Here is a 288358-nt window from a genome sequence, read left to right as displayed (position 1 = left end):
ATTTTAAATAAAGACAGGCAATTGCAGTTTGTTTTATGACCCTGAGTGATTGTACAATGGGAATAATTTTTTCCAGTTAGCCCAAGACCTCCTGGCTGCAGGGTCACCGTATTCTACCTGGTGGGTTTATGGAGGTTGTCAGTAGCTTAAGAACAGATTGGGTAACACAGGGCTTTAAATATAGTCATGTGTTTTAATTGCAGAGCTGTTTTTCATTACTCACTTGGTTCAAAGTATGGGAGAATATTTTTACAAGTGGATATAAGGCTACACATATTTCCTTTTGCCTCAGGTTCCAATATGACTCAGCAGGGCCCTGCATCTAAGGTAGTATTTGTGTTCGCCTTGTCAAAGGTCATAATGGTAAAGCTCAGAGAAGATGGAGACAGCAGGACATAGGGTAAGAGCTTTGAGCCAACCAGACATGGGCTGAGACCCAACTCCTCACCTGCCTGCTGTGTGACCTTAAGTGAGTCAGTCACCCCCTCTGAACCTTGGTATCCTCACTGGGAATATGCAGGCAACAGAAGTGCCTAGTTTACAGGATTGCTATGGAGATTCAATGGAATATTGATTGTGGAGAACTTGGCACATAAGTGATCAATAAATATTATTTGTTATTATTCTCTGCATTGTATAATGATGAGCAAGTTGAAGGCATTTGATGCTATATCTCCTAATCTAATGATTTACCCATTTAATTGATGGCTGTTGTTTGAGGGGGATCTTTCTAGCACATTAAAAAAAAAAAAAAGTTCCATACTAACAAATGGTACTTATGTTTAGACTTTCTATTCAAGGGATTATTATCGATCTTTTTTTTTTTTTTTTTTTTTGGAAACCATGTACTGTATTTTTATTTAACTATTTTTCCAATGCTGGACATTCCAATGATTTTTTTTTAATTTAATAAATTTTATTTTGAAATAAATTCAATCTTACAGGAACAGTTGTAAAAACAGTACAAACCCCATACATAGGACTTCATCATACCCCGACCCCCCAACCCCAATACCCCAATCCACCACCTTTAGCATCCTGTTACACCACCATTTCTTTCTTTCCCTGCCTCTCTCCCTCCCTCCCTCCCTATCTATCATCCATCATCTATTGCTCTGTCCTCTGAACATATGAGAGTAAGCTGCACATATCTTTGAACAAACAATCTAATTCACATATACCTTTCCCATGGACAAGAACATTCTTTTATGCAATCTCATTAACTGCAGCTAAGAAGTTCAAGAAATTCAACATTGATATAAAGCTTACATTCTGTATTTCCTTTTTTTTTTTTCTTGTGTCCCATCTGTGTTCCTTTGAGCCTCTTCTCCTCCATCCTCAGATCCCATCTAGGATCATCCTTGGCATTTAATTGTCATCTATTTAGACTGTCTTTTTTTTTTTTTTTTCCAATTGTGGAAACATATATACAGCCTAAATCTTCCCATTCCACCCCCTCCCTAGCATTCCCTTAGTGAGATTAATCACATTTAGAATGTTGCAATGCTATCACCTTCCCACCATTTCTAGAAGTTTCCCTGCACCCCAAACAGAAACTCTACTCTCATTTCTTAACTCCCCATTGCCCCTTCCCCCACTTCTCAGAACCCCTACTCTACTTTTTCATCTCTATGGTCATATTCTCTGATACTTTCTTTGTGTTTACCGTGGGGCTTAAATTTAACATCTTAAATCTATAACCATCTTGTTTTTCTTTGATACCAACTTAACTTCAATATGACACATAAACTATGTTCCTATACTCCATCATTCTCCCACCTTTATGTAGTTCTTGTCAAAAATTACCTATTTTACATTGATTCCAAAACCACTGATTTAGCATTACAGTTTATGTATTTTAGATCTTGTAGGAAGTAAATAGTGGAGTTATAAATCAAAAATACAGTAGTATTGGTATTTATATTTACCATGTGATCTTTACTGAAAATCTTTATTTCTTCATGTAGTTTCAGTCAATTGTTTAGTGTCCCTTCCTTTCAGCCTGCTCAACTCCCTTTAGCATTTCTTATAGGACTGATTACTGGTGATGAAGTCCCTCAGCTTTTGATTATCCAGGAATGTTTTCATCTCCCCCTCATTTTTATCCTCCAGGTGTTTGTGAATTCTCCAAGTCTCTGATGGTTATTGACTTCTATTTGTATTCCATTGTGGTCAGAGAATGTGCTTTGAACAAATTCTTTTTTTTTTTTTTTTTTAATTGAGGCTTCTTTTTATGTCCCAGCATATGGTCTATTCTGGAGAAAGATCCGTGATCACTAGAAAAGAATGTGTGTCCCAGTGACCTGGGATGTAATATTCTATATATGTCTGTTAAAATTCTCTCTCTCTCTCTCTCTCTCCTTTCTTTGTTTCTCTGTTGGTAGGGCTCCCTTTAGTATCTGAAGTACGGCAGGTCTTTTATTAGCAAAATCTCTCAGCATTTGTTTGTCTGTGAAAAATTTAAGCTCTCCCCCAAATTTGAAGGAGAGTTTTGCTGGATAAAGTATTCTTGGTTGGAAATTTTTCTCTCTCAGAATTTTAAATATGTCATGCCACTGCCTTCTTACCTCCATGGTGGCCACTGAGTAGTCACTACTTAGTCTTACGTTGTTTCCTTTGTATGTGGTGAATTGCTTTTCTCTTGCTGCTTTCAGAACTTGTTCCTTCTCTTCAGTATTTGACAGTCTGATCAGAATATGTCTTGGAGTGGGTTTATTTGGATTTACTCTGGAGTTCGCTGGGGATTTATGCTTTGTGTATTTATATTGTGTAGAAGGTTTGGGAAGTTTTCCCCAACAATTTCTTTGAATACTCTTTCTAGACCTTTACCCTTCTCTTCCCCTTCTGGGACACCAATGAGTCTTAAATTTGGACGTTTTATTTTATCTATCATATCCCTGAGATCCACTTTGATTTTTTCCATTTTTTCCCCATTCTTTCTTTTGTTCTTTCATTTTCTGTTCTGTGGTCCTCAAGGAGGCTGAGTTGTTGTTCACCTTCCTCTAATCTTGTATTATGAGTATTCAGAGTCTTTTTAATTTGGCCTATAGTTTCTTTAATTTCCATAAGATCTTCTATTTTTTATTTACTCTTGCAATATCTTCTTTATGGTCTTCTAGGGTCTTCTTTATGTCTTTTATATCCTGTGCCATGCTCTTCTTCATGTCCTTTAAATCCTGTGCCATGCTCTCGTTGCCTGTCTGTAGTTCTTTGATTAATTGCACCAAGTATTGTGTGTCTTCTGATCTTCTGATTTGGGTGTTTAGGTTTGGGTTCTCCATATCATCTGGTTTTATCATAAGCTTTAAGATTTTCTGTTGTTTTTGGCCTCTTGGCATTTGCTTTACTTGATCTTTAATTTGTCAGAATTGCAGCTTGGTGGTGTACACTCTCTCCAACCAACCAGCAGATGGCATCTGTGAGTCACCAATTCTCCTCAAGTCAGCTCTCCCCAACCCTGTCTTTGTGGTGTGTGGGGATCTGACCCCTGTGGGGTCCAGTTGGTGCACTTAATTTGGGTGTGCTGTTGGTGCCATCTGCCCCAAATGAGGCGCGTGCATCTGAGCAGTTAGGGAGGAAAGGCAGCTTTAATAATCAAACCTCCCAGGTGTTCCCGGAGATTTAAGGCTGTTCTCTGCCACTGACCCTAAGTCCTTGGTATTGGCATAGGTTCCCTGGGATTTCCGAGTGGTTCCCCCTTCCCTGCTGTGCTCTTCCAGGACCTCTGCTGAGGGAGGGAGGGCCATGCCACATCACAAGTGCACACTGGCCTCCAGGCAAGCCCTGGGACACCGGGCTGTGTAGGGGCATTCCAAGCCTGTTTCAAAGATGGTTGAATGGACATGTTAACTTCCCCCTTCTGCACAGCTCCACCCTCCCAGCTCCGGGACAATCAGTCATGGACGTATTCAAGGCCACTGTCCATGGCCGATATTGTGGCGTGTGAGCGGTGCTGCAGGAAAGACTCCCTGTCAGACTGGGTTTCTTGGCGCGGCTCTGTGCTGTGGGTTCGGCTCCGGGCAGGAGTGCCCCCGCCTGCCAGGGAGATGGCTGCAAGTCATGCGTTTTTTTCTCCTTTTTAGCCTATAATTCTTGACTGGTGTGAGGAGATATGGCCGTGTTCCCCCAGGCTCTGGGGTCTGGTTCTGAATGGAAAGGGCCCCACCCCTTTCCTCTTGGAGAAGATAGACCCCCTAGAGGGAGGTCATTAGCATTTCAATGGTCTCTCTCTCTGCTTGTGCTATCTCTACCCTTCTCTGAGTCACAGCACTGGGAACCGAAAATGGCTGGGGCTTTCTCCACTGAGCCGAAAAAGAAACAGATAGTCCGCTTCAGACCTAGTCCAAGGTGACCCTCTGGCTCTCCAAGGTCAGTTGTCACCCAAAGCCTCTGTCTATTTTTGGGGGATTCTTACCTGTAGTGAGCAGTTCACACTTGCTACTTAAAACCCCAGTTGGAGCTCAGCTGAGCTATATTCGCTTACTGGGAGAGAGCTTCTCTCTGGCACCACCAGGCTTTGCAGCTCGGGCTATGGGGGAGGGGGTATCACGACTTGGATCCACAGGTTTTACTTACAGATTTTATGCTGTGATCTGGGGCATTCCTCCCAATTCAGGTTGGTGTATGATGAGTGGATGGTCTCGTTTGCACCCCCTGCAGTTATTCTGGATCATTCATTAGTTGTTTCGTTTTTTTTCAGTTGTTCCAGGGGGACTACTTAGCTTCCACTCCTCTCTATGCCACCATCTTCCCTCAAGCTCCTATTATTGATCTTTTAAACTCCATTTTGATGAACTAAGCAACCCAATCCAAGATCGCAAGTTATCAGATAGTAAATGGAGAATGTGTCAACATATACACAAATTGCTTACTTGCTTAATAAAAACAGTCATTTACAGTATACCTACTAAGTGTTCTATGTGAGCTGCTTAACAAAGTTAAGTCTAACCTTGAGTTACCTGGCAAAGTTTTATAAATGACAGAAGGAAGCTCAGAGAGGTGAAATAACTTACCCAGTGTAACATGGCTAACAAATGATAGAGGGGAGATTTGGTCATTGCCTTACATTGGCCTGTTCACATACTAGGCATAATTCTTCTCTTATATAATCCCCCTCTTTTTCTCAGGGATTGCCATCAAAGAAAGATGAAAATAATTACATGGTCATATTTCTCAGAGATCAGAGTGCACTTGTGGCACTGCAGGTTGACGTATATCTCCTCTCGGATGAAATTTTCTGACTATGAGAGCCAACCTCAGGATTGAGACTCTCAATAAAAGTAACTGAAGAGTTGCAAAGACAGGTTAAGCATGCCATTTGTGTTCATCAAACAAGTTTCAAGGTAACAAAGTTCACACCTTTTCAACAAGTCCTACAAAATGCTGGGCTGCCAATGGCAGTCCATCAGGAAGAAAACAAAGCTGGGGAAAACATCTTACCATCTCAAAATTAGGATGAAGGCTAGGAAGACACATGCAAATGAAAACATGAGAGTAAACTTGGTCCATAAGTTCACTTGGTGAACCAGGAGGTTTGAGCAGTAGGGGCTTTTGATGGCCCAGATGTTGTCTTGTTCTTTTTCTGGCACTCAATCTACTTGGGGCTTTTATTTTTTCCATTCTAATGCTCCTAACACTGATGATATTGTTTGAAATCAGCCTAGGACTGGAGACAAAAATGCAGATGCAGTTATAGAAACATAACAGCTGAAGCATGAAACTAATCCGATCAAGAAAAGTAATAGAAAAATCCTAGAGGCTGGTTTGAAAAAAAAGACAATGCTGAATCACAATCTCTACTGTTGGGTAAACGAGCTGGAAGGACCATTACTGGAGGAAAGCAATAATTAATCACACAAACATTAAATGGGACATGGGTTAGCTATGGGTAGCATACCTTTCCACTAAGGGACTAGGCCAGAGCAAGAAGGTCTGCAGCTTTGCGGTGATACTCCTCATTTTTCTTCCAACATCCTGGTGGCTTGGTCAGAAGGATTTCTAGGATCCAGATTTGGAATGGAATTCCTGCCACCTTCTGAGATGCCACCAACCCAGTTAGAAACCCTGATTATCCCTGACAGTGCCACATTCTGCTTGCTATGAGCTGTACATCTTTAATCTCTTAAGGCTGTTGGCCAAGGCTGTTGCCAGAGAAGGAAGCCACCCTTGCTGCAAGGTGAGAGAAGAATGCGTTTGATAACGTAGGGCAGAGTACATCACTCTTCCCTCCCATGACTACAAAAAATAAGGCAGAACAAGTATCAGCCAGCTACTTTGCATTCCAGGCAAATTCCTAGCATGTGAGGCCATCAGGCAGCAAAATGGGCCCGGCAGGCACCGGTGAAATTGTCCATAATGAGGCAGTAGAAGTGAAGCAGAGGCAATTCACATGGCTTTCTGGGCTGTTTCCAGAAATTACTGCCAGACATTAAGTCCAGAGTTACAGGTGAGTGCCCCCAGGTTAATAAATTCTCCCCATCCAGCCTTCTATTGCACACACCCCTTGCAAACACTCACAAGATCCACTCCTGCTCGGGTTCCTCTAGGTCCTGCAATATCTTTAGCCTATAGACTATTTCTTCCCCACTTAGACTATGCTGAGACCTTTCTTTATGTATCAATTTAAAGGCAAGGAGGGGTGAAAGGGGCAGATCTTGAAAATGCATATCGTCTTGTGGAGATCCACGTCAGGGAGTTCATTGCATGGTCTACTGCAGAGGGGGAGAATCTGGGGAAGACATGTTCTCAGGTGCTTCCACCAAATGTCCCATCTCAAGCTTCAGGGTCTCATACATTTCTTATCAGGGCCTGGACTCTGACACAGAAGACCTGCCGGGGATGTTCACTCAGCCTCCTTTGCAGTGCCACCACCCTTACAATTAGATCCTTACAACTCAGCAGTCTTCCCTGAAGCTGCAGGAAATGACAGTCGCCATCAGAGCTGTCATCGAGCCTCGGGTTTCAAGGCATGTCTTGAGATGAAAGTTGGTTCCCCCAGACTATTCTTATCTTTTTTTTTTTTTTTTACACTTACAATGCAATTAACAGAAGCCTTGCCACTCTACCCCCCTCATAACTGTCATGCCCCATACTACTCAATCAGCACAATTACCACATTCCCCAGGGCCTCACCTTCCACCTGCACTGCATCACAGTGAATCACAGGTGGAAGAAAATCTTAATAATTGCAATGTCATAGCATGCCAGGGCTGACACCACCTCACTTGCCGTCCGCTATGAGATCCTTATTGCCTGCCATCTGCTGAGCAATCTAGCTGAGGGTCAGCTTTCCTTGGGCTCTTATTCCACACGTAGCTCTCCAAACACCCACAAGATCTCCTCTCTCACTGTCCCTCTAGGAACTGCAGTTCCTTTGGCATGTAAGCTCTTTCTTCCTAGAGACAGCCTGGGTTCATTCCCTAGAGAGCAGAGCCTGAGTCCTAGGATTTCTATGCTAGTGTTTAATCAGAGAATACAATCCCAGGAAGCGGGAATGAAGGAACAAGTAGAATGAGAGCCAATATACCAAGCATGACCTCTGGCTTGATTTCTGGGACTGTACCCCTGAGAGGGTGTAAAAACAGTGTCTCAGGATTCTCCCACATTGGGGAGAAAGGTAAAGAATTTACTCACTGGCTCCCATCCTGTTTGTAAAAAGTGCCACACGTGAGGTGTGAAATGAGTGGGCATGGATGCCCTTGCTGATTCCCACTGCAGTGTTCAACAGAAAGCCCTAGGAGGGAAGCGAGAGGCTCATAGTGAGGAGAAGATGAGGTGCTTTCAGGTTGTACCTGGGTGAATTCAGTCAGATCCCTACAGACCTAGAGAAAGGTGAGACTGGGAAAATATGAACAGGAAAGTATGAGAGGTGTCTAATACAATGGGCTTTCTTTGTAAAACAAAAAAATACTTTGAAAAAATTTTTTCAATGCTTGAAAAAGCTTTGAAAAAAAAAATGGAAAGGCAGTGTAACACCTAACGGGTTCAAGTGCAGTACCGTAACCTCTCGGCAATGATAAAGCTGGACCTCGAAAGTCAATTGGACACAGAGAAACTCAAGTGTTCACAGCCATGCAACTAGTCTTCTTTTGGGTACATCCCAAAGAATAAAAGACATAAATCTCTGCCCTGAATGTGAAGTATCCCATTTTATGTAATTATCCACTAACCTGATAATTAACACGCATCCAGTCTGCCAACAAATACTATTGCTGGCATATCATATACATAAGTCTTATATAACGACTTTTGGCACGTCCTTTATTCACCATGACGTGTCATTGGGTTCCTAAATAAAACAAGTTGGGGTTGGACGGGGTGCTGTAATTTTCTTTCTATTTGTAGGAAGGTACCTAGGGGCAAACATCATGAAAGACTAGAAGAAAAGTGTCATATAATAGTCTAATAATGCAATTCTCACCACCCAAGCCACTTCTCCAATACTCAGCTATTGCCTAGACCAACAGTCAGCAAACTAGGGTCCACAGGCCAAAGCCAGCCACTACCTATTTTTGTAAATAGAATTTTATTGGGGCACAGCCATGGTCATTCATTTATGTATTGTATCCAACTATAAGGTTGGAGTTGAGCTGTTGTGACAGAGAGCATATGGTTTGCAAGGCCTAAAATATTTACTACTTGACCTTTTACAGAAAAAGTTTGCCAACCCCTCACCTAGACTAAGGACCCTAGATGAGATTTCTCTTACAGGGAGGACCTGCAATCTAACAGTAAGCCAAGGCTAGTGGCTGATCCCTCAGCCAACAACAAAAGAGAATTCCATTCTCTTATCACCATGATTGTGTCAAAACTGGGCTATTTCTTTTCTCTCTGTCATAATTAATCCAAAAACTGTAAGATCATCAGCTTTGGTACTACAGAAACCAGAGCTTCATGTAGCGAAAGCAAACACAAAGGAGAGGTGATAGCTTCCCCTTCCTTTTAACTAAGAACACAATTCTCAGATTATTCCATCCAAACTGATGTTATAAAAGCCACTCACACACTCAGCACCGATTAAACTCAAACACACAGAGGCAATCTCAGAAAATGCAATACTATAAGGTAGGTGCTGGGGAGGAAAAAGGAATCTCTTCTAAACAGGCTAAATAAATAACAATGTTCACACTACATATGACAGAGGCTGGAGAACCTGTAAGTTTATTACCCTCTATGAAGGTAAGCCCAATTCTGCCAGCTTCTAACTTCCTCCCTGGGTGTAATTTAGGTGCTTTGATAGATAAACCAAATCGTTCAAGGCACCAGAGGTCCATCTTGTTAGTGCTACTCAGTAAATAATGTTCTACTGTATTTTTCTGTAATTCCAACCCAACTGCCAGCAGAAGAAAAGCAAGGTAACCAAAAACATGCTTTTTGGCAAAGAACAAAATGTAAGGACATACATTTTGCCAGATTACAGAATCCCAGGGTTTTTAATTTGTTGATTCATTAATGGGCATAATTAACCTCATAACTTACTGAATGGAAAGAAATACAGAAAAATTCTGCCATTTTGCATGTTCAGTTGCAGAATGGGCCAAATTGCATTCCCATAAACACCAATGTAAATGGAAAAATCCGAAAATTCCCTTGTAGCCAATAGTGCTACTCTCTTGGACTAATATAATGATATTCATACTGGTTTCTTTCCAATTCCACATACATTCCAACAAAGTTTGTTATGTTTCTAAAATATGCACTGGGGAATTTCAGTCCTCTGTTGAAAAATTTTGCAATGGCTGTCTCCTTGTTACCTACGGAGACAGTCCAAGCTCCTAAGCAAATAAGGCTCTTCACAACATGACCCAAGCCACTAGCTTCGTCTCCATTTCCTCCCTCTGTACATGCAGGACATGGCTTGACTGAAGTCAAGTATGGCCTTTGCCCTGGGTGTATGTCACACTACTCTTTATTTGGTTCATAAACATGGAAAATGCTCTGTCCCAGACAGGTTACCAAGCCACACAAGTCACCACAAGGTGTGAATGGAAACTGAGTTTTAGAAAGGGATTATTTAAAGCCACTATTGGGTGTCATCTCTCAGTTTCCCAAAAGTTCCAGTGGACTGTACCAAGAAAGCAAGTCTAGTGTTGCCCTCAAGCAGTGGCTAGATCAAAGTTCTTCAAGTGGCCATCTTTCCCTGGCGTGACTCACAGGACTTTGGGTCACCCACTCTATTCCCAGGAAATTTCCCCTGAGGATATATTCTGATGGGTGTCATTCTTGGTCTACTCCATTTCTCTCTTCTCTTCTCTTCTTTTTCTCTCTTCTTTTCTCTCTCTCTCTCTTTCTGTCTCGCTCTCACCCAGTTAGGCAGCTGGAGATGTCCAGAGGATCTTCAGGGAATCAAAAGGGTATTCAAAAGCATTTGCTTATTGATTCAACAAACATTTTAAAGCACTTATTATGTGCCACTGTCCCAATATGAGTGTGTAAGGTGAGAATTCATTACTGTATTTGTACTACATATGTGCACAGTAAAAAAATTCATGCCCTAAGGATGTTCACAACCTGTTGATCAGCAGCTCTTGCCTAACTTGTTAGCATTTGTGCTGTTTCCCCCAGCTTTCCAATGTGCCCTGGGGGCTTTGGGCACAAAACACCAGGTGTCTAGGGAGCTCTGAGCCATCATGTAGGTACAAGGGTTGGTGAAAGATGGGAAGTCTCACTGGCCTGTAAGCTCCATGAAGGCAGGCCCCGTTGTGCTCCACCACCAAGCATAGACCTGGTAATTACAATAAATACAATCAATTCTAAAATAATATTGCCTGAGTTTATCAGAAATCTTCAAGTTTCTGCCACCATTGCTATACTGCCATTTGCATATCAGGAGAAATGCACCAAGGACCACGCAGCCTGCTGCTCTAGGTGGCCCCTTATTTCAGAGGCTGAGAAATTTGTGGCATATCATTGCAGTCCACAAGGAGAAAAGCCCACTGACTTTCCTTAGATGTGCTTGTCATCTAAGAGTAGTCCTAACTTTTCTTCTGTCAGGGACAAATGTGGGGACAACCCATCAGATGAATCTGCAGGCATTCCAGGCTACTCTTATCCAGAGATGTCACCCATGTCGTATGTTTGAGGGGTTCTGCAAGGGCCTCTACAAAAATATATGGCTATATTTCTGCTCCTGGCCCGTGATAATCCACAATTCACAATTCATGAACTTGCCTTCATGTCTGCCAATTCTTTTTGGTCTTTTAAAAAGATACGTGGAGGCGGGGCAAGATGGCAGACTGGTGAGCTTTATGTTTTAGTTACTCCTCCAGGAAAGTAGGTAGAAAGCCAGGAACTGCGTGGACTGGACACCACAGAGCAATCTGACTTTGGGCATACTTTATACAACACTCATGAAAACGTGGAACTGCTGAGATCAGCGAAATCTGTAAGTTTTTGCGGCCAGGGGACCCGCGCACCTCCCTGCCAGGCTCAGTCCCGGAGGAGGAGGGGCTGTCAGCTCCGGGAAGGAGAAGGGAGAACTGCAGTGGCTGCTCTTATCGGAAACTCATTCTACTGATACAGACTCCAACCATAGATAGACTGAGACCAGACACCAGAGAATCTGAGAGCAGCCAGCCCAGCAGAGAGGAGACAGGCATAGAAAAAAAACAACACGAAAAACTCCAAAATAAAAGCAGAGGATTTTTGGAGTTCTGGTGAACATAGAAAGGGGAAGGGCCCTGAGGCGCATATGCAAATCCCGAAGAAAAGCTGATCTCTCTGCCCTGTGGACCTTTCCTTAATGGCCCTGGTTGCTTTGTCTCTTAGCATTTCAATAACCCATTAGATCTCCGAGGAGGGCCCGTTTTTTTTTTTTTTTTTTTTTTAATCCTTTTTTCTTTTTCTAAAACAATTACTCTAAGAAGCCCAATACAGAAAGCTTCAAAGACTTACTATTTGGGCAGGTCAAGTCAAGAGCAGAACTAGGAGAGCTCTGAGACAAAACGCAATAATCCAGTGGCTGAGAAAATTCACTAAACACCACAACCTCCCAAGAAAAGGGGGGTGTCCGCCCACAGCCATCATCCTGGTGGACAGGAAACACTCCTGCCCATCGCCAGCCCCATAGCCCAGAACTGCCCCAGACAACCCAGTGTGATGGAAGTGCTTCAAATAACAGGCACACACCACAAAACTAGGTGTGGACATTAGCCTTCCCTGCAACCTCAGCTGATAGTCCCAGAGTTGGGAAGGTAGAGCAGTGTGAATTAACAAAGCCCCATTCAGCCATCATTTCAGCAGACTGGGAGCCTCCCTACACAGCCCACCAGCCCAGAACTGCCCTGGGGGGACGGCACTCACCTGTGACATAGCACAGTCATCCCTCAACAGAGGACCCGGGGTGCACGGCCTGGAAGAGGGGCCCACTTGCAAGTCTCAGGAGCCATACGCCAATACCAAGGACTTGTGGGTCAGTGGCAGAGACAAACTGTGGCAGGACTGAATTGAAGGATTAGACTATTGCAGCAGCTTTAAAACTCTAGGATCACCAGGGAGATTTGATTGTTAGAGCCACCCCCCCCCTCCCTGACTGCCCAGAAACATGCCCCATATACAGGGCAGGCAACACCAACTACACACGCAAGCTTGGTACACCAATTGGACCCCAAAAGACTCACTCCCCCACTCAGCAAAAAGGCTAAGCAGGGGAGAACTGGCTTGTGGAGAACAAGTGGCTCGTGGACGCCACCTGCTGGTTAGTTAGAGAAAGTGTACTCCACGAAGCTGTAGATCTGATAAATTAGAGATAAGGACTTCAATTGGTCTACAAATCCTAAAAGAACCCTATCAAGTTCAGCAAATGCCACGAGGCCAAAAACAACAGAAAATTATAAAGCATATGAAAAAACCAGACGATATGGATAACCCAAGCCCAAGCACCCAAACCAAAAGACCAGAAGAGACACAGCACCTAGAGCAGCTACTCAAAGAACTAAAGATGAACAATGAGACCATAGTACGGGAGATAAAGGAAATCAAGAAGACCCTAGAAGAGCATAAAGAAGACATTGCAAGACTAAATAAAAAAATGGATGATCTTATGGAAATTAAAGAAACTGTTGACAAAATTAAAAAGATTCTGGACACTCATAGTACAAGACTAGAGGAAGTTGAACAACGAATCAGTCACCTCGAAGATGACAGAATGGAAAATGAAAACATAAAAGAAAGAATGGGGAAAAAAATTGAAAAAATCGAAATGGACCTCAGGGATATGATAGATAATATGAAACGTCCGAATATAAGACTCATTGGTGTCCCAGAAGGGGAAGAAAAGGGTAAAGGTCTAGGAAGAGTATTCAAAGAAATTGTTGGGGAAAACTTCCCAAATCTTCTAAACAACATAAATACACAAATCATAAATGCTCAGCGAACTCCAAATAGAATAAATCCAAATAAACCCACTCCGAGACATATACTGATCACACTATCAAACACAGAAGAGAAGGAGCAAGTTCTGAAAGCAGCAAGAGAAAAGCAATTCACCACATACAAAGGAAACAGCATAAGACTAAGTAGTGACTACTCAGCAGCCACCATGGAGGCAAGACGGCAGTGGCACGACATATTTAAAATTCTGAGTGAGAAAAATTTCCAGCCAAGAATACTTTACCCAGCAAAGCTCTCCTTCAAATTTGAGGGAGAGCTTAAATTTTTCACAGACAAACAAATGCTGAGAGAATTTGCTAACAAGAGACCTGCCCTACTGGAGATACTGAAGGGAGCCCTACAGACAGAGAAACAAAGAAAGGACAGAGAGACTTGGAGAAAGGTTCAGTACTAAAGAGATTCGGTATGGCTACAATAAAGGATATTAATAGACAGAGGGGAAAAATTATGACAAACATAAACCAAAGGATAAGATGGCTGATTCAAGAAATGCCTTCACAGTTATAACGTTGAATGTAAATGGATTAAACTCCCCAATTAAAAGATATAGATTCGCAGAATGGATCAAAAAAATGAACCATCAATATGTTGCATACAAGAGACTCATCTTAGACACAGGGACACAAAGAAACTGAAAGTGAACGGATGGAAAAAAATATTTCATGCAAGCTGCAGCCAAAAGAAAGCAGGTGTAGCAATATTAATCTCAGATAAAATAGATTTCAAATGCAGGGATGTTTTGAGAGACAAAGAAGGCCACTACGTACTAATAAAAGGGGCAATTCAGAAAGAAGAAATAACAATCGTAAATGTCTATGCACCCAATCAAGGTGCCACAAAATACATGAGAGAAACACTGGCAAAACTAAAGGAAGCAATTGATGTTTCCACAATAATTGTGGGAGACTTCAACACATCACTCTCTCCTATAGATAGATGAAGCAGACAGAAGACCAATAAGGAAATTGAAAACCTAAACAATCTGATAAATGAATTAGATTTAACAGACATATACAGGATATTACATCCCAAATCACCAGGATACACATACTTTTCTAGTGCTCATGGAACTTTCTCCAGAATAGATCATATGCTGGGACATAAAACAAGCCTCAATAAATTTAAAAAGATTGAAATTATTCAAAGCACATTCTCTGACCACAATGGAATACAACTAGAAGTCAATAACCATCAGAGACTTAGAAAATTCACAAATACCTGGAGGTTAAACAACACACTCCTAAACAATCAGTGGGTTAAAGAAGAAATAGCAAGAGAAATTGCTAAATATATAGAGACGAATGAAAATGAGAACACAACATACCAAAACCTATGGGATGCAGCAAAAGCAGTGCTAAGGGGGAAATTTATAGCACTAAACGCATATATTAAAAAGGAAGAAAGAGCCAAAATCAAAGAACTAATGGATCAACTGAAGAAGCTAGAAAATGAACAGCAAACCAATCCTAAACCAAGTACAAGAAAAGAAATAACAAGGATTAAAGCAGAAATAAATGACATAGAGAACAAAAAAACAATACAGAGGATAAATATCACCAAAAGTTGGTTCTTTGAGAAGATCAACAAGATTGACAAGCCCCTACCTAGAATGACAAAATCAAAAAGAGAGAAGACCCATATAAACAAAATAATGAATGAAAAAGGTGACATAACTGCAGATCCTGAAGAAATTAAAAAAATTATAAGAGGATACTATGAACAACTGTATGGCAACAAACTGGATAATGTAGAGGAAATGGACAATTTCCTGGAAACATATGAACAACCTAGACTGACCAGAGAAGAAATAGAAGACCTCAACCAACCCATCACAAGCAAAGAGATCCAATCAGTCAACAAAAATTTTCCCACAAATAAATGCCCAGGGCCAGATGGCTTCACAGGGGAATTCTACCAAACTTTCCAGAAAGAACTGACACCAATCTTACTCAAACTCTTTCAAAACATTGAAGAAAATGGAACACTACCTAACTCATTTTATGAAGCTAACATCAATCTAATACCAAAACCAGGCAAAGATGTTACAAAAAAGGAAAACTACCAGCCAATCTCCCTAATGAATATAGATGCAAAAATCCTCAACAAAATACTTGCAAATCAAATCCAAAGACACATTAAAAAAATCATACACCATGACCAAGTGGGGTTTATTCCAGGCATGCAAGGATGGTTCAACATAAGAAAATCAATCAATGTATTACAACACATTAACAAGTCAAAAAGGAAAAATCAATTGATCATCTCAATAGATGCTGAAAAAGCATTTGACAAAATCCAACATCCGTTTTTGATAAAAACACTTCAAAAGGTAGGAATTGAGGGAAACTTCCTCAACATGATAAAGAGCATATATGAAAAACCCACAGCCAGCATAGTACTCAATGGTGAGAGACTGAAAGCCTTCCCTCTAAGATCAGGAACAAGACAAGGATGCCCGCTGTCACCACTGTTATTCAACATTGTGCTGGAAGTGCTAGCCAGGGCAATCCGACAAGACAAAGAAATAAAAGGCATCCAAATTGGAAAAGAAGAAGGAAAACTGTCATTGTTTGCAGATGATATGATCTTATATCTAGAAAACCCTGAGAAATCGACGATACAGCTACTAGAGCTAATAAACAAATTTAGCAAAGTAGCGGGATACAAGGTTAATGCACATAAGTCCGTAATGTTTCTATATGCTAGAAATGAACAAACTGAAGAGACACTCAGGAAAAAGATACCATTTTCAATAGCAACTAAAAAAATCAAGTACCTAGGAATAAACTTAACCAAAGATGTAAAAGACCTATACAAAGAAAACTACATAACTCTACTAAAAGAAATAGAAGGGGACCTTAAAAGATGGAAAAATATTCCATGTTCATGGATAGGAAGGCTAAATGTCATTAAGATGTCAATTCTACTGAAAATCATCTACAGATTCAATGCAATCCCAATCAAAATTCCAACAACCTACTTTGCAGACTTGGAAAAGCTAGTTATCAAATTTATTTGGAAAGGGAAGATGCCTCGAATTGCTAAAGACACTCTAAAAAAGAAAAACGAAGTGGGAGGACTTACACTCCCTGACTTTGAAGCTTATTATAAAGCCACAGTTGCCAAAACAGCATGGTACTGGCACAAAGATAGACATATAGATCAATGGAATCGAATTGAGAATTCGGAGATAGACCCTCAGATCTATGGCCGACTGATCTTTGATAAGGCCCCCAAAGTCACTGAACTGAGTCATAATGGTCTTTTCAACAAATGGGGCTGGGAGAGTTGGATATCCATATCCAAAAGAATGAAAGAGGACCCCTACCTCACACCCTACAGAAAAATTAACTCAAACTGGACCAAAGATCTCAATATAAAAGAAAGTACCATAAAACTCCTAGAAGATAATGTAGGAAAACATCTTCAAGACCTTGTATTAGGCGGCCACTTCCTAGACTTTACACCCAAAGCACAAGCAACAAAAGAGAAAATAGATAAATGGGAACTCCTCAAGCTTAGAAGTTTCTGCACCTCAAAGGAATTTCTCAAAAAGGTAAAGAGGCAGCCAACTCAATGGGAAAAAATTTTTGGAAACCATGTATCTGACAAAAGACTGATATCTTGCATATATAAAGAAATCCTACAACTCAATGACAATAGTACAGTCGGCCCAATTATAAAATGGGCAAAAGATATGAAAAGACAGTTTTCTGAAGAGGAAATACAAATGGCCAAGAAACACATGAAAAAATGTTCAGCTTCACTAGCTATTAGAGAGATGCAAATTAAGACCACAATGAGATACCATCTAACACCGGTTAGAATGGCTGCCATTAAACAAACAGGAAACTACAAATGCTGGAGGGGATGTGGAGAAATTGGGACTCTTATTCACTGTTGGTGGGACTGTATAATGGTTCAGCCACTCTGGAAGTCAGTCTGGCAGTTCCCTAGAAAACTAGATATAGAGTTACCATTCGATCCAGCGATTGCACTTCTCGGTATATACCCGGAAGATCGGAAAGCAGTGACACAAACAGATATCTGCACGCCAATGTTCATAGCAGCATTATTCACAATTGCCAAGAGATGGAAACAACCCAAATGTCCTTCAACAGATGAGTGGATAAATAAAATGTGATATATACACACGATGGAATACTATGCAGCAGTAAGAAGGAACGATCTCGTGAAACATATGACAACATGGATGAACCTTGAAGACATAATGCTAAGCGAAATAAGCCAGGCACAAAAAGAGAAATATTATATGCTACCACTAATGTGAACTTTGAAAAATGTAAAAGAAATGGCTTATAATGTAGAATGTAGGGGAACTAGCAACAGAGAACAATTAAGGAAGGGGGAACAATAATCCAAGAAGAACAGATAAGCTATTTAACGTTCTGGGGATGCCCAGGAATGACTATGGTCTGTGAATTTCTGATGGATATAGTAGGAGCAAGTTCACAGAAATGTTGCTATATTAGGTAACTTTCTTGGGGTAAAGCAGGAACATGGTGGAAGTTAAGCAGTTATCTTAGGTTAGTTGTCTTTTTCTTACTCCCTTGTTATGGTCTCTTTGAAATGTTCTTTTATTGTATGTTTGTTTTCTTTTTAACTTTTTTTTCATACAGTTGATTTAAAAAAGAAGGGAAAGTTAAAAAAAAAAAAAAAAAAGAAGGAAAAAAAAAAAAAGATGTAGTGCCCCCCTTGAGGAGCCTGTGGAGAATGCAGGGGTATTCGCCTACCCCACCTCCATGGTTGCTAACATGACCACAGACATAGGGGACTGGTGGTTTGATGGGTTCAGCCCTCTACCACAGGTTTTACCATTGGGAAGACGGTTGCTGCAAAGGAGAGGCTAGGCCTCCCTATGGTTGTGCCTAAGAGCCTCCTCCCGAATGCCTCTTTGTTGCTCAGATGTGGCCCTGTCTCTCTAGCTAAGCCAACTTGAAAGGTGAAACCACTGCCCTCCCCCCTACGTGGGATCAGACACCCACGGGAGTGAATCTCCCTGGCAACGTGGAATATGGCTCCCGGGGAGGAATGTAGACCCGGCATCGTGGGACGGAGAACATCTTCTTGACCAAAAGGGGGATGTGAAAGGAAATGAAATAAGCTTCAGTGGCAGAGAGAATCCAAAAGGAGCCGAGAGGTCACTCTGGTGGGCACTCTTACGCACACTTTAGACAACCCTTTTTAGGTTCTAAAGAATTGGGGTAGCTGGTGGTGGATACCTGAAACTATCAAAGTACAACCCAGAACCCATGAATCTCGAAGACAGATGTATAAAAATGTAGCTTATGAGGGGTGACAATGGGATTGGGAAAGCCATAAGGACCACACTCCACTTTGTCTAGTTTATGGATGGATGAGTAGAAAAATAGGGGAAGGAAACAAACAGACAAAGGTACCCAGTGTTCTTTTTTCCTTCAATTGCTCTTTTTCACTCTAATTATTATTCTTGTTATTCTTGTGTGTGTGCTAATGAAGGTGTCAGGGATTGATTTGGGTGATGAATGTACAACTATGTAATGGTACTGTGAACAATCGAAAGTACGATTTGTTTTGTATGACTGCGTGGTATATGAATATATCTCAATAAAATGAAGATTAAAAAAAAAAAAAAGACATAATGCTGAGCAAAATAAGCCAGGCACAAAAAGAGAGATATTGTATGTTACCACTAATGTGAATTCTGTGAAAAATGTACAATGTTTTATACTGTAGAATGTAGGGGACCTAGAGATACCAATTAGTGGAGGGGGAATGATAATGTAATAAGAACAGATAAACTATGGAGGGTAATCTCAATGTTATGGGAATGCTCAGGAATGATTATGGTTTGTAAACTTTCTTGGATATAGTAAGATCATGTTGGAAGCAATAGAGTTATTTTAGGTTTTTTTTTTCTCTTATTCCTTTGTTTTCTTAGGGGTTGTTAATTTTCTTGGGGTATGGAAGGAACATGTTGGAAGCAATGTAGTTATTTTAGATTATTTGTTTTTCTTACTCCTCTGTTTGGACATGGTTTATTAATTTTCTTGGGGTATGGTAGGAACATATTGGAAGCAAAGTAGTTATTTTAGGTTATTTGTTTTCCTTAATCCATTGCTTTGTTTGAAATGTTGTGGGGTTTTTTTGGTTGTTGTTTGCCTGTTTGTTTTTAATTTTTTGATAAACAAAGTTAAAAATTGAAAAAAAATCAGTAGAAAAATGGGAGTAAAAACTAAATGACAAATAGGGTGGGATGGGGGGATGGTTTGGGTATTCTCTTTTCACTTTTATTTTTTATTCTTATTCTGATTCTTTCTGATGTAAGGAAAATCTTCAGAAATAGATTGTGGTGATGAACGCATAACTATATGATCATACTGTGAACAGTTGATTGTATACCATGGATGACTGTATTGTTTGTGAATATATTTCAATAAAACTGAATTAAAAAAAAAAAAAGATACGTAAGTCTTCTTAAGAGTAAAATATGAATCCTCTAACATCTTAATGTAAATTGGCTTTTATCAGAGGTCAAGACACTATGCAAAATTAGACTAGGTGGGTGAGAGGACATGGAAATTAACCTCGCCTCTCTCTTCCCTCACGGATAGCAGGTCACCAAGAACTGCCTGGTTCTCTTTTGTAAGGTCTCCTGGCATTCACCCTGCCTTTCCCTTTCCCCTTCTATATTCTTCCCTAAATCCTTATGACCTCCTCTATGGATAAATGCAGTAGCCTACAACCTGACATCCCCACCTGGAGTTCTTTATTGCATCCTGCCTGTGGACATTGCTCCTAGACTAATCCTTCTAGAATGCCACTTGGATCATGCTGCTCTCCCTACTCAGAAGCCCTCCAAGGCGTCAGCTGCCTTCAGCCCAGATGCCTTCCCTCAGTATACTGGGAGACATAACCTGGCTCCAACTGTATCTCCCTGGCACAAGCTTCCTATTACCTCAAAGGCCATATCCATTCCCATGATGCACATTTTAAGATGCCCTTGCCATTCATCAAAACTCCCTAGATCACTCAAAACCTACCCAAAGTCCCACTGCCAAGTGCCTTCCCTACACATTCCTGTATAAAGTGATCCCTTCCTCCTGTGAGTACCAGCTTTGCCATTTGTCAAAAGTAAACCGAAAAGGGGGAAGCGAAATGAGACAAAATGGAGTTTCAGTGGCTGAGGGATTTCAAATGAAGTTGAGAGGTCACTCTGGAGGGCATTCTTATGCTCTAAATATGCTCTATATAGATATCGCTTTTTAGGTTTTAGTGTATTGGAATATCTAGAAGGAAATACCTGAAACTGTCAATCTCCAACCCAGTGACCTTGATTCTTGAAGATGATTGCATAACTATGTAGCTTACATGGTGTGACTGTGTGATTGTAAAAACTTTGTGGCTTACACTCCCCTTATCCAATGCGTGGACAGATGAGTAGAAAAATGGAGACAAAACTAAATGAAAAAATGGAGTGGATGGGGGTATGGAATGCTTTGGGTGTTCTTTTTCACTTTTCTTTTTATTCTTATTTTCATCTTTTTGGAGTAAGGAAAATGTTTAGAAATTGATTGTAGTGATGAATGCACAACTATATGATGGTACTGTGACTAGCTGATTGTGCACTGTGGATGACTAAATGGTATGTGAATGTATCTCAATAAAACTGAATTAAAAAAAGTAAACTGAGCCTTTCAAAATTTTTTGTTAAAGTGTATTTGGGCAACAAATGATTCATTAATCAGGCAGTGCCAAACCAAAAGTGGTAAGGAGTTCTGCTGAGTGAGTGGAAAGGGGAAGCTTATATAGGGAAATGGAAGAAAGTGAGGAAATGCTCTGATTGGCTGACATTGTTTCCATTTTACATGGTGGTGGGGGGTGGGGGTGGCATACAAAGTGGGGAGCAGGGTTTAGTACAATATGCTTATCCATTCTGATAAGCTATCCATTGTTCCCTTTTCTCAGAAAGCCCCTGCAGGTCAATAGTTTTTGTCGTCTTGAAAATCCTTTTTCGGAAAGAGGTCCCTCCCAGCTATGCCTAATGCAGGCAAGCCATGTTATTTTACTTAACACTTTGGTGCCACTGGTTACAGCTGCCTTTCTACTGGTGAGCTTCTCTTGTGTATCTCTCTTACCTCCTAATTAAACGGCAAGCTCCTTTTGAATACAATAGCCATGTGTTATCATGTCAGTACTTAGCATCTAAATTTTTCCCTACTGGCATCCTTGAGAATGGGGGAAGACCTAGATTTCTCATAGGGCTAAGACTGACAAATCTGGGCTGCCCCTACTAACAAAAAGTAGAGACAGTGGGGTTGGAGTCCATCCAGAACTTCCTCTGCCAACCTACTGGCTACTTCTCCAGGACTCCTGACTCAGGGCATGGCCAGAAGTCAAAACCCCATCTGGCAAGTGCCTCACGATGGGTCAAATGACACATAAACAAAAAAGCCTGAGTTTTGGGATTCACCCCTTCATTCTGGACTCCACCCAGTCAGTGAAGTCAGACCTTTTGTCCATATTTACTTAAGAGAGACAAACCACCGAGGAGATGCATGTTCAAATAAGCCCAATGAATTAAATGTGTACACAAGTACATTTCCTTCCACATAAGGTGACAAGTCCCTCACATCCCCTACACTCCTTTACTGGGGAATCCACAGCACTTGAATCTTGGCATAGGGGACAGCTCATTCCTTAGACTCTTTCCTGTAATGAAAAAAAAAGTAACCTTTGCACATCTACTAAAAATTTCCCAAAGCCTGAAAACTGATTATGCCTAAACTCCTTGAATTATTCATGCCCCTTCAAGTAAGAGGGATCAGATTTAATTATGTTCTGAGGGGGCATCTTCCCTAGAATTAAATAGAAAATATCCTCATTTGTCTACTGAGCTGTTTCAAGAACAGGTTACTGTGGGCTTTCTACAGAGCTATATATGCAGAGAAACAAAAGAGGATTCACCAGACTGGCATAAGGGAAATAAATATGAAACTAGAGACCGTCCCTTCCATGTCTTTGTGGAGCCCATTTCTAAATTAAACCCAGGCAAGAATGACACCAATTCCAGCACATACAAACCCTAATAAATTAGCTGCACCCAATTATTAAGGAGGCAGCCTTAGGTCATAAAAACAATTTTGTAAAATTGATCTTGAATGAAAAACGAGTAATTACGCTTAAAGTAGTTACAGGCTGCTAGCCAATGAAAAATGTATATTTCCCATGAAGTTGTACCACTTTCTGTGCATATAAAATCAGCTGTACTGGTAAAGTCTATATTACAACCAGAAGTGGTTCAAGAGACAGAAACATTTTTCAATATCCATTTCTATATGATCCCACAATCTGGACAGCTATGCACCCAATGTGCACATTATAATTTTATTGCTTTTGACCCAAAGACACTGTAGACCAAGTGTTCAGAATTCTAAGTAAGAACCTCACAACATTTTTTAAAGCCATGATGCCATGATACATTTTTTCGTATATTCTTTCTTCTAGATTTGAAAGACGTATTTTTAGTAAAAACAAAAATCTCCTAGAGGGAAAGGGTACATGTGGTAGACTGAATTATGTACCCTGGTTTGGACAAGTTCTTGGTCCACATTCTCATGGGTGTGGACCCACAGTAAATAAGATCTCTTTGAAATATTACTTCATTAAAGTGTGGCCCAACTGAATCAGGCTGGCTTTAATATAAATTATTGGAGTCCTTTACAAGCATAAAGGAAGTAATACAGAAAGAGAATAACGCATGGGGAGCAGCCAGAAGCTGGGAGTCACCAGGACCTAGAAGAGAAAGGAGAAAACAGCACCATGTGCATTGCCATGTGATGGAAAAGCCAAAGAACACCAAAGATTGCTGGACAGCCAGAAGATACGGACCCTCACCCCAGGAGGAAGCAAGCCTTCTAGCCTCTGAAACCATGAGTTAATAAATTCCTCTTGTTAAGCAGCCAACCCATTGTATGGTATTTGTTTTACCTGCCAGGAAACCAAAACAGAGGCATATAGAGGAAAAATCATGAGATTCATTCTTGATTCATTCCTTACCTCACACTTCACATACCATCCATCACCAAGTTCTGTAGGTTCCATCTCCAAATTTACCTCAAAGTCAAACACAACTATACGTCTCCATGGCAGATACTCTGGCCCAACTCACAATGGCACCAACTTCAGAACTGGCCTTTTTCCTTTAGTTTCTGACCTCTCCAATTCAACCTTCCCACAGTAAAATGCAATCAGATCAGATCATTACTCTGCCTCAGACCATACAAAGACTTTCATTGCCCTTTAAATAAAACCCAAACTCCTTTTGTGGCCTATTAGGCCTTGCTTTATCTGGCCTCTGCCCCCCTCCTCTCCTTACTATTTTCATTCTAGCCTTCCCTTGCAGTGCACCAACATAGTTGTCTCCTTTCTGTTACTGAATTTCATCCACCTCCAGGGCTTTGTGTTTCCTGATCCTAAAGCTGAAATATTCTTGCCCTGACCCATGGTATCTCAGCCCACTCTTATCACCTGTAGAATAATCATTTTATTCATCTGTTTACTTATTTGTGGTCTGTTTTGGCCTTCTATGAATGCAAAATAAGTGGCTGAATGAAATAAGTAATATTTAAGAAATGATAAATTCATCAATAAATACTCACATAAGGAGGCGGGGCAAGATGGCAGACTGGTGAGCTGTATGTTTTAGTTACTCCTCCAGGAAAGTAGGTAAAAAGCCAGGAACTGCGTGGACTGGACACCACAGAGCAATCTGTCTTTGGGCATACTTCATACAACACTCATGAAAACGTGGAACTGCTGAGATCAGCGAAATCTGTAAGTTTTTGCGGCCAGGGGACCCGCGCCCCTCCCTGCCAGGCTCAGTCCCGGGGGAGGAGGGGCTGTCAGCTCCAGGAAGGAGAAGGGAGAATTGCAGTGGCTGCTCTCATCGGAAACTCATTCTACTGATTCAAACTCCAACCATAGATAGACTGAGGCCAGACACCAGAGACTCTGAGAGCAGCCAGCCCAGCAGAGAGGAGACGGGCATAGAAGGAAAACAACACGAGAAGCTCCAAAGTAAAAGCAGAGGATTTTTGGAGTTCTGGTGAACACAGAAAGGGGAAGGGCGGAGATCAGGCCTTGAGGCGCATATGCAAATCCCGAAGCAAGGCTGATCTCTCTGCCCAGGGCACCTTTCCTTAATGGCCCTGGTTGCTTTGTCTATTAGCATTTCAATAACCCATTAGATCTCTGAGGAGGGCCGTTTTTTTTTTTTTTTTTTTTTTTTTTTTTTTAAATCCTTTTTGCTTTTTCTAAAACAATTACTCTAAGAAGCTCAATACAGAAAGCTTCAAAGAATTGAAATTTGGGCACGTCAAGTCAAGAGCAGAAATAAGAGAGCTCTGAGACAAAAGGCAATAATCCAGTGGCTGAGAAAATTCACTAAACAACACAACTTCCCAAGAAAAGGGGGGTGTCCGCTCACAGCCACCATCCTGGTGGACAGGAAACACTCCTGCCCATCGCCAGCCCCATAGCCCAGAGCTGCCCCAGACAACCCAGTGTGACGGAAGTGCTTCAAATAACAGGCACACACCACAAAACTGGGCGTGGACATTAGCCTTCCCTGCAACCTCAGCTGAATGTCCCAGAGCTGGGAAGGGGGAGCAGTGTGAATTAACAGAGCCCCATTCAGCCATCATTTGAGCAGACTGGGAGCCTCCCAACACAGCCCAGCAGCCCAGAACTGCCCTGGGGGGACGGCACTCACCTGTGACATAGCACAGTCATCCCTCAACAGAGGACCCGGGGTGCACAGCCTGGAAGAGGGGCCCACTTGCAAGTCTCAGGAGCCATACGCCAATACCAAAGACTTGTGGGTCAGTGGCAGAGACAAACTGTGGCAGGACTGAACTGAAGGATTAGACTATTGCAGTAGCTTTAAAACTCTAGGATCATCAGGGAGATTTGATTGTTAGGGCCACCCCCCCTCCCCGACTGCCCAGAAACACGCCCCACATACAGGGCAGGCAACACCAACTACACACGCAAGCTTGGGACACCAATTGGGCCCCACAAGACTCACTCCCCCACTCACCAAAAAGGCTAAGCAGGGGAGATCTGGCTTGTGGAGAACAGGTGGCTCGTGGACGCCACCTGCTGGTTAGTTAGAGAAAGTGTACTCCACGAAGCTGTAGATCTGATAAATTAGAGATAAGGACTTCAACTGGTCTACAAACCCTAAAAGAACCCTATCAAGGACAGCAAATGCCACGAGGCCAAAACAACAGAAAATTATAAAGCATATGAAAAAACCAGACGATATGGATAACCCAAGCCCAAGCACCCAAATCAAAAGACCAGAAGAGACACACCTAGAGCAGCTACTCAAAGAACTAAAGATGAACAATGAGACCATAGTACGGGATATGAAGGAAATCAAGAAGACCCTAGAAGAGCATAAAGAAGACATTGCAAGACTAAATAAAAAAATGGATGATCTTATGGAAATTAAAGAAACTGTTGACCAAATTAAAAAGATTCTGGACACTCATAGTACAAGACTAGAGGAAGTTGAACAACGAATCAGTGACCTGGAAGATGACAGAATGGAAAATGAAAGCATAAAAGAAAGAATGGGGAAAAAAATTGAAAAACTCGAAATGGACCTCAGGGATATGATAGATAATATGAAGCGTCCGAATATAAGACTCATTGGTGTCCCAGAAGGGGAAGAAAAGGGTAAAGGTCTAGGAAGAGTATTCAAAGAAATTGTTGGGGAAAACTTCCCAAATCTTCTAAACAACATAAATACACAAATCATAAATGCTCAGCGAACTCCAAATAGAATAAATCCAAAAAAACCCACTCCGAGACATATACTGATCACACTGTCAAACATAGAAGAGAAGGAGCAAGTTCTGAAAGCAGCAAGAGAAAAGCAATTCACCACATACAAAGGAAACAGCATAAGACTAAGTAGTGACTACTCAGCAGCCACCATGGAGGCGAGAAGGCAATGGCACGATATATTTAAAATTCTGAGAGAGAGGAATTTCCAGCCAAGAATACTTTATCCAGCAAAGCTCTCCTTCAAATTTGAGGGAGAGCTTAAATTTTTCACAGACAAAGAAATGCTGAGAGAATTTGCTAACAAGAGACCTGCCCTACTGGAGATACTAAAGGGAGCCCTACAGACAGAGAAACAAAGACAGGACAGAGAGACTTGGAGAAAGGTTCAGTAATAAAGAGATTCGGTATGGGTACAATAAAGGATATTAATAGAGAGAGGGAAAAATATGGCAAACATAATCCAAAGGATAAGATGGCCGATTCAAGAAATGCCTTCACGGTTTTAACGTTGAATGTAAATGGATTAAACTCCCCAATTAAAAGATATAGATTCGCAGAATGGATCAATAAATACTCACATAAATCAGTAAATGGCTTAAGGGAAGTTCAGATTTAAGCTTACAACTGTCTGCCAAAAAAGAACTAGCCCCTTTCACACAAATAAAAAAATTAGGTGCTGAATTATAAATACTGCACTTCTACTCTTTATAACTGGACTAGTACTAAAAATTTGTATGTTACCAAATTTGTGTTTCTTATCTTTGTAAAGACACTACTAAGGAGGAAATTCATGCTACTAATAAACACATGCAATTCTGTGACCTCTTTCATTTAGTTTTTACAAATCAAATTGCAGATGGGAACATTAGCTTTAGTTTAGACTTAGGTGAGTACCAATACAAGTAAACTTTTCAAATACATAACTTTTTGCAACCACAAAACTTGTAATATGCTGTACAGTAACAAGGGTTGGAATTTCAGTTGAACTGTAAATGTAAAATGCTTCTTCCAATTAGTCTCTATGATGATTACATTTCTAAAATTTATCTGAACACCATTCAGAAATTTGTTTTGATACTTATTGATGTACATCTGTTATACTGATGACAGACATAACTCATCATTCCCCAGAAACTTTTTTTTGATTATAGTATCCAACATTTTGCTTCCTCTTTTTGGATTGAAGAGGGCTCACTGGACCCCAATCCTTGGAGCCAGATCATTGGATTCAAATCATAATGTGCATAGGATAGGGAGGATGAACTACAAGGATTCATGAAGTGGGATCAGATTACCCAGGAACACAGGAGTGGATTCCTGCCCCGACCAAACCATACTCGTGCGGATTTTTTTATTCAACTATAAATTGGCTATTCCAAAGATTTTGATTTTTTTTTCCTATTTTTGATGATTGGAGCCCTTAAGATGCAAAATGGAATTGTGTTTGCATTTTTTGGTAAAAGAGCAAAGCAAGGACCTGGAACAATCTCCTTGGAAGGATTCAGCCCAAGTAGATGGTAAACATTTAAAGAGGAAAAGGGGGTTCGTTTAAAATAGTAAATCAGTAAGTCACTTCTAAATTTAAAGAAAACATAATTGGAGTTGAAGAAGTAGGTTTCCAATTGACTACTGCATTTTTCTCTGAAAAAAGATAAACATTTTTTTAAAAACTAAAACAAAAAACATTTCAAACATTTCAAAAATTTACATTTATACATTTATAAATAGTCATTTAAAAAAATAATCTATTTTATGTTTTGGATATCCTTTGGTAATCTTATATGAATTCCCTGAAATGTTCTCAATAGGTAAATATTAAACATTATTTCCAATATCATAGGGTGGAACCAGGCAGTTTATCCACAACACCTACCAATAACTAATATATAGGCTTGGGATACTTAGACATTCAGGAGGTAAAAATAAGTATAAAATAGAGTTGTACCCATCATGAATCTTCCAATCCATTCTGGAGACAAAATACCTTGGGAGTAGGAAAGAGTAGGGGCTCAAAGAAAGAGAGATCATCTGGAGGGCTGGAGGTGAGGGAAGCCTGGAGCTGCCCTCTGTGAATGGGAAGGTATAAGGTAGATGAAAAGAGCAGGTAAGCATTTCAGAAGGTGAAATTGGGTGACCACAGGTCAAACACATGTGGAGAGTAACAAATAGCTTAGTCTGACTAGAGTAGAGTCAAAACTGGAGAGAAGAGGAAGTCAAAAGGAACTTGAAAGTATTTTGCAGTGAAAATTAAGATTTCTCTGGCAGCAGCTTACCATGTTTTGTCTTTAGACTATGCTCTGGTTTGCTAATGCTGCCTTTTCACAGAACACCAGAAACTGATCGGCTTTTATAAAGGGGGTTTATTTGGTTACAAAATTACAGTCTTAAGGCCATAAAGTGTCCAAGGTAAGTCATAGACAATCGGGTACCTTCACTGGAGGATGGTCAATGGCATCCAGAAAACCTCTGTTTGCTGGGAAGGCACAGGGCTGGCGACTGCTCTAGAGTTCTGGTTTCAAAATGGCTTTCTCCCAGGACATTCCTCTCTAGGCTGCAGCTCCTCAAAAATGTCACTTTTGGTTGCTCTTGGGGCGTTTGTCCTCTCTTAGCTTCTCCAGAGCAAAAGTCTGATTTCAAAGGCCTTCTCCAAGTTGTGCTCTCTAAGCTGCAGCTTCTCTCTCAGCTCCTGTGCGTTCTTCAAAGTGTCCCTTTTGGCTGTAGCAAGCTCACTCCTGTCTGAGCTTATATAGTGCTCTAGTAAACTAATCAAGGCCCAGGCTGAATGGGCGGGGCCACACCTCCATGGATATTATCCAATCAGAGTTATCACCTACAGCTGGGTGGGTCGCATCTCCATGGAGACACTCAATTACAATCTAATCAATATTAATAAGTCTGCCCACACAAGATTACATCAAAGATAATGGTGTTTTGGGGGACATAATACATTCAAACTGGCACAGACTATTAAAGAACTACAGAGGATTTTAGCAAGATAACAAATTAACTGGAGACAAATGCCTCCCTGGTGAGAAACTGGGTATTTGAGGATCTGCATTGGCACAGTGGAAGAATATCTCTAACCAAAATCAATAAATACATACCTTTTTAACTTCCAAAGTAACAATCAGTATGAGTTTACACTCTACAAAACCTCTAAATTGGGGAAATAAGGACTTTAGAAACCTGGCATGAAGCTCTGATCAGAATAAAGGAAACAAGTTGTCCAGAGAAAACTGCAACATCAGGTTGTAAAATAATGATCACATATGATTGAGTTCTAAAATAAACATCCATGTTATGCTTCATCATTCACTTAACACTTCATTTTTAAATGTAATTTGCAACTATTAAGTCTCCCCAAACCCCTGTGAAGCACAGCTTCTGATTTTTCAAATAAGGATGAGGAGTTAGGTGACATCTTCAAGGTTAAAAAAGCAACATAAACAAAGAGTGAAGACAGGAACTTTCCCAATTCCTGCAACTTGCCTCAATCTTGGGACCATTTAACAAACAGTTGCTAAGATCCATAGTAGCTATTACACATGCAGGGTGGAGAAAAGATTCTGGTCTTGTAACCATTAGAAGAACTTCTTGCATAAAGGCAAAGGCTGGGAACCCTTACAAGAATAAAAATTCTGAATCACATGTGGGATGTAGGCCTTTGGCATATCTTTGTTCCATATCTTCTAACCATCCTACTTAATATCTTGTAAACAAAAGAAATTTGTAATGTGTCCCTTTAAGACATCAAGACTTCAAAACTTTAATGCTATCTCCTACGAAATGTAACCATTAATCTCGAACATACTAATCGGTTGTCAAGGGAAACTGTACTCAACCTTAGAAAATTTCTAATACTTTAGAAAATTCCTTCATTTCTTTTTTAGTAAGAAGAACCTTGAGCCTGGTTGTCTGACTTTTTCCTTAAGGCCAACTGAATTAAATAAATCAGTGGTTCTAATGCATCATTTTGTAAATAATGGCATGTGAGAGATTTTATTTTGTTAGTATACACACACACACACACACACACATAACCAGGCATCGTAGCAGAGGGTAGCAAAGCAAAGCAGAGAAAGCAAGCTGACCTCAGACAAATCACATGCACTTTTATGGCTCAATTTTCAATCTCTGCCAGCCCCTGGTACCCTTTTTGTTCATATAGCAGATGCACACATGTATAACATACACCTCATTTTTACAAAGAAATTTTTTCTGGGGAAAATATTCAGGTACTTTTCAACATATGTATATCTAAAAATACTTTAAAGTGGTTTTACGTGGGGAAAACATTTTTTTTGTTTGTGAAAATACAGTATATTTTATACTACAATGTTAATTTTGAACAAACAAAAAACGTACAAAACACCCAAAAGATATTTGTTGGTACCAGCAAATATTGGTACATAGTTATGGTTATACTAGTAAAATCTTTACATTGAAATATTTAGTGGACTAACCCAGACAGCCTTGACCACCTGTGTGGCCCTTGTAGCTTGTTTTTATTAAGAGTACAGATTGGGTACAAAAATTTTATCTTTTGCTGCCATGTTTTTGTAAGATGGGGCACCGTACACAGATAATTTTTAGCTACATTGGAAGGATGGTGGGGGATAGAGAAATGCCTCTTACACTCTGGCAAATAGGGTACAATAAATGGAACCAGAGATGTTCCCCTTCCCTCTTCCCTAGAGCCATGGAAGAACAATGGAAGCTTGGATAAAGTAACGGATGCCCAAAGAAAGTTAACTCATCAACTCCCAGGATAGTCTCCTTTGTTTCTATATTCACTTGTCACTTATTGTGTCAATGGAGAGAAATGGGGGTAAGGGACATTGTTTTAGTTTCCTGGCTACCAAAACAAATACCATGCAATGGATTGGCTTAAACAATGGGAATTTACTGGCTCATGGTTTAGAAGCTAGCAGCAGTCCAAAATCAAGGCGTAATCAAGGCAATACTTTCTCCCAGAAGACTGTGGCATTCTGGGGCTGGCTGGCAGCGATCCTTGGTCCTGGGCTTTTCCATCACATGGCAATGCACATGGAAGCCTCTCCTGGCCTCTCCCTTCTCTTCTGTGGTTCTACTGACTTTCAGCTTCTGGCTGCTCTCTCTGGCTTTTTCTCTCTATGACTTTCCTTATAAAGCCTTCAATAATAGAATTAAGACCTATCCTGATTCAGCTGGGCCACACCTTAACTGAAGTAACCTCATCAAAGCCTTCTATTTACAAGAGTCCACACCCACAGGAATGGATTAAGTTTAAAAACATGTTTTTCTGGGGTACACAGCTCCAAACTACCACAGGCATCACATTAATTTTTATGTGGCTTCTCTTCATAAACTCAGCAAGAAGAATTAGAAGACATCTTCAGGGTGAAGCAGCGGCAGTGGGCAGGTTATAGCTAGTAGAAGACTGTTCCAGTTTGCTAATGCTGCCATTGTGCAAAATGCCAGAAATGGATTGGCTTTTATAAAGGGGATTTATTAGGTTACAAAGTTACAATTCTAAGGCCATACAAGTGTCCAGACTAAGGCATCAACAAGATGATACCTTCACTGAAGAACAGTTGATGGCGTCCGGAATACCTCTGTCAGTTGGGAAGGCACGTGGCTGGGGTCTGCTGGTCCTTTGCTCCTGGGTTGTGTTTCAAAATGGCTTTCTCCTAAATGTCTCTGGGCTTCTGTCTTCACTTCTCTCTCACAGCTCCTGTGTGTCCTTGCTTCTTTCTCCCAGTGTGTTTCTCTCTAAGCATCTGGGGGGTCCTCTCTTAGCTTCTCTGGGGCAAACTCTGGGCTTCATCTCTTAGCTTAGCATCTCCAAACATCCTTTTGTCTACATCTCCAAGTGTCTCCAAGCATCAGCATCTGTGTCGGCTCTTGAGCTCTCTTAAATTCTCCAGTGAACTAATCAAGACCCACCCTGAATGGGCGAGGTGCACACCTCCATGGAAATAATTTAATCAAAGGTCTCACCCACAGTGGGTGTGTTAAATCTCCACGGAAACACTCAATCAAAAGTTTCCATCCTAAACAAAAGACTAATAAGTCTGCCCCCACAAGATTGAATTAAAGAACACGGCTTTTATGGGGGACAAAATAGATTCAAAACAGCATGATGACTTTCCTAAGGACACAAAGCAAGTGAATGGAGGAGGCAGAACTAGAATCTTAGCACCTCTGGCTCTAAAATTTGGGCTTACTCCAAAGAGAAGGAAAGAGCAAACCCACTTACAGATAAAAAGATGAAGGCCTCTGCCTTCCTCCCTCACCTGGGGCTCTCTAGCGTCTCACCATACCACATTCTACACAAAACATTTAATGATCAAGGCTACAAAACACTCAAGCATTATGTTGCTTTCCAAAATGATTATGAGCTTGAGAAACAAACAGTGCACTTTATTAATGGAACATAATAAGATTACATCCTCGCCAACAAATCAGTTTGTAATTTTCCCCTTCCTTCTGGAAGTTTTCCTTCCTTCTGGCTATCCAATTCACAATACAAGTGCTTCTTCCTGCCATCCTCACACTTTAGTTCTTCACATTGTTACATGTGTTACATGTATTTGGCACACAGAACACTCATAGTTATCAGTTACTACTACAGGCTCCTTGAAGGGCTTATGGTGTGCCTTGTCATTAGCACCAAGCACTTTATATATAACAGACATTCAATTAGTTCATGGAACTTTTAGAGTTTTGTTTTCCTAATTGTGCTGGGTCATACACTTTCCATCTCCAAATAGTTAAATAATGGATAAATTCAGCATTGTTAATTGCAATTCTTTGTTAGTAGATCTTTTTTTTTTTTTCCTTCCAAAATTCTCTATGGCTTCTTTTGTGCTACAACAGCAGGGTTGAGTAGTTGCAACAGAATCTGTATGGCCAGCAAAGCCTAAAACATTTATTATCTGGACTTTTACAGAAAAAGTTTACCAACTCCTAGGCTAAAAAACCTATGATCTAATTCATCCATTTAAAATGATTTAGAAGGTTATTTGCTAGCTTTCAAAAATGTTTAATGTGTCCAGTGAGATAGACAGATTATACAACAGTGTATCATGTTGTGACTTCGTGTTTATTTTAATAATGCATAAAATAGAAAAAAAAAAAGACTGTAAGAATATGTACCAAAATGTTAATGGTTTTTAATCTCTGAGCAATGGGATTATAAGTATTTTAGTTTCCTAGCTATTAAAACAAAAAACCTACAGGGATTGCTTAAACAATGGGAATTTATTGGCTCATGGTTTTTAGGCTAGGAGAAGTCCAAAATTGAGGCATTGGCAAAATGATGCTTTTTCCCTGAAGGCCATGGTTTTCTGGGGCTGGCTGCAGGCAGTCCTTGGAGTTCCTCGGCTTTTCTGTCACATGGCAATGTACATAGCGGCATCTTCTCTTTTCTGTTCTGGGTTCCATTGACTTCCAACTTCTGGCTGCTTCCTGTGACTTCCTCTCCATGTCCAATTTCCTTGTTTATAAGGACTTGAGCCATATGGGATTAAAGTCCACCCTCATTCAGTTTGGGCACAACTTAACTAATAATATCTTCAAAGGTCCTATTTACAAATGGGCTCATATTCACAGAACAAGGGGTAGGGACCTAAATATGCCATTTACGGGGGACATATTCAGTTCCCAACAATACCATGTTTTATTTTATTGTTTGCAACTTATCTATACTGTTTACATTTTCAAAAAGAACATATCTTTTAATATTTATAAAATAATGTTGTGGCAAACAGATTCTAAAATGGCCCACAATTATTGACTTCCTGGTATTAACACGTTGTATAATCCTCTTCCCTTGACTGTAGAAGGGATCTTGTGCCTTGCTTTTAACAAACAGAATATGGCAAAGCTGATGGGATGTCACTTCCATGATTAGGTTACATAACAGAGGCTTCTGTCTTGCTGGAAGACTCTTCCTATTGCCTTCTTGTCTTACAAATTTTGATAAAGCAAGCAGCCATGTTTGGGAGGTCCATGAGACAAGGAATTGAGGGAGGCATCTAGCTGGCAGCCAGAAAAAAATAAAGCCTTCAATTCAACAAGCAAGTTGTAAAGGAACTAAATCCTGCCAACAACCACATGAGCTAGGAAGGCAATCTTTCTCCAACTGAACTGTCAGATGAGACCCTAGCCCTGGCCAACACCTTAACTGCAAACTCATGAGAGACTCTGAAGCAGAGAACCCAACTAATCCACACCAGATGCCTGTCCCATAGAAATTGATAATAAATATGTATTGCTTTATACTGCTAAGTTTGTGATAATTTGTTATGCAGCAATGGATAAATAATACAAATATAAAAATATTTTATATAGAATAACATGTATAAAAGAAAATGGCAATTTTTGGATAGCTAAGCAACTTTCAGTTTTTGAATGGTAAATATGATGTCAGTAAAGTGTGAACAGAACAAATTACTAAACCAGCCAAATCCTGCCCTTTAGATGAAATTAAGATGCCAGCCAGCAATGTGTGGGCTTCCCCCAATGCTATGGTTTCTCCTGTTTGGATCCAAAGATCCTAGAAAGACATTCTAACTCCCTTCCATTGAACCTCGATATTGTCTAGGCTTGACAAGAAAGAACCATTTGATTTCCAGTACTCTATAGAATATTGTTCCCAACTCAACCCTGCCATCTTCCAAATCCCACCCCATTAGAAGAATATAAAAATAACTATCACCATAGGATAATTGCTCTGAAACTGCAGATTCCACCAATATCTAGTATTTCAAGGCTCATAGCCTATAAAAAAAATAAAATAAGCATGACCTCTTACATTTTTTACCCAAAGCAAGCTATTCATTTTCACCTTGATCAATGGGATAATTATAAATCTCCCATTCTGACCCCCAAATTGTCTTTAAATAAATTTCATGCAATTTTTATGTCCTATAATCCAGTTTATTAGATTTTAAAAATGCCCTGCTGACCAACAAAGATCTTTCCCCTTCCTCGAGTAGCTCCTAAATGAAAAAAAGTCTTGTCCATCATGATTATTAGGTATTAGTCACAGATCATAAATAGCCCCTGTTTCTTGCAGTGGTTATTTAGGAGATTAAAATATAGGGTAAAAATGAACAAACTGCCCTTGATCTGGTTTAAAGCATCATTTTGAGGTTTATATATATTCTGGAGATGTAGTTAAAGGATTGTTGAGACCAGTAGGATTTGCATTTATTGCAAACCAAGAAATCAATAAAGCTTAATTTTGATCTAGTATTGCCCAGCAAACTACATCATTGAATGAATAAAATTCCCTTCTGCCAAGGTTTTCCCCTCTCAGTCTGAATCACACTTAAAATATTTATGGTTACTCTTGTTATGGTAAAAGTGCTCTTATATCCATTTCCCCCAGAGTAAAATCCCAGTTTTATAGGTCTCCTTAGTAATTTTGAGTTTGTGATGCAAATTTTATTAGGAGACTTTGCAGCAGCGGAACTAAAGAATATGTAAATTGAAGTCTAAATTGGTTGCAAGAATCAATAATCTCAAGTGGAGTTGTTCTAAGTGAAATAATGAAAAACAGGGATTTTACTGCTTTAGCATGCCAGCCTCGACAGTCCTCTGGACCTGTTGGAGGTTTCCATCCTTAATTTCTGTCTATTTTTTTGCCTTGCAGAGGCCTCTTTGAACACCATGGTTACTTATGACCTGGAGATGATAAAAGTGTTTTCTTCCTTTTCTCAAATCTCCCAGCACTTTATTCATCCGACTCTTAACTACATTATTCTTTGTTTCATAGCCTTTGTTAAGCACATCTATTTCCTACAAGGTAATTTTAGGCTATACAGCCTCCTTTATAAACTTAGACTTGCACAAACTAGATACTTACAAATATTGAGGATGATCAGTATGGCATAATGAGATACTTCAGGGCTCCATCAGATTGCAGTAGCAGGGTGAGCGCCAAATCAAGAAAAAAGCCACAGTAAGATCTTGTAGTGACCTGTCTGGCACCACCTCATCTCCTCACCAACTCTGTGTGTAGTCCGCCCATGCATTCAGTGCAGATTCCTGGTCCTGGTTTTGGAGGGAGAAGAATGGCCCTCATGTACATGCTGAGAGCACAGATGTCTGGCCCAACCTGTCTGGTGGTGACCTGAGGGACTTGCTGTCCCAGACTTGCCCTTCGTGTAGAAGGCAGCTCATCGAGTGCTCCTACAGAATGCTGTGGGGGATCAGTCAAGTGGTGCTGTCTGGGGCAAGGGATTGCTGGCTGTAGGACACACAGCACAATGCCCAGAACTGTAAGGAAACTGTTTAACAGGGAAAAGGTGGACATTCATTTCTATGTAAACAGGGGAATTCCTAGGGCCACATTATCATCCCCCAAACAAGAAACTTGTGCAGAAAAGGGTCAGGGAGGTTCCTACACTTTGGCCTGGTACTATTCTCCAAACTCATTGTGTGGATACACCCCAAAAAGAGCACTCACAGGGAACAATTATTTCAATTAAAAAAAAATTTTATTGCGATATATTCGCATACCATACATTCACAGTGTACAATCAGTTGTTCACAGTACCATCATATAGTTGTGCATTCATCACCACAATCAATTTCTAAACACTTTCACTGCCCTCCCAAAAAAAAGATAAAAATAAAAGTAAAAGTAAAAAAAGAATACCCAAAGCATTCCGTGCTCCCATCCCTCCCTACTTTTCGTTTAATTTTTGTCCCCATTTTTCTACTCATCTATCCATACATTGGACAAAGCGAATGTGAGCTACAAGGTTTTCCCAATCACTAAGTCACACTGTGTAAGCTACAAAGTTATACAATTGTCTTCAAGAGTCAAGGTTACAAGGTTGCACTATGACAGTTTCAGGTATTTCCTTCTAGCTATTCCAATACACTAAAAACTAAAACGGGATATCTCTATATATAGTGCCTAACAATACCCTCCAGACTGAAGTCTCTTAGCCACTGAAATTTTATTTTGTTTCATTTTGCTGCCTCCTTTTGGTCAAGAAGGCTTTCTCAATCTCACGATGTTGGGTCTAGGCTCACCCCTGGGAGTCATAACCCATGTTGCCAGGGAGATTTATACCTCTGGGAGTCGGGGCAGTGAATTTACCTGCAGAGTTGGCTTAGAGAGAGGCCACATCTCAGAAACAAAGAGGTTCTCTGGGGGAGATGCTTAGACACAATTATAAGTAGGCTTAGCCTCTCCTTTGCAGTAACAAGCTTCATAAGGACAAGCCCCATGATTGAGGGGTCAGCCTACCAAATTGTTAGTCCTGAATGTTTCCAAGAACATCAGTAATTCCCCAGGTGGAGAAGTTTAATATTTCCACATTTTCTCACAGGGAACAATTTGCAAAGACTCTTGGGAAGATTTATGTTGTACATATGTTTCCACAATTAAAAACAAAACAAAACAAAACAAAACAAAGAGAAACTATAGAGATTAAGACAATGAAATACGTGGTACCATATGAGATGTAAGAATGGAGGAGAAAAGGCTCAAAAGGTCATTATTGGGACATGAGAAAAAATTGGAATGTAAAATATAAGCTTTATATCAACATTAAATTTCTTGAACTTGCTAACTGCAAGTTAATTTAACTTATGGTTTACTATTTGTGTACTGCAGTTCCAGGGATTTTTCTTTTTAAAATTTTACTCTAGTAACATACACAACCAAAATTTCCCCTTCTGACCCCATTCAAATATATAATTCAGTAGTGTTAATTAGAGTTACAAAATTGTGCTACCAGCATCACTATCCATCACCCAAACTTTTCCATCATCCCCATATGTAAATTTTAAGCCTAAACTCCCTATTCCATCCCCACCCTATCCTTTGGTAACCTATATTCTAAGTGAGACCATATATTATTTGTCCTTTCTTCTGGCTTATTTCACTCAACACGATGTCTTCAAGGTTCATTTTGTCACATGAATCAGAACTTCATTCCTTTTTAGAGCTGAAGGATATTCCATTGTGTGTGTGTGTATCATATTTTGTTTATCCATTCACTGGTTGATGGACACTTGGGTTGCTTCCATTTACTGGCAATTGTGGATAACACAACTATGAACATTAGTGTGAAAGTATCTATTTGAGTAGCTGCTTTCAATTCTTTTGGGTGCATACCTAGAAGTGGAATGGTTGGGTCATATGGTAATTCTATACTTAACTTTCTGAGGAAACATGGGAACTGTCTTACACTGCAGCCATTTTACATTCCCACCAACATTGAATGAGTGTTTCTATTACTCCACATCCTCTCTAACACTTGTCTGTTTGTTTGTTTTTTTAATAGTAGCCATTCTAGTGGGTGTCAAATGATATCTCATTATGGGTTTGATTTGCATTTCCTTGATGACTAATAATGCTGAACATCTTTTCATGTGCTTTTTGGCCATGTTTATATGTTCTTTGGAGAGATATCTATTTAAGTCTTTGGCACATTTTTAAAATTGGGTTGTTGAAGAATTTCTTTATATATATTCTGGATATTAACCCCTTATCAAATATTTGATTTCCAATTATTTTTTCCAATTGTGTAGATTGTTTTACTTTCATGATGAAATCCTTTGATGCACAACTGTTTTTAGTTATGATAAGGTTGCATTTATCTTTTTCTTTTGTTGCTTGTTCTTTGAGTGTAAACTCCTAAAAAAAACATGGCCTTACACAAAGTCCTAAAGATATTTTCCTACATTTTAGATAGATTTTGAGTTGATCTTTTTATATGGTGTGAGGTAGGGGTCCTCCTTCATTCTTTTGCAAACAGATATATATCCAGTTTTCCCAGCACCATTTGTTGAAGAGACTATTCTTTACAATTAAGTGGTCTTTTCACCTGTGTAAAAAATCAACTGGCCATAAATTTGAGGAATCATTTCTGAATACTCAATTTGATACCACTGCTCTGCTCTATATGTCTGTCCTTGTGCCAGTACCATACTGTTTTGACTATTATAGCTTTGTAATAAGTTCTAAGATTGAAAAGTGTGAATCCTCCACTTTGTTCTTTGTTTTCAAGATGGTTTGACTATTCAGGGACTCTTACTCTTCCAGATAAATTTGATAATTGGGATTTTCCATTTCTGCAGAGAAGGTTGTTGGAATTTTGACTGGGAGTGTGTTGAATCTGTAAATCACTTTAGGTAGAATTGACATCTCAATACTTAATCTTCCAATGCATGAACACGGAACGTCCCTCCATTTCTTTATGATTTCTTTGATTTCTTTGAACAATATTTTGTAGTTTTCCATGCATAAGTTCTTTACATCCTTGGTTAGATTTATTCCTAGATATTTTTTTTTTTAGTTGCTATTATAAAAGGAATTTTTTTTCTTGACTTCTTCTTCTGATTGTTCATTACTAGTGTATAGAAACACTACTGATTTTTTGGGCATTGATCTTGTGCCCCATCTCTTCACTGAATTCATTTATTAGCTCTAGGAGCTTTCTGTGGATTTTTCAGGATATTCTATATATAAATCCTGTCATCTACAAATATGGAAAGTTTTACTTCTTCCTTTCCAAAGAATGCCTTTTATTTCTTCATCTTGCTCAAGTGTTGTGGCAAGAACTTCCAATGCAATATTGAATGACAGTGCTGTCAGTGGGCATCCTTCTTTTATTCCTGATCTTAGAGGGAAATCTTTTAGTCTTTCACCATTAAGTATGATGTTAGTTGTGGGTTTTTCGTATATGTCCTTTATCATGTTGAAGAAGTTTCCTTCTATTCTAAGTATTTTTATCAAGAAGTGGTGCTGGATTTTGTCAAATGCCTTTTCTGCATCAACTGAGATGATCATGTGGTTTTATCCCTTCATTCTGTTAATGTAGTGTATTGTATTAATTGATTTTCTCATGTTGAACCACATTTGTGTACCTGGGATAAATCCCACTTGATCATGGTGTATAATTCTTTTAATTTGCTGTTGGATTTGGTTTGCTAGGAATTTGTAGATTTTTGTATCTATATTCATAAGAGATATTGCTGTGTAATATTCTTTTCTTGTAGTATCTTTATCTGGCTTTGGTATTAGAATGATGCTGGCTTTGTAGAATAAATTACTAACTATAGCCTCTTCTTCAATATTTTGGAAGAGTTCAAACAGTTTCACTTTTTGTAATTTTTTACTTTCTCCTCCTCAGCCTGACTCATTTTAATTGTGTTGTCTTCAAATTCATTGTTTCTTTCTTCTGCCAGCTCCAATCTGCTGTTGGGACCCTCCTGGGAAGTTTTCATTTTAGTTACTGTGGCCTTCAGCTCCAACAGTTCTGCTTGATTCCTTTTTAAAATATCCATCTGTTGAGATTCTCATATTGTTCATTCATTATTTTCCTGATCTTCTTTAGTTATTTCCCTTCAACTCCTTGAGCATATCAAAGATCATTTTTTAAAAGTGTTTGACCAGTATGGCCACAGTCTGGTTTTTCTTCATTGAAGTTTTCTGTATTTTTATCCTCTTCTTTTGGATGGGTCATCATTTCCAGTTTCTTTATCTTGTAATTTTTTGTTGTACGCTGTATATTTTAATCTATTAAAATGTTAACTCTGGAATTTATTCACTGATATATCTGTTTCTTGAGTTTGTAACCAGTTGGTGATGTGACAGAGATTTTCTTGAGGGTCAGGAGCTAACAAATTGAAGCAGATCTAAACACACACACAAAAACACCTTTCACCATCTTTGTAAATTATCTTGGCTGGTGCTCTCCATCACAGTTCAGCCATCCTACAAGGAAGATCAGCCTAAGGCAAAAGCAAAGTGCAAGATCCTCCCTGTCTTTTCTGGGCCTGTGTCTTTTCCCAGGCTTGTGCTTGCTAGTCAGTCACCTTAGGAGTTCTCCTGTTACAGGAGTTTGAATGCCCCCTCTACTTCCCAGGAAACAAATCTTCTGCTGATTCTTCCACTACAGGACTTAAAGCAGGTAAGCCTTTGCCCCAGGCCATCTACCTCAATTGTTTGTTATACTGCATTTGTGAGTCAAGATGCTTTTGCCTAGAGGGCAAATTCTGGGATGGGGGGCACACCAGAGAGGAGCTTCCAAGTCAGTCTTTCCTAGCCAGAACAAGGCCAGAGACCCACAAAGGGAGCACCAGGAAGCTCCAAACTCCCCTGAAGTGGGATGTGGGTGGCCAGGAAGGGTGACATGAGCTTCTTCCACAGCTTCCAAAGGCTGTGCTTTCTTGATTCGGCCCCCTTCCCAGCCAATGCAGCCCTTCGCAGCTCTGAGGAAGCACAAATCTTCTTTCATTCTTCTCCTCCACCTTTCTTCAGGGCATGTTGGAACAACGGCCACCCTCAGAACTGGACCCTCAGTGATCCAAAGTAGCTAATGCAAAGCAGTGATTAATAATTAATAATTGACTGCTCCACCCCTGATCTTGGGGAAATGGATTCTTTTGTCCTTCTCTGGTAACAGGAAGTTACACCAGGGGCTGGATCCCACTGCTGCCTCCTGTGACAGTGGGGGCTGGGCAATGGAACCATAAGGAGAGAGCAACTGACTGGTATATACCATAATTTACCAGCCTCTTGCTCTTGCCTGGATGCTGTACAGTGCACTACTGGACTCTGGAGTTTTGAAATAGTTGATTCAGATACTTCCTGACTGTTTAATAGTTGTTCTGGTTGAGGGACTGATTCCTGGAGCTTCCCACTCTGCCATCTTCCCACAATTCCTTCTCTCTTGATTTTATCTTTAGATTATGAATTTGATCACTCAAATGGGAAATTTTCTAAAAATATACAACTTATCAAAGATATTCCAGTAGAGACAGAGTTTAAACAAATCAATTACCAATGAAGAAATGAAGGAAGAGTTCCCATGCAAAAGACTGCCAGGCCCTAATGGCTTCACAGGGAAATTCTACCAAACTTTTAAAGATGGGATAATTCCACTGTTACGTAAAAAATTTCAGGACACAAAAAAATAAACAAAGCTTCCAAACTAATTTTATAAGCTAAAATAGTGATATGAAAACCAAACACTGTACACATACAAGACCTATAGGCCAATTTCACTTACGAATATAAAATATCTTAAACAAAATTAGCAATGACAATCCAACAGCAAATTTTAAAAATTATACATCACAACCAATGAGGTTTATTCTAGGAATAAAGAGTGTTTCAACATTAGAGAAACTTGTCATTTAATTCATCATATTAATAGGGCTAGAGAAAAACTTTATAGAAGCAACATTTAATAAAATCGGAGTCATTCATGTTAAAAACACTGAAGAGAATAGAGTTTGAACAATTCTTTCTTACCCCGAAAAAAAAAAAAAAAAAGGTGTTCTCAAGTCAGATATAAGATGAGAAAACCTACTATTTCCAGTACTGCTTAACATTTGTTTTGATGGTATTAGCTGATACAATGAGGACAAAGCAATTGAAGTTTCAGAATTGAAAAGGAAGATGGAAAGTCACCTCTATTTGCAGATGATATGATTATGTATTTGGGAAAAAAAACTGAATATCAATGGGAAAAATAATTACAAGCAAGATGAAGACCATAAGGGTTTGTACCATATATTGTCTAAAATAATTAAAAATATATAATTTTTAAGTGTCAAAACCAAAATTGAGTACACATTACTAATTAATTCATCTATTTATGAAAATATTCTGATTTGGAATTGGTAACTTTGGCACATATTATTTGATCCAATAATCCATAACAACCTTAGACCTGTTATACCTTCATAATTGTTCAACTCAAATCATAGTCATATGTAGTCACCAGATGGACTTTCTTCTTCACCTATTCCAACATGTTGGAAGAGCATAAATTAGCACCTTATAATGACTCATGATATACTTTTATCATCACATAGAAAAGCAGTGAAGAGAAGGTTATGCTAACCATTTGATGGTAAAAGAGACATAAACAGATGCTATTCACAGGTCTCAGTGCACCAATGGCAATTACCACCTGTTCTGTTTCATGTATTAGTGCTATGCGTGGAAAAGAAGCCAAGAGACAGAAAAATCATGCAGACACTAATCCTGAATGCAACAACCGTATTTTAAATTCCTTCATTAAAAATACATACCATATATAGTTACAACAGAGTAATGCAAAAAATAAGCAATTGCATGACAACCCTGGGCTGAGACCAGATGATAGAGCAGGTTCACAATGGTCTCACCTTTATTCTCCTCATTCCTTTACAAATAGGAGAGGGGTTTTTTTTTATGCAGATGTTATTAGGAAAAAAAGTCAAACCAGAGATGCCTCACCAATTCTCATTCATACCAAGTCAGAATTTGTATAACTCCTGGCTTGAGCTTGGCTAAGGTATCACGAAGAAAAGGCTTGATCAGGTACAAAACTGTAAAGATGACTTGATTTTTAACTACACATAGTCAAAAAAAAAAAAAAAAAGTCCTAGAACGTGTATACAGGTTTTAAAAACCTTGAAAGAAAATATTCCGATACATATGTTAATATTACTATTCCTCTCTCTTTTCTTTTTTCTGTTTTAAAAACTTTTTTTCTTGAATATCATGTATTTCTTTAATTTTTTCTTTAATTGAAATTTTTTTTAAAATTTTTCTTTAATTGAAAAAATTAAACATTTAAAAAATGTACTATTATTGATATTGCTATATTAAAATTTTTAAAAGATTTTTACTAGCATCTGGACGGATTAATAGATGTCTTTATTTAAAATTTAAATATGTTTTTATTCACTAAAGCAACTGGAGAAGATATTTACTTAAAACCTGCACCCAGGTTATTTCAAAGTATGTGTTTCCATAAAAATATAATTCAGACTGGCCTCCTCTCAGCATGAATTACTTAAATGCAAATAGAAGCTATACATTTTTCTACCAATATGTCATAGAAATACTAAGTATAATCAGTTTCTTTTTCATTAAAACCACAGGTTTTAATTGATTCGAAAAAATAAAGTTTGCTTACTATGATGTCTTGTGCTTTAATAATCATTGTCATTTAATAACAGTAATAAACAGACTCAGCCTCAAAGAAAAAAACAATGAAAGAGAAAGTAAAACAAGAAACCTCACCAATCACACAAGGAGATATTAAATTTTCTTCAAATGATTGTTAAAAAAAAGGTAAATCAAAGAAAAACATCGTGTTTTTAATATGAAGTTTATATATAGTTTTTTATATAAAGTTTATAAAACTACCATGCTATCATGAGTCTCTAAACCCTCAAATCTGGGTCATAATTGCCTGAAGCCATAAACACTGCCTTCTCCTACAGGGAACGTATAGGCAGTGAGTAATTTTGCTGCTTATTTCCCCCAAATTGTTAGATCTAAACACTTGATCACAGTAAAATGGCCACTTTACTAGCAAGTAGGGCCACCAGAAGGCTGCATATCAAGACACTTGCTATTTGGCAAAAGGAGGAGGTTATTAAAAGATACAATGCCCATGGTTACCACTAATACATCAAATGGTAAAGAGAAAGATATTCTATGACAGGCATAATCAGCAGGAAATTAAGCATACTTAAAGGAAGGGTGAATTCTTCACAAAAGTTATTAAAAGTGCTTGCATAGCTACAGCCAAAAGAAAGCAGGTGTAGCAATATTAATCTCAGATAAAATAGACTTCAAATGCAGGGATGTTTTGAGAGACAAAGAAGGCCACTACATACTAATAAAAGGGGCAATTCAGCAAGAAGAAATAACAATCGTAAATGTCTATGCACCCAATCAAGGTGCCACAAAATACATGAGAGAAACATTGGCAAAACTAAAGGAAGCAATTGATGTTTCCACAATAATTGTGGGAGACTTCAACACATCACTCTCTCCTATAGATAGATCAACCAGACAGAAGACCAATAAGGAAATTGAAAACCTAAACAATCTGATAAATGAATTAGATTTAACAGACATCTACAGGACATTACATCCCAAATCACCAGGATACACATACTTTTCTAGTGCTCACGGAACTTTCTCCAGAATAGATCATATGCTGGGACATAAAACAAGCCTCAATAAATTTAAAAAGATTGAAATTATTCAAAGCACATTCTCTGACCACAATGGAATACAATTAGAAGTCAATAACCATCAGAGACTTAGAAAATTCACAAATACCTGGAGGTTAAACAACACACTCCTAAACAATCAGTGGGTTAAAGAAGAAATAGCAAGAGAAATTGCTAAATATATAGAGACGAATGAAAATGAGAACACAACATACCAAAACCTATGGGATGCAGCAAAAGCAGTGCTAAGGGGGAAATTTATAGCACTAAACGCATATATTAAAAAGGAAGAAAGAGCCAAAATCAAAGAACTAATGGATCAACTGAAGAAGCTAGAAAATGAACAGCAAACCAATCCTAAACCAAGTAGAAGAAAAGAAATAACAAGGATTAAAGCAGAAATAAATGACATAGAGAACAAAAAAACAATAGAAAGGATAAATATCACCAAAAGTTGGTTCTTTGAGAAGATCAACAAGATTGACAAGCCCCTAGCTAGACTGACAAAATCAAAAAGAGAGAAGACCCATATAAACAAAATAATGAATGAAAAAGGTGACATAACTGCAGATCCAGAAGAAATTAAAAAAATTATAAGAGGATATTATGAACAACTGTATGGCAACAAACTGGATAATGTAGAAGAAATGGACAATTTCCTGGAAACATATGAACAACCTAGACTGACCAGAGAAGAAATAGAAGACCTCAACCAACCCATCACAAGCAAAGAGATCCAATCAGTCATCAAAAATCTTCCCACAAATAAATGCCCAGGGCCAGATGGCTTCACAGGGGAATTCTACCAAACTTTCCAGAAAGATCTGACACCAATCTTACTCAAACTCTTTCAAAACATTGAAAAAAATGGAACACTACCTAACTCATTTTATGAAGCTAACATCAATCTAATACCAAAACCAGGCAAAGATGCTACAAAAAAGGAAAACTACCGGCCAATCTCCCTAATGAATATAGATGCAAAAATCCTCAACAAAATACTTGCAAATCGAATCCAAAGACACATTAAAAAAATCATACACCATGACCAAGTGGGGTTCATTCCAGGCATGCAAGGATGGTTCAACATCAGAAAAACAATCAATGTATTACAACACATTAAAAACTCGAAAGGGAAAAATCAATTGATCATCTCAATAGATGCTGAAAAAGCATTTGACAAAATCCAACATCCGTTTTTGATAAAAACACTTCAAAAGGTAGGAATTGAAGGAAACTTCCTCAACATGATAAAGAGCATATATGAAAAACCCACAGCCAGCATAGTACTCAATGGTGAGAGACTGAAAGCCTTCCCTCTAAGATCAGGAACAAGACAAGGATGCCCGCTGTCACCACTGTTATTCAACATTGTGCTGGAAGTGCTAGCCAGGGCAATCCGGCAAGACAAAGAAATAAAAGGCATCCAAATTGGAAAAGAAGAAGTAAAACTGTCATTGTTTGCAGATGATATGATCTTATATCTAGAAAACCCTGAGAAATCAACGATACACCTACTAGAGCTAATAAACAAATTTAGCAAAGTAGCGGGATACAAGATTAATGCACATAAGTCAGTAATGTTTCTATATGCTAGAAATGAACAAACTGAAGAGACACTCAAGAAAAAGATACCATTTTCAATAGCAACTAAAAAAATCAAGTACCTAGGAATCAACTTAACCAAAGATGTAAAAGACCTATACAAAGAAAACTACATAACTCTACTAAAAGAAATAGAAGGGGACCTTAAAAGATGGAAAAATATTCCATGTTCATGGATAGGAAGGCTAAATGTCATTAAGATGTCAATTCTACCCAAACTCATCTACAGATTCAATGCAATCCCAATCAAAATTCCAACAACCTACTTTGCAGACTTGGAAAAGCTAGTTATCAAATTTATTTGGAAAGGGAAGATGCCTCGAATTGCTAAAGACACTCTAAAAAAGAAAAACGAAGTGGGAGGACTTACACTCCCTGACTTTGAAGCTTATTATAAAGCCACAGTTGCCAAGACAGCATGGTACTGGCACAAAGATAGACATATAGATCAATGGAATCGAATTGAGAATTCAGAGATAGACCCTCAGATCTATGGCCGACTGATCTTTGATAAGGCCCCCAAAGTCACCGAACTGAGCCATAATGGTCTTTTCAACAAATGGGGCTGGGAGAGTTGGATATCCATATCCAAAAGAATGAAAGAGGACCCCTACCTCACCCCGTACACAAAAATTAACTCAAAATGGACCAAAGATCTCAATATAAAAGAAAGTACCATAAAACTCCTAGAAGATAATGTAGGAAAACATCTTCAAGACCTTGTATTAGGAGGCCACTTCCTAGACTTTACACCCAAAGCACAAGCAACAAAAGAGAAAATAGATAAATGGGAACTCCTCAAGCTTAGAAGTTTCTGCACCTCAAAGGAATTTCTCAAAAAGGTAAAGAGGCAGCCAACTCAATGGGAAAAAATTTTTGGAAACCATGTATCTGACAAAAGACTGATATCTTGCATATACAAAGAAATCCTACAACTCAATGACAATAGTACAGACAGCCCAATTATAAAATGGGCAAAAGATATGAAAAGACAGTTCTCTGAAGAGGAAATACAAATGACCAAGAAACACATGAAAAAACGTTCAGCTTCACTAGCTATTAGAGAGATGCAAATTAAGACCACAATGAGATACCATCTAACACCGGTTAGAATGGCTGCCATTAAACAAACAGGAAACTACAAATGCTGGAGGGGATGTGGAGAAATTGGAACTCTTATTCATTGTTGGTGGGACTGTATAATGGTTCAGCCACTCTGGAAGTCAGTCTGGCAGTTCCTTAGAAAACTAGATATAGAGCTACCATTCGATCCAGCGATTGCACTCCTCGGTATATACCCGGAAGATCGGAAAGCAGTGACACGAACAGATATCTGCACGCCAATGTTCATAGCAGCATTATTCACAATTGCCAAGAGATGGAAACAACCCAAATGTCCTTCAACAGATGAGTGGATAAATAAAATGTGGTATATACACACGATGGAATACTACGCGGCAGTAAGAAGGAACGATCTGGTGAAACATATGACAACATGGATGAACCTTGAAGACATAATGCTGAGCGAAATAAGCCAGGCACAAAAAGAGAAATATTATATGCTACCACTAATGTGAACTTTGAAAAATGTAAAACAAATGGTTTATAATGTAGAATGTAGGGGAACTAGCAGTAGAGAGCAATTAAGGAAGGGGGAACAATAATCCAGGAAGAACAGATAAGCTATTTAACGTTCTGGGGATGCCCAGAAATGACTATGGTCTGTTAATTTCTGATGGTTGTAGTAGGAACAAGTTCACTGAAATGTTGCTATATTATGTAACTTTCTTGGGGTAAAGTAGGAACATGTTGGAAGTTAAGCAGTTATCTTAGAGACTAGTTTTTCTTGAGTTTTTAAGGACTCAGCTCCTTCCCTGGGCTCTGGTGAGGCCGTGGGGCCGCCCCTGCAGGTCTACATTGGAGTGGGGGCACTGGATACTTCCCTGCTTCCGGAGGACAGTTCCTGACTGCCCTGCTGTGAAAGGCACAACTCACATGCAGTACAGCTTGGGAAGCACATGGGCTCCGACGACACCTGCGTGGGAAGTGTCCCCGACAGCTGCAGTCTCAAATCTGTTTCAAATGTCCAACTTCTTAGTGGCCTTGGGCACTTCAGCGGGCGCAGTTCCGGCAGCAAATAGGCTGCCCATGGCCGTGGCTCTTTTTGGCATGACTTATATTCCTTTCTTGTCATCTCTGAAGCGAGCACCCTAGAGTGGCTGTTTTCCAGTTTTTTATTAGGTTGTCTCTCTTGTTCTTCTTTCTTTATTTATATATAAACATATATTCTGGATACAAGTCCTTTGTCAGCTTTGTATATTACACATATTTTCTCCCAGTCCATGGCTTGAATGTTCACTTTCTTAAAGATGTCTTTTAATCAACAGAAGTTATTAATTTTAATGAAAGCTAGCTTACCAATCTTAAAAAAAAAAAAAAAAAAAAAAAAAGTGCTTGCATAATTTGGGCTGATATATACCACCATTTGAGAACTACTGCATGCAGTGTCCTCATTAGGATCACTGGGATTTTAAACTGAGAGTATAAAGCATCGTGGTGCCTGTAGGGCAGTGCTTAAGGTTCACAGAAACTGAATGTATCATTTTGATCAGAAGCCGTAAGTGTAACTTGCCTACTTCTACATACTTTTGGATTAGATTTCTTACAAGTCCTTGTTGTAAGTCATAAAAATCATGAACACTTCATTATAAGAGAGTCAGCTAAAGAAAGATATATTTTACGTAATAAGGTAAAATACATCAATCAATTTTAAATATGAAGGGCTTTTAAATGTTTAGGAAATCCTGATTTTTCAGATTTTTAAGAAAAAGAGCTCAACAGAGAGTTCTTCATATTGCGTTTATTGTGTATCTGAACATGAACAAGACACAGTAAAGAGTCACTCTTGAATTTAAACATTCTATCTACATTTGGTGTAGAGTTAAAAATCAGAGACTTAGGTTTGGAAAAATAAGCGTTACAACAACATTAGATAAATATATATACACACTACATGGTAGGTACATTTAACTCAGATTTTTTTTAATTTTAATTACCAGAATTTCTACCTGGTTTTGTGTATGCAATCTTACTTCTGCCCCTACATCCATACTCCAACTACATCACTACCAACAGGCAGCAACCGTAGCTCTAGTCTGAGCTAAGAGTTCAAAGATCTCAACAATGCCCTCATCATTTGATCACCCTTCCTCATTGCTTTTATCAAACAGCAAATATCTATCAGAGATGGACCTGGCTGACCCAGTCTCATCTACTTTAAGCCATAGGACCCCAAGCGGACAGAAGGCTGCCTCTTTCAGATCCCACGTCTTGTCTCTCGTGACAGTAATGCTTTCAAAACCTTTCTTTGAAGGCTGATCCTGCAGCCTCTCACCACAGCTTACCCAATCCAGTGTTTAGTTCTTCCTGACTCCAGGTTCAGATTGGGCAACCGTAAAACAAATGAGGCAGTGCCTCTTTAACCCAGAATTTTGAGTTCTATATTTCATGAAGTGTTTGATAATCCATCTAGATAATAAAAGGAAAAACACTATAATATTAATAGAACTGGCTATCATTGCTTCCTAAGATCAAAGTTGCCCTCTGTTTCTGGGGCTGAATGGAGATTGAATCTTCAATTGGACAAAGTAACTTAGGAATGCACACTTTTTTTTTTTTTTTTCTTTAAAAAAAAGAAAAGACTGTCCCTCACAGTCTCCTGACTGGTCTTCTAAATATGGCAAAATTCTCATTTATGTCAATACTGACCTAATTTTTTCAGCTCCACATGTCTTGGAATTAAAATCTGTTCCTGCCTTTGCAGACTAGAAATGAAGTCTTCTTTCGCAGAGTATAATGGAACTGAAGAAAAAAAAACAAACAGCAAAATAATTAGTTTTCCATGTTCTTTAAAAAAAATTTTTTCCCTGAGTTTACATATAAGCCAATGAACATCAATTCCTTCCTAAAAGTAAATGAATTAAGAGATAAGAATGGAATATGACAAGATAGGAAAACTTGTTCTTTTATAAACATGAGAGATTCAACCCCAAATAATCAAATAATTAATACTAATAAGAGGTTCAGCCCCCACAGTTGTATACAATTCCAGAGAAATTTTGTGCATTCCATTCTGAGCACCAAGCACCAGTTAAACACAGAATTACAGGTGGAAACATGCCATGTTTAGCACTAGAAGCAGCATTACCATTCATTAACATAATAAACAGAGTATGGTCAAGTAAATGAATATTATAACATAAAACATGTTGGCGATAAAACTGCAATAAAGTAACATAAGTGAGGTTTATAATATATTTTACTGGGAAGCCCAGTTTGTAAACATTCATATTAAACTACATTTTTTGCAACTATAAAATTATCAAGAATTTGTACTCCATGGTTCTTTTCTTTTGTGGTAAGAAATGAGTTGTGTTAAGAAGCTTCACTGATTTTTCCTTCTTGAATAACTGCCAGTTCTGGAATCTCATTCATTCTCAGAACCTCTGCATAAAGCAAATAGTCATGCAGGCTGCTGGGAAGTGGCAACAGACGGATAAAACTGTCAGATCGTAGGTGTTCTGGTTTTAGACTGGAACGAATTTTCAAACGACAGAGGTGGGTCAAGGATGGAACAGAGGCTGGAGAAACAAACAAAAGAAGACGAAATTTTTTTAAGCAAAGAGATGTACAGAACACTAAAGTAAATGCCTTTTAAAAATCTCTGTGTAATAAAAAGGATGCGATTTACTTTAAAAGAAGATTATATGTGAGCCAGAATGACCACAACAGATTTTACTCATTCTTTTTTACAGCCTTTATCTGGCTCCTTTTCTTCTAGTTGTCAACCAAACACTCAGAGCCAGTACCCAGAGTCACATGAAACTAAATGTTCAAATTCTAAAGATATGACAATACCAACTGGTACTTAAGAGAAATGATCCACTAATTTCAGAAATGATAGCTCACAGAAACAAATGCTACAACCCTTTTACTGTTTCATTCCAAATGGTCTTGGAACCTACTACATCAAGTCAATGCATTTATAGCTTGGCAAGATTTTCTTCTTTTCATCCTAGCACCATAAGTCAAAATTCTTTAATTGGTCAAGTGGAAGGGAACAAGTATTGAGTATCTACTATGCTATATGCACATGCGCTTCACGCGTCTTTTTATCTTCACATTAACCCTACATAGTATATATCATCATGCTATTACAGAGAAAATGGAGGTTTAAAAAGAGGTTTAAATAACTTCCCAAAATTCACATAGCTAGTGTGTGAAAGGACTCAAACTCAGGTCTATCTGACTCCAAACTGTGTGTGTGTGTGTGTGTGTGTGAGTATATGCATGTGTGTGTACGTACATGCGTGTGTATGTGTGTTTACTAAATCCACTACAGCCAAAAGTTAATTATCAATTAAAGGATAATTCACATGCATATAATCAATTAGTAATTAATATAATTAGTAGCTTCATTTTCCAAGATAATGAAGGAACCTGTGAAATATAACAATGATTAACAGACTAGGATCAGAATTTCAGAAACTCCTCAAACCTTAATGTTCCAAATAAAAAGAGCAGTTACTTGGTTTTGAACATAAAACCTGAGACTAAGAAAATGTGGGCATTTTCTTAAACCATATCAGTCAGACTCCCTATTGTAAATAATAAGATTGTATCATCTACAGTTTTTGAAGTGTTTTCATATCCGTGTCTTATTTAAATTTTACCCTTTTCTGTAAGATTGAAGGAAGAATCATCATTCTCACTTCTAAGATGGAAAAACACAGGTAAAGGGAGAAGTGGAGGGCTTAGCAGGAATACACAGGGAGATCATATCTAAACTACACACTCCACAGTTTTCCAAAGGTGTGAGTGTGTTGACTGTATTCAACTATCAAATATAAAAAAAACCCTCTCATCCAGTGAGATAAGGACCAATAATTAGTCAGTTAAATGAAAGTTACTTTAGGGTACATACTTTATTACAAAATACGTACTTTACACATTGTAATTTCAAATGCATTCATGAACCACATCCATAAAGCATCATCTACGATATGCAGTTTGACCTTTTAATTACAGTATAAATTCAAAGACACTTGCAAAGAAAACTGAGAGCAAAATCCTTCCACATTTTTACAGTTTTTTCCATATCTTTCAGTTGTCTCATCACATCAATTGTTTTTCAGTGCTCATCAGGTCATTTTTAAAGCATTCAACTTAGTTTTAATAGAAATAATGATTCTCTTTTCATATCCATATTTCATTGGCTTATGCAATCAGCAATTTTTAATTACAATAATATGCACAAACATAACAGAAGTTGTGTAAATACACATAACTGATTCTTGGGAAGCATACAACTCACCTAGTAGGGACAAAAGTATCTTGGATACTAGAGAGCAGCCTACCAGCTGCAAATACTGAGCATGCCATGGGCACAGTCAGATGGGACTGACAGAGGGAATTACGAGACTGGTTAATCCAGTATGTGAGTTAAAGTGAGGCTGGTTAAGAGAATTACTACTACATTCCTTCAGAGTTTAGTATGTTTCTTGTTAAGCCTGTTCTCTTCACCCTGCACATTCTTGTTAAAGTGGATACTTATTACACACTCAGAAGGAATATAAAGGATGGCTGTGTAAACCAGAGCGCTGTTGCTCACTCAGAATGAAGGGATTGTTAATGCTTCTCCAGCTTCTTTGATTTGTTATATTACTTAGTCTGCATATTTACACGGAGGAGAGTTCCTCTGGCTGTCCCAAGGTCTCCTGCAAAGCTCAAAAGCCTTTCCAGGTCGGTCATCTGACTACACCCCTACAGCCAGCTAAATAAACCATTTGTTTGTCGGGGCTAAAATGTATGTGGGAACTGAATCATTTGTGATCGAGCCAAACTGGACCAGTACACATTTGTTACAGGAGATTTAAGTGATCTGCCCACTTTGACACTGTCCATCAACAGTGATACAATATCCAACTGATCTGACTCCAAGTCTAAGGATCTTTAAACTGTGATAAGCCCAAAATAATTCTCTAATATCTTCTAAACCACTGAAACTATCGCAAATTTCAGAAAGTCTTTCCATTTTCTAAAAAAAGGAGGGTATAGTTAGTTCAATTATTGGTTCCAATTTTTTAAAATTCAATTTTATTGAGATATATTCACAAACCATACAATCACCCACAGTGTACAGTTGTTTACAGGACCATTGTATAGTAGTTCATTCATCATGACAATCAATTTTTGAACATTTTCATTACCACACACACACAAAAAGAATAAGAATAAAAATTAAAATTAAAAAGAATACCCAAAACATCCCATATTCCCTGTACCGATTTGGATGTATTATGTCCCCCAAAACGTCATGTTCTTTGATGTAACTTTGTATGAACTGACATACTAATGTTGATTAGGTTGGAACCTTTTGACTGAGTGTTTCCATGGAGATGTGAATCAATTAACTGTGGGTGAGACCTTTCATTGGATAATTTCCATGGAGGTGTTACCCTACCCATTCAGGGTGGGTCTTAATTAAATCACCGAAGCCATATAAAAGAGCTGACAAACAGAAGGAACTTAGTGCTGTAGCTGGGGGACACATTTGAGGACAGCCATTGAAAGGAGACTTCTGCTGACACTTTGCTCCAGAGAAGCTAAGAGAGGACAAAACACCCGAAGAGTAACATTTTGAAGAATGCACAGGAGCTGAGAGAGGAGCTGGGACACAACCCGGGATCAGCAGATGCCATCCACGTGCCTTCCCAGCTAACAGACATCTTCTGGACACCACTGACCATCCTTCAGTGGTGGTACCCTATTGCTGATGCCATAGCTTGGACACTTTTATGGCCTTAAGACTGTAACTTTGTAACCAATTAAATCCCCTTTATAAAATCCAATCCATTTCCAGTATTTTGCATAATGACAGCATTAGCAAACCGGAACACTCCCCATTCCTCCCCATTATTCATTTCTTTTTTGTCCTCCTATTTCTACTCATCTGTCCTTACACTGGATAAATGGAGTGGTAGCTACAAAGTTTTCACAATTACAAGGTCACATGGTATAAGCTATATAATTATACAATGGTCTTCAAGAATCAAGGCTACTGGGTTACAGTTCAACAGTTACAGGTATTTCCTTCTAGCTATTTCAATACACTAAAAACTAAAAAGGAATATCTATTTAATGCATAAAGATAACCTCTAGAATGACCTCTCAACTCTACTTGAAATCTCTCAGCCACTGAAACTTTATTTTGTTTCATTTCTCTTCCCCCTTTTGGTCCAAGAAGGCTTTCTCAATCCCACAATGCCAGGACCAAGCTCATTCCTGTGAATCATGTCCCATGTTGCCAGGGAGATTTATACCCCTGGGAGTCATGTCCCAATAGTGGGGAGGGCAGTGAGTGTACCTGCAGAGTCAGCTTAGAAGACAGGCCACATCTGAGCAACAAAAGAAGTTCTCTAGAGGTGACTCTTAGGTACAACTATGAATAGGCTTAGCCTCTCTTTCACAGCAACAAGCTTCATAAGGGCAAGCCCCAAGATTGAGGGCTTGGCCATCCAAACTGATAGTCCCCAATGCTTGTGAGAATATTAGTAATTCCCCAGGTAGGGAAGTTTAATATTTCCACATTTCCCCCCAGTCCCTCAAGGAAGCTTTGCAAATATATTTATTCTCTGCCCAAATTACTCTAGGATGTATCAGGGCTTCATACTATATTGGTTCCAATTTTAATTGCACCATTTTGGTTTTCCTACTGGAAGCATAATAGATCACTGACTTAATGAAATCAGAGCTAAGAACTGTGTTCATTTGAACTGAGGGAGTCTTTAATCTGTAGATTATTAACATGGACAATAATATTTCCATCAATGCCATTAAACATGCCAGTGGATAGTAAGGGAATTTTATAACCATATATGCAATATTTCTAAGGATACAAAATTCCTATGAAAGTTTTAATGACACACAGCATTTCCAGCTGTGTTGCCACTAGGCTGAGAGAAGATCAACGAATGCCTTCAATTTATAATATGAAAATTTCCCGAGAAGCTATATGTAAAACATAATGTCATGGAAAATGTTAACACCAGATATTAATTTTTAAATAAGTCTCTCTCTCTCTTCTTGGATTATGGAAATGATCTTAGCCTACAAAATCATGTCTGAGAGTCATGTCATCAACATGTGATATAAGACATCCCCTGGAAAAGTCTTCCCTCAGAATCAAATAATAAAAGGACATATCCCATTTGCTTGGAACTCCGGAGGATTATAGAGACTGGAGAAGGACTCCACAAAAGCTGAATAGAAGAAAAAGAGAAATAATCTCAAAGGACAGGTAGATTTTCTTCCCAGAGCCGCCAGTCTGGACCCCTCCCCCTTCCTTAGTCCCATGCAGCTTGGGAGTCATGTAGAGGCAGCATAACCCAGGTCCTTACTGTCCCAGATACTGACTATAGAGCCACTCACAGAAGTGTGTTAGATGCTCACACACATCCAGACACAGGGACCCAGGTCTGGAGTGGCCCAGGGTGGAGCACAAGCAGCTGAGGAGTACCAAATACAAAAGGACCCAGGAGGAAAACAAAAGAGAGAGAAACTGCAGCAGACCTATTGGCAAGACGTGTGCTCACTCAATCCAGTCACTATTCATTGGACCACCTAAAAACAAAACAGACATTTCGGGATAGACTCACTCTTCTGGACTGACCCCATCTGAGTCCCTGGGGCAGATACCCTAACAGAGAAAAAACCAGAGGCAGAAAAGCATCATCAAAAAAAAAAAAAAAAAAAAAAGTGGGGTAGTGGGTGTACTAAACTCACGCAACATGTGAGCATAAATAAGAATTCAAAAATTTAAAAAGAAACACAACATAAATTATAGGGGTGAAAGACACAATAATAGAGGTCAAAAATTCACTAGAGGCATAAAAAAGCAGATTTGAAAAGGCAGAAGAAAGAACCAGAGAACTAGAAGGCAGGACAACAGAAATCATACAGAAGGAAGAACAGGTAGAGAAAAGAATAGAAAAAATTGAGCAGTATCTCAGGGATTTGTGTGACTGCATAAATCATACAAACTTACATGTCATGGGTGCCCCAGAAGGAGAAGAGAAGGGAAAAGGGGCAGAAAGAATATTTAAGGAAATAATGGCTGAAAACCTCCCAACTCTTATGAAAAACATAAATACATGTGTTCAAGAAGCTCAACATACTACAAGCAGACTAAACCCTGATAGAGCTACTCTGAGACACAATACTAATCAAAATGTCAAGTGGCAAAAATAAAGAAAGAATTCTGAAAGCGGCAAGAGACAAGCAATTCACCACATACAAGGAGAGGCTAGAAGGCAATGGTATAATCTAAGGTACTGAAAGAGAAAATCTGCCAGCCAAAAATTCTTTATCCAGCAAAACTCTCCTTCAAAGGAGGATAGTTTAAAATACTCACAGATAAAAAGAAACAGAGTTCATCAACTAAAGACCTATCCTACAAGAAATACTAAAGGGAGTTCTGCAGGTTGAAAGGAAAAGACAGGAGATAGTAGCTTAGAATAGTGTGAAGAAAAATGAAGAACTTCAGTAAAGGAAACTAAATATAAAACCAATAGTACTGTATCTTCAATATACAATGCTACTCTTTAATTCCTATAAGTTACAATTCAATTGAACAAGCAAAAGGCATATTTCCTCCTAATGGACATGCAAAATATAAAAAGGTAATGTGAGACCAAAAAAAAAAAAAGAGGGGAAACTGAGGGATACGGGAGCAGAAAATGTGTATGATATTGAAGCTAAATTGGTATCTTTTCAAATTACTAGCCTATAGATGTAGATTCTCTACAAACTCCAGAGTAACCACAAAGAAAGTATTTTTAAAATATACAGAAAGAGAAATAAGAAAAGGATCAGTCAGATACATCACAAAAGAGCAACTAAACAGAAAAGGAGGTTGCAATAAAGGAAAAGAGAGAGAGAAAAAAGATATGACAAATAAAAATTTAAAAAAATGGCCAAAGTAAGTACTGCTTTTACAGTAATAACACTTAATGTTAATGGATTGAATTCTGCCCCCCACAAAAAAGATACAAATTGGCAGAACAGGCAAAAAAGCATTATCCAACTATACACTGTTTAAAAGAGACTCACCTTAGACTCAAAGACATAAATACCTAAAAAGTGAAAGGATGGAAAAAGATATTCCATGCAAATACTAACCAAAAAAGAGCTGAGGTAGCTACAACTAATATCAAACAAAATAGACTTTATGTCAAAAGCTGTTACAAGAGACACAGAAGAACACTATATTTAATAAAAGGGCCAATCCACCAGAAAAAAATAGCAATCATAAATATTTATACATCTAACTACAGTGCCTCAAAATACCTGAGGCAAACATTTTCAAAGCTGAAGAGAGAAACAGACACCTTAACAATAACAGAGACTTCAATACACCACTCTCAAAAATAGATAGACCATCTAGACCAAAGATTAATAAGGAAACAGAGAACTTGAGTAACGTGGTAAATAAATAACTTGAATAACAACCATATACAGAACATTACACCCCAAAACAGCAGGATATACATTCTTCTCAAGTAAACACAGATCGTACTCCAGGACAGACCACATGTTGGATCATAAAGCAAGTCTCAATAAATTTAAAAAGACTGAACTTACACAGAGCATCTTTTCTGACCATTATGGAATGAAGCTGAAAATGAATAACCAGAAAAGAACTGGAAAATCCACAAATACATGGAATATAATAACATACTCTTAAACAATCAGTGGGTCAAAGAAGAACTTACAAGGGAAATCAGTAAATATCTTGAGACAAATGAAAACATGGACAGAACATATCAAAACATACGGATGCAGTGAAGCAGTGCTGAGAGGGAAATTAATAGCCCTAAAAGCATATATTAAAAAAGAAGAGCTAAAATCAAAGATCTAATTGCACACCTGGACGAACTATAAAAAAACAGCAAACTAAACACAGAGTAAGCAGAAGGAAAGAAATAGATCAGAGCAGAAATAAATGAAATAAGAATTAAAAAAAACAATAGAGAGCATTAATGACACCAAAAGTCAGATGCACAAAAGGCTCAATGAAATAGGCAAACTATTTGTTAGACTAACAAAGAAAAAAAGAGAGATGTAAATAAATAAAATCAGAAATGAGAGGGGGACATTACTACTAATCCCATAGAAATAAAAACAATCATAAGAGGATACTATCATGCTCACTTTGGCAGCACATATACTAAAATTGGAACAATAAAGAGAAGACCAGCATGGCCCCTGCACAAGGATGACATGCAAATTTGTGAAGCTTTCCCTATTTTTCACTCTGAAAAGGGGGAGTCATCTGGCAAAAATGTTACTTTGCCTGCTGTGTTCAAGGCTCCCATTAGACCGGATAATGTGATCTTCATTCACACCAACTCACACAAAAACAAGAGAGAGCCCTATGCTGTCAATGAGTTAGCAGGTCATCAAATCAGTGCTGAGTCCTAGGACACTGGCAGAGTTATAGTTCGAATTCCCAGAGTTTGAGGCGGTGAACTCACCAATCTGGCCAAGGTGCTTTTGGAAATATGTGTTGTGGAGGCTGAATGTCTGTACCAACCAAAACATGGCATTGATGGCACCATGGAGTCGATGGCACCATGGAGTAAACACAACACAGAAGCAATATGCCATCTATTCTGCCCTGGCTGCCTCAGCCTTACCAGACTGGTCACGTCTAAAGGTCATCATATTGAGGAAGTTAAGGAACTTCCTTTGGTGGTCGAAGATAAAGGTGAAGGCTACAAGAAGACTAGTTATGGGAGTTGACAATAAAGTCAAAACTAGAACCTTCATTACCTCTCTTCTTTATAAGCTTGGAAATATTTTGGTGTTCCATCAATTTCTCATTCTCCCTGAATGCCCCACCCCCCTTCTAGGGAGATGCTCTTCACTCCCTGGAAGCCACCTTAAGTAGCAAACCCAGCTAGTGTTTACCCTGTGTCTGCCCCAAGGCCCCTACTAGATCAAGGCCTCTCAGCATCCCAAAGGAGATCTTTAAGCAAATAAACCATCTGCATGGGATGAGGCATCCTGGGGCAAGACTGTGGAACAGACCTTCTGCATTCAAGTTCTCAGTCCTAAATATTAAAAAGACGCATTTGGTATCCTTCTTCACCCTGACTCTCAATACCTACTTGCTTTTAAATAGCAAGGACTTGATAAAATTCCTGCCCAACTCAGTCAGTGCTGCCCCAAAGGTTTTGAAATAGTCCCCGTATCTTTAAAAAATGTCTTTCTTACTTTCAGCTGCCTCAAAGCATAGTCTGGCAATATGTTAATTTTGTGAACTAACATTCCTAGCATGAAAGTGAATCCTGTTTGTAGTCATTGCTGACTACAAGCCCTGAATGGATACAGAAAGCTATAAAAAGTTTGTGAAAGTGAATTTTGCTTATTGTAATCAATGCTGACTAAAACTAGATAAGCTTGTCTCGGGGGGATAGTTTTGTCCTAAAATAAAATGACTAAACAAGATCTGAATGAATATAGTTTCTCTCTGTTAAAGTAATGTAAATTGGTCTGTTCTTAATGAAGGGTCATAAAAACTTTTTAAAACCATCTGAGTACTGTGTCTAAAAAATAAAAATTTTATATCATATCAAAATAATATCCTTGTTGATGTTTATGTTGACCTTCTCATCCTTTATTTCAAAAGACAAGTCTTCTCACTCTTAAAGTAAAACTCTTACAAAGGATTTGTTCTTTCATCGTGTAAAAGTGAGGTGCTAAAATAATTTAATATATTACATAGAGAGTGTTTAGGAAGTATTAAAATAATTAAAAGAAATTTTCTATCCTTCTGTTAAGCTATAAAGTGGACAATGTTCTCATTGTATATCCTGATACTGATCTGCATGATGTTAGATGTGTATTCTTAAAAAAATTACAAATCATAAAAAGCAACCAAATTTCAACCAGATACTGCAAACTGCCACTGCATGCCAAGCCCCAACCAACAGTATTCCTAAAAACACTGGAGAATACCCTGAGCTCTATCTTGCTCCTGCTTCTCTGTTCAGACCATGTATACAATTTCTCACTCAGTTTTTTCCAGATTAGAAGCCTTGCACAACAAACTTCTCCTCACCAGAGTCTACGCCTGTTCCCCACGCTCAATGAGCCCACCCTCAATAACGTAGTCAGAGATTTCTATGCTCCCACAAGCAGGGCCTATGACTGACCCACTGACAGGCTGAAGCAGCTACGGAAGATGGACCATTGGCCTAAATTCCCTTAAGATTAAGGGGCTAGAAATCTCTGAGGGGAAATGAGGTAGGGTTAAAATTAGGGCAGTTGCTGGCTGATGAACAAAGGATGACTTCCAAGGAGCAGTCAGGCCTCAAGGAGAACGATATCTCTTAGAAGAACAGCAATATATAGCACCTGGGGGTCAAATGACCCTCACGTGAGTGAGTCATCTGCGGAGAAGGGTGGAGCCAATGGACCCCACCTGAGTTAGTCATCCACAATCAAGCATCCACAGATGAGGGAAAAGGGGAGAGTAGCAAAATAGCTAGCAAAAATTACAAAAGGAACAAAAATCTATAAAAGTAGATTGCTCTCTTGAAGACGACTGCAAAAAAAATGTAGCTTATGAGGGGTGACAATGGGATTGGGAAAGCCATAAGGACCACACTCCCCTTTGTCTAGTTTATGGATGGATGAGAAGAAAAATGGGGGAAGGAAAAAAACAAACAAACAAACAAGGGCACCCAGTGTTCTTTTTTACTTTAATTGCTCTTTTTCACTTTAATTGCTCTTTTTCACTTTAATTATTATTCTTGTTATTTTTGTTTGTGTGGTAATGAAGGTGTCAGGGATTGATTTTGGTGATGAATGCACAACTATGTAATGGTACTGTGAACAATCGAATGTACGATTTGTTTTGTATGACTGCATGGTATGTGAATATATCTCAATAAAATGAATCAAAAAAAAATAGATTGCTCTATTGCCTCACCTTTCTTTTCTTGTGAGAGTACCCACATGTCCTCTCACATGCATTTTTAATAAATTTTCTACCTGCTTTCACAAAAAAAAAAAAAAAAAAAAAAAAACCCCGAAAAAACCTGGCCACACTAGCTTACCAGAGAGACCTTGCAGCTCAAACTCCAGGGAAAGTATAAGGAAAATGTTCAAAAATAGATTGGGGTGATGAATGCACAACTATATGATGATACTGCAAACAGCTGATTGTACACCATGGATGACTGTATGGTATGTGAAAATATCTCAATAAAACTGAATTAAAAAAAAAAATCCAGGGAAAGGAGGGAAGAGTACACAACTAACATGCAGAAAATGAATGGCCTGAAAATTGAAGAGAAAAAGGGAGGTGAGTACACCAAGAGACCCTTGAACTATAGAAAGGAAGAGAATAAAATCCCATTTGAAACTCAGGCAAGTAAGTAGATAGGTAGATTCTTTCCTCCCACTTACCAAAATTCCAGCATCATAATGGCTCCTACTATTTGCAGAGAAGAAAACACTGAAGAATACCCTAAAAGACCAATATAACTAGGAGGAAGAACACAAACTTTCCCTAAATAGTTTGTAGTAAGGACAAGCTAAAAAGAACCAGGAAACAGGCAGAAGGAACAGCAGATTTGTAGGAAACTGAGAAGTTCAATTCTCAATATGTCAAAATGTGGGAAACCAAGTGGAAAAAAGTGTCCAAAAGGTAGCTGGATATAAGACTCTGGAACCAAGAAAAGAGTTTCTGGCTAAAGAAATAGACCAGAAAAGCACAGGCTAGATTAATACCTCTGAGAAAGGCCTTTTCAATCTTCAGCCAAAAGAGAATCCTCTTAAGAGGTGATGATTATTACCCTACACAAAGCTCTACCTCATGCGTAATTAAACAAGAAACCCTTGATGGATTTAGTCTTTTGCAGGGTAATGTACTTATTCACAATTTTTGCCTTCATCTGGACAAACCTGCCATATGTTAAGGTCTTCAGAGTAAACTGCATATCTTTACTGATTGATATACTGCAATAACTTTCCCATTTGGCATGTTTCCTCTTTTGACTCTTTGTTCCCAAATCCATTGTCCTACATTCTATCTGTTCTGAATAGATATTTGTTCTCTACTCCTGCAGATACATAATTAGTAAAGAACATATGCAGTTCTCAACATTAAGAATTACATACAAGTGAGTTTTCTAACATTATCATTAAAGAAATTCCATACTAGAAGGCTCAGAGATTCCAGATTATTTTTTCTCCCACAGAAACCTCGTTAACAGTTTGAATACACCTCAGTTCAAGAGTATATTTTCCTGAATGTCTGTTTTTGATTAAGAAAATTTACTTAAATGTAATTTTCCAAGAAATTAGAAGACGCATTCTTACATATGCATAAGTTGGCTTGTTAAAAACCTATTCAAAATGTTTTATGAAGAGTTATGTTTCATGTAAAAATAGCAGCAAAGAAACAATTTTCCTAACTCAAGACACATAATCTGGTTAACAAAATATAGTCAAAGTAAAACAAATTTGAATAAGTAAATAGGAATACTTGACATACATTGCAATTAGTTTAAACTGGTTTCCTCGTGCAAAATTTTCCCCCACTGTGTTCTTCAATTTTTTAACTAGCTTAAAAACTTTTTAATCATTGAGTTTAAGTTGCGAATTTGTTTGACAAGTCATTTAAAATATCAATCACCACACTTAATTTTCACCTAGTTCACCTCCATTGTTGTATCATGCCAACACAATGGCACACATTCGGTAAGGCTAGACATAAAGGATGGTAATACTTCTTTTTAGAGATGAATAAAATATTGCAGAGGGAGCACTAATCCATACACACTCCAAACACTGAAGAGGAAAATTAAGTTTAGCATTTTTTCTGACCACAAGGTAAATAATCACTTAGCAGATTTTAAGGTCCCACTTCACTTTACATAATCCTTATTTAAAATAAAAGGATATCATTAAATAAAAATATCAGTAAACAATGACTTTTCTTCATTTCCTCCTTAAGCTAAACTTATAAAATCAGATATGATTCCTGTGGAAGGAAATTACTATCATCTCCCCCCTCAATTCTGCTACCTTCTCCCCACATAAGGAAATGCAAATTATATTCAATTTAAATTACATTCGCCAATGAATCTTTTCACTTAAAATTACAATACAGCTAGAGAAAGAACAAAAGAATTCATAGTGAAGTGTAGTTTGAAAATTATACTGACTTACCAATATGTTGCTGTAGAACCCAAGAGGAGTTTGAGGCACGAGCAGAGAGCATTTTTTCAACAGTTGGTGGCACTCTCTTCCAGTTAGTAAATTCCAAAGTAAAGATAAGGGTGTCATCGCTGACTAAGTCAATCCTACATTAGCAAGACATTAGCATGTCATTAGGCACAAAATATACCAGGGGATTCGTCCTGGAAACAAATACTATAAGCTTATTCTCACAACATCTTAGTGAGGAAGGTAGACAGAAAACTAGCGCACAGAATATATTTGTGTAACTGGAAGCAAGTTCAGTGGATATGAATAATCATCTACAGGCTCCTATTTAGAAACTGAACTGACTCTGTGTATAGCTGTCCAGCAAATGACAACAGAGATCTCTTTGCTCATGGAGGGTTGGAACTTTCCTTCCTATTCCCCAACAGCAGTGGTAAGAAAACTCAGCACCAGTGTCATCATTGGATCTGCCATTATCTCCTTCCATGGCAAATCTAGATTGGCCACTCGTACAGACATGTACTCCAACAGTCCTGAAAGGATAATGCCCAGGCATCCAAAGTTATCCCTAAACTGAGTGTGCTGGAAAGATGGCTTATCTCTGCCCAACTCCCAGGGATGTATAGCATTTTCCTATAAGAACCTTCCCCAACATAGACAAAGGCCTCAAAGCATGTACCAAAGTAAGATTCATCTTCAAGCAAGAGGTTTAGGACAAACAGTTCTTCCTCTGTTCTTTCAAAATAAAGTCAGTTTTCCTGCCAACCCACCCAAAAGAGGCTTCCATAAATTTTATAAGCACTTGAATCCTAATGAGCACTGGCTTAAGAGAAGTTCTGTTCTCTAATACCATCTCTACTACTTAAAAATATGTTGCCTAAATTCTTTAAGCCCTAGAACCTGGTCTCTAAAATGAGAATAATACTTAACTTGCCTTCTTCAAAGGACTTTTTGTGAAAATAAAATGATAAAATACAGTAAGCATGCTTTTATCTCTATAAAATGTTAAATCAATATTTGATATTACTAAAATTGATTTGAAAACTTCAGTATTACATTTTCAATTGGCCTCTTAATTGTACACATGAAATTTAGTCAAAAGCTAAAAGGGAACTCTAAATTCTAACAAGATAATCCATCATCTCTAATTCAATTAAATACTCCCTTTACTTCTCTACCATCACATTGTTTGTAGAAAAATAAAATGATTAGGACCTCTGGTAATTACCACAAAAACAGAACATCTTCTCAGGGTCTTTTAAAAAGTATCATCAGTTGTTTGGAGACATTAATGAGCAAGGACTAAAGAAGAAGGAAAAAAACAAGCAAACAAACAAACAAAAAAGAAAACCCACAGAAGAACAGGAAAAAACTGAATACTACTCTAAATTTATCATCTCAAAGACAACTTACTTCTGGTAATTCAGAGTCAAAGTATCCTTGAAATGAATTACAGCATATGAAAATTATTTCAAAAAATTCTTAATTCTCCAATATGCAAACACATATAGAAAGAATTTAAAGTGTAGCACAAATACCTTACACATTTTAAATATTGTATAATATTTTACTTCTCAGTAAACTAAAAACTTAGCAAGAAATACTTAAAAGAAAAGAAAAGATACAAAACATTCAAAGGCAAACAATCTCCTTGGTTATCTAGGAGCCCCACACCAAAGGTTACTTGGTTCTGGTTCCTTATTTCTTTCCTAATGGTATCATTTTTTTCTGCCTTAATGTGCTTTAGGTCTGACTGTGAACAAACACAGTGTCATTTTTATGTAGTTATCTGAACACACACATGAGAAGTAAATCTGTTTGCACAGCTTTATAGTTAATATAATGGAGACTTGATTTTACCAAGGCTGATAATGCCACTAAAAATGTGTTGACCATTACATTGAACAAAGCAATTCTGCAATAATAAATGAGTGACAATCAACTAAATTCACAGATGACATTTACTTTCTATTATTCCCCCATTACATTCCAAGGAGAGGAAAAAGTAGTTTTGCATTTAATGTTGAAAAAATATTTCAACTTTGTAGATTATATTGTGACAGGCAATTATTCAGCCACATACATTTTTAATGCTGTTTAAGACAAGCAATATCTACAAAAGGCATTTGTAATTTACACGACAAAGATTAAGCAACAGGCTTACATGTGATGTAAATACAATATAACCAAAATCCACTTTAACAACATATTGGAATTTTTATAGAAAGATTTTTCTTATAACAGCTCTTTGAATATAAATTGATCAAAGAAAGCAAAACATTTGTCATGTTCAACTTAAACCCTGGCTTTATTCATTCAGTAAAAGATCAGTGAACAAAAATTTGACCATGTTAAGCATTTTCATTGCTAGAGTGAAATTTTCCATTGTGTGAATGTAGAGTAACTAAAGTTACTCCTTCAGAGTAAAATATATGCAATTGGCATTCTCAATTCAGATAGCTGAAAGTTTTATAGTTTGCTTTAAAATCATTTGTAGTTTACTGGTTTTTAACATTTTTCTATCCCAAAACATCTTATAAATACAGGACACACTCAGCAGCTTATTATTACAGAAATTCTCACATGACTTCTTCACACCTATTGGTAGGAGGCTGTTTCAGAACTGGAGATTGGAGGATATATTTTATAAAACCTTCCATGAAAATAAAGTTAAAAAAAAAAACAAACCCTCTCCCTATCAGCAGTCTCTCTCTATATATAGTTGTCTGGGAAGGAAAGGAAAAGAGGTAATGTGTTGTTTTTTTGTTTTTTCCCCTGCATAGGTTCTTTGTAATTTAGCAATAGGCAGGAGCAAGAAAAGTTGGCATAGATTCCCCAGGATAGACAAAAGATTAAAGTACCTGAAATTAAGTGATACAATTACCTCCTTGTGGATGAACATGGCTAAGGCAGCATAGAACAGTGGTTAGAAACACACTAAGACCTGGGATCAAATCTAAGATCTGGCACTTAACTAGTTGTGTGATCTTGGGCAAGTATATTAAGGACTCTGTGCCTCAATTTCCTCTTCTAAAAATAAGGATAATAGTTCCTACCCCATTTTATTTTAATTGAGTTAATATCGGTAAAGGACTTAAAATAGTGCTTATTACATGTCAGGCAGTATTACAAATGTTGGTTAAAGGAATAGATAAATTAGGAAGCAGAATGGAGCCTGAAAGCTGAAAGTGCTGTGCAAGTAAGATGGAGTCAAGATTCCTAGTCAGAGTAGAGAAAGACAAGGAGTGTGGCTGGGAAGAAAGTGGATGCCTTGGGGACTGGAGGTATGCCAAAGTGGGGTAAGTCAGGGATGTCCATAGCTGCCCCACCTGTGTGGGTTGGAATTAACAGCCACTGCTGCTAGCTGTCAGAAGCCCTGACACAGAATGACATTCATTAAGTAGAAAGTTAAGGGTTTCTTAAATGGCATTGTAATAACTAGATAGAGCATTCATTAGTTGTTGACATCTCAGTTGTACGTGTGTGCATGCACATGTGTGTGCTTGGGGGGCTATTAACACAAATATACATACATACATAATTTTTTACATCAGAGGATTCTCAATGAACTGTCAATAACCTTTATACTTCATTCATTTACCTAAAAAATTAGAATGGATTTTTTGCAAAAATTGACTAAAAGGGTATGGAGGGAATCACAATAAAGAGCATGTGATGGATAACTATGTATTAATCAGCCGTTGAGGAAAGGAGTCAACACAATCAGGGGACTCAGCTTGTAGATAAACCAGGAACAAAAAGGTGAAGATCAGAACATATCTAAATTTGCTTTCACTTACATACTCCTCAAACCACCTACCAGAAAACCATTTTTTATTTCAGAAAGAGATGATAATTCAAAGAACAAAATCTCTGCTTAGTGAAAATTCCCCAATTCCATCTAATGGCAGACACAATATAAAGGTGGGACCCTGGAATACTACCAAATAAAGATCTATTATTCCCTTAAACAGAGACTCCACCAGGTGGAAGGTGGAGTCCACAGAAATACAAACATGTACAAGTAGGGACCACAGATGGTATATGCCTAAACCCCAAAGAAGGCCTCTTTTTAAATGAAATGTTTAAATAACAAGACACTGAAGCACTGTTCTGATGAAGTACAAAATCTCTGCATTTGCCTAATTATTATAGTGAATGGTAGTTTCTGAAGATGCCTTCTACATGTTTTATTGAAGAAATTCTATAAAATATCTATGTTTCCTATTTGCTGGAGATGTTTATTTTCTCTATTTTCTAGAGACTTATTCTGTTCTCTCATTTGACTTGAATTATCAGTCCAAGAGTCCTCTCACTGCTGCAATTTCCTTCTCAGCCCTATATGGACACTAACAACTTCTGCAAAGGCTGGGGGCTGGTAGAAACAGTCCTCTCTTGTTCAAGAAAAATCCTGACTCAACATTCATATAATCACTTTTAGAGGGCTGCTCTTCTGAGAAACTACCTGAAGTAAACAGGTTATATCCTCAGCTACTTCTGAAATCATTATTTATTAAGGGAGACAAATTTCAAATAGACAAGATGCTATAGGGCAGGAGTATTCAATCTCGTTGACTGAGGGATAACAGAAATCTCCAAAGCAGAGGCAACAACAGTTCTTTGCTGGAACACAGGCATTTTACGATGAGCATGAAGGGTGGCAGAAGGAGAAGAAATGCCCCTCACAGAACAGTTCACAGGCATTCATTCCTTTCTATCCTCTTCCAGTCATCTCTTATCTTTTTCCAAGACTATATTTATACTCAATCTCGCTTTAGCAGTCCCCCAACTCCTTCATACCAACCCAGCCATCACAGTCAAAGTATATATACACTCTCTCCTCCCAACACAGTGATCTCTAGAAATTTTGGGTGGGGTGGGGTGGGGTGGATAAAAGGTAGTATAGTCACTCAAAAAGGCTAAGGGCACCTTCAGCATGATTGCTTACCAAGAACTGCATAGTAGATTCAGTGGGTCAAATCCAGCAAGCAGGAGAGGTGGCAACCATTCCTTATATTTTGTCTGTGCTTTAATTGCATGATTTATAAATTCAGATGTGTGGTTCCATGGTGCCAATGGACAACCCTTCTTCAAAAAGTAGCGAAACACTGAAAACTTCTCATACTTTAGGCAGTATGCCAAATGAAGTTCATTTAGCTGGGCTCCATATTTCAGAAGAATATTCACAATTCCAAAGAACTCACAGCTCCACCACACACAAAAACAAGAAGCAGTAATTAGAAACTGACATAAAAAGTAATAACAATAATTCTTACAAAGAGTTAACAGTAGTTACTGTTGAGGAATGAGAACAGCAGATGGGAAACTAGTTGGTTTTTACACCACTAGTGGATTGAGATTAGAGGGTATGAAGGAGGGGAATTTTTACTTTTCACTTTACACTCTAGTGCATGTTTTTTAATTTTCAACTACAAGCAGGTATTACTGTTAAATTGAAAACATTCGTTTTAAATAAATATGTAATTGTAAAATTTATCATTGACAAACAGAAAGCTCTTTTTAAATTGCGATACTTTTGTACAATTAAGTGTATCTACTGTATTTGCTAAACAAAGCTATTAAACACAATATGATCAGCCCCTAAAGACAGATAATTCATTTTAGGAATTGCCATGATGACATTTTCCTTTAGCAATAGCCTCAGCCAATTCCCCTCATTTAAATTCTAGTGGTAAAAACAATCATATAGAAAAGTTTTTTTCAATGAACAAAAATTTACCTTACAGTTTTATATTTTTAAGTTGATTTCTTTATCAAGTACTTTTACAGAAGAAAGGTATATCATTTTATATGCAATGAATTAGTTTTTTAAAAAGATTCCATCATTGATACTTGTAAAGTTGTGGGGAAATTGAAAATGATTTATCAAAAGAGGCATCACAGAAAAGACATAGAGAGAACAGACTCTGGAGCCAATCAGCTCAGCCATTTACTGGCTGTGTGACTCTGAGCAAGTTACTTAACGTTTCAGGCACACAGAACTAGCATTTTATAAGACTTGTAAAATAGACTAAAATAAAATAAAAGTTAAACTATAATAAATAAAAACATTAAAATATTCAGACTCCTTTGATTTGGCAATCTAATTCTTAGGAATTGATCTAAGAGATAAAATCAAAAGAAACAATATCCTGTTTACATAAATATGTTAACCATAGTATTATCTATAACAAACTTTAAAGTAGAGATAACGTTAATGTTCAATATCAGAACAGGTAAATATAAAATATTATACAGTCATTAAAAACTATAATTAAGATAGTTATGTACAGTTTTAAAAAGTATTCATGGTATAATTTTAACTATAACAAAGCTCAATAAACATGTATGTTCTTTGTCGACAACTGTGAAAGAAAATATACAAGAATAAAATTATTCTCCTTTTAAAAATGGCATTAATGCCATCATAATAATTTTGTAAGTAAAAATTAAATAATTCACTAATCACAGTATAATAGAACCCAAATAGGAACAAAAATTTTAGATCAATGAAATATATGAGACTAATTATTTCTGATTTATGTGAAGAACTTGAAATCAAGGTTATAAGCAGTTAAAACACTACACACATAAATTTTACCTAACCCACGTAAATTTTACCTAACCCATTTTTTTCTGTTTAATTTTTCATACTTTATTCCCTCCATCAATAGGTTAAGAAAGTAGAATTTTCCCAAGTACTGATTAATAAATAATGTGAATAAGAAGCACACAAAATAGTTTCACAGACAGTAACATTCAGTCATCCCTTTAAATACAATTTCAATCCTTATTTTAAGCTAAGTACAATCATAATTTAATACAACATACCTACATATACACACTACCTGTATCTCCCAAACTACAAGTGGTTTCCATGGCCACATATGGTTTTAGTCAAGTACACATTTCCACAATGAGCAAGTATTAACAAATATGTTAAAAAAAATTACAAAATAGATATTTATAAATCTATTTCATATGCTCCTTTTTGGGCTCCTTTTCTTTACCTAAAAGATTTAAAAAAAACTCTTTACTATTAATCATTTATACAGCAATTAGAAAGGGAAGAATTTGTAATCCCATAATTTCCTTATAAAAATTAGTAATTCTGGTGCCTGTCTGATATCTTGCTATTTATTTATTCCTGATGAGAAGCCAGCGATCATTCACATCACTGTTCTTGAAAGCAGTCCTGTATGTAATTCGTTTTTCCCCCAGATGCTTTTAGATACATAAAAGAGGAGAGAGTTTGTTGCCAGCAGACCTCCTTTAAGGAAAAGCTAAAGGACAGACTTCCGACTGATGGTTCTAAACAGTTATCACCAATTGATTTCAACCATTTTGACTTCATTTAACCAGGTTTTCATCATTTTGTTTGTAATTATTACTTGCTGATTTTGCTATAGAAAACACAAGCTACACATGGGCTGTTGAACATTTTCCAATAAATATGTAGGAAAACTGTGGGTAAAGCTCAACACATTTTCTCATTACAAACATGAGAGACAATTCCCAGGAAGCCTGACAAATTTCAAGCCGTGTTTGTTCACATGTGCAATTCAGGGACTAGTTGAATTTTTCCTACAAGGCATTTGAAATCATCAATAGCCTAGCCATAGAAACTTCAGCGCTTAAAAATTTAGCCTGGGGGACATTTGTTACAGAATAAAACGTGAGAAAATGCTGCTGATACATCCTAAATGCACCCTTTTAGATTAAGTGCTACAAATAGGAACACTAGTCATTTAAAAAATTACAAAACCAGCAACTTCCTTATTAAAAATTGCAGAATAGCACCTGTTACAGGTTGCTAATGCTGCCATCATGCAAAATACCAGAAATAGATCGGCTTTTATAAAGGGGATTTATTTGGTTACAAAGTTATAGTCTTAAGGCCATAAAGTGTCCAACCTAAGGCATTAACAATAGTGTACCTTCCCTGAAGGATGGCCCACGGCACCTGAAAACCTCTGTTAGCTGGGAAGGCACGTGGCTGGCATCTGCTTTCTTCCAGGTTGCGTTTCAAAATGGCATTCTCCAAAATGTCAGTGTCAGCTTCCAACAGCTGTCTTCAAAATGTGTCTCTCAGCTTCAGCTTCTCTTGGGGAATTTTGTCCTCTTAGCTCTAGCACCTCCTTCTGTCTGTGCACACTTTTATATGACTCCAGTGATCTGATTAACACTCACACTGAATGGGCAGGGTAACAACTCTATGGAAATCATCCAAATGTTTCCCTCACAGTTGACTGAGTCACATCTCTATGGAAACACTCAATCAAAGAATTCCAATCCAATCAACACTAATACATCTGCCCCCACAAGACTGCATCAAAGAACATGGCATTTTGGAGGACATAATAATTCCAAATTGGCACAGCACCTAACATGAGGTTTGTGTTAAGAAAATTTTAAGAGCAAGGCCAAAAGATAAACCATCTATTTTTAAAACTGTATGAGGAATGTGTACACATAGCGTTCCTTGTAATAGCAAACTATGAGTATTTATTCTATACTAGTCATTATGCTAAATGTGTTCTATGCATGATTTGCCTTAATCTTCACAACAACCCTGGGAAGTAGGTTCTATCATTAACCCCACTTTAGATGCAAAAACAGAACCTTAGTCACAGAACTAGTTATAGGTAAAGTTGGGATAGTAATATCAAACCAAAATCTAACAGTGAATATGACACAGCAAATATCTGAAATATTTCTCTTCTAACTATTATGAAAACTGAACACTTCATAAAACAGTCAAATTGAAGAATATTTTAATGCCAGACCTATGTTCCCCAAAGTACATTCCATAGAACAGTAGTCCTTGAAAACAGTTCATATGGAAAAGGCTCTGTAGTAAAATAAATTTGAGAAACTTTATATACTATACAGGGAGTCCAAAAGGGATAGAAATACAGGACTTTATTTTTAAACAATATGTAACATTTTCAAATTATATGCTCAATATATATATAGATAGATAGATGTTCAACCTCCAGACACCTTTTCAGAAGTACCTGCAAATTAAAGCAATGGATCCAATTGTTAATCTGAAAAGGCACAATAAACAAACCAGAAAATGTCCTAAAAGTTCTGTAACTTATGTAAACGTTAAGTTTGTCCTACATTGCCAGGTTTTCAAACCTTGTAGGTTTAATCCCCTCTTACAAATTCGCAAAGTACACTGCTCTAAGAAAAATTCTCAGAAGCCCTCCAGGAAAGAAACCTATCTAACATTGTTAAACCCTGTTTCCCAAATTTAATTAACTATACAACTCTTTTTACCCCTCGTCATCTATTAACAATCTATGGAAACCCAGCTCTAAACTTCTTCCACTTATTTACATTGCCTTGTGCTAGAAGGGGCAAGAGCATACTCCCAAAAGGCTTATGAAACTGCCTAGTACTACAATATATAATACTACAATATAGATCCTATTTGAACAATCTACCATTTATATAGAGAATAATAAAACACAAAATAAACTGAAGAATCACAGAACTTAGTATGTATGCCCTGAACTGCTGGGTCCTGCCAACTATGGAAGGTTATTAAGAAATTCTTAAATACATTTGTAAGCTCTAGAAATGTAAGCAACTTCAGTGCTCTATATGATCTTAATATTACATTACTGAGCACATAGTAGACCCTATGATTTCGATAACCTTTGGTTAAAATATAAATTATATGGACATATATATGTATTTCCCTGAACACTTCAATGGTTTCTCTCTCAAGACCTAAGGAAAACTTTTCAACACCAAGAGATTAAAACAGAAATGGTCCATCCTGTTTAATACAAATAACAAGAACTGTGGAACATTGTATAAACAATGAACATAATCAGCTACTGAGAAAGAGGGGAGGTTTAAATACTGAAAAAGCAATGTCTACACCTTATTTTTGGGCTTGTACATTTCCCATTATTCTGTTCTTTGCATTTCAAACAATGCCCAAAAAAGAAGTGCAATAAGAGAAAATTCAACATGAAAACAACATAGATAGAAATGGGCAAAAACCTTGAGCATTTTATGTAAACTCAAAAAATATCTAAGTAACTGTGCCAGTTTGGATATATTATGTTCTCCAAAAAGCCATCTTCTTTAATGCAATCTTGTGTGAGCAGATTTATTAGTCTTTTGATTAGGGTGGAACCTTTTGACTTTTTCCATAGAGATGTGACTCACCCAACTGTGGGTGATACTTTTGTTTAGATTATTTCCGGGGAGGTGTGACCCCACCCATTCAGGGTGGGTTTTGATTAGTTCACTGGAGTATTTGAGAGAAACTAAGAGCCAACACAGCCCAAGATACTTGCTGACATTTGGAGACACTTGGAGACCCACACATAAAGAAGTCTGGAGATGCTAGGTTGAGATGAAGTCCAGAGTTTTTCTGGAGAAGTAAAGAGAGGACCCCCAGACACTTAGTAACACCCTGGGAGAGAGAAGCAAGAACGCAAAGGAGCTGAGAGAGAACTAAGACAAAAGCCCAGAGACATTTTGGAAAAAGCCAATTTTAAACACAACCTGGGAGCAAAGGACCAGCAGATGCCAGCCACATGCCTTCCAGCTGACAGAGGTGTTCTGGACACCACTGGCCATTCTTCAGTGAAGCTTCCTCTTGTTGATGCCTTAGTTTGGACACTTTTAAAGCCTTAGGACCGTAAATTTACAACCAAATAAATCTCCCTTTACAAAAGCCAATCCATTTCCAGTATTTTGTATAAAAGCAGCATTAGCAAATGGGAATGCCAGTTTATTAGGTGAATTAGCAAAATGCCATAGCATAAGCTTTATTAAATGTTTTTTTGCCAGCCTTCAGCTGAAAAATAAATGGAGAAATCAGGTTTTATCAGATGAACCCACATATGAAAAGATGACTAGAATGGACACAATAATTTCTATGAAGCCAATTTGATTACAATGATCAGTGTGGTGGTTTGAACTGTGTGTATCCTAGAAAAACATGGTCTAAATCTAATCCATTCTTGTGGGTGTAAATCTAAATCTAATCCATTCTTGTGGGTGTAAAAAAAGTGGGACTTTTTGATGAGGCTACTTCAGTTAAGGTGTGACCCACCTCATTCAGGATGGGACTTAATCCTATTACTGGAGTCCTTTATAAACTAAATAAAGAGAGAGTGAGCGAGAGAGAGAGAGCGAGCACGCAAACCTTGGAAAGCAAAAAGCTGAAATCAATGAAACCTGGAAGTGAAAGGAGAGACCAAAAGACACTGCCATGTGCCTTGCCATGTGGCAGAGGAGCCAAGGATTGCTGGCAATTGGTCTTCGAGAAGAAAGCATAGCCCTGATGATACATTGATTTGGAGATTTTTTCAGCCTCAAAACTGTAAGCTAATAAATTCCCATTGTTCAAGCTGAACGATTTCATGGTATTTGCTTTAAGCAGCCAAGAAAACTAGGCTAAACTAAAACAAACTAAAACAGACTTTGGTACCAGGAGAGTGGAGTGCTGCTATTGCAAATAACAGAAATGTGGAAATGGCTTTGGAATTGGGTAATGGATAGAGGCTGGGAGAATTGTGAAGGGCTTGATAGAAAAAAGCCCAGATTGCTTTGAAGAGACTGTTCATAGAAACATGGATGCTAAAAGTACTTCTGATGAAGTCTTGGAAGAAAATGATGATGTGTTATTGGAAACTGGAGGAGAGGTGATCCTTGTTTTAAAGTGGCAGAGAACCTGGAAAAAAAATTGAATTCTAATATTGGGTGGACGGCAGAATATGAGAGTAATGAGCTTGGATATTTAGCTAAAAAGATTTCCCAACTAAATGTGGAAAATGCAGCCTGCTTTCTCCTTGCAGCTTATAGTAACATGAGAGAGGAAAGGAGTAAGCTGAGAACTGAACTCCTAGGCACAAAGAAATCAGAAATTGATGGTTTAGAAAATTCTGAGGTTCTGGAGAGCAAATCCCCAGAGAATAGTGCTGCATGTGAGGGTTTAACTGAACATGGATCCAGTCAGACATTTCAGCACAGGTCAGGATTGGAGGTGCAGTTATCTCGGAAGGAAGGATCTGTGAAACACCCTTCTGTCTGATGGTTCGGACCCTCGTGCACTACATTCAAAACTGACAAGTTTTTTTGAGAGATCTGTATGAATGGAACCACTGCCAGCATGGGCCAAAAGGGACAGATTAAAGGAAAAATCACTTCAAGGGCAGCACATGGAATGAGATCTGGACCGAAGACATCTTTTTGGGTCAAGAGAGAGGGTCCAAGCATGTGTTGAAAGGTTGACTTTGCCCTGGCACTTGGAGTGCTACCACCCCAGTATTCTCAGATGTCTTGGGGATTGCAGAGGGTCTGGCCACCACCCCAAAGCTTGTTGAGGGTGGACCCTGTGCTATGGGGAATGTGGAGAGTCTGGCCATCACCCCAATGCCTAAAGAAGGTAGAACCTTCACCCCAGTTTTGGGGGAGAGCAGGGCCACTGTTCAAGCACTTGGAAGAGATGGGGCTGCTGCTCCATAAGGCCTGGGAAGACAAAACATTATTCCATAGATGACTCTCAAAGCTTGAAATCTTATGGAATATGCCCTGCAGAGTTTCATAATTATATGGGAACTGTGACTCCTGTTTTCCCTCCAATTTCTCCTATGGGAATGGGAATGTTTATCCTATGCTTGTCTCTCCATTGTATATCAGAAGCAAATAACTTGTTTTCTAGGTTTCACAGGTCTACAGACAAGGGGAATTGTGCCCCAGGAGACCACACCTACAACCAATTTTGTTGAGACTTTGTATTTGGTATTGTTAATGAAATGACTTAATGGGATATTGAGATAGAATGAATGCATTTCGTATGTGGAAAGAACATGTCTTTTTGGTGTCCAGAGGGTGGAGTATAGTGGTTTGAAGCTGTATGTATCCCAGAAAAACATATTTTAAAATGTAACCCATTCCTGTGGTTGTAAACTCATTTTAAGTAGGATCTTTTGATGAGACTACTTAAGTTAAGCTGTGACCCACCTCATTCAGGATGGGACTGAATCCTATTCCTGGAGTCCTTTATAAACTAAATGAATACAGAGAAAGAGAGACAAAGTCATGGAAGCAAGAAGCTGAAATACTTGAACGAGAAGGGAAAGACAACAGACACTGCCAAGTGCCTTGCAATGTGGCAAAGGAGCCAAGGATCACGAGAAGCCAGTCTTCAGAAGAAAGTGTTGCCTTGATGATGCCTTGATTTGGATATTTGCTCAGCCTCAAAACTGTAAGCTAATAAATTCCCATTGTTCAAACCAAATCATTACATGATATTTGTTTTTAGCAGTCTAGGAAACTAAAACCATCAGTAAGAATTAGAATAAACAACAAAATCAGGTCAGCTAAGCTACAGTTCCCTTCTATAGCCATATATAAAAGGCATTAATAGTTTTTCAAATTATCCTGAACTTTCTCTACTTTATCCTCCTTCACCCATTCCAGTTCGAGGAATACTTTTTTACATTTTCTCATTTGCATTGAATCACTCAACTGTGCCCTTGAAAGACTGACTGCATGTCACTGCAGCTCTTAACTTTTTAGCCCCAAAGGACAAAGACTGCTTTTGCTACAGGATCTGTACAATAGTGAAGGAGATACCTTTCCTTCATGCCTTAGAGTAGTGAGAAGAGGTCACTGCTCCAAAGGGAAGCTTGTCCTCTCAAAGCAATACCCAGTAAAACCATTTCAGAAAGCTAATCCTAAGCTAAAAATAAAAAGTTGAATAGGCTGAGTAAAATAATAAAGAAGAAAAAACTCAAAACATAGAGCCATTATTTATACTTACTATTTTCATTGCCTTTTATATTAATTGTACTATTTGTAAAAGCAGATAAAAGTTTACTAGCACACAGCAGGACAGTAGTGCAAAAAGGGCCACAAATGTCAAATTTATAAATCTCAAAGAAATACCAGAAAGGAAATTACAAGTGAGAAAACAAGTTTTTGACTCATTAACACGTCATGTCAGATAAATGTTGATAAAATTTCTTTATAGTTATATCAAACAAACATTATTGTAACACATTGCTTATTATAAAAATAAAATTTCAAAACTTACACCACTAAAAAATCTCATTATTCATTACCAAATCTCTAAAAAGTTGAATATCAAATTATTAGTTTTAGAAAGTGGAGTCTTCCAAGTTCCCTGGTACCAGTTTTGTGGCCAAAATTCAAATACTTATTAATAACTGGTGAATGTAATATAGGAAATACATACATTTAATTAATGAAAAATTAACACTATTTATTTTTAAATTAAAATTATATTCAATTTTCCTTGCTTTCAAATGGCAATTCTAATTAATTACATTTTCAGGTATATAACTGTAGAATCCAAATTTTAAGATGCTCACTTACTGAAAGAAATACAAAAGTCAACAAATTTTTCAGATTGGATTTTTTTTTCCCTCAAACACCAGCTACATTATCCTCTTAATATACGAAAACAAAATCTACTGACAGAATGAAAGTTTTCCTGCTTGATCAGCAAAGCTTTATTTAGAGTTCCCAAATAATCTAAATGATTTCACATTACATTTCTAGTGACTGACATTGAAGCTATTCGCCAGACTTACTCCACCTAGGCAAGAAGCAGCCTCACACTGCTCTTAAGAACTTCTTAGCAGTAAAGAAGTTAACACAGTATAAAAAATTCTACAGAATAAGTTTCAAATAAGAAGTAAACCAACTAAGGAGTTCCTTAAAAATATAACTTTCAGTATTTGTGAAAGGAAAAGAAAAATGACTATTTTGTTACTATTCAAGAATGGGAAAATAGCTTGGTTTACAATTAGCCTAAACACAGTACAAAAAGTAGTATCTTTTCCTTCCATGAATTGATATATTAATAAACACTTTTTTGCTGGAGGTAGTGGAAGATAGTGGAGCAAATGTTTCTAAAGACTATTTTTCCCATAGGTTTTAAGTTCTTATGATCGGTCCCATGTTTTCAGCCAAATTTAATAGGATCTGTTTAGTGCTCTCTAGATAACTAACGGCCAATTAATATTATTGACTGATTTGTAGAAATCAAAGGTAAAAAGGAGCTGCCCCTAGAATTTCAACTAATCATGGAAAATCCAGCAACCTCTTTTAAGACCTTTCACACCAAAATTCATTTCTCTGAATCTATAAATGGCATGAAACAGACTGCCCAACTCTCAAGAAGTACCATTAATTTTAAGGTGTTTCAGGATTAACAGCGGCACTGTGTTTGATTCAAATTATACTAACAAGGTAATGAGATATGAGCTTAACTGTTGTGGTCAAAAAGACCAAGAAACCATTCCTCTGAAAAATATGATGAAGGCTAAAAAAGACCATCATTATACACACCACTACAAACTATCCAAAAACATTATGTTCTGACCTAATAAAAAATAAAGAAATCAGGAAAGTTATGCATAGAATGAAAAAAATTAAGAAATCAGGAAAGTTATACATAGAATGAACATGTTTTTACTAACAATAACTCCAAATACTGAGACTGGAAACATATACCTGAAAGCTTAACTTCAGAACAAATAAATGAACTTCTACATAGTTTGTAGCTGATTACTCGAAGAGATGGTACAGACTGAAAAGCTTAATAAATACGTTTTTGATAAATATTTGAATTAAATCACAGTGAGAAATTCTTAATGGTGAATTCAGGAAAGCCAATGAAATTCAAGGGGTATATACATACCTGCAACTTCATTTAAATCATTAAAAACAATAGTGTCTACTTGTACAACTTATTCCATTATTGGATGGACCAATATGGCTTTCCCCTACAAATGGCTTTATTCTTACTTTCTATTATAAAACTTTAGGGGTCTGATAAACATATTACTGGCCAGAAGCTAATAAAGCAATAGTGATTTTTCATTTCATTTTATTTTATTTTATTCCATGGGATCATGGCAGATTGGCCAAACAAATATTTTAAGGACATTTTTAAAAACATAACTACTCTGACTCACATAAAGAAATGCTACAACACCCAATACATTAAAAATGCAATAATATCTATATAACTAAAGTTTTATTCTTGGTTTCTAATATGCTTTGTAAAGATCAAGTTCAAATGATAAATAAATTGAAACACAGTCACTGCTTTACTTGTTAACATCTCATTTTTAGTTCATGAATTGTTCTGAAGACCAAGAATATCACAGAATTCCTGCATTTACTTTAATACATTGAAAGTATTCCCTAAATTTCTATACCAGATCCAAAGAGGGAAGGGGAAAAATGTGACATTAGCACCTTATTTTTGCTACAGGTGTAACAAAAAGAAGTTTTTCATTTGTTGGTTTGTGTTTTTATATTAGCCATTTTAAACAGAGGTACTAAGTTTTACCATGAAAGAAAGTCACTTGGGAAGACATATAGCAAAAAGGAATAAAAATGTAGTAAATATACATACTCCTTTTGGAAAACCATACACATGGGAGAACTGAATCCAAAGATGAGACACATTTGGGCATCTGGACTGTAGCCATTCTGGAGTAGTGTTTCTAGGCAATCTTCATGACCTCCAAATATTGCTGAATAAACAGGGCTTACTTTGTCTGGCCCAGTATCACAGACCCGGTTAGTAAATGGTATTAACAAGTCCAAGATTCTACAAATACACAAATTCAGAAGCATTTAAAGTTTTTATATGTATATGAGTTTAGGCAACATTTCTGCAGCACATATTTCAAGAGTCACCCACTGACTGATTTGAAGAAGTCTTTCTGTCTTTGGTATACCCTCCACCTACATTAAAAATTACTATATGTTACAGTTACTCCCAAATGTTACTCTTATAACTGCTAGTTAACACAAAGACCATTAAATATATCTGAAACACAATTAAGTAATGTTCCTATAAGTAAACAGGTAACTTTGAATCTTTCTGATATTTTTCACTAATTACTTTTGCTAAGTACCAACTAAAGTTTTATTTTTCTAATTAGTAAGAAATTTTAAAGGTGGTGGGTGATATGAAATGAAGAAGAATAATTTCATCAGGAAGAAGTCAGAATTTCTGCCTATGTTGCTCAAAATATTCCATTTTCTGAAAAGAACAAGGGTCCTTTAAACATTAAGGCAGATTTGTAGAGAAGCTGGTTGATAGGTAGAGGAAGTTCTAAAGAATATCATTAGAACATAGATCCTTATATTATTCATAAATGTACCTTCAGCAGTTAGCGTAAGAAAAGACTAGTCTAGTTTTCTAAAATTAAAAATAAAATAAACTGAAAGGATAAAGTAAGCCAAGAAATTTCCTCTATTTCTGGGAAAAGACAGGTAGGAATACTCCAAAGTATCCTACAACATTATTTTTCTCTTTGCTATTTTTCCTTATGTAGGGTAGGCCTAAGATAATAACATTTAAGGAAAACTTAAAACCATAAAAGGGATTATCTTAGAAGTAAACTATTGAGGTAATCATCAGTGCCAAATATAATTCTCAAAACTGAGAAAAAGTGAGGACAAATTCTCAGAGCACTATAAAGAAATTGGATCTAAATTTGTATTTAAATAACCAAGAATTGAGAAAAATATAAAAATTTTAAACCTAAGTATGTTATTAAAACAAAGAGCCTGTCTAATATCTCTTAACTTTGGTTAATGTATTTGTTTAATTTTTTAAAATGGGTGGAAATTCATACTATTCTACAAAAGACAAACATGGTTACAAATATTTTAAGGAAATAATAGAATACTATGCCACCTAGTGACAATACAGCCAAATTGCAGAACAGTTTTCCTACTGAGTAAATATACTAATGACTACTATTCTAAAATTAATACTATGAATAGCTGTAAAAATTATTATACTAAAATTCAGTGTTCAGTGCCAATTTATGTTATGACAGCTTGCCATGTCCTCATAGATGTTACCAGGTTATTAGCTAATAAGAATCTTGAAACCCCCAATTTCAGGGAGCCTCAATTTTCTTTAAGTCCCTCTCTTACCAGAAAATACTAATAATTTCATGGGAACTACTGGCTAGTAAAGAAAAGTAACAGAAGCAGGGGAAAAGTACCAGGTTGGACTTGAGATCTGATAAAGAGAGGTCAAGTCAAAGCGTTCAAGAGAGGGAGGACTATCCAGTACTACAAAAGACTCGACTCCAACAATAGGGGTCAAAACTCAAAAGCTTTCCAGAGAGAGGTCAATTAAAAAAGTGCAGAAGGCCATCAGATTGCTACCTCCAAACTGTGGAGGAATGGGAGACTATGGCCAGAGAAACCAGAAGGAAGCCTCTAACATCTTGAGAAAGCCCTGGGGAATACCCCATCTCTGGCTACTATGCCAAGACTAAAAGAAGCTGGGATAGCACAGGGAGCAGATCAGGAGTAGGTCTAGCATCCAGCAAGTTGGTAGGGAAGTTGCCAGAAGATGAAGAGTTTGGTCCAGAAGATTTATTCCTTATTAGCTTTTAATTATGAGAACACTGTTATTTTCTGTTTTCAAGACTTACTTTGTATGGCCCATTTGTGCAGCTGCATGAATAGGTAACTGCCAATTGTCCTCATTACAGTAAAGATCAGGATCGGCCCCACTGGACAGCAAAAGCTCCACACATTTTGTGTGGCCCTCTTGAGCAGCAATGAACAAGGGAGTAGCTTTGTCCAAGGCTTGACAATTGACATTTGCACCTGAGACAAAATAAAGCATTTAACTAGTAATCCTTATTTATGCAAACAAAAAAAACCATAATCAACATAAATTTCAAAGCAGCTGTCATAAAAGAGTTTCATAGTAAAAGTTTTTTCCTCTCAGTGAATAAATACATTTATTTTGCTAACTTGTCAGTAATCATTGAAATTATTTTTGCCTTTATGTCAGCAAGAAAACAAGTTATTTATAGTTTAGAATTCATTTTTAAGGTAAAACAAAAATCCTATTTATTTTTGGAAGGATTCATTTTACTCTAATACCTCCTCCAAGTAAATGTTTAAAAACAAAAACAAAAAAATGTAAATCATCAAAAATGTATAATGTTTCAGATAATTACTGAAAAAGATCAGAAGAATTCTAAATTATGAGACTTTATAGATTCAACTATTCATTTCAGGCTAAGGCTTACAGAAAAAATTACCAGTACATACAATATAACATGATGGCTATGTCTTAAAACTCATATTGACTGTACTGTTTATGAATCCCTTCTCTTCATGACCATTGAATGATAAATAAAATCTATAATAAAAGGAAAAAGGTCCATTTAACTGGTTTCTAAGCTGATTTTATAAAGCAGAAATCTAATCAAGTTATTTAGACATCAGCAGGTAAAGATTAGAAAAAGGTGAAAATGGCCCTACTTTTTTTAACGGTTTTGAAAATAGCAGACTTCACCACATCTTTGTCAGTGGAAAATAATGTACTAAATACAGTAAGTATAGTGTTATTACATGACCATCAGAATTTTAAATTCTGGAATATTTCTCTGTGGAAAAATCATCATCAAGGGGAAAAAGACTACCTTTTATTTAAAAGGCTATTCCATAAATGCACCTCAAATAAATCAAAGTCCTGAGATGGGTAAAAATTATGCAAAACATAAATAGTAAATTAGTTTATGGAACCTGCAGAAATTCCAAATGAACATTCAACATGTCTAGACAACTAGAATCTTCTTGACTTATACTAGATGGATGCTTCACCTACTGTCAGCCTCAGAAAGAAGTAAACACCATTAACGAGAGAACACTAAAGAAAGAAATCTGCTTAATTTTGTTATTAATTAGTGTTTCATTTTGACTGACAATTTCAAAATATCAGAAAGAATAATAGGACTACAGGTGAAAAGGTTAGAAAAATGAAGGATAATTCACTGAAAGGAAAGCCATTTTAAGGAGTTGGAACATAAATAGTTACATTATAAACATACCTTCTCAACTGGCTATTCATAGCTATTCAGAGAAGAGAGAAGGAAAACCAAGAAAAAAGCAAAACAAAACAGGTGCTTAGAGCTCCAGGTAACAGGAGACAGACTCTGCAGGAGAAAGCCATTAAGGTGCAATTTAATCTATTCCATTCTAAATATTATTAGTCAAACACTAAAAACTGGAAATTTGTGGGACTGGAAATCATAAATGGAATTAGGATAGTCCTCAGGAAGGGACAACACAGTAGGAGAAAGATCAGAAATCAAAAGACCTGGGTTCAAGCCTTGATTCTACCAGGAAATATTCTTCTAGATCTTTGTTTGGCAAAGCCTTAGTTTGGTTTGCCTAGAAACCTGAGCCTCTTAATCCCACCACCCCCCTCCCCGCTCAAAAAACAAGTTCAAATAAATGAATTGGAGATTCCTTTCAACTCCAAGACTTATAGACTCAATATTTTTAACAGATACCTTAAATTGGCACTTAGTGCATGTTTCTTTTATTTCTTACTTCAACTTGAGTATTTGAAGGCTTGTTAGAAGAAAGTAGAAATAAGAAAATACACATCTGTCTGTTTAAATAAACATTTTTGTATATTTGAAGGTAGTTTATTAAAAATACCTAGGTATTTAAAAAAAAAAAGGCAATCTGGTGGTACTTCCCTTTCCTTTCAACTATCCATTCTTTGTCAGCCTAGCACTGTGAGTGCATATACAGTGTTTGGGAGGAATTTAAAAGCCCCTACAGAACAAACATTTCTGGTTACAGAAATGTCACAGAGTAAGAATGGCACTTCAACACTATCTTCTCTGGCAAAGCTGAAATGTGTAATGGCTGTCAGGGAGAAACTTTTAGCAGGTTTATGTGGCTATTAACATAATAAACTGTGTAAGCTTGCTTTAAAATAAATCCATTTAAATAATCACACAATTGATCAAAACATACAACTGAAAGGTTTAATATACAAAATAGCTATCTAATAAATTAATTTACTCAAAAATAATCTTGTACCCTGGAAAGGTGGAACTGCTCAGGTCCATATAAGAAAGGACAGCTTGATCATTCAACTTGCCAATAAATCTGCTTTAGTGATAGATCATTATGTTCCTACTTAGATAAATTAGTAGCTGTGCATTGCATTATGTTAGTAATAGACATTTAGTAACCAGGCTTATAAATCAACTTGTATTTACTCTTATTTACCACTTACATAAAACCATAAGTTTCACAACTGGAATTATATCTGTTCAAGAATTATTCTTCCTAGGAAAATACAAAGTTGAAACTGATGATCTTAACAGTGCAAAGGCTAATGTAATGGATTAATCTTACCTGATGAAATAAGTATGCTCAAGCTTTCTAGCTTGCCATACTGAGCAGCCACAAATAAAGGTGTGATTCCAAAATCATCCTGGCATTCCTTGTTTGCTCCTTTTTTAAGAAGCAATTTTATGATCTCAGCATTTTCCTAAAGCACAGATTCATACTTTAAATAAGAGAAAACAAAGGAATAGAAGGTATCTTTTTTCTTACTAATTATTTTTTTCTTTTTTATCCTTCTCACTAAAAAAAAAAAGTTTAAAAACAAAACAAAAAAACAATGTATTGTTATATTAGATGGGAAGGAAGTGGTCAAGCAATTAGATTATCCTAATCTCTAGTTAGCCAATTAAACAGAAACAAATAAAAAACTGACCTCTAGGAATTATAATTATAATAACACCTTGTAAAATCAGCTTGCTAACCTAAGTACTAAGGAGCCTCACAGTTTCTAAACACATTGTTATAAATAAAATAAACCACTGCTCCTTATCAATTTGTGTCCCAGATATTCTGACGATTTCTTAACTATACTATCAATATTTGAAAAACTTAAAATAATCCCTGTAGCCCCAAACCCACTGTAGCTACTAGAGCAACTGGCTTATTCAGAATGATCATCAGCATTTAGACTGCCTTTTCTGAATTAGGCTAACCATCATAAATCACAGGCGAGAAGGAAGCAAAAGCTGTATAGAACTGTCATTTAAAAGGGTAAAACATACAATTTACATGGAAATGAAATAATAAATTCAGAGGTTACCTGAAAAGAGGCCTGGTGCAAGGCGTTCCATCCACACATAGAATGAGATCCATTAACATTTGCTCCATGTTGAAGCAACAGCCTTAACACATCTATCTGTCCATTTTCAACAGCTGCAATATAGAAGCCAAAAAATTATTGCCAGCAAAAAGGCATGTTTGTAGGACTGGAGACTTTGGTGATGTTCTCACCATGATTTCAGAACTCACAATGCTGTGATCATTCCTAGCAACAAATCAAAACACATAACTCCATATGCAAAACCAAAACATTTATTGCAATTGTCTTAGCCCAAATTCATTAACATATACCTAATCCCTTCTGTGCAAATATAAAGTTATTTCAGTAGTATTTACAACAGAGCATGAGGCAAATATTTATTCTCTCTGATAATGGAGAAAATACGGTTTTATTATGTTAAAAATCCAATCGCAGGGAGGCAGAGCGGAGAGGCAGTACCAGTCTGGGGAAACTCTCCCAAAGGATTAAAAAGTTTGCTATCATTATTGTGTGATCACAAATGATAAAAGTCACTGACAAAGTAAAAGAGCAATATTTCAAGTTCTGTATCTTAGATTTTTTTTAACCTTCATAACAATTATTGTTAGAATGCTCTGTATCCATCAATGAAAATATAGTAAAACTTATTTGCTTATTTGAACTAAAAGGGGACTCTTGACTAAACTGAAGTGTGCTGTTAAAGAAATATATATTACTTAAATATAGCAACTGAAACTAATGACTCCCAAGTTGTTGCTAAACGAGATCCTCTGAAGGAATAGTTTGCATGCCTATAGATACCTAACAATCATGTATCCTTTCACTAATTTCACCAAATTATTCTACTTTCTTTTACATATCTAATTTAATATTAAAACAAGGTATGTGGTAGTCTAATATCATATAGATATAAGAGTTTATAAATTCTATCTATTGAGGACAAACATGGGTAAACTAGAATCTGGAAAACATCCGGTTGATACAACAAGCAAACAGGGGTACACTTTCCAGGACGTATCTTCCAGAAAACTTTGCTATAAAGTGGCAGAGATTCTAGTAAGCACAGAATTAATGAAATGACAGAATAAAACTACAGTACTAAATAAAATAAGTATATTGTTTGGTTATGTTTTTTTAATTTTCTTAGGGTGTGGTAGGAACATGTTGGAAGCAATATAGTTATTTTAGATTATTTGCTTTTTCTTACTCCTTTGTTTTGGTTTTGTTTGAAATTTTTTTTATTGTTTCTTTTTTAATTTTTTATAAAGTTAAAAAAATAAGTATATACACATATAAACACAAATTAGCAAATAAGATACATTGTGAATGGTTCTAGGTGAGAGGCTATTACAAGGACTTCTTTGAATTCTAAGTTTGGGGAAATAACAGTATCTGTAAGAAGAGAGAGAGCTGACATGTACATAAGGTCTGACTTTATGTTCTTGGGTATGGGAAAGGGGTTTAAAAACAAATCAGATTGGGGGAGTGAGGACATTTTAGGCATACAAGTTATTCTCTATCTTCTACTACAGTAGGAGGCAGGAAGCACAAATCAACAACTCTCGGTCATAAAATTAGATAGGCAATCGACATTTGGAAGAAGGGCCACACAAAAAATGCTAATATAGATGAAACTATGGGAAGATAAAGTTCTTAAAATTGTAAAACAAGAAGTGATAAATGTACTCATCACTATTCAAGATGAATAGCATGCCACTAATATTCTATTAACTTTGTACATTGAATTTATACCTAAACTTCCTCTCCCTGTAAGGACTCTGGAAAGCTCGTTAGTCAAGAATTTTCCTACCCTGGGGGTTTCAGAAATTTAACCACAATGGTTAAGATAGTACTGATGTAAGAAGTTTAACATAACTTACTTTATTTCCAAGTTAACATTCAAGGACATTTTACCAGGGAAAGAACAACAATTTTTCAAGCTATTTTTCTATAATCAATCTGAAGTCAATCTAATATTTGGTGGAGGTCATTCAGGATAGAAAAGGAAAAAAATGTTTCATATCCAATTCATACATCATTATACATGATTGCTAGCAAAAACCATTCTATAGCCAGATTCTGAGTCAAAGATTATCACATTGTCAGTGGTGATATATGAAGCAAGATGAAGATAGCTTTCCATGAGTTAGGCTGACCTTATAAAAATGAAAGTAAAAAAGAATATTTGTTTTAACTATTAAATACAGTCTAGAAGTCAGGCAGAGAGAAAAACTGTTTTCCCTTTTAATATCTAAAATACATTAAGATATGTCTAATCTGTGCATCTCAAATAAAAATATTTCCCAATGCAAAAGAAACCTAAACATGAACAGGTAAATACTATTTGTACAGCTCTAGCTAATTACTTCAAAATAAAGAAATGTAATGGTCAACAATTGAGAAATAAATGGTTTAGAAAAAATGTATTTAGAGCTTAGATCTACTACCAAAGCCTCTGCTTTGGAACAGGTCTATTAAATTCTTTGTCCTTATATAACAAGTTATCAAATTGAAGGGAGGGAGTGATGGGACCATAACTGTGCACAACTATTTCTTCCAAACTAGTAGTCATTATTTTCTACTAACATAAGTTCTCAATGCAACTGAGAAAACCAAGTATAAGGGCATATATGGAAACTATCCAGCATCTAAAATAATCTATACAATTCATTTCCAGGAGCAAAGAGTCAACTAGTCAAGTGTCTATACAGACTGAGTACTTTCATATTCTATGGGAATGGTGGGAAGACAGATAGAGTGGGGAAGGATGTAGAAGCATACCCAAGTATTAGAAGAGTGTTTCTTCCTTGAGAATTATCTAGATACAGAAATGATAAGCATGACAGTGACTGCAAAGTAACCCAAATTGAGTCAGTAATGTTAACTTGGCAGGAATAGACTAACAATGGTATTTTACCATGTATTCTGTGTAGAAATTTGGTATCGTTTTTTTTTCTCTTCTTGTTTTTTTTTTTTTTTTTCCCCTATCTCATGAGAGGAGGTAGCCTTTTTCCTTTTTGGAATATGGAATTTTGGAATGTCTCTTAGCCCCTGATTCCATATCCTCTCCACATCTGAGTTTGCTTCTCATATTATCTCCTCTCCAACTTCTCTCACATTCCTTCTCTACTGGTTCTACTACTCACCTTGAAAATTTGTTTAGGTTTTTCTTTCCCAAGAAATAAACAAACAAAAAATATAATCTTCCATGAATCTTGCTATCAATATGCTATCTTCTCTTCCCATTATTTTTTACCACTAAACTTCTCAAAAGACTACTCTTCTTGATTCTACATTCAGTGGCTCCATTTTTTGACAAACTACTCATTCATTCATTCAACAAATATTTACTGAGTGCCTAATAAGTACCAGGCAATGTTCTAGGTACTAGAGATGAAGTGAACAAGGGAGACAAAAATACCTGCCTCTGTGAACCTTACAATCACTCAATCAATAGCTCCTATCATATTAATTCAACTGCTATAACTCATTTGAAGCTACTTCTTTGAAAATCATCAATAAACTCCTACTCATAAAACTAAATGGCCTTTCCTTAGCCCTCAAACTCCCATTTGGTTCCTGCTGCATCTGACATTAAGTTTCCCATATTTTTCTGACACTGACTTTCTTCTTGATATCAGGCGTACTGTTCTAGTGCCATCACATCACTTTCCTTATCACCTCTTTCTCAATCTTGGTTCACTTTTGTCTCTCCTACTAACCCATGAATGTAATGCTTCATCAAAATTCTGTCCTCAACTGTTATTTTTTATTACTTCAATTTATACATTCTCCATCAATGAATTTGCCCAATTCCACAACTTCAATTTTCACCTCTACATGGATGATTTTTCCTCACCTAATCTTTCCTTCAGGATCCAGGACTAAATTTCCAAAAACCTGCCAAATATTTCCATTCATCAGACCCTTAAAATCAACAAGCTTAAAACAGAACTGGAGAGATAAATTTAATAATATGCACAAGATCTCTAAACTGAAAGCCACAAAATACTATTGAGAAAAAATAAAGATCTAAAAAAAGAGAAAGAAATATCATCTTCATGAATATAAAGATTCAGTATTATAAAAATGTTAATTCTCCCCAAAACAATCTACAAATTCAATACAAGCCTAATCAAAATACCACCAGCTGATCTCAAACCTACTAGAATGGTCATCATCAAAGAGGATGTAGAGAAAGAGATACACTTATTCACTGTTGGTAGGAACACAGAATGCTGCAACTGCTCTGGAAGGCAGTTTGGTGATTCCTCAGGAAGCTAAGTATAGAATTGCTGTATGATCCAGCAATCCCATTATTAGATATATACTCAGAGGAACTGAAGGCAGGGACACGAATGGACATTTGTACACCAATGTTTATAGCAGCATTATTCATGATTGCCAAGAGACAGAAACAGCCCATATGCCCATCAATGGATTAGTGGATAAACAAACTGTGGTATAAACATATGATGGACTATTACACCGCTGTAACAGGAAATACACATCATGACACATATAATGATGTAGATGAACCTTGAAGACATTACGTTGAACAAAAGGACAAACACTGTATGGCTCATTAATATGAATTAACTGTAATGAGCAAACTCTCAGAGTTAGAATTAAGAAAACAGGTTATCAGGAGATAGAAAGAGGGTGAAGATTGGGCATTTGATGCTGAAGGAGTACAGAATGTTCAACAGAATTGATTTGTAAAGATCCAGAAATGGATAGCACAATACCATCTGACGGTAGCACAATACTGTAAGTATAATGAACAAAACCAGTTTGAGTATAGTTGAAAGAGGAAGGCTAGAGGTTACGTATGATACCAGAAGAATAGATAGAGGATAAAAACTGGGACTGTATAACTTAGCAAAACCTAGAGTGGACCAATGATGGTGACTAAATGTACAAATATAAGAAAGTTTTTACATGAGGAAGAACAAATGAATGTCACCACTGCAAGGTATTGAAAATGGGATGGCATATGGAAAAAATACAATCAATGAAAACTAGGGTCTATAGTTAAGAGTAATATTCTTCTATTAACTGTAACAATAGCAATATCCCAAGGCTAAATGTCAGTAAGAGGGGGATATAAGGGAGGGGCATGGGATTCTTGCTGTTGCTGTGGTTATCTCTCCTTTTTATTTTGTTCTCCTTCCTTTTTTTTTTTTTTTTTTTTTTTTTTTTTTTTTTTTTTTTTTTTGTTTGTTTCTTTACCTCTTCTTTCTTTGTGGAAGAAATGGAAATGTTCTCATAAAGACTGTGATGGTGAATGCATACCTATGTGATTATACTGGGAGCCACTGATAGTTTGCTGAGGATGAACTGTATGATATGTGAATAAAATTGTTTAAAAAATAAACAGAAAGATACAAGTGCTGGAGAAGATGTGGAGAGAGAAATATACCTATTCAGTGTTGGTAGGGAAGCAGAACAGTGTAGCACCTCTGGAGGGCAGTGTGGTGGTACTGCAGGAGACTGGGTGTAGGACTGCCATATGATCCTGCAATGCTGTTATGTGGTGTACACTTGGAAGAACTGAAAGCAAGGACATGACTAGACATTTGCACACTGATGTTTATGGTGGCAGTATTCATGATTTGCAATGGATAGAGGTGGCCTACAAGTACAATGAGGGATGAACAGAGGGGCGAATTGTGGTGTATACATAAAGGGAATATTGAGTGGCTACAAAAAGGATTGAAGCTGTGAGGCATGTAACCAGGTGAATGGATCTTGAGGACATTACGTTGAGTGAAATAAGCCAAAAACAAAGAGACAAATATTTTAAGGCCTCACTAATATAAACTAACTATAATGAGCCAATGCTGAAAATTGAATTCAAGAGCATATGTTATTATGGGATAGACTGGGGGCAGAGATTGGGCAATTGATGATTAAGAAGTACAAAATGTTCAATAAGGCTTAGTGTAAAGGTTCCTACATTGCAAACTCCTACAGCAGTTCTAACTGTTATTTCTAAATTCTGAGATGTTGAGCTCTTTGTGCATAACCTCGTAGTTTCCTAGAAATTTCAGTATATGTGTGATACCTGAGACTCAGAGTTAGAGTTCTGCAGCTCTGAAAGTCAACATTACTCCATACAGCAACTGTTAAAGTAGCTGAAAAAGAGATCAAACTACTATTAGAGATGTAAATGAAGAGGACTTGGTTAGGACTAAGGTAAATTAGAATACAGGGTAAAGGATGATACTGACTGTATTTTAAAATTCCAACTTCTGCATGAGACCAAAGGAAGAGAGGTTTTTTGGTACAAAATTTATACTTTCTGTAGCACACTCTCCAATTTAACCTGTCTGGTCAGTTTATTTAAACAACGTAATTACATGGAACCTAGACGAGGGAATGAGATCTTATTATTCTGTACAGGCTAATGTAATATCCCAATATATCCCAGAATATTTGGGGCAGAAAACAAAAAGGTATTCGCAAAGCTCCCTTGAGGGACTGGGGAAAAATGTGGAACCAATAAATTTCCCCACCTGGGCAATTCCTGCTATTCTCTCAAGCAATATGGCTTCCCAATTTAATAAGCCAAGCCCTTGATCTAGAGGCTTGCCCTTATGAAACTTCTCTCTCCAATGGAAAAGCTAAGTCTACTTATAACTATGCCTAAGAGTCACCCTTAGAGAACCACTTTTGTTGTTTGGATGTGGCTTCTTGCTCTAAGCCAACTCTGCAAATTAACTTCACTACCCACCCCTGTACATGGGACATGACTCCCAAGGGTGTATATCTCCCTGGCAACGTGGGACATGACTCCCAGGGATGGCCTTATGCCTGGCATCATGGGATTGAAAGTGCCTTCTTGATCAAAAGGGAAAAAAAAATGAAACAAAGTTTCAGTAGCTAAGAGATTTCAAATACAGTTGAGAGGTTGTTCCAGTTTGCTAATGCTGCCGGAATGCAAAATACCAGAAATGGACTGGCTTTTATAAAGGGGGTTTACTTGGTAACAAAGTTACAGTCTTAAGGCCATAAAGTGTCCGAGGTAAGGCATCACAATAGGGTACTGTACCAGTTTGTATATATTATGTCCCCTAGAAAAAGCCATGTTCTTTGATGCAACCTTGTGGGGTCTGACATATTAGTGTTGATTAAGTTGGAATGTTTGGATTAGGTTGTTTCCATGGAGATGTGCCCCACACAACCGTGGGGTGATAACTCTGACTGGATAATTTCCACGGAGGTGTGGCCCCGCCCATTCAGCGTGGGCCTTGATTAGTTTACTAGAGCACTATACAAGCTCAGACAGAAGGAGTGAGCTTGCTACAGCCAAGAGGGACACTTCAAAGAATGCACAGAAGCTGAGAGAGTAGCTGCAGATAAGAAATAGTTTGAGGAGAGAACCTAAGATGGCGGCTAGGTGAGACAGGGCAAAAAAACACCTCTGTGAAAAATACTAGATAAAAAACAGAAGGTGACCCAGAACACCAGTTTCAGCGATGCACCAACTGGACAAGGTCTGCTAAAACCACAGGGACTGTGTACTTGGTGAAACCAGGAGTCCGCATTCTGAAACAAGTGAGTAAGCTGGCTGAAAGCCCCGCGGCTGCGCTGCAGTATGGGGAAACTGGGGGTTGGTGTTTGGAGACAGACTAGTTCTTTTTTGAAAAAAAGAAAAAAAAAAAACCCAGGAGCGGCTGCAGTTACGACAGTGAGAACGGCACAGTGAAACACGGCAGGAGCGGGCTGTGCCAACTTCTCGGTGTCTGGCATGGAGGACAGACCACTGCTGATTCCCTCAGGGCCAGGGGGCAGAAGGGAGAACCAAAAGGAGAAAGAAACCATACTGCTATCAGCCAGCTCACGGGCGGGCTGGAGACACTCCTCCCTTGGGTGCATACACAGCTAGTTGTCCCGGAGCTGGGAAGGCAGAGCTGTGCGAAAAGCGGGGGGTTTAGACGACCCATTCAGCCATCTTTGCATCAGGCTCGGAGTGCCCCTGCACAGCCTGGCAGCCTGGGGCTTCCCTTGAGGGACGGCGGGTACTTGTGACATAGCACAGCCTTCCCTCAGCAGAGCTCCTGGAAGATCACAGCTGAGAAGGAGACCCGCTCGGAAAACCCAGGGACGCTACGTCAATGCTGGTGACTTGTGGGTCAGCGGCACAGAAAAACTGGGGCAAAACTGAAATGAAGGCTTAGACTCTTGCAACAGCCTTGAATCTCCAGGAACACCTTGGAGGTTTGATTATTAAAGCTGCCCTGCCTACTTAACCACCAAGACACATGCCCCACAAGTTGTATTTTTTACAACTTGAAAGAACTCTATCAAGCAAAGCAAATGCCAAGAGGCCAAAAACAACAGAAAATCTTAAAGCATATGATAAAACCAGACAATATGGAGAACCCAATCCCAAACACCCAAATCAAAATATCAGAAGAGACAGAGTAGTTGGCGCAATTAATCAAAGGACTACAATCAAAGAACGAGAGCATGGCACAGGATATAAGGACATGAAGAACATGGCACAGAATATAAAGGACATAAAGAAGTCCCTAGAAGAACATAAAGAAGAAATTGCAAGAGTAGATAAAAAAATAGAAGACCTTATGGAAATAAAAGAAACTGTTGGCCAAATTAAAAAGACTCTGGATACTCATAATACAAGATTAGAGGAAGCTGAACAACTACTCAGTGTCCTAGAGGACCAAAGAACAGAAAATGGAAGAACAAAAGAAAGAATGGAGAAAAAATCGAAAAAATTGAAACGCATCTCAGGGATATGATAGATAAAATAAAACATCCAAATTTAAGACTCATTGATGTTCCAGAAGGGAAAGAGAAGGGTAAAGGTCTAGAAAGAGAATTCAAAGAAATTGTTGGGGAAAACTTCCCAAACCTCCTACACAATATAAATACACAAAGCATAAATGCCCAGCGAACTCCAAATAGAATAAATCCAAATAAACCCACTCCAAGACATATTCTGATCAGACTGTCAAATACTGAAGAGAAGGAACAAGTTCTGAAAGCGGAAAGAGAAAAGCAATTCACCACATACAAAGAAAATAACATAAGGCTAACTAGTGACTACTCAGCGGCCACCATGGAGGCAAGAATTCTGAGAGAGAAAAATTTCCAACCAAGAATATTTTATCCAGCAAAACTCTCCTTCAGATTTGAGGGAGAGCTTAAAGTTTTCACAGACAAACAAATGCTGAGAGATTTTGCCAATAAAAGACCTGCCCTACTTCAGATACTAAAGGGAGCCCTACCGACAGAGAAACAAAGAAAGGAGAGAGAGATATAGAGAATTTTAACAGACATATATAGAACCTTACATCCCAAATCACCAGGACACACATTCTTCTCTAGTGATCATGGATCTTTCTCCAGAATAGACCATATGCTGGGACATAAAATAAGCCTCAATAAATTAAAAACAAACAAACAAACAAAAAAAGAACAATTGAATATATTCAAAGCACATTCTCTGACCACAATGGAATACAAATAGAAGTCAATAATTTTTTAATTGTAACTCCACTATTTACTTCCTACATGACATGAAATACACAAACTCGAATGACAAATCAGTGGTTTTGGACTCAATGTAAAATATGTAAGTTTTGACAAGAACTAACTAAAGGTGGGGGAATGGAGGAGTATAGGAACATAGTTTACATGTCCTATTGAAGTTAAGTTGGTATCAAAGAAAAACAAGATTGTTATGGATTTAAGAGGTTAAATTTAAGCCCCACAGTAAACACAAAGAAATTATCAGAGAATATGACCATAGAGATGAAAAGTAGAGTATGGGTTATGAGAAGTAGGGGAAGGGGCAATGGGGAATTAAGAAATGAGTGTAGGGTTGCTGTCTGAGGTGAAGCGAAATTTCTAGTAATGGAAGGTGGGAAGGTGATTGCATTACAACATTACAAATGTGATTAATCCCACTAATGGAATGCTAGGGAGGGGGTGGAATGGGAAGATTTAGGCTGTATATGTGTTTCCACAGTTGAAAAAAAAAAAAAAGACAGTGTAAACAGATGACAATTGAATGCCAAGGATGATACTGGATGGGACCTGAGGATAGAGGACAGGAGGCTCAAAGGCACACAGCTGAAACATAAGGAGAAAAAAAAAAAAAAAGGAAATATAGAATGTAAGCTTTGTATCAATGTTGAATTTCTTGAACTTCTTAGCTGCGCTTAATGGGACTGCATAAAAGAATGTTCTTGTTCATGGGAAATGTATATGTGAATTATATTGTTTGTTCAAGGATGTGTGCAGCTTGCTCTCATATGTTCAGAAGACAGAGCAACAGATGATGGATGATAGACAGGGACGGAGGGAAAGAGGGAGGGAGGGAGGGAAAGAAAGATGGTGGTGTGACAGGATGTTAAAGTTGGTGGATCAGGGTATCGGGGACGGGGGTCGGGGTATGCTGGAGTTCCGTGTATGGGGTTTGTATTGTTTTTGCAACAGGTTCTGTAAGTTTGAATTTATTTCAAAATAAAATTTAAAAAAATATATAATAATTCATATACATGGGAAAACAAAGGGCAAAGTAAAGCCAACATAATTGTATGGAAAAGAATAAAGCCAGAGGACTCACGCTACCAGATATCAAGAATTATAAAGCTGCAAAAACTGAAATAGCATGGTATTGTCATAGGATAGACAAAGAGACCAACAGAACAGAATAGAAACTCCAGAAAAAAACCCCCACACACAGTCACTTTTATTACAGTGGTAACAACAGAATCTGGTGACAAAAGGATAGTCTCTTCAACAAATGATGCCGCGTCCATTGAACTAGAATCTAAATATGATAGTTTAAGATTTTTGAAGAACACAGAGGGGAATATCCTCATAATCTGAACTTGGGGTAGAAAAAGATTTTATTAATCATTATAAAAACAGGTAAAACTAATCTATGGTGTTTGAAGTCAGAATGAGGGGGACCACCCTAGAAATGGGGGTGGTGAGAAGTGAGTGAAAGTGAATATGAAGGGGCTCTTCTGTGGCACTGGTAATGGTTTCAGTTCCTTGAGCTGAATACTATTATATGGGTATGTTTAGTTTGCAAGAATTTATCAAGGTATAAACCTGGAATTTTAGTTCATATGTTATGATCAAAAAAAGTTTCTTCAAAAATAAAAAGGAATCAGACATGAACTTTCTTTTTATTGGCCTCCTTTACCTATTAAGAAAGCACAATTCTTGAAGAAAGAAAACAGTGTTTTGAGCTTCTTGTATGTCCAGTGCCAGTTACAGATAAAAATTATGCAATAAAAATTGTTGACTGGATGAATGAAAAAATGCACATCTAAATGAAGATACAGATTTCTCTTTATAATTTCCACTCCAAACTGAACAAGCTTCAGAATTATTCGCCTGGATATAACAACGTAACTCGTACCAAACTAGCCATCCCACCATAAACAACTCTTACAGTGGACAAAAAAATAAGGCAACTTTTTCAGGCATTAAACATGCATCAGAATACTGTGATTCCTGAAAGAAAGGAAATGCATGAAATGAGCTCCATATCACCCAGTCTCTACTTGGGGACATTTCCTGATTATAGGGCAGTGAGCTGAAGTTCAAGTAAAGCAAGGGTAAGGTTGGAGAAAAGAGTATTCCCAGAATAGGAAACAGGAGATGTGAAGGTTGAAGTCCAAGTACAGTGCAACAGTCCCAATGAACTAAGGAGGAAGAAATTAGAGTTTAAATGATTAGAATCAGCAGGGCAGGGCCCCAGAGAAGAGAGAGTTGTGGAGACGGGAAGTCCAGTATCGAAGTACCACAAGAGTCCTTGGCCGAGGGTCTGGACTGCACATGTCCAGGATAAGACTAAGCTTATCAGGGAACAACGGCTAAGGAGTTGATGACGGAACAGAGATCAAACAGTGCTGAAGGGCAATAGAGCCCCTAGTAGACACTGGAGTTCTTGACTCTTTGGCTAGGCCACATTATATATCATTAAGACCCTGGGCATCCAGTTAAGACACCAGGAAGACCCTGAGGGTAAGAACTACATCTGAAAGTAAGGTCTACTCTAGACATGCTCTGAATAAGACTATTATAAGCCCTGATAAGATCAGGAAGGGAGGCAGAGGATGGGATTGAGTCCCATCAAATTACACGGTATTGGGAAACATCTTAAGTTCTCCATGGATTTATTCTGACAAAGCATAAAACAAACTTAGGGGAACTTCCAGGAAAGATGGCAGAGTAGGGAGCTACAGTACTCACTCCTCCTCCAAAAGCAGCTAGCAGACAGGTAGAAACTGCCTGAAACAACCATTTGGGGACTTTAGAAGCCAGGAGAGTAATGTACAGGATCCAGGGGAGAGCAGGAAGAAGACACTGAGAAACAGTAACAAACTGCGAGTAAATCACTCGCCAGTGGCGGCGAGCGCCCATTACCCATTCTCGAGACAACCTACCTTGAGTCTTGTCCGCAGCTGACTGCTGTGGATAGAGAGGGACATGGAAGCCCTCCTCCCCAAGAACTGGTGCGGGGGTAGGCACAGCTGAGGCTTTTGATCAACAGAGTTAGACCGCTGGGTCCTAGCAGTGAACCCTGGTTTTAGCCCACTCTGGGCAGGAACTGCCATGGCCATTGGTTCAATCCTATCCCTGTACGGGGAGGAACCGAACGAGGTTTACAAACATACTGCCTACTCAGGGCTGCGGGGAATGGTTTGCTGAAGAGTGCTATATGCTGGGAAGGACTGGAAAGTGAAGCCTTGGGGAGGTGACAAAAAGGCTTTTTGGCACTTTTCTTGACTCCCTAGGTTCCTTTGGAACTGGTCTGCACCCCCTTTGTGGGTCCCTGGCCCTGTTTTTTTTTTTTTTTTTTTTTTTAATTCAGTTTTATTGAAATATATTCACAAACCATACAGTCATCCATGGTATACAATCAACTGTTCACAGTATGATCATATAGTTATGAGTTCATCACCACAATCTATTTCTGAAGATTTTCCTTACATCAGAAAGAATCAGAATAAGAATAAAAAATAAAAGTGAAAAGAGAATACCCAAACCATCCCCCCATCCCACCCTATTTGTCATTTAGTTTTTACTCCCATTTTTCTACTGATTTTTTTTCAATTTTTTAACTTTGTTTATCAAAAAATTAAAAACAAACAGGCAAACAACAACCAAAAAAAACCCCCACAACATTTCAAACAAAGCAATGGATTAAGGAAAACAAATAACCTAAAATAACTACTTTGCTTCCAATATGTTCCTACCATACCCCAAGAAAATTAATAAACCATGTCCAAACAGAGGAGTAAGAAAAACAAATAATCTAAAATAACTACATTGCTTCCAACATGTTCCTACCATACCCCAAGAAAATTAACAACCCCTAAGAAAACAAAGGAATAAGAGAAAAAAAAAACCTAAAATAACTCTATTGCTTCCAAGATGATCTTACTATATCCAAGAAAGTTTACAAACCATAATCATTCCTGAGCATTCCGATAACATTGAGATTACCCTCCATAGTTTATCTGTTCTTATTAGATTATCATTCCCCCTCCACTAATTGGTATCTCTAGGTCCCCTACATTCTACAGCATAAAACATTGTACATTTTTCACAGAATTCACATTAGTGGTAACATACAATATCTCTCTTTTTGTGCCTGGCTTATTTTGCTCAGCATTATGTCTTTTTTTTTTTTTTTTTTTTTAATCTTCATTTTATTGAGATATATTCATATACCACGCAGTCATACAAAACAAATCGTACTTTCGATTGTTCACAGTACCATTTCATAGTTGTACATTCATCACCCAAATCAATCCCTGACACCTTCATTAGCACACACACAAGAATAACAAGAATAATAATTAGAGTGAAAAAGAGCAATTGAAGTAAAAAAGAACACTGGGTACCTTTGTCTGTTTGTTTCCTTCCCCTATTTTTCTACTCATCCATCCATAAACTAGACGAAGTGGAGTGTGGTCCTTATGGCTTTCCCAATCCCATTGTCACCCCTCATAAGCTACATTTTTATACAACTGTCTTTGAGATTCATGGGTTCTGGGTTGTAGTTTGATAGTTTCAGGTATCCACCACCAGCTACCCCAATTCTTTAGAACCTAAAAAGGGTTGTCTAAAGTGTGCATAAGAGTGCCCACCAGAGTGACCTCTCGGCTCCTTTTGGATTCTCTCTGCCACTGAAGCTTATTTCATTTCCTTTCACATCCCCCTTTTGGTCAAAAAGATGTTCTCCGTCCCACGATGCCGGGTCTACATTCCTCCCTGGGAGTCATATTCCACGTTGCCAGGGAGATTCACTCCCCTGGGTGTCTGATCCCACGTAGGGGGGAGGGCAGTGATTTCATCTTTCAAGTTGGCTTAGCTAGAGAGACAGGGCCACATCTGAGCAACAAAGAGGCATTCGGGAGGAGGCTCTTAGGCACAACCATAGGGAGGCCTAGCCTCTCCTTTGCAGCAACCGTCTTCCCAAGGGTAAAACCTGTGGTAGAGGGCCCAACCCATCAAACCACCAGTCCCCTATGTCTGTGGTCATGTTAGCAACCATGGAGGTGGGGTAGGCGAATACCCCTGCATTCTCCACAGGCTCCTCAAGGGGGCACTACATCTTTTTTTTTCCTTGTTTTTTTTTTTTTTTTTTAACTTTCCCTTCTTTTTTAAATCAACTGTATGAAAAAAAAGTTAAAAAGAAAACAAACATACAATAAAAGAACATTTCAAAGAGACCATAACAAGGGAGTAAGAAAAAGACAACTAACCTAAGATAACTGCTTAACTTCCAACATGTTCCTACTTTACCCCAAGAAAGTTACCTAATATAGCAACATTTCTGTGAACTTGCTCCTACTATATCCATCAGAAATTCACAGACCATAGTCATTCCTGGGCATCCCCGGAACGTTAAATAGCTTATCTGTTCTTCTTGGATTATTGTTCCCCCTTCCTTAATTGCTCTCTATTGCTAGTTCCCCTACATTCTACATTATAAGCCATTTGTTTTACATTTTTCAAAGTTCACATTAGTGGTAGCATATAATATTTCTCTTTTTGTGCCTGGCTTATTTGGCTTAGCATTATGTCCTCAAGGTTCATCCATGTTGTCATATGTTTCACGAGATCGTTTCTTCTTACTGCCGCGTAGTATTCCATCGTGTGTATATACAACATTTTATTTATCCACTCATCTGTTGAAGGACATTTGGGTTGTTTCCATCTTTTGGCAATTGTGAATAATGCTGCTATGAACATTGGCGTGCAGATATCTGTTCGTGTCATTGCTTTCCGATCTTCCGGGTATATACCGAGAAGTGCAATTGCTGGATCGAATGGTAACTCTATATCTAGTTTTCTAAGGAACTGCCAGACTGACTTCCAGAGTGGCTGAAACATTATACAGTCCCATCAACAGTGAATAAGAGTTCCAATTTCTCCACATCCCCTCCAGCATTTGTAGTTTCCTGTTTGTTTAATGGCAGCCATTCTAACCGGTGTTAGATGGTATCTCATTGTGGTCTTAATTTGCATCTCTCTAATAGCTAGTGAAGCTGAACATTTTTTCATGTGTTTCTTGGCCATTTGTATTTCCTCTTCAGAGAACTGTCTTTTCATATCTTTTGCCCATTTTATAATTGGGCCGACTGTAGTATTGTCATTGAGTTGTAGGATTTCTTTATATATGCAAGATATCAGTCTTTTGTCAGATACATGGTTTCCAAAAATTTTTTCCCATTGAGTTAGCTGCCTCTTTACCTTTTTGAGAAATTCCTTTGAGGTGCAGAAACTTCTAAGCTTGAGGAGTTCCCATTTATCTATTTTCTCTTTTGTTGCTTGTGCTTTGGGTGTAAAGTCTAGGAAGTGGCCGCCTAATACAAGGTCTTGAAGATGTTTTCCTACATTATCTTCTAGGAGTTTTATGGTACTTTCTTTTATATTGAGATCTTTGGTCCATTTTGAGTTAATTTTTGTGTAGGGGGTGAGGTAGGGGTCCTCTTTCATTCTTTTGGATATGGATATCCAACTCTCCCAGCCCCATTTGTTGAAAAGACCATTATGACTCAGTTTAGTGACTTTGGGGGCCTTATCAAAGATCAGTCGGCCATAGATCTGAGGGTCTGTCTCCGAATTCTCAATTCGATTCCATTGATCTATATGTCTATCTTTGTGCCAGTACCATGCTGTTTTGGCAACTGTGGCTTTATAATAAGCTTCAAAGTCAGGGAGTGTAAGTCCTCCCATTTCGTTTTTCTTTTTTAGAGTGTCTTTAGCAATTCGAGGCATCTTCCCTTTCCAAATAAATTTGATAACTAGCTTTTCCAAGTCTGCAAAGTAGGTTGTTGGAATTTTGATTGGGATTGCATTGAATCTGTAGATGAGTTTGGGTAGAATTGACATCTTAATGACATTTAGTCTTCCTATCCATGAACATGGAATATTTTTCCATCTTTTAAGGTCCCCTTCTATTTCTTTTAGTAGAGTTATGTAGTTTTCTTTGTATAGGTCTTTTACATCTTTGGTTAAGTTTATTCCAAGGTACTTGATTTTTTTAGTTGCTATTGAAAATGGTATCTTCTTCTTGAGTGTCTCTTCAGTTTGTTCATTTCTAGCATATAGAAACATTACTGACTTATGTGCATTAACCTTGCATCCCACTACTTTGCTAAATTTGTTTATTAGCTCTAGTAGCTGTATCGTCGATTTCTCAGGGTTTTCTAGATATAAGATCATATCATCTGCAAATAATGACAGTTTTACTTCTTCTTTTCCAATTTGGATGCCTTTTATTTCTTTGTCTTGCCGGATTGCCCTGGCTAGCACTTCCAGCACAATGTTGAATAACAGTGGTGACAGCGGGCACCCTTGTCTTGTTCCTGATCTTAGAGGGAAGGCTTTCAGTCTCTCACCATTGAGTACTATGCTGGCTGTGGGTTTTTCATATATGCTCTTTATCATGTTGAGGAAGTTTCCTTCAATTCCTACCTTTTGAAGTGTTTTTATCAAAAAGGGATGTTGGATTTTGTCAAATGCTTTTTCAGCATCTATTGAGATGATCAATTCATTTTTCCCTTTTGACTTGTTAATGCGTTGTAATACATTGATTGATTTTCTTATGTTGAACCATCCTTGCATGCCTGGAATGAACCCCACTTGGTCATGGTGTATGATTTTTTTAATGTGTCTTTGGATTCGATTTGCAAGTATTTTGTTGAGGATTTTTGCATCTATATTCATTAGGGAGATTGGCCGGTAGTTTTCCTTTTTTGTAGCATCTTTGCCTGGTTTGGGTATTAGATTGATGTTAGCTTCATAAAATGAGTTAGGTAGTGTTCCATTTTCTTCAATGTTTTGAAAGAGTTTGAGTAAGATTGGTGTCAGTTCTTTCTGGAAAGTTTGGTAGAATTCCCCTGTGAAGCCATCTGGCCCTGGGCATTTATTTGTGGGAAGATTTTTGATGACTGATTGGATCTCTTTGCTTGTGATGGGTTGGTTGAGGTCTTCTATTTCTTCTCTGGTCAGTCTAGGTTGTTCATATGTTTCCAGGAAATTGTCCATTTCCTCTACATTATCCAGTTTGTTGCCATACAGTTGTTCATAATATCCTCTTATAATTTTTTTAATTTCTTCAGGATCTGCAGTTATGTCACCTTTTTCATTCATTATTTTGTTTATATGGGTCTTCTCTCTTTTTGATTTTGTCAGTCTAGCTAGGGGCTTGTCAATCTTGTTGATCTTCTCAAAGAACCAACTTTTGGTGATATTTATCCTCTGTATTGTTTTTTTGTTCTCTATGTCATTTATTTCTGCTTTAATCCTTGTTATTTCTTTTCTTCTACTTGGTTTAGGATTGGTTTGCTGTTCATTTTCTAGCTTCTTCAGTTGATCCATTAGTTCTTTGATTTTGGCTCTTTCTTCCTTTTTAATATATGCGTTTAGTGCTATAAATTTCCCCCTTAGCACTGCTTTTGCTGCATCCCATAGGTTTTGGTATGTTGTGTTCTCATTTTCAATCGTCTCTATATATTTAGCAATTTCTCTTGCTATTTCTTCTTTAACCCACTGATTGTTTAGGAGTGTGTTGTTTAACCTCCAGGTATTTGTGAATTTTCTAAGTCTCTGATGGTTATTGACGTCTAATTGAATTCCATTGTGGTCAGAGAATGTGCTTTGAATAATTTCAATCTTTTTAAATTTATTGAGGCTTGTTTTATGTCCCAGCATATGATCTATTCTGGAGAAAGTTCCATGAGCACTAGAAAAGTATGTGTATCCTGGTGATTTGGGATGTAATGTCCTGTATATGTCTGTTAAATCTAATTCATTTATCAGATTGTTTAGGTTTTCAATTTCCTTATTGGTCTTCTGTCTGGTTGATCTATCTATAGGAGAGAGTGATGTGTTGAAGTCTCCCACAATTATTGTGGAAACATCAATTGCTTCCTTTAGTTTTGCCAGTGTTTCTCTCATGTATTTTGTGGCACCTTTGTTGGGTACATAGACATTTACGATTGTTATTTCTTCTTGCTGAATTCCCCCTTTTATTAGTACGTAGTGGCCTTCTTTGTCTCTCAAAACATCCCTGCATTTGAAGTCTATTTTATCTGAGATTAATATTGCTACACCTGCTTTCTTTTGGCTATAGCTTGCATGAAATATTTTTTTCCATCCTTTCACTTTGTTTCTTTGTGTCCCTGTGTCTAAGATGAGTCTCTTGTATGCAACATATTGATGGTTCATTTTTTTTGATCCATTCTGCGAATCTATATCTTTTAATTGGGGAGTTTAATCCATTTACATTCAACGTTATAACCGTGAAGGCATTTCTTGAATCAGCAATCTTATCCTTTGGTTTATGTTTGTCATATTTTTCCCCTCTGTCTATTAATATCCTTTATTGTACCCATGCCGAATCTCTTTAGTACTGAACCTTTCTCCAAGTCTCTCTGTCCTTTCTTTGTTTCTCTGTCTGTAGGGCTCCCTTGAGTATCTCCAGTAGGGCAGGTCTCTTGTTAGCAAATTCTCACAGCATTTGATTGTCTGTGAAAAATTTAAGCTCTCCCTCAAAGTTGAAGGAGAGCTTTGCTGGATAAAGTATTCTTGGCTGGAAAATTTTCTCACTCAGAATTTTAAATATATCGTGCCACTGCCTTCTCGCCTCCATGGTGGCTGCTGAGTAGTCACTACTTAGTCTTATGCTGTTTCCTTTGTATGTGGTGAATTGCTTTTCTCTTGCTGCTTTCAGAACTTGCTCCTTCTCTTCTGTGTTTGATAGTGTGATCAGTATATGTCTCGGAGTGGGTTTATTTGGATTTATTCTATTTGGGGTTCGCTGAGCATTTATGATTTGTGTATTTATGTTGTTTAGAAGATTTGGGAAGTTTTCCCCAACAATTTCTTTGAATACTCTTCCTAGACCTTTACGCTTTTCTTCCCCTTCTGGGACACCAATGAGTCTTATATTTGGACGTTTCATATTATCTATCATATCCCTGAGGTCCATTTCGATTTTTTCAATTTTTTTCCCCATTCTTTCTTTTATGCTTTCATTTTCCATTCTGTCATCTTCCAGGTCACTGATTCGTTGTTCAACTTCCTCTAGTCTTGTACTATGAGTGTCCAGAATCTTTTTAATTTGGTCAACAGTTTCTTTAATTTCCATAAGATCATCCATTTTTTTATTTAGTCTTGCAATGTCTTCTTTATGCTCTTCTAGGGTCTTCTTGATTTCCTTTATCTCCCGTACTATGGTCTCATTGTTCATCTTTAGTTCTTTGAGTAGCTGCTCTAGGTGCTGTGTCTCTTCTGGTCTTTTGATTTGGGTGCTTGGGCTTGGGTTATCCATATCGTCTGGCTTTTACATATGCTTTATTATTTTCTGTTGTTTTTGGCCTCGTGGCATTTGCTGAACTTGATAGGGTTCTTTTAGGATTTGTAGACCAATTGAAGTCCTTATCTCTAATTTATCAGATCTACAGCTTCGTGGAGTACACTTTCTCTAACTAACCAGCAGGTGGCGTCCACGAGCCACCTGTTCTCCACAAGCCAGTTCTCCCCTGCTTAGCCTTTTTGCTGAGTGGGGGAGTGAGTCTTGTGGGGTCCAATTGGTGTACCAAGCTTGCGTGTGTAGTTGGTGTTGCTTGCCCTGTATATGGGGCGTGTTTCTGGGCAGTCAGGGAGGGGGGGGGGGTGGCTCTAACAATCAAATCTCCCTGGTGATCCTAGAGTTTTAAAGCTGCTGCAATAGTCTAATCCTTCAGTTCAGTCCTGCCACAGTTTGTCTTTGCCACTGACCCACAAGTCCTTGGTATTGGCGCATGGCTCCTGAGACTTGCAAGTGGGCCCCTCTTCCAGGCCGTGCACCCCGGGTCCTCTGTTGAGGGATGACTGTGCTATGTCACAGGTGAGTGCCGTCCCCCCAGGGCAGTTCTGGGCTGGTGGGCTGTGTAGGGAGGCTCCCAGTCTGCTGAAATGATGGCTGAATGGGGCTTTGTTAATTCACACTGCTCTATCTTCCCAACTCTGGGACAATCAGCTGAGGTTGCAGGGAAGGCTAATGTCCACGCCCAGTTTTGTGGTGTGTGCCTGTTATTTGAAGCACTTCCGTGACACTGGGTTGTCTGGGGCAGTTCTGGGCTATGGGGCTGGCGATGGGCAGGAGTGTTTCCTGTCCACCAGGATGATGGCTGTGAGCGGACACCCCCCTTTTCTTGGGAAGTTGTGGTGTTTAGTGAATTTTCTCAGCCACTGGATTATTGCGTTTTGTCTCAGAGCTCTCCTAGTTCTGCTGTTGACTTGACCTGCCCAAATAGCAAGTCTTTGAAGCTTTCTGTATTGGGCTTCTTAGAGTAATTGTTTTAGAAAAAGAAAAAAGGATTAAAACAAACAAACAAACAAACAAACAAACAAAAAAAAAAACGGGCCCTCCTCAGAGATCTAATGGGTTATTGAAATGCTAAGAGACAAAGCAACCAGGGCCATTAAGGAAAGGTCCACAGGGCAGAGAGATCAGCTTTTCTTCAGGATTTGCATATGCGCCTCAGGGCCCTTCCCCTTTCTATGTTCACCAGAACTCCAAAAATCCTCCGCTTTTATTTTGGAGTTTTTCGTGTTGTTTTTTTTCTATGCCTGTCTCCTCTCTGCTGGGCTGGCTGCTCTCAGATTCTCTGGTGTCTGGTCTCAGTCTATGGTTGGAGTTTGGATCAGTAGAATGAGTTTCCGATAAGGGCTGCCACTGCAGTTCTCCCTTCTCCTTCCCGGAGCTGACAGCCCCTCCTCCTCCGGGACTGAGCCTTGCAGGGAGGGGCGCGGGTCCCGTGGCCGCAAAAACTTACAGATTTCGCTGATCTCAGCAGTTCCACGTTTTCATGAGTGTTGTATGAAGTATGCCCAAAGTCAGATTGCTCTGTGGTGTCCAGTCCACGCAGTTCTTGGCTTTCTACCTACTTTCCTGGAGGAGTAACTAAAACATACAGCTCACCAGTCTGCCATCTTGCCCCGCTTCCCCTGGCCCTGTTTTGACTGTGGAAATACTGACTTGGGGAAGTCCTCTTTGGGGTGATCCTCCTTCCAGAATTTGCCTTCTAGGCAAAAGCAGCCAGAGACAACTAAAGGAGAGATAGGGTATGGGGTGGGGAGACTATAGAGGTAAAACAAAAACAAACAGAAAAGATTGAGTTTCTAGGAAAAGAAACAGAGGAAAGGAAGCTTTTTCCTGAGGGTGAAACAATTGCACAAACAGAACAATCTTAAAAATTGCAATGCATACCTCTGGCAAGAATCAAATGAATAAGAGGTGAACAAATCTGATCAAACACGGGCAATTCTAAAGGTACAGAATATGTTGAACCAAGTGTCAAAAATAAGTGTTAAAACAAAGCTAATCAACAAGAAAATATCCTGGACAAGACAGAAAAACTGACTTTCAGAGTAAACTCATCAAGATAATCAGATGCCTAGGCATCAGCAAAAAAAAATCCCAAGCAATAATAAGAGAAAGGAATATACTCCAAGTCAAAGCAACAAATTAAAGACTTGGAGGAGACAAAGAATTTGGAACCAATCAAAGATATTCAAGCAAACCTCCTAAATAAATTCAAGGAGATGAAGGAAAATATGGCTAGTATTTTTTAGTGTATTGGAATAGCTAGAAGGAAATACTGGGTTTTGTTTGTTTTACTTCAGTTTAATTGAGATATACTCACAAACCATATGATCATCCACGATGTATAATCAACTGTTCAGAGTACCATTGTATAGTTGTGCATTCATCACCACAATCAAATTTTTTTCAACAATCAGATTTTGAACATTTTCATTACCAAACACACACAAAAAAGAATAAAAATTAAAGTAAAAAAAGAGCACACTAAATACTGAAATACTGAAACTGCTGAACTGTAATCCAGTAGCCTTGATTCCTGAAGACGACTGCATAACTATATAGCTCTTAAGGTTTGACTGTGTAATTGTGAAAACCTTGCAACTACAATCCCTTTATCCCAGTGTATAGACAGAAGAGTAAGAAAACAAAGACAAAAATAAATAAATAAATAATAGGGAGAGATAAGGAGTATGGGATGTTTTCAGAGTTCCTTTTTTATTTTTATTCTCATTTTTTATTTTTTGTAATAATAAAAATGTTCAAAAATTGATTGTAGTGATGAATACACAACTATATGATGATACAATGAACCACTGATTGTACACTTTGGATGATTACATGCTATGTGAATATATTTCAATAAAATTGCATTAAAAAAAGAGAAGACACTGGAGGAGCATAAAGAAAAATTTCGAAGTATGAGAAGAAACATAACAGACCTTAAGGGAACGAAAGGTAAAACAGAAGAGACTAAAAATAAATAAGAAGCATACAACAGCACATTAAAACAAGAAGGAGAAAGAATCAGTGAACTAGAAGATAGAACATTTGAAATCTTAAAGACAAAAGAACAGAGAGAGAAAAGAATGGAAGAAATTGAGTAGCATCTCAAGGAATTGAATGACTGCAGGAAGTACACAAACAAATGCGTCCTGGTTTCCCCAGAAGGAGAAGAGAAGGGAAAGGAGGTAGAAAGAATATTTGAGGAAATAATGGCTGAAAATTTCCCAACTCTAATCAAGGACATAAATATACATGTCAAAGAAGTGCAACACACTACAAACAGAATAAATCCTAAGAGACCTATTCTGAGATGTCAAAATGTTAAGTGCCAAAGATAAAGAGAGAATCCTGACTGCAGCAAGAGAAAAGCAATTTGTCACATATTATGGAACAGCAATAAGATTAAGTACCGATTTCTCATCAGAAACCATGGAGGCAAGAAGGCAGTGGTATGATATATTTAAGGTACTAAAAGAGAAAAACTGCCTGCCTGGAATTCTTTATCTGACAAAGCTGTCCTTCAAAAGTAAGGGAAGGACTTATCGGCAAGATGGCAGCATAGAGAGGAGTGGAATTTAGTCAGTCCCCTGGAACAACTAATAAACAAAAAGGAAAAACTAGTAAATAATTTGGAATAACCGCTGGGGGACAACTGTAACCGTTCACACATCGTACACCAACCTGGATTGGGTGGGATGCCTGAGACTACAGCATAGAATCTGTACATAAAAGCTGCAGAACTGTGCCAAGAGCCCCCTCCCCCCACCATGGCAGCATAAGCAGCAAAACCTCACTGTGGTAGAAACTAGCAGCACTCTCCCAGCGAGCATATAGCTCACCTGAGCTCCAACTGGGGTTTTAATTAATAAATGTGGACTGATGAATACAAGGTACAAACCCCCAACAAGCAGACAGAGGCTTCTAGTGATGACTGACTGTAAAGAACCAGAAGACTCATCTGTCCTGGGAGGGGAGCCCAGAAGACTGGGTGTTACCTCTGGCTGCCGAGTGAAACTAGGGGGCTGTGTACTGGCTCCAAAAGGGGGCTTCCTGTCCCTTTTCCTCTCTCTCAACCCGAGGGGCTCAGAGGACAGAGCTGCAGCCATTTTCAGTTCTCAGCACTCTGACCCAGACAGGGTTGGAGATAACACAGTCAAAGAAACTATTCAAATGCAGATGATAACTCCCTAGGGGGTGTATCTTCTCTAAGAGTAAGAAGGTGGGGTGCAGCTTTCCCTTCAGAACCAGACCCCAGAGCTTGGGGGAAAACAGCCAAAACAGAAACTAAGGAGGCCACAGCTCCTTACACCAGTTGGGAGAGACAGGCTGAGAAGCACCACCTGCTGGGCAGGTTAGGAAAAGAACAGCAGCTGGAAACCTCACAGGGAAGTCTGTCATTTCTTTAAGATACACCCTGAATATAACCTCATTCTGAGACCAGAACCCGTTCTGGTCTGGGAAAATCTATCTGGGGTAACCAAGGAAACCAGATGCCTAGACAACAGAAAACTACAATTTATACTAGGAAAAACGAATATATGGCCCAGTCAAAAGAACAAACTTACACCTCAGTCAAGATACAGCTGAGATATAGTTTCACTTTAATGAAAGAATCTATTAAAGATTTTCAAAGAAATGTGCTAAATCAAATCAAAAACCAAATCAATGAGTTCAAGGACAATATAACAAAAGAGATGAAGGCTATAAAGAAAACACTGGGCAAACATAAGGTAGAAATCAAAAGTTTGAAAAAATAACTGGCAGAATCTATGGAAATGAAAGGCAAAACACAAGAGATGAAAGAAACAATGGAGACATACAAGAGCAGATCTCAAAAGGCAGAAGAAAACACTCAGGAACTGGAGAACAAGACACCTGAAATCCTATACACAAAAGAACAGATAGGGAAAAGAATGGAAAAATATGAGCAACATCTCAGGGAATTAAATGACAACATGAAGCACATGAATATATGTGTCATGGGTGTCCCAGGAAAAGAGAAGGGAAAAGGGGCAGAAGCAATAACAAAGGAAATAATCAATGAAAATTTTCCATTTCTTATGAAAGACATAAAATTACAGATCAAAGAAGTACAGCATACACCAAACAGAAGAGATATGAATAGGCCTATGCCAAGACACTTAATAATCAGATTATTCAAAAGTCAAAGACAAAGAGAGAATCCTGAAAGCAGCAAGAGAAAAGCAATCCATCACATACAAAGGAAGCTTGATAAGACTATGTGCGGATTTCTCAGTAGAAATCATGGAGGCAAGAAGGAGGTGTTGTGATATATTTAAGATCCTGAAAGAGGAAAACTGCCAACAAAGAATCCTATATCTGGCAAAATTATCCTTCAAATATGAGGGAGAGTTTAAAATATTCTCTGACCAACAGACATTGAAAGGGTTTGTGAACAAGATACCTGTGCTACAGGAAATATTAAAAGGAGCACTATAAACATATAAGAAAAGACAGGAGTGAGAGGTTTGGAACACAATTTTGGGTGATGGTAGCACAGCAATGTAAGTACACTGAACAAAGATGACTGTGAGTATGGTTGAAAGAGGGAGGTTAGGAGCATGTGGGGCACCAGAAGGAAAGAGGAAAGATAAAAACTGGGACTGTATAACTCAGTGAAATGTAGAGTTCTCAACAATTGTGATAAAATGTACAAATACATTTTTACATGATGGAGAACAAATGAATGTCAACATTGCAAGCTGTTAAAAATGGGGTGGTACTGGGAAAAAAAATCAATCAATGCAAACTAGAGACTATAGTTAACAGAACCTCTGCATTATGCTTCCTTTAACTTAACAAAGGTAATATACCAAAGATAAATGCCTATAAAAGGGGAACATAAGAGAGGGGTGTGGGACTCTTGGAATTAGTGATGTTGTCTTTTATTCTACTTTAGTTTAATTCTAAACTAATTTAGAATTAAACTAATTTAGAATTTAAATTAATTTAATTTAATTCTTTCCTTTCATTGCTTTCTAGCTGTCATTTTTTTTTGTTTCCTTTCTTTTTCTTTTCCTTTTGTCTCTCTACCTTCTTTGACTCTTCCTCCTTCTTTGTGGAAGAAATGGAGATGCCCTTATATAGACAGTGGTGATGGTGGTGAATACATAAATATGTAACTGTACAGGGAACCATCGATTGTTTACTTAGGATGGAAAGTACGGTGGGTGAACAAAACCATCTTAAAAAAAACGGTTTGATGAAGAAACCTTGAGGGCACTACATTGAGTAAAATGTCAGACACATAAAGACACGTATGTCATGGTCTCACTGATATGAACTAATTATAATATGTAAACACATAGACATGAAATATAAGTTAACAGAATATAGAGCGAGGCTAAAGAATGGGGAGCGGTTGCTTGTTATGAGCAGAATCTTCAACTAGGTTGAACCTAAGTGTTTGGAAGTGGACAGACGTGATGGTAGCACTTTATTTTGTGAGAATAACTAGCAGTACTGAATGCTGTGTGAATGTGGTGGAAAGGGGAAGCTTAGAGTCATGTATGTCATCAGAAGGAAAGCTGGAGGTTAAAAGATGGGAATGTACAAAACAGTGAATCTTGTGGTGGACAATGTCCACGATTAACTGTACAAATATTAGAAATCTCTTTCATGAACTACAAATGTATGACACTGTAACTAAAGGCTAATAATAGAGGGGTATACAGGGAAAAATATACTTATTGCAAACTATGTACCAGAGTTAACAGCATTTTAACATTCTTTCATCAACAGTAACAAATGTACTATACCAATACTATGAGTCAATAATGGAGGGGGGGGGTTAGAGGGAGGGGAGGATTTGAGTTTTGCCTTTATTTCTTTCCAGAGTAATGAAAATGTTCTAAAACTTGGAAAAAAATTAATTCTGGTGATGGATGCACAGCTGTATGATGGTACTGCGGGCAACTGATTGTGCACTTTGGATCTTTGGATAATTGTATGGTATGTGAACAAAGTCTATAAAATTAAATTAAAAAAAAAAAAAATAAGGGAGACCTCTATGTGAGACCTGACTCCCAGGGGTGTAAATCGCCTTGGCAATGCAGGATATGACTCCCGGGGATGAATCTGGACCCAGCATCATGGGATTCAGAACATCTTCTTGACCAAAAAGGGGATGCGAAATGAAACAAAAGGAAGTTTCACTGGCTGAGAGATTTCAAATGGAGTCCAGAGGTCACTCTGATGGATATTCTTATGCACTATTTAGATAACCATTTTTAGGTTTTAATGTACTGGAATAGCTAGTAGTAAATACCTGAAACTATCAAACTCCAACCCAGCAGCCTTGACTCTTGAAGACGACTGTATAACAATGTAGCTTACAAGGGGTGACAGTGTGATTGTGAAAACCTTGTGGCTCGCACTCCCTTTATCTAGTGTATGGACAGATGAGTAGAAAAATGGGGACAAAAACTAAATGAAAAATAGGGTGGGATGGAGGGAAGATTTGGGTGTTCTTTTTTACTTTTATTTTTTATTCTTATTCTTATTCTTTCTGGTGTAAGGAAAATGTTCAAAAATAGACCTGGGTGATGAATGCATAACTATATGATGGTATTGTGAACAGTTGATTATACACCCTGGATGACTATATGGTATGTGACTATATCTCAATAAAACTGAATTTAATTGGAAAAAAAGGGAGAGTTTCAAATATTCATAGATAAACAGAAACTGAGAGTGCCCATCAACAAGAGACCTACTCCACAAGAGATACTAATGGGAGTCCTACAGGCTGAAAGGAAGACCAGAAAGAGAGATTTGGAGGAGAATGTAGAAGTGAAGATTATCAGTAACGGTAACTAAAAGGGCAAAAAGAGAGAGGAAATGGGATAAAACTCATAAAAACCAAAGGATAAATAGTTTAAGTAAGTACTGCCTGTAAGGTAATAACATTGGATGTTAATGGATTAAACTCCCCAATAAAAACACAGATTGGCAGAATGGATTAAAAAGTCGGATCCATCTATATGCTGTCAACAAGAACCTCACCTTAAACACAAAGACACAAACAGGTTGAAGGAGAAAGGTTAGAAAAAGATATTCTACAAAAACAGTAACCAAAAAAGAGCTGAGATAGCTAATATCAGACAAAATAGACTTTAATTGCAAAAGTGTTATAAGACACAATGAAGGATACTATATATTAATAAAAGGAGAAATACACCAAAAAGAAATAACAATGATAAATATTTATGCACCTAACCAGGGTGCTCCAAAATACATGGGTCAAACACTGGCAAAACTGAAGGGAGAAAGAGACGTCTCTACAATAATAGTTTGAGACTTCAATATACCACTCTCATCAATAGATAGAAGAGCTAGATAGGATCAATAAGGAAACAGAAAATTTGAACAACATGATAAATGAACTAGATCTAACATACATGTACAGAACATTGCACCAAAAACAGCACAATATACATTCTTCTCAAGAGCACATGAACATTCTCCAGGACAGACCACATGTTGAGTCACAAAACAAGTCTCAATAAATTTTAAAATGGAATAATCTGTATAATTTCTCTGACCATAATGGAATGAAGTTGGAAATCAATAACAGATGGAGAACTAGAAAATTCACAAATATATGGAGGTTAACAACATACTCTTAAACAATCAGTGGGTCAAAGAAGAAACTGCAAGAGAAATCAGTAAATATCTCGAGATGAATGAAAACAAGAACACAACATATCAAAACTTATGGATGCAGCAAAGGCAATGCTGAGAGGGAGTTTTATAGCCTTAAACACCTATATTAAAAAAGAAGAAAGAGCTAAAATGAAAGACCTAACTGCACACTTGGAAGAACTAGAAAAAGAACAGCAAATTAATCCTAAAGCAAGCAGAAGGAAAGAAATAACAAAGACTAGGGCAAAAATAAATGAAACTAAGAACAAACAAAAAATAGAGAAAGAGTCAACAAAGCCAAAAGTTGTTTTTTGTTAAGAAAATCAATAAAATTGACAAACCTTTAGCTAGCCTGACAAAGAAAAAAGACAGAAGATGCAAATATATAAAATCAGAAATGACGGGGGGAATTACTACTGAACCCACAGAAATAAAAAGATTCATAAGGGAATACTATGAACAACAGTATGTCAACAAATTAGACAAATTAGATGATATGGACAAATTCCTAAAAACCTACACAGACTCCAGAAGAAATACAATACCCTCAACAGACCACTTATAAGTAAAGAGACTGAATCAGTAGTCAAAAACCTCCCAACAGAGAAAAGCCCAGGACTCGATGGCTTCACAGGTGAATTCTATCAATCATTCCAAGAAGAATTAATACCAATCCTGCTCAAACTCTTCCAGAAAATTGAAGAGGAGGGAAAACTACCTAACCCATCCTATGAAACCAACATCACCCTAATACCAAAGCCAGATAAAGATACTACAAGAAAATTACGGACCAATTTCTCTCAACAAATACCTGCAAATGGAATCCAAGAGCACACGAAAGAATTATACATCACGATCAAGTGGGTTTTACCCCAGGAATGCAAGGGTGGTTCAACACAAGAAAACCAATTACTGTAATACATCACAATAACATATTGAAGGGGAAAGAAAACCACATGAACATCTGGATTGATGCAGAAAAGGAATCTGAGGAAATGTGACATCCTTTCTTGATAAAAACACTTGGAAAGATAGGAATAGAAGGAAACTTCCTCAACATGATAAAGGGCATACGTGAAAAACTCACAGCTAAGATCACCACTCAATGGTGAAAGACTGAAAGCTTTCCCTCTAAGATCAGGAAGAAGACAAGGATGCCCATTGTCATCAGTGTTATTCAACATTGTGCAAGAAGTTCTAGCTAGGGTAGTTAGGCAAGAAAAAGAAATAAAAGGCATCCAAATTGGAAAAGAAGAAAAAAAACTTTCATTATTTGCAGATGACAGGATCCTATACATACAAAGTCCTGAAGAATCTACAACAAGGCTACTAGAGCTAATAAACAAGTTCAGCAAAGTGGCAGGATATGAGATCGACACACAAAAATCAGTAGTGTTTCTAAACACTAATAATAATGAGTAATCTATGGAGGAAATTGAGAAAAAAATTCCATCTACAATAGCAATTAAAAGAATCAAGGAATAAAGATGACCAAGGATGTAAAGTACCTGTACACAGAAAACTACAAAACATTGCTAAATGAAATCAAAGAAGACCTAATAAAAGGAAGGACATTGCGTGTTCATGAACTAGAGGACTAAATATCATTAAGATGTCAATTCTAACCAAACAGATTTACAGATTCAATCCCAATCAAAATTCCAACAGCTTACTTTGCAGAAATGGAAAAACCAATTATCAAATTTATTTGGAAGAGGAAGGGACCCCCTATTATTGGATAAACAAAATGAATAAACAAAATATATACATACAATGGAATATTATTTAGTAGTAAGAAGGAATGAGTTCTTAATGTATGTGACCACATCGATGAAACTTGAGGACATTATGTTAAGTGAAATAAGTCAGAAACAAAAGGACAAATATGAACTAATTATAATAAGCAAACTCACAGAGTTAGAATCTAGAATATAGGTTACCAGACATAGAATGAGGGTAGAGAATGTAGAGCTGATGCTTAAATTTGTGCAGAATTTTTATTTAGAAATTTTATTTCATTGTAAATGTTTGGAAATGGATAGAGGTGATGGTAGCACGTTATTGTAAGAGTAATTTAACAGTGCTAAATTATGCATGTGAGTGTGGTTGAAAGGCAAACTGGAGGTCTTATATGTCACTAGAAGGAAAGCAAGAGGATAAAAGATGGAACTGTGTAACACAGTGAACCCTGTTTGGACAATGACTGTGTTTAATAGTACAGATATAAGAATGATCTTCCATGAACTAGAACAAACGTATATCGCTATTACAAGGTATTAAAAGCAGGGTGGTATATGGTAAAAAAAAAATACACCTAATGCAAACTGTAGTCTATTACTAACAGTAATATTTTAATATTCTTTCATCAGTTGTCACAAAGGTACCATACCAATGCTAAGTGTCAATCATAGCGGGGTAAAAGGGTTTGGGGTTTTTCTCTTTGGAGTAATAAAAATGTTCTAAAATTGATTGTGGTGATGAATGCACAACTCTGTGATTATACTAAGAGCCACTCATTGTACACTTTGGATGGATTGTATGGTGTGTGAACATATCTCAATAAAACTGCCTAAAAAAAATTAGACAAATACAAGATGATAAGCCAGTAGATGAACTGCCCATTGGAACAACAGTGAACAGTTTTCAGGTAAAGATATCAGAATTCAAGTCTCTAAAATATACCGTCTACAAATCTAAAGTCAAAGTTTATAGAATCAAAAGTAGTCAACAGAAACTGACTCCAAGATAGCCTAGTTGTTGGATTTAACAGATTAATGTAGTTGTTATAAATATGCTTAAAGAATTTAAGGAAAATATACTCAAAATGGATTTTTTAAATATATATGGTATTAACAAGTAAAACACACACAGGGAATCTTAGCAGAAAAATGAAAACCATAGGAAAAGAGTCAAACAAAAATTCTAGAACTGAAAGACACAACAACTGAGAAAAAATCTAGATGAGCTTAAAAGCAGGTCGGAGATGGCAGAAGAGTCAGTGGACTTAAAAGCATCAAAATAAATCGTCCAATCTGAAAAACTGAGAAAAGAAAAGACTGAAGGAAAATCAACAAGCATCAGAGGCTTACGGAACAATATATGAGACAGTGAAATATATGTGTAACTGGAGTCCCAGAAGGAAAAAAGTGTGAGAATGAGGCATAAAAATAATAATTGAAGAAATAAAGGCTGAAATTTTCCAAAATTTTCTTTATAAACAAAAAATGTTGACTTACAAATCCCAGAAAATCAGCAAACCACATTATTTAGAAGTCACAACATTTCCTATGACTTCACATCCTATATAAGTAAAGGGTGACCATATAACCATACCTGACAGGATTGAGAAAGAATTTAAATGATTACAAAAGAGAGCTTCAAACAGCAAGTCACTGAAATACTTAACAGTTATAACAGTAGTTTGAAATTATTCAGGGCTTCTATTTGCACTTAAATAAACCATCTTACCATGGCCTCCAAGACTCCACAATAATAAATTAGTTAGGTTAATATTTAACAGTGTCAGGGACTGTTCAACTAGACCTACAAAGTATTCGCCTTCAGGGCACTTCCACTCTAATGGGAGGGACAGATAATAAACAAGCACACGAATAAATCAAATATTTTTTGATAGAAATATTGTGAAAGAAATTGGCAGAGTAAAGAATGAACACTGACTGGGAATAAGGGTACTATTTTAGAAAGATGGATAGAATAGGTAAGGTCTCTCTGAAACAGAGATATTTGAATAGAGAACTGAAAGATAAGAAGCAGCAGCCCATGCAAAGATGTGGAAGAAGTGTACCCAAGTAGAGGAAACAGGAGTGTAAAGACACTGAGACAAGAAAGAGCTGGGTATTTCTGAAGAACAAGATGGCCAGTGCGGTTATAGTGTAGTCAAAGAGAAGAAAAAAGGTCAGAAGGGTAGTAACGAGCCAAATTTTGTAGGCTAGGGTAAGGAGCTTGAATTTTATTCCAAGTGTATAAGGAAACATACAAATTTTTAACTGGCTCTACTCTGAGGAGAACAGTTCTCCAGTCTAACTTTTGTGCCTCTCTTCCTTGCTCACTGTGTTCTGGTCAAACTTGCCTTCTTTAACCTTATCTCAATGTTCCTTTCATACTTTTAGAATACCACAATTCAAAGAAGCATTCCCTGACCAGCCCATCTAAAGCAGGTTTCCCTCCATTACTTTCTATCACACCATAATGCCCCTTCCTTTTTATCATTTATAACAGATTGCAATTAAAAATCACATATATATGGTTTCATTATAAATTCCCCACCAGATTACAAGATTCATTCACTGCTCTACATGCTAAGCACTTAGCAAAGTGCCTGACATATGAGTCATAAATACACCATCAAAAATACTAAAAGAATAGAAATGAACAGGGGGTGAAGGAGGAACCACTTGAGATTAAGGTTATAAAAGAGGATTCTCAAGGTCAGCAATTAGATATTTACACTATTACAAAAGAAAGATAAATTTGGATATGGTTCAAGTTAAAGTAGTAATAAAATCTAGAGAAAATCTTTATTTGGAACTTATAAATTCTATGACATATTCAAATACAAAGTTGTTTTATTCCTATAATTAACTTTAAACAATGGCCTATAAGCACATGGAAAGATGCTCAATTTCATTAGTCATTGGGAAATGCAGATCAAAACCACAATGAAATATCACTTCACACTCACTAGCACAGCTATAATGAAAAAGACTGTGGACAATAACAAGTATTGACAAGAATGTGGAGAAACTGAAACCCACATACACCGATGGGAAGAACTGTAAAATGGTGCTGCCACTTTGGGAAACTGTCTGGATGTTTTTCAAAAACTTAAACGTAGAGTTACCATATGAAAACTCCGCTCCTAGGAATTACCATCCAAGAGACTAGAAAAACTGGGTCTATGAAAAATTTATATACAAATATTCATAATAGCATTATTCATAACAGACAAAAAAGTAGAAACAACCCAAATGTCCACTAACTTATGAATGGATAAACAAAATATGGTATATATCCACACACTGGAATACTATTCAGCCATAAAAAGGAATAAATTACTGACACATGCTAAACATGGATGAAACTTGAAAATGCTAAGTGAAAGAAGCCAGGCACAAAAGTTCACACAGTGTACAATTCCATTCATATGAAATGTCCAGAATAAGCAAATCCATGCAGACAGAAAACATATTAGTAGTTGTCAGAGGGTAGGGGAAGAGAAAGGGAATGACTACTACTGGGTAAGAGGTTTCTTTCTGGAATGATGAAATATTCTGGAATTTGATTGTGACAATGACCACACAACTTTGTGAATATACTTTAAAAAATGTATTTATACACTTTAAAATGTTGAACGTTATGGTATGTGAATTATATGTCAATAAAAAATTAAACAGTATTATTAAAACTACTTCTCCAGTTTTCGCTTCTCATCTCTAATAATCTTAAAGAATCAAAGGGAAAAACAGATTTCCCCCTAGTGTCACAGTAAGTTTCAATATAGATTCTCATTTTTAAAAATCATTGTTTCTTTACAGACAATATGTAACTAACCATAAACAACAACAAAATTATGATAATGCTTTAATTAAATATTAAGGAATTTAAGGTATAGCATCAAGTGGATTTCTGTTTATAGTAAAGAAATAAGGTATTCAACAGCTGTCTGATCGTGAAAATCAAAATTCACTAGGCTAAGAAATAAGAACATGTAATTCATAGTAAGACTTTAGAAATGCTCAAAAACTGAGAATGGAAAATTAGCAATGTGTTTCAGCCTTAAGAAGTAGAAAAATAAGAAAAAATTATACTTAAAGTCAGCAGAAGAAAGAAAACAATAAAAAATGATTATCGGAATCAATAAAATAGAAAATAAACATAGAAAAGCTAAAAATGAGTTCTTTGAAAAGATTAATAAAATTGATAAATCCCTAGCAATACTGATAAAACAGAGAGAAAACACAAATTACCAATCTCAGGAATAAAAGCATCACCACTACAGATAATACAAACTTCAAAAGGGTAATGGGGTATTATAATAAGTTCAAGCCAATGTATGTGACAACTTATGTGAAATTGATCAATTCCTTAAAAGACACAAATTAACAAAACTGACTCAAAAAGAAATATAAAATCAAAATAGAAGATGGCAGCATAGAGAGGAGTGGAAGCTAAGTAGTCCCCCTGGAACAACTACAAAAAAACAGAAACAACTAATAAATAATCCAGAATAACTGCAGGGGGACAAACGAGACCATCCACTCATCATACACCAACCTGAATTGGGAGGAATGCCTGAGAACACAGCATAAAATCTGTAAGTAAAACCTGCGGATCCAATTTGTGAGACCCCCTCCCCCATAGCCCGAGACGCAAAGCCTCATGGTGCCAGAGAGAAGCTCTCTCCCAGCAAGCGAATATAGCTCAGCTGAGCTCCAACTGGGGTTTTAAGTAGCGAGTGTGAACTGCTCACTACAGGTATGCATCCCCAAAAAACAGACAGAGGCTTTGGGTGACGACTGACCTTGGAGAGCTGGAGGGTTGCCTTGGACTGTGTCTGAAGGGGACTATCTGTTTCTTTTTCGGCTCAGTGGAGAAAGCCCCAGTCATTTTCAGTTTCCAGGGCTGTGACTCTGGGAAGGGTGGAGACACCACAAGCAGAGAGAGAGACCATTGAAATGCTAATGACCTCCACCTGGGGGGTCTGTCTTCTCTAGGAGGAAAGGGGTGGGGCCCTTTCCATTCAGAACCAGACCCCAGAGCCTGGGGGAACACCGCCACACCACCTCACACCAGTCAAGAATTATAGGCTAACAGGCATCACCTGCTGGGCAGAAAAGCACAGTGACCCGAGGCATAAAAGGGTGGAGCAATTTTCTAAGCCACACCCTCAGGGAAACCAGTTACTGAATATTTCTTCCCTCTGGGACCTGAGCCTGTTCTGGTCTGGGAAACCTGATTTGGATAACCAAGGAAACCATGCCTGGACAACAAAAAATTACAACCTACACTAAGAAAAACAAAGTTATTGCCCAGTCAAAGGAACAAACTTACACTTCAGCTGAGATACAGGAATTTAAACAACTAATGCTAAATCAAATCAAAAAGTTTAGAGAAGATATTGCAAAAGAGAGAGAGACTGTAAAGGAAACACTGGGCAAATATACGGCAGAAATCAAAAGTTCAAAAAAACAACTAGTAGAATCTATGGAAATGAAAGGCACAACACAAGAGATGAAAGACACAATGGAAACATACAACAGCAGATCTCAAGAGGCAGAAGAAAACACTCAGGAACTGGAGAACAAAACACCTGAAAGCCTACACGCAAAGGAGCAGATGGAGAAAAGAATGAAAAAATATGAGCAACGTCTCCAGGAATTCAAGGATGAAACAAAGTACAATAATGTATGTATCATTGGTGTCCCAGAAGGAGAAGAGAAGGGAAAGGGGGCAGAAGCAATAATAGGGGAAATAATTAATGAAAATTTCCCATCTCTTGTGAAAGACATAAAATTACAGATCCAAGAAGCGCAGCGTACTCCAAGCAGAAGAGATATGAATAGGCCTACGCCAAGACACTTAATAATCAGATTATCAAATGTCAAAGACAAAGAGAGAATCCTGAAAGCAGCAAGAGAAAAGCAATCCATTACATACAAAGGAAACTTAATAAGACTATGTGCGGATCTCTCAGCAGAAACCATGGAGGCAAGAAGGAAGTGGTGTGATATATTTAAGATACTGAAAGAGAAAAATCACCAACCAAGAATCCTATATCCAGCAAAGCTGTCCTTAAAATATGAGGGAGAGCTCAAAATATTTTCTGACAAACAGACAATGAGAGACTTTATGAACAAGACACCCACCCTACAGGAAATACTAAAGGGAGCACTACAGGGTGATAGAAGACAGGAGTGCGTGGTTTGGAACACAATTTTGGGAGACGGTAGCACAACAATGTAAGTACACTGAACAAAGGTAACTATGAATACGGCTGAGAGAGGAAGGTGGGGAGCATGTGAGACACCACAAGAAAGGAGGAAAGATAAAGACTGGGACTGTGTAACTTGGTGAAATCTGGAGTATTCAACAATTGTGATAAAATGTACATATATGTTCTTTTACGAGGGAGAACAAGCAAATGTCAACCTTGCAAGGTGTTAAAAATGGGGAGGCATTGGGGGAGGGATGCAAGCAGCATAAACTAGAGACTGTAATAGTATCATTGTATTATGCTTCCTTTAATGTAACAAAGGTGATATACCAAGGTAAATGCAGATAAGAGGAGGGGATAGGGGAGGCATGTTAGACACTTGACATTGGTGTTATTGTCTGAATCTTTATTCTACTTTGATTTAAGGTTATTTTTCCTTTTGCTGCGTCCTAGCTGTCATTTTTTTTTCCTCTTTCTTTTGCCTCTCTACCTTCTTTGACTCTCCCTCCTGCCTTGTGGAAGAAATGTAGATGCCCTTACATAGATAGTGGTGAAGGTGGTGAACACATAAATGTATGACCATGCAGAGAACCATTGATTATTTACTTGGGATGGAATGTATAGTGATTGAACAAAACCATATTAAAAAAAAAATGGGTTGATGACAAAACCTTGAGGGCAATATACTGAGTGAAATAAGCCAGACACATAAGGACAATTACTGCAGGGTCTCACTGATAGGAACTAATTATAATATGTAAACTCATAGACATGAAATATAAGGTACCAAGATATAGGACGAGGCTTAAGAATAGGGAGTGGTTGCTTAGTATGAGCAGAATGTTCAATTTGGATGAACTTAACTGTTTGGAAAAGAATAGGTGTGTTGGTAGCAAGATGTGAGAATAACTAACAGCGCCAAATGGTGTGTGAATGAGGTGGAAAGGGGAAGCTCAGAGTCATATATGTCACCAGAAGGAAAGTTGGAGGTCAAAAGATGGGAATGTATAAAACTGAATCCTATGGTGGCAATGTCCATGATCAACTGTACAAATACTAGAAATCGCTTCCATGAACCAGAACAAATGTATGACAATACAATTAGAAGTTAATAATAGAGGGGCATATAGGGAAGAACTATATTCCTATTACAAACTATATACTACAGTTAGTAGTATTTCAACATTTTTTCATAAACGGTAACAAATGTACTATATCAATACTACAAGTCAACAATTGAGGGGGGTTGGTTAGGGATAGGGGAGGTTTAGAGTTTCCTTTTCTTTTTTTCTTTTTTCATCTTTCATTTTATTTCTTGTCTGGAGTAATGAAAAGTTTCTAAAAATTGAACAAAAATTAAGTGTGATAGATGCACAGCTGTATGAGGGTACCCAGGGGCAAGTGATTGTACACTTTGGATCTTCGGATAATTGTATGGTATCTGAACAATCTCAATAAAAATAAAAATTATAAAAAAAAATTATTTTAGAATAAAAATTTATTTTTTATTCTAAAAAAAAAAAAAATCGAAATAGTCCCATATGCATTAAAGAAACAGAATTTGCAATCAAACAACTTCCTGTAAAGAAAACTCTCAGTCCAGTTCATGGCTCCAAGTTGCATAATATGTAAGCTGCATCTCCTGACAAATTCTCCTCCAGGAAGTATTTCTGACCTCTTTAACAACTCTGTCATCTTGTGCTCTGAGACACCTTCCTTAATGTCCAAACTGTGAAAAACCACTTGAGGCCTGTAACTAACAGTGTCAATGGCAATGATTTCATCTGAGCCATGTGTACTATGGTGGTCTGAAGCTGTTATATACACCAGAAAAACATGTTCTTAAATCTAATCTATTCCTGTGGGTGAGAACCCATTGTAAGTAGGACCTTCTGATGAGGTTACTTCAGCTAAGCTTTGGCACAGCCCAATCAGGATGGATCTTAACACTATTACTGGAGTCCTTTATAAGCGGAATGAAATTCAGAGAGAGAAAAATCCACAAAAACAAGAAGCCGAATATCAACAGAACCCAAAAGAAAAGGGAGAAACCAGGGGATGCCACCATGTGCCTTGCCATGTGACAAGCTAAGGACCCACCAGCTTCCATCCCAGAACACCACAATTTTCAGGAAGAAAGCATCACCTTGATAACACCTCGATTTGAACTTTTTCTCAGCCTCAAACTGTGAGCGAATAAATTCCCTTTGTTTTACCCAACCCATTTCATGGTATTTGCTTGACCAGCCTAAGCAACTAAAACAGGTACTGCTTACCTCACCTCCAATACTCAAGATGCCAAAGAGATGCTGGGTTCCCTGCAGTGCCTGCTGCGAAGGCAACATACTATGTCTAAGAAGCAGTGGAAAGCCTATTCCGTTCCCCAACCATGACATGCTCTGTCACTGGGTCTCTGTGATGGTTAATTTCATGCGTCAGCTTGGTTAGGTTATGGTGTCCAGATGTTTAATCAAGCAAGCTCTAGACTGATTGTTACTGTAAGAGTATTCTGTAGATACATTTAAATCATTAGTCAATTAATTATATCTATGGCTGATTGTATCTAGAATCAACAAAGATTTGCCTTCAGCAATGAAAGGAGTCTCCTCAACCAATCAGCTGGAGGCCTTAAAGTGAGAAGTAATAAGTTCAGCAGTCAGAAAGAAAAATTGCTATCTCTATTTCAGCCAACCAGCATCTCCCGTGGAATTCACCTTCATTGAGTTTCCAACTTGTATCCTGTCCTATGGACTTCTGACTCACCAATACCCATGGTCAGATGAGTCAATTCGTATAATAAATATATATAAATTGTATAATAAGTCAATTCATATAAAATATATATATGTGTGTGTGTATATATATCTATATGTTGGTTCTGTTTCTCTGAAGAACCCTAAAAAATATTATGGAGCCTCTTATAGAGTGGGGCTGCTTATATCCTTGTGTCTCTCAGAGACATTCATGGAAGCAGATCCTTCGGCTTCTGCCTTTAGCTGCTTTCTCTACACAGCTCAAATATGACTCTATGTAGCTAGAACATCATGTTGTCTCCTATCCTCACCTTCCACAAGCCCCTCTATCACCCACTCAACCAAGTATAAAACCCCCCTGAATATGTGACCTACTACGTCATGACACAAAAGCTCAGATATCTCAGGCATATCTGAATCACAGTTTAGGGTCAACCTGCTATCCTAACTCTAATGGAAGGAATCTAGATTGTGTAGTTAGACAATCTATCCAGCCTTAAGTAAGCTACTTACTCTGAACCTCATCTAAAGATTTATAAAATGAAGATAATCTACTTACTTCATGGGATTTTATGTTGACTGAATGAAGTAATCAATGCAGGTAAATATGGTTGGTGCTCAATAAATGTTCCTTCTTTTTCCACCCTCAATCCCCCTTACTCTTTCTTGACACGCTAGTCAATTTATTTTCCTAATAATCACTACAAACAGATACTCAAAGGGCTAGCTATTCAGTCATGGGTTTATTTTTGACTTAATTTCTCACATTAAGTCATCTTAAACCCCTGCAGAGGGCAGCCTCTCCCCTTTGCAGGTTCAGCATCTTTCTTCAACAGCTCAATTAAACACAACTGTCATCCAGCCCTATAAGCAATGCATACCCCGATTCTTCTCTGAAGTAAGAGTCCAGACCCACAAGTTTTCCCAACTTATTGCCCAATTTTCTTCTTCCAGAGATAATTATATGTGATTGGCTTTATCAGTTTAAATAGATACTTTTATCTTTCCTCCTCTACAGCCATATTGAGCTGGTCAGCCAGTATTGCAAGCAAATATACTTGCTCCCATCCCTCAAAAATGAATCTAAAGCTCATAATCCTCTATCTTTTCTTTTTTTTATCTTCATTTTATTGAGATATATTCACATACCATGCAGTCATACAAAACAAATCGTACTTTCGATTGTTCACAGTACCATTACATAGTTGTACATTCATCACCTAAATCAATCCCTGACACCTTCATTAGCACCCACATAAAAATAACAAGAATAATAATTAGAGTGAAAAAGAGCAATTGAAGTAAAAAAGAACACTGGGTACCTTTGTCTGTTTGTTTCCTTCCCCTATTTTTCTACTCATCCATCCATAAACGAGACAAAGTGGAGTGTGGTCCTTACGGCTTCACATTAGTGCTAGCATATAATATTTCTCTTTTTGTGCCTGGCTTATTTCGCTCAGCATTATGTCTTCAAGGTTCATCCATGTTGTCATATGTTTCACGAGATCGTTCCTTCTTACTGCCGCGTAGTATTCCATTGTGTGTATATACCACATTTTATTTATCCACTCATCTGTTGAAGGACATTTGGGTTGTTTCCATCTCTTGGCAATTGTGGATAATGCTGCTATGAACATTGGCGTGCAGATAACTGTTCGTGTCACTGCTTTCCGATCATCCGGGTATATACCGAGAAGTGCAATCGCTGGATTGAATGGTAACTCTATATCTAGTTTTCTAAGGAACTGCCAGACTGACTTCTAGAGTGGCTGAACCATTATACAGTCCCACCAACAATGAATAAGAGTTCCAATTTCTCCACATCCCCTCCAGCATTTGTAGTTTCCTGTTTGTTTAATGGCAGCCATTCTAACCGGTGTTAGATGGTATCTCATTGTGGTCTTAATTTGCATCTCTCTAATAGCTAGTGAAGCTGAAAATTTTTTCATGTGTTTCTTGGCCATTTGTATTTCCTCTTCAGAGAACTGTCTTTTCATATCTTTTGCCCATTTTATAATTGGGCTGTCTGTACTATTGTCATTGAGTTGTAGGATTTCTTTATATATGCAAGATATCAGTCTTTTGTCAGATACATGGTTTCCAAAAATTTTTTCCCATTGAGTTGGCTGCCTCTTTACCTTTTTGAGAAATTCCTTTGAGGTGCAGAAACTTCTAAGCTTGAGGAGTTCTCATTTATCTATTTTTTCTTTTGTTGCTTGTTCTCTGGGTGTAAAGTCTAGGAAGTGGCCGCCTAATACAAGGTCTTGAAGATGTTTACCTACATTATCTTCTAGGAGTTTTATGGTACTTTCTCTTATATTGAGATCTTTGGTCCATTTTGAGTTAATTTTTGTGTAGGGGGTGACATAGGGGTCCTCCTTCATTCTTCTGGATATGGATATCCAACTCTCCCAGCCCCATTTGTTGAAAAGACCATTATGACTCAGTTCAGTGACTTTGGGGGCCTTATCAAAGATCAGTCGGCCATAGATCTGAGGGTCTATCTCTGAATTCTCAATTCGATTCCATTGATCTATATGTCTATCTTTGTGCCAGTACCATGCTGTTTTGGCAACTGTGGCTTTATAATAAGCTTCAAAGTCAGGGAGTGTAAGTCCTCCCACTTCGTTTTTCTTTTTTAGAGAGTCTTTAGCAATTCGAGGCATCTTCCCTTTCCAAATAAATTTGATAACTAGCTTTTCCAAGTCTGCAAAGTAGGTTGTTGGAATTTTGATTGGGATTGCATTGAATCTGTAGATGAGTTTGGGTAGAATTGACATCTTAATGACATTTAGTCTTCCTATCCATGAACATGGAATATTTTTCCATCTTTTAAGGTCCCCTTCTATTTCTTTTAGTAGAGTTATGTAGTTTTCTTCGTATAGGTCTTTTACATCTTTGGTTAAGTTGATTCCTAGGTACTTGATTTTTCTAGTTGCTATTGAAAATGGTATCTTTTTCTTGAGTGTCTCTTCAGTTTGTTCATTTCTAGCATATAGAAACATTACTGACTTATGTGCATTAATCTTGTATCCCGCTACTTTGCTAAATTTGTTTATTAGCTCTAGTAGCTGTATCGTCGATTTCTCAGGGTTTCTAGATATAAGATCATATCATCTGCAAACAATGACAGTTTTACTTCTTTTCCAATTTGGATGCCTTTTATTTCTTTGTCTTGCCGGATTGCCCTGGCTAGCAATTCCAGCACAATGTTGAATAACAGTGGTGACAGCGGGCATCCTTGTCTTGTTCCTGATCTTAGAGGGAAGGCTTTCAGTCTCTCACCATTGAGTACTATGCTGGCTGTGGGTTTTTCACATATGCTCTTTATCATGTTGAGGAAGTTTCCTTTAATTCCTACCTTTTGAAGTGTTTTTATCAAAAACGGATGTTGGAATCTCAAAGACAATTGTATAAAAATGTAGCTTATGAGGGGTGACAATGGGATTGGGAAAGCCATAAAGACCACACTCCACTTTGTCTAGTTTATGGATGGATGAGTAGAAAAATAGGGGAAGGAAACAAACAGACAAAGGTACCCAGTGTTCTTTTTTACTTCAATTGCTCTTTTTCACTCTAATTATTATTCTTGTTATTTTTGTGTGTGTGCTAACGAAGGTGTCAGGGATTGATTTAGGTGATGAATGTACAACTATGTAATGGTACTGTAAACAATCAAAAGTACGATTTGTTTTGTATCACTGCATGGTATGTGAATATATCTCAATAAAATGAAGATTAAAAGAAAAAAAAAAAACGGATGTTGGATTTTGTCAAATGCTCCTTCAGCATCTATTGAGATGATCATTTGATTTTTCCCTTTCAAATTGTTAATGTGTTGTAATACATTGATTGATTTTCTTATGTTGAACCATCCTTGCATGCCTGGAATGAACCCCACTTGGTCATGGTGTATGATTTTTTTAATGTGTCTTTGGATTCGATTTGCAAGTATTTTGTTGAGGATTTTTGCATCTATATTCATTAGGGAGATTGGCCGGTAGTTTTCCTTTTTTGTAGCATCTTTGCCTGGTTTGGGTATTAGATTGATGTTAGCTTCATAAAATGAGTTAGGTAGTGTTCCATTTTCTTCAATGTTTTGAAAGAGTTTGAGTAAGATTGGTGTCAGTTCTTTCTGGAAAGTTTGGTAGAATTCCCCTGTGAAGCCATCTGGCCCTGGGCATTTATTTGTGGGAAGCTTTTTGATGACTGATTGGATCTCTTTGCTTGTGATGGGTTGGCTGAGGTCTTCTATTTCTTCTCTGGTCAGTCTAGGTTGTTCATATGTTTCCAGGAAATTGTCCATTTCTTCTACATTATCCAGTTTGTTGCCATACAGTTGTTCATAATATCCTCTTATAATTTTTTTAATTTCTTCAGGATCTGCAGTTATGTCAACTTTTTCATTCATTATTTTGTTTATATGGGTCTTCTCTCGTTTTGATTTTGTCAGTCTAGCTAGGGGCTTGTCAATCTTGTTGATCTTCTCAAAGAACCAACTTTTGGTGATATTTATCCTCTCTATTGTTTTTTTGTTCTCTATGTCATTTATTTCTGCTTTAATCCTAGTTATTTCTTTTCTTGTACTTGGTTTAGGATTGGTTTGCTGTTCATTTTCTAGCTTCTTCAGTTGATCCATTAGTTCTTTGATTTTGGCTCTTTCTTCCTTTTTAATATATGTGTTTAGTGCTGTAAATTTCCCCCTTAGCACTGCTTTTGCTGCATCCCATAGGTTTTGGTATGTTGTGTTCTCATTTTCATTCGTCTCTATGTATTTAGCAATTTCTCTTGCTATTTCTTCGTTAACCCACTGATTGTTTAGGAGTATGTTGTTTAACCTCCAGGTATTTGTGAATTTTCTAAGTCTCTGATGCTTATTGACTTCTAATTGTATTCCATTGTGGTCAGAGAATGTGCTTTGAATAATTTCAATCTTTTTAAATTTATTGAGGCTTGTTTTATGTCCCAGCATATGATCTATTCTGGAGAAAGTTCCATGAGCACTAGAAAAGTATGTGTATCCTGGTGATTTGGGATGTAATGTCCTGTATATGTCTGTTAAATCTAATTCATTTATCAGATTGTTTAGGTTTTCAATTTCCTTATTGGTCTTCTGTCTGCTTCATCTATCTATAGGAGAGAGTGATGTGTTGAAGTCTCCCACAATTATTGTGGAAACATCAATTGCTTCCTTTAGTTTTGCCAGTGTTTCTCTCATGTATTTTGTGGCACCTTGATTGGGTGCATAGACATTTACGATTGTTATTTCTTCTTGTTGAATTGCCGCTTATATAAGTATGTAGTGGCCTTCTTTGTCTCTCAAAACATCCCTGCATTTAAAGTCTATTTTATCTGAGATTAATATTGCTACACCTGCTTTCTTTAGGCTGTAGCTTGCATGAAATATTTTTTTCCATCCTTTCACTTTCAGTTTCTTTGTGTCCCTGTGTCTAAGATGAGTCTCTTGTATGCAACATATTGATGGTTCATTTTTTTTGATCGTTTCTGCGAATCTATATCTTTTAATTGGGGAGTTTAATCCATTTACATTCAACATTATAACCGTGAAGGCATTTCTTGAATCGGCCATCTTATCCTTTGGTTTATGTTTGTCATATTTTTCCCCTCTGTCTATTAATATCCTTTATTGTACCCATACCGAATCTCTTTAGTACTGAACCTTTCTCAAAGTCTTTCTGTCCTTTCTTTGTTTCTCTGTCTGTAGGGCTCCCTTTAGTATCTCCAGTAGGGCAGGTCTCTTGTTAGCAAATTCTCTCAGCATTTGTTTGTCTGTGAAAAATTTAAGCTCTCCCTCAATTTTGAAGGAGAGCTTTGCTGGATAAAGTATTCTTGGCTGGAAATTTTTCTCACTCAGAATTTTAAATATATCGTGCCACTGCCTTCTCGCCTCCATGGTGGCTGCTGAGTAGTCACTATTTAGTCTTATGCTGTTTCCTTTGTATGTGGTGAATTGCTTTTCTCTTGCTGCTTTCAGAACTTGCTCCTTCTCTTCCGTGTTTGACAGTGTGATCAGAATATGTCTCGGAATGGGTTTATTTGGATTTATTCCATTTGGAGTTCGCTGAGCATTTATGATTTGTGTATTTATGTTGTTTAGAAGATTTGGGAAGTTTTCCCCAACAATTTCTTTGAATACTCTTCCTAGACCTTTACCCTTTTCTTCCCCTTCTGGGACACCAATGAGTCTTATATTCGGACGTTTCATATTATCTATCATATCCCTGAGGTCCATTTCTGTTTTTTCAATTTTTTCCCCATTCTTTCTTTTATGCTTTCATTTTCCATTCTGTCATCTTCCAGGTCACTGATTCGTTGTTCAACTTCCTCTAGTCTTGTACTATGAGTGTCCAGAATCTTTTTAATTTGGTCAAAAGTTTCTTTAATTTCCATAAGATCATCCATTTTTTTATTTAGTCTTGCAATGTCTTCTTTATGCTCTTCTAGGGTCTTCTTGATCTCCTTTGTATCCCGTAGTATGGTCTCATTGTTCATCTTTAGTTCTTTGAGTAGCTGCTCTAGGTGCTGTGTCTCTTCTGATCTTTTGATTTGGGTGCTTGGGCTTGGGTTATCCATATCCTCTGGTTTTTTCGTATGCTTTATAATTTTCTGTTGTTTTTGGCCTCATGGCATTTGCTGAACTTGATAGGGTTCTTTTAGGATTTGTAGGCCAATTGAAGTCCTTATCTCTAATTTATCAGATCTACAGGTTCGTGGAGTACACTTTCTCTAACTAACCAGCAGGTGGCGTCCACGAGTCACCTGTTCTCCACAAGCCAGTTCTCCCCTGCTTAGCCTTTTTGGTGAGTGGGGAAGTGAGTCTTGTGGGTTCCAATTGGTGTACCAAGCTTGAGTGTGTAGTTGGTGTTGCCCACCCTGTATATGGGGCGTATTTCTGGGCAGTCAGGGATGGGGGGTGGCTCTAACAATCAAATCTCCCTGGTGATCCTGGAGTTTTAAAGCTGCTGCAATAGTCTAATCCTTCAGTTCAGTCCTGCCACAGTTTGTCTCTGCCACTGACCCACAAGTCCTTGGTATTGGCGTATGGCTCCTGAGACTTGCAAGTGGGCCCCTCTTCCAGGCTGTGCACCGCGGGTCCTCTGTTGAGGGATGACTGTACTATGTCACAGGTGAGTGCCGTCCCCCCAGGGCAGTTCTGGGCTGCTGGGCTGTGTAGGGAGGCTCCCAGTCTGCTGAAATGATGACTGAATGGGGCTTTGTTAAATTACACTGCTCCACCTTCCCAACTCTGGGACAATCAGCTGAGGTTGCAGGGAAGGCTAATGTCCACGCCCAGTTTTGTGGTGTGTGCCTGTTATTTGAAGCACTTCCGTCACACTGGGTTGTCTGGGGCAGCTCTGGGCTATGGGGCTGGCGATGGGCAGGAGTGTTTCCTGTCCACCAGTATGATGGCTTTGAGCGGACACCCCCCTTTTCTTGGGAAGTTGTGGTGTTTAGTGAATTTTCTCAGCCACTGGATTATTGCAGCTCTCTTAGTTCTGCTCTTGTCTTGAACTGCCCAAATTGCAAGTCTTTGAAGCTTTCTGTATTGGGCTTCTTAGAGTAATTGTTTTAGAAAAAGAAAAAAGGATTAAAAAAAAAAAGGGCCCTCCTCAGAGATCTAATGGGCTATTGAAATGCTAAGAGACAAAGCAATTAGGGCCATTAAGGAAAGGTCCACAGGGCAGAGAGATCAGCTTTTCTTCGGGATTTGCAAATGAGCCTCAGGGCCTGAGCTCTGCCCTTCCCCTTTCTATGTTCACCAGAACTCCAAAAATCCTCCGCTTTTATTTTGGAGTTTTTTGTGTTGTTTTTTCTATGCTTGTCTCCTCTCTGCTGGGCTGGCTGCTCTCAGATTCTCTGGTGTCTGGTCTCAGTCTATCTATGGTTAGAGTTTGGATCAGTAGAATGAGTTTCTGATAAGGGCTCCCACTGCAGTTCTCCCTTCTCCTTCCCGGAGCTGACAGCCCCTCCTCCCACGGGACTGAGCCTGGCAGGGAGGGGTGCGGGTCCCCTGGCCACAAAAACTTACAGATTTCGCTGATCTCAGCAGTTCCACGTTTTCATGAGTGTTGTATGAAGCATGCCCAAAGTCAGATTGCTCTGTGGTGTCCAGTCCACGCAGTTCTTGGCTTTCTACCTACTTTCCTGGAGGAGTAACTAAAACATACAGCTCACCAGTCCGCCATCTTGCCCCGCCCCCCTCTATCTTTTCATAGTCTCTATCTCCATAACCAGCCATTCACTTGCCCGATTCTCCTCTCTTCCAGAAGTACAACTGAACTGGTCTACAGGTAGGCAGAAACTGTTAACATAAAACCATTATGCTCTTTCCTGTGCTTACATTTACTGTCCAAGTTTTCACAGTTCCTAAATATATTTCCTTAAGACTTTTAATGTCATGTATTCATTCTCTCATGACTCACTAAGAGTAGGTTCCAATTAGTGACAATGACAAACCTTGACAGGCTCTCAGTTATAATTTCCAAGACAACAGACTGCATACGTTCTGTCTGGTCATACGGGGACTGTGTACAGTCGCTGACTTCGCTATCAGCAATCACCAAGACAACTCAAATACCTTCCTTCCAATTCAATGAAAGATCCCCTTACACTTATCAGTATTCACAGATTTTTCATACTTTCCATGATCTAATCCCAGCATACTCTTTATTAGAAAACAATTTCCATGCACTTAAATTTGGAACATGCAGCTATAATTTGAGTTAATGTGCTTATAGTTAATGTCAATCATAAATGGATATCCTAGAAGCATAATGACATGTTTTATGGCAAAATCCTTCGGGAAGCTAATCATTATGGTGAGGTTGGAGAATTGTCTACTGTTAATTGAGGGGATATTCTTAGAAAGCTTGAATGTATACCATACCTGTTTATATATATATGTAGTTTAGGCAATATATTAAAATTTCTTTTCTTTCCCTCAGCTAAGCGGTATCACCAACTTTCTTAAACTTAGAAGAACTGCCACAATTCAAGTGATTGTGATTCTGAGTAGAGAAAATGTGACTTGTGATATTATCAAATAAAACAGCTTGTATGAAACTAGGATGACCATATATATGAGAAGTTTCCTATAGAATACTTTTAAAAAGAAAGAGAGAAGGAAGAAAAAAAGGAGGACAAAGGAGGAGGAAACAAGGAAGAGAAAGAAATTATTTCATGGGTGCATATGACTAGGAATAGGCATTTTAGTAGCATGGACGTGTAAGTCTCCCTTATACTCTTGTGTCTATGCCAGGAGTAGCAGCATCATACTCTCTCCCTATCAGAATCTTCAAGTAACACGTGCACTAATGACCATCAGCAATAATCTGTGCACAACATGGCATCTGAACAATAAAGGAAAATTAACACAACTATTACAAACCTACCACATTCTTTTACAACATCATTATCAATCCTTGCAGATGCTTAAAAGGCCACTGGGCCACTCAGCCATCCAGGTAACAAACATTACACAAGGCAAAACTGATGAACCACTATATTAAAAGAGACACGGGACATTTTAACTACTTACAATGCAGAGACCTTATTTGGATCCCAAGTTCAACAAACTGCAAAATATACATATACATATACATATACATATATATCAATCAGGAAAGTTTTAACATTGCAGGATATTTGGTAATACAATGAGTTATTGTTATTTTAGGTATAATAGAATTGTGGTTTGCATCTTTATGAAAAGCATCTTCATCTTTACAGATACGAACAAAAATATTTATGTTTTAAATATGATGAATGGGATTTTCCTTCAAAATAATGGGGTAGGGACAGTGGGTAGGGTTTTAGCTGAAAAAAGACTTAACTATTGAAGTCAGATGTTAACTAACACCTATATTAAGTTATAGCAATTTATTATGTTTTTCCTCTCAACTTGTATATATGTTTAAAATTGTCAGTGATAAGTTTTTTTTAAAAAAATGACTGTGCCACAAATTCTGAAGGTAATTTCAAAAATGAGAATTCCAAAACTTTTTTTGTACTGAAATAGTCCTAATGTACATATATTCTACCTGACTTTTTAAAAACAGATCAGAATAAATATCTAACTGAACACTCTCCCTTTAAAGTCATATTTTGCATTTTTAATCAATGGAATACTTAGGTTTCCAGCACAACCAGAAAGATCTTTTTATACAAAATGAATCTAAAGCAGAATAACAGCACTTGAAACTAATCTTAATAACATTGATGACCAAGGTTGGTTGGCTAATCTGGTGCTCCTTTGCTCCTTACTTCTCTATGTGGGACCTGCTTAGTATCATATCTAGGGCAATGGAGACAAACCCTTCTTAGATAGAAAAGCACTACTGCTCAGTTAAGAGTGTACGAAGAGGGAGGTAGGGCAAGATGGTGATGTAGGGAGGGATGGAATTTAGTTAGCCCTCTAGAGCAGCTAGTGAACAGACAGGAACAACTACTAAATAGTCTGGAAAAACTGGGGGACATCTGTGACCAGACACACATCGTACACCAACCAGGAATGGTGAAAGGTCTGAGACTACAGTGTAGAACTGTAAGTAAAGCCCCTCAAACTGCAGAGCTGGCACACACTCCCTCACTGAAATGGCAGTCTGAGATGGAACACTCCCCTAGGGGAAAAGAAACGATCTCTGTGGGGAGCAAGGTAGCTCAACCAGGCTCCAACTGTGGTTTTAATGAACAAATTTGGACTACTGAATGTAAGCTACAAGCACAGACAAACCAGTAGCAAGTAGGAAAGGTGCCCTGAAATCTCTTTCAGCAGAGAGGAGGTGGGGCTGATGGAGTTGAGCCCTGGAAAAGGGATGGGCCCCAAGAAAAGGGACACACAGACCTAGGTACCAACTCCAGTGAAACTGGGAGGCTGGGGACTGGCTCTGAAAAGGAGATTTTTTTTCTTCTCTCTCTTTTTTTAAACCACTCTAACTAGCTCATTAGAGAAATTCTCAGTCATTTTCAATTGTCAGCACTGACCCATGCAACAGTGGAGTTAAGACAGTCAGAGAGACAAAGGAAGAAGTAAAGTTAAGGATATAATTCCCTAAAGGGCATTATCTTCCCCAAGAAAAGGGTTGGGGGTGGGGGACCCAGCCCAAGTGGCTGCCCTCCCTCAGAGAATTCAGAGCCCAGAATCTGGGAGGAAAAAAAAAACAAAAACAGCTTAAGCTTGGCATCTGACTCAGGGAAAGGGCCTGAGAATTAAAGGCACCACACCTCTTTACGCTGGTGGAGAGTTGCAGGCTGTCAAGCACCACCTGCTGGGCAAGATAGGAAAAGCACAGAGTCTGGAAGCCTCAGGAAAATCTGACAACTTTCTGGGTTTCAACCTCAGAGAAACTTGATACTGACTACACCCTCCACCTGAGGCCTGGGCCTCTCTGGTCAGGGAAAATCTCATTGAGGTAATCAAGGAAACTAGATGCCTAGACAACAAAAAATTATGAATCACACTAGGAAAAACAAAGATATGACCCAAAGGAACAAACTTTCATTTCAAATGAGATAAAGGAGTTGAAATAATTAAAGATGTTCAAACAAATATGCTAAATCATTTAAAAAATCATATCAACTGGTTGAGGGAAGATATGGAAAAAGGGATGAAGGATATAAAGAAGACATTGGGAGAACATAAGGAAGAACTTCAAAATTTGAAAAAAACAATTGGCAGAACTTATGGGAATTAAAGGTATAATAGAAGAGATGAAAAGTACAATGGAGACATACAACAGCAGATTTGAAAAGGCAGAAGAAAGCATTCATGAACTAGTGGACAAAACTTCTGAAATCCTACACACAAAAGAACAAGGAAAAGAACGGAAAAATATGATCAGCATCTCAGGGAACAGAATGACAACATGAAGCACATGAATGTACATGTCATGGGTGTCCCAGAAGAAGAGAAGGGAAAAGGGACAGAAAGAATAATGGAGGAAATAACCACTGAAAAGTTCCCTTCTCTTATGAAAGACATAAAATTGCAGATCCAAGAAGCACAGCATACCCCAAACAGAACAGACCCGAATAGACCTACTCCAAGACACTTACTAATCAGATTATCCAATGTCAAACATGAAGAGAGAATTCTGAAGGCAGCAAGAGAAAAGCAATCCATCACATACAAAGGAAGCTCAATAAGAGTATATATGGATTCCTCAGCAGCCATGGAGGCAAGAAGGCAATGGTATGCTATATTTAAGATACTGAAAGAGAAAAACTGCCAGACAAGAATTCTGTATCTGGCAAAACTGTCCTTCAAAAATGAGGGACACTTTATAATATTTTCAGACAGACACTGAGAGTTTGTGAACAAGAGACCTGCTCTACAAGAAACACTAAAGGGAACACTACAGTTAGATAGGAAAAGACAGGAGAGACAGGTTTGGAGAAGAGTATATAAATGAAGACTATCATTAATGGTAAAAAAAGAAAGAGAGGAAAAAATAAAAATAAGATAGGACATATAAAATCCAAGACAAAATGGTAGACAGTAGCACAATACTGTAGCTTTTAAGGTGTAACTATGTAATTGTAAAAACCCTGTGACTGAAACTTTCTTTACCCAGTATATGGAAAGATGGGTAAGAAAACAAAGACAAAAAATAAATAAATAATAGGGAGGGATAAGGGATAAGGGGTATGAGTTGCTTTGGGTATTCTTTATTTTTATTCCTTTTTTTTTTTTTTGGAGTAATGAAAATGTACAAAAATTGACTGTGCTGATGAATGCACAACTATTTTATGATGATAATGTGAACCACTGATTGTACACTTTGGATGAGTGTCTGGTATATGAATATAGCGCAATAAAACTGCATTAAAAAAACCAATCTACTCATTTCATTTAAAAACAGGTATCTCCTTAAAGGATGCAGTGTTTCTGTTTTCAGTGATGAAAAACTCTTGATAATGGATGATGGTTGAACAACATTGTAAATGTAATTAATGCTACTATTTAGACACTTAAAAATGGTGAAAATGGCAAATTTTATGTTATTTATTGTCACAATAAAATAAACAATGACAGGTACCTCAAAATTAAAAAAAAAAAAGTGCATAAAGAGTTGCACACACTCTGTTGCTATCTAGAGCTGCATTCTCCAGCACAGAAGCCACATTTAAATTTACAGTAATTAAAATGAAATAAAATTAAAAGTTCAGATCCTTAATCACACCAGCCACGTTTCAAATGCTCAAGAGCCACATCAGAGAAAGTTCTACTGGACAGTACTGGTCTAGAGTTTAGAACTTAAGTGAATCTGAATTTAACCTAGAATACCAAGCATACCTATATTCAAGATGCACCTGGCGATGAGAATAGTCAGTCTTCTGTTCCAGTTTGCTAATGCTGCCAGAATGCAAAATACCAGAAATGGACTGGCTTTTATAAAGAGGTTTTATTTGGTTATAGAATTACAGTCTTAAGGCCTTAAAGTGTCCAAGGTAAGGCACCAACAATTGGGTACCTTCAATGGAGAATGGCCATTGGCATCTGGAAAACCTCTGTTAGCTTGGAAGGCATGTGGCTGGTGTCTGCTTGCTCCAAGACTGCGTTTCAAAATGGCGTGCTCCAAAATGTTGCTCTTGGGGCATTTTGTCCTCTCTTAGCTGCAGCATCTCTCCAAAATGTCACTCTCAGTTGCTCTCCAAAATGTCACTCTTAGCTGCTCTGAGCTCCTTTTTTCTGTGAACTCTTTATATCACTCGTGATTTAATTCAGACCCACCCTGAATGGGTAGGGTAACACCTCCATGGAAATTATCCAATCAAAGGTCTTTGCCCACAGTTGATTGAGTCACATCTCCATGAAACACTCAATCAAAGAATTCCAATCTAATCAACACTAATACATTTGCCCCCACAAGACTGCATCAAAGAACATGGCATTTTGGGGGACATAATACATCCAAACTGGCATACACCAGGTCATTCATTGCAGCTCCTATGGCTTGCAATAAAATATTCAAGGAGAGAAAGGAAATGAATAATTCTAGAACCAAAAATAAGACCATGGGTTCCTAGAGAGAAAAAGAAGGCAGGATCATAGCACCTGGTATTACACTGGTATCCAGCAGAGACTAGAGCCCAAGGATAAAGAATAAGCAGAAAATAAGAGACCTTACTTCGGAAGGCAAAGCTCAATGTGTCTGGGTATACAGAAAGATGGGAGAAAGACTAAGATTCCAGATGAGACAACAGAAAAGAAAAAAAAAAAAAAAAAGGAGAGAAGGTCTGAGGGTAGGGACATAGCTCTCCCCCCAAAAGTTTGTATTATAGTACTGAAGAAACCTTTAAGAGCAAAAGTCTAAGAAAGTAAGAATGATAAGAGAATATCATTTCCTGCAATAATTTCTAGGGAGATATTTTATATTTTTTAAGAAACAATGATCATTGTTGAATGCAGCATTCAGTAAAGAAGAAATTTTAAAATGCCTAGACTATATGTTCTAGGAAACTACTATAGTAAAGTTCTATACCAAATGCAAATCAGTGAGCTAAGTTTTACATCTACACATGGGAAACAAGCTCTTTCATTTCGAGATTCAAATTTTTATAGTAATTCTACCAAGATACACCATGGTTAGTGAGGCTGTAACAAACAGTTTAAACACAGGCTGTCCATCTCCTCTAGTTAAAGCAGCAGGCTGGCAATTTCTGAAATGAATGATCTCAGAGATCGCCAATATATTCTATTACTATATTTGAATTATATGTGAATTTTAACTATATCTATGCTTTTATAAGTTCTATATGTATTCTTTTCTCTATTATGCACATCATTTTTCTATATAATACACAATTCAATAGTAAAAGAATCTTTCCACTGTTTATCTAATCTCTACAAAGCATTTTCCCCTACCTTTTAAGAAGCAAAAAAAGAACATAAATAAGCCATTAATCTACTGAAGTATTTTTTCTAGTCCTGTGGTTACACTGACATCTGGTGGCACTAGAAGAAACTCCGCTGCAATGACAAGTGATTTTTTTCCCCCCAGTATTGCTAATTTATCCTATGGGACCTCAGATTTTATGACATTTTCCCAAGGCTTTACCTATACCCAGACAGTAAAACTACTAAAGTACCAACTTAACTCCAACTGATGGCATACAGTAGCCTCAACCCTTCTATCTGGCAATGTGACTGGCAAGCATTATTTTATTATTATTTCAAGAATGCCACTGGATAAGTAGGACTGCCCACAGTTATTTATTTCATAACTAAAGTTTATAACCAGAATGTTTATAAAGTAAGTCTTTCCCATCAATATATTGAGATTATTATACTGTATCTTGGCCATGAAACTTTAATCTGAAATGTGGCATTTTAATGACATTTAGAAATTTTCTAAAATTATAATGAACAGTTATACTTCGGTTCCTATACTGATAGGAAAAACCAGGACTCCATGGGCAAAATTCACTATATTAGCAACATAATACAAAGTTGTGGTGAATATTCTAATTTAATTCTACTTGTCTCTGGCATGTCTCAGTGTCTGATAGGGAGAAGTCTTAACAGCCAATTAAATTAGAAATCAGAGATTCTAGCCAGAAAAACATATCCTTCAATAACATGCAAGTCTCAGAGGACAAAATCCTAATTTTTTTTTATTTTTTATTTTAAAAAATCATTATATTGTAGCATATAACATTTATACACAGAAGAGAACATATGGGACATACATTTTCTACATATATTCCCATTTGGGGCAACAGCAGAGTCCAGAGAAACATTCAGTTTAGATAATATACCCCTAAACTTACACCTTCTTCTAAGGCTATTCCACAGAAGTCTACTACTTTTTCTATTCAATTCAACTTACTCAAATTTTTAAAGTAAATATCCTTTTCTGTAGGAAATGTACACGGAAGTATTATGTGTTCAAGGATTATATGTGCAATCTGCTCCCAAATGCTCAGAAAATAGATAGACAGATGGCGGGGGAGGGGGGTAAATGAAACAAACTAATGGCAAAGGTGGCAAAATGTTAAAATTGGTGGAAGTGGGTATCTGGAGAGGTGGAGACATGTTGGGGTTCCCTTATGGGGTTTGTATTATTTTTGCCAGTGTCCTGTAAGTTTGAAATTATTTAAAAATAAAAAGTCAATAGGTCAATCCTGGATACTTGTGGGAGGAAGAAAAGAGAAGATGCCTCAGTTGCTAAAGTACACTTCTCAAAAGTGAAAGTTCCCTCCGATGTGCAAAACATAAATTCCTGGCAGAGAGAAGAGATTCATGGACTACCAGCAGCAACTTCTCTTGACCAGTTGAAATCTATAAGTCAGAGAATTTAAGTCTAAACAAGGAATCACACAAAGAAGCTATATTTGCAAGAATGGTCTATCTCTGCTACCACAGAAAAGAACCTGCATTGCAAAAACTCTACAGCAGCAAACCTGAGTGATGGGTGAGAGATAATATCTAACTGAAATCACATTCAAAAACTATGGGTCAAAAGGAAAACTCCAGCTAGCGTGGAGTGTAGATCTAGCCCCTCTCCATTATTAAACTTCCTGAAAATGAATGGTTGAGCAGAAACTCACATATCTCCAAAATGAGTTATCACAAAGTTACCAGCACAAATCTATACAAACATACAAGAAAAAGGAAACAAAGGTACAGGAAAAGTATTTGGGGGACTTTCTCACCACAAATATATTGCCACAAAGTAAATGAAACCGTTATTTGTAAGTAGGTAAACCTTTAGGTGTGAATTAAAGAACAACCCCCAACCCCGTCCCCCCAAAAACCACTTAATGAAGCAATCACCTCTGTGAAAAAGGACACAACACTGAGATACAAGTGATCAGGTAAAAGATGGCTAGATGAAAGGAAATGATATAGTACAAGCTTGCAGAACTCAGAAAAGACCTGGGGAAAATAAAGCAACCATAGAAATGCAGGTGAAATTAGAAGAAACACTAGAGAGAAAGAGCATTTCTGAAGAGGAACATAGAGGATCAAAGGGTGAAAAAAAGAGTACAATTAAACCAATATAAAGAGAAAGAGGATTAATGAAGAAATAATAGATATGCAAGACAGATAAGATATCCAACATATGTATAACTTGTTCCCAAGAAAAAGAACACTATAATAATAGAACAAATATTCAAAGATATAATTCCTGAAAGATTTAATAAAATAAAGAAAACCTGAATCTATATATTGAAAGGACAAACCCTATCTCAGAGAAACTAACAAAACAGGCAGCAATAATACTGTCACAAATACAGAGAAGAAAATTAGGCTGGCCTCAGACTTCAACTCTAGAACAGATGGCTCACCATCAAAAAAATTCTCAAGGAAAAAACAGTATGACTCAAGGATTTTGTACTTAAACAACTGTTCAAACATGAAATCATGGATCAATTTTGAACAGGCAAGAACTCAGAATATTGTTCCCATATCTTTTTGAGGAAGCTTAAAGAAGAATTTAGTTAACCAAGCAATGCCTGGAAAAACCATGACAAACTAACTGGTGGTAAACTTCTAAGCTATGTAACCATGGAAGTAAGACTAAAATAAAATGAGTGAATTAAGAAGATGCCAGAATAGGATGTAAATGGTATTTCCACTAACGATGCAAAAATGATATAACTAATAAAGGTTGGGAAAGAAAGGGAGAAATAAGAGAGCTACACAAGTACAACATAAGGATACTGATTTCCTCATCTTCAAAAGCCAAGGGTTTAAGTCTCTTAGATGAAACTGGCTAATAAAATGACAGATTGTATAAATATACTTAATATATAATATTACATATTATATATTATAAATGCCTAATATAACTTTATAAAATATATTTAATTATAAACACAAGAAAGATAATAAACATCCTAGTTTCATAACTACTTCCATTAGGGAATGAAAAGATATTATCTTAAAATATAAAAGACCGTGATATATAAAATGATAAAAAGTTATATCAAGAAACATAAAGGCATTTAGAGATAAAAGAAAACACTAGAACATAAAATTAATATTTTTTAAACGTAACTTTCAGTAGACTCCATACATCCAATCTGGGAAAACTCAAACTCATATTTTCAAGAACTGACATGTCCTTAAGTAAAAAATGCTCACTATTCCAATCCCTGAGGAAGATGAATAATCATTCAGTTAAAAAATCCAAAAATAACTTCAAAAATAAAGATCAATATATATTAAGATATATGAATGCTAAACCTCAAAATTCCTAGTATCTCAAAAATAGCCCTATGAATGATCACTGATCCATAGAGATACTAGTAAAAGTGAAAAGTATGTTGGTTTGTTCAATTTTGGAATACACCAGCAGTGTCAGAGTTAAAGGATATGTCACGTGAGCCAAAGTATGAAACATTTTATAGTTAAATATTAAAGCAGGTATCCTCACCTAATACTATTTATAAAACACCTTGTTCTCATTAAACATTACTGCTATGCTTAATACTGAAGGTTATACAGAATACACAGACATTTGGAAAAACAAAAAATGAACAGAAAACAATCTATCAAAATGAAAACAGCACACTGCAGTTCCCACAGAAATTGTTCTATGAAGCTACACTGTGTTAGATTTAAGCCTCCAAACTGACAATGATAATGTATTTTCTAAACAATTAGCTCAATTTCACTCAAAATCTATTACAAATATATTCTTATTTCCAATGGAGTTTTACAAATCTATCCTTAAAATATTTATTACATGTGTGTATAAGGGGCAAGGGTAGGGTAGTGAAGAGAGAAGAGGAAAAGGTACAGTAAAGAAATAAGGGAACAGACTCCTTGTGACAACATAAAAATAAATTGTGCATTAGCAGAAAGATGTTCTAGAAGGACAATTTTCAGATGAAAAATCAAGGAGAAGCTTCTGTCCTCTTTCACAATGGGTTTTCTCAATCTGATTCTCATTGCCATTAAACTTAAGAGTTCCCTGCCAAACCTCATCTTTATTAAAACCTTGGTGAGTTTTATATAGGGAAAACGATTCCCATTACAAACAGTGGAGCAGAAGATTTTCTAACTGCATTTATCCTTCAGTTCAGTCATAATCATATTCAACATGTCACTAATGTCAATGATTTTCCCAGTCACCTGGGAAGTTCCCATAGTTCTACATTCATCTTCTACCTTGATCCTTTGTGTTTATATTCCATAGTCTCTACCAACAGCCTCAGTGGCAACTGGGCCATGAGGACAGTTCCCACAACTTGTAAGGAGACTTGTGGGGGAGGGGAATAATGTACTCCAAAGTTGCAGTAAAGAACAGCTTTGGAAGATAACTCCACAAATGGGAAAGGAAGGTATACCAGATGGGCAAGGCCCCTTTCTCACATTAAGTCTAGCTGGCCAGCCCCTCTTTCTCAACTAAAGATTATCATGTAGGTTTGTTACAAATGTTGAAGTGGTCTGGATTTTGTTTTAATAAAAGAATCTCTTCCATTATAAATTGAGACATGGATCACTATGCTCATTTAAAAGGACAGAAAGAGAGTAAGCAAAGCAAATTGCTAAAGTTAGCCATATTATTTTTGACAGAGAGCAGACACCAGAGCCCAGATTACCTAACTAAAGAGTCATATGCCATTCTTCTACATTGTTTTCTTACAAAAGCTAAGGCTGTACTTTTCCATTTCTTTTCCTTTTTTTAAAAACACCCTATTTACTTCCATACAAAAATCTACTGCAACCAGCACAGTACTTGAGTACTACGTGGGGCTATCTCCTTGAGCCAATTTTTTTTGTATTGGCCAAAACAAATGGATCTAGGATGGTAAGTTTGCTGTCAAAGAAACTAAATAAAAACTGTTACTAAATACAAGTGATGCAAAGTTATCCATTAGTTTAAAGTATATTAGGGCCTCTTCTTTCATTAGTATAAAAAACTGCAAGTTTACTATCCTAAAATATAAATCACTGAATATTCTGCATCTCTATTTAATTTTCTTCAAATATTTATAAAAGTAAGCACAATAATGAATTTCATAAATGGGACTATAATATTTTGAAATTGTAAGCTAAGATGCAAACTAGCATTTCTCACACAGTTCCACGGATTATTAATGTTTCTTGAGGTATTCTTAAGAGTTTCACAAAGAAAAAGAAAAATGTAGTCAAATAAACTTCAAAATGGTCGGATAAATTTACACAAGTGTTATTTTTATGAAAGGCTTTTTCAGAAATTTTCATTCATTTATTCATTCGACAAATTTACTGAATGCTTTACCATATACCAGGCACCAATCTGGGTTTGGGAGCAGGTGAACAAGATAAATAAAATTTCTTTTCTCATAGAATGTTCCTTCTAGTGAAGGAAACAGTCAATAAACAACAAAGCAAATAAATTACTGCAGTGAGTGACAAAAGTGTGAAGACATTATAATAGGATAAGATAAAGGGTACAGAGGATACATCAGACTGGATAGACACAGTAAGCTACAGAGCCGTTTTTCTGTTTTTTTTCCTACATTGAGGGATACAGTTCATACCATTTCCCAAACATACGTGATCCGGCATCCTTCTGTCAATCAATACCTATTAATAGCTCACTAAATCAGTTTGGCAAATACCACTCTCCCAAAACACAGACAACAGCAGAACCAAACTTCAAACATAGCTCTCCTGATCCTAAATCCAGTGTTTTCACAGTTTCCTCATCTATGAAATTGGGAATAATAATAGTACCTAACTCAGAGAATCAGGGTGAAGATTAAATAACACCTAACACAAGGCTTGATACACACTCTCTGCTCAATAAATTATCATCACTAATAATAATTAATACACAAAGTATACATACTTTGGTGACTTATTAATCCCTCCTTTAATATGTTGACCACTTTACTTTTATCTCTTTTACAGGACTTAATTCATTTGTTTGTTTCCTCTGCTATACTGTACAGAGATTGTACAACAGATTCCTCCTCTGAAATGTATTTAGAGATTGCACAGAGCTGAGCCTCAATAAGTGCTTACTATGTAGTTATACAGAGTATCCAAAGTGGGTTAAATGTGGATGTAGGAAAAAAAAGAAATTTTATATAAAAAAGCCATCTCCCCTCTAGGAAACTCAAACCATATTACAGCAAGGCTTCCATGAAACATCTTCATAAAGATATTTTTAACATATTCAAAATAACTTCATAAATTAACATCACCAGTTAATGGGTCATATTCTCCATGATAAGATGCACTAAGATACCAGGTCACTTCAGTGGCATTCCTGCCAAAAATGTATAACCTGAACCTCATCAAGAAGAAACTTCAGATAAACCCAAGTTGAAGGACATTCTACAAAATAAGTGGCCTGAATTCTTCAAAACTGTTAAAGAGTCACTGCTATGGATTGAATTCTGTCTCTGAAAAAGATATGTCAGAGTCCTAACACCCCAGCAGCTCAGAATGTGACCTTATTTGAAATAGGGTCATTGCAGATGGATTAAATTAAGATAAAGTCATACTGGAGTAGGGCAGGCCCCTACTCCAGTATGACTGGTGTTCTTATAAGAAGGGGAGATGAGACAGCCAGACAAAAAAGATAAACACCTTGTAATGACAGGGAACAGACTGAAGTGTTGCAGATATAAGCCAAAGAATGACAAGGACTGCTAGCAAACAACCAGAAGCTAGGAAAAACCAAGGAAGCACTCTCCCCTACAGGTTTTAGAAATAGCCCTGCCAATAACTTGATTTCTAGCCTCCAGAACCGTGGAATGATGAATTTCTGTTGTCTTAAGCCTCCCAGTTTGTGGTACTTTCTCACAGCAGCCTTAAGAAATTAAGACAGGTCATAAAAGACTAAAAAAGAATGACTATTCCAAAGTAAAGGAAGCTACAGAGACATAACAACTAAATGTTAGCAAATGATCTGGACATTAGGGACTACCAGTTTAGTAGGCCAAGTCCTCGATCCTGGGGCTTGCCCTTATGAAGCTTGTTACTGCAAAGGAGAGGCTAAGCCTACTTATTATTGTGCCTAAGAGTCACCCCCAGAGAACCTCTTTTGTTGCTCACATGCAGCCTCTCTCTCTAAGCCAACTTGGCAGGTGGACTTGCTATCTTCCCCCCAATGTGGGACATGACTCCTGGGGATGAGCCTGGATCTAGGACTGTAGGATTGAGAAAGCCTTCTTGACCAAAAGGGGGAAAAGAAATGAAAAATAAAGTTTCGGTGGCTAAGAGATTTCAAATGGAGTTGAGAGGTTATTCTGGAGGTTACTCTTATGCATTATTTAGATATCCCCTTTTAGTTTTTAGTTTATTAGAACAGCTAGGAAGAAATACCTAAAACCACTGAACTGCAATCCAGTATCCTTGTTTCTTGAAGACAATTGTGTAACTTTATAGCTTATATGGTGTGACCGTGTGATTATGAAAACCTAATGGCTCACACTCCGTTTATCCAGTGTATGGATGGATGAGTAGACAAATGGGGACAAAAGGTAAATGAATAATAGGGGGGTAAAGAGTATGGGATGTTTTGGATGTGTTTTTTTTTTTTTTTCATTTTTATTCTTATTTTTATTTTTTGGAGTAATGAAAATGCTCAAAAATATGATACTGTGAACAACTGTTATACACTTTGGATGTTTGTATGGTATGTGAATAACTTCAATAAAATTGCATTAAAAAAATTTAAACATGAATGAACATAAAAAATTTACACACACACAGACACACATGCACACAAATGATCTGGGATTGGATCCTGGACCAATTTTTTTTTTTTTTTTTTTTTTTTTTGCTATAAAGGAATTAGTAGAAAACTTGGCAAAACCGAACAAGGTTAATAAGATTAAATAAGAGAACTGTATCACTGTTAATTTCCTGATTTTGATTCTGAATTAAGCAGACATCAAAACTCATAGACTGTACATAAAACAAGAAAGTTTTACTGTACATAATTTGTTTTGTTGGTTGGAGAAGTTGTGGGTTTACAGAATAATCACATATAAAATACAGGATACCCATATATAATCACGCATAAAATACAGGATTCCCATATATCACCCTATTATAAACACCTTACCTTGATGTGGAATATTTGTTACAATTGATGATAGCATATTTCTATAATTTTTATAATTAGTCCATGGCTTAATTTAGAGTTCACTGCTTGTGTAGGGTAGTTCCACAGATTTTTTTTTTTTAATTTTTGTTCTGTTACCATATATACAATCTAACATTTCCCCCTTTTAATCACATTCAGATATATATTTCAGTGCTATTAATTACATTCACAATGTTGTGTTACCATCACTACCATCCATTACCAAAACATTTCCATTACTGTGAATAGAAACCCTCCACATTAAAGCCTTAACTTCCCATTCCCTATCCCCACCACATTCCCTGGTAACCCAAATTCTAGATTCTGACTCTATGAGTTTGTTTTTTCTAATTGTTTCAAATCAGAGTATACAATATTTGTCCTTTTGTGTCTGGCTTATTTCACTCAACACAAAATCTTCAAGGTTCATTCATGTTGTCACGTATCAGAACTTCATTCCTTTTTGCAGCTGAGTAATATTCTGTTGTATGCATATACTACATTTTATTTATGCATTGATCAGTTGATGGACACTTGGGCTTCACCCTTTGGCAATTGTTAATAATGCTACTATGAACACCACCAGCGTACAAATATCTGTTTGAGTCCCTGCTTTCAATTCTTTTGGGTATATACTTCAGAGAGGGACTGCCGGGTCGTATGGTAAATTCTATACTTAACTTTCTAAGGAACTGCCAAACTGTTTTCCACAGAGTTGTACCATTTTACCTTGCTACCAGCAATGAATGAATGTTCCTATTTCCCTGCATCCTCTCCAGCACTTCTTTTGTTTTTTTTTAAGTACATAAATTTTAAAAAATAAATATTTAAGTTTGTAAGACAGTACATTCTTTCAAAGTCATCTCATTTTATTCTCAGCATAATAAAAAATTACACATGGCAGGACCAACTATAGACCAGATACACTCAATCCATATCAACTGCTTTCTTCTCTTCATTTTCCCATGTTCTACTAAATTTCAAATGCCACAATGTCCCTGAAGATAAACAGGATGGAAGGGAGGAAGAGAGGAAAGAAGGGGAAAAAAGATAGTGATTCGAAGTGTGCCATTTAGAATTTGGCTGTCATACTTAAGGAATTAAAAAATAGTTCATAACTGAAGAAGTCTGACTTGTGATCCACACAGACAGCAAATTAACTGGCATTAAAGGATTAGATGGTGATTTCCTTCTTTAAACTTTCTTAATTTCTTAATGCCAAGAAAAGCAAATATAAAACATTCACAAGGAACCTTGCAACTATTTCCATAATTTAAGTACTACCTGGTCTTCAGAACTACATAAAGCAAAACAATAATGGTGACTACAATTCAGAACAGATTTTACAACTTTAAATAAAACATTTAAAGATATTCCCAGATGTTATCACTTAAGGGTGGAAAACTATGTGGAAAACTTAAAAATATCTTTTCACTTTCAGAATCAAAGATACGGCAGTACTATATTTGCCAAAAGAATATACATAAGTACAGTAGATTAGAGGAAAATTTAATCTAATTTCCTTAACAAAAAATGAAAAATTGCATCTAGACCATAAATAGCATACATTACCTAAAAACAGTGGTGTGGTTTCCTCTAAAGTAGTTATATTAGGATCTGCTCCAGCTTCTAAAAGAATCTGTATGATCTTCCAATGTCCCTGACTTGCAGCAAGATGTAGTGCACAGAAGCCCTCAAAAGTCTTTGTCTTAATGTAATTTTCACATGAATCTATGGAAAAATAATAAGGAGACTATTACTGCTATTTCTTGGGCTTAAAAAGCAAAGACTCTAAGAGGAATTTAAAGAAATATTAAAATACAAGAAACACAAATGAGATAGCTCAAAATAAGTTTAATACTCCAAAGAAAATCAGGAAAAGGTTCTATAGGGCTCACAGTCTGAACAGCTATTTGGTATTCTTAACTCAAAAATTCTGCTCACTTCTCATTCTCTCTTCTCTCTCATTTTTGGTGTGTTGGCGTAGGGGAGTGGCAATATAATATAATATAAGGTAATATAAAAGCAAAATCTGAGGAAGTTGCAGCATCAAACATGCTAAAGCCAGATTAATCAAAATGTGAATAAATCTGATTTTTATTTCTAAATGTCCATGAGGAAATGTTCTCATCTCTAGCATTACTTCCTTGTTCTCAACAACATGATGCAGTTTTTCTTTTGAAATTTTTTTTGTGAATTTGAGAATTTGTAGGTTTACAGAAAAATCATGCAGAAAATACAGTGTTTCCATATACTCCCATCAAGAAAACAGTTTTTCTTATTATTAACACTTTTCATCAGTGTGAGAACTTGGTTACAATTGAAGAAAGAATATTACTATAATTATACCATTAACTAAAGTTCACAGATTATATTAAACTATGTTTAGGTTGTACAGTCCTGTGGGTTTTTAAAAATTTTTATTTCTAGTAACATATATACAACCTAAAATGACCCCTTTTAATCATATTCAAATATATAATTCAGTGCTGTTAATTACATCACACTGTTGTGCTACCATCACCGACATCCATTTTCGAAATTTTTCCTTCACCCCAAACAAAAACTCGGCACCAATTAAGCATTAATTCTCCATTCCCTACCCCCACCCTGGCCCGTTAACCTGTAGTCTAGTTTCCAACTCTATGAATTTTCTTATACTAAGTATTTCATATCATTGAGCTCATACAGTATTTTTCCTTTTGCATACGGCGTACGAATGTAGTTTTAAATAATCCTCTACTAATACACAGTTAAACTAAATTCCACTTCAAATCTACTTCAAAGAAAACAAACAGAGGCATTCAATTTATAAGGAACTTACGAGTTAATGCACTTTAAAGTTTGTTATGAATAATTCAAGGTTCTGTAACATTCAAATTATATAAAAATATCTACATTAAAATTTTCGAAACTCCACATCAAAAGATAAAATTGAGAGGTAACTTTCTTACCTTTGCTTCCAAAACAATAAAATTCTAAACCTATAATAGAAGGATGAGCTTTAAGATGAATGGTGAAGGCATTTCTGAGAAAAACACCTTTTCGAAATATTTTCCTGAAATACAAGAATTAATGCTCCTGATTAAAATCATCTATTTTAAATAATTCTTAGTATCCACTAGTTGAGTCAGAAATGCTTAAGGTTTGGCTTTGAAGATAATTTTTTCAAACAGAATCAAGATTATAAAGCATAATAACAAACTTCAGTTTTTTTTTCTTATAACACTGATCAGTCATAATAATCAAGTGACGGCTTGTAAACAATAGTATTCAAAGAAAACAACTTCAAACTTTACAGAATGTACAACTAAATGGCAAGATAGCATAGTTATATTTTAAAAGTACATATCACAGAAACAGTATTTCAGATCATAGTAAAAAAAATTGGCCCTTATTAAGATATCTACAAAATTATGTAAGGTTCAGATAGAAATACTAACCATAGGTAAAAACTTAACTCAACTTCCTTCTATATCAAAGTCATCCAATAAGCCTGGCCCTGGCAGTATGGGATTGAGAATGCCTTCTTGACCAAAATGGGGGAAAAAAAATGGAACAAGATAAAGTTCCAGTGGCTAAGTTCAAATAGAGTCAAGCAGTCAATCTACAGGTTACTCTTCTGCAAGCTTTAGCCAGATATTGCAGACTACTGCAGTATGTCAAGTCCAACCAACAGTATTCCTGAAAACCCTAGGGAATGCCCTGGTCTCTATCTAAGTCTCTATAAAAGTTTTACTTAGTAAGTTTATTTTTTTTTTCAGAAACTTTAGGCCTCCAGATTGATCCCATACCAGATAAGCCCTGGAACCCAGAGGTCACAGTCTCTCCAAGAACATCAGCCAGTTTCATTTCTCTGGCCCATAAGGTGAATACCCCTTTCCAGCATGAAGAAGTTAAGATGATCATTGCCCAGATATCCCTGAAGATTGAGAGAATGATCAAATGAGACGGAGGAGATGTAACTGAGAAATTAGGATTTAATAAATGACCGTGACTACTGACTCATTATATAGATATTTCTTTTTAGTATCTAGTGTTTTAGAATAGACAGAAGGAAACACATGAAGTTGTTGAACTGTAATCCAGTAGCCCTGATCTTTTGTAATGATTGCATAATTATACAGTAGAAAAAAAAATTTTAAAAGTTGGTTGCCCGTGTTTGTATGGATCTATTTCTGGATGTGTTGTTATTCTACTGATCTATATATCTATCTCTGTCAATACTACACTGTCTTAGTTAACCTACATCTATCATAAGTCTTAAAATTGTGTAGAGCGCAATACTAGTGGTCAATAAGGGGGAGGATGGATAAGAGGTATGGGGTGTGTTGGGTTTTCTTGTTTCTTTTTAAGTAATGCAAATGTTCTAAAAATTATCATGGTGATGGAATACACAAATATGTGATGACACTGTGAACAACACTGTATACTTTGGATGGATTGTATGGTGTGTGAATATATCTCAATAAAACTACATTTTTTAAAAAAAGTCATCCTACTAAAGTTTGTAAAACTTAAATGGGTATATTACTGCTATTCTCTTTAGAGGTAAGCAAAGGTTTTTTCTAATTCTCACATTTATTCAATCAATTTAGAGTAATTTGACATTTACAAGACCCAAAGCCATCTCTCCCAAGTGTATTCTCCTGTGCAGCACCTATCTGGCTATTCCCAAACGAAAGCTGTATATACAAATGAATAAAATTACATTTGGAAAGTGATTAACATCATGGACTTTGGAGCCAGAGCATCTGGGTTCAAATTCCAATTCCACCACTTATTGGCTATGCGTCCTTAGGCAAGGAAGCTATCAAAGACTGCTAGGCACGTGTCAAAAGGATTCATGCACCAACATGAAGAAGCTCCCATTGGGCAAATATGGCACAACGTGCTTATTGCAACAGATTTAAATCCATCAAATTTGTTTAAATCCATAAAAGTTCATAACAGTATTTTTTTAAAATGTTGATCTTTGGAGAATTGGAAATCAATTTATTATTTTGAACACTGGTAAAAAAAAAAAGAGAAAGAATCAAACATTATATCATACATTCCCTATATGAATTTTAACAGTAAATAATGGTGATAGATGCTACATTAGTGGCCCTAAATGAATCATGACCCCTGTATTCACACCTTTTTGCAATTCCCCACAAAATTATGAAAATAAATCACTGTTGTTTCAAACCACTATCTTTTGGAGTGTTTGTTAAATACCAAGATAACTGAAACAGTAACTAAAATATAAGAGTATCTCTTTATAAAAGTATTCAACTAATAAATTAAAAAGAAATGTTGAGAAGGACTTTTGGAGAGATGGCAATGTAGGGAGCTCCAGGACTCAGTCCTTCCACCAAAACAACTACTCAACAGGTAGGAACTGTCAGAAGCAACTCTTTTGATACTACAGAGGCCAGAATAACACTGTACAACATCCAGGGAAGAGCAGGAGGAAGAGACTGATAAATTACAGTAAGGAACAGTAAATTGCTCTTTCCTTGTGGGTGCCTAACTGTGCCCATTCCCCACTCTCGCAGCAGGCTGCTGAGGGGTCCAACTCCTGACTAGCTCATTCTTCCCCAAGTAAAGGGGTGTGCACTACTGATCACTGATAATAGCTTCTGATTACCAAATTCAGATCACTGGGTCCTAGCTCTAAGGACAGCTATTGTTTCAACCCACCCTAGACAAAGGCAACCAGTGTTTCAACCCACCCTAGACAGAAGTGGCAGCAGTCATTACTTCAACCCTCTGGGATGGGGCAGAGGCAGCAGACATTTAAAGATACAGGGCCTCCTCAGGGCCACAGGGCACAGTTAGCTGAAGGGCTGCATTTGCTGGGAAGACCAGGAAAGCTCAGCTTCAGGAAGCCATTGGAGAAGTTTTTGGCACCCTTCCTGACCTTCTCCCCAAGGCACCCTGAAGCTGGTCTGCACCCCCTTCATGGGCCCTGTTTTGGCTGGTAAAGACCGAACTGAGAAAGTCCTTCCCAGGGTGTCCCAGAATTCATCTTCCAGGCAAAAACAGTGTGAAACAATAAAAGGAGTGTAAGAAACTACAGAGGCTGTAAGTCTGGGACAAAGTCCTGCTGGCTTCAGATACCTGCTCCCTGGGAAACAGGAGAACAACAAAACTCCTGTAATTAGAGGAGTTCCAAAACAACTGACAAGCAAAAGCCCAGGACAAGACAGAGGCCCAGTAAGATAGGGAAAAACCTGCACAGTGCATTCACCCTGGGGCAGATCTTCCTAACAGGAGGGCTGAAGCCTAAGAAAATCTCCATCGTATCACCAGCTGTTTACAAAACCAAGAAATAGATTGTGAGAAAGAGATTAAAGTTTAGCTTTCACACAGGGTGGGGGCAACTCAGGGGGATGGCAGAGGGTCAAGAAGACAAGCTGTAGTTGGTGGCCGGTCATCCTGTTTATCTGCCCACTGCCCTTGTGAGGTGAAGACTCAGGGGCGGAGGCTCCTAAAATAGCCTCATAATTTGTTACCAACTGGCTCTGCAGTTAAGGAGCAAAGGAAAGAGGCCACATAAGCATAGGAGTAGTGTCAGTGCCTTGTATGGGCAAAACCGTTACAGTCAGAGGTGGAGACTTGTTTCAAATGTTTCAAATTTGCGCTGGTTAGTTACGCCTGTCAAATAGATTGTAACCTCTGGAGTATCCAGCCAATGGAGAAACAGGGGAGGGACTTGCATGTTAGGCTTAGGGAATAAATGGTGCTGGGTTCTATTGTTCACCGCACCAGCCATCACAGTTTGGTTGCATGCCCGTTCTTGCAAGATCGTGAATAAATTTCTTCTCCACAACCGGATGAGCGTTTATTCCTTTTTAGGTATAGTGCTTGTTTCTCTCACAGACATCCCAAGGAGTAATACCCAGAGTTAACATTTTAAAATATTAGAATGTACAGTGTGCAACAAAAGAGTAAAAGACAAACAAAGAAACAGGAAATGATGGCACATCCAAAGGCAGAGTATAAAATACAGAAAACTCCAATGAAGAAGATGAGAATGTGAACATATCGAAAAAGCCTTTAAAAAAATAATCTTAAACATGCGTAAGGAGATAAAAGAAATTACAGACAAAGAGCTATGGGGCATCAGAAAAACAATGAATGAACAATATGAGAGTCTAAGTACAGAGATGGAAATTTTTAAAAGGAACCAAACAGAGCCTCTGGAGTTGAAGATCCCAATAACTGAAATGAAAAATGCCCAGGAGGGTTTCAATAACATATTAGAGCTGGCAGAAGAATCAGTGAACTTAAAGACAAGACACCTGAAATGAGTCAGGCTGAGGAGCAGAATGAAAAAAGAAATATCAAAAGCGAAAACAGCCTAAGACAGCTATGGGATCATCATGCACACCGATATACACATTATGGGTGCCCCAGAAGGAGAAAAGGGAAGAGAGGGACAGAAGGAACAGTCAAAGAAATAATGACAGAGAACTTCCCAAACTTAGCAAAATACGTGAATATGCACATCCAAGAAGTTGACAGAACAGCAAACAGGATAAACATGAAGAAAAATACACCCCTTCATATAATGATTACACTATCAAATGCAAAGGACAAGGAGAGAGTTCTGAGAGCTGCAAAAGAAAAGCAACATGTTACATACAAGGGAGCCCCAATAAGATTGAATTCCAATTTCCCATCAGAAAACATAGAGGCAAGAAGGCAGTGGGCTGAAATACTTAAAGTACTGAAGGAAAACAACTGCCACCCAAGAATTTTATATCTGGAGAGACTCTCTTTCAAAAATGAGGGAGAGATTAAAACATTCTCAGATAAACAGAAGCTGAGGAAGTACATCACCAGTAGACCTGCCCTACAAGCTAGTGCTAAAGGGAGTTCTTCACACTGAAACAAAAGGACACTAGACAGTGGTTTAAAGCAGCATAAAGAAATAAAGACTTGCAGTAAAGGTATCAGTTTGGGTAAGTATAAATGCCAGTATTATTGTATTGCATTGTTTGGTATATAATTCTACTTTTTACTTCCTATAGGTGCCAAAATGCAAATGCATAAAAAGTAATGACAAATGTAGGTTTTTGGACATACAATGTACAAAGATATAAGTAGTAACAAGGACAAAAAAAATGGTGGGGGGACAGAGGAGTATAGGAAAAGTATATGTACATACTAATGAAGTTGGTATCAAACCAAATGCTTGTTATATATTTTGGATTTTAAATTTTAACCCCATGGTAACCACAAGGAAAACAGATGAAAAATATATTCAGATAGAAATGAGAAGGCACTCGATATAGTACAACACACAAAAAAGCAAATAAATATAAAAGTAGGCTTTAATAGAAGTTAAGAGACAAAAAAGGTATGACTTACAAAGCTTAAATTTCAAAATGGCAGAAGAAAGTGCTGTATTATCAGTACAGCTTTAATTGTAAATGGATTAAACTCTCTAGTCAAAAGGCATGGTTAGCATAATGGATAAAAAAGTATGATCCAACTTTATGCTCTCTGCAAGAGCCTCACCTTAAAGTCAAAGATTTAAGTAGGCTGAGGGTGAAAAGACGGGAAAAAATATACCATGCAAGTAGGAACCAAAAGAAAACTAGGGTGGCTATACTAATATCTGATAAAATAGAATTTAAATAAAAAACAGTTATGAGGGACAAAGATGGGCATTACACACTGATAAAAGAGACAATTCAACAGGAAGATGTAACAATTATAAATATAAATGCACCTAACAGTAGAGCCCCAAAATAAATGAAACAAATACTGACAGAGTTGAAGGGAGAAACTGATGGTTCCACATCAATAGGAGACTTTAACATACCACTCTCAGTAATGGATACAACATCTAATCAGAAGATCAATAAGGAAGTGCAGGAGTTGGATAATACACTAAACCAACTAGACCTAACAGACATATATAGAAAAATGCACCCAATGAAAACAGAATAAACATTCTTCTCAAGTGCACATGGATCTTTCTCAGGATATACCATATGCTGGGTCACAAAACAAGACTCAATAAATTAAAAAATATTGAAATCATACAATGTATATTCTCCAGTCACAATGGAATAAAGCTAGGAATCAATAACAGAGGGAGAAAATAAACTTCACAAATATGTGGAAATTCAACAACATACTCTTAAACAACAAATGGGTTAAAGACGAAACCAGAAGAGAAATTAGGAAACATCTTGAGGTGAAGGAAAATAAAAATAAAACATACCAAAATTTATGGGATGCAGCAAAGGCAGTGCTGAGAGGGAAATTTAAAGCTCCAAATGCTTATGTTAAAAAAGAAGACTTCAAATCAGAGACCCAACCTCAAAACTGGAAGAACTAGAAACAGAAGAACAAACTAAACCCAAAGCAAGTAGTGGGAAGGAAAAAACAAAGATTAGAGCAGAGATCAACGAAAAAGAGAGAAAAAAAAAAGAATCAACAAAACCAAACGTTAGTCCTTTGAAAAGATCAACAAAATCGGTAAACCTTTAGCTAGACTGAAAGGAAAAAAGAGAGAGGATACAAATAATGAAAATCAGAAATGAAAGGGGGGACATTACTACTGACCCGCTGAAATAAAAGAGACAACAGGATGACTCCCGGGGAGGAATGTAGACCCGGCATCGTGGGATGGAGAACATCTTCTTGACCAAAAGGGGGATGTGAAAGGAAATGAAATAAGCTTCAGTGGCAGAGAGATTCCAAAACGAGCCGAGAGATCACTCTGGTGGGCACTCTTACGCACACTTTAGACAACCTGTTTTAGGTTCTAAAGAATTGGGGTAGCTGGTGGTGGATACCTGAAACTATTAAATTACAACCCAGAACCCATGAATCTCGAAGACAGTTGTATAAAAATGCAGCTTATGAGGGGTGACAATGGGATTGGGAAAGCCATAAGGACCACACTCCCCTTTGTCTAGTTTATGGATGGATGTGTAGAAAAGTAGGGGAAGGAAACAAACAGACAAAGGTACCCAGTGTTCTTTTTTACTTCAATTGCTCTTTTTCACTCTAATTATTATTCTTGTTATTTTTGTGTGTGTGCTAATGAAGGTGTCAGGGATTGATTTAGGCGATGAATGTACAACTATGTAATGGTACTGTAAACAATCGAAAGTACAATTTGTTTTGTATGACTGCGTGGTATGTGAATATATCTCAATAAAATGATGATTAAAAAAAAAAGAAAAAAAAAAAAAAGAGACAACAGGATACTAGGAACAACTATATGCCAATAAATTAGATAACCTAGATGAAATGGACAAATTCTTAGAAAGACACAAACTACCTACATCGACTCAAGAAGACATAGAATAACTCAACAAACCATTGCCTAATGCAAGGTTCTGACAATGCTTCCCTATGTTTTCCTCCAGGAGTCTGACAGTTCTAGCTCTTCGACCCACTTTGAGTTGATTTCTGCATTCATAGTGAGGTTGGGGGTCCTCCTCCTTTTTTTGGCAAACGGAGATCCAGTTTTCCCAGCACCATTAATTGAAGAGACTTCTTTCCCAGCTGAGTGGTCTTTGCCCCCTTCTCAAAAATCGTTGGCCACTCAGCAGGCGAACTCAGTGCCCTCCCTCGCTACGTGGAATCCAATACCCAGGGGTGTAAATCTCCCTGGCAACGAGGGATATGACTCCTGGGGATGAATCTGGACCCTACATCGTGGGATTGAGAACATCTTCTTGACCAAAAGGGGGATGCAAAATAAAACAAAATAAAGTTGCAGTGGCTGAGAGACTCCAAATGGAGCAGAGAGGTCACTCTGGTGGGTATTCTTAAGCACTATACAGATAACCCTTTTTACGTTTTAATGCATTAGAATAGCTAGAAGTAAACACCTGAAACTATCAAACTGCAACCCAGTAGCCTTGACTTCTGAAGCGATTGTACAGCAATGTAGCTTATAAGGGGTGACAGTGCGATTGTGAAAGCCTTGTGGATCACACTCCCTTTATCCAATGTAGGGATGGATGTGTAGAAAAATGGGGACAAAAAAACTACATGAAAAATAGGGAGGGAGGATGATTTGGGTGTTCTTTTTTACTTTTATTTTTTTTCTTATTTTCACTTTTTCTGGTACAAGGAAAATGTTCAAAAAATAGATTGGGGTGATGAATGCACATCTATATGATGGTACTGTGAACAACTGATTGTACACTTTGGATGACTTTATGGTATGTGAATATATCTCAATAAAACTGAATTTAAAAAATCAGTTGGCCATAAATGAGAGGGTTGATTTCTGAGTTCTCAATCCAATTCTATTGGTCTATATATCTGTTCTTGTGCCAGTACCATGCTGTTTTGATTACTGTAGCTTTGTAGTAAGTTTTAAGATCAGGAAGTGTGAGTCCTCCAACTGCATTCTTCTTTTTCAAGATGGCTTTAGGTATTCAGGGCCCTTTACCTTTCAATAAAAATTTGATGATTGGCTTTTTCATTTCTGCAAAGAAGGTTGTTAGAATTTTGATTGGGATTGCATTGAATTTATGAATTGCTTTGGGTAATACTGACATCTTAACAACATTTAGTCTTCCAATCCATGAACACAGAATATCCTTCCATTTATTTAGGTCTTCTTTCATTTCTTTTTGCAATTCCTAGATATTTGATTGTTTTAGATGCTATTGTGAATGGAATTTTTTTCCTTATTTCTTCTTCCAAATATTCATTGCTTGTGAATCTTAATGTAAGCAAGAAAATAAAGGGGGTGGCAGAGGGAGGATCTCATGATGGAATTCAGTGATAAAAGATAAAGAATCTAATTGTATTACAAATGGATGACATAAACAAACCAATTACTAGTAAAGAGATTGAATCAGTCATCAAAAACCTCCCAACAAATAAAAACCAAGGACCATATGGCTTTACAGGGGAATTCTAGCAAACATTCCAAGAAGACTTAAGTCCAATTCTGCTCAAACTCTTCCCAAAATTGAGGAGCAAGGAACACTCCATAACTCATTCTATGAAGACAACATCATTCTCATATGAAAGCCGGATAAAGATATCATGAGAAAAGAAAACTACAGACCAATATCGCTTATGAATATTGATGCAAAAATCCTCAACAAAATACTAGGAAACCAAATCAAATCGCATATTAAAAATATTTTACACCATGATCAAGTGGGGTTTCTCCCTGGTATACAAGGTTGGTTCAATGTAAGAAAATCAATTAATGTAACACACCACATTAACAGAATGATGGGAAAAAACCCACATGATCATCTCAATCAATGCAGAAGAGGCATCTGACAAAATATAGCATCCTTTCATGATAAAAACATTTAGAATACTAGAAATAGAAGGAAACTTCCTCAACATGATTAAGGGCATGTATGAAAAGCCCACAGCTAACATCCTACTTAATGGTGAAAGACTCACTTAAGCGAGTGGGGAAAAACAATTGTGCCAGTTTGGATATACTATGTCCCCCAAGAAAAAGCCAAGATCTTTTAATCCAATCTCACGGGATATTGGGATTAGGTTGTTTCCATGGAGACGTGACTCAGTCAACTGTGGGCAAGATCTTTGGTTAATTTCTGTGGAGGTGTCACCCCACCCATTCAGGGTGAGTCTTAATTAAATCACTGGAGCCATATAAAAGAGCTGACAAACAGAAGGAACTCAATGCAGCTGCAGCCAAGAGAGACGTTTTGAAGACGGCCAAACTCTTTGCTACTCCAGAGTTTGCCTGCGAGAAACTAAGAGAATATCCCCAGACGCCTGCAAAGAAATGTCCTGGGAGAAAGCCATCTTGAAATACAATCTGAGAACAAAGAAAGAAGGCACCAGCCACATGCCTTCCCAGACAACAGAAGTGTTCCAGACGCCATCAGTCATTCTTATGTGAACGTACTCTATTGTTGATGCCTTAGCTTGGACACTTTTATGGCCTTAAGACTGTAACTCTGTATCTAAATAAACCCTCTTTATAAAAGCCAATCCATTTCTGGTGTTTTGCACAATGGCAGCACTAGCAAAACAGAACGATAATTCTACCTAAGAAACTTTGGAAAATGGTGCTTTGACTAGAAACTGTAACACTAAAGACAAAAAGAATACACATAACACTGTTTTCTAGTTGAGTTGTTTTTCACAGGAGTATATATGAACAATTCTGAAATCACTATGCATGATTACTAGGATAAGTACAGAAATAAATAAATGGATGGCAGATAGTGGGGGCCAGGTTTCTCACTGTTGAAGAGGGATGTCACAAACAAGCAAAGGGGGAAGGTTAGAACGAACCATGTGGTATTGGATTAGAGTCCAAACATCGGTATGAACTTAAAACCGATACAGAAATAATTATAGTTATGTATATAAATATGGGTTAGTATATATATGTTTTTTCCTAGCTCTGCTGACAAGCCTTAGAAGCAATAACAGCCCAGTAGTAATGAGTACATTCAGCACCAGATCTTTATTTTGAATACCATTCTCCAATAAAAGGATCCAAGAAAATGGGAAATTTCATGTTGTATACGTTACCACAATAAATATTCTAAAAAGAAAAAGAAACATAAGAGGAACTAGGGCTCCTTGGAGAATAGCTGATTCTTGAATTGGGGCAAGGAATATGCCAGACAAGCCTGGATCATCTTGTAGTCCAGAAAGTAAGTACTAAAAAAAAGAAAAAAAAAAAATACACCTTGATGGGAATATGTCAAAGAGCACAGGTGCCAACTGAAAGAGCTCCCAGTAGCCAAAGCTAGAACAATTTGAGCAACAAAATAAATAAAGCAGTATTGGATTATAACTCAGATATAAAATAAATATGCAAGAGTCCCCATGGATATAAATGATTGAATTTTAAAAATGAGAAAGAAGAGACAAATCCCCCACACAGAAAAGTCCAAATAATTTCATGTCGATACTCTCGTCCCCCAAGAAAAAAGCCATGATCTTTTAATCCAATCTCATGGGATACTGGGATTAGGTTGTTTCCTTGGAGATGTGACTCACTCAACTGTGGGCAAGATCTTTGGATAATTTCTGTGGAGGTGTCACCCCACCCATTCAGGGTGAGTCTTAATTAAATCACTGGAGCCTGGATTTTATTTAACTCCCACCCTTGAGAGTAGGCAGTCCTTAGTAACTTGCTTCCAAAGAATAAATTATGGAAATGGGGGAAAGGGGAGAAGTAACACAGAAAAGTAAGTGATCAAAGTTAAAATCATGTCATTGTTAGCATATGCCCCATATGCTGACGTGATGAGAATGGTATTTTACTGGTCTTCCAAAAACCCTTAATCGCAGTCTGATCATGAGGCAAACACCAGACAAACCCAAGTCGAGGCACATTCTACAAAATACCTAATTACTACTACTGTCACAGACCAGATGAGGCTAAGGAGATAAGATGACTAAATGGAATGTGGTATACTGGAACAGAAAAAGGATATTAGAGAAAAACTAGTGAAATCCAATGAAACATGGAGTTTATTTAATAATAATATACCAGCGTTGGTTCCTTAGCAGTGACAATGTACCATAGTAAAAATACAATGTTAACAAGAGAGGAAACTGGGTGAGGAGTATACAGGAACTCTCCGTAGTATCTTTAAAATTTTTCAATTCATTAATTAATTAAACTACTACATACACACAATGGTTACGCAATATAATTAAGTACGGAGTTTTCTAACTGGCAACAAAAAAAATTTTGAAATTCAAGAGTATTAATTGTAGTCTTATTTTAATATACTTCCAAAACAAAATGAAAATACATTGTCCTTCAGTAAGTAACAGTTACCTCAACTCTACATTCTTTAATCCAAGTAAATCTAAGAGGTCTTTAAAGCTTTGTAAATTAACTGAATGGAATTTTCACATTAATTTCCCAAAGTACCATCTGTTCAATTAATAATACTAATATCTAATCTTTATTTTCAAGGGGTTTAATACCACTTGGGCCAAGTACTTAAATAATATGCAAGAAAGACAATAATTCAACTTTAAGTGGAATTTAGAATTAATAAATAACTTTTAAAACCTTTTAATAATAAATTACAGAAATATTCTCTCAAATACTTTGAAAATAAAGTAATAGATTTAAGTTTTGCAGGGACTACTGTACAAAATGTGAAAATCCTCATTTGCACAATGGCTCAAAAGCAGAATCCTGTCACTATATTTTGAGACTGCGTTAAAAAGGGAGGGAGAGAGGAAGGAGGGAGGAAGAAAAGAAAAAGACATTGGAAAAAAATATGGTAAAATGCTTACACAGTGAAGTGTGTGATTACAGGTGATTGTCATTTTCTTTGATATATATATTTAAATAAAAAGAGGACATATATATAATGGGAAAATATAAATTTTTAATCAGAAAAAAAAGTTTAATTTTTTTAAAATCCCAGTTGGCCAACAAAATCTGCTTTAGCCTTTAAGCATTTAAAAATATTTATGTGTCTATTTTTAAAATCTATTTCATTATAAAATGTTTCAAACACATCAAAAAACATAGGAATAATATAAGGCACATTGTGTCTCCACCACCTAGGCTGTATCAAAATCTTCAACATTATAGCATAATTTGCCTCAACTCTTTTTTTTTTTTTAATTTTTAAGGAAATAGTAGAGGCTCCCTGGTTTCATTCCTCCCCCATTTTTCCTCCCCAGAAATAACACTATCATGAATTTGGTATTTATCATTCACATATATTTTATACCAAGAATATTTTTTAAATAACTAAAAGGTAAACTCAGAAAATCATACACACATACACACATCTTAGGAAGGGGAAACAAAACCTATTGGGCAATTACCTATGAAGTAAAGAAAATAAAAGGCAACTCTCACTCAGGATGAGAAATATTGAAGTCATTTTACCACAGACGAGATCTTGAAAGATTTTTAGCGATAGAAAATACATACATATACTTAACTAACTTTAAAACCACCTGACTGCTGTGAATAATTGATTGTACACTGTGGATGACTGTAGGGTGTGTGAATATATCTCAATTAAACTGTATTTTAAAAAAAGTAAATGAACAATGGGAGGAAGGGAATGGGATGTTTTGGATGTTCTTTTTTTATTTTAATTTTAATTTAATTTTATTTTTTGGAGTAATGAAAAAAAAAGTTTGATCATGGTGATGAAAGCACAAATATATGACAATACTATGAACAACTGACTGTACACTTTGAATGATTGTATGTTACGTGATTCTCTCTCAATAAAATTGCATTAAAAAAAAACAAAAAAACAAAAACAAAAAAAACACCTGACGAGGAAGGTAACATGTTTTAGCAAAGTAAGCAATAGGTTTGGAGTTACATTTGGGCTGTCATCCCGGCCCTGCCCGTTATAATTTAGATTATGCTGTGGGTAAATTACTTAAACTCTCTGAGGCTCATGATCCTTAACAGTAAAATAATAAAATAGCCAGACCAAACCTCAAGGTGGTTCAATAAAATTATGTACAGTTTGAATTTGTGCAAAACACAATAAATGCAGATAGACATGTAATCATTACAATATTTATGTGCTGGCACAGTTGTCACAAATTTCGTAGAATCTCAAAAATATCATTGTAAGAAAGTTTTCAGTAACCAATATAAATTGGTTTTGGAAGTTCTAATGATAAATTACCTTTCTTAGTGGATGTGTGAGTTATGCCAAAGGGATCTGTCTTGCATTGGACCATCAACTACCAGCCTCTGACTCCATTCTTTTCCTCCAGGCAGGCTTCTTGGGAAAAAAACTGGCCCACAGTAAGGGCTGTTGATAATGCCTTAACCTCTGTTTACTTCGCAACAGAGGACAAAATGGTTCCTGCTTTTACTACTGAAACTTTAAATGGCAAGAGCATTAAAGAATTCCTAACAGACAAACCAAACAGGCACTTCAGTTCTTTCATAAAAACGTGGGAATTCTTTCTAGGCTGCATTCTGAGGACTGGGGCCATCTCAGCTGGACAAGTGCTGATCACTGACACTTGTGCAGCAATGACAAAGAGTTGCCTTTAAAACTCTGCCACTCAACGTGGGACTGAAAGTATCTTCTTGACCAAAAGGGTGATGCAAAATGAGACGAAATAGTTTCAGTGGCTGAGAGATTTCAAATGGAGTCGAGAGGTCACTCTGGTGGACATTCTTATGCACTATATAGATAACACCTCTTAGGCTTTAATGTATTGGAATAGCTAAAAGTAAATACCTGAAACTACCAAACTCCAACCCAGCAGTCTGGACTCCTGAAGACAATTACACAATAATGAAGATTACAAGGGGTGAAAGTGTGATTGTGAAGACCTTGTGGATCACACCCCCTTTATCTAGTGTATGGATGAGTAGAAAAATGGGGATAAAACTAAAGGACAAATGGGGTGGGATGGGGGGATGATTTGGGTGTTCTTTTTTCACTTTTATTTTTTATTCTTGTTCTGGTTCTTTCTGATGTAAGGAAAATGTTCAGAGATAGATTGTGGTGATGAACGCATAACTAGGTAATCATACTGTGGACAGTGGATTGTATATCATGGATGATTGTATGGGGTGTGAATGTATTTCAATAAAACTGAATTTAATTAAAAAAAAAAAAACAAAAAAAAAACAAAAAAAAAAACTCTGCCACTGATACACCACACTATGTTTGCTGACATAAAGTATCCTTTTACTTACAATAATAACTGTTGCTTACTTAAATGAAAAGTACATTGTAGGATTTTTAGTTTTGTTTTCTGTGAATCCCAAAGAGAGAAAGAAAAAAACATATGGTCGTAAGTAGAGGAGACAGGTTAAATATGAGATTAGACCTTTGCTTTGTTTTGTTTGAAATGTGGTTTTTTGTTTTGTTTTGTAATTTTTCAATAAAAAGTTAAAAAATATATGATTAGAACCTTATCTCAACAACTAAGTCAGAATTTTATGAGGTCAAACAAATTTAAGATGTGTCAATCATAAAGAATAATAATTTTCAATTTTAGGTGGATTATGTTGTCAAGCCCTTTATACAATTTTTATCATCTATTATGCTTTATTTAGGAAGTCTAAGAAAAATTGAATATAAAATAATTTCCATAACAAAAGGAATTTCACTATGTGCAAAATTCTCAGAAAACCCTTACTTAGGAAAGACTTCAACATGCTTATAAGCTGAAGGGAAGAAGTCAGTGGAGAGGAAGAAATCAGTAGAGAGAAAGAAATCAGAAGGCATTACAAAGAAATTAGACACCATAAAAAATTAAAAGTCTAGAAGACAAAGTGTGAAATACCTAAAACACATATAAAAGTGAAGAATTAATATCCAGAAAACATAATGAGTTCTTTCAAAGATGAAGTATGGCTAGAACTTCCAAAAAGAAGGACTGCTTAAGAATAAAATCAAGGTAGTGAAGCAGAGCTGAAAGACAGGGAGACAGAGCCTTAATGACATTCTTTGATCACTCAAACCCAGCAATGACTGAATGGACCCACCACTCAGACTTAGCATTTACATAACCTACTATATTATCTTTTTTTGTTTAAGGTAGTTTGAAATGGGTTTCTTTCACTTATTATTGAAAGAGTACTGATCAGTATTGCTCCAGTTTGCTAATGCTACCGTTATGCAAAATACCAGAAATGGATTGGCTTTTATAAAGGGGGTTTATTTGGTTACAGAGTTACAGTCTTAAGGCCATAAAGTGTTCAAGGCAAGGAATCAACAATAGGGTACCTTCACTGGATAAAGGCCATCGGCATCCGGAAAACCTCTATAAACTCAGAAGGCATGTGGCTAGTATCTGCTGATCCCGAATTGTGTTCCACCTTCTCTCTCAGCTCCTGTGCAGTCTTCTACATTTTGCTCTTGGGGCGTTTTGTCCTTTCTTAGCTTCTTCAGAGCAAAAGTCCGCTTTCAACAGCTGTCTTCAAAATGTCTCTCTTAAGTTGCAGCTCTGAGGTTCTTCTGTTTGTGAGCCCCTTTATAAGACTCCAGGGAACTAATCAAGTCCCATGCTGAATGGGCAGGGCCACACCTCCATGGAAACATTCAATCAGAGGTCACACCCTAATTAAAGGTATCACTCACAGTTGGGTGGGTCATATCTCCATGGAAACACTCAATCAGAAGGTTCCAACCTAATCAACACTAATACCTCTGCCCCTACAAGACTGCATCGAAGAACATGGCGTTTTGGGGGACATAATACATCCAAACCAGCACACATGTAGTGGACATCTTAGCAGCATCTATCAATAGTTTAACTTTGCATACTTCTTGAATCAGAAACTTCACTTCAAAGACTCCATCCTACAGAAATGCTCACCCACATACTCAAAGATAGTATGTATAAGGATGTTCACCAAGGCCCTATTTATAATAGCAAAACTTTAGGAAACAAACTAAATACCCATCAATAGAAGAATTGTTAAATAAACATTACAATAAAAATACTATTTATATAACAATAAATAAAATTGTTAAATAAAAAATACTATGCAACAATGCTTTTACTCAGAATGAAATGGGGAGCTATTTCAGCATTTTTAGCAAAACAGAGACATGATCTGTCTTATATTATAAAAAGATCCCCTTGATATACTGAAAGTAGATTGTGGTGGGGTAGGGAGAGAAACAGGGAGATACGATGATATGCTATTGCAGCAATCAAGGCAAGAACAAGGCTCAGAACAAGGTATTAGTGGGAATGGGAGTGGTGAGGAGTGGTATGATTGTACGGGTGTGGATGTGTATACATACACACACAGATATATACATAAGCACACATAAGGATTTGCTTATTGATTAGATGAGATACATGTGAAAAATGAAGGAATTAAGGATGGCGCCACAATTTTTGGACTGAGCTGGAACAATGGAGTATTTCTACCTTACAGATAAAGAAACTGAACCACTGAGAGGTTAAAATTTCTGTCCAAGGTCACACCAATACAAAGTGGTAAAGCCATTAGAACCAATGTCTATTTGACCACAACTCTAAATCACTATGCTACACTGCCTTATTTATCTAAAGATCTTCAGCATCTGTGAACACTCAGCACTACAGCTCAAAATTTTCTTATTTAACATCAACTAAGAAAAGTATTATAACCTAGATCATATATTTTCCAAGTAAAAGTATTTGTTAGCGTATGCTCTAATTAATTGAGAGATTTTAAGTGACCTTTAGTGAGCAAATGATTTAATATTGAATGGCTTGGTTAACTGCCACTGAAGATCATTATCACACTTCAAGATGGCAAGCTTCATGAAATCTTGGTACCTATTATAACAAACTTTCAATACAGGAAAGAAGAGAAGCAAATTTGTTACCTATGTTAATACTTTAAACAGAGAATTAAAATGGAAATAAAATACATATACAGGTTAAATTTCTAAGTGATTCTTACTGCACTTGAACATACTTCTCCAACTGGATTGAAAAGACCACGCATGGTTCTTAAAATAGAGCCTGGATCTAAATTGAAGAGACAGTAAAGCGAAACCCTTCTAACCATTTCAGACTATTTCATTCTTTTCGTATAGGCATGAGCACCTCCATATTTTAGTGAACTAACAAAAGGTATCTTTTATAAATCTCTGCCAATTTATTAACTTTACACAAAGTTCAGGGGGTAGAAATTATATAATAAAGACATTTAATATAAGACAGTTGAGCCACAAGGGACAAGAGAATCATGAATCATGCAAAACACATATACAGTAAGCATAAAGAACAAGAGAAATGTCAACTTATTTTGAAAACTTTTAAGATTAACACAGAATAATACCAAGTTAACTGGAAGAGGTAAAAGAATGCTTTTCTCATCATTGAGCAAAAGAAGCCTCATTTCAGTTTTCAAGAACAGAAAAGTTGGGACTTTATCATCATTTAAAAATATCTCCTCATATGTAGCTTTATGCTAGGTAGACCTTGTACAAAGTGGTTAGCTAGCATTCCTGAACTTGAATCACCCAGAAAAGTTTAAATTATACTCTTTGTAAAAAGGTAAGGGATTAAAAAGGTGTGGGGGGCAACCAGGGGAGTATATAAAACATTATTAATCTGATTTTTCTAGTTAGGGAATTAGAAAGATCTGACAGACTTTTGAATATTAGTTCTGCAAACCCTACTTTGTATCTCCTTATCCCTGCTTTAATTCTGGTGTACATACTACACATAAATTAGATGTATTAAAGTTTATTTCATAAAGGTAAACTCTAATAAAAATATGATGAAATTTTATTTGACTATTTATATCAACTCTTCACATAGCTAACTATATAGTTATCTAACCCTCCAATATCAAACTCAAAAACTGATAGTTATTAATAATGAAGGCGGTATTAAAAACTTCCAAAAGAAAATAAACAAACTTGAATTGTCAGTTCAAATGCCTTTAGTCAAAAGCATGCCTAAGTTTATTCAGCAGCTAAAGGGGTGGGGGGAGAGGGAATTGTGACCTAAACAAACAACATTCTGATGCAGAAAAGGATGTAACAGTAGGTTGGGAACAAGCTTTTTAGCTAGACAAGAACAGTCAAACATAACTTTCTCACTAGAGATATTCTGGGAACTCAAACTATATAGTTAACTTCAAATGGATTCCAAAAAAAAACATGTAAGCTTTTTAAATCTGAAATTTAAGTAAGGCTATGTCTCTAGTATCTTTAAACATTCAACTATAATACTCTAAACATGTGACTTTAAAAGCAGTTATGACAAACTTCCAGTATCATGATTTGGGGAATTTAGCCTTGCTGTCCACATCCCTTAAGACAAGCAAACCAAAATATTGTAAGGATTATTTCCTTTCCTGCAAAGAGTTATTCTGAGGAGTCATGGACACAGAAGTCTAAATTTTGAGTAACTATATATATTTGGTGACGATAAGTAGCTAGGGAGGAAGAGAGTCGGAACTTCCACGATCAATGAAATATAAACAGATTACTAAGGTAAGCATTATAAGCAAACTCAGTTTAAATTAATTAAGTGAATGGTAAAAATTTTCATTTAAATTAAATGTTGGAAACATAGTATGGTGGAAAGAACATGGCTTTTAGAGACAGAATAGGATTCAAATCAAATTCCCCAGTTTATTATGTAATCTTTGACAATTTTGAGTCTTGGTCTCTTAATTTATTGTTCTTTTTTAAATTATGTAAGTTTTAGGTTTACAGAAAAATCATGCAAAAATACAGAGGTCCTATATATCCCCTCACAACACACAGTTTTGCCTATTATTAACACTTTGCTTTAGTGTGGTAACTTTGTTACAATTAAAGAATATTATTATAATTATACCATTAAGTAAAGTCCATATTTCATATTAGGGTTCACTGTTTGTGTTGTACAGTCCTATGTGAATTTTTTAAAAATCTGTATCCTAATAACATACATACAAACTAAAATGAACCTTTTAACCACATTCAAATATATAATTCAGTGGTGTTAATTACATGCACAATGTTGTAATACCAGTTGTCCATTACCAAAAGTTCTCTATCAATCCAAACAAAAACTCTGTACCAACTAAGCATTTACTAATCATTTCCTAACTGCACCCCAATCCCTGGCAAAATGTTTCTGTCTATGAATTTGCTTATGCTATTTCACATCAGTGACATCATACAATATTTGTCTTTTGTGTCTAGCTTATTTTTTCACACAATATGATGTCTTCAGGATTCATCCATGTTGTCGCAGCAATCACAATTTCATTCTTTTTGATGGCACAATAATATTTCATTGCATGTATATATCACATTTGTTCATCCATTCATCGGTTGATGGACATGTGGGTTACTTCCAACTTCTGTCAATTGTGAATAATGCCATTATGAACATCAGTGTGCAAACATCTGTTGAGTACCTTCTTTAAATTGTTTTAGGTATATACCTAGAAGTGGCATTGCAGGGTTAGAGATAATTCTATATTTAACTTTCTGAGGAACCAGCAAACTGTTTTCCACAACAGCTGCACCATTTTACATTCCCACCAATGAATGAGTGTTCCTATTTCTCCATATCTGCTCCAACACTTGTTATCTTCCATTTTTATTTTATTACTAGCCATTCTAGTGGGTATGAAAAAGTATCTTATTGTGGTCCTGAACTTCATTTTTCTAATGACTATGATATTGAGCATCTTTTTGTGTACTTATTGACCATTTGCATATCATCTTTGGATAAATGTCTATTCAAGTGTTTTGCCCATTTTTTAATTGAGTTGTTTGCCTTTTGGTTGTTGAGTTGCAGGATTTCTTTATAAATTTTAGGTATTAAATCCTTGTTGGATATGTGGCTTCCAAATATTTTCTCTCATTCTGCAGGTTGTCTTTTTGCTTTCAGGATAAAGTTCTTTGACGCATAAAAGTTTTTGATTTTGATGAAATCTCATTTATCTATTTTTTTCATTTGTTGCTCGTGCTTTTGGTGTGAAGTCTAAGAAACCACTGCATAACATAAGGTGGCTGCAGATGCTTCCCTATGTTTTCTTCTAGAAGTTTTATACTTCTATTGAGGTTTCTAATTCATTTTAACTTCTGTATATGGTGTGAGGAAAGGGTCTACTTCCATTCTTTTGCATATGGATTTCCAGTTTTTCCCACATTTATTGAAGAGAATATTCTTTCCTACTGAGTGGATTTTGCACCCCTGTAAAAAAGGAATGGGACACAGATGTAAGGATTTATTTCTGAATTCTCAGTTCAATTCTCCTGGTCTATATATCTGTTCTTGTACTAGTACCATGTTGTTTTGATTACTGTACCATTGTAGTAAGTTTTAAAATCAATTATTCTTTTTTTAGATGGTTTTTGCTATTCAGGACTTCTTACCCTTCCATATAAGTTTGATGACTGGCTTTTCCATTTCTGCAAAGAAAAGTGTTGGAATTTTGATTGGAAGTGCACTGAATCTATAAATCACTTTCAGAATTGCCACCTTAACAATACTTCATCACCCAATCAATGAACGTAGAATGTCCTCCCATTTATTTAACTCTTCTGATTTCTTTCAGCAATGTTTTGTAGATTTCCATGTACACATCTTTTACATCCTTGGTTACATTTATTCCTAGATATTTGATTTTTAGTTGCTATTGTAAATGGAATTTGTTTTTTATCTCCTCTTCAGATTGTTCATGAGTACTGTACAGAAATACTATTGACTTTTGTGAATTAATCTCTCATACCCCACCATTTTGCTGAATTCGTTTACTAGGTCTAGGAGCTTTGATGTCAATTTCCCACGATTTTCTATATGTAAGATCATGTCATGTGCAAATAGGGAAAGTTTTACTTCTTCGTTTACAATGTGGATGCCTTTTATTTCTTTTTCTTGCCTAATTTGCTCTGGCTAGAACTTCAAGTATAATGTTAAGTAGCAATGATGACAGTGGGCATCCTTTTCTTCTGCTCTTTAGAGGAAAAGCTTTCACCATTAATTATGATGTTAGCTGTGAGTTTTTCAGATATGCCCTTCATCATACTGAGGAAGTTTCCTTCTAAGTATTTTTATCAAGAAAGGGTGCAGTATTTTTGTGAAATGCCTTTTCTGCATCAATGAAGATGAGCATGTGGGTTGTTTCCCCTCTTTCTGTTAATGTTATGTATTACATTAAGTGATTTTCTTATGTTGATATACTCTTGCATACCCAGGATGACTCCCTCTTCGTCATGGTGTATAATCCTTTTAATGTGCTGTTGGATTCAGTTTTCTAGTATTCTGTTGAGTATTTTGGCATCTGTATTTATGAGGGACATTGGCCTGTAGCTTTTTTTTCTGGTATTATCTTTATCTGGCTTTGGTATTAGGGTGATGCTGGCCTCATCAAATAGTTAAGGAGTGTTCTCTTCAATTTTTGGAAAAGTTTGAGTAGGATTGGTGTTAATTCTTGGAATGCTGTAAAATTCACCAGTTAAGCCATCTGGTCATTGGCTTTTCTTTGTTGGAAGGTTTTTGATTACTGATTCAATCTCTTTACTTGTTATTGATCTGTAAAGACTGCCTAATTCTTGAGTCAATGTAGGTAATTTGTGTTTCTAGGAATTTGTCCACTTCATCTAAGTTATCAAATTGTTGGTGCACAGTTGTTCATAGCATCCTCTTATAATCTTTTTTACATCTGTGGGTTGGGTAGTACTATCCTGTTCTCCCTTTTATTTCTTATTTTAGTTATTTGCACCCTCTCTCTATTCCTCTTTGTCAGTCTGGCTGAAGGTTTGTCGATTTTATTGATCTTTTCAAAGAATCAACCTTTGGTTTTGTTGACTATGTTTTCATATCTATTTTATTGACTTTTGCTCTAATCTTATCTCCTTCCTTCAGCTTGCTTTGGATTTAGTTTGCTTTTCTTTTTCTAGATCCTTCAGTCCTGAGGTGAGGTCACTGATTTGAGATCTTTCTTCTTTTTTAGTGTAAGCATTTAGAGCTATAAATTTCCTTCTAAGCACTCACTACCTTTGCTGCATCCCATAAGCTTTGGTATGTTGGGGTTTCATTTTCATTCACCTCAAAGTATTTCCTAATTTTCCTTGTGATTTTTTCTTTGACCCATTGTTTGCTTAAAGGTGTGTTGTTTAATTTCCACATATTTGAATTTTTCAGTTCTCTCTCTATTGTTGATTTCCAGTGTCAATCCATTGTGGTTAAAGAAGATATACTGTATGATTTTTAATATTTTTTAATTTATTGAAACTTTTTTTGTGAGCTAACATATGGTTTATCCGGGAAAATGACCAATGTGTACAAGAGAATGCATATTCTGCTGGGTGAAGTGTTCTATCATGTCTGTTAAGTCTTGTGTTTTTATAGTATTACTCAAGTCTTCTATTTTCTTATTGATCTTCTGTCTAGCTGTTCTATCATTACTAAGGTTTCCTACTACTGTAGGACTATCTATATCTTCCTTTTGCTTCATATATTTTGGTGCTCTGCTTTTAGGTGTATATATATTTGTAATTGTTACCCCTTCTTGTTGAATTGACCACTTTAGCAGGATATACTACTGCCCTTCTTTGTCCTTCAAAAGAGTTTTTTAATTAAAGTCAAAGCTTAAGGTTAAAGCTCTCTTTTGGTTATTGGTTCCATCTTTTCATTTTCAGGCTACTTGTGTGTTTGTATTAAGGTGAGTCTCTCTTAAACAGCAAATAACTGGGTCATGCTTTTTAATCCAATCTGCCAATCTCTGCCATTTGACTGGAGAGTTTAATCCGTTTAGATTTAAGTCACTGCTGATAATGCATGACTTTCTTTTGCCATTTTGCTTTTTGATCTTGTAAGTCTTATACCTTTTTTTGTCCCTCAAAACTTCTGGTAATGCCTACTTTCATATTCATTTGACTTTCTATAGTGTACCATTTTGAGGACCTTCTGATTTTTTTCTGTTTAAATTTTTCACATATTTTCCTTGTCATTACCAAGGGGCCTACATTTAACATCCTAAATCTGTAACAATCATGTTTGATTTGATACCAACTTAATTTTAATAGTACTTACCCTATTCCTATACCACTCAACCCCCCTTTTTGTTGTACATGTTACAAATTACATTTTATACATTTTTGTCCAAAACCATTTATGTCCAAAACCATAGAAGTATCATTGCTTTTTATGCATCTACGCTTTAGAACCTGTAAGAAGTGTAAAGTGGAGTTACACACAAAAATTATGTTGCAATAGTACTGGCATTTATTATTACCCATATGTTACCTTTACCCATTTGATGCAGTGTCCTTTCCTTTCAGTCTGAAGAACTCCCTTGACCATTGGTTGTAGGGCAGATCTAGTGGTAAAGAACTCCCTCCCAGTTCTTATCTGAGACTGTCCTAACCTCTCTCTCATTTTTGAGAGACGGTTTTGCCAGATATAAAGTTCTTGGTTGGCAGTTGTTTTCTTTCAACACTTTTAATATTTTGTACCACTACTTTCTTGCTTCCATGGTTTCTGATGAGAAATTGGAACTTAATCCTATTGGGACTCGCTTGTACATAACATGTTGCTTTTCTGTTACAGCTTTCAGAACTCTTTCCACTTCCATAGCATTCAACAGTTTGACTAGTGTGTGTCTGGACATGGTTCTCTTCTCGTTTTTCCTATTTGGTGTTAACTTCTTGAACGTGCATATTCATGTCTTTCTTTAAATTTGGGAAGTTTTCAGTCATTACTTCTTTGAATATTCCTTCTGTCACTTTCTCTCTTTCCTTCCTTGACTTCCATAATGCAGATAGTGGTACACTTGATGGTATCCCATGGGTCTCTTAGCCTCTGTTCATTTCTTTTTATTCTTTTATCTTTCTGCTCCTTATCCTGAATCATTTCCTTTGTCTTGTCTTAGAGTTCACTAATTCTTTCTTCTTCCAGTTCCAATATGCTGTTGAAGCCCTCTAGGGAATTTCCATTTCAGGGATTGTGGTCTTCAACTCCAGTATTTTTGTTTGGTTCCTTTTTAAAATTTCTATCTCTTTACTAAGATTCTCATATTGTTCATTCATTGTTTTCCTGATATCCTTTAACTATTTCCTCTGTGTTTTCCTTTACCTCCTTGAGCATATTGAGGATAATTTTTCAAGTCTTTGTCCTGTATGTCCAAAATCTAGTATTCTTCATTACTGGTTTCTGGATTTTCATCTTGTTCCTTTGAGTGTGTCATCATTTCCTGTTTCTTTGTTTGTCTTGTGATCTTTGCTGCATACTGTACATTTTAATATTTAAAAATGTTAACTCTGGGATTTAATCCCTGAGCTGTCTGTTCTTTAAGTTTGTATCTAGCAAATAATTTGAGAGATTACTCTGAGTGCCGGGAGCTAACCAAAACCAACCAAAGCAACAAACACATTTCAGAATCTGCAAATTGGCTCTGAGATGGCTGGTGTTCCCCTTCAGTGTTTAGGCATCCTATCAAGATTAGCCTGAGGTGAATGTGAAGTCCAGGGTCCTCTGTCTTTTCTGAGCCTCTTTTCTTGGGCTTGTGCTTGCTTGTGACCTTAGGAATTCCCCCCTTTTACAGGAATTTGAATTCCCCCTCTACTTCCTATGAAATAGACTTTTTCCTCCTCCAGGGTGCTCTACTGTAAGACTTAAAGCAGGTAATCTTTTGACTCAGGTTGCTTTGACTTAATTGTTTTTTATACTGCTTTAGCTGTCAGCAAGCTGCTTCTGCCTGCAGGGCAAGTTTGTGAGGGTGAGCCAGAGATCAGTTTCCTGGTTCAGCCTTAAAGCTGCTACCAGATAAGATTGGCACTAACTTACAGGCACTGCAGTATATGCACAGGATTTATTCTGCTCCCCCTGGAACAGGGCCAGAGACCCACATGGGACAGCAGGCCAGTTCTCTCCATGCCAGGGAGGGGTTCGGGAGAGGTTAGCAAGGGCACCACGAGCATCTTTACTTTTTTTGAAAGGTGTGTTTTCTTGATTCAGCATTCACCCAGATACTGCAACCTTTTAACTGTTTTATGGAGTTTTGAGGAATATGACTCTGCCAGTTTCTGATAGTTACTCAAAGATTCTGTGGGAGAACAGCACCCTGGAGCATCTAACTTTGCAATCTCAGTCAATCAAAAGCATCAGAGCTTGGTTTCTTCACTGATAAAATGAAGTTAATACTGCCTCTTACAGTAATTTTACATATATTAAATATAACGTCAAGCATGTGACACAATGATTGCTGCAAACAATGCTCCATCAGCATTTGTTCTCATCTCCTGAGTGTCAGAATCTCTCAGAGTCAATGCCCTTCATCCAGTGGTGTGTTGGTAAATGTTTAACAACCAGTTCTCTGGGGAAAAAGCCCAGATTTGCAGCACTGGCTCATTTCTGGGATGTTAAAACTCCCACCATGGCCAATTTGAAGCTACGAGCCAAAAGTCACTGAATGCAGAGTTACATGCAGTAACACACCATGACTCTCTATCACATTACTCTGTATTCTTTTCTCCAAGGCATTTTTACCTTTTGGAATTATCATGTCTAATTGTTTAGATATTTACTGTTTGTTCCTCTAACACTATTACAAGCATCATGAAGGTTGTCTGTCTTGTTCTCTATCCTTAGCACCTTGAAAGTGCCTAGCACATTAAAGATACTCAATAAATATTTGATGAATGAATAAAACAGTGAATGAATTCCATCAGAATTTAGCCTGATTTATACATTATTATCTTCTTTATCACAGAAAGTATCCTATGTCATGCTCCAAACTTAATCAACCAATAGCTACCACCTCCTTATGGAATTGATATTATCAACCCAGTTTTACAGAACAGAAACTTGCCAAAGGTCACACCGGATGGAGAGGAACTGAAATTTGATCCCAGATCTTATCTGACCCCAAAGCCCATCCTATACCTTTCTGTCCCCCAATTTACTAACAATAAATAGATTTTCTAATTATTTTATTAGCATCTAAAGCATATTGAAAGAATATGTACTGTAAATACAAACTTCAAGTAATTGAAAAGATCCCCCAAAATTAAAGAAGGAAATTGAAAAGAAAAAATACTCACACCCTTAATTTCAGTAACATTGCTCCTTTTGTCTGAGACAGGACGAAAGAGCAAACATGGCCAGTGACTATATGTTTAAATTAAAACAGCAGACTACTTTTGCCACATCACCTAGTTAAGGCAATAAAAATGGGCCAGGCACAAGCATATCCTTATAAAGCACACCATTTATAGATGTCCTGCTGTAACACCACAATGATGTAAGTCAGGCAATCTTACCATCCTTAATGAATAAACAGTTATTTTATGATTACAGAACAAGGAAAAATACTACTGTCAATAAATCATGTATTACAATTTATGTTTTATTAATCCAGCTTGTAGGCCTGGTACCCGAATTTACTTTACCTGCATGAATTAACATCCGCAAACATTCTACAGAGTTGTGATATGCTGCTTCATGAACTGGCATCCATCCCCTGTTATCAGCAACATCAATACTACGTCCCTTTTTGAGCAATTTCCTTAAGACTTTGACATTGCCTTCTCTGGCAGCAAGTCCAACCGCAGAGCATGTGTCAGAATAAGACTCGGTAAAATCCATTCTGCTGACAAGTCTACAAGACAAGGCAGAAAGAAAATTCAGTATTCAATAAAACAACACTGTAATTCTTAGAGACTGGCAGATCATGGTAGGTCTGACTGGCACTTTTCACATGACCACTGAGGAAGAGCCTAAGGTAGAGAAGGCAACCTGTCTCACTACAGCTTCTGCAAGAGCCTAAAATCAGGAAATAGGATTGGTGATTTTGGATTCCTCAGAAATTTGTTTATTAAAGATGTCATGGGAGATTTAAGTGTTCTTTCTTTGCTCCTCTGGAAATGATATCTGCGTAACTCCTTCCGGCAGGCTTCTGCTCATGTTCATTCCCCACCAAAATGCACTCAGTGGAGCTCCATGAGAGTAGTGAATCCCAAATGTATTCTCTGTTATGCAAAGACACCCATTTAACTACCAGCAATGCTCAACCTCAAAAATTTGTTTGTAATCCTCTACAGAAAAGAGCTAAACCCAAAAGGCTAGAAAAAAGAGTGAAAGACATTTATTGAAAAGAACAAAGATGAATAGTAATTCTAGTTTTCCTGACACTGTTGGTTCTATCCAGACAGGGCTAAACATTCAGGTTCTCCGTCCTTGAGGAAACAGAATAACTGACTGAAAATACTGAAATCAACAAAGAACACTATAAAGAGATGAGCCCAGCTTTCCCACATAGACCCAGAAAGTTCTTCACGACATACTATGCTCTTCTTTATCAGCTGCCTTTCAAAGCTCATTTCAATTCCCCTGGAGTCGGCATCCAGTATAGCTCTCAGTATATAACTCTTCTCACAAAGACAATTTCTTGTTAGTGATGCTTTAAAGCAGGTTGTTTGGGCTGAGATTCAGAATTCTTAAGGGGCTGGTCATCTCCTAAGGGGTAGTCTTTAACACTTCCATCCTGACCCTCTTAGGAACTGGTTTAGGAAATACAAACAACATATCTAGTCCAATTTAGGTAAAAACTTTCTAGAGCCACATTCTAAATAATTTATCCAGGAAAGGAAGGTTTTGAGAAAAGAGATTAAAAGAAAACATACAGCATTTCCTGTAGTAAATTTAAAATTACCCACATCTCATTTAAATATAAAACTGTAACTGCAGAAGTTGATTTTATAGCAAGCCAAACAGCTAATTTAGCTATGGATGAATCTGATCAGATCAACTGGCCCATTACTAAGGAAAGAAAAGGCATGTTGCAGAACATTTAATTATTCAATTAATAGTTATTTGTTGAGTACCAACTATATGTCCAGCAATGTGGAGTATACAAAGATGACACAGACACGCATTCTTCCTCAAGTTGTTTCACAGTCTCAAAGGAATGATAAACATGATTCAAGACAGAGTAGAACATGCCCTAAATCAAAGGATAGTTAAATGAAGGAGAGACTACTTCAGCTTGATGGGATAGATAATGGCTGGACCTTAAAGGATAGGATGAATTTGAGCATGCAACAATGAGCAGAAAGAAGAGCATTCCTAGGCAGAAAAAATGGCACTGTCAAAAGTGTGGAGATGAACAAGCAAGGGTGGGTACAGGAGAGTGAGGAGGGAAACAATTGCTTTGCCAGGAAGATTAGGTTAACAAAAAAACGTAGGAAAATGATGTTGCAGAGGTAGCTGAGAGCCACACTGTGGAGGATCTTGAATGCTAAGGTATACTTTTTTGAACCAGATTAACTCCTAGCTAATCCACTACATCCCAGCTTCATAAAAAAATAGCAAATCTATATAATTTAGGGTAATTTATCAGCATATGCATCTAATACAAGAAAATTTATTTTTCCATGTAGGAAAACGTAGGTAACACACACACATACACAAGACCCCACTCCAAAGAAACTAAAAACAGCATTCAGGTAAAAACAGATACGATTCTCTTTCAAAATTTTACTCGCTTTCTCACAGTTACTAATAGCATTAATGGATCCAGATTAATAGGCAATAATCTGAAAAAAGTGTCAGAACTGGGTAATATCTTTGAGCTTTTGAAAAGAACTCAAAAATAAAAAAAAAAAATGCGCTACATATAGCAGGATCATTCTCTTAAACCCCTTAATACCAATTAGCCAACATTAATAAACTGTTTATATGATCCTTCCTTTCATAAAAACTTTCCTATATTCTAGATACAATACATAAAGAATAGTTAAACAACCTAATGCAAACCTCAACTGGATCCTGGGTTGGTAAAAAAAATATCAGTTACAAAAACAAGTTCGTAATTAAGGAACTTTGAATATGAAATAGATATTTGATGATAGAATTACTGTTCATTTTCTTAGGTATGATAAGGGCACTGTGGTTATTAAGAGAATGTCCTTTTTCTGAGAAGATGCATGTGGAAGTCTTTGGCTGAGAAACGTCAATATATATGCAACTTCGAATGTTTTATAAAAAAAATATGTACACAGAGAGAAAAGGAAGTTAAGTAACTGTGGCAAATTATTAATTATTGGATCTAGGTGGAGGGTAGTACATGAGTGTTCACTTTCTAACCTTTCTGTGTGTTTGAAATTTCTCAAAATAAAAATTTGGGAGGGGGGATTAACCATCCCAGGAAATGTGAAACTACAATTTGGGGAAAATATGAAAAAGTCTGGTTTTATGAAAACTACAAAAATTTCTCCAGAAAGATGTACATGCACCCCAAATTGTCTATACAATTTCAGGAGTTTCCTTTTCCAAAGTCTGTCCATGAGCCCCAAATTAAGAACCTTTGCCTGCGATTTTCTGAGTAAACTGATGAGAATACTAAAGATGAATAAGGTCGTTTTGCACGTAAAATTAAATACATAAACACTTTTCGTTGAAATAGTAGCTCTTTCACAGGTATTAAAACTCCTCGTGAACATTCTGTTTTTTATTTGAAAGGCAAAAAACAAGAAAAACAACTGTTGTAAATAAAGTCAAATAGGGATTACATTCCCGGCTTGCGCTCCTCTGGCCGCTGCAAAATGGGCAGAAATCCCATTTTCAAAGTAGAACAAAATGTCTTTCTATGTGCCAACTGCCATGTTCAGACGTCGCTTCTCAGTATCTGGACAGCACCAGCCAAGACTCCTACCCTTTCTCGCCTCCTTCCCCTTCTGTATTAGAAAAAAACCAGGCAGCTCTAACTTGAGAGGCACAAATCTCCGAAAAGGATTGTGGAAATGTAGTCGCATGCACACGGGCACCATAAGACGATTCCGATGATTAAGGAGGCTGCAGACAGACCGTTTGCTTACTTGACCCACAAGCAAGGAAATGAAATAATGTTGACTGAGACCAAGTGGTAAAACGCCCTTCCAACTACAAGTCCCAGTATGCTTTGCGACAGAAGAAGCAGGACGGCCGTCGCACCTGCGCACGCACAGCTTACTCACTTCCAGGAGACTACATTGCCCGCCGGCGTGGCTTAGACCGCAGCAAAGGGGCCGGTAGTGGAGCAAGGAAAGAATGTGGGTTTTCGGTTACGGGTCCCTGATCTGGAAGGCGGACTTTCCCTATCAGGACAAGCTGGTGGGGCACATCACAGGCTACAACAGGCGCTTCTGGCAGGGCAGCACAGACCACCGCGGGGTTCCAGGCAAGGTGAGGCACCAGCAAACCCCAGCCCACGCGGGCTCACTGCCCCCGACTACAACTCCCAACTCCTGGGCCAGCTGTACGGGAACCAAGCATGTGGGATGGGGATGGGTAGGGTTTACGCTCTCAACATCTGTGCACCCTCGTCAGTCACCTGCCCTCCCAAATAAAGGGTTCTCCTTCCGAAGCCATTTAAGATGCTGGTGGTTAGTTTCTTGAGGAGGCAAAACGCGCGAGCACAGGCACACAAGATCGCAAAGGCCTGACGTACAGGGAGGGGGCACCGATTCCTTGGCAACCTCTGCCATTAAAAAAAAAGAAAAAAAAAGGCGGAGCTGGCCGGGGTAGGATGAATCTCGCGTCACCACGAAAAAAATCAACGTATAAATTAACTTTTTAGCGATTAAATTTGTTGGCATTTCTGCATTCTGGCAGACTTTTCATTGGTTTTTATTTCTGGTGTTTCTTTAAAACATTTCTAATTGCTTTATTTTATGACATCTAAGGTCACAGAAGCACTAGTTTCCAACATTCTCTCTAGTTATTAAGGAGCTTACTTTGATCCCTTTGGTTGTCAGTTACTAGAAAAGTTAAAAATAATTCCTGGTTTAAGTAACAGTACCAAACCTATTACTGTAGACAGCATTTTAAAGATGTTACTTTATTTATGTCCCTCCTTAATTATGAATGGGAAATAGAAGTTCTTTGATCCATTTTTCAATCAGTCATACAAACACATTCATCTCAATATATGTGTAGCATATTAGTTAGTAGCAGAATTAGTAGCACCTTACTGCTTGTGCAGATCAGCCTTGTATTGGATGCAAAACAACAAATTTTAATCCTACTTTTTGAGTAATATTTTGGATATCTTGGACACTTGTTTTAGTTAACTTTCCAACTTTTGGAAGAGTTAGAAAATTTACTTTGTTTATATGTTCTCTGAAATATTCTGTTAAGATTTATATGATTACTATGTTTTTAAAGAAATGAATATTGGCCCCAAAGCACAAAATCTAAAAATGCTAGAAATCAGATGTGAGAAGACCTGGGGGTTAATTCCAAAGAAATATCTGCAGTCATGGAAAGAGGAGGAGATAAAGGCTCTAGAGAGCAGTCTGTGCCTGCTCAAAAAAGGGACATAGATTAAAATCATGAAAAGAACTTAAGTTAGAAGCCATTCAAACTCAACTAGAGTTGGTCAGTTAAGAATTTTCTATAAAGTTGACTATGCTGACATACGGAGATATTGGAAAGAATGACTGAAAAAGGAAGGAGTGAATTAGGGCAATAGCATACATAAAGGCCAAGAGAAAGTTCACGACCAAAGTATTTCAAAGAATGTTATAAAACAATATTAAAGATAACTAAGTTAAATAAAGTGCCTTTTGAATTGTCAGTCACTTTTTATATGGACACTTATAATTGTCATTCTGAAAAGGAAAGCCTTAGCCCAAGCTCCAATTTAATGTCTAAGTATTAAATACTTAAGTATGTGGTTGTAATAGCATATTTTGTTACTCTAGTGTCAACCAAAATGATGTGTTTGTATGTAGCACATCAGGATATGTACACTGTTAGAACAGACTGAGGACAAGAAACTGTAAAGTCAATACAACAGTTCATGATTCTTTAAAAGGAGACGGGAACTATAAAAGCCAATATCTATTTATAGTTAAATTTACTAAAATGTAGCCAAGGAAAGCCAGGGGAAAAAACTGCAGTGGCTGATAGTTTTATCCTTACTTTTATTTAAAGAATCCACTGTAGCAAATTAAAGGAAAATGTGAGTACTGAACATTTTCTAAAAATACTGTTCTGTTTTTTAAAAAAATCTGAAAAGAAATCATAATTTTACTTCACATTTTTCACTAAAATGGGTTGCCAGCCTTATATAAATGTTAATTGTCTGACAAACAACACAAAAGGCTGCAGAAATATCCAGCAAATAGAAGGATGACATAGATGCTATATAGGACTATGTTTTTTTATAGCAACATATGCTCCCGGTTAATTAGTCATCTGAAAAGCCTTCTCATTAACATATAAAATGTGATATTACCAAACGAGTATTTGGCTCATTTCCACAGAGTGTTAATGTGACATTTGTGGGAAAAATATTGATCTTACTTGCTTTATTAAATTATGCTTTCTTTTTAACTTTGTTAAACTTTAATTTCTTCCAAAGTTTAAGTATCCCCTTTTCTATATCAAAACTGGCAGTTTCTCACCAAAATTAGGATTTTTAAAGTGTAAAATACTTTTCAAGCATCAAAGGGAATTTATTACAATTTCAAAGAAGAAACGTTTTAATACAAGACATAATCATGAACATTTACTAAATCTCTAATTTTTCTAGATCAGAAACATTACTCATTACCCAATGAAAACATTGCTCAAATATTTCACAACATCCACCAATCCCATTCAGATTGAAAGACCCCTTTTTCAGTTTCAATGCCAAAAAAACATGTAAGTGCATTTACAATTTCACACTGTTTCTCAAAACATGTATTTATTGTACAGGCAAAGGGCTTAAGTTTTACAAAATATTTTCAAGTTATCAGTAGTGCCAACATTATTCCATTTCTGTATAAGAAGTCACAGGGTCTCTTAAAATTACTTCCTACCTGCTTCTTGTTTTCTTTTCTAATTGCCGCCACCCAAGTCCAGGACTTCACACCCCTCCTCCTCCTACCTACAATTACTACTGAGCACATAAGTAGATGATAGGTGCTATAAGGGAAATTAATAAAAGGAACAATGAAAGCTTAGAAGAAGGAACTGCTAAGGCTCCCTGGGGAATCAGCCAAGGCTATATGGAGGGAGTGGCAGGAGGGTATCTCAGGGATATAAAAGGGGGAAGGGCATTCCACACTAGGCAGCAGCACATTCAAAGATATGAAGGTTTATAAGAGTTATAAATAATTCAGCAGAGCTTAAGGGGAAAGTGGTTAAGAAGTGAGGTTTGTAGTAGTTGTCATACTAAGGAATTTTTATTTTATCCTATGGAATATCACAACCCTGAAGAATCTGAAGCACAGTAGTGACTGGCCTAATTTTTACATGAGAAAATCATTCTGGGGCCACGTAGAACACGGACCAGAGGGAAACAAAACTAGAGACAGAATGATAAGGAGATCCCAAAGGATGAAGAGGATCCAGATTCAGAAGATACTCAAAAGTCAACTGCCAAGAATTGATGGCTAGGGAGACAAGGAGAGGTTGAGTCCAGAACTTAATTGGACCACGAATATTTCTTACTCGGCATCTTCCTCTTTCCACTCTAATTTGCATACTACACACATTACCAACCTAATCTTTCTCGAACACTTATTTTATCATGTCAGTCACCTGCTGCTCAGACACCACAAGCTCTTGCCTTCCAGTTTTCCCCAATTATCAGTGGTTTCATATGTCCCATTGGCCCCTAATTTCAAGCCCTCTTGCTGGCTGTTCAAATCTGACTCGACCCTATTTTTCCAGTCATCTTTCTGAATTGTCTCCCCCACATATGGGAACCCTCTGCTAAAGTGGGGCACTTTGCCCAGTGCAGTCCTGCCTCTATGCCCTCACTAATGAAGCATGAATTATGGTGCCTTTTTGCCAGAATTCTGTCTTCCTTTCTGTCTTCCTAATACCCAGAATGCTTAAGCACTTAATAAATCCATAAACTCTATTTCAGAAGTTAGTTTTTATTCCATAATTACAATATAAGATCTTGAAAGCAAGAATCAAGGTTTTATCTTCTCTGCAAGAGTAAGCGTTCAATAAGTAGCTAATTCACTGGAAAAATGAAATATGACAATATCAACAATATATGTATCCTCACTGTAGCATTATCTTAAATAGAAAAGTCAGAAGTCTGAATATCTAACAAAGCAGGAATGTGTACACTACAGTTAACAGAATATTTGCAACTATTAAAATTTGAGATTAACATAGAAAAATGTAATTAAATGAGAAATCACAATCCAAAATCCTATATGTTCCATGATTATGAAATATCTACACATATGGACAAAGACTAGAAGAAAATAGCAACAAAGATGACACAAATATCTATATGATTTGTGTTCATCATGTGCTACACAAGGAGTCTACAAGTAAGAAAAATTGTGGCTAACAATTCAACATTCTCACTAATTATAGTAACATGTCAGCAGACAGACACATGGCTTTTGGCACCAGGTAGGAATCTTATAAAGAAAAGCTCAGAGCCAGTGGTTTAAGTAACCTTTGTAGCTTACATTATAAAACATTCCAAGTCTGGACTTCAAGGCTTTCAACTTAAACACAAAGGTTTTTTTCCAGTCGTTGAAATAAGAAAAGTGTTTTGCCTTGATAATATTTCATTCCAGTCTCAACTTTAATGATACAAAGTCAAGCTTATTTTCATTCTATACTTTTTTTTAATAAGAGCATCTGGTTACCTAAATAACTATTAGCTAACCTGTGTTAAAATCAAAATGGAAAAATAAAATTGCCTAGAACACCACGTGATCTAACTGTCCCATGTACAAGGAAATATATGAATAGGCCAGTTGTTCTAATATTAACCCCTATATAGGGCAATGTCAAGCTCATTTATTAATGTAAAAAGGGAAATAGGCCTAACCGGAAACATCCATTACCATAATAAAAAGGACAGAGCATTTCATAACTTTAGAAGTGTAAATCACTCATTATTCTCTTTCACTTGAGATCCCTTAGCATACCTTGATAGCAGTGCTTCTCAAAGTGTGATCCAAAACCAATATCATTGGCATTACCTGGGAATGTGTTCTAAATGCAAATTCTCAGTCAACTATAGGCCTACAGAATCAAAAACCCTAAGGTTATAGCCTAGCAGTGTATTTATCAAGCCCTCTAGGTAATTTTGAGCCATGCTAAAGTTTGAGAACCACCTCCCTACCCTGGAACATAATGTTCTGTTCTCTAATAAAACTCGAACAATCTCTTTTCCCCAAGGGGAAGAATATGACCAGAACTTTTATTTAGTTGCTGTTTCATTTTGCCTTTCATTTTAGATACAATATATCCATTTAACTTAACATAATATACCTAATATATAGAAATTGATGGAAATCTTTTAGAATGGCCAAGATAGATTTTCTTTCTTCACTTTAAATTTTTGTAACCAGGAAGTTAGGATTTAAGGGCTGATTATGATTACCGAATCATTATATAGATATTCCTTGTTATTCTCTGGTATATTAGACTAGACGAAAGGAAATACCTGAAACCTGAACTGTAATCCAGCTGCCTTCATTTCCGATAATGCTTGTATAAGGCACTTTATCTCATGCCCTTGTGATTGTAGAAACCTTGTGACTAACCTTCTCTTGTACCCATTAATCCAGTTTTTTGACTTTCAAGTCTTCTGATCACCAAAGACAGCCCCTAATGTTTACTAATGAAGGGTCCTGGGTCAGCACAGAACTAACCCACACCAAGTCCAAAGTTATCTTGATAACCGAAGCTGGGTCTAACCAAAACGGGCTGCGGGTGTCTGAGCTTGTACCTCGGCTTGCCGGGCCTGGGCCAGGGGACCTGATCACCCCCTGGGGAGGGTAGTAGGTACGGGCGTGAGTGCCCTCTGCAGCCCCCCCGAGCCTGGGGAGCGAGGTCAAGGCAGCTCCCTTTTCCTCACCCAAAATGCCACTGGCAGGGGAGGCTTGCCGGAGGAAACCGCCTTTCTCCCAACTGCCCTTTCCCCACTTCCTTATCTTACCCACTCACTCCCTGGTGCCAAGGCCACTCCTGCCACCGCCAGCGCGCATGCCCGTGGCCAGAACAACCCCCGCCCCGCTGCAACGGTTCCGGCGTTCTCTCAGAACCAATCCTAGCCCCTATCCCTTCAATATTGCCATTTAAGGCTGCTTCACCTCCTTTCCAGCCCTGCCCTTCTTACCAGCCTATATAACCTGTAATCACCCCTGAATAAATCTCTTTGGCGCATACTCCTACTGGATGAAGAGTGTCTCGTCCCTATCGCCGCCCTCCTTGCACGCCTCTCGCCGAGGACCCTGGCCACGTCCTCCGCCTCGCCCTCGCCTCCGGGAAAGAGCCCCCGCCGCCGGTACCCCTTGAGCAGCCCCGAGAGCTGAGGGCTCGGCTACCGGCCGCCTCTCCCCCTAGAAGTAGCAACCGCGACCGCAACTGGTGCCCCGTGTGAGGACCGTCTCCACACAACAGTTCAGCAGGTCGATCGCTCGCCCGGACGCCTCTCCAGCTTCCCGTTTCCTCGCCTGCAAGGTAGGGCCGCCTCTCCTTCGCCGCTTCTGGAGCCGTGGGAGGTTCCCTGCTCCGAAGCCGCTCATTCCTTCCCCCACGCTCTCTTCATCCAGTAGGAACTCCTCCCTTCCCCCACGCTCTCTTCGTCCTCTTGTATGCGCACTTCTATGACCCCTGTTCCTCCTAACACTCTCCCTCTTCCCCTCCATTTCTTTGCTGTAGTTCTTTGTATTTTTATTTCCTCATTTGGTGCTGTGTGCCTCTTTGCAACCGCCCCCCCCTAACTGCTCCCGTTGCCAAAGGGCACTGCTTTCTGCTCTCGCCGTCTCCTTCGGCCTTGCGGCCGCAGCTTATCTCATTCTCTCTGCTCGGTAAACAACTCCTCCTCCTCCTCCCCGCCAGCCGGCCGGCCCGGCTCGGGAGTAACCCCCCCTCCTCCCCCCTCAGCTATGGGCAATCGTATATCTACATGTCAGGCACCTCAAGTTCGTGCTCTAGCGGGTCTCCTAGATACGCATCGCTGTAAAGTGTCTGTCCGGCAGCTGCAGGTGTACTGGGACCTCCTGCTGCCTTTTAACCCATGGCTCACCACTTGCCATCTTTGGGACCCTGTTACTTATGATCGTCTTATTGATCGGGTCACTAATGCCATGGAACATGAGAGCAAGCGCTTCCCTCCCGGCTTGCTCCCCACCTTGATAACCATCCGCTCCTGCCTTCAAGGCTCCCTCCCCCCTGATCGAGGCCTCGTTAAATCCAAGGAGGCCCTATCAACCCAGCCAACAGACTCAGATAGCGATACTAATTCAAATCATGACTCAGACACGGAGTCCTTAGTCGAGCAGATTAACAACGCGCTCGAGGTGACTCCCAAAAAGCAAAATAACACTGCGCCACGCCAAGATGGCGAACTTCCTCCTTCTTCTTCCATCGAGGGGAGGAAATGCTCCGGCGATGACATCAGCCCTAAGCTGAGCCGGAAACCGCATATGCTTTACCCAGCCCTTTCACAGGGCGGAGTTAGTCCACCATCTTATGCCTTGGGCCCCACCCTTTCACAGGGCGGGGCTGATCCACCATCTTGTATCTTAGCCACGCCCACCGCGCCGCCATCTTGCGACGCTTGGGGCCTCCCGCTCCCACCTCCCCCTTCGGCGAGCTCCCCCTCGGAGCCGCTACCGGCAGCTGCCGCCGCTCCTTCCACCTAACCGGCTAACAACCCCTGGCTGCCTTCTACACCTCAAGGCAGCCCTTGGAGCAACGCTCCCCCTACCCTCACTCCCGCGCCAAGCCTTCTGCAAGCGCGTCCTCCTTTCTCTCGTGCTTTTCGCTGCTTTCCTCTTAACCTTGCCCCCACCCCACAGAAACCGTATGACTGGTATCCCATTGACTCAGATACTATCAAGCAGCTTCGCAGGGCCGTCAAGGAGGACGGGTTAGGTAGCCCATACGCTTCCCAAATACTGCAGGATCTCGGCATGGACTATTGCATCCCCCAAGACTGGGCCTCGCTTGCCTGTTCCATTCTTAACCCCGGTCAGTTTGTTGACTGGCGTGCTCACTTCCAGGCAGAAGCAGCTCAGCAAAGTGAACAAGACGCAGCCCTTGGAGTCTATCATCCCCCTAAAGCCTATTTGGGCACTGGAGCATTTCTAAATGCGTCTGCTTATATTAATGTCCCTGCCACCTTCTGGACTATCCTCAGAGGCATCGCCTTACGCGCGTTTGCCAACTGCTCTGCCTGTCGGCCTAATAAATTCACCAAGCTCTTCCAGGAGCCGAGTAAGCCTTTCGCCACCTTTGTCTCCAGAGTCGAAGAAACCTGCGCTCAAAAGGTAAGTGATCCCCAGGCCCAATATTATATGTGCCCATCCTCAAATCCTGGAAAATCGTACTGTAATTCCCCCAACGAGTACTACTGTGCATACTGGGGGTATAAAACACTAACCACTAATTGGAAGCCTCCTGTTCCTAATCATTACCTTACCTTAAAGTGGACCCCTACAGGGTGCAAACTCCCTACTGTTAACTGGCTCAGCCAAGAAAGTGAGAGATCCTGCACACATCTTAATCTTACAGTGCAGCTCCCCACTAATCCCTCCTGGTTACTCGGTCAAACTTAGGGCTTCAAAATCTATGAGAAAGGAACCGACCGAGAATCACTTATTCTAATAAAAAAGGAGGCAATAAACCAACCAAAGAAAGATACTATTAAAAAAAGCCCTTTAACATTAGTCCCAACAAGGTCATTAACCCCCTTTTTCCACAGCTCTCCAGCCTCACCTCAACTCCAACCAGCCGCACCTCAGCTGCAAACAACGCATCGCCAACCCCACCACCCCAGCTTCCTTTGCCCCCTTCTCGTTATTCCTCTCCCCTCCTCAGCCTCATCCAAGCCGCCTTTACCTCAGTAAACTCCTCCAACCCCAATTTTACCTCCTCCTGCTGGCTCTGCCTCTCTACCTCTTCCTCTCTATACGAGCCCGTTGCCTCCAACCTCTCCTTTTCAGAAAGCACAGAAAACAACCCCTTGGAATGCAATTGGAATACCTCTGCCGTCCCCCTAACCTTTCATTCAGTCTCCTATACAGGAAAGTGCGTCCGCCCTCGCTCCAGGAACTCTCCCGACCTCACTGCCTGTGCCAGCTACTCATCTCCCAGCAGCTCGGCAAAATTTCTCATTCCTCATAACTCCTCCCAATGGCTCTGCTCCTCTACAGGACTTACCCCCTGTCTCAGCACGAATGTCATCAATGAATATAAAGAAACTTGCCTCCTAATTGTCCTTATCCCTAGGGTCTTATACCACAGCGAAGAAGACTTCTTCCTCCGTCTAGAAAAAACTGCAGCTCCTGCCCCATTGCAAAAACGAGAGCCCATCACCGTCCTTACAATTGCCTCCCTCCTAGGTCTTGCAGGCGCTGGCACCGGAATCGCTGCACTAGCCAGTCAAGATTCCGCCCTAACTCACCTCAGGGCGGCTGTTGACGAAGACATTCATCACTTACAAAACGCTATTCACCATCTAAAAAATTCTGTCAATTCCCTCTCTGAAGTAGTGCTCCAAAACCGCCGAGGTCTTGACCTTCTCCTCCTCAAAGAAGGAGGCCTCTGCGCCGCCCTAGGAGAAGAGTGCTATGTTTATGCCAATTCCACAGGTCTCGTCGAGGATAGCCTGAAAAGGGTCCGAGAGGGACTGGAAAAGCGTAAAAGAGATCGTGAAGCCACCAGTTATTGGTCCAGTTTTTTCACTCCCATCCTCCCATACATCCTTCCTTTTCTTGGCCCCTTATTAATAATTATTCTAGCTCTCATCTTAGGACCCTGCCTCATCCGCAAAATTGTCCAGCTTGTAAGAAAACAAACAGATGCCATTTTTTCCTCATTCGTGCAAATCCAGTATCAGCAACTCGCCACCTCTGACGCCCCCCACTCCAAGATGACAGCCAACCCTCCGCGACCTCAACGCCACCGGTCGACTCGCCAACTGCGAGGCCCTTCTCAATCACCTGAACATCGTTCTCACCTCGAGTTCCAGCTTCTCTGAACCCCTGAACTTTAAACCCCTCACCTTCGCCCAGCCCGCTGCAGTGAAGCCATTGGCAAGCGCCCGGGCACCACACCAACACTGAGCTCCAGCCTCGCTGAGCCACCGTCAACCCCTTTTTTCCCTTCCCTGACCTCCCCCTTCCCTCACCCTTAGCGGACCTCTCCGGTAAAGCCTCTTCCTCTAATTAGAAAAGAAAGGGGAATTGCGGGTGTCTGAGCTTGTACCTCGGCTTGCCGGGCCTGGGCCAGGGGACCTGATCACCCCCTGGGGAGGGTAGTAGGTACGGGCGTGAGTGCCCTCTGCAGCCCCCCCGAGCCTGGGGAGCGAGGTCAAGGCAGCTCCCTTTTCCTCACCCAAAATGCCACTGGCAGGGGAGGCTTGCCGGAGGAAACCGCCTTTCTCCCAACTGCCCTTTCCCCACTTCCTTATCTTACCCACTCACTCCCTGGTGCCAAGGCCACTCCTGCCACCGCCAGCGCGCATGCCCGTGGCCAGAACAACCCCCGCCCCGCTGCAACGGTTCCGGCGTTCTCTCAGAACCAATCCTAGCCCCTATCCCTTCAATATTGCCATTTAAGGCTGCTTCACCTCCTTTCCAGCCCTGCCCTTCTTACCAGCCTATATAACCTGTAATCACCCCTGAATAAATCTCTTTGGCGCATACTCCTACTGGATGAAGAGTGTCTTGTCCCTATCGCCGCCCTCCTTGCACGCCTCTCGCCGAGGACCCTGGCCACGTCCTCCGCCTCGCCCTCGCCTCCGGGAAAGAGCCCCCGCCGCCGGTACCCCTTGAGCAGCCCCGAGAGCTGAGGGCTCGGCTACCGGCCGCCTCTCCCCCTAGAAGTAGTAACCGCGACCGCAACTGGTGCCCCGTGTGAGGACCGTCTCCACACAACAGTTCAGCAGGTCGATCGCTCGCCCGGACGCCTCTCCAGCTTCCCGTTTCCTCGCCTGCAAGGTAGGGCCGCCTCTCCTTCGCCGCTTCTGGAGCCGTGGGAGGTTCCCTGCTCCGAAGCCGCTCATTCCTTCCCCCACGCTCTCTTCATCCAGTAGGAACTCCTCCCTTCCCCCACGCTCTCTTCGTCCTCTTGTATGCGCACTTCTATGACCCCTGTTCCTCCTAACACTCTCCCTCTTCCCCTCCATTTCTTTGCTGTAGTTCTTTGTATTTTTATTTCCTCATTTGGTGCTGTGTGCCTCTTTGCAACCGCCCCCCCTAACTGCTCCCGTTGCCAAAGGGCACTGCTTTCTGCTCTCGCCGTCTCCTTCGGCCTTGCGGCCGCAGCTTATCTCATTCTCTCTGCTCGGTAAACAACTCCTCCTCCTCCTCCCCGCCAGCCGGCCGGCCCGGCTCGGGAGTAACCCCCCCTCCTCCCCCCTCAGCTATGGGCAATCGTATATCTACATGTCAGGCACCTCAAGTTCGTGCTCTAGCGGGTCTCCTAGATACGCATCGCTGTAAAGTGTCTGTCCGGCAGCTGCAGGTGTACTGGGACCTCCTGCTGCCTTTTAACCCATGGCTCACCACTTGCCATCTTTGGGACCCTGTTACTTATGATCGTCTTATTGATCGGGTCACTAATGCCATGGAACATGAGAGCAAGCGCTTCCCTCCCGGCTTGCTCCCCACCTTGATAACCATCCGCTCCTGCCTTCAAGGCTCCCTCCCCCCTGATCGAGGCCTCGTTAAATCCAAGGAGGCCCTATCAACCCAGCCAACAGACTCAGATAGCGATACTAATTCAAATCATGACTCAGACACGGAGTCCTTAGTCGAGCAGATTAACAACGCGCTCGAGGTGACTCCCAAAAAGCAAAATAACACTGCGCCACGCCAAGATGGCGAACTTCCTCCTTCTTCTTCCATCGAGGGGAGGAAATGCTCCGGCGATGACATCAGCCCTAAGCTGAGCCGGAAACCGCATATGCTTTACCCAGCCCTTTCACAGGGCGGAGTTAGTCCACCATCTTATGCCTTGGGCCCCACCCTTTCACAGGGCGGGGCTGATCCACCATCTTGTATCTTAGCCACGCCCACCGCGCCGCCATCTTGCGACGCTTGGGGCCTCCCGCTCCCACCTCCCCCTTCGGCGAGCTCCCCCTCGGAGCCGCTACCGGCAGCTGCCGCCGCTCCTTCCACCTAACCGGCTAACAACCCCTGGCTGCCTTCTACACCTCAAGGCAGCCCTTGGAGCAACGCTCCCCCTACCCTCACTCCCGCGCCAAGCCTTCTGCAAGCGCGTCCTCCTTTCTCTCGTGCTTTTCGCTGCTTTCCTCTTAACCTTGCCCCCACCCCACAGAAACCGTATGACTGGTATCCCATTGACTCAGATACTATCAAGCAGCTTCGCAGGGCCGTCAAGGAGGACGGGTTAGGTAGCCCATACGCTTCCCAAATACTGCAGGATCTCGGCATGGACTATTGCATCCCCCAAGACTGGGCCTCGCTTGCCTGTTCCATTCTTAACCCCGGTCAGTTTGTTGACTGGCGTGCTCACTTCCAGGCAGAAGCAGCTCAGCAAAGTGAACAAGACGCAGCCCTTGGAGTCTATCATCCCCCTAAAGCCTATTTGGGCACTGGAGCATTTCTAAATGCGTCTGCTTATATTAATGTCCCTGCCACCTTCTGGACTATCCTCAGAGGCATCGCCTTACGCGCGTTTGCCAACTGCTCTGCCTGTCGGCCTAATAAATTCACCAAGCTCTTCCAGGAGCCGAGTAAGCCTTTCGCCACCTTTGTCTCCAGAGTCGAAGAAACCTGCGCTCAAAAGGTAAGTGATCCCCAGGCCCAATATTATATGTGCCCATCCTCAAATCCTGGAAAATCGTACTGTAATTCCCCCAACGAGTACTACTGTGCATACTGGGGGTATAAAACACTAACCACTAATTGGAAGCCTCCTGTTCCTAATCATTACCTTACCTTAAAGTGGACCCCTACAGGGTGCAAACTCCCTACTGTTAACTGGCTCAGCCAAGAAAGTGAGAGATCCTGCACACATCTTAATCTTACAGTGCAGCTCCCCACTAATCCCTCCTGGTTACTCGGTCAAACTTAGGGCTTCAAAATCTATGAGAAAGGAACCGACCGAGAATCACTTATTCTAATAAAAAAGGAGGCAATAAACCAACCAAAGAAAGATACTATTAAAAAAAGCCCTTTAACATTAGTCCCAACAAGGTCATTAACCCCCTTTTTCCACAGCTCTCCAGCCTCACCTCAACTCCAACCAGCCGCACCTCAGCTGCAAACAACGCATCGCCAACCCCACCACCCCAGCTTCCTTTGCCCCCTTCTCGTTATTCCTCTCCCCTCCTCAGCCTCATCCAAGCCGCCTTTACCTCAGTAAACTCCTCCAACCCCAATTTTACCTCCTCCTGCTGGCTCTGCCTCTCTACCTCTTCCTCTCTATACGAGCCCGTTGCCTCCAACCTCTCCTTTTCAGAAAGCACAGAAAACAACCCCTTGGAATGCAATTGGAATACCTCTGCCGTCCCCCTAACCTTTCATTCAGTCTCCTATACAGGAAAGTGCGTCCGCCCTCGCTCCAGGAACTCTCCCGACCTCACTGCCTGTGCCAGCTACTCATCTCCCAGCAGCTCGGCAAAATTTCTCATTCCTCATAACTCCTCCCAATGGCTCTGCTCCTCTACAGGACTTACCCCCTGTCTCAGCACGAATGTCATCAATGAATATAAAGAAACTTGCCTCCTAATTGTCCTTATCCCTAGGGTCTTATACCACAGCGAAGAAGACTTCTTCCTCCGTCTAGAAAAAACTGCAGCTCCTGCCCCATTGCAAAAACGAGAGCCCATCACCGTCCTTACAATTGCCTCCCTCCTAGGTCTTGCAGGCGCTGGCACCGGAATCGCTGCACTAGCCAGTCAAGATTCCGCCCTAACTCACCTCAGGGCGGCTGTTGACGAAGACATTCATCACTTACAAAACGCTATTCACCATCTAAAAAATTCTGTCAATTCCCTCTCTGAAGTAGTGCTCCAAAACCGCCGAGGTCTTGACCTTCTCCTCCTCAAAGAAGGAGGCCTCTGCGCCGCCCTAGGAGAAGAGTGCTATGTTTATGCCAATTCCACAGGTCTCGTCGAGGATAGCCTGAAAAGGGTCCGAGAGGGACTGGAAAAGCGTAAAAGAGATCGTGAAGCCACCAGTTATTGGTCCAGTTTTTTCACTCCCATCCTCCCATACATCCTTCCTTTTCTTGGCCCCTTATTAATAATTATTCTAGCTCTCATCTTAGGACCCTGCCTCATCCGCAAAATTGTCCAGCTTGTAAGAAAACAAACAGATGCCATTTTTTCCTCATTCGTGCAAATCCAGTATCAGCAACTCGCCACCTCTGACGCCCCCCACTCCAAGATGACAGCCAACCCTCCGCGACCTCAACGCCACCGGTCGACTCGCCAACTGCGAGGCCCTTCTCAATCACCTGAACATCGTTCTCACCTCGAGTTCCAGCTTCTCTGAACCCCTGAACTTTAAACCCCTCACCTTCGCCCAGCCCGCTGCAGTGAAGCCATTGGCAAGCGCCCGGGCACCACACCAACACTGAGCTCCAGCCTCGCTGAGCCACCGTCAACCCCTTTTTTCCCTTCCCTGACCTCCCCCTTCCCTCACCCTTAGCGGACCTCTCCGGTAAAGCCTCTTCCTCTAATTAGAAAAGAAAGGGGAATTGCGGGTGTCTGAGCTTGTACCTCGGCTTGCCGGGCCTGGGCCAGGGGACCTGATCACCCCCTGGGGAGGGTAGTAGGTACGGGCGTGAGTGCCCTCTGCAGCCCCCCCGAGCCTGGGGAGCGAGGTCAAGGCAGCTCCCTTTTCCTCACCCAAAATGCCACTGGCAGGGGAGGCTTGCCGGAGGAAACCGCCTTTCTCCCAACTGCCCTTTCCCCACTTCCTTATCTTACCCACTCACTCCCTGGTGCCAAGGCCACTCCTGCCACCGCCAGCGCGCATGCCCGTGGCCAGAACAACCCCCGCCCCGCTGCAACGGTTCCGGCGTTCTCTCAGAACCAATCCTAGCCCCTATCCCTTCAATATTGCCATTTAAGGCTGCTTCACCTCCTTTCCAGCCCTGCCCTTCTTACCAGCCTATATAACCTGTAATCACCCCTGAATAAATCTCTTTGGCGCATACTCCTACTGGATGAAGAGTGTCTCGTCCCTATCGCCGCCCTCCTTGCACGCCTCTCGCCGAGGACCCTGGCCACGTCCTCCGCCTCGCCCTCGCCTCCGGGAAAGAGCCCCCGCCGCCGGTACCCCTTGAGCAGCCCCGAGAGCTGAGGGCTCGGCTACCGGCCGCCTCTCCCCCTAGAAGTAGCAACCGCGACCGCAACGGGCCCACCTGACATGCCCAGTAGCTTAAACTTTAACCCACAAGTCACCTATACTTCATCACAATACTAAAAATCACACCCATCATCATATTAAGGCCGCCATTTTCTTACACGTTCTGTGACTAAACATGTAATCAATCTGCACATGCTCAATAATTAAATCACTTCCAATTATATCATCTATGGCCATTGCACTAATTATCCTAAAACCTGCCCATCTTTTGATACTATAACACTATCAGAATTACTGCAGTTCAGGGAGACAGATTTTGGACCCATAGGCCATCTGTTCTCCTGTTTCACGCCTAGCAATAAAACTCTTTCTCTCTTTGAAACTCCCATGTCTCAGAAATTGGTCATTTGAGCGCATCGGACAAAAGAATCCATTGCCTTGTCCAGTAACACTTTACCACAAAAAATAAGTACTTAGTATGAGCAAATGTCGCTAAAATATTTCATATCAACAATAAATTGCTAACACTTAAAGAACTTTAATTCAGAAAAAAATTTATCATTTTTTTACTTTTTTTAAAACAGCCTGGAAGAGTTGTGACTCTTGTTGAAGATCCTGAGGTATGGTATAATTATTCTTTTTCTATAAGTCTTTAATCATATAAATGGTTAAAAGATGTTTCTCAGTTTTAATGACCAATTAAATTTTATTAACACTCGTAACAGACAACTTGAACCATACTAAGTTTAGAATTCCTCTTTGTATTTGTATTTTTCTTTTCATATCTTTGGAAAATGAGGTCAGTGGGACAAAGCTGCAGATGCAGGATGCAGGGTAGAAAACAAAATGAAACCAAATGGCATGTAGCTTTTTTTTTTTCCCTTAATGAGTTTGTTGACTGAGAATTTTGCATTCTCTTTTAGTATTACTGGTGATAGCCCCAGATAGTTTCAGGTTAGTTTTAACAATCAACTGGAACCCTTAAAGCTCTATCCATTTTTGCTAGGGGTCTAATCATTTAGCAGAAATCCCAGTCAGGAATTCTTTCTTTAGTGTCTAATTTTATCCACAGCACCTGATACAGTGTGCTTTTTAAACAGGTTTAAAGCACCAAAAAAAAAAAATACTGTTTTTACCTGATAATCCTTAGTTTCTTAAATATTTTCAATCATTTTACTGGGATATGGATTCAAAAATTTATTTTGTGAAATTAAAGGTTTAACTTTGGAAAGTACTTTGATATACAAAAATCAACCAGTTAGCAACAGCAGATAAATAATAGTGTAGATTAGGAAATGCTATCATAATTTACACTAGGAAAAGCATCCATTAAAAAAGATAATATGTAAACTGTAACTATAACTCCTAATTAAACAGTTAATAAACACTTTGTTTATAAGCATTTGTTTTTATAGAATCTTAATTCTGTCAAAAAGTTGCCTACCAATCTAATGTTTAAATTTAATTAAAGGTTGTCTATTAAATCTGTATTATAAACCATAAATCTTGTTTATTTCACAGATATTTAATTAATACTAAAAAGAAATCCCAATATAAGTTCTTTGTAGTCGGAGTACATTGTTTTTATTGACACTTTGCTCATGGATTCACTTGACAAAAGATGATGCCATTTAGTGTTCTGGATGTAATAACTTACAAAGGATATTTGATAGGTAATTACTAAAGGAACAAAATGAATTTGCTATAGACTTAGGTAATTGATTACTTTATTACAGAGCTTTTAAAACACAGAACCCTTCATACAAGGAAACACCAAATACATGAAAGGATAAAAGTGACCATCAGCTCTGGTGAAGGGGAATGGGGAATCAAAGCCCTCCCAGCCAGGACCCCAACGCTCACATCCAGACAGCCCCTGAGGTAGGCTCCAGGTTACCTACAATGCTTCTATACCATGACATGTTTATATTTTTAATGGCTGAATGAAAACCTGTTATTTTTCATTTCAGTCCTATTAAAAAGAAAGAAAAAAGCCTAATTTTAAAAATTTAAGCAAAGATAAATATCCTGCTATTTATGACAAAAGAAATTATTCAGAATAAATAATTTAAAATGCCCATTTCCTTTATTATTTTGTAGGTACCTCTTCAGTGCACATTTAGTGAAGCAAACCCACACTTAGAAGAACATACAAGATTTCTTCCTAGGTCCCAACACATCTTCATCTATTTTAATTAGCCTTGTAAATGCTAAATGATATATTCTTTTCATTTTTCCACAGGGTTGTGTATGGGGTGTTGCTTACAAACTGCCAGTAGGAAAGGAAGAAGAAGTAAAAGCATACCTTGACTTTAGAGAGAAAGGAGGCTACAGGACCTCAACAGTCATTTTTTATCCAAAAGATCCCACCACAAAACCATTTAGTGTGTTGCTGTATATTGGAACATGTGATAATCCTAATTATCTTGGACCTGCCCCTCTGGAAGATATTGCGGAACAAATTTTTAACGCAGCTGGTCCAAGTGGAAAAAATACAGAATATCTTTTTGAACTTGCAAATTCTATTAGGAATCTTGTGCCAGAAGATGCGGACGAGCATCTTTTCTCTTTGGAAAAATTAGTAAAGGAACGTTTAGAAGGAAAACAGAACCTCAATTGCATATGAAACTTAGTCATTGACTTTTCAAAACAAGCAGTTTTTAGTCTTCAGAAAACAGCTTCAGTGCACAAAGGCAATATGATTTGGAAATGTATTAACTTGACGATCTTATTTATTTTTATGTTGTACTTAGAATATCCTCTAAATTTGTAGTTTGATTGCAAGTGTCCTGAAAACATATTCAAAATACTAAGATATAGTTAAAGAAAAACTCAAGTTTTAATAGTATGCATGATTTTCTAACTATATGATATTGAACTTCTGCTCATTAGGAGTGAGTTCTTTAGAATAATACAGTGACAGAATTAGTCTGGTTCTTGTTTTCATCAGAGTACAAATTATTCTATTGTTTCATATTACAATACTGTTCTGAAGTCATAGAGAATTAAATCAGAAGTCCAGTAAATATATGATAATGTTTTGCCTTCTCTATATGCTGTAAGGTAATTCTGTAACCATGGTTTAAAACATAAAAACTTAAAATAATATGTGATTAGAAATGTAAGGTAACACAGACAAGATTTCAGCCTTAATTGTAAATTTTCTTGTTATTCAGGTATTAAATGAAACCTTTTCAAATTTAAGTTTAAAAAAATGGCATTTTTAATATAAAAATGTCCTTGGCATTATAATGTCCTTTATTCCTTTCCTTTTTAAATAAATGTATTTTATTTATTACATGAAAAAATTCATTAAGCCTAGAAGAGCACAAATTATATTATACAAGTCTCGTCCACTAATAATTAGTCTGTCATTCACTATGTATTAATCTTATACTAAAATTAAAAAAAAAGATGGGTTTTTCTGATGTTAGAAATTAATGGGATATATATGTACACACACATACACATACATACACCACTCTACCTTACAATTTCTCTCTTTCTTCCATTTTTCTCATCCTTCACAAAAATTTTTTTCAACTGTATGGTGTTCCATTTCCTTAGCAACTTGTCTCAAAGCCCTCCAATCTTACTTCACTCTGCAGTATTGGTGCAGTCTCTATCTCCAATGACCCCTTCCTGAGTCATCCAAAAAACTCAGTTTTCATCTGTTTTTACCACTCTAATGCATCAGATGCTTGACCAACCATCGCCTATCACTAAGACCAAAAGAGCAGAACATTTCATTCTATTTCTACCTACAATTCTTAGAGTGTTCTTTATCCGATGCACAAACTCATCAAATCATGGCCTTCAATTACCATTTTTTAGATAGCTTCCAATCTTTAGCCTACTCTTTCAGCCTCTTTACAACTCTCTATTTGTAAGGCTTCTCCAGTTGAGCTACACAAATCCCTGAAACAATATTCTAAAAACAGTATGCATCTCCTTTCCCAATTAGAAAATGTTCGTCCCACATTGCCTCACTGCACGCTAATACACATTAAATGCTGAACAATGGTTAGAAAAGAAAAAAAAAAAAAATGATTAAGATACTATCAATTTACAAGCATCTGGAAAAAATGAATGTTATTTTTGCAATATGTACAAAATGTAATTGTGTATTGTTTATATTCAATTTTAGTCTAAAATTCCAAATATATATATATAACATTTCTTAATGTCAAGTCAAAGCAAAGCCAGCAGGGAAGCCCTGAAGCCTATCTTCATCTGGCTTAAAATGTTATATGTGATACAAAGGAGAGTCTAAAGTTGTATGTAATGGTGCCTAAGAGTCTCCCCCTGAGTACCTCTTTGTTGCTCAGATGTGGCCCTCTCTCTAACTGAGCCATCTCGACAGGTGAACTCGCTGCCCTCCCCACTACGTGGGTCCCGACTCCCAGGGTTGTAAATCTCCCTGGCAACGCAGAGTATGACTCCTGGGGATGAATGTGGACCCAGCATCGTGGGACTGAGAGTATCTTCTTGACCAAAAGGGCGATGGAAAATGAGACGAAATAGTTTCAGTGGCTGAGAGATTCCAAATGGAGTCGAGAGGTCACTCTGGTGGACATTCTTATGCACTATATAGATAACACCTCTTAGGCTTTAATGTATTGGAATAGCTAGAAGTAAATACCTGAAACTACCAAACTCCAACCCAGCAGTCTGGACTCCTGAAGACAATTATATAATAATGTAGAGTACAAGGGGTGACAGTGTGATTGTGAAGACCTTGTGGATCACACCCCCTTTATCTAGTGTATGGATGAGTAGAAAAATGGGGACAAAAACTAAAGGACAAATGGGGTGGGATGGGGGGATGATTTGGGTGTTCTTTTTTTACTTTTATTTTTTATTCTTGTTCTGGTTCTTTCTGATGTAAGGAAAATGTTCAGAGATAGATTGTGGTGATGAACACATAACTATGTTACCATACTGTGGACAGTGGATTGTATATCATGGATGATTGTATGGTGTGTGAATGTATTTCAATAAAACTGAATTTAATTAAAAAAAAATGTTATATGTGATACATGCTACAATATGAATAAACCTTGAAAACAGTATGCTAAATGAAGTTAAGCCAGACACAAAAGATCATATATTCTATGATTCCACTTAAATGACTAAGCAAATTTACTGAGATAAAAAATAGATTAGAGGTTCCCATGGGCTGGGGGAAGGAGGTATAAGGAGTTGTTTTTAATGTGTAAAGAGTTCCTGTTTTGGGTGATGAAAACGTTTTAATAATAGAAGGTGGTGATGATATATTAAGAAAACACTGGGTGAGCATAAAGAAGAATCTGAAAGCATGCAAAGAGAAATAACAGATTTTACAGAAATGAAAGGCAAAACAGATGAAATGAAAAATACAACAGAGGCATACAACACCAGATTGGAAGGGGAGAAGAAAGGATCAGCAAGCTAGAAAACAGAGCAAAGGAATTCAAACAAATGAAAGAACAGATAGATGCAGCGTCTGTGGAGGAACAGCTGTTGCTCTGTGGTGTTTCTCATACCGGGTTCATCGAGGGCTCCTGGATTCTGCCTCTCCCCTCTGAACTGCAGCCTGGTGAAGAGGAAGCCATAGAGCTCTGAGAAACCAGGATTCATGGTATTTTAGAGTTGGCCAGGAACCTTACAAAATCCTTCAATTCAGTGAATGAAGAGATTCACGTTAGTGAATTCTCCCCTTGAACCTAAAAAGCCACACCAAAAAGTCCTAATGGACCATGCAGGAGGATTATGCTTCAAATGGACTTCTCCTCTTGCCAGATGAACTCCTATAAATCCTTAAAACCCCAGTTCTAATGTCTCGTCTCCTGGGAGGCCTTTCCTGACCAACCCCAGAGCTCCTCACTTCCATCTTTTTAACTCCATTCTAGTATCTCTCCACTGTCTAACCTATAGTACCTAAGTATAGACTAAACATATATAAAGTACTTAGAAATATGCCTGGCAAAGAACATGCTAAATAAATGTAAATTGTTATTATTTTATTATTATTACAATAGGTTGCAATTATTTGTGTGATCTCCCTTGCTAGATTATGTGACTGAGAGCAGAGAACCATTTATTCGCTATTTTTATCAATGCCAACTATCTGCACATATTAAGCGTCTGATAAACGTTAAAATGTTTTGCTCAATGATGCATCAATTCAGGAAAAAAAAATAATTTTCTTTGCCTATCAATACTGTAGATTCTTAAGTTAACAAGAAAACTTTTAGGATGAAAAAACGGACTGCTCTTCCTTCCTTTTGATTTGGTTCAAATGGGGGGGGGGGGCTATCTTTAGAGATCTAGCAAGACAGTCTAGCTTTTCCGACCTCCCTGAGACTGGTAATTGCTCTGTCAACACTGGGTAACTCCATTATACTGGAGGTTAAAACAGATTCGTGTTTTTTTTTAAAGGAGAGGAAGAAGTATCCAAAACTTTTTGACAGACTGGAATGAAGTCATTAGCTCACATTCACTTAACCCTAAACCTCACGTAAGAAACTTGCTGGATTGCTTGACAAAACAACAATACAAGACTTCAACACTAGGATAAAGAGCCGCACGTGGGTTAAACAAGTCGGGGCTGTGATGCCAATCTCTGCCCACGACAACTCGGAGGATCACAGTATTCTCAGAATAAGGACGCTGGTTTTCCTCACTCCGGCGTCAGTTAAGAAGTTACAAAGTACGGAGATGACCACAGTAGACAGCCGAACAGACAGAGAAAAGCTTAAGGCAGAAGAGAAGCTTCAAGAGGGAGAGATGAAGTGTACAGATACCACAGGCATTGAAATAGAATGAAAGAAACGCAAAGAAAGGGAAGATTAGTCAGGAACACTGTCACTTCTCACTTATCGCTACCTCGAATTTTCTCATCTATGGCTCACACTCTTCTTCCCGCTCTTACAGCAGTGCGGGCCGATCCGCCGCCCCCCAGCTGGAGAGGCGCTCAGAAGGCAGAAGGGGGGTTTCAGTTGCCTCCCGAACTTACCAACGCGCCGCACCTCCGCCTCTCTGCTGAAAAAGTAGGTTCGAAGCCAGGCCTCCGGGAGCCCTCTTCCTGTACGCCGCAGAATAAGGTCTACTCCGCGAGGATGCAGTGTCTAGACAGTCCCGGCCAACGTCCCGGTTTCCGTAGGCGGATGGCTCCGCGGCCCCGGATGTTGATATGCCGCTTGCCCCGGAAACGGTGGCGGGAGGCTCAGGAGAGCGGAGGCGGTGTCGCCGGGCTCTCCGGAAGGAGACGTGGCGGCGGTTGGGTCCCCGGCTCCCCTGGCGCTTTGTAGTCCCGCCGCCTCCTCCTCCTCCTCCCCCTCTTCTCCTCTGTGGGCAGAGGAGGTTGTGGCGGCGGCTGGAGAAAGCGGCGGCGGAGGATGGAGGAAGGAGGCGGCGGCGCGCGGAGCCTTATCCCTGGTGGGCCTCTGTTACTGGTCCTTTGTGGCCTTCTGGAGGCGTCCGGCGGCGGCCGCGCACTTCCCCCGCTCAGCGATGACATCCCCTTCCGAGTCAATTGGCCCGGCACCGAGTTCTCTCTGGTCAGTGCCTTGCGAAACCCGCAGCCTCCATCCTCTCCTCCGGGCACTAAGGGTTTGGCACTTCCCCTCACTATTCTTCGCGTTTTTTCTCCAGAACCTACCTTACAGGACGTCTTCTCCCCCAATAGGAAATTCCATTTGCCCCGCGTTTATTCATTCATTCAGCAACTGTTTATCGAGTGCATCGTGTGAATCAAGGACCATTCTAGGCACTAGAAATTCAGCCGTCACCTGCTCTCGCTCTTTTAATTCTGTCGTGCTAGACTTTGCTTCCCAATATTCCCATCCTGTGGAAGAAGCTTTCTTAAAACCACGCCAGACGCACAGATTCATCTTCCCTCTGGAGAATGAACCGCAGTTCTTCCTCCACCAGCAGCCTTCCGTCTTTCAGTATTATACATCACCCTGCACGCACATCTGCAGATACTTCTTATTGTCTCATATTTGTTCTCCATCTCTCTTGCACACACACCACTCTAGGAGAGGCTTTCCTTCAGAGTTGTTTCTAAGGGGGCTGTTTGGGCTGTGAGATGTTACCCTCTAAATAGAATATTCTTTATTGTTTCAGTAATAAAGGGTTTAGAGGGTTCTTAGGACTATGAACATCCCAGAAAATGAGATTTTGTGGTGTTTTCCTTACAGTGGAGAATGTATTTATTATCTCAAGGGACTGAATGAAAATTTTCAGTCCTCTTTTTGGGGAGTAGACTATTGAAAAAGTCTTCCTATCCACATGTAGCTACTGCAGAAAAATAAAAGAAATAAAAGTGTGTCCTTATGGTATCAAATAGTACTTAATTCGTTTACTTCAAGTAGAAGTCCTGAAAACCGCAAAAGCTTTTTTAAAAATTCTTATTCAAGTTATCTGGAGTCATTAAATTTGGGAGATTATATTACTGTTTCGTTGAGTTATAAGCCACACCATAGTATCAAAACGGAACATTTATCGTTCTTGTAGTTACCACAGAAGCTATTTGCAAATATTAATTTTTGGTGTATTTCACACCCAGTTTGTTTCTCCAGCCCTCTACTTTCATTTCTCCCATCCTTGTAATTCAGTGGTTCTTGAATTTGCCTGGGAGAAGGTTCCTCTGGGAAGTCACAGTTATCTTTGCATTAATGCCATGAAATACTGATAAGTTAAAATATCCACATAAATTTTTGTTATAAATCAGAAATAACTTTAACAGGCTTGAGGTGAGAATACTTCAGTCCAGCCTCTCTTGTTTCCAGAGAGCACACTTGGAATGACAATGGCAAATATTTAAAGAATATGGTCATTACAAATTTTTACTCTTGAATCTGTGTGATTTTAATTGAAAAGCATGCTGATATGGGACTCTGCAAACTTACTGTCCTGTATGCTAGTGACTAAATCCAGCCTTTTTAGAGTTTACTGCCTGATTGTCATTCAGTTTTCTCTCTGACACTGATATTAGCTTGCTGAAAAGAGGTATGGAAAAAGATCCCAGCCTATATACTATTCCAGCCCTTCACATATCTATCAATTTAATTTGTTTTGAGATTTCATTTTTAATTGCTTTTCTTTGACAATGCAATGTAATCTAAGATGGGCATATTTGAAGATTTGGGAAGGACTTTTTTTTTTTTTAAGTTTGAGTTGTGAAGAAATTTGGGGGACATTTTCCTATGAATTGTGAAAAAGATCTATGGCCCTCATGCAAAAATAAACCAGAAAAGTAATTACAGTGGTCTTTTGATTTTTTTTTTTTTAATACTTCTGTAATATTTAGGTTTCCCTTCTTACTTTATCTAATTGAAATTACTGCCCTAACTTGGTGCTGCCTTTTTTTGTTTTTTTTAATGGACCATTTGGTTTGTATATGACTGAGCTGTAGGATCTAGGGTAAGATTCTTTGCCTCTTTCCCATCTAAAAATGGAAGAGACTTGATTAGAATGTGTGAAATGTATTTCTAGCTTTAATTTTTTTTCTGTGCTTTAAATCATTTTCTCATTCAACTTTATCAAAATGATATGTAATATTTTAAAATCTTGTTTTTTAATTTACTTTGAAAAAGTGTTAAGCACTAAAGATTGTGTAAATGTTTGAAAGTTTACATTAACTAGTGATTATAATATTCTTTGTTCACTGATTTTCTTAATGTTTAATTTTGTTTTTGTGTTCATACTTTCCTTCAGAAATATCATCTCAGTGTCATTAGTGTTCAGTTCATTATTTCACATAGTTCATGGTTTTCACTAAACTGGAACCAAAAAAATAAATATAATTTCTGTTTACTCCATAGAAATGCATTCCCACTCAAACAATTTCCCCAAACACTACACCTGGGAAAAACAGTGGCCATCTCCATGGTTTGCAAGGTCATATACATTGACAAGTTGTGCCACAGGCTGTTTTACAGCTTATCCTGGGATAGTTTTGCCTCTCATCTTCTAACTGTTTTAATTCCTCCAGACACACATAGAACATTTGGAATGCCTACCTTGTGAAGGTATTCTTAAAGTTCTTTAGTCTTAAGGAACCCCATCCTCTTTGCTTAGTTTCATTACATTAAAATTTCACTTTATATCAAATCATTAGTAGATATTGACTCTTACACTGAAAATACTTTAAGATTTTAAGTCATGTAAAACAAGTTTTTTACACAGCTATTATCCTGTACAATTCAGAATTTATTGTATTTCTTTTTCTTAAAGTAAGAATTGTGTTTTACAAAATCAGAAGGGCTAATTTTTCCTCAGTATTTTCTAATACCAAAAAGTAGGGTAAAATTTGTTAAAATATTACTCTCTGATCCCAGTGAGTGACTCACTATTTCAGCAGTTTCCAGATAGAAAAATTGCTGTTTGTTTTAGTTAATTGAAGAAGAAAGCAGCCCTTCCTAAACTAATGAAAGACAAATCTTTGTATCTTCAAACAAGAATAGCGATAGGTTTTACTTGTTTTTATCCCTGACCTAGAACTTAAAAACAAGAGTCAGGGGAATGAATTCTCTTATAGACATAAAATCCAAGAGTGGGTTTTATTAGAAAGGAAGAATTGTCTGTCTTTGCTGTGGTTCTAAACAGAGTTCTTTTTTACCATCGTTGGTGTGGGTAGTGAGCATCTTAATAAAAAAGTCAATATTGCTGTAGAATTCAACTCTGAACATTAGATTGTAATACTTCGCAAATAGGCATCCATGCATTTAAGTCATTTGTTATTGTCTGCCTACACTACAGTACAGGAATAATTTGACAAGACATCAGCCCATCTATTGTTTAGCAAATGTGAGTCATGCTTTGCACAACTCATTAATGTATATTCTGAGAATATCTGGGAAACACTGAAAGGCATTTTAAGTATTATGTGTTATAGCAGTTTGAGAAACTAAGTAAATGTTCCTAACGATCCCTTCATCATAAGTTTCACTTTGCAACTCACTTTCTTACCTCTTTGAGTCCCTTCATCATTTAGCCATAATCCATATGGCTAAAGAAATGTTAATAATCTAAAGAAGTGTTAACAAAAGCTGATTCAAATATATTGAAACAGTTAAGAGCTCCTGACTCTGAGCCAATTTACCTGGGTTCATCTCTGGGCTCTGTCACTTAATAGCTGTGTAATCTTGGACAAATTAGTAAACTTTTGTGTCTCAGTTTCCCCTTCTGTAAAATGGGTATAATGCTTGTTCTGAAGATTGAGTTAATAAATGTAAAGCATTTAAAACAATACTGTTATATAGCTAACGCTTATAACTATCATTTACTGCTGTTTTTTATTTTTTTGTGTTTTATTGCCTTGGGAATACATTGTCCAAATTTGCATTTGTGTTTAAGATTATATTGTGCCAAGTACTTCCTGGTTTTATTATGGTTAAGAGTTGTTACTGTTAAATTGAGAAAAGTTCTTTCCTTGCCAGGGATGACCAAATTGTACAGTGGTTTCACAATACTATAAGAAGAGAAAAGCAATGAAGAAAATTAAATTATAATAGGACACACAATCATGTGAAAACCTCTGCCTTGGTAGTTAATATTACACTTACAATACAAACAAATTTCAGCAAAATAATATCAGTTATATAATTCAAGTGTTTATTTGAATATATTGATTTGTATTTGATTTTTGAAGTTATTTGGTTTTATACTGTAGCAAACTTTCAAGATAGTTTTGTTACTATCTAGCTAAGGAGTTGGCAAATTATAGCCAGTGTGCTGGCCCACCACCTATTTTTCTAAATAAAGTTTTATTGGAACACAGCCACACCCATTCATTTACTTATTGGCTATGCACTTTCCAGCTACAACAGCAAGTTGAATAATTGCAGCAGAGACCTTATAGCCCACAAAGTCTGAAATATTTACCATCTGGCCCTTCACAGAAAAAGTTTACGGTTATATACTTAAATAATAGTATAGTTTTTTAAAGTCAGCACAAAGGAGTAATTTTTCTTCTAAAAGGAATAAGTCCGTACATTATTCAAATATGAAAAATGCTGTATTAATTCCAGGTGTCCCATCCAACAGAATTAAGACTACATTTGTAAAGTGCCGTGCATTTTCGCTATGGTTGATAATCATTGGTAGGAATAATAAATATTTAGTGATTGCATATCTAAGAACAGCCATTGCCTCTGAAAGCTTTTTAATTGGTGTTCTTAACTTCAGCCTACTACTACTACTTCAGCCACTGTTTCTTTATACTCCAAACTTCATTTTTATTAATTTTTTTCTAATGTAACACCAGCATAAAGTTTCTTGTCTTCATTTTATCATTAAAAATATATAAAATCTATTCTTTGCTATTGGAAATATGTTTTTAAGACCCTCTTTTGAAATGATAAATTAGTTTGAAGAACCGTTGTTGTAGATAGGGCTGTAAATTATTCCATGTAATGCAATTAACCCGAGAAAGTAATGTCTATTTTTTGTTCTATTTTTAGCCCACAACTGGTGTTTTGTATAAAGAAGATAATTATGTCATCATGACAACTGCACATAAAGAAAAATATAAATGCATACTTCCTCTTGTGACAAGTGGGGATGAGGTAAGTTTTTATAAACATTTTTTAAAACATTGCAGCCACATACTTTAAAATCAAATTGCGTGATGTTTCTCAATAACCTAGTGTTACCATAAAGACATTAATTATTTTATTATTTTTTAATTCTTCAATTGATTTTGCAGTTCTATTTAGAAAAACTAGCAACCATTTATTAATGTTCTGAATAAAATTCTAACTCCAAGCTTGCTTTCTTTTGTAAAAATAAGGGTTTCAAAACAAGATACTATTTTTAAATGTTTATGTGACATTTTTTATTGGGAATTTCTAATTATATAGGTACATTATGCTTTCTCACTATCTTACTGCATGCCCTCTTCTTCCTCCTAAAATTTCCTAACTGCCTCTTATCCATCCTTCAAGGCATTGACTTCTTTCAAGATGAAACAGGAGAGGCAGCATGGTAAAATGGAAAGGACACCAGCCTAGGAGCCAGGAGGCTGAGGTATAGGCTATAGTTAGCTGTGGAATCTTGAACAAATTTGAAATTCAGTTCCTCCACTCAATAAATTTATTGAGCCAATTTCATAATATTTGTGATGCGTAAAAGAGAAATATTAAACTCAGTGCTTTCTTAGTTTTGTTCAGACTTAAAATCTATAAAAGATAGCTTTCTGTTTCATTTTGTTTTAAATCTCCTTTAGACACAAGTACACACACACCTATACAAACAAAAACCACACACGTGGCAGTCAAGCTCAAAATACAAAAATAGATAGAAATCTGAGAAATACCTTAAAACTTTCCAGTATATTCAAGAAGATTCAACTGTTCTGAGACTTTTATACCTAGGATCTGTTTGGATGCAAGCATTAAAAAATTCTGGAATAGGTTTATAAGAATTGTTCATGCAATTGAAACATAAAGATCTTTTTTTAAGCGAAGAAAGAATGAACACTATGGAAGATTATTCTTTGGCTCCATATTTTGAAATGGCTCCATTCTTTTGAAAGAAGTAAGATCTTTTAATTTTTTTTTTATTTTTTCCCTCTTTTGTTTCCAAGCATTGGCGATTTGACTGAGTTATAAAACAACAGCAGAATTGGGTCAAGTTCTAGAAAAATTATAAGTATTAAATTTCTATTCTTTCTGTAGGAAGAAGAAAAGGATTATAAAGGCCCTAATCCAAGGGAGCTATTGGAACCACTATTTAAACAAAGTAGTTGTTCCTACAGAGTATGTATTTTATATTCACTCGATAACTGAAAAATAAAGTTCCAACAAACTAACGACCTTTGTAGACAATTAAACATTTCTTCTTCATTATGTTATATCAGATTTTAAGTTAGTTGTAAATTTAAGCTATTGCTTAATAATATTTTGTTCATTTGTGTCATTTATTGTAATACCTTAACATTAAGTATTTAATACTTAACATTAAGTATTTTAATATGTTAAAATTAAGTATTTAAGTATTTAAAATTAAGTATTTTTAATGTTAAAATACTTAACATTAAGTATTTTAGGAAATTAAGTATTTAAGTATTTTAGGAAATTCTTATGCAGTATATGCAAGAGACATCCAATAATTTCACTTACCAAATTACTTCAAATGTTTTTCAGATCAAAAGAAAGTTTCCTTACATACAAGTTCAATAAAAATTGCTGATTGTTGTTTTTTAGCTTTGTAGAAAATGATTCCTAAGTCAGAAGTTAGATCTACTAAAAACTTCTTAAAATAGCAAAAAATAATTCTATTGAGTATGGAACTTCTGTATTTTTTAATACATATATCTTTCTTAGATTGAATCTTATTGGACTTATGAAGTATGCCACGGAAAACACATTCGGCAGTATCACGAAGAAAAAGAAACTGGTCAGGTGTGTTTTTCTTCAAAATGTAAAGTATGGAACATTATAAAATGAGAAGCTTAATAATGAGATTGATAGTTTTAGAGTTATAGTCTTTAAAAATGTGTTTGTGAAATATTTACTATGTTTTTATTTTATTTTTAAATATAGAAAGTAAATATTCACGAGTACTACCTTGGGAATATGTTGGCTAAGAACCTACTATCTGAAAAAGGTTTGTCTCTACACAGTGATTTGGTAGTAATATTGGAATTTGGTTTAAAATATATGTTCAAATTGGAATTTAAAATATTTTCTTGGAAGACTGTGCATTTGAAAACACTAAAATAAATTTCCAAACAGCTTAGAAAACTTTTTTGAAGAAATCTTTTTCATTGTTTTCTGCTTTGAAAAACACTATATTTTTTATCTGATATTTTTATTTGATTTTTTTTTGTTTAATCTGGTAGGATGTGCATGTCAGTGTTATATTTATTTAGTGTTAGTCTTTTCCTTGGTTTAAGCAGTTTTTGTATATGGAAATAGACATATGTATATCCCTGAAATTGTGAAATTTTTGTCATTAGTCTACATTAAAGTTTTTCAACTAATTTAGAATTAAACTTTTCACTGAGATACAAATAATTCACTGAAAAGTATTTTTTGCCTTAAATAGAGTATTTCCTAGATAAGGATGTAAAGATTAAATATACATTTATGCTGGCCTTTCAAACAAAAACATTTCAAGAAAACTAGTGTAAAGAAGTAAGGTAAAAATCATATATATATGTTTTGAATCTTCTTAGAAGGAAGTTTAAAGTTACAAAGTTAGTTGAAAACTTGACCATTTGTTTCTTATATATGTTATTGCTCATTCTTCATATTTACCTTATTCTTATTCTATAGAACAAGAAGCAGAGGGAAAAGAAAAATCAAAAGAGGCAAGTAACAAATGTTGATTTTTTCATTCTTAACATTTGTTACTAATGAATACATGAATTTACAACTTAATTGACCAGATATAGCCATGTGTTCTTTAATTAGATGTCAAATGCCCTTAGGGACTAGACCAGAGAAAATTTGTAGTATTTTGAGGTGTTGCTGAGAAAATTTCCATTGAAATCCTCTGATTTATTTTTAAGATGATACAAAAATAAATCTACAAAAGATATGTTAGGGAAAGTTTCTACAATACCATTCTATCAATTCTGTGCTTAGCATTTGACATTGGAAACAATTATAGTCAGAGCCTTTTGCACTTTTTCCATTGTTCTCTCCCCATCTCCTGTGGTAAAACAGAGAAACTACATGTATAAATAACAAGCTACTAGACTGCAAGCATCTTAAAAGCAGGGATTGTCTTTTTTTTTTTTTTTTTTTTAATTTTTATTGAGATTGTTCAGATACCATACAATTATCCAAAGAACCAAAGTGTACAATCACTTGCCCCTGGGTACCCTCATACAGCTGTGCATCCATCACACTTAATTTTTGTTCAATTTTTAGAAACTTTTCATTACTCCAGACAAGAAATAAAGTGAAAGATGAAAAAAGAAAAAAAGAAAAGGAAACTCTAATCCTCCCCATCCCTAACCAAACCCCCTCAATTGTTGACTCCTAGTATTGATATAGTACGTTTGTTACTGTTTATGAAAAAAATGTTGAAATACTACTAACTGTAGTATATAGTTTGTAATAGGTATATAGTTCTTTCCTATATGCCCCTCTATTATTAACTTTTAATTGTATTGTCATACATTTGTTCTGGTTCATGAAGTGATTTCTAGTATTTGTACAGTTGATCATGGACATTACCCACCATAAAGAATCAGACAATACCACCAATGTCAAGTGTCTAACATGCCTCTCCTATCCCCCCCTCTTATCTGCATTTACCTTAGTATATCACCTTTGTTACATTAAAGGAAGCATAATACAATGAATCTATTAGTTACAGTCTCTAGTTTATGCTGATTGCATCCCTCCCCCCATGCCTCCCCATTTATAACACCTTGCAAGGTTGACATTTACTTGTTCTCCCTCGTAAAAGAACATATTTGTACATTTTATCACAATTGTTGAATACTCTAGATTTCACCAAGTTACACAGTCCCATTCATTATCTTTCCTCCTTTCTTGTGGTGTCTCACGTGCTCCCCATCTTCCTCTCTCAACCGTATTCATAGTTACCTTTGTTCAGTGTACTTACATTGTTGTGCTACCATCTCCCAAAATTGTGTTCCAAACCACACACTCCTGTCTTCTATCACCCTGTAGTGCTCCCTTTAGTATTTCCTGTAGGGCAGGTATCTTGTTCACAAAGTCTCTCATTGTCTGTTTGTCAGAAAATATTTTGAGCTCTCCCTCATATTTGAAGGACAGCTTTGCTGGATACAGGATTCTTGGTTGGTGGTTTTTCTCTTTCAGTATCTTAAACATATCACACCACTTCCTTCTTGCCTCCATGGTTTCTACTGAGAGATCCGCACATAGTCTTATTAAGCTTCCTTTGTATGTAATGGATTGCTTTTCTCTTGCTGCTTTCAGGATACTCTCTTTGTCTTTGACATTTGATAATCTGATTATTAAGTGTCTTGGCGTAGGCCTATTCATATCTCTTCTGTTTGGAGTACGCTGCGCTTCTTGGATCTGTAATTTTATGTCTTTCTTAAGAGATGGGAAATTTTCATGAATTATTTCCTCTATTATTGCTTCTGCCCCCTTTCCCCTCTCTTCTCCTTCTGGGACACCAATGATACGTACATTATTGTACTTTGTTTCATCTTTGAGTTCCCGGAGACGTTGCTCATATTTTTTCATTCTTTTCTCCATCTGCTCCTTTGTGTGTAGGCTTTCAGGTGTTTTGTTCTCCAGTTCCTGAGTGTTTTCTTCTGCCTCTTGAGATCTGTTGTTGTATGTTTCCATTGTGTCTTTCATCTCTTGTGTTGTGCCTTTCATTTCCATAGATTCTACCAGTAGGTTTTTTGAACTTTTGATTTCTGCCGTATACAGGTCCAGTGCTTCCTTTACAGCCTCTATCTCTTTGCAATATCTTCTCTAAACTTTTTGAATTGATTTAGCATTAGTTGTTTAAATTCCTGTATCTCAGTTGAAGTGTACGTTTGTTCCTTTGACTGGGCCATAACTTTGTTTTTCTTAGTGTAGGTTGTAATTTTCTGTTGTCTAGTCATGGTTTCCTTGTTTATCCAAATCAGGTTTTCCCAGACCAGAACAGAGGGAAGAAATATTCAGTATCTGGTTTCCCTGCGGGTGTGTCTTAGAAAATTGCTCCACCCTTTGATGCCTCGGGTCACTATGCTTTTCTGCCCAGCAGGTGACGCCTGTTAGCCTATAATTCTTGACTGGTGTGAGGAAGTATGGCCGTGTTCCCCCAGGCTCTGGGGTCTGGTTCTGAATGGAAAGGGCCCCACTCCTTTCCTCCTAGAGAAGACAGACCCCTCAGGTGGAGGTCATTAGCATTTCAATGGTCTCGCTCTCTGCTTGTGCTGTCTCCACCCTTCCCCGAGTCACAGCCCTGGAAACTTAAAATGACTGGGGCTTTCTCCACTGAGCCAAAAAAGAAACAGATAGTCCCCTTCAGACCCAGTCAAGGCGACCCTCCGGCTCTCCCAGGTCAGTCGTCACCCAAAGCCTCTGTCTGTTTTTTGGGGCTGCGTACCTGTAGTGAGCAGTTCACACTCGCTACTTAAAACCCCAGTTGGAGCTCAGCTGAGCTGTATTCGCTTGCTGGGAGAGAGCTTCTCTCTGGCACCACGAGGCTCCGCAGCTCGGGCTATGGGGGAGGGGGTCTCACGACCTGGTTCCACAGGTTTTACTTACAGATTTTATGCTGTGTTCTCGGGCATTCCTCCCAATTCAGGTTGGTGTATGATGAGTGGATGGTCTCGTTTGTCCCCCCGCAGTTATTCTGGATTATTTACTAGTTGTTTCTGGTTTTTTGTAGTTGTTCCAGGGGGACTGCTTAGCTTCCACTCCTCTCTATGCCGCCATCTTGCCTCTCTCTCAGGGATTGTCTTTTATATCTTTATCCCGCAGTGCAAAACATGTCCTGGAGTGCCAGGCATATCGTAACACATCATAAATATTTCTTGAATAAATGGATTAATGTTGACTTAAAAATAGTGTTGTTTAAAAATAGAATGATTCCTCAGGGTGACTATTCTCAATTTTCAAATGTCCTTGTGGTATAAGAAATGCTTTCTGGATCCTAAGAATTACCATAGAGTTTAAGTAACTTCTTGAGAGAAGGTTTTTCCATAAATCATTATTTACATCATAATGATACTTTTGTTAGAAGTAAAGTGAAATGGCAGAAGGCCTTGAAAATTACTTAAAAGTGTTGCCAATAAGGGTGGCTTTGGGGGGAGTTGATAAGCTAAGCATAGACATACACAGCATTGCTATTTTAAAAGATTTTAATTTTACAGACTACCTTTGAGATAAAATATTTATTTACTGTGACCCTGGAGGATAGCAAGATGGAATTCAAAATGTCAAATGATAAAGGAAGAGAAAGAAAAGGGTAAGGGAAGAAAACTAACATTTATCGAGTCCCAATTTATAAGCCAGACACTGTGCCAAGGCATATAACAAAAAAAATGCTTAATTCTCCCAACAACCTTATTCTACTTTTGCTCAACTTTTATGACAAAAATTAAAATTTGGTCAAAGTCATAAAGCTAGTGAATGTCAAAGCTCTTATTTGAACCCAGGATTTTCTGATTCCAGGCACTAGCATGAAAACAGCAAAATATTTTTCCCTGGAAACATTTATTTATTGACTGCTTTAGACATAGCGCTGACAGTTGTAAAGTGATAGAAGATCAGATCCCTGCCTCCAAAAAGCTTGCTTGGAGATATTATTAACCATACATTTTTAAAAGTTCTTATGCTAAATTATTCTTGTATTTATGCAGATAAAAGTATGGGAGATAAGTCCTTAGTAATCCTTGTCATCCGAAGTTATGTCCTTAGTCCCCCACTCCATGAAAATGTCTTAATTTTTCTTTTGCTAGCCTTGAATAGATTTACATAGGAAGTTTATATCTAGAAAGAAAATCCTGTTAATAGGGAAGAAGTGTAAGCAGATTGATCAGTCAGCACTGTAATTAGATTCCTGTTTTAGAAGATAGTGTATAACCCTACTCTTTGACAAATTAAACATCAAATCTCTACAAACTGAACTCTAACACAGCTATTAACTGAGAGTTTACTGAAAAAGTCTCTGACCAGCCCAATATAATAAGTTCTTTTATTTGATCATAGTTTCTTTCTTTAGAACTGTTGAAACAATTTATATTAATTATATTTTAGCCCTTTCTATAAATGCACATTTATTAACAATTTTAGCACTGAATAATCTTTTTTTTTTTGCTGTATTGAATTATCTCTGAAAATGTGTATTTTCTCAAGTAAGAACTTAAGAATCAAAAAGAAATTTTAAAAAAGAATATTAGTAGAAAACTTATGGAAAATACAGAAATGTCACCTTTAGTTTATAAATCAAAATGTAGTTTTTCTTTCCTTTAAGAATAGTAAGTACTTCTCCCATCCTCACTCCTACCTCCATTTCTAATGAAAAGTCTGTCTTATACTCTCTTTTTTTTTTTTTTTTAAGATTCCCACTAAAAATATTGAAGGTCAGATGACACCCTACTATCCTATAGGAATGGGAAATGGCACACCTTGTAGTTTGAAACAGAACCGACCCAGATCAAGTACTGTGATGTATATATGTCATCCTGAATCTAAGCATGAAATTCTTTCAGTAGCTGAAGTTACAACTTGTGAATATGAAGTTGTTATTTTGACACCACTCTTGTGCAATCATCCTAAATATAGGTAGGATGTGGATTGAATTTTTTAAACTTGAAACATAGACATGCTTTAATATGTTGTGTGCTTAGCTTTTTTTTGCTCTTACTAAACAGGTTCAGGGCATCTCCTGTGAACGACATATTTTGCCAGTCACTACCAGGATCACCATTTAAACCCCTCACCCTGAGACAGCTGGAGCAACAGGAAGAAATACTAAGGGTGCCTTTTAGGAGAAATAAAGAGGTATGAGAAATATCCGATGACATCTTTTCAGTGCTTCACTTTTCCAAATTTCAGAGCATATGTCAATATGTTAATGATTTTTGTAGTACAGTATTAATAATTCATTTCCTGACTCAGCATTTTAAATTCCAATTCTTTAATTGATTCTAATTTTTTTCCTTACTCTAAACCTTTTCAGAACTATTTTAGCATTCTCTTCATCTCCATAATGTCAAAATATTGTAAATTTTGACATCTTATTCATTTCAGCTAGGTTCAATTTTTAGCTAGATACCTGAAATTCCCAGCTAAGCCACTTGAAAGAATAAAATACACTCCATCTCCACCTCATAACACTTCATTTATTCTTTAACTCATTGCCATTTGGCATCAAACTATCATTCTTCTGACACTACTTTCATGAAGGGCAACTGCAGTCTTTTGGTTCTAAATTTGATGGATATACAGAAACTTAATCTTAGTGGCATTCAACACTGCTGAACATCTAAAGCTTGAACTTTTCCTCCTCTCTTGAATTCCAAGTTACTATTCTCTCTCTGGTTCTTTCTTCCCTGTATACTGGTTCTTTCTCTACATCCTTCCTCCTAAAATGTTGACATTCCCCATGATTCTATCCATACTCTCCTTCTCTTCTTACTGTGCATCGCTTCCTTATGTGGGCTCATCCATTCTCATTCTTTCAACTTCCGCAGATGTGCCTGTAAGTTCCACATATGTATCATCAACACTGACCTTTCTCCTGAACTCAAGCCACAATCACAATAACTAACTTATATTGAGTCCTAACAGGTATATTATTAAATCCTCACGGTTCCTCCCTTAATGGAATAGGAAACTGAGGTTCAGTGAGAGGAAGTAATAAGTCACAGATTGGCGATTAGAATCAAAAAGCCTTTTAACTACTTCTCTAAGCTGCTTCCCCCTTTTGATATATTGCCTTCTCTTTTCATACAACTATTGGCTATATCCATATATGTTTCAGTAATCTCAGGCTTATTTTTGCTTTGACACTGACCTTTTTCTTGTCTTCCCTATTGCTTTCTTTTTTTAACCTTTTTTAAATTCAGTTTTATTGAGATATATTCACATACCATACAGTCATCCACAGTGTACAATCAGTTGTTCACAGTACCATCATATAGTTGTGCATTCATCACCACAATCAATTTTTGAACATTTTCCTTACTCCAAAAAAAAATTAAAGTAAGGATAAAAATAAAAGTAAAAAAGAACCACCAAAGCATTCCACCACCACCCCCATCCCACCCTATTTTTCATCTCATTTTGTCCCCATTTTTCTACTCATCAGTCCATACACTGGATAAAGGGAGTGTGAGCCACAAGTTTTTCACAATCATATAGTCACACCATGTAAGCTACATAGTTAAACAGTTGTTTTCAAGAATCAAGGCTACTGGGTTGCAGTTCAGCAGTTTTGGGTATTTCCTTCTAGCAATTCCCAGTCACTAAAAAGTAAAAAGGGATATCTATATAGCACATAAGAATGCCCTCCAGAGTGACCTCTCGACTCCATTTGAAATCTCTCAGCAACTTTATTTTGTTTCATTTCGCCTCCCACTTTTGGTCAAGAAGATTTTCTCAATCCCACAATGTCGGATCCAGGCTCATCTCTGGGAGTCATGTCATACGTTGCCAGGGAGATTTAAACTCCTGGGAGTCAAGTCTCTTGTAGCAGGGAGGGCAGTGAGTTTGCCTGTCAAGTGAACTAGGTCATTTTTCTTATCTGTCCTTTTATTTATATCTAACTCTAATCATTCACTAAGAACTATCAGTGATACTTTCTGAGTGCTTTTCAAATCTGTCCTGTCATTAGATTAGGCCTTCATCATTTGCTAGGACCAGAAATTGGTCTCCTCACTTATCCCTCTTCTAATCCTTCCTACATAGCTGATAAAATGCTTTCTAAAATGAACATTGATTATGTATTTAGTCCTTTGGTGTTTTTTTTTTTTTTAATTAAATTCAGTTTTATTGAAATACATTCACATACCATACAGTCATCCATGATGTACAATCAACTGTTCACAGTACCCTCATATAGTTATGCATTCATCACCACAATCTGTTTCTGAACATTTTCCTTATACCAGAAAAAATCAGAATAAGAATAAAAAATAAAAGTAAAAGAGAACACCCAAATCCTCCCCTCCCATCCCACCCTATTTTTCATTTAGTTTTTGTCCCCATTTTTCTATTCATCCATCCATATACTAGATAAAGGGAGTGTGATCCACAAGGTTTTCACAATCACACTGTCACCCCTTGTAATCTACATTGTTATACAGTCGTCTACAGGAGTCCAGACTAGTGGGTTGGAGTTTGATAGTTTCAGGTATTTACTTCTAGCTATTCCAATACATTAAAATCTAAGAGGTGTTATCTATATAGTGCATAAGAATGTCTACCAGAGTGACTCTCAACTCCATTTGAAATCTTTCAGCCACTGAAACTTTATTTCATTTCATTTTGCATCCTCCTTTTGGTCAAGAAGATGTTCTCAATCCCATGATGCCGGGTCCAGATTCATCCCCGGGAGTCATATCCTGCGTTGCCAGGGAGATTTACAACCCTGGGAGTCAGGTCCCACGTAGTGGGGAGGGCAGTGAGTTCACCTGCTGAGGTAGCTTAGTTAGACAGAGAGAGGGCCACATCTGAGCAACAAAGAGGTACTCGGGGAGACTCTTAGGCACAATTATATGCAAGTTTAGCCTCTCCTTTGCAGTAACGAGCTTCATAAGGGCAAGTCCCATGATAGAGGTCTCAGCATATCAAACCACCAGTCCTAATGTTTGTGGCAACATCAGCAACAGTCCAGGCTTCACCGTTATCTTTTACCCCAGCTATATTGAACAACTTATAGTTCCCTAAAAGTACCATATTCTTTCTGGCCTCTTTGTCTTTGGATATACTTTTTTCCCTCTCGGTTCCCTGTTTTCCTTCTTCCCTTCACTTGATGAACTTCTTTCTGTGCTTAAAGATTTTATTCCAGGGTCACTTCTTTGGAAATGAGCCAGCAATTATAGTGAATTACCCCAGGAAGAGGGAAATGCTTCCTCTTCTCTGATCCTCTATTTTATTCAGTCTTGTATTATGCCACTTACATGGCTAAAATTGGTTGTTTTATATGCTCTTACATTAAGAAACTTTGCATTTTGAAGAAAATGCTTTTTTCATTTAAGGATTTCCAGCTCCTTGCATAATGCCTGCCATGCTGTAGGTGCTTAATGATTGTCGAATTAACTAATATAGCTACAAAGTCTGTTTCTCCCCTTCCTCTTGAGTACTGTTTGTAAAACTATTGCCAAACTCTTTGTGGATGCCATACCAACAGTCATTCTGACAGGAGGGAAAAGTGGTCTTAACATTATTCTGCAGTTTGATTTGGAGTGCTGTATTAAAAGATTTGACATGGAATTCTCTTCTAGTCATCTCCTTGATGGTAATCTAAATATGACAGGTACTTAAAGGTTAATCTAATCAAAATGCTTCAAAAATCTCAATTTTCATTGCTTTTCAAAGAAGTACCAGTTTACTTTTCTTTAAAGTGTGTTTAATCTGCCATTTGAGAAAAGTAGATATAAAAACTATAGATGATGATGTTTTGAAAATTCTTATAGATCTTTAGAGCAGTTCCTAAATGCTTACCTGTATGAAAATCTTCGGTGATACTGTAGTATGAGTAATTACTTAAAAACTGGTCATCTTTATTTCAGAATCACTGTTTTAATAAATCTAGTTTATTACATATTATTTTTTAAAATTTGTGTTTGACATATGGTTTGCTGTTTAAGTTTGGATTAAGCTTTACCATAAATACAAGGAATTTGTTTTCTTTTATTTTTTAAACAAAAATACAGATTTGGCTATTAGAAACTTGGTTTGATGTTCTGCCTGTTTACTGTAGTAAGTTAATTTGAAGATGACTGGACTACTAATATTGAATTTTATGAATTTCCAAATCCTACTACAAAACTACTATCATTCTTTTACTAGAATAATTTTCCTTAAAGTGAAAGTAGATGTTCTATCCAAAAGACACAACAATAAGAAATGGCCATACTTGTATTCTTTCTACCTCTTTCCCTTATCTCAATTGCACATCTCACTATGCAGAATTATTGCTTTTCTTCATTAACCTTAATAGATCACATATATTCTAAATTATTTCTTTGGTATATTAGACTTTTTAGCTCTTTAGAAATAGTGGCTATGTCTACTTCATTTTTAATGCTCAGCACTTAAATTAGTGACAAGAACATAGTAGACACTAAATGTAGAAAAGTTTTATACCATAAAGCTCAAGATCTTTTCATAAAATAAGAAGCTATCTTGGCAGTCCTTATTCTTCCTGGTACTGGGGGAAAAGAGGGGGTAAGATCATTGGTTTCTAGAGTTATAATGAGTTCAAATTTGAAGATTTCAAGTGGATCAAGAAAAAGATTTGACCACCAGATGGTAGTAACATACAAGCTATTTATTAGGATGATGCTTCAACAGGTTTGCATGAGAGGAAAAAATTTTCTCAGCAGGAGACCTTCTAGAGTCAGGGGGAGCCACCAGAAAGAGAACCAGGGCAAGGGAAAACTCCCAAGGGAAGAAGAGGATTGGGGGCTTACATGTCTAGGCATTGTCACAAAGTCAGAATGACAGGGAGTCTCTGAGCCATAGAACTCTGAAGTGCTGAAGCAGCTTGGGGCCTTGTAACCACGGAATTTTGTCGTATCTCTGGCTAGCAGATATTGGGCACAGTTTTGTAGCATATGCAAAACAGGTCAGCTCCAAAAGGCTATTTTAAAAAAATCAGATTTGTAAAAATTTGGTGCCCTTGGACTTTTCTAATGGACCCAGGCAGTTTTGAGGAAGTAAACAGCAAAGCAGGGCCAAAGCACAGAGGCCATCTTGGGCTCATGTATATAGCCCAGTTACTCCTAATAAGCTGAAATAGAAACAGAAGAACCACAGTTGGTCAGTCAGTGGCAATTACAACTGGTGTAAAAGGAGACATAGTATACACTATACATTCATTAGGAGCCCTATTCAATTTTTTAAAACTTTTTCATTCAATTATAATTGTTACACTTCTTGTTCATTTCTGGTCTAGATTATTACATCTCTACTCACTGTCAATACTCAGTTAACCATCAGATTCTAACTCATTATCCTCTTTCCTAAGCATCCTCCTCTCTGTCCCAACTCTGTCACTCCCTTACTTATATTCTCTTCATCTCTGGCTTACTGCAACTCCTAATTTGATTTCCCATCTCCAGATTTGTCCCTGCTATCCTTCTTCCCTGCTACTAGTAAAGTAATTACTTAAATATATGATCACACCAAATCTTTGCTGAAAACCCATTAGAGAGGGTCCAAACTTAGTATTATATTATATATATATATAATACTAGCATTATATATAGTTATCTACCATATAGTGCCTGCTTCTCTCTTTAGTTTTAAATATTCAACCCCCATACCTTTGTTCTTACCTCTTCCCCAAGTTCACATACATTGGCATACACAGAGACACAGAACACATGCACAAAACTCACAAACTTGCATTTATGTTTCAAGAATTGATTAAGAGTTTTCTCTCTGTGAAGTCCTTATGCTTCAATTCTTGGTCAAAGTCTCTGAATCACCCTTTCCTCTGTGATTCTGCTGTTCCTTGTACCCTCATTAATTTATGTCTTCCCTATTAAATTGCAGGTTCCTCCAGGGCAGCAACCAGGTCCTGCTGTGTTTGAATAATTAGTAACAAATATTTCCTCCCACACAGCTTATCTTTTCCCTATTTGTTATCCTTTCTCCATACTGACCACATTTTCCAAAACTTGATGTAGGGCACAAAGTCTAACAAGTTAAGAAGTACTTAATAAGAATAATGGGACAAAATATCTAAGATGAGAATATTATGAGATGTAGGTTCAGGATGGTCACCATACCCTTAACTGTTAACTGGAGCTAACATTTGTTTAAAGCTTTTTCTATACTAAGAAGTATTTATTACAAATACTAGTTAGTATTGCAAAATTCATTTTCTTAAAACACATTAAAAACCAATGAGCCAATTGTAGCAAATGTACCACATTAATGCAAGGTATTAATAATAGGGGATATGTAGAAACTCTGTTTTCTGCATGATTTTTCTGTAAACCTACAACTTCTCTACTTAAAAAGAAAAAAAACAGCAACTTTTATTTTCCAGGTATGACACAGAAGCCCTGAAACATATATATGTTTAATTTTAGGAAGAGTTGCAGTCAACTAAAGAAGAGAGATTTCCTGCAATCCACAAGCCCATTTCTGTTGGCTCTCAGCCAGTGCTCACTGTTGGAACAACCCACATATCCAAATTGACAGATGACCAGCTCATAAAAGAGTTCCTTAGTGGTTCTTATTGCTTTCATGGGGTGAGAAATGAACCTTCAGTTTCAATAGTCATCTTACAACCTTTACTTTTCAGTTTTTTAATCAATGGGCATTAATAACATTGAAAAGGTTTTTGTCTGAGAGAAATGTCAGGATTCTGGAAGCCTCCTGATGGTCATTTTCTCTTTACATCTGGCCACTTAGGTGTATAATCTCTTCTGTAGCCATTATATTGTCTTTATTCATGAGCTACAATTTGACCTTAAATCTGGCAGAAAATACATATAACAAGTCATATATGAGTCTGGTCAATTGCTAGATGGATATCAATGATTGTATGTCCTACATTTTAGTTATCACATTTAAAATTTAATTTCTACAAAAGTAAAATTTTGCCCCTGACTAATAGCTACAGTAGGAAATATACTTTATAGTAGAATTTTCATTTTGACTCATTTTACCAAGACAGTACAGCATTTATCCTCTGTACTTTCTAATTTTTAAATTTCTTAATAACTTTTTATTTTAATTTTCATCTATATTATTGCTGTCACACATAAAAAATTATATATATTTCTATTACTATCATGTGGAAATAATTGAGAGAAGTCCCAGTCCCCCTTTCTCTGTGTATAACTTGATGTTCTCTCTCCTTTAGGGTGTTGGCTGGTGGAAATATGAATTCTGCTATGGCAAACATGTACATCAATACCATGAGGTATACAATAGCATTTATATCATTCTGTCACTTAGATGGATTAAAGTTTTTAACATCTTTTGTGGAAAAAAAGGGATTGGTTTTATTTTGAATTATGAGAGTATTTTAATCTGAAGTATTCACGTATCTCTAAGCTTTGGAAAATACAAAACTTGGTGTTGTCTTAGTAGTCATAAAATTACATTGTTTATTAATTACTCAATTTCATGTATTATGGTGGAATATACCACTAGCTCTGGTTGAGAAATTAGTCAACCAGAGAATTAGTTTGTATAATTCATCTTTAAATTAAGAAAATAAATGATAGGGTAGTACATTATCCTAGATATGTACATATCCTACTCGAGTTAGTAAAATAGGATAAATTCAGCAAGTTTCTCAGCTAAAAGAAGGTGCCATATTATCCAAGTTTAAAATAAAATAAAGATTGCATATATTGACTTTTATTTGTTTATTAATTTTGTTACTCAGATAGCATATTCTCCCTACTTGAGTCAGACTGCTTAAATTCAGAGATTCAAACCCCAATGATTTTTTTTTTATCATAGATTTACTTTGATTAGTAAATGGCTCAACATTGAAAACAAGCTTTAATTAATAAATATTGACTTGGCTGCTATAAAAGGCTCTTCTCATTTCCTAAAAGAAATAATTATTTGTAATTAGAAAATACTGTATTCATCCTCTCAAGATATCTGAGTTGATCTTAAATGCCAAGATGGATCATACCGGGAAACTCATCAATTTAACTTCCATACTTAAATCATATCAAATATATATGCAGCGTCTGTAAACTAAGTATTCTTTCCATTTACCCTTTCTCCTTTGCAGATGTTTTATTTATTTTTAGTAACATTTGTTATTTTAATACAGAAAAAGGATTAAAGTACCATCTAACTATTACCTACATAATGCCCAATGACTTTTTAATTGAAAGAATATATACCAGAAATTTAAAATGAAAAGTGAAATTATTATTCTCCACCATTGTCCCACTTCCCAAAAGTAACTGCTGTTAACATTTGCTTAGTAAACCATCCATAAGAAAAAAAAATGTGTATACATAAATGTTGATACAACCTTTTTATTTATACAGAAGAGATCATAGTAAGCACAGTTCTCTACACTTGTTCTTTTCACTTAGTATCTTGGAAATCTTTTCATGTCAGCAACAGTCATTCTCATTCTTTTCAGCAGAGGGTTATGTATGTACCCACTATGTATTTAACCAGACCTTTATTGATGGATCTTTAAATTGTTTCTGATTTTTGCAGTTATAGACGGTATTTTAATGCACATGCTTAAATTGTTTTATTGGTGTACTTTTATGAGTATATTCATATGAAGCATTTAATTTTAATGGCTAGGTCAAATAAATACATACTGGAAAATTGCCTTCCAAAGTTGACAGTTTGTACTCTCGTTAGTAATGGCTGTTTTCCAAAGACTTGCCAACACTAGCTTTTATCAAACTTATTTTTGCTAAGGTCATATAACCTAAAACTTTTTTGAGAAACTCTGCTCAGTGCTTTGGGAGTTATAAATAATAATAGTTTACAAATAATAGTGCTCACTCTGTGTTAGGCATTGATCTAAGTACTTTACACATTTTAACTCATATAATCCCCCTAACAATCCTCAGAGGTGGGTATTGTTCTGAGATGAGGAAATGGAAACAAAGGTTTAGTAACTTGCTTAAAAATCACATAGGTTGTAAATAGTGAAACTGGAATTCAAACCCAGGCAGTCTTGCTCCATAATCAAACCTCTTAAACACTTGACTCTGCTGCTTTAATCCCCATCTGTCTAGGAATTTAGAGTCTAGTTGCTGAAAGAATGTTTCTGTTCTCTTCCATCAAGCAATAAGCTCCATTAGGGCAGTGTCTATGCTTGTTTCCTTTGCCGCTGTATGGGTTTTTAACTCTACTAATCAGATGTATATTCATGCCCAGCATGATACCTGGCATAAAATATAAAGGAATGAAAGAAGAAAGGACCTAGTAGTGCACAGATAAGATTGTGTATGTTGTTGTTTTTAAAAATAATAAAGTAATACTGTAGTGGAAAAGTTCATTGTGAATTGAAATTCAGAAGATAGGCAAAATGAGGACAGAATTTTCTCAACAGTCTTGAAATAAGGGTAGTGTCAAATGTGTAGTGTGAAAACCAGCATAGCTTGAAGATTTGCATTTGAAAGAGTAAAAGTAATATAAAATGAGGCTCAGTTTGGCTGCAGGGTAAGAGATAAACCAAAAGATTTAACTAAGAATTACAGTAGTATGTGGTTGTAATATCTAGGTATGAAAGATTAAACTCGCAGGTCGGGCCAGGGAAATTGGTAAGAGGCTGTCAATGGGAATGTTAGAGAAAGAATCTGAAGGCAAGAACATCTCCAGGAAAGAAAAATTGACAGGACTGATAGATGAAGGAGTGGAAGGAGTTAGAAGAGTAAAAAATGGCTCTAGACCTAGAACTAGCCTGACTAGAAAGTAGTTACATCATTCACAGAAACAAGGAATAAAGATAATGAGCTCAAATTTCTACTCATTGAGTATGACTAAATCATCACATCTAAATGTAGATATCCAGTGTGTAAATAAGGATGACTTCAACTTACAGGTATTGGTCATCTGTATAAATGTCTCCTTAATGCCGTGAACCACACATTATCACAAATATTTTTTCATGTATTAGGACAAAGATAGTGGGAAAACCTCTGTGGTTGTGGGAACATGGAACCAAGAAGAGCATATTGAATGGGCTAAGAAGAATACTGCTAGAGCCTATCATCTTCAAGACGATGGTACCCAGACAGTCAGGTAAAGATTAACTTTATTTGCCTTTGGATCTGATTAGTAGAATTAAAAACTCAGAATATTTAAAAACACAAAAATTTAAACACTTAAGTAAAATCCCTAGTCCAGTCTTTTTTAGGGGACATCTCTCAGGTTAGTTTCTTTTCTTAAGGAAGCAACACAGTGTAATATATAAGAGCACAGTCTCTGGAGTCAGACTACCTGGATTCTGTTGCAATTCTTCACTTACTACCTTAGGCAAGTTACATAATCTTTTTAAAACCTCACTTTTCTTGTCTCATATATTTGCCTCATAAGATTGTTGTGGACATTTAAATGAGGTAATTCATATAAAGCATAGTGCCTGTCAATGGCATTCAGTAAACGTTGCTTCCTCTTCCAATGATGGTAGCAAGAGTGATGGTGGTGTTTATACCAATAATTGCTCAATTCTGAATATTAGGTCTAAGACTCTTATAAAGCATTTTCTCCTTTTGTGTGTTATCTTTTCTTCTTTGAGGTATTTAATTCTATAAAAATACTCTAGCATGTCCCTTTCTTGCCTAGCTTTCATAAGGTAATGGTTGGAAACAGTTGAACGTTACAGTGGCTTTTCAAAAAACTGCCTCACATCTCTTTTGTGCTATATAGGTATATTTTGTTAAAATAGAAGTAAATTAATCTATAAGTCCCCAAGAATAACTAAGTTTTAGCTTTTCTTTTAGTCTGTTGACAGTGACATTTGTTATTCATTCTTTTTCCTTCTCAGGTGTTAACTTTGTCTCTCCTAGCTTGGACGGTATTGACAAACTCCAATTTCAAAATGTGCTGGCTTTTCTGGCTGAACAAAATCAAAGTTAGGAAAATTAAGAGACAGACATTTAAGTAGTGTAATATAATAAACAGATTGAAGAGATTGATTTTTCTTACACTCGTATATGCTTCCTGTGAAAATAGCTCGTATATGTTTCATGTGCAACAAATATTGAAGCATGGGTGTGTGAGAATAGCAAAATCAAAGCTTTTCATTAGATCCTCCTCATTTGGAGTTTATAGCTTGGCCTGGACTTTTGCACTACCTACCTATGGATGTATTTTAATGGGATTAACTAAATGGAGAATGGAAGATCAGAAAACTATGTTCCACAAAGCAAAAAATATACAAGGGCTGGGGAAAAGGTTAACTTTAAAAGAATAACTTTTTTTAAAGCATCTAACCATAACTATTTGTATACAAACAAATATATAAATAATATGCAAGTTGAAGGCCATTATTATTAACCAGTGGAAAGTATCTCTATATTCTCTTTATAAAATATGAGAGACTTCCTCTGTAACTTATCCCTAAAAATATATATTTTTAAAGAATATTTTATAGCCAAGTTTTTTACTAATGCAAAACTGATCCCTTTAACCATCTTCTAACTTTTCCTTTTATATATTTATTCTAAATTAGTGAGGTTTTAGTTTAATAAAGTTTGTTTGTTTCTCCAATTCAGGATGGTGTCACATTTTTATGGGAATGGAGATATTTGTGATATAACTGACAAACCAAGACAGGTGACTGTAAAACTAAAGTAAGTTGGACTACCAATTCATTCTTTATGCCTTTCTCTTTCAACTTCTCCCTATGGAAAAAAAAATGTAAATATAAAATTAATTATGATTATAATCATCATAAAATTATACAGAGTTCACTTAATTGGGCTTTTTATAGTTTAAGAAGGAAACTATCAAAAATAATCTTACTGAGGCCTATCTCTAAACTTTAAGATGCTGATCCCCTAGCGTATGTTGTCACAAATATTGGGACTGGAGGTTTGATGTGCTGAGCCCTCAAGCATGGGACTTGCCCTTATGAAGCTCATTACCACAAAGGAAAGTCTAAAGTTGTATGTAATGGTGCCTAAGAGTCTCCCCCTGAGTACCTCTTTGTTGCTCAGATGTGGCCCTCTCTCTCTCTAACTGAGCCATCTCGACAGGTGAACTCGCTGCCCTCCCCCCTACGTGGGACCCAACTCCTAGGGTTGTAAATCTCCCTGGCAACGCAGAGAATGGCTCCCGGGGATGAATGTGGACCCGGCATCGTGGGACTGAGAGTATCTTCTTGACCAAAAGGGGGATGCAAAATGAGACGAAATAGTTTCAGTGGCTGAGAGATTCCAGATGGAGTCAAGAGGTCACTCTGGTGGACATTCTTATGCACTATATAGATAACACCTCTTAGGCTTTAATGTATTGGAATAGCTAGAAGTAAATACCTGAAACTACCAAACTCCAACCCAGCAGTCTGGACTCCTGAAGACAATTATATAATAATGTAGATTACAAGGGGTGACAGTGTGATTGTGAAGACCTTGTGAATCACACCCCCTTTATCTAGTGTATGGATGAGTGGAGGAATGGGGATAAAAGCTAAAGGACAAATGGGGTGGGATGGGGGGATGATTTGGGTGTCTTTTTCACTTTTATTTTTTATTCTTGTTCTGGTTCTTTCTGATGTAAGGAAAATGTTCAGAGATAGACTGTGGTGATGAACGCATAACTATGTTACCATACTGTGGACAGTGGATTGTATATCATGGATGATTGTATGGTGTGTGAATGTATTTCAATAAAACTGAATTTAATAAAAAAAAATAATAATCTTACTGTATGAATTGGGCAGTATCCTAAAGTACTTTCTGTTGTAGGTGTAAAGAATCAGATTCTCCTCATGCTGTTACTGTATATATGCTAGAGCCTCACTCATGTCAGTATATTCTTGGGGTAAGTAAAAATATAAAAATCAGAAATTCAGTTTTGGGCCATGGTTTAATTTCTGGTATTAAGCCTAGAGAGGCCCCTTAGAAGTTTCCAAGACTTATAATCCCATACCACTTCTGTTAAACCTGACACCTTTTTAAATTGAGGTATAATTTACATAAAATAAAATGCACAGATCTTAAGTGTTTAGTTTGATAAGTGTTGATAATTGTATATACCCATGTAACTATCATCCAAAACAAGGTATCTGTCATTGCAGAAAGTTCTCTCATAGCCCTTTCCAGTCCATGTCTTCTCCCTGTCAAAGACAACCACTGTCTGATTAGTTTCGCATCTTTTTGAATTTCATATGAATAGAGTAATAGAATTTTTTCGTGACTGGCCTGTCTGGCTCAACATAATGTTTTTGAGACTCAGCCATGTTACATGTATTATTACTTCGTTATCTTTTCACTCTTGTCTTTGCTGAATAAAATTCTTTTGTGTGAGTATTACAGGTTTGGTTTTCCATTTTTCTATAGATTGTTTTTGTTTATTATGAGTAAGACTTCTATGAGCATTTAAAAGTGTTTTTGTGGTCATATGTTTTCATTTCTCTTGGGTAAATACTTACAAATGAAAATGCTGAGTCATAGATTAGATGCATGTTTAACTTTATTAGAAATTGCCAAACAGTTCTCCTAAGTGGTTGCAACATTTTACACTCTTACCAGCAATGTATGAGAGTCCAGTTGCTCTGCATCCAAATCAACATATGGTAATTATCAGTGTTTTTTATTTTAGCCACGTTCGTGGTAGTAATTTGCATTTCCCTTATGATCATGATCACCTTTTCATGTGATTATTGTCAGTCATGTATCTTTTGTCAAGTGTCTAGCCAAGTCTTCTACTAATTTTTTAAATTGAATTGGTTATGTTCTTGTTGTTTATCGGAGTTCAAATACATTCTGGATATGAGTTCTTTGTGTTTGTATTGCACATATTTTTTTTCCAATGTGTGTCTTGCCTATTTTATTTTCTTCATAATGTCTTTTCAGGAGCAAAATTGTTTTTTTTAGATTTTAATCAAGTTCGGTTTATCAATTTTTCCCATTCTATGGCTACTGCTTTTTGTGCTGTAAAAAATTTTTGCTGTCCCAAAGGCAAGAAGATGCTCTCCTGTTTTCTTCTAGAATTTTTGTAATTCTTACTTTGGTTATGTTATGCCTAAATGCGGTTTTATTTATATTTATCCTGTTTGGGATTCCCTGAGCTTCTTGGATTTGTGTGCTGATGTCATTCATCAGTTTTGGAAAATTCTTGGCCATTATCTCAAATATTTCTTCTGCATGATTCTTTTGTTCCTCTATTAAACATGTGTAATTAAAACTTGCCCCAAACTATCATATACTTTTTCTTTTTTCCTACTCTTTTTTGTTGTTTGTTTCTATTTGGGTCATTTCCATTGACGTCTTTTCAAATTCACTAATTCTTCCCTGTGCTGTGTCCAGTCTAGCCCATCAAATTAATTCTTCATTTCTGATATATTTTTCTTTTCTAAAATTTCCATTTGAAATGTTCTTTTTTTTTTATGGTGTCCTTTTCTCTGCTGAAATTTCCCATCTTTTCACACATTATCTACCTTTTCCTCTATTTCTTTTATCATATTTATTATAATTATCTTCATCTGATAATTTCAACATCTGGCCCATCTTTGAGTTGGTTTTTTTGGTTGTTTCTTTGCTTAACTATAGATCACTTTTTCTTGCTTCTTTGCGTATTTCATAGTTTTTATTATATGTTGGACATTTTGTAAAAGAACAAGAAAGACAAAAATAAATAATACTTACCTCCAGAAAAAAGCATGCTGTTTCTATCAAGCAGGTAATGGGGTGGGTCAACTTAATCTGTGGTTAAGCTGGACCAAGACTTGATCCCAGCTTTGGTTAAGTTCAGTTCACCGTTGATTTCAAATATTTTCAGGGTGGGATTAGGACTTACCATGCAGCAGGGCTAGAGATCTGAGATTCCAACATTTTCTTTTAAGCCCAGCCATCTGCTTTCCAAACTGTTTATTTGCTGTCTCTGTTTACAGCCCAACTGCTAGCTTTTGAGTATTTGGAGAATTTTTTCTGCTTCCAGCTTCCTGTGCCTCAGGAACTCTCTCTGAACCCTGCTACCCTGCACCCATCCTCCAGAATGCCTCTGTACTGTACTCGGTGACGGTCCAGAGAACCTCAGGGGGATTTCTCTCAGCCCTCCTCCCACAACTCTAACCTTCAGAAGCCAGCAGTTTCTTCTTGTACTCGTTAAGTCCAAGAGTGTTTCACTGGATTTAGCTCATCTTTCCTGCCCTTATCAGCCTTTGGCAGCTGCTGCCTTACCCTTGATGAATTCTCAGAGTGTTTTGGAGATTTGGGTGAGTACACACTCACTCTGTGGCTGGGGCTCTTCAGGCTTCCAAATCGTCACACCAGTCAGCTTGTGCAAATTCCACTCAGTTTACACAAATTCTTCTCATCCTTCTCTTTCCAGATTCTTCTTCTTCCCACTGCTCCATAAGGAATTAAAGCATCCACAGGTCTCTTTCTGAATTTTAGATCATTTAGGTTTCTTTGAATCATCTTCTGACAGTTTAAAGAAAAGGAGAACAAATTAATTTTGTAGCTTATCCAGCTTGTTCTTATGTTAGGATAAGAGCAGTTTGTGACTTTTACATCCTAACAGGAAGTGGAAACCAAATCCTGGAATTTTAATACTTACAATTGGAAAGGCTTTCTAAAATTTTATTTTCTTCTCTCTGAAAGTAACTATAAAAGAATCCTAGAGTTGAAAGTTCTTTGCCGAATACTAATCAGAATATCTTGACAAGCTCTCTACGTTGAAGTCTTCAGGCATGGGATCAAAAATGAAAGATTATAACTACCCAGATACAAAAGATTATTTCATTGTCTTTACCCACATACTCTTTGACCTTCAGTTGTTACTAAAAGGTAGTTGGAATAGAATACTTTTCCTCATTTAGATTCAATATCAAAAACAAAATAAGAAAATTCTATTTCCCTGAGAGGAAAGTTAAATTACTTAACTCAAGGGCATATTAGTAAATTAGTGATAGCTGGCAAACAAACAAAAATCTAGTATGAAAAAGTGGGTTTCTTATACCATTAAAAATAATAAGTAATGTGTCTATCATATCTACTTCCTACCTCTACCCCTTACCCCAGTCATCCTGGATGAGAACTTAAACACTGGAACTATTTCAGACTGTTTAACTCTTTGGGATGTTAAGGAGCAGAAAGTGAGTGCTCTGAATCCAAACTGCCAGGATGAATTCCAGCCTAGTTAGTTACTAGAACTATGACTTCAGGCAAGTTTTTAATTTCTCTGTGCCTCAGATTCTTCATCTGTGTAATGAAAATTAAAGTAGTACTTGCCTCATAAGTTTATTGAAAGATTAAATAAAATAATACATGAAAAATACTTAAAGCAAACCATCAATGAATGTTAATTATTATTATAAAGTGATTAAAAAGCCCATCATAATTCTTTTTTAAATCCCTTTATTTACTATTAAGGAAGTACTACTTCATGATAAATTAAGTTATAATATTTTCTCACAGAGTAAACTGGAAAAATGGATCATCATCCAGAAAATTATGGTTAAATTTTTCTTGGCCTTTTACTTGAACTGTACATACTACTGATTGTTTTGCCATCATTTTCTATTTTTGTTGTGTAAGCCCCAGCTATGTATTACTCTCTTTTCCTGCCCTCTCCTCCTTTTCTCTTTTGGTTCTTTTACTTTAGAGATAAAAATACCTTCTCTACCTATCTGATATTTTACATGAATTACTAAAAACTTACTTTTAAAAATCTCAATTTGTAAAAATAACATTAGGTAGTTTGTTCAAAACAAGGACTTGTATACATTTAGCAGATGTATATACATTGATTCATTCACCAGAATAATACTGAATGAAGAAAGTGTTCAGCTTGACAAATTTTTAATAGTTTTGTTGTTGTTGTTCTTTAGGTTGAATCTCCAGTGATCTGTAAAATCTTAGATACAGCAGATGAAAATGGACTTCTTTCTCTCCCCAACTAAAGGGTAATAAAGTTGGGGGAAAGAAAAGGTCATTGAAAGTCATGATGATTTCTATCTTCTGTGACCATTTGTCTCATTATTGAACTCTCAGCCATTGGACCTCATCTAAAGGATTGTATAAAAGGACTCTCAACCACTTTGTGAATATATATGTGTATATAAGAGGTTATTGATAAACTTCGAAGGCAGACATTTGTCTCACTTTTTTCATTTTTGTTGTATCTTATGAAACGATTTTGCGTGTTTTTTTCTTGTTTGGATTATGTGATTCCAAAATAAATCTCATCCAGGCAATTTAAAGTCCAGACTAATTAAATGTCATAATGGTTGTACCTACTGGAAGATTTTTAATAGCAGACTTAATTATATATATTATAGTGTATATAACTACTTAATAAAGTAAAGATAATGAAGAAAGATAGAAATCAATGGGAGGATGTTTAAATGAGAGACCAAGTAAAATATGTAAACTCTAAGTTTAAAATCCTTTCAACAACAAGATGGCAGACTGGTGAGCTGTATGTTTTAGTTACTCCTCCAGGAAAGTAGGTAAAAAGCCAGGAACTGCGTGGACTGGACACCACAGAGCAATCTGTCTTTGGGCATACTTCATACAACACTCATGAAAACGTGGAACTGCTGAGATCAGCGAAATCTGTAAGTTTTTGCGGCCAGGGGACCCGCGCCCCTCCCTGCCAGGCTCAGTCCCGGGGGAGGAGGGGCTGTCAGCTCCAGGAAGGAGAAGGGAGAATTGCAGTGGCTGCTCTCAACGGAAACTCATTCTACTGATTCAAACTCCAACCATAGATAGACTGAGGCCAGACACCAGAGACTCTGAGAGCAGCCAGCCCAGCAGAGAGGAGACGGGCATAGAAGGAAAACAACACGAGAAGCTCCAAAGTAAAAGCAGAGGATTTTTGGAGTTCTGGTGAACACAGAAAGGGGAAGGGCGGAGATCAGGCCTTGAGGCGCATATGCAAATCCCGAAGCAAGGCTGATCTCTCTGCCCAGGGCACCTTTCCTTAATGGCTCTGGTTGCTTTGTCTATTAGCATTTCAATAACCCATTAGATCTCTGAGGAGGGCCGTTTTTTTTTTTTTTTTTAAATCCTTTTTGCTTTTTCTAAAACAATTACTCTAAGAAGCTCAATACAGAAAGCTTCAAAGAATTGAAATTTGGGCACGTCAAGTCAAGAGCAGAAATAAGAGAGCGCTGAGACAAAAGGCAATAATCCAGTGGCTGAGAAAATTCACTAAACAACACAACTTCCCAAGAAAAGGGGGGTGTCCGCTCACAGCCACCATCCTGGTGGACAGGAAACACTCCTGCCCATCACCAGCCCCATAGCCCAGAGCTGCCCCAGACAACCCAGTGTGACGGAAGTGCTTCAAATAACAGGCACACACCACAAAACTGGGCGTGGACATTAGCCTTCCCTGCAACCTCAGCTGAATGTCCCAGAGCTGGGAAGGGGGAGCAGTGTGAATTAACAGAGCCCCATTCAGCCATCATTTGAGCAGACTGGGAGCCTCCCAACACAGCCCAGCAGCCCAGAACTGCCCTGGGGGGACGGCACTCACCTGTGACATAGCACAGTCATCCCTCAACAGAGGACCCGGGGTGCACAGCCTGGAAGAGGGGCCCACTTGCAAGTCTCAGGAGCCATACGCCAATACCAAAGACTTGTGGGTCAGTGGCAGAGACAAACTGTGGCAGGACTGAACTGAAGGATTAGACTATTGCAGTAGCTTTAAAACTCTAGGATCATCAGGGAGATTTGATTGTTAGGGCCACCCCCCCTCCCCGACTGCCCAGAAACACGCCCCACATACAGGGCAGGCAACACCAACGACACACGCAAGCTTGGGACACCAATTGGGCCCCACAAGACTCACTCCCCCACTCACCAAAAAGGCTAAGCAGGGGAGATCTGGCTTGTGGAGAACAGGTGGCTCGTGGACGCCACCTGCTGGTTAGTTAGAGAAAGTGTACTCCACGAAGCTGTAGATCTGATAAATTAGAGATAAGGACTTCAACTGGTCTACAAACCCTAAAAGAACCCTATCAAGGACAGCAAATGCCACGAGGCCAAAAACAACAGAAAATTATAAAGCATATGAAAAAACCAGACGATATGGATAACCCAAGCCCAAGCACCCAAATCAAAAGACCAGAAGAGACACACCTAGAGCAGCTACTCAAAGAACTAAAGATGAACAATGAGACCCTAGTACGGGATATGAAGGAAATCAAGAAGACCCTAGAAGAGCATAAAGAAGACATTGCAAGACTAAATAAAAAAATGGATGATCTTATGGAAATTAAAGAAACTGTTGACCAAATTAAAAAGATTCTGGACACTCATAGTACAAGACTAGAGGAAGTTGAACAACGAATCAGTGACCTGGAAGATGACAGAATGGAAAATGAAAGCATAAAAGAAAGAATGGGGAAAAAAACTGAAAAACTCGAAATGGACCTCAGGGATATGATAGATAATATGAAGCGTCCGAATATAAGACTCATTGGTGTCCCAGAAGGGGAAGAAAAGGGTAAAGGTCTAGGAAGAGTATTCAAAGAAATTGTTGGGGAAAACTTCCCAAATCTTCTAAACAACATAAATACACAAATCATAAATGCTCAGCGAACTCCAAATAGAATAAATCCAAAAAAACCCACTCCGAGACATATACTGATCACACTGTCAAACATAGAAGAGAAGGAGCAAGTTCTGAAAGCAGCAAGAGAAAAGCAATTCACCACATACAAAGGAAACAGCATAAGACTAAGTAGTGACTACTCAGCAGCCACCATGGAGGCGAGAAGGCAATGGCACGATATATTTAAAATTCTGAGAGAGAGGAATTTCCAGCCAAGAATACTTTATCCAGCAAAGCTCTCCTTCAAATTTGAGGGAGAGCTTAAATTTTTCACAGACAAAGAAATGCTGAGAGAATTTGCTAACAACAGACCTGCCCTACTGGAGATACTAAAGGGAGCCCTACAGACAGAGAAACAAAGACAGGACAGAGAGACTTGGAGAAAGGTTCAGTACTAAAGAGATTCGGTATGGGTACAATAAAGGATATTAATAGAGAGAGGGAAAAATATGGCAAACATAATCCAAAGGATAAGATGGCCGATTCAAGAAATGCCTTCACGGTTTTAACGTTGAATGTAAATGGATTAAACTCCCCAATTAAAAGATATAGATTCGCAGAATGGATCAAAAAAAATGAACCATCAATATGTTGCATACAAGAGACTCATCTTAGACACAGGGACACAAAGAAACTGAAAGTGAAAGGATGGAAAAAAATATTTCATGCAAGCTACAGCCAAAAGAAAGCAGGTGTAGCAATATTAATCTCAGATAAAATAGACTTCAAATGCAGGGATGTTTTGAGAGACAAAGAAGGCCACTACATACTAATAAAAGGGGCAATTCAGCAAGAAGAAATAACAATCGTAAATGTCTATGCACCCAATCAAGGTGCCACAAAATACATGAGAGAAACATTGGCAAAACTAAAGGAAGCAATTGATGTTTCCACAATAATTGTGGGAGACTTCAACACATCACTCTCTCCTATAGATAGATCAACCAGACAGAAGACCAATAAGGAAATTGAAAACCTAAACAATCTGATAAATGAATTAGATTTAACAGACATCTACAGGACATTACATCCCAAATCACCAGGATACACATACTTTTCTAGTGCTCACGGAACTTTCTCCAGAATAGATCATATGCTGGGACATAAAACAAGCCTCAATAAATTTAAAAAGATTGAAATTATTCAAAGCACATTCTCTGACCACAATGGAATACAATTAGAAGTCAATAACCATCAGAGACTTAGAAAATTCACAAATACCTGGAGGTTAAACAACACACTCCTAAACAATCAGTGCGTTAAAGAAGAAATAGCAAGAGAAATTGCTAAATATATAGAGACGAATGAAAATGAGAACACAACATACCAAAACCTATGGGATGCAGCAAAAGCAGTGCTAAGGGGGAAATTTATAGCACTAAACGCATATATTAAAAAGGAAGAAAGAGCCAAAATCAAAGAACTAATGGATCAACTGAAGAAGCTAGAAAATGAACAGCAAACCAATCCTAAACCAAGTAGAAGAAAAGAAATAACAAGGATTAAAGCAGAAATAAATGACATAGAGAACAAAAAAGCAATAGAAAGGATAAATATCAGCAAAAGTTGGTTCTTTGAGAAGATCAACAAGATTGACAAGCCCCTAGCTAGACTGACAAAATCAAAAAGAGAGAAGACCCATATAAACAAAATAATGAATGAAAAAGGTGACATAACTGCAGATCCTGAAGAAATTAAAAAAATTATAAGAGGATATTATGAACAACTGTATGGCAACAAACTGGATAATGTAGAAGAAATGGACAATTTCCTGGAAACATATGAACAACCTAGACTGACCAGAGAAGAAATAGAAGACCTCAACCAACCCATCACAAGCAAAGAGATCCAATCAGTCATCAAAAATCTTCCCACAAATAAATGCCCAGGGCCAGATGGCTTCACAGGGGAATTCTACCAAACTTTCCAGAAAGAACTGACACCAATCTTACTCAAACTCTTTCAAAACATTGAAAAAAATGGAACACTACCTAACTCATTTTATGAAGCTAACATCAATCTAATACCAAAACCAGGCAAAGATGCTACAAAAAAGGAAAACTACCGGCCAATCTCCCTAATGAATATAGATGCAAAAATCCTCAACAAAATACTTGCAAATCGAATCCAAAGACACATTAAAAAAATCATACACCATGACCAAGTGGGGTTCATTCCAGGCATGCAAGGATGGTTCAACATCAGAAAAACAATCAATGTATTACAACACATTAAAAACTCGAAAGGGAAAAATCAATTGATCATCTCAATAGATGCTGAAAAAGCATTTGACAAAATCCAACATCCCTTTTTGATAAAAACACTTCAAAAGGTAGGAATTGAAGGAAACTTCCTCAACATGATAAAGAGCATATATGAAAAACCCACAGCCAGCATAGTACTCAATGGTGAGAGACTGAAAGCCCTCCCTCTAAGATCAGGAACAAGACAAGGATGCCCGCTGTCACCACTGTTATTCAACATTGTGCTGGAAGTGCTAGCCAGGGCAATCCGGCAAGACAAAGAAATAAAAGGCATCCAAATTGGAAAAGAAGAAGTAAAACTGTCATTGTTTGCAGATGATATGATCTTATATCTAGAAAACCCTGAGAAATCAACGATACACCTACTAGAGCTAATAAACAAATTTAGCAAAGTAGCGGGATACAAGATTAATGCACATAAGTCAGTAATGTTTCTATATGCTAGAAATGAACAAACTGAAGAGACACTCAAGAAAAAGATACCATTTTCAATAGCAACTAAAAAAATCAAGTACCTAGGAATCAACTTAACCAAAGATGTAAAAGACCTATACAAAGAAAACTACATAACTCTACTAAAAGAAATAGAAGGGGACCTTAAAAGATGGAAAAATATTCCATGTTCATGGATAGGAAGGCTAAATGTCATTAAGATGTCAATTCTACCCAAACTCATCTACAGATTCAATGCAATCCCAATCAAAATTCCAACAACCTACTTTGCAGACTTGGAAAAGCTAGTTATCAAATTTATTTGGAAAGGGAAGATGCCTCGAATTGCTAAAGACACTCTAAAAAAGAAAAACGAAGTGGGAGGACTTACACTCCCTGACTTTGAAGCTTATTATAAAGCCACAGTTGCCAAGACAGCATGGTACTGGCACAAAGATAGACATATAGATCAATGGAATCGAATTGAGAATTCAGAGATAGACCCTCAGATCTATGGCCGACTGATCTTTGATAAGGCCCCCAAAGTCACCGAACTGAGCCATAATGGTCTTTTCAACAAATGGGGCTGGGAGAGTTGGATATCCATATCCAAAAGAATGAAAGAGGACCCCTACCTCACCCCCTACACAAAAATTAACTCAAAATGGACCAAAGATCTCAATATAAAAGAAAGTACCATAAAACTCCTAGAAGATAATGTAGGAAAACATCTTCAAGACCTTGTATTAGGAGGCCACTTCCTAGACTTTACACCCAAAGCACAAGCAACAAAAGAGAAAATAGATAAATGGGAACTCCTCAAGCTTAGAAGTTTCTGCACCTCAAAGGAATTTCTCAAAAAGGTAAAGAGGCAGCCAACTCAATGGGAAAAAATTTTTGGAAACCATGTATCTGACAAAAGACTGATATCTTGCATATACAAAGAAATCCTACAACTCAATGACAATAGTACAGACAGCCCAATTATAAAATGGGCAAAAGATATGAAAAGACAGTTCTCTGAAGAGGAAATACAAATGACCAAGAAACACATGAAAAAATGTTCAGCTTCACTAGCTATTAGAGAGATGCAAATTAAGACCACAATGAGATACCATCTAACACCGGTTAGAATGGCTGCCATTAAACAAACAGGAAACTACAAATGCTGGAGGGGATGTGGAGAAATTGGAACTCTTATTCATTGTTGGTGGGACTGTATAATGGTTCAGCCACTCTGGAAGTCAGTCTGGCAGTTCCTTAGAAAACTAGATATAGAGCTACCATTCGATCCAGCGATTGCACTCCTCGGTATATACCCGGAAGATCGGAAAGCAGTGACACGAACAGATATCTGCACGCCAATGTTCATAGCAGCATTATTCACAATTGCCAAGAGATGGAAACAACCCAAATGTCCTTCAACAGATGAGTGGATAAATAAAATGTGGTATATACACACGATGGAATACTACGCGGCAGTAAGAAGGAACGATCTGGTGAAACATATGACAACATGGATGAACCTTGAAGACATAATGCTGAGCGAAATAAGCCAGGCACAAAAAGAGAAGTATTATATGCTACCACTAATGTGAACTTTGAAAAATGTAAAACAAATGGTTTATAATGTAGAATGTAGGGGAACTAGCAGTAGAGAGCAATTAAGGAAGGGGGAACAATAATCCAGGAAGAACAGATAAGCTATTTAACGTTCTGGGGATGCCCAGAAATGACTATTGTCTGTTAATTTCTGATGGTTGTAGTAGGAACAAGTTCACTGAAATGTTGCTATATTATGTAACTTTCTTGGGGTAAAGTAGGAACATGTTGGAAGTTAAGCAGTTATCTTAGGTTAGTTGTCTTTTTCTTAATCCCTTGCTATGGTCTCTTTGAAATGCTCTTTTATTGTATGTTTGTTTTCTTTTTAACTTTTTTTTTCATACAGGTGATTTGAAAAAAGAAGGGAAAGTTAAAAAAAAAAAAAAAAAAAAAAAAGATGTAGTGCCCCCTTGAGGAGCCTGTGGAGAATGCAGGGGTATTCGCCTACCCCACCTCCATGGTTGCTAACATGACCACAGACATGGGGGACTGGTGGTTTGATGGGTTGAGCCCTCTACCATAAGTTTTACCCTTGGGAAGACGGTTGCTGCAAAGGAGAGGCTAGGCCTCCCTGTATTTGTGCCTAAGAGTCTCCTCCTGAATGCCTCTTTGTTGCTCAGATGTGGCCCTCTCTCTCTGGCTAAGCCAACTTGAAAGGTGAAATCACTGCCCTCCCCCCTACGTGGGATCAGACACCCAGGGAAGTGAATCTCCCTGGCAACGTGGAATATGACTCCCAGGGAGGAATGTAGACCTGGCACCGTGGGACGGAGAACATCTTCTTGACCAAAAGGGGGATGTGAAAGGAAATGAAATAAGCTTCAGTGGCAGAGAGATTCCAAGGGGAGCCGAGAGGTCACTCTGGTGGGCACTCTTATGCACACTTTAGACAACCCTTTTTAGGTTCTAAAGAATTGGGGTAGCTGGTGGTGGATACCTGAAACTATCAAACTACAACCCAGAACCCATGAATCTCGAAGACAGTTGTATAAAAATGTAGCTTATGAGGGGTGACAATGGGATTGGGAAAGCCATAAGGACCAAACACCACTTTGTCTAGTTTATGGATGGATGTGTAGAAAAGTAGGGGAAGGAAACAAACAGACAAAGGTACCCAGTGTTCTTTTTTACTTCAATTGCTCTTTTTCACTCTGATTGTTGTTCTTGTTGTTTTTGTGTGTGTGCTGGTGAAGGTGTCAGGGATTGATTTGGGTGGTGAGTGTGCAACTATGTAATGGTGCTGTAGACAGTCGAGACTGCAGTTTGTTTTGTGTGACTGCGTGGTGTGTGAGTATATCTCAATAGGGTGATGATTGAGGAAAAAAAGAGAAAAAAAAAAAAAAAAGTCTTGTTAGTCTATGCACTCTATCCTTTGTAGGATGGGACTAAGCAAAATTTAAAAACATATGTATATATACATATATATATGTATGTGTGTGACTGAAAATATCTGACATTTATTAAATATTTTATCTGATTAAAAAAAAAAAAAAAAAAAAAAAAATCCTTTCAACAAATTTTTATCACCTGCTTTCTACCAGGCAATAAACTAGACATTGGGCCCACAGTAGATCCTCACATCTAAGTTGTCTCTCCCTCTTCACCTTTGTTAATCTCAAGAAATTCCTTCTTAGAGGAGGTCACTTTTCTGCCAGAACTTTTATCTATTCTTTCTCCATTGTAATGAGTGTGTTTTCCCCCAAAATGTGTATCTGGTGTAAGCAGTCAGTGATTCTTCTTTTTTGACTTGGGATAGTTTACTCTTAACAAAACACACTGTGCTGGTTATCCATTGTACTTTCCCACTGTTTGCCACAATTTTTAGTTTGATAACACATTACCATATAATATTTATTTTAGAAGTGAATAAAATGTTCACAAGTAGTGTTGTCATGTAGTCTACGGCAGATAATTGAGTTCCTTTAATTTCTTCATTATCCTTTGCACACGTTTTAGACATACATAACAAGGACAGGAAAGTGGCCACAAAATTGTTTGTGTTCTCCTTTTCAGTGGTTCTGGCAAAAGATACTGTAGTTTAAGGAAAGGTTAATACAATTGACTACCTGAAGGTTATTTATGGATTTTAGTAAGAAACAGCATGTTTAGAAAGAGCACTCACTAAATTCAGATGAAGGTCCAAATCTTGTCTTTTAACTTACTAGCTATGTGATCATCTGAGTCTCACTTCCTCTTTTGTAAAGTAGTGAGATGATAAGGTGGTTGTATCAATGCAATAATTATATATAAAAAGCCTAGCTCCAGCACTTGACTTTGGGTTCCCAGTAAATGCTAGTTCCTTTCTCAATGTTGCCCAGTTCTACTGGAATAGTTTACCAAGGAAGATTCTTGAAAATAGAAGTCATATAATTATTTCAAAGTAAAAAGTTAAAAATTAATATAGTTAGCCTTCTGTCTTGACTAACATAGCTTCAACTTCTTTGAGGATACGGGGTAGGCCAGGGGTCTTCATATGCCTTTTAAATCTTAGGTCCCTAATCTGTGACGTCTCATTTGATCTCACATTGTTTGCCACCATCATAGTCATCCTTCTATATAAGTAGGCTGAATTCCTAATAGGGACGGGAAAGGACTCAGCTACAATATTCCTAAAGCACTTTGAAAAATATTTCTCCCAAACCTACTAAATCAGACTCTTTGGGATGGGGCCTAAGAACCTGTATATTCAATAAACTTCCCAAATGATTCTCTTTATTTTAAATACATTCTCCAGTGAATGAGAACCGCTGACCTAGGAAATTCACTTTCAACAGTCTCACACATACTAACCATCTTGTATCCAGATTAGAGTTTCAGGGAATAACTAGTGGTTCATCTTTGTCAAATGTTTGCGTGTATGTCTTTTTTGTTTGTTTTACTTGCTTTTCTTCAAAAAGCCACTAGGTGTGGCCTGTAGCCCAGCCCTAGTTTATATCCTTGTTTAAAGGAATGTTGGCAACAAAGGACAACAAGTTGTCTCAGCTTAACTGAATGGTATGCTTTATATACAGTCCCTAGTGAACTACCCTTTTCAGTCAGTCTCATACACAGGGGCCTGACCTCTCTGACAGTGCTTAATCTACCTACTACAAAATCAGGCCAAATTATTGTAGCAACAAGTTCCAGCAAAAAGGGTTTAAGTTAAACAGGAAAATAAAGGTGAACATTTAAATCTTGAATAATATAGGATTTGCAATCAGAGCTTCAAATGAAAATAAGTATCAGCCACCACTCTAGAATCCAATTTCAAGTTCTATTCCTAGTGCCAGGTGACTTTACTTGCCAGTATTTGCATTTCCATTTGAACATAGAAATAGAAGTATCTTTCATATCTATGGATGTTATATGTTATAATGAGCTGTTGAGGTAAAAGTTGTGAAAATAAGTTGCCATGCTGATGTGCCTTAAAAGAAAATCCATTTCTCCATTTCTTTTTTTCAGTTGTTTGGCAAGGGTGTTAGAGACCATGGACCACTATACACTCTAGGGCATGCTTTATCTCATATCCTAGTAGTCTGAAAAGTGGGTACAAGCAGGCAGGATGATCCAGTGGGTTGTAGGAAAAGAATGTTAGAAATTATAATTTTTCATCTGCAAAAGAGAAATTAAGACTCTAATATTTAATATATGGACCATTGACAGTTCTTAGAGTCATTCAAACCAGGACAGATGTCAACACAAAATTCTGAAGGAAGAGTGGGCATTACATATGTAAAGGAAGTGACAGGGATGCCCTAATTCTTCACTTCTACCCTATTGCAGCACTGTAGATTACATGTTCCTGGCTAAGTGGTCTTGTTAACTATGTTGCCTAGTTTTAACTAAACTAATGCCCCTATCAGGTTTCAGAAAATGGAATTGTCACATGAGGCAAAGCATAATTAATTCTATTGAAATGTACTAGAAAACAATTTATTTGAAATAACATAAATTGTGCTTTGCCTTGATTTTAAGAAAAAATGTAAATTATCTTCCTGTACATTTTCCTGAAGCACACAGTTCATTTTGTAAATATGTAATAATAATATTAATTAAATTTCCTTAAGGGTTTAGCAATAATTTAACCAAAAACAGTGAACTTCATTCTGTTCTGATAGCTTGGCACATCTGTGTCCTCAGTAAAATAACCAGTTTGTAGTTACTTCTTAGTGGTCCTTAATATCAGTAAAAATGAATTCATACATTTAAGAGCTCCAAACATTATCCCATGGATTAAAAAATAATAGGACAGTGGCCCTTCCTGCTTGGATTTACTTTTGGCAATGTAGTTGGAATGTATCTGATTCAGGACCATGTCATACCAAAACTGACTAAAAAGATATTAGAAAGGACTTGAATGCAAAGAAGAAACTCCCCAGTTCCTGAGGCTGATGCCAGTTCCTTCTGGATACTCTGAGGGCCTCTTTTACCATCTGAATTAAAAACTTATGTTTCAATCTCCAGCCAAAGCAGTGCTCTTTGCTAAACCCTGAGTTTTGTTAAAGAAAAAATGAGGCCACAAGTTAAGAACTACCCTTTTCCAACATTCTTACCTCTTCCTATCCTTCCAGCTGCCTGGGAGAGTCTAAGACTAGAATTATGGTACTAGATTAGTAAACATGACCATTAGTAGTCTCTTCTTTATTCTTTGGTATTTCTACTATCTGTTTTTAAGAGAAAAGTTGATACAAATAATGCTAATTTCACAAATATAACAATTACAACAGGTGCTTGTTAAGCATTTGGTACTAAATTATGTTATTTCAAATAATTAACATTACTATCTAGAAGCCAGTTTACAGGGAATTATCCATTTTATACTGTTGATGGAGTTGCTCATTTAACCAATAAATCAATTTACTCTTCATTGACTGAGAAATTATATTCTGAGAACCTTGTCAGGAACTGGGGAATTTTATAAGTATATAAAATAATGGTCTTTATCCTCAACAGAGTTGACAGTTTATTTAGTATGCATGTTTTCCTTTAATAATATGTTTGATCTAGCTCTGTTTCCTCAAAAGAATCATATTTATTTTAAAGGATTACAGGTGCATTGGACATTATATGATAGGTAAATGAGAAGTTGTGTATAAAGGGAAATTTATGCCTTTTCACATTAAAAAATAGTATTTACATTATAACTTTATAGAGATACTTGTAAGAAAATGTTGACCCAAATATATAATAAATCAGAACCTCAAGAAGGAAAGTTTCTGCTTCTCTCTACAATTTAGCCTTTTTTTTCCCAGCAATCAAAAATGATCCTTGCAATTTCTTAAATGTATAATCAGTACATATTTTATTTAAATAAATAAATAATATGAAACAATGTTTAGGTAGGGAACTTTTCCCAATAGGTCAAGATACAAAAGTAATTTTGTGAAAAGTGCTTCTCTCACCTCTCTCCTAGCTCCTAGTTCCTGTCCTCCAAGGACAGGAAATAATACCAATATTGTTGTTTTTCCAGAAAGATTCTATGCCTAAACAAATATATGTGTGCATGGGTGTCTGTACACAAATGATAACAAACCATATATCGACTTCCATCCTGGCCTTTTTTAATCGGTTTCTGTTTTTTATTTTGTTCTGTTTTTTAATGGATATAATTCCATTTCAGTATGTAAGGAACAAGGACCTCATTCCTCTTTTGGCTACATAAGATTCTATTGAATGAATACACCATAATTTATTTAATCTGCTGCTGATAAACATTTAGTTTGTTCCTGTCTTTTCCTATTACATTTATAACCTCGTACGTAATGTAATTATACATAACTATACAGGTATATCTGTAGGATAAAATCCTAGAAGTATGGTTAACCCAAATATAGCTAAATTCTCATTTCATTGGGTGTTTTCTTTCAGAAGGCTTCTGGGCAGTTTTGCTGATAATGCCATCTCTGAAGACATTTTATCAATCAACAAAATAGAAGATTTATTTAGAGACACGTTTTTTCAGACAGTGATGACACTGATAATATATGTGATTATAAAATGAAGTGACTATGCTTCCTTTTGAAAACATATATGCCAAATCTCATACCTGGAGGTAAGTTTTACCTGTATCAAAGTAGTCCTCATATGTGAGACAGACTTAGGATCAAATTAGTTTGGCTACTTCCAGGCAGTGTTATCTTGGACAAACGGCATATTCAACTTACTGCATTATCTATAAATGTGGACATAATACGTAGTTCATAGGGTTTTCAAGAGGAATAACTGAGATAATGTATGTGATGTGTTGCGAAGTACTTTGCAAACTGTCCAACAAATAGTCCAAAACAATAGTAATAGTTGGTCAAGGCAGTTGTTTTTCCCCGGATTAGTTTCCTTAACTTATTTATAGTTATTTATATTCTTAAACCACATTGTTGGAAAAGTTTTCATCAACCACCTCCAAAAAAGTGTTTCATCCCCACAAAGCCAGTCTTGGGTCATTATTCCTTGAATTTCAGAAGGCTCGGTTGATGTTAGGCACAGAGATGACAGGCTACCCCAGACTCTGCTTCTGTAGTAATAAAAATGACAGCTGCTATTTATTGAACATTTTGACATACTTCGCTCTATGCGTACTTTATGTACCCTGATCACATATGATCACAACCGTATGAGGTAGGTTTACTATCTTTAATTTAAAGATAAAAACAAGGCACAAAGAGTTGAACTAAGTTGCCTAACTTACACAACTATAGGTGGCTGAGCCATCTTTTGAACCAATTCAGATTCCTGAGTCCACATTCATTAATAGAATGCAATAGTGCTTTCTATTCACAGAAACATTTTCTGTTAACATCTCCCACCTTAGAACACAGGAGGGCTTTAGTGAAATGCCCTGTAAAATGAGGGAAGCAATTGATTTTCTCCTGGCAACCAACATGTGACACTCATTTTTTTTCCATATAACGTTTTTATTAAATGGAACACCACTAACTTCTTAAGCTAATGCAACTCACAAATCTAACAAATGAAAAGTCACTAGTAGTTTTCAAGTGTCACCTTGGGAATTTTGGCTTGGTTAAATGCCATCAAACACTCCCTTCTTTGAAATTCCTTTACTGATGATAAATACTGTAAGAACGGTGATAATTTAAACTCAGATTATATTTATGATTTAAGTAATATAAAGATAATTCCTTAATCTTTTATTTAGTTTTTCTGTTTTGGAGTAAAGAATGTGCCTTACTTTTGTTCCTCCTCAGTCCTTGCATAAAGTTGACATTAAACAAATATTTGTTGAATAGATGAATGAACTCTTACCCTCCCTTACCTGCACCCTCTAAAATTTTCCCCAACTACTCCAATTCCCTTTACACTCCTCATTTTTCAGTATTTGTTCTTTAAGGAAAAAAAAATCTTTTTCTGTTTTACAATGATTGAGAAAGAAAAAGGAGTAGAATTATAGATTTTGTTCTGTCCTATATTCCATTTTCACTCATTCTCCACAGTATCATTTAATTCATTATCTGCTATCTTACAGTTCTTTCTCATTGTTCCATACATTGCATCTCCTCCCTAACAACAGTGCAGTGTCTATGTCTCCATCCTCTTTTGTATTTCCCTCACTAGAAAGCATTGATTGAAATAACATCCCTGATCACCAGGGTCAAGAAAGGAATTTTTCAATCCCCCACTTCATGAAACTTAAAACATTCCAATTCTTAGGTTTTCTATAAACTCCTCACAGAAAGGGACTAACACTGTGTCTTCTTTGTGATGAGCACAATTCCAAGACTTATCTTTCCTCAAAATAATAATTTAATTAGTTCTTACAATTTCTTGGACATACATTGTTGCAGAGCCAAACAACTGAGCAGGAAGCTTTCACAAGCCCTTCTTAATGTCAGATATGAAAATGTGTTGAAAATGAAGCCTTTATACAGGTTATGAAACCTAGTGCTGCTGCCCCAGAAAACAGGCATAAAGCACTCTTTGTGCCTGAGTTTGTAAGGCCTATCTGGCATTTGAGCAAACCAGATTTTGTAAAACATCAGACTGCATGAAAATCAAGATTCCCTCATTGGAAAGATCTCCCACTCATCAGCATGCTGCAGGCAAACAAGGGCTCAGGAAAATGTTGAAAGGACAAACCTCACATAAATGGAACTCAGAGAAAAAAAAAAAACTGAACTTATTTTGGTACCAGCTTAGTGTATTTATGTAAAAAGTAGAGGGGGTTGTAACTTCCAAGTGACCAAGAAGGCAGCATAAGATGATCCAGGCTGCCATTCCCCCACAGGACTTTTGAACAACTAGCAAAACCTTCCAGAGCCATCTTCTTTAAAAACGCATAAAGGGTTTCAGTAATTGGGCAAGAAAACACAGCTTTGAAAAATGATGGAAGAAGATTGTGGTGCCATTGCTAGCCCCTCCCCAAACTTGCTGTGCTCCCACTGGGGTTTCTTGGCTCTGTTCCAGGTGGAGTAAAGTCATCTCAATGTGTATATGAGGGTGCCTGTCTATCAGTGTCAATCTATCAGGTGGCAGCCTGAAAGACTACCAGGAAATTAGTCTCTGGCTTGCCCTCACAGACCTTGCTTTGCAGGCAAAAGGAGCTTGCAGACAGCTAAACAAGACTTGATTGATGTTAGGCCATGTAAGAAATAAGTCACAGTGACCTGGAGAAAAGATGGTGCTTTAAGACATAAAATAGAGCACCTGGAGGGAGAAAAAGTTTATTTCATTGAAGTAGTGGGGTCATTCAAATTCCTGTAAACGAGGGAATTCCTAAGGCCACTAGCAAGCATAAACCCAGGACAAGACACAGGCTCAGGAAAGACAGAGAGGAACCTGCATTTCACTTTCACCTTGGCTAATCTTGATAGTGGGCTAAACTCTGAAGGAAAGTACCTACAAATACAGAGCCAATTTGCAAAAACTGTTGGCTTGTTTGTTTTTGTTAGCTCCTGACACTCAAGGAAATTTCTGTCATAACTGGATACAACTTAAAAAAAGCTCAGAGACTAAATCCCAGTTAATAATTATAAATATTAAAATGTACACGGTTCAGGGATTGAAAATGCCTACTGGACCAAAAAGGGGGAGAAAAAGAAAGGTAACAAGCTGAGGTCACAGTAGCTGAGAGATCCCAAATAGAGTCGAGAGGCTATCCTAGAGGTTTCTCTTATGCAAGCTCCAGCTAGGCATCCCAAATGGCCACAGTATGCCATGCCCTTAATAAAAGTAGTCCCCAAATACCGAGGTCCCTACCTGAGATTCCATAAAAGATTCACTCACTTAAGATTTTTCTCTCAGAACCTTATATCCACTAGAGTGTTCCTATGACAGACAAGTCCTAAAACCCAGAGGCAACAGCCTCCTTAAGAAAAACAATCAGATGCAGCCCCCTTCCCCATACTGTCAATACCCTCTTTCAATATGAACAAGTTAGAGTGCCCACTGCATAGGCATCCCTGAAGATGGAGAAAAAGAGTGAGAGGAAGGAGTAGCAACAAACAAGATAAGATTTAACAAAGGTCTATGGATACGGAAACTTTATATAAATATATATATATATTAGATGTTGGAATAGCTGGAAGGAGGTAAATGACATGGTGGAACTGTAATTTATAACATCCTTTGAAATTTGCTCTATAGCTACTCGTTGAATTGTACTTTGAAAGTCTTCACCTTTCTATATATATCCTGTATTGCATAAGGAAAGAACTGAAACTGGAACTGTAACAAATAACAGTTTTTGAAATTACCTATATAACTGCTTATTGAGCTGTACATCAGAAGTTAACACCTTTCTGTATGTATGTTATATTTTACAGTAATGGAAATGGCTGAACTTGTGGAACTGTGACCCATGACACTTTGAAATTTGCTTTCTAACTGCTTGTTAAATCGTATTTTGAAGGTTATCGCTGTTATGTATATATGTTAAAGTTCACAATAAAAAATGCATTTAAAAATGTACACAGTTCAACAAAAGATTATAAGAAAACAAACAGGAAAAGATGCCCCATCCAAACAGACAAGATAAAAATTCAGAAATCATCAATGAAGACGACAAGCCTTTGGACATACTGAACAGACTTTGAGAAATTCACTTCAATATGGTCAAGGAGATAAAGGAAAATATGGAGAAAGAAATAAAGGATATTAGAAAAACAATGAATGAATCTCAATAAAGAGAAATTTTTAAAAGGAACCAGACAGAAATAATGGAGTAGAAGACCACAGTCCTTGAAATGAAAAATTTCCTATTGGATTTCAATACCAGATTGGAGCTTGCAGAAGAAAGAATCAGTAAACTAAAAGACAAGACAAATGAAATGATTCAGGCTGAGGATCAGCCTACATGGGATCAGACACCCAGGGGAGTGAATCTCCCTGGCAACGTGGAATATGACTCCCGGGGAGGAATGTAGACCCGGCATCGTGGGATGGAGAACATCATCTTGACCAAAAGGAGGATGTGAATGGAAATGAAATAAACTTCAGTGGCAGAGAGATTCCAAAAGGAGCTGAGAGGTCACTCTGGTGGGCACTCTTATGCACAATATAGACAACCCTTTATAGGTTCTAATGAATTGGGGTGGCTGGTGTTGCATACCTGAAACTATCAAACTACAACCCAGAACCCATGAATCTTGATGAAGACAACTGTATAAAAATGTGGCTTATGAGGGGGGACAGTGGGATTGGGGGGGCCATGGGGATCACACTCCCCTTTGTCTAGTTTGTGGATGGATGAGTGGAAAGGTGGGGGAAGGAAACAAACAAACAAACAGACAGACAAGGGCGCCCAGTGTTCTTTTTTACTTTAGTTGCTCTTTTTCACTTTAATTATTATTTTGGTTATTTTTGTGTGTGTGGTAATGAGGGTGTTGGGGATTGATTTTGGTGATGAATGTACAACCATGTAATGGTACTGTGAACAATCGAATGTACGATTTGTTTTGTATGACTGCGTGTATGTGAATATATCTCAATAAAATGAATATTAAAAAAAATGAAAAAAAAAAAAGTGAATAGAGCCTAGGAGACCTGTGGGACACCATCAAGCATACAAATATATGCATTAAAAAGGAATATTCTGAGAAATAATTGCAGAAAACTTCCCAAATTTTAGAAAAGACATGAATATCCACAGTCAAGAATACCAACAAACCCAAACAGGAAAAAATTTGAAGAGCACCATGTCCAGACACATAATAGTCAAACCATTAATTGCCAAGGAAAAGGAGAGAGTTCGGAAAGCTGCAAGAAAAAAGCCATGTACAAGTGAGTCCCAATTAACATCAAGTGCCCATTTCTCATATGAAACCATGCAGGCAAGAGAGCAGTGGAACAAAATATTTAAAGTGTTGAAAGAAAACAATGGGCAACCAAGAATTTAATGTCCGGTGAGGCTGTCTTTCAAAAACCAGGGAGAGATTAAGACATCCCCAGATAAAAGCTGAAGGAGTTTGTCACCACTCGATCTGCCCTATGAGCAATGCTAAAGGTAGTTCCTCAGACTGAAAGAGATGAAAGCAGTAGATCAAAGCAGCATAAATAAAGACTTCCAGTAAAGGTAACCATATAGGTAATTATAAATGCCAGTACTATTGTACTGTAATTTTTACTTTGAACAGGTTCTGAAATGTAAATGCATAAAAAGTAACGATACACTTATGGTTTTGGACATCAGTGTATAAATATATAATATGTAACAAGTACAAAAAAGGTGGAAGAATGGAAGGGCATAGGAACAGTGTTTGAGTATGCTATTGAAGTTAAACTGGTATCAAAACAGATGTGATTGTTATAGATTTAGGATGTTAAATATAAGCCCCATGGAAACAACAAAGAAAATATCTGAAAAATATATACAGAAAGAAATGAGAAAGGACGCAAAATGGTAGACTACAAACAAATAAATATGAAAGTAGACATTTTAGGAAGAATTGAGGAACAAAAGAAGATTGAAAGGGGTTGTTTAAAGGCATGTATCCCACAGATCAGCACTACAAATATAGATAGGTGCTTTATGATATAATTCTAAGGTATGACACTAGTACAAAGAATTGACAACAGAATGGTATATGGGAAAAAATCTACCTGTTGCATACTAGGGATTATAGTTAATAGGAATACCTTACTAGTACCACACAAATACTAAGGGCAAATAATTAAGGGCTGAAAGAGCTATGAGATGTTTTGGGTAATGAGAATTGTTTAAAATGGAGAGTGATGAGGATAAAATATATGTATATATATATCCCAGGGACCAAATACTCCCAATATCTTACAACCAAGGATCAAAATTAAATCCACTTGTGTTCAATATACGCACATCAAAATATGAATATGTACTGACATAAATCCTTCATTATGAATAAGGAAAAGGTAAACATTTTTCACTGAAACAAAGAATTATACACATTTTATTTGCATCATAGAGGAAGTTATCAAAATGCCCTAGCTTAAAAGAAAATGCTGAAGGCCACTAAATGGCCCTGTCCTTACAAGAGGAAGTGAAAATGTCTGAGAAGCTGTTGTCTAACACAAGGGATTCTTCTAATCTAGAAGACAAAAGGAACAAACTGAGTTAGTCTGAGTATCTTCCCTAAAAAAAATAAATAAATAAAAAATAAGACCTACAAAGACCAAATAGCAAAATGGCAGTAGAAAGTCCTGCAATATCAGTAGTTACTTTAAATGTGAATGGATTAAACTCTCTAGTTGAAGGCAGAGATTGGCAGAATGGACAAAAGAAATATAACCTTACTATATGCTATTTCTAAGAGTCACTTTAAATTCAAAGACACACACAAAATCAAAGAAATGAGTGGGTAAATCTTACTAATATCAGATAAAATAGACTTTAGTAAAAAACTGTGATAAGGGACAAATAAGGTCACACGGTTTACTGTCTTGTTATGCAAGAAGACATAACAGTTATAAATATATGTGCACCTAGTGGCAGACCCCAAAATACATGAAGCAAATATTGACAGATTTGATGGGAGAAATAGTTCCACATTTATAGTAGAATTCAATACACTACTTTCAATAATGGATAGAACATCTTGACAAAAGATCAATAAAGAAATAGAAGAGTTGAATGATACAATTTAAAAATTAGATTTTTAAATCTAATTAGATATATATAGAACACCTCACCCAATAGCAGCAAAATACGCATTCTTCTCTAGTGCACCTTGATCATTCTCCAGAATGGTCACAAAACAAGTCTCAGTAAATTCAAAAATATTAAAATACAATGTATCTTCTCTGACAGCAATAGAATGAAGTTAGAAATCAATAATAGAAGGAGAACTGAAAAATAATTCAAATATGTGGAAATTAAACAACGCAGTCTTAAGCAAACAGTGGGCCAAAGAAGAAATTAGGAAATAAATTCAAGGGAAATTAGAAAATATCTTCAGGTGAATGAAAATGAAAACACTCATACCAAAGCCTATGGGATGCAGCAAAGGCAGTGCTCAGAAAGAAATCTATAGCTCTAAATGCTTACATTTAAAAAGAAGAAAGGTCTCAAATCAGTGACCTCATCTCACAACTAGAGGATGTAGAAAAGGAAGAGCAAAGTAAACCCTAAGTGAGCAAGACTAGATAACAAAGACTACAGCGAAGATCAATGAAATAAAGAATAGGAAAATTGTGAAAATCAACAGATGAAAAGTTCATTCTTTTAAATGATCAATAAAATTGACAAACTTTTAGCTAGACTGACAAAGGGAAAAAAGAAGGGTTACAAATAACTAAAATCAGAAATGAAAGGGGGACTACTACTGACCCCACAGAAATAAAAAGAATTATAAGAGAATGCTATGAAAAACTATACACCAATAAACTAGATAACATAGATCAGACAAATTCCCAAAAACACACAAACCACCTACACAGGCTTAAGAAAAAATACTTCTCAACAGATAAATAACAAAGAGACTAAATCAGTAATCAAAAATCTCCCAACTAAGAAAAGTCCATGATTAGGTGCCTTCACAGGGAAATTTTACCAAACATATCAGAACGAATTAACAGCAATAATTCTCAAACCCTTTCAAAAAACTGAAGAGGGGGGGACACTTCCTCACTCATTCTATGAGGCCAACATCTCCTTAATATCAAAGCCAGAAAAAGATACCACAAGAAAAGAAAACTACAGACCATTATCCTAATGCATATAGATACAAAAATCCTCAACAAAGTACAAGCAAATAAAATCCAATAACATTAAAAGAATTATAGACCATGACCAAGTGGGGTTTATCCCTGGTATGCAAGGATGGCTCAACATAAAAAAATCAATTGGCGTAATACACCACATTAACAGAACAAAGGGAAAAAAGCCACATGATCATCTCAATCAATATAGAAAAGGCATTTGAGAAAACCCAGCACCCCTTTTTGATAAAAACACTCAGAAAATGGGAATAGGAGGAAACTTCTTCAGCATAATAAAGGGCAAATATGAAAAACCCACAGCTAACATTTGTATTCAATGGTGAAAGACTGAAAGCCTCCCTCTAATATCTGAAACAAGGATGCCTACCACTGTTATTCAACATTTTACTCAAAGTTATAGGTGGAGAAATAAAGCAAGAAAAAGAAATAAAAGGCATCCAAATTGGAAAAGAAAAAGAAAAGGTTTCCAGGGGCCAAGAAGGGGTTAGAGAACGGGGAGTTAATGCTTAATTGGTACATTAATTTGTGTAATGGAAAAGTTTTGGTGATGGATGGTAGTGATGGTAGCACAACATTGTGAATGTAATTAACAGCACTGAATTATATATTTGAATGTGGCTAAAAGGGGCAATGTTAGGTTGTATACATGATACTAGAATAAAAAAATTTTTTTTTTAATCCAAGGAACTGCACAACACAGTGAACCCTAAGTTAAACCATGGGCAATTGTTAATAGTACAATTATAAAAATATGCTTTCATGAATTGTAACAAATATAACACACCAATGCAAGGTGTTAATAATATAGTGTAGCATATGAAACCCTGTATTTTATGCATAAATTTTCTGTACACCTACAACTTCTATATATATACACACACATAAAACAAGGCTAAAAAAAACCCCACATTTACAGATGACATGATTTTACATATATATATATAGTAAATCCTTAAAAACCCATAACAAAGCTGCTAGAGCTAGTAAACAAATACAGTAATGTGGTGGGGTACAAGATCAACACACAAAAATCAGTGGTAGTGGATCCAAGATGGCAGATTAGAAGAGGCAGAGCAAAATTCTCCATGAAAAACACTAAAGGACAGAAAGCACTCCAGAACAGCAGTTCCAGGGTTCCACCAGCTGGGCAGGGACTTCCACACCCATAGTGAGTGTGTATTTGGAGAAAGCGAGAAACCACGCTTAAAACAGATGAGTGTTCAGCCCAGAATGCCGCTGGGGAATGGGCAGCTGAAGCCGGCTGACAGCATGGAGGGGAGTAGCATTCCACACCCCAGGCACCTCACTCAGTACCTGGCATGGGTAATAACCCTTCACAGACCTGGGGCCAAGAGCCCCCAAGCCAGGGACAGGCCATTGGAGCAGGAGGATGATCACAGAAGGGGATAGCTTTCCACGCCCCATGAAGCCATCTTTGCAGCTGGCTGGAAGATAACTCTTCACAGCTCCGCACCTGGGAGCTTCCTTAAGGGAATTCGGGATTTGGCAGGCTTCTTCGTCCATGTAAGCCTGTTATGTGCACAGCCTAGAGGCTAGACCGCCACACAGAAGTGCCAGGAGTTCTCCCCCAATCACAGGGACTTGTGGAAGGTGAGACGTGCAGCTCTGCAGCCCCAGAGTACTCCACCCACAGCCCCAGGAATAGGCAGGACCACTGTGTCCTGGAGCAGACTCCCTGCCAAAGTGCATGGAGCACAACCCCACCCACAGGGCTGGAAGTCCCCAGTGCACACAGAAAACTCGTGCACAGATTGGACCTCCACATGCATTGGACCCCCACTCAGTGCATAGATGAAGTTGGGGAGAACTGGCTTGAGGGTAAGAAGTGGCTCAGGAGTGCCATCTGCTGGTAGGTCAGGGAAAGTGCACTCAACCAAGCTGTAGCTCTCTCAACTTATAGATAAGTGTTCAGATAATCTTGCATATCTTAAAAGAATCCTACCAAGATAATCAAATGCCAAAATGCCAAAAACAACAGAAAATTATAAAGCATATGAACAAACCAGGAGATATGGACAAACCAAATGTCCAAATTAAAAAGCCAGAACAGATACAGAACTGGGAGCAATAAATCAAAGAAGTACCCACAGACATCAATATTGTGGCTCTGGATATAAAGGACATGAAGAAGACCCTAGAAGAGCATAAAGAAGAATTTGCAAGAGCAAATAAAAAAAGAGTAGACCTTATGGAAATAAAAGATACTGTTGATCAAATTAAAAAGATTCTTGGAATACATGACATCAAATTTGAAGACATAGAGGAAAGAATTAGCAAACTCGAAGACTGGGTGATCAAAAGTGAGAGCACAAAAGAACAAATGCTGAAAAAAAAATTGAAAAATTTGAAATGGATCTCAGGGAAATGATGGACAACATGAAGTGCATAAATGTAAGAATCATTGGTATTCCAGAAAGGGAAGAGAAGAGTAAAGGACTAGGAAGAGTATTCAAAGACATTATTGGGGAAAACTTCCCAACCCTTCTAAATGATGTAATATGCAAATCAAAAGATGCCCAATAAACTCCAAATAGAATAGATCCAAATAAACCCACTCTGAGACATATTCTGATCGGATTATCAAATGCTGAAGAGAAGGAGAAAGTTCTGAAAGCAGCAAGAGAGAAGTGATTCACCACATCCAAGGGAAACAACATTAAGACTAAGTACTGACTACTCAGTGGGCACCATGGAGGCGAGAAAGCAGTGGTATGACATATTTAAAATTCTGAAAGAGAAACATCGCCAGCCAAGAATTCTTTATCCAGCAAAGCTCTCCTTCAGAACTGAAGGAGAGCTTAAAATTTTCACAAACAAATGCTGTTATTCTGTTAACAAGAAACCTGCCCTACAAGAAATACTAAAAGGAGCTCTGCCAGCTGAGGAAAAAAGAAAAGAGAGATGGATCTGGAGAAGGGCACAGAACTGAAGAATTTTAGTAAGGGTATCTTAAAAGAAATAGAGAAGGGGAAAATACATCTGACAAATAAAAACCAAAGGATAAGATGGCTGATTCAAGAACTGCCTTCACAGTAATAACAGTGAATGTGAATGTATTAAACTCCCCAATTAAAAGATATAGATTGGAAGAATAGATTAAAAAATATGGACCAAATATGAAAGGATGGAAAAAAATATTCCATGTAAACTACAGCCAAAATAAAGCAGGGGTAACAATTCTAATTTCAGATAAAATAGACATTAAATGCAAGGATGTCATAAAAAAACAAAGAAGGACAGTATATATTAATAAAAGGGATAATTCACCAAGAAGAAATAATCATCATTAATGTTTATGCACCCAGTCAAGGTGCTCCAAAGTACATGAGAAAAACATTGGCAAAACTGAAGGAAGCAATCGATGTTTCCACAATAATTGTGGAAGACTTAAATACATCACTGTCTCATATATATAGATTGACCAGATAGAGAACCAATGAGAAATTGAGAACCTAAACAATGTGGTAAATGAATTAGACTTAACAGACATATATAGAGCATTACATCCCAAATTACTGGGATATACATTCTACTCTAGTGCTCATGAAACTTTCTGCAGGATAAATCATATACTGGGGAATAAAGCAAGCCTCAATTAATTTAAAAAGATTAAAATTATTCAAAGCACATTTTGTGGTCACAATGGAATGCAACTAGAAGTCAATATCTATCAAAGATCTAGAACAGTCACAAATATCTGGAGTTTAAACAACACACTCCTAAACAATAAGTGGGTCAAAGAAGAAATTGCAAGAAAAATGGCTAAATATCTAGAGACAAATGAAAACTAGAACACAACATATCAAAACTCGTGGGATGCAGCAAAGACAGTATTGAGGAGGAAATTTATAGCTCTATATGCATACATTAAAAAGGAAGAAAGAGGTAAAATCAAAGAACTAGTGGGAAAACTGCAGAAGCTAGAAAATGATCAACAAAGTAATCCTAAAGCAAGTAGAAGAAAAGAAATAAGGATTAAAGCAGAAATAAATGATATGGAGAACAAAAACACAATAGAGAGAATAAATAAAACCAAAAGTTTGTTCTTTGAGAAGACCAACAAAATTGACAAACCCTTAGCTATACTGACAAAGTAAAAATAGAGAAGACCCAAATAAACAAAATAATGAGAGGGGAAACATTATTGTGGATCCTGAAGAAATTTTAAAAAATCATGAGGATACTATGAACAACTGTATGCCAACAAACTAGATAATTTAGAAGAAATGAATAATTTCCTGGAAAAACATAACCTAGACCAGAGAATAAATAGAAAACCTCAACAAACCAATCATGAGCAAAGAGATCCAATCAGTCATCAAAAAGCTTCCTATAAATAAAAGCCAATGGCCAAATGGCTTCACAGGCGAATTCTACCAAACTTTCCAAAAAGAACTGACACCAGTTGTACTTAAACTCTTTCAAAAAATTGAAGAAAATGGAACACTACCTATCTGATTTTATCATGCCTACACCACTCTAATACCAAAACCAGATAAAGGTGCTAGCAAAGGAAAACTACAGGCCAATCTCTCTAATGAATATAGATGCAAAAATTCTCAACAAAATACTTGCAAACTGAATCCAAAGACACATTAAAAAAAAAAAAAAATCATATACCATGACCAAGTGGAGTTCATTCTAGGCATTCAAAGGTGGTTTAACATAAGAAAACCAATGTAATACAACACATTAACAAATCACAAGGGAAAAATTAAATGATCATCTCAATAGATGCTGAAAAAGCATTCAACAAAATTCAGCATCCTTTTTTTATTAAAATACTTCGAAAGGTAAGAAATGAAGAAAACTTCCTCAATATGATAAAGGGCATATATGAAAAACCCACAGCCAACATAGTACTCAATGGTGAGAGGCTGAAAGCCTTCCCTGTAAGATCAGGAATAAGGATGCCTATTTTCACCATTATCATTCAACATTGTGCTAGAAGTTCTAGCCAGAGCAATCCAGCAAGACAAAGAAATAAAGGGCATCCATAGTGGAAAAGAAGAAGTAAAACTATCATTATTTGCAGATGATATGATCTTATATTTGGAAAACCCTGAGAAATCAATGACACAGTTACTTGAGCTAATAAACAAATTCAGCAAAGTGGCAGGATACAAGATTAATGCACATAAGTCAGTAATGTTCCTATACAGTAGAAATGACCTAACTGAAGAGACACTCAAGAAAAGATTCCATTCTCAATAGCAACAACAACAACAAAAAAATCAAGTCCCTTGGAATAAACTTAACCAAGGATGTAAAAGACCTCCACACAGAAAATCACCTAACTTTACTATAAGAAATAAAAGGGGACCTAAAGAGATGGAAAGATATTCTGTGTTCATGGATATGAAGGCTAAATGTCATTAAGATATCAATCCTACCCAAACTCATCTACAGATTCAATGCAGTTCCAATCAAAATTCCAACAACCTAATTTGCAGACTTGGAAAAGTTATTTGGAAGGGAAAGATGCCTCAAATTGCTAAAAACATTCTAAAAAAGAAAAACAAAGTGGGAAGACTTACACTTCCTGACTCTGAAGCTTACTATAAAGCCACAATAGTCAAAACAGCATGTTACTGGCACAAAGATAGGTATATTGATCAATGGAATCTAATTGAGAATTTGGAAATAGGCCCACAGATCTATGGTCAACTGATTCTTGATAAGGCCTCAAATCCACTGAACTGGGACAGAACAGTCTCTTCAACAAATGGGGCTGGGAGAACTAGATATCCATATCAAAAAGAATGAATGAGGGCCCCTACATCAAACATTATACAAAAATTAACTCAAAGTGGATTAAAGACCTTAGTATAAGAGACAGTACCATAACACTCCTAGAAGATTATGTAGGGAAATATCTTCAAGACCTAGTATTAGGAGGTCACTTAGACCTTACACCCAAAGCACAAGCAATGAAAGAAAAAAAAAAATAGATAAATGGAAACTCCTCAAAATTAAAAGCTTCTGAACCTCAAAGGAATATGTCAAAAAGGTAAAGAGGTAACTACCTCAATGGGAGAAAATATTTGGAAACCATGTATCTGATGAGACTACTATCTTGCATATATAAAGAAATCCTACAACTCAATTACAGTAGTACAAACAGCCCAATAATAAAATGGGAAAAAGATAAGAAAAAAATTTCTCTGAAGAGGAAATATAAATGGCTAAAAAACACAAGAAAAAAATGTTCATCTTCACTAGCTATTAGGGAGATGAAAATCCAGACCACAATGAGATATCTCACACCAATAAGAATGGCTGCCATTAAACAAACAGGAAACTACAGATGCTGGAAAGGATGTGCAGAAATTGGAACTCTTATTCATTGCTGGTAGGACAGTATAATGTTAGTCACTGTGGAAGACAGTTTGGTGGTTCCTCGGAAAACTGGATATTGAGTTACCCTACGATCCAGCCATTTCACTTCTCGGTACATACCCAGAAGTCCTGAAAGCAGTGACATGAACAGATATTTGCACACTGCTGTTCATAGCAGCATTGTTCACAATTGCCAAGAGATAGAAACAATCCAAATGTCCTTCAACAGATGAGTGGATAAACAAAGTGTGGTATATACACACGATGGAATACTATGCAGCAGTAAGAAGGAGCGAGGTCATGAAACATGACAACATGGATGAACCTTGAAGTCATAATGCTGAGTGCAATAAGCTAGACACAAAAGGAGAGATATTGCATGTTACCACTAATGTGAACTCTGCGAAAAATGTAAAATAAGTGTCTTCCCCTGAAGATGGAGAAAGAGATTAAGTGAGATGAAGGGGTAGCAATAAGCAAGAAGATTGAACAAAGATCTATGAATACTGAAACTTTATATAATTATATATATATTTGGATGCTAGGGTGTTGGAATGGCTGGAAGAAGGTAAATGACATGATGGAACTGAAGCCTATAGCATTCTTTGGGAATTGTGCTGTAGCTGCTTGTTGAATTGTGCCTTGAAGGTCTTCACTTTTCCATATACATATACCTTGTATTGCATAATAAGGAAAGAACTGAAACTGTGGAACTGTAACCCATAACAATCTTTGAAATTAACTATATGACTACTTGTTGAGCTGTACATTGAGAGATGACACCTTTCTGTATGTATGTTAGATTTTACAATCATGGGAATGGCTGAAGTTGTGGAACTATAACCCATGACGTTCTTTGAGATTTGCTCTCTAACTACTTGTGAAATCATACTTTGAAAGTTATAACTGTTATGTGTATAGGTTAAAGTTCACAATAAAATTAAAAAAAAATAAATGTCTTAGAATGTAGAATATAGGGGACCTAGACATAGAAGCTAGTGAAGGAGGAACAATAATGTAATACGTACAGAAATGATAATGAGGATGATCTTGATGGTATGGGAATGGTCAGGTGTGACTATGGCTCTTTAGTGGGATTATAAGTCCCAGTGATGCATTGAAAGAGAACATGTTTTTAAATGGTTGTTTAAAGGCTTGTAACTCACAGAGTAGCACCACAAACCTACTTAAGTGTTAGCTTGATATACATATAAGGTATGACACTGGTGCAGATGGTTAACAGAGTGGTATGGAAAAACTACCCATTATGTATTAAAGACTATATTTAATAGGACTATCTTACCAACTCTACACTAATACTAAGGATGAATAATTAATAGCAGATAAGAGTTCTGGCAGGTATTATGTTATGATAATTGTTTAAAGTTGAGAGTGATGACTGTACAACTAAGTGAAGATAATGTAAGAAACTGACCATTTATCTTGGTATAGAATATATATTAAGTGACATTAGGAACCCACTACTTAATAAATCAAGCCCTCAACTTGAGGCTTGCTCTTGTGAAATTTAGGATTGTAAATAGGAGGCTGAGCTCTCCTATAATTATGCCTAAGAGGCACCTCCAGGGAACCTCTTTTGTGGCTCAGACGTGGCCTTTCTCGCTCTAAGCCCAACTCGGCAAATAAATTCATTAACCTCCCCTCTACAAGGGACATGACTCCAAGGGGAATTAATCTCTCTGGCGATGTGGGACATGATTCCCAGGAATGATCCTGGCTCTGGCAATGAGGAATTGAAAATGCCTACTTGACCAAAAGGGGGAGAAAAGAAAGGTAACAAGTTGAGGTCACGGTGGCTGAGAGATCCTAGAGTTGAGAGGCTATCCTGGAGGTTTCTCTTATGTAAGCTCCAGCTAGACATCCCAAATGCCAACAGTATGCCATACCCTTAACAAAAGTAGTCCCCAAATACCTAGGTCCCTACCTGAGATTCTATAAAAGATTCTCTAAGTTTTATCTTTCAGAAACTTAAATCACCAGAGTGTTCCTATACCAGACAAGTTCTAAAACACAGAGGCAATAATAAGATGCAGCCCCCTTCCCCACAGTTTCAACACCCCCTTTCAATATGAACAAGTTAGGGTACTCACTGCCTAGACATCCTGAAGATGGAGAAAGAGATTAAGTGAGAGGAAGGGGTAGCAACAAACAAGATTTTAAAAAGGTCTATGAATACTGAAACTTTATATAATTATATATATATTTTTGGATACTGGGGTGTTGGAATGACTGGAAGGAGGTAAATGGCATGATGGAGCTGTTGCCTGTAGCATCCTTTGGGATTTGCTGTATAGCTGCTCATTGAATTGTGCTTTGAAGGTTTTCACCTTTCTGTATGTACCTTCTATTGCATAAAAGGGAAGAGACTGAGACTGTGGAACTATAACCCGTAACAATTTTTGAAATTACCTATGTAACTGCTTTTTAGCTGTACCTTTCTGTATATATGTTATATTTTGCAATAATGGACATGGCTGAAGTTGTGGAAAAAGAAATATAATGGGTGTTTGATTTTTTATACATGCAATATTTAAATTGAACTTTGATTAAATTTAAATGCAAGTGTGAAGAGGGATTAAGAATCACCATATTATGAGTTTAATTTATTAGAGTTAAAAGAGTTATTTAGGTACTTGGGAAGGTTTTGCTTGTTGAATTAGATCATTATAGTATTAAAAGTAAAATCAAATAAAATAATCAGTAGTATTTCTTTGCACTAGTGAACAAACAGAAGAGGAAATCAAGAAAAAATTGGATTTACAATAGCAACTAAAAGAAATATCTAGGAATATATTTAACCAAGGATATAAAGGACTTTTACTCAGAAAACTATAAAACATTGCTAAAAGAAGTAAATGGAAGGACATTCCATATTCATAGATTAAAAGACCAAATATTGTTAACATGTTAATTATTCCCAAAGTGTTTTACAGATTCAATGCAATACTAATCAAAATTTGAACAGAAATGGAAAAGCCAGTCATCAAATTTATATGGAAGGGTAAAAGGCCCTCAACAGCCAAAACAACTTGGAAAAGAATAACACAGAGGATGAATATTTCACTGTCTTAAACTTTATTACAAAGCCACAGTACTCAAAATGGCATGGTAGCACAGACATAAGACCAAGGGAATCGGATTGAGAGTTCAGAAATAAATCCTCACATCTATGGCCAGTTCATTTTTGACAGGGTTTGGTCAAGTCCTCTCAGTTGGGAAAGAATAGTCTCTTCAACAAATGGTGTCAGGGAAACTGGATGTCCAATGCAAAAAAATGAAGGTGGACCCCCACCTCACAACAAATACAAAAATGAACTCAAAATGGATCAAAGATTTAAATAGTAGAATGAAAACTATAAAACAACAGAAGAAAACAGGGAATCATCTTCAAGACCTGGTGTTAGGCAATGATTTCTTAGATTTTACACCAAAAGCACAGGCAACAAAACAAAAAATAGATAATTGGGACTTAATGAAAATTAAAAACTTTTGTCCATTGAAGAATTTCATCATGAAAGTGAAAAGACAACCTACAGAATGGGAGAAAATATTTAGAAACCATGTATCTGATAAGGGTTTAATATCCAGAATATATAAAGAACTCCTACACTCATCAACAAAAAGACAAGAACCCAATTTAAAAATAGGCAAAAGATTTGAACAGACATTTCTCCAAAGAAGAGATATAAATGGCCAAAAAGCACATGAAAAGATGCTCAACATCATTAGCCATTAAGAAAATGCAAATCAAAACTACAATGTGGTAACATTTCACACCTCCTAGAACAGCTAATAATAAATTTTTTAAAATGGAAAATAACAAGTGTTGGAGAGGATGTAGAGAAATGGAACGCTCTGTTTATTGTTGATGGGAATGTAAAATGGTGCAGCTGCCATAGAAAACAGTTTGGTTGTTCCTCATAAAGCCATGTATAGAATTACTATACAACCTATCAATCCCACTTCTAAGTATATACCCAAAAGAATTGAAAGCAGGGACTTGAACAGATATTTGCAACACCAAGTTTCATAGCAGCATTATTCACAATTACCAAAAGGTGAATGCAACCCAAGTGTCCATCAACCAATGAATGGATAAACAAAATGTGGTCTATCCATGCAATGGAATATTATTCAGTCATTAAAAGGAATGAAGTTCTGAAGCCTGCTATCACAAGGATGATCCTGGAAGACATCATTGAGTGAAAAAGGCAGACAAAACAGGACAAATATTGTATGATCTCACTGATAAGAAATAATTAGAATAAACAAATTCATAGAGTCAGAAACTAGAATATAGTTTTCCAGGCACCAGGTTGGGAGTAGAGAATAGAAAGTTACTGCTTAATGGGTACACAGCTTCTCTTTGGGGTGATGGAAAAGTTTTGGTAATGGATGGTGGTGATGGTAGCACAACATTGTAAATGTAATTAACACCACTGAATTATATATTTGAATTGTGGTTAAAAGGAGATTTTTTAAGGTACTTATATATTACTAGAATAAAATAAAAAAAAAAATAGGATTGTACAACACAAAAGTGAACCCTAATATAAACTATGGACTATGGTTAATAGTATAATTATAATAATATTGTTTCATCAATTGCTACAAAGTATTATAATAAACACTAATGAAAAGTATTATTAATATGGGGAAAACTGTGTTCTAGAGGGGTATATATGGGAACACTATTTTCTGCCTGATATTTCTGTAAACCTACAACTTCTCTTATAAGATTATTTAATTTTTTAAAAAGTAGATTGATCTACTTTGGCAAAAGAGGAAAATTTACTGATTTGTCCATAAGCAATGAAGAGAAATATGTACATTTTTATCTAAAATTGTTCAAAAGTTACATAAATGGTGAATATTTTTCTTAGGTAAAATTAATCTCCAAGGCATTGGACCTAAACAGATTGCTTGTTAACTGGTCTCTTCTTGTTGGAAAGCAAATTTCACTAAATTTGCACTTTTATTCAAGATGTCATATAATTTAAAGTAATTGGTATCCCTCTTTCTCCCTCCAAAAACAAGTTACCCCTTTCCTCTTAACACCTTTGTGGTTTTGTTTCATCTTCAAAGTCTGCAGGCTGCATACCAAGCCAGAAAATCCTAAAGAGAATAAATGCAGATTTTCTGGCATCTCCCAGAACACCAGGGTGGACCCTTAGGGAAGGATGCTGTGCCAGTTTGAATGTATTATGTTCCCCCAAATGCCATTATCTTTGATGTAGTCTTGTGTGGGCAGACCTGTCAGTGTTGATTAGATTGTAATACTTTGGGTGATTCCATGGAAATGCGCCCCACCCAACTGTAGGTGATGACTCTGATGAGATAATTTCCATGGAGGCATGGCCCCACTCATTCAGGGTGGGCCTTGATCAGTGGAGCCATACAAATGAGCTGACAAACAGAAGGAACTCAGTGTAGCTGTGAATGACATTTTGAAGAGGAGCCACAGCCAAGAGGGACTCTTTGAAGAATGCACAGGAGCTACAGAGAGACAGTTTGAGGACGGCTGTTGAAAGCAGACTTTTGCTCCAGAGAAGCTAAGAGAGGAAAAACACTCCAAGAGCAACTAAGAGTGGCATTTTTGAGGAACTGCAGCCTAGAGAGGAACATCCTGGGAGAAAGCCATTTTGAAACCAGAACTTTGGAGCAGACGCCAGCCACGTGCCTTCCCAGCAAACAGAGGTTTTCCAGACACCACTGACCATCCTCCTAGTGAAGGTACCCGATTGCTGATGTGTTACCTTGGATACTTTACGGCCTTAAGACTGTAACTGTGTAACCAAATAAACCCCCTTTTATAAAAGCCAATCCATCTCTGGTGTTTTGCATTCTGGCAGTATTAGCAAACTAGAACAGATGCCATCAGAGCTAGTTAATGGTCCCCTAATTGAATAAACAGTCAGAAATAGGCCTGGCAGTCCTCCTAAATCAGGACACAGGTCCCCTTTCTTTGGAGTGCAAATAATAATAATCAACCCAGGAAAATAGAGAGGTATACAATAAATAACACACATAGGAAAATGTAAGCCAATCAGCTAATGATTTGGGTTCCAGGCCTCATCCATTCATTCATTTCTTATTTGATTCATTTATTCAACAGTTATTTACTAAATCTCCACTATGGCCAAAGACTGATAGGTACTGGGGAGATTGTGCTGAACAAAATAAACAAAGTCTTCATCCTATTAGAACTTTATTCTAGTGGAAAGACAACCAGCAAACAATTGTATGTAACATAATGTCAGAACTTTGAAAAAAAAAATAAAGCAAAATGGAGGGATAAATAGTGATGGGGAAGAGACTGTGTCTGCTTACGGCAACTAGGGAAGGCAACTGAGGAAGACTTTTCCAGCTAAAGTATTTCTGGAGTAGCTCCCTGACATGGCAACAAGACTGGGGCGTATGAGAAATTGCAAAAAAAGCCTGTGTAGCCTGGGCAAGGTATGAATGAAAGGAAATAGGAAGTGGGATCAGAGAGGAAATAAAGGTCCAGATCATTAGGGTCAAGCAGGCCATGGCAGGGACTTCAGATTTTGTTCTAAGTAGGATGGAAAGCCGCTTGAAGGTTTGAAGCAGGAGAGTAGCATATTATAATTTATCATAAAAAGATTACTATTTTGAAAAATACTAAAGGAGAGAAAGAATGGAAACAGGAAAATGATTATGAAGCTGGTTTAATACTCCAGGTGAGAGATAATGGGGCATGGACTAGAGTGGATAGGGATGGAGGAGGTGAGAAATAATGAGATACAGGGATATTTTCAAGATAATTCAGGATTTGTCAATGAATTGGATATGGTATGCAAGAGAAAAGAAAGTTAAGGGCATTAAGTAGAGCTTTGCAACTGGGTGATTGTGGTGCCATTTACTGAGAGAAAACAGCAAGGGGAGCAGGTTTGATGGGGAGAAGGGGTTGAATTAATAGTTCAGTATTGTACATGTTAAATTTTGAGATGCCTATTAAACATCCAAGTGGAGATGTTGAATAGGCAACTGGATAGATCAGCATGGAATTCAAGAGAAGTGGGATTACAGATAAAAACTTGGGTATCATTAACATTTAAAGGGTATTGAAATAAGGGTGGCTTTCATATAATTACTACCAGCATATGCTTCCCAATTTCATCATAATTACTGCCAGCATATGTTCCCAATTTACAGATCTCCCTTTGGAGATGGGGGAGGGGTGGGAACTATTTTCCTTTCTGCTCCTTCCCTTCCCTCTCCACCCTGTCAAAGATTACTCCACCTGGCTTCAAGTGGTCATTGTTTTCACCATTCCTGGAAATGCCGTTGGCTCTCCTGCCCCTCATCAAATTTGAGCCAGTGCAGTTGGACTGGAGTGCACTGGAACATATTCTCTAGTCATCTCCTCTTAGTGGTTGAGCTAAGCTCAGTCTAGGCCTGGCCTCTCTAAGGCCTGGATCCCAGAGTCAGGTGAACCTTTTCTCAGGAGCATGCCTGCCTCTCCTCTCACCCTCCCAGAGGGCCTGATATCTTCACTAATTCTTGGACTTCCTTCCTCAACTCCAGTAGGAGACTATAGGAAGGCAAGTCTTTTTAAAGGAGACCATAGGCCTCTTTCATTAATAGAAACAACAACACTGCTTTTGGGGAATAAGGGTGGGGAAAACTGTGTCTTTCTGGGAGAGTCAAGATCTTACCACAGTCTAGATTGTCACTGAACTATGAATGAAGAAGGTGGCCTTAAAAGGGGAGACTGCATAACCCAAACTGGGTTTGCACAGATTGTGGAGAATCCTTTAAGAAAGGGTTGTAATCACAATTCAGAGCTAGAGAGAAACCTGAGACTTTTAGCATCCAAGAAAAGTTACTGGCAGCAAAAGTACAGGTCTTCAAACTAGGATGTTCATCATGGGCATGAATAAGGGAACCAGTTTACAGATGTTTGCTTTCTTCTTCCTAAAACTGAGCTGTCTGAGAGTACTGTGCCTTTCTCTGCAGCACCTCATGCTGTTTTTTTCTTTGCTACATCCCTTTTCACTACTGCCCTTTACCCCACTTCATAAAATAATTCTCACCTTGAATCTTACTAGGGTGCATTGCTCCTTGGGTATAAGGAATTGCTAATCAAAGAACTATTCAAAATACTAGTTTCAAAGAAGCATCATTAAAAGATTAATCAAAGGAACAATAATTTTGAGTTTTCACCAGATTATAAACACCATATATCACTAATTCCAAGATGCACTTTTTTTCCACATTGTATTGTGGCTTTATAATAAGTTTTAAGATTGGGGAAGTTTGAGTTCTCTAACTTCGTTCTTTTTCAAGAGTTTTTTTTTTTTGGCTATTGTGGGCCTCTTCTTCCTCCAAATAAATTTGATAATTGGTTTTTCCTTTTCTGAAAAGTAGAATTTTGGTTGGGTTTGCATTGAATCTGTAAATCAATTTGGGTAAAACTGACGTCTTTATGGTATTTAGTCTTCCAATCCATGAAATAGAATGTCTTTCCATTCATTAAGGTCTTTGATTTCTTTTAGCAATGTTTTATAGTTTCCTGTGTACAAGTACTTTACATACTTGGAAAAAATTTATTCCTAGATATTTGATTCTTTTAGTTGCTATTGTAAATAGAATTTTTTTTCTTGATTTCCTCCTTGGATTGCCCATTACTAGTGTATAGAAACACTACTGATTTTTGCTTGTTGATCTTGAACTCTTCAACTTTGCTGAACTCATTTATTAGCTCTAGTAGATTTGCTGTAGATTTTTTGGGACTTTATATAGGATCATGTCATCTGCAGATAGTGTAAGTTTTACTTCTTCCTTTCCTATTGGGGTGTCTTTTATTTCTTTTTCTTGCCTAACTGCTCTAGCTAGAATTTCTAGCACAGTGTTCAAAAACAGTGGTGACAGTGGACATCCTTGTCTTGTTCCCAATCTTAAAGGGAAAGCTTTCAGTCTTTTACCATTGAATATGATGTTACCTTTGGAATTTCATATATGCCCTTTAACATGTTGAGGAAGTTTCCTTCTATTCCTACCTTTCCAAGTGTTTTTATCAAAAAAGGATGCTGACTTTTTGTCAAATGCCTTTTTTGCATCAGTTCAGATGATCATGTGGTTTTTCCCCTTTGATTTGTATTGTTTTACATTAATTGATTTTCTTGTGTTGAACCACCCTCGCATAACTGGAATAAAACTCATTTGATCTTAGTGTATATTTCTTTTAATGTGCTGTTGGATTTGATTTGCAAGCACTTTGTTGAGGATTTTTGCATCTATATTCATTAGAGAAACTGGTCTGTAATTTTCTTGTCATATCTTCATCTGGCTTTGGTGTAAGAGTGATGCTGGCATCACAGAATGAGTTAAGTAGCTTTCCCTCCTCTTCAAATTTTTGGAAGAGTTTGAGCAGGATTGGTATTAATTCTGCTTCAAATGATTGGTAAAATTCACCTGTGAAGCCTGGACTTTTCCTTTTTGGGAGGTTTTTGATGACTGATTCAATCTGTTTACTTGTAATTGATCTGTCAAGGTCTTCTGTTTCTTCCGGAGTCAATGCAGGATTGTTCATGTGTTTCTAGGAATTTGTCCATTTCGTCTAAGTTGTCTAATTTTTGGCATATGCATGTTCATAGTAGCCTCTTATAATCCTTTTTATTTCTGTGTGGTCAGTAGTAATGCCCCATTTCTCATTTCTGATTTATTTGCATCTTCTCTCTTTTCTTCTTTGTCAGTCTAGCTGAAGATTTGTCAATTTTATTTATTTATCTTCTCAAAGACACAACTTTCGGCTTTGTTTATTGTTTTTTTAAATTCTCAATTTCATTTATTTCTGCTCTAATTCTTGTTATTTCTTTCCTTCTGCTTGCTTTGGGATTAGTTTGCTGTATTTTCTAGTTCGTACAAATGTGTAGTTCTCTGATTTTAGCTCTTTTCTCTTTTTTTACTGTAGATACTTAAGGCTATAAATTTCCCTCTTAGCACTGCCTTCTCTGCATCCCATAAATTTTGATATGTTGTGTTCTCATTGTCATTCATCTTGAGACATTTAGATATTTACTGATTTCTCATGCAATTTCTTCTCTGACCCATTGATTGTTTAAGAGTATGTTGTTTAACCTCCATATATTTATGAGTTTTCCAGTTCTCTGTCTGTTATGCATTTCCAGCTTTATTGCATTATGATCAGAGAAAGTGCTTTGTATAATTTCAATCTTTTTTTAAAATTTATTGAGACTTGGTTTGTAACCCAACATGTGATCTGTTGTGGAGAATATCCATGAGAACTTGAGAAGAATGTATATCCTGCTGTTTGGGGGTACAATGTTCTGTGTATGTCTGTTAGGTCCAGTTCATTTATCGTATTATTCAAGTTCTCTGTTTCCTTATTGATCCTATGCCTAGATGTTCTATCTATTGATGAGAGCGGTGTATTCAAGTCTCCAACTATTATTGTAGATCTATTTATCACTTCAGTTTTGCCAGTGTTTGCCTCATGTATTTTGGGGCACCCTGGTTAGGTGTATAAATATTTATGATTTCTTCTTGGTGGATTTTCCCTTTTATTAATATATAAAGTCCTCCTGAGACTCAGAGCCAGAACTCAGCAGCTATGGATATGAGTATTACCCCATACAGCAAATGTTAGAGAAGCTGAAAGGAATCAGACTTCAATGAGAGATATGAATGAAATGGACTTGGTTAGGACTAAGGTAAATCAGACGAAACAGTATTGACTGCATTTTAAAACTTCAACTTCTGTGTGAGGCCAAAGGAAGAGATGTTTATTTGGTGCAATAGCTATACTTTCTGTAGCATGCTATATAATTTAACTTATATGATCAGTTTATTCAGCCACCATAACTACATGGAAACTTGAACAGGGAGTGAGAATTTGGTTGGTTTGTACAAGTTAGTGTGAAGCCTCAATACATCCCAGAGTAATTTGGGCAGAGAATAAATATTTGCAAAGCCCCCTTGAGGGACTGGAGGAAAATGTAAAAATATTAAACTTACTGACCTGGGGAATTCCTGGTATTCTCACAAGCATTGGGGACTGCCAAATTAGTAGGCTGAGCCCTCGATCTTGGGGCTTGCCCTTATGAAGCCTGTTGCTGCAAAGGAAAGGCTAAGCCTACTTATAATTGTGCCTAACAGTCACCTCCAGAGAATCTCTTTTCTTGCTCAGATGTGGCCTTGGCAAGTGGTCTTGCTACCCTCCCCCTAACGTGGACATGACTCCTAGGGGTGTAAATCTCCCTGGCAACATGGAACATGACTCCTGAGGATGAGCCTGGACCTGGCATTGTGGTATTGAGAAAGAATTCTTGACCAAAAGGGGAAGAGAAATGAAACAAAATAAAGTTTCAGTGGCTGGGAGATCTCAATTGGAGTAGAGAGGTCATTCTGGAAGTTATTCTTATGAATTATATAGATACCCCTTTTTAGTCGTTAGTGTATTAGAATAGCTAGAAGGAAATATCTGAAACTGTTGAACTACAATCCAGTAGCCTTGATTCTTAAGGATGGTTATTTAACTTTATAGCTAATATGGTGTGACTGTGTGAATGTAAAAACTTTGTGGCTCACACTCCCTTTATCCAGTGTATGGACATATAAGTAGAAAAATGGGGACAAAAATAAATTAATAATAGGTGGGGATGGGAGGTATGGGATGTTTTTGGTGTTCTTTTTTACTTTTTTTTAATTTTTTCTTTCTTTTTTTTAAGTTAATGAATGTGTTCAAGGGCTGAATGTGGTGATGAATGCACAACTATATGATGATACTGTGAACAACTGATTGTTCACTGTGGATGATTGTATGGTATGTGAATAATCTCAGTAAAATTTCAGGGAAAAAATAAAAATAAAAATTGTATCTCACAACAGTTTTGCCTTTAAAGTCTATCTTGTCTGACATTAGTATGGGTAACTTAGCTCTTTTTTTGGTTGCTGCTTGTGTGGAATATCTATTTCCAATCTTTTACTTTCAACCTATTTGTGTCCATGGGTATAAGGTGAGTCTCTCTTAGATAGCATCTAGATGAATCCTACTTTTTTTACGCATTCTGACAATCTGTCTTTTGATTGGGGAGTTAAATCCATTAACATTCAATGATATTACTATACAGGCAGCACTTCAAGCATTTTATCCTTTGATTTTTATATGTCGTATCTTATTTTTGTCTCTCTTTTTACCCTTTTAGTTACCCTTACTGATAATCTTCACTGCTATGCTTTCCTCTTGGCCTCTCTCTCCTGTTTTTCCCTTTCAGCCTGCAGAACCCCCTTTAGTTTTTCTTGTAGGGCAGTTCTCTTATTGACAGACTCTCTCAGTTACTGTTTATCTGTGTATAATTTAAACTCTCCGTCATTTCTGAAGGCTAGTTTTGCCAGATAAAGAATTCTTGGCTGGCAGTTTTTCTCTTTTGGTACCTTAAATATATCATCCACTGCCGTCTCACCTCCATGGTTTCTTTTTTTCTTTTTGGTATGAATAAGTCTTTATTTATTCATTGTATTGTCCCAGGAAAAATGGGGAAGGGGAAAGGGTCAGCATGTGTTAAAAAGTGATAGCAGAAGGGGAAGGAAGTACCCAGTACAAAATCAACCATCAGATAAACATTCCCAGTGATAGGGTCACCAAAGCCCAAGGGGGCTCAGTCTCCTGCAGTTCAGGAATGAGGGGAAGGGATTAGGGAACAGACAGGTATATGCTTTCCTACCCTCCCTTCATCCCCATAAATTCAAGATTCCACACAAAGCTTTGGTTTCTAGCAGTAAACATGGAGTTACATCCTTCTGTCTCCTGTTAAACAATCGTGTGGCCACTTTGACATAAGTTTCTTGCACCTGCATAAAAGTTCCTGAGTGACTTGGATATACATTCATCTTCCCTCTTTGAATCTCTTACTTCCACTTTCTACATGGAACCTCCCCCCCACCACACACACACCCATTATTTCTCTCTATCCTAGGATTAAGTAGGTTTGGTCAATCCAAGTACAGCAGTGTTGAACTTTTGGCATGAATCACATCAAGGAATGATCTTAATTCAGAAGGTTGGGAATGAGGGATGGAGGGTTTCTAGATTCCTCAGGTCTTTTGCATAAATTGTTGAAGAGTTGTGGAGATAACCCCAAAATTTTGTGTATGGGGGGACTGGAAAGGGGCAATGGGGTAAGTTTTTAGGACAGAAGATCTAGTCCAAAATTGGAAATAAGGAAAGGAGAACACGAAAGAAAGGATGGTTCAGGATCCCCTCTTCAAAGAGTGGCTCCCAAGCATATTTCAGATCTTTTTGCCTGGTGCAGAATCTTCTGTCAAAGATGCTTTGGCTATTTTTCTTTCACCACAAAAAAAAAAAAAAAAAAGTTTGTAAACAATAAAAATCCCAAAAGAACACAGAGAAAGACCAACACGTTATATTTACACAGATTAGGCCACCTAGCAATCACCAAATCAGTGACTCGTGAAGCTCTACAAAGCCCAGACAAATACAATAACTACAGGGAGGCAGCATTTGGGGGAGACAAGAATCCAGGATCAGACACACATCATCCAATGCGTTCTGCATTTGCCCCGTCTCAACACAGTGAGGTAGCTTTGCAGTGATCCCACAGCATGTAAACGAAACCCCCTTTCTCCTTTAGCTACTATGACACTATAATCACTACTGCAGCAGGGTAGGACATTAGTTCTGGGTGCCATGAAGAAGCCTTCACTGATGGTCTCTCTGGAAGCCAAGCAGGAAAAGTCCAGACATTTGAAAGGTTAAGAATTTTAGTCTTTGCTTCATACATCCACCCTTGGACACACACACACACACACACACACACACACACACACACACTGTGCATGGCAGGCCCAGCCTAATCCAGAAAAGGATGGATCTGGCGTCCCAAGCCAAGTCCTGTGCCCTATGATTAAGAGATTACCAACATATGTAATAAGGGAACGAATCCCTTGTTACATGTATTGGTAACTCGCACCTAATCTTGGCTTCTTCTCTTGACCTTTAACCTGGCCCAGCCTCTCCTAACCTCTCTGCCCATCTTCCCATTTAAACTAATTTCCAATCTTCCAGTAGGAGATCAAGTCATGGGGCGACCCAATTAAAACACAGTCTCCCATAAAGGGAGGGATTTCAAGAGGACACTATGGCAGAAAAGCCAGCTCTAATTGGCAAAAATGAGATAGTTCAAGTAGTTGTTCTTTGTGGTGATAAAGCAACAATAAAAAAGTATTCCTGCTGTGCAGACCTGGAGCTGCTGCTGACTTATCCCTGAGGTTGTTCATGTACCTGAGAACACAGTGCAGGAATGAGGGCCTCAGATTAAAATATACAAAAATATAAAACCAGAATATTTATATTAAGAAAAAAAAGTTAAAATGCACAAGATATGTCATTCGCACACAGCTAGTGCAGTTGGCATCCTGGAAAAAGTGGGACCCAAGGTGCACGTATCCAAGGGAGCAAATAAATTGTATTGGCCCAAAATGGGGTAGTGAGCTTAGGAGCAGTTGGTCTGCAGCTGTCCCACCAAGCACCCGTTTTACCTGTCATCACAACCCACTGCTTAGGATAGTTCCCAGCACCCTGACCCAAGAGAGGGTTATGAGACAAGACATGGAAAAACCCTGTTCCACCCCTGAGATTCCCTCCCACAGAAAGTATTGGCTGCCGGGTTGGGTCCATCAAACGGCTCTCATCTTTTCACTCTGGCATGAGAAATTTTTATAAATCCTCTTTCAAAGGAAAACTTCCCTATCCAAGTCACTGTCATAAAACTAGAGATTCTAGAGTATTTCATGCAGGCTCTAAGGGTATTTCTCCTAAAAGCCCTCACTTGTATTTGGATAGAGCTTGGTTGGAATTCCTTTGCCTCACCACCCTCCCCCACCAAGATGGAAGAGGGGGTGATGCTATGGACCCCAGCCTGAGATACACGGCAGTGCCAGCTGTCCCTACCCACCATCTCCCACTTTCTCCAATCTGCCGATTGACGCCTGCTCCTTGGAACTTCCTAATCGCAAAAGGATTGCCCCCACGTGCTGTAGGCTCAATGCTGGGCCTCTGGGAGCAGGGCAGGGCTGTGGATCTCTTCTTTCTCCCCAAAGTAGGAGGGCTTTCCCTGTGAGCTGGCCGCCTGCTGGGCCTTCAGTGGACATGAGGCTACCATACCGCTGATGCTTCGGCAGAAGTGACAGTTCTTGGGCTAGGGTGGCAGCTTGCATTCCTTGGCATGATGGTCTAGACAGCCACAATTGTAGCACCTGTCTCCTTTTCATCTGCGCTTCTACATGTTCTTCCCCTTTGGCCGTCTCTCACTCCCAATACAGAACACCCCACCAGTTCCAGTGACAAGAATAGATTCCAGGCCCTTGGCAGACTTCTTAAAGGTGAACTGCACTGCCTCACCTTCCTTCATGCTCCGGAAGCCCTCCATGTGCAGCTTACTCTGATGCACAAAGACATCCACAGGGGGGTCGAGTGCGACCCGGGCGCGGGCGGTCATGGACAGGAAGCCGAACCCCATGCGCGCATTGAACCACTTACAGATGCCGGCACCGTGCAGCCGCTGTGCCTCCGCCGCCGCCTTGGCGCAGCCACCTGCAAACTGCTGGTTGGACACAGAGCCCGTGGTCGTCGCCTGAGCCCGCGGCCCTAGGCCCCTGGTCAGGTGGCTGCTGGCCCCAGAGAAGTCCGGAGGCAAAGGGGTGGCTCAGAGAAGAGGCAGCTACATCTTCCCCGGCACCCCATGGTTTCTAATGAGAAATCAGTAGTTAATCTTATTGTAGTTCCCTTGTATGTGATGAATCGCTTTTCTCCTGCTGAGGGGGAGAGCAAGCATGTTTTTGTTTAAATGAGAGAGGTTGTATTATTTAAAGTGGGACAGTGATATTATTGCTATTGCTGTTGTCTGGAGGTATGGCTAGACGTGTGTATATAAATTTTGAGTACCAAGAAGGTGGACCATTGTGGACAGGGAAGACTGGAGAGCAGCAACCACTCCAAAATCCTTCTAGTATACATTTTTTAGTGTAACTACACTTTCCAAAGATTCCCCTGGAGCTAGAGCTCTAGATGAAAATTAGTTTCTAATAGTTAATACACAGTACCATATTTCTTTTACAGCAGAGTTCTAGTTTCCAGCCACTTGTTTTGTAGATGCCAACAGTGTCCATTGTGAAGCTAGTGGCAGCAGCAGGTTCCTTATCCCTGGATGACAACTTGATGACTACCTTAAAGTCAAAAGTCCAAGGGATGACTCTTGAAGATTATTGTATAACAATGCAGCTTACAAGGGGTAACAGAGTGATTGTGAATGCCTTGTGGATCACACTCCTTTTATCCAGTGTATGGATGCATGAGTAGAAAAATGGGGACAAAAACTAAATGAAAAATAAGGTAGGGATGATTTGGGTGTTCTTTTTTACTTTTATTTTTTATTCTTATTTTTACTTTTTCTGGTATAAGGAAAATGTTCAAAAAATTGATTGGGGTGATGAATGCACAACTATATGATGGTACTGTGAACAGTTGATTATACACCACGGATGACTATGATATGTGAATATATCTCAATAAAACTGAATTTAAAAAAAAAAGTCCAAGGGAGACCTCTGATTCCCTCCCTTCCTGGTTACAGCATAAGTAGTAGCTGTCTTGGCAGGTCAGGCTGGTGATGTTTATTGTGGAATCTTTCCTGGAAACCCATCATAGAGCTCTGACCTTCTAGTGAATTTTAATACATCTTATTTCTTATATTAAATCATTTTATGCTTACATTAATGTTTCTGATTCTCAAAACTGAACCCTGATTGATAAACCAAAAATTCGAGGACTCCATTGCTATTTTCCAGGTCAATATCATTTTAAAGAAGTTGCTGCAATGTTCAGTCAGGAATTCTCCCAGGGGGTGAGAAACCGTTTAGCAAATAAGTAACTTTTGGAGCTAATTACTTTTCATTAGTCTGAACATACATGCTACATATTGTGGCCAAGCAAACTCTGTCATTTCTTAAAGAAAAGAACTTTGTTACGCATTGTGCAACAATGATTGCTGCCATGCTCTGATCGGCTTTAAATGACTGGACAGGCAAGTCATCATGTTACAATCTGAATTTCAGAAATGCTAGGGTTTTCAGTGTTTTTATTTTCCAAACATTATTTTAGAAGAACATCAAAAGCATCAAAAATACAAACCTGGCCTACTGGGTAACATAAGAACAATTATAAAATATTTGAAAATACATCACATACATCACAGGAAAGCATCAAGAGAACTAATTGATGTACCCTGCTAATTAATCATATTCAACTGAACTTTCATTACTTTTAGTTCTCATTTTAGCCCTTATGAAGAAACAAGTCTATCTATCTATCTATCTATCTATCCATCCTTACAGATATGGATATATGGGGGGTGGGGTGGGGTGTAGGAATCTAGTCCACTATGTATTTCATGCAAGTTAAATCAATAATCTCTCAATGAGCATAAAGAAACAGGATACCTCATATGCACATTCTTAGTTTTCTTTATGTTGTAATTTTTTACCTCCCAAAGATGGGCCCTATGCTGGTCACATCATCTCAAACTCAAAGGTCACACAGGAAACCTGACCTTTTTAATTTTACAAGTAGAAATTACTTTTGTTTTAACCTTTTATTAAATCACATCTGAAATGTCTGGCCAAAAAAGATATATACATATACCTTTAAAAGTGTGAAATATCTTTTTGATTAATGCTATTAATTATAATGCTGTTTGGCCTATTGGAATAATGACCAGATTTTGAATTTAGGAACAAAAGTCTAATTCCTACTTTGCCACAATCCTTCAAATCATCATGAGAGAGGATCTTCCATTTCTTAATTCTGTCTTTATTAAATAGAGGTAATACACTAACCTATCCCACAGGAGGACTAAATAAAAAGTGTTGTATTAAAAACTGAAAAACACATTAAGCAGATTCATAGTGATTTCCAAAACAGTATTCAATTACAAAAAAGAAAAAGCAGGAGAGGGGATATTTTCTGTTCTAAAATTTAATGAAAAAGTAAAGAAAGAAAGGGAAGGAAGGAGAGGGGATGTGGGAATGGAAGGAGGGAGGGAGGGAAGGAGACCAGATAGGAAGGAGAGAGAAAGGAAGAGAATAAAAAAAGAGGCAGAAAAAGAAAGATCTAAAAAGTGAATTTAAAAACAAAATAAAACCCATACCTCATACTTAATTCTCAGAAATAGAAATGATTGGTTGATACTGGAAAGCAGGAGTTGTTTGATGAGGCTGAACAGGATTCTAGCTGAATATCTACTCTGTCTTCTCCATGTCTTTCATGACCTCTGTATTTGGGAAGAAACTGAGGGAGGGTGCTATAAATTGAGTCTTTCATCCAAAGGAATAAAGTGCCTTTCAATCTGCAATAATAGTTCTTGATATAACAATTTATAAAGATAGGTTTTTTGTCTTGATGCTCATCTTGTGTCTAGCAGTTATAGTTCCAAAATTCTAGAAAGTCCAGATGCTAACTGTATAATGAAAATATTTTCTTCCATAAAAATGTGGGCTCACAGTTATTGTGCTAGGAATCACAGAATATACAATAAAATTAGTTTTAGGTATAGAAATATTAAATTTATTTTTCCTTACTGTCCATTTCCAGTTTAAGATTAACGGAAGAGAAGAAGACAGTTTGAAAACAGATCTTAATTTTTCTACTGTAGTGATAAAGACAAGAGTAGTAAAGACAAAAAAGAAGTTATTTCTAGCTACTTGGATACTTTTTGTCAAGCTATTAGTAAACCTTTCTCACACAGAAGGAAAGCATAAATCAAAGCACTCCCAATCTCATCCTCATGGCTTGTTAAGTAAAATTAAAGGTAACAGTCCAGACTGCTTCTTACATAAAGCCCTGCCTGAGATGACCACAGTAGCACCTTCTCTCCCAGGAACAGCGCAACTCCATTGAAAATGCAACCCTATTTTCACAGGATTCTTGGATAAGATCATTCCAAAATAGAACAATTTATTTCAACAAGCATAAACATATCTTTCTTTCTTTAAAAGAACTATATATCTTCTCCATCAACACAAAATGATAACACCTGTAATAAGAAATAGCACTAATTGTAAACATTAGTGACTGCCTTATGAGAGGAAAGAACTCAATGTCTGGATATTTTTGATAAGTTATAGATAATATATTTCTGATTTTCTGCCTTAATAGTATATTATTTGTTCAAATCAGCCTGCTACAAAAAAAAAGAGGTGTATTGTTCCCTTTTTCAACATTTCAAAGAATAAAAATTTATAATTGTATTCATAAAGTAACACCTCCAACCAAAAGTCATAACTTCACATTCTTTAAAAAACCCTGCCAATATATACTTTGAAGACCCGTAACACTGACTCAAATGACTCAAATGATCATAATCAGTTGGTTTTCTGTTTTAACATAGCAGCATCATTATTCCTGGCATGTATTTAAAAGTTACTACAGAAGATTGTGACATTGCTCAGGGTTGAAATCTAAATAATAAACTTTCACTACAATTCTTAAAATGTCAAGGAACTACAAAGCAACAAATCAATAAGAAGCTAGTACTTCAGATAAAAGAACATCTTAACTACCAACTGTTTAGCTGTATCTTTAAGTTTTGATCTACTTAAAGTAAAAAACAAAACAAAACAAAACAAAAAACCCGTTTGTACAAGATTCTCTGGCTTTCATGACTTTACACGGAGGGGACTGGAATCTGCTTGGCTGAAGTGCTGTCATATTCTTGCATTAAATCACTAGTGGTGTGATAATGCATGGCAATATATGAATTCGCAAATCCAAAAGAGTGTACTGGCTGTAAGTTATGTGGGATGCTCTCTTCCTGGGAAGGGCTGCTGTTATAGATGCTGTAGTACAGTTCAATGCGAGTGTTGATGGGGGTTGAGCTGCTCTGGCGAAAGTGTTGATGTCCAGCTGACATCTTGGGACTTACCATGCTTTCCTTTGAATGACTTGGGCCACAAGCCTGGTCCACAAATTTCTTCTGTGGCTTTGGAGACAACATGTAGGCAGAGTTTGTTTCATGATGGGAGGATTTGTTTCTGTTGACTTCAAGGTTCCCTTTCCCCATGGCTCGAAGTCGGGTCTTCTGTTTGCAGCAAAAAAAACCCAGGCCTATGTACTGGAGGCACCAGAACACTTTCTTTCTCAGCCCTGCACTGTTCCGAGAATATATAAAAGGGTTTAATCCTGACTTGAAAAATATAAGAGTAAACCCAAACAGTTCAAACTGGTAAAGGATGAAGCTCCCATTGCTGGACAGAACCACCTGCACCAAGGAAACCCCCAGTGGAAGACAGCACACCAGGACCGAGAGCACAATGATCACACAGGTGACCACAGCTTTGGAATCCTTGGCAGTGGAGAGATTGATGGCTGATACCAGCTGGAGCCGGCTGGCTGCAGGAGTTGGCAGCTGGTTGAGACTCTTGGTGTAACCGTGGGTCTGAACATGCTGCAGTTTGTTGTAATTCTGGTTCCTATACAGAGCTGGTAGAGTACACTGGATGGGATCTCCACCTCTCTTCACAGGGGCCCCCATGAAAGGCTTTGGCCTGGAAGCATCAACTGTGACTACAGGGGGGCACTTCCTGACTTGAGCATTCTTCCGCAGGGTCTGAGCAATCATGATGTAAGAGACGGAGACCACAGCAACACAAAAGGTGAAGTCGACCACATAGAGAGACAGAATGGCTTTCCCTTCTCTAGCAATCAGACTAGACATGGGAAGGCAGAGGTGGGACTTGCTGGTTTTCATGGTAGCCAGGGTGGCAAGAGTGAAACTGGTGGCCCACAGAAGCAGAGTGAGGAGCAAGGTGCAGGGAAAGGAGGCCGTGCGATTAGGCTGCTTCCCCAACACCATGCGGAGCCGGTGCAGGGCAATCACTGCCACTGTCTTGAGTGACATGATGATGAAGCCCGAGCTGGTGAGATGGAAAGTGAAGCAGAAAGCATCTGGAATATTACTGTCTGAGCTGAAGAACAGTATGAAGGTGAACATGGGGGCAGTCACTCCACAAATGAAAAGGTCACAGAAGGACAGGTTCAGGATCATGAAATCAAAGTTGGTTCTGAATTTCCTAAAGGCTGGATCAAAGAAGGACAAGAAGACAATGAAGTTGCCATAAGAGCCCAGGCAGAAGATGACTGCGAGGAGAAAAGTGCAGGTTACCAGGGTGGCTGTGTGGATGAGATCCTGGAGCTCCTCCTGGAGAGAGGTGCCATTTTCTCCTTGTGAGCGTGGCATGTGTAGCAAGGTGGCATTGGGAGCATACCAAAGGTGGTCTGTGGAGTTCATCTTCAAAGAGAAATGCCTCTTCCTTCAGTTGCCCAAAACTACTCAGTGGGAAGTCAGGGCCTCAACTCACAGATGAGCAGGTATGTGTCAAAAGAGTGCCAAGACAGATAAGCCTGCACAGAAAAATGCATACCCAGAAATGGAAAGGAATTAATGTAGAAAGCATAGTGATCTTATGATCTTTCAAGAATTTTTCAGCTCTGACACATGCACAGCAAGCAATTCTCTTCACAAAGCACAATACAGAAAAGAAGCAAACACCTCACAGTCCATTCATTCAAATAATTTTTAGTTTTATGATCCAGTAGTTTTCAAGCTAGTTTAAGCATTACCTGAAAAGCGTGCTAAAAAAGCAGATTCCTGGGCCTCACCCCTAGAGATTCTGATTGAGCAATGGGCAAATGTCAACTTTTAGAAACACCCTGTGTCGGGTACTGGAAACACAAGAACATAACCTCTTTGTCAAAGAGATCACAATCTAGTTGGAGATCAACCTGACCATGTAAATATAGCCTAATGTAGTAAGTGCACAGAGGAGGAGAACCTACTCCAATTTGGGGAAGGGACTGGAAAGGATGAATGGAATCTGGTGAGTAGGAAGGAGCTAGCCAGGTTAAAGGTGAGGGCCAGGAGTCGAGGTACAGGACAGGCTGGGAGAAGGGGAGCAGATCTTTGCACAAGCAAAGGTTCTGAGGCAAGAAACAGCATATGCTTGAAATATAAGCTAGGCATAACAAATCCTGTTTCTTTCCCTAGAAAAATCCCTTATTTCCTATTATTTATAATTCCTTATCTCTGCTTGAAATTTCTTGGCAAACTCCATATCCTTCTTTGGAAAATTTTTGTGTAAGACTATATTTAAGACGGAAAATGAAAGTAACAAAAGTGTCAGAATTATATTTGAGATTTACTAGATGCAAAGCACCACTTTGTCAACTCAAATCTACTATATAAATGAGAGTTATCACTTTCAAACCTTCCATGTTGTTCCTAACCCCAAAGTCCTGTGTGGCTTGGTGCCTACCAGGCTCCTAAAGGGGTTTCCAGTGGGACCATCTAAGTTGTTCTTTGGATATTGGTGCAAAACTCTGACAATCAAAAAGCATTTGCTTTAATCTAGCATTTTAGGAATAACAAATGGCTCTAGGGAGGTACACAGGTAAGGCTCAGTGTATTTGACCACTAGGTAGAGCAGAGTCCCAGAAGCCTCCAGCAGTGCTCAATGTTAACCCTTTAGTTGCTGGGGCACTGGGAAAGGGGCCAGGGCAGTGAGGGATCACTGGGGGCTCCAGGCAGCAGCTATTAAACTACCCAATACAGAAGTCTCAGCATCTACAACAGTACGGCTGTGCCAGTGAGTTTCAGAGAAGTAACAGTCCTCGGAAATCCATATAACCAACTGGGCTGTCCTTTAAGGAAGAAGATAACTTCTACAGTCTAAGGATCAAAGTGCATATTAATATGCAATATGGTGAATCTCTCCACTGGGAAGTGAGACCAATTACTATACTTTAAAAGTTTTGTGAAAGGTTAAAAAAAAAAAAAAAAAAAAAAAGCAAATACTGACCTTTTCTTTTTTTATTAGAATTTAAAAAATAAAAGATAGCTTATTGTTACTGCTTAAAGATTATGTACCTGTTTCTGAACTCTTTTTTTTCCCTATTGCCTTTTTTTTAATTATAGAAGTTGTAGATTTACAGAAACATCATGCAGAAAATAATTTCCATATAACACCCTATTATAAACTCCTTGCATTAGTGTGGTATATCTATTACAACTGATGAAAGAATGTTATTAAGCTTGTACTATTAACTATAGTCCATGGTTTATAGGGTTCACTATTTGTGTTGTACAGTCCTATGTTTTTTAAACATTTTTATTGTAGCAACACATATATAACCTAAAATTTTCCCTTTTAGCCACACTGAAATACATAATTTAGTGGTGTTAATTATATACACTGTTGTGCTACTATCACCATCACCCCAAATATAAACTCTGTACAATTTAAACATTAATTTCTGCTTCTATATCTCTACCCTAGGCCCTGGTTAACCTGTGTCGTTGTTTCTGACTTTGCTTATTCTAATTATTTTATATCAGTGATATTATCCAACATTTGTCCTTTTGCTGTTATTTTATTGTTAACTGGAATTGGAGTTAACTTACAAAAAGGGAAGGGAAAACCCAATCTGGGGGGTGGGAAAAACAGAGGTGATACCAATGTCTATAACAAAGCACCCTCCCTCCTTCCCCACAAGGGCTTCCTCCTTGTAAGTAGGAAATAAAAAGGGGTTAAGAGAGAAGCAGGATTTGGTTTGGGGAAATTAAAAGAATGAAGAGTCTTGAATCAGTATGCTCAGAGAAATATAGTCAGTGGATAATGATGAAGGAGTGGGTTGATGGGAGTTATAAAGACCCCAAGGCAGGAGATACTTGTGAAAGAGGGTGTCAAGGGGCAAAGGAGATGGTGAGGCACTGACATTTGTCAAGGGTAAGAGGCAGGAGGGGAAAAGAGGAGTTTGGGGAGTTGAGGGAACCTTTCACTTTTTGTACATGTGGAATTTTTTCAATACATTTAAAAAATTGCAGGTCAGAAGATAATATACTTATCACTATCTTTATTATTATATTAACTTTATTCCTTATGATGTGCCAGGCACTGTTTTCAATGTTCCACAACAGCCCTGAATTAGGTACTATAACTTATCTCCATTTTGCAAATGATGAAACTGAGTCAGAGAGATCACCTAACTCAAAGTGGTAGAGAATGGATTGTACCTAAGTAGCTGCTCTCCAGAGCCTGCACTCTTAGCAACTATGGTAAACAGAATAAAGAAGAAATCAAGAGGAATACCCAAGAAGTCAAGGCAGTATCCCCATGTTAGAAGATAATTACAGTAGCTATAATTTATTGGTTCTAATACGTTAGGCAATTATAACAAACACTTTACATAAGTTATCTAACTTTATTTCATTCTGAGAACAATCATATGAATAGCTATTGCAATCTCTTCCCAACTGAAAGTTCCTGGGAACCAAAATTCTGGCATTTTGTTTCTGTATGCCTTTTTGGCAAGCTTGATAAGTATGGCTCCAGTAAAAAGTAATCATAAATCAGACCTATTGGGATAATTAAAAAAAAGGAAGGAATCAAGGACTGACTAGAGAAAAGGTTAGAAAAGCAGAAAGCAGAAGGTTTTGGCAGAGAAACTTTCACAAAAGGAAGCAGAGGGAAAGCAAACTCAGGTCTTAGAACTAGAAACTGTTAAGAAAGAAGACTGCTAAGAAAGAAGAGGCTGAAATCACAATTTGGCATGAAGTTATGATAGCAGAATTATAAAACTCGATTTGGGGAGGGGAGTAAATTAATATGTATTTACTATTCTTAAATACTAAATCACAGTTACTGATGTTATTTTCAATGCAAACATACAAGCTAAACGTTTCTGGGAAGTGGGAGAAGATGTAACAAAATCAGAAAGAGTTTAAGCTGGATCACCAGACTACAACATGCATTTTAGCCATAATAAGACAATGAATTCACGTGCATCTTTTTAAAAGCTGAAGAGGAGGGATCCTGAAGTGACTAGTAAGATAGGGATAGTAAAAGAAAATTTATTGTATAGTGCCAATTATTTCTCATTAAGATGTGTAGGAGCCTCTGATAACTTAATGTGCTCTTTTAATTTTGTAGTAAACATTAAAATATTTTATATGCGCTTTTACAAATCATCCCATGGCCTAGATTCTTCTAACCCAATTTTTATCGGCATAATGTCTTAAATTCCTCCAGCACAGGTATTTTCAGAGCCTAACCCTTACAGAGGGAAACGTTCTGAATTATTATGATCCTTCCCATTGTATTGATGAAGGAAATCTCAGGGAGGCTGGATAACTTGCCCAAGGTCACTAAAATTCAAGTCAGATTTATCTGATTCCAGAGCTCTGGCTCTTCCTACCCAGTGGAACAACAAACCTCTTGAAGCTCGGAGGGGCTGATGGCGTGAGGCAGTGAAGACTTGGGTTCAGTGGATGAGGGGAAGGGGAAGTTAGGGAATCCTCCAGCGTGGAGTGAGAAGGACTCAGCCAAGGAGAGACGATACACGCCAGGGAAGGCGATAGGTGGGGGCTCCAGGCCAGGGTGAGGAGAGGTGATGGTTGGGAGGGCCTAGGCTGGAAAGCTAACAGGAGATCCGGCAGAGGGCTGGTGGGGAGAGAAGGACGCGCGGACGGCGAGGGGGGCGTCCCTCACACCAGGCAAAGAAGGGCGCAGTAGCTTTTCCGCAGGCCGCGCGCGCCTGGTGCACAGGTGCCGACAGCCGGGCCTGGGCAGCCGCGCTTCTAGTTAAGCCACCAGCCTCCTGGGCCTGGTCCTCCCTGTCCCGGGAGGGTCATCCTCCTCCAGGGGCCTGTGGCCTCTCACCTGCCCGGTGGCCGCAGCGCCGCCCCTCCTCCTCCATCTTGTAGCCCAGACCGCAGATCCGCCCGCCGCCCAGGAGGATGCAGGGCTGGAGGCACCATCTCCGTGGCCGCCGTGGCCGCCGCCGCCGCGCATCCCCGGAGCCGCGGCGAGCCGGGGCGCGAGGGGCTCGGGGGCGCAGTCATGGAACCGCGCCGCCACTCCGCGGGAAACTCAGGCCTCGGCTCCCCGTGGCCTCCGGGACGTCCTCCGGCCCCGGGCCCCGCCCCGCGCCGCGCTAGCGGCTCCTGAGCCCGCGCGGCAGAATCTTGGTTCTCAGCCTCGCGTTTTGCTGTGTTTGAAGCCAAGGCTCCCAGAGGTAGTCGCGAGTTGAAATATGGAGGAAGACAGGGGCAAGCCGGTGTGCGCAGAAAGGATAGAGGTGGGGACGCCAATGGCACACAGCGAAACTTTGAGGCCTTTGCCTTAAGGTGGGGACCGTGGAATGGTGGCGGGGGGCGGGTTCACCGTGGGCTTCCTGCCACGCTCCCGACTGTGCCCGCAGCCCACCTTCCCCCAGCCCCTGTGCCTTCAAGCCGGCCTACCAAATATTTTTTCACCTAAATTGGCGTCTTCGTCCAGTTTGGAACTTGTAAATTGTCATATATATTTTTTTATAACAATTTAAATAAAATCAACTTTAACTTAATGTAAAATAGCTACACATTGTCCCTCTCTCCTAGGCTCTCTGAATTAATTTACTGAGGGAACTTAGCAAGGGGAAAAACTAGAGGGAAACAAATGCAAAGTAAAAAGAAACTGCTCATAAAAATAAAATAATTAAGCCAAGAAATAATAGAAATTAAATTAAGTTCTATTTAAAACTGT

The 288358-nt window shown here is 37.7% G+C and overlaps 3 protein-coding genes, 1 non-coding gene and 1 pseudogene across 14 annotated transcripts; 3 read left to right on the top strand and 2 right to left on the bottom strand.

Moving 5' to 3' along the window:
- Positions 1 to 50468: 50468 nt before the first annotated feature.
- LOC119512926 (probable G-protein coupled receptor 75) lies at positions 50469 to 287632 on the bottom strand. 7 transcript variants are annotated; one of them, XM_037807746.1, is made up of 11 exons: positions 287495 to 287632; positions 279931 to 280053; positions 178210 to 178418; positions 149978 to 150136; positions 86090 to 86202; positions 85339 to 85474; positions 82599 to 82776; positions 80549 to 80746; positions 69071 to 69328; positions 64126 to 64259; positions 50469 to 51464 (listed from the first exon to the last, which is right to left on the bottom strand). In XM_037807746.1, the coding sequence occupies exons 2-11, from the start codon at positions 279933 to 279935 to the stop codon at positions 51259 to 51261; spliced, it is 1596 nt and encodes a 531-aa protein (XP_037663674.1). In that variant the 5' UTR covers positions 279936 to 280053; positions 287495 to 287632; the 3' UTR covers positions 50469 to 51258. The 7 variants fall into 7 exon arrangements, with proteins under 7 accessions (XP_037663674.1, XP_037663677.1, XP_037663675.1 ...); XM_037807749.1 differs by lacking the exons at positions 178210 to 178418; positions 287495 to 287632 and adding an exon at positions 151360 to 151463 and having other exon boundaries at positions 279931 to 279967; XM_037807747.1 differs by lacking the exons at positions 279931 to 280053; positions 287495 to 287632 and adding an exon at positions 204062 to 204518.
- Positions 59087 to 59193, top strand: LOC119512999. The gene has a single exon (XR_005212509.1). It is a non-coding gene; the product is annotated as a U6 spliceosomal RNA (small nuclear RNA).
- CHAC2 (ChaC glutathione specific gamma-glutamylcyclotransferase 2) lies at positions 181663 to 200315 on the top strand. Of its 2 annotated transcripts, XM_037807756.1 has the most exons (4): positions 181922 to 181981; positions 197649 to 197684; positions 198801 to 198945; positions 199307 to 200315. In XM_037807756.1, exons 3-4 carry the CDS (start codon positions 198886 to 198888, stop codon positions 199688 to 199690), a joined length of 444 nt encoding a protein of 147 aa, XP_037663684.1. In that variant the 5' UTR covers positions 181922 to 181981; positions 197649 to 197684; positions 198801 to 198885; the 3' UTR covers positions 199691 to 200315. The 2 variants fall into 2 exon arrangements, with proteins under 2 accessions (XP_037663683.1, XP_037663684.1); XM_037807755.1 differs by lacking the exon at positions 198801 to 198945 and having other exon boundaries at positions 181663 to 181981.
- On the top strand, positions 204265 to 251004 carry ERLEC1 (endoplasmic reticulum lectin 1). 4 transcript variants are annotated; one of them, XR_005212484.1, is made up of 15 exons: positions 204265 to 204605; positions 209514 to 209618; positions 210729 to 210809; positions 211377 to 211454; positions 211596 to 211659; positions 212331 to 212365; positions 217063 to 217286; positions 217376 to 217505; positions 223772 to 223933; positions 224551 to 224610; positions 227305 to 227429; positions 228905 to 228982; positions 230099 to 230174; positions 247064 to 247247; positions 250972 to 251004. XR_005212484.1 is itself a non-coding variant. In XM_037807753.1 (14 exons), the coding sequence occupies exons 1-14, from the start codon at positions 204444 to 204446 to the stop codon at positions 247085 to 247087; spliced, it is 1404 nt and encodes a 467-aa protein (XP_037663681.1). In that variant the 5' UTR covers positions 204265 to 204443; the 3' UTR covers positions 247088 to 249346. The 4 variants fall into 4 exon arrangements, 3 of the variants coding, with proteins under 3 accessions (XP_037663681.1, XP_037663680.1, XP_037663682.1); XM_037807753.1 differs by lacking the exon at positions 250972 to 251004 and having other exon boundaries at positions 247064 to 249346; XM_037807752.1 differs by lacking the exons at positions 247064 to 247247; positions 250972 to 251004 and adding an exon at positions 234187 to 234558.
- On the bottom strand, positions 276492 to 278756 carry LOC119512758 (annotated as a pseudogene).
- Positions 287633 to 288358: the final 726 nt, after the last annotated feature.

This window comes from Choloepus didactylus, chromosome 17 (assembly GCF_015220235.1).
Source record: "Choloepus didactylus isolate mChoDid1 chromosome 17, mChoDid1.pri, whole genome shotgun sequence".
NCBI classification, from domain to species: Eukaryota; Metazoa; Chordata; class Mammalia; order Pilosa; family Megalonychidae; genus Choloepus; species Choloepus didactylus.
This window is presented reverse-complemented; position numbering and strand designations above follow the sequence as displayed.

Coding starts and splice junctions, on each gene's coding strand:
- ERLEC1 (XM_037807752.1), top strand. CDS start 204,444: ATGGAGGAAGGAGGCGGCGGCGCGCGGAGCCTTATCCCTGGTGGGCCT. Junction 217,287..217,375: donor TGCAATCATCCTAAATATAG/GTAGGATGTGGA, acceptor CTTACTAAACAG/GTTCAGGGCATCTCCTGTGA. Junction 227,430..228,904: donor GATGGTACCCAGACAGTCAG/GTAAAGATTAAC, acceptor TCTCCAATTCAG/GATGGTGTCACATTTTTATG.
- LOC119512926 (XM_037807744.1), bottom strand. CDS start 283,068: ATGAACTCCACAGACCACCTTTGGTATGCTCCCAATGCCACCTTGCTA.
- CHAC2 (XM_037807755.1), top strand. CDS start 181,847: ATGTGGGTTTTCGGTTACGGGTCCCTGATCTGGAAGGCGGACTTTCCC. Junction 181,982..197,648: donor ACCGCGGGGTTCCAGGCAAG/GTGAGGCACCAG, acceptor TTTTTAAAACAG/CCTGGAAGAGTTGTGACTCT. Junction 197,685..199,306: donor CTCTTGTTGAAGATCCTGAG/GTATGGTATAAT, acceptor ATTTTTCCACAG/GGTTGTGTATGGGGTGTTGC.